This window comes from Siphateles boraxobius, unplaced genomic scaffold (genome assembly GCF_051911475.1).
Source record: "Siphateles boraxobius isolate OS27281-9 unplaced genomic scaffold, OSU_SipBor_1 8, whole genome shotgun sequence".
In the NCBI taxonomy this organism is placed as follows: Eukaryota; Metazoa; Chordata; class Actinopteri; order Cypriniformes; family Leuciscidae; genus Siphateles; species Siphateles boraxobius.
In genome coordinates, this window is record NW_027509208.1 from 31,043,824 (window position 1) to 31,308,629 (window position 264,806).

Below are 264,806 nucleotides of genomic sequence, written 5' to 3' on the forward strand. Positions count from 1 at the left end.
AAGCGCGGCCGACCAAGGCGGAAGTGGCTCTGCAGGCTTTAGACGGGAGGGCTGACCGTGACCGCCATCTCGCGGAGGGCGGGCAAAGGTGCGCTGCGACCGCCTCTTCCACAGGGGGAATCGCTGTGTACCCTTTCTCGGCGGCGCCGTCCACTCGGGAGAGCGACGCGGAGGCCTGTGACTGAAGTCTAGCAGAAAACGGTGAATTCCACGACTTCGTCAGCTCCGCATGAAGTTCCGGCAGGAATGGAGCGGGCCTGGTTTCTGAAACTGCGCGGCGGCGACTTTGAAGGAAGCAGCCGTCGAGCCTGTTCGGCGCGGGTTCCTTCGGCAGCGACCACTCGAGCCCAAGACGGTCAACCGCTTGCGTCAGCAGGCGCATAAGTTCTGCGTCAGCTCCAGCGCGGGTATGGGCGGATTCCTGGATTGACGAGGAGGCGGAGTGAAGCGACCATTCCTCGCTGTCTGATGCCAGGATAGAGCAGCAGTCTTTTGTGACATGTCCCACGGACTCATCCTCCGAAGTGACGGCAGTGAGGCTCGTAAGCGGCAGCTGCGTCGGTGAGGAGAGGTGGGGAAGGCGCTGTGGCCACAGGTTCCGGCTGTCTCAGGGAACGGCGCTTCTTTCTGCGCGGTCCCATGGGGGCGGAGTGACTGCTGTGGTGTTGAATGCTTCGAGTCGAGCCCGCAGGGGTCGACAGCGGAAGCTCCTCACAGAGCTCGCAGCCCCCGGACGCGAGGGCGAGCTCTGCGTGTTCCAGGCCCAGGCAGAGAGCGCAGATCAGGTGGCGGTCTCCGGCGCTGAGCGGGGCTTTACACGAGCCGCAGGAAGTGCGAGGCATCTTTAAAAAGACGCTCGCTGCTCTTTTAGAATAATAGCAAAAAAGGATACGTCGCCGGATAGCGTAGCTCGCACGGATGGCTGAAGGTGGCGAAGACGGCCGGCTTCCTCAGCGCTGTCCTAGGCTGGCTGTTCGCTGTTCGACGGCGGCGGTGGCTTCTCTCAAATCCAGCGATGCGAAGAGCTCGCTGAAGAGTCGAAAAATCAGAGAATTCAGCCTACAGCCCCTATTTTATATGCTAAGCCATCTGGCGGGCTGTGACGCTATAAAAGCGCGGGCGCCCCTCATTGGGCGTGACGTCACGCCGGGCGCACTGGTAGGCTGCAGCAGTTGCCCGCAGGGCAGCCAATGAGCACGCGAGATGGCCTGCTCTAGGTCTGCTAGCTGCTGCACTGCGTTGACAAGTTATACAAAATTAAGGATAATTTTTGGCTTCAGTATCTCGAGAAGATTCTTTCCCGTAGCGTAAGCTAAACTTACGCAATACGAGAGAACCTCTCGTAAGAGAACTGCAATCAGTATCCCATCTGCTTTGCCTAAATATAAAAATCATAGACAATGAATAATATAAAGTAGGCTACATAAAATATCCTGACCATTTATATCAGACAAATTGACATATCAAATGCAAAGCCGGCCTACATGTCTACTTTATGATACCCTTAATGTATGTAATGTAACCCTGACTTAATTTCAGGAGTAATAATAAGAATTGTAGCTATATAGTTAAAATCAATTATAACTTATGGTTATATGATTGTTAACTGAAATATAATAAATAACAATAAATAAATGTGGAAGAGGAATAATTCGAAAAAGATGTACAGTATAATAGAATTGACCAATGAGACTGAGAAATAGAAAAAACTGAGAAACTCCGCCCTGCTGAGTCTTTAGAAGCAGCGCGATCTGACCATATGCGATCTAAGAAGCAACCGAGAGAGAAATAAGCTAGAGCGAGTATTCTCTAAAAAAGAATAAATATAAGTGTAAACTGTTGACTGTTTTGTCTAAAAACGTTTTGGATTTCACGAAGAGACAGTTATGTTAAGAATCCAGTTAATTTTATGTTCATGTGCTGGTGTGGATATCAATCTTGAAGTATTACCTTGTGGAAACACTGGATGTGGTGATCGAGTTATTTCGTGCTGTTTATTTTGAAATAAGCACAAGACAATTGTGAATACAAATGTTTATTGAAACTGTAAGATATATGTGTTATTTGTTGGATTTGGATTTAAATGACAGATTGTTGCCAGAAACACTGAAGCAAAGAAAACTCACAACAAAGTTCTCAAAGGTGACATATTGAAATTGTAAATAATGTGAAGTAATCATTAACTATATGTAACATACAAAATGCCCCAAAGGTATATGAAAAAAAAAAGAGAAAGTGATTGAATGAATTAAGCAATGCCAAATGTCTTGGCACAAGCTATGGCTAATGCCATGTTTTCTGAAAAGTCATTAAATGTTGAGCACATTGGTAAATTGAGGCTCACTGTGCAGGTGTTGGCTGTTGGAAGGCTTCGGCCTAACCCTGGTTCCAGGAATGTGATTGTTGGTTTCTCCTGAAATCCTGCCAGTGGGACCTTAGATGCCCCACTGGCAAAGATTAAAATATCCTCCAGCTTCACGTTGTCAACGTTTCCTTCTAAAATTAAATAGAAAACAAAACAAAAATGTACATTATTAGAACAGCAAATAGCAAAACTTTTTTAATGTTTTTGTCTTCCTGTGGATTACTCTTGGACTGTTTATTCTCTTCGTGATTCTTTGCTGCCTGCCCTGGACTGTTTTCTATTGTGGACTGATTTAAGTAAGTTTGCTGCCTGCCCTGACCTTACGCCTGTTTATGGTTTACAAGTTGCTTTGTCTCTACTGTTGTGTTTGCGGGTGATTAACTCCGATTGTACAACCAATAATAAAGCTGCAAATGGATCCTCACTTTGCTGAAGCCCAGTACCATTTATGATATTTTAAACTTTAAGAGTTAGATTTATCTATTTCTTAGATTAATTTCATTGTCAGGAAATATCAGGCCGATTTATCATGTTAGTTATGGGAAAAAGTGCAAATAAAATGATTATTATGTCTATGTGCTCAGGGAATACCCATATTGCACTGTGAGAGTCGCGAGCCTAAGAAATTAATTCGTATTGACAGAAGATGGCGTCAGCAGCGACTTATCTATACAACCATTTTCCAAAGCTGGGTCCAATGTGGCTTCAGTAATATCATACAGGTATTAATTCCTTTTTAATTTATGATTAAATTGTCATGGAAACTAGCGTGTATAAACCTTACATAAACAGAATTCAAGATAAATCTTTTCATCTTACTACTGGAGCTGCCAGTTTCCTGAATTTCAAATGATTATTAAACAGCAGATACATCTGCTGTTATACAAAAGCAACTATACAACTATACAAAAGTGGCAGTCTTTCCAAACTATATTAGTGGAGTAATGTAGGGAATAATGAATAAGGCTATACGAGGCAATATTTTAAAAAATATATTATAATAACTGCATATTCTAGGGATATTTGCCCAAAAATCTAAATTCTGTTTATTTACATTTACAAACACTTATGTCGTTTCAAACCTGTATGAATTTCGTTTTTTCCTTGCTGAACAAATAATTTTTGAAGAATGTTGGAAAACAAATAGTTTTGGTCAGTTCTAAATCTAAATTCAGATGCAGCTACTGAGAAAAATAAATCATGGCCGTTGTAGCATAAAAGTTTATATGTAATACATTATATATTAATCAAATCAAATTTCTTTCTAACCCTTCTTTTGTAATATCTATTTGACGCTGTTCTTATTTAACACAATGACTTTAATCTTTTGGGTGTAATTTCTCAGACAAATTTGGTGTGGCATTATTACAGTAATTAATCAGCACATCATGTGATTAATTAAATTATTTATTTTAATTGCTTAACAGCCCTAGAAAATGTAATAAAAATATGATGTAAAGGAAATGAACATACAGCACAGATACATGTCTGCTCTTGAAGCCAGGCTAAATAAGTAAACACTCACTGACACGTGCCAGACACTCACTTCTCAGATGACATCAGTGTTTTCAAATCTTTTCCTGGAGGCAACAGTGCACATTTTCAGACTTTCTAATCAAACACATTCAACTCATCAGCTCATTAGTAGAGACTCCAAGGCTGCATTCATAATCCTGTACTTCTGTACTATGTAGTATGTGGCAAATATTATACTTATCAATTGAAGAGCGCATGGACTTTGCTGAGGAGCTCATAGTGCACACATTCATATATATAACCAGTGTTGGGTGTAACTAGTTACTAAGTAATTAGTTACTGTTATTTAATTACTTTTCCCTTGAAAAAGTAAAGTAAGGGATTACTCTTTTTTCTTCTATAATTTAATTACAGTTACTTCTGATCAAATTTTAGTTAATACAACACTGTAAAAACTAATTAGTTCAGTTTAATTAATTAAATTGTGCAAACTCGTTGCCTTAATTTAAGTAAGTAAGCATAACTTAATTACATCAAGTTCTTCTTACTTAATCTATTTAAGTTTTGTCAACTTAATTCTAACTGTGATCTGAGGAAGTGTACTCCCAGTGTGCATTGCGGCATGCATAAATTAATTGAAATTAATTGCTTTGTTCTACCATTTTTGGCTTTATTTTACCATTAAAATTGTATTTGCTATCGTTATTGGGGTTATACTGACAAGAGACAGCAAATACAATTTGCAATGGTCTAATTAATTTTAAAAAAACTTGTTACCATTGTTGTGGTTTGCATGCTGAATGTTGAAGTCTGTGTGTGACTCAAGCAAAATTGCAAGATATTGTAACAAATATAGAGGGGTTATAACAACCCAATTAAAAGTTTATGCCATAAGTGTTTGCAATTAAAATGTAAAAAGATCATTATTAAACATGATAGTTATGTTATACATCATAAATACATTAATTAAGAACATGAAAATAATTTAAATATAAATATACTGTATATAATATTTATTACTTCACTTCCTTTGAAATCAAATAACTGTGATTTCATGTTGCATCACTGCATCAATTGGAAGAGAATCAGAATAATATAAAAAAAGTTCCAAGTGCCCAACCAAACGGAACACTAATCACAATAATGGTGAGAAATTTTAGGTTGATTTTAGGAAATCAACATGAATTTATGAAGTCAACTTATGTGACGTTCTCCCAAAATGTTTAGTTGTATTGACAATAACATTCAAGATGACTGGAAAATGAGCGTATGCAACTAAGAAGAACGATGACTGCAGAAGTGGAAGAAATTAGTGAAAAGTCTATTAAGAATTGCCCCGCATCAAAAACCATTTGCCCCGCCGTTTTTTTTAATTTTTTAATATTTTTTTTTTGCTTTGGCAAAATGGTACTCAAACCAGTCAAGTAATGTTTAATAGGGTTTTCTGAGTAATGATGGCATAGCATGCAAACAGTACAGATTACTAATTTTTTTTAAGTAAGTTCAACACATTATCGGAGATTAAGTAAAGTTAACTAAACAATAGTTAGTAAGGACAATGTTAGATTTTACAGTGAATTATAATACATTAGTGGAATTAACATTAACATTTGAAGTTTAACTTTAAAATGTTTTTATGTATCCTCACATTTGTAATACTTTGGTCAGTTACGGTTAATAAGAATAATTTATGTAGTTTTATTTTATTTATTTGAATTTATTATGAGCAGTTTCATGTCCATCCTTGAATCACTTAAGTAGTCGAGGTTGATATAGGATTTAGAAAGTACTTAGTAATAAGTCATTTTGGAGAGAGTACTTTGTCACTTAATTACTTAGTAACTAGTAATTAATTACTTTTTTTGAGAAACTTACCCAAGACTGTATAACATTATTTTTTGAATGGCTGCAAAGTAAATACTAATTCAAAAGAGGAAGGCACTCAGAGTATGCAATTTCAGATGAAGCCCAATCCCTGAAATGGATAGATCATGTAAGGGAGACATCCAAAATGTGTGCTGTTGGTGTGCCTCCAGGAAGATGGTTGCGAAACACTGAAATACATTTGCTTTTAAAACACTCAGATACAGCAAATCTCAACATTTAACTTACCTTCCACCTCCAGTAGCCAATCTCTCCAGAAAGCAAGAGTTCTGTTCTCAGACCTCCTCCTGTTGCTTCCAACTGGAGAGAAAATTGGTGTAAAAAGATTGACCATGTCGGTTGAAGTTAAAGGCACAACAGATTCAGTGAACACTGTGTGGAATATTTCTGGGTGGGCCACAACCTCATCTAGGACCCCCAAAGTCATTAGACCTTCCTTTAGCCTAGGGCGCAAGACAGGACAGAAAATTACTGATTTAAAAAATATATATACCATAGTAAATGCTTCAGTTAGTGTTAATATATATATATTTTCTTTTATATATATATATTTTTTACTGGATTGCCAAAAGTAAAAATTTCGAAATAAGATAAATAAATAAAAACAAACGTACTGTGAAAGAGCCTGTGCAAGTCTGTCCTCAAGATAAAAGTTCAATGCAATCTGTGTTACCCTATCACGCTCTTCTAAATTTTTTATGTAAGTGAAGGCCCCCATAACCCTTAGGGTGTCAGCAAAGTCAGAAATCGCTGCCCTTGCTTCCTCCACAGATCCTGCTGTGTTGATCTGAAACACAAAAACATTGCAAGAGCTCAATATTAACATTTTTTATACTTAACATACCCTCTAGCCCACCAAACAGTGCGTTTTAAAGACCAAAAAACTAGTTTTAATGTTGTTTATATGTGTGTGTGTTAGTTTTAATATGCTTTAAGACAAACCATGTGCAAATTCATGTCAACAGCATTGCTGAGTATTTTCTCTTTAAAACTGCAGTGAATCAAAGACAGTCTCAAAAACACGGTTTGAAATCGCCAGTGTTTATTACGTCACAAACGACCTATAACTAATTAGATCAACGTGTGAGCGGGTTTTAGCATAGCCTATCATTAAATATGACCGCTCTGAAGCAGAGGAGAGATGCCAGCTCATTTGGCTTTCTTATCTTATCTTTTTTCTGTTGATATGAACAATCCGTAACATTTATCTATATTGTGGGTGAATTATGTATATGATGTATATTACGATGTTATGTTGAACTATATGCCTTTCTCCACTGACGTTCTGAGTTGTTGAATGTAAAGATGCTGATTTTTAGAAGGCAGCTCTTTGACTATGACATGGCGAAAAGGAACATGCAAAAGGGGTTTATGTAAGGGGTTTGTACATATTGTACAAGGTTTGTGTAACATTAGTAACACATTATTAGCTGTTTGATAACTTAGTCAAGCAAAAGGATAATCATTATTTGCCGCTATGTGTCCTACGTAGAGAGGAATACATAAAACGCATTACCATTTTGATACATCAACTTTGTATACGAGCCTGTATAATTCACTCTTCCTATTCTTCTTCTGAATCAGTTTCTGCTTCAAACATATATGACTGAATTAAACCAGTATTTCCACTTGCCATTGTGCGTTTACTTCAGAAAAGTTTGAGGATTTATATACTATAACCGCCACGGGCAGTGGTGTTCTGAAATGAGAAGGCAAAGTCCTCACAGTTTTATATATTTAATTATTTATTTGTAAATCATATGTAAACCATGTCCGTTACTCTTAACGGTCACATTTTCCTCCTCATTAAACATTACTTTACATTACATCAAAAATGAAACCAAATACTATTCTATTTTGTATTTTTATATTAACCATGTTATGAATATTCCATTCATTAAAACCCAAGTCAATCTCAACAAGTTAGTGTATTAACCCCTTCCACCCAAAAAAACAATCAAATTACTAAGCAACCACTGAATGATCTTGTGATCAAAATGGATAAACTGTAGATTATGTAGTCTCAAACATAAGTACTTACTTTCTCCAACTGATTCTGGATGTCACGGTCGGCAACTTCCTCCAAAGTAAACTTGGGTGGCAGCACAGCACTAATTTGGCTGAACAGCCTCTCTGAAAAAAAATGGATCGGCAACCCTCCCTGAACCACAGCCACCGAAATCATTTTACCAATGGTTCTATACAGCCCTTCTTGCACAGCTATAAAAGAAAATTTGTTATAATTAAGCCATACATTAGCAAAACAAATTCTTTCAAAATTCTGAAGTAATACATTACAGAGTGACTGTGAAACTAACTTACCATCACCAAGAAGGGCTAATGACCTTGATTCCTCTGGCCCTTCAAATATCTTGCAGTGTTGAACTTCCTGCATCAAAAGGCGCAGGAATTCACGTCTGGGCCCACCCTCATCAACTGATCCTTCCCCTCTGCCTTGGACATCAACAAATGCAACATCAATGCGGGCCTCTGCACTGAACCTCTGCCTCTGGAAGGCCCGTATGGCACAATCTAATACATCCTCCCTGTACACATTTATAATATTCGCTCTAGGTGGCTCTCTTTGTATTTTTTGCTGAAGTTTTTTTATTAATTCATTAATATCAGTTGCAGAGTTTGAAGCCGGAATTACATTTTCAGGACCTTCTTCATCCAATATGGACAGGACGGGGCTTCTCGCAGGCAGTGGTGAATGGACAGGTGGACCCTCTTCCTCTGATTCGGAGAGTACGGGGCTTCTCGCAGGCAGTGGTGAATGGACAGGTGGACCCTCTTCCTCTGATTCGGAGAGGACGGGGCTTCTCGCAGGCAGTGGTGAATGGACAGGTGGACCCTCTTCCTCTGATTCGGACAGGACGGGGCTTCTCGCAGGCAGTGGTGAATGGACAGGTGGACCCTCTTCCTCTGATTCGGACAGGACGGGGCTTCTCGCAGGCAGTGGTGAATGGACAGGTGGACCCTCTTCCTCTGATTCGGACAGGACGGGGCTTCTCGCAGGCAGTGGTGAATGGACAGGTGGACCCTCTTCCTCTGATTCGGACAGGACGGGGCTTCTCGCAGGCAGTGGTGAATGGACAGGTGGACCCTCTTCCTCTGATTCGGAGAGGACGGGGCTTCTCGCAGGCAGTGGTGAATGGACAGGTGGACCCTCTTCCTCTGATTCGGACAGGACGGGGCTTCTCGCAGGCAGTGGTGAATGGACAGGTGGACCCTCTTCCTCTGATTCGGACAGGACGGGGCTTCTCGCAGGCAGTGGTGAATGGACAGGTGGACCCTCTTCCTCTGATTCGGAGAGGACGGGGCTTCTCGCAGGCAGTGGTGAATGGACAGGTGGACCCTCTTCCTCTGATTCGGAGAGGACGGGGCTTCTCGCAGGCAGTGGTGAATGGGATGAATAGTTTGGGATTTCCATATTCTCTGACCCGTCAGATGATGTAGCCTCAGGGTCAAAATTAATGGATTAGAGATTAATTAACTGTGAGGTATTATATTAGGTATAATATATTCATATTTTCTGTAAATTTTTCACCTCTGAAAGTTCATCTGGGTCAGCGCCTGTCATCTCATTGTCCATCTACAACAAAGACAAAAATTCCAATCTTGTCTATTAATACATTATGTTATTTCTTGAGTATATCTCATTTTAAGTCAGGAATGTAAAGGCAAAAATATCAGGAATTTCAGGAACACAAGATAAAAGATATGCACTAGTTTACTTGCCATCTGAAGTTATCTGACAATTAGTTATCATTAGTAGTCATATTGGTAGAAAGTGATTGCATCACTTTTTGACAAGTAATTTTTAAAGTCCTACAATAATCTGCAATATCACTTATAGTTTGAACAATTGCATAGCTGTAGTTGTAATTATAGTTGTAATTATTTTCACACTGTTGAAGTAAGAAAAAGTGTGCTTTTCCCAAAAAATAGTTGAGGGAAAACATTGGCATGGTTCTAATTAATTAAAATCAGCCTAAAATTAATGTTTGTGTCCCCAATAAAAAGACATTTACCTGTGGCCTGATATACAGGCCAGATCGCCCAAGTTCACCAATAGCCCTGATTGCAGAAGGTGTCTTGATTGGGCAGGTCAAAACATGCAGCCTTCTGGTCTTGTCCATTCTGCAGAGTTCAAAACTGTTTTGACCAAGTAGTGGAAACTCTTTTCGAAGAAACTCTTCAAATTGCTGAGCATTTAGTGTCAGGGGAACTGTAATGCGTCGCATCTTATTTGCTAAGGGGGAAAATTCAAATCAGTAATGGCAAACTCTGATTTCAGCAATAAAAAAATAAATAAAATAAAAACTCATGTACAAATAAGTACTCAGTTCAGCATTTTTCTAAATATTTACCGTTTAAATCAATGACATCTTCAAACAGTAACTACCTTCCTAAAACTACAGTAAATAAAACCATAGGGTAAAGTTTAAGTTCTGTAAAAGAAATTACCATCTTTTGAATTATACACGTCCATGAATGGGTCATGCACCAGCACCACTCTTAAGGACCAAGATGGTTGCATTTGTAAAGGGTTTTCATGGTGAGGGGTGCTGTGGAATACAGGATTATAATTTTCATAAGTTTATAAAACCTGAAATATAATATTATAGCATTTTGATGCTGTAACGATCACCAGCTGGAGTGCCCTCCAGAGCCACCAGAGGGCGCTCCACAATAGACTATGATCACTTCCTCACAAACTACATTTCCCATACTCACTGCCTGGACTCATCATCACTGATCACATTCACCTGTACCTCTTTGTCACTGATTGTATTCACCTGTGTCTTGTCATCCTGCTAGTCTCAGTCTATTTATACCAGGTTCATTCATTCACTCACCGCGAAGTCTTGTTGTACTGTGTGTCTGCATTTCCGAGCGTTTTCCCGTGTTTGTTTTTCTGGTTTTGACTTTGGATTGCTCTTGGTCTCTGATTATTGCTGCCTGCCCTGACCCTGGACTGTTTCACTGGACTCTGATTCTCTCTGCCTGCCTCGACCCTTTGCTTGTATCTGGTTTGTCTCTGCCTTGTCTCCGTTGCCCTGTTTTGCTGTTGTTGATCCCTGCCTGTTTGACTATTCTATAATAAAGCTGCATTTGGATCTTCACCTCCAAGTCTCGGAGCAGTTCATAACAGAAGACTTCGCCACACCAAGATCCAGCAGCGATGCCAACCATGGATACAGGTATACAAATCATGCGTCTCCGTCAGGGGAATCGGCCGATTGAGAAGTATGTTGAGGAGTTTATTGAACTGGCACATCTCACCTCAATGGACACAGTATGTCTTATGATCTTTTTTCGGGGAGGACTATCTGAACCGCTCAGTTCATTCATGCCCTTGCATGATCCTCACTGGACTTTAGAGCACTATATTAACCTGGCCCTTTTGTTGAGCGACTCATCGTTTACTGTGGGCGTGGTAGAGAAAGAGCTCCGTGAACCCACAGTATCTCCTCCTGCCGAGACCGGGTTCCTTCACATCTTCTCTACTGAACCTGAGGATCCTCGCGACACGCCAGTCAGCGGGTCTGACACTGGATCGGTCTATGGGCGTTCAGGGCTGATGTCCAGCTTGGCAGATTCCCCGCTAAGGTCTGTACGGTCTGCAAGGATCACCGTCCTGCCTGAATCTCGTCCCGCCGAACCAGTCCCAGAGCCTGTCCAGCCAGAGCCTGTCCAGCCAGAGCCTGTCCAGCCTCGCCACGTCTGAGCAGAGCTTCCAGAGCCTCGCCACGTCTCAGCAGAGCTTCCAGAGCCCAGCCACGTCCAGCCAGAGCTTCACGTCAGCCACGTCCAGCCAGAGCTTCACGTCAGCCACGTCCAGCCAGAGACGCTTCACATCACTTCTACAGAGCCAGTGTCTACGGACCAGATGGCCGATCCAGAGTCGGTTCACGTCACTTCCTCCGAGCCAGTGTCTACGGACAAGATGGCCGAGCCAGAGACCGTTCACGTCACTTCCTCCGAGCCAGTGTCTACGGACAAGATGGCCGATTCAGAGACCGTTCACGTCACTTCCTCCGAGCCAGTGTCTACGGACAAGATGGCCACCTTCGAACCAGTGTCTACGGACAAGATGGCCGATCCAGAGTCTGTTCACGTCACTTCCTCCGAGCCAGTGTCTACGGACAAGATGGCCGAACCAGAGACTGTTCACGTCACTTCCTCAGAGCCAGTGTCTACGGACAAGATGGCCGCCTCCGAGCCAGTGTCTACGGACAAGATGGCCGATTCAGAGACTGTTCACGTTACTTCTGCCGAGCCGGAGTCTGTTCCTGTTCCTGAGCCAGAGCCAGAGTCTGTTCCTGTTCCTGAGCCAGAGCCAGAGTCTGTTCCTGTCCCAGTTCCTGAGCCGGTGCCTGTTCCTGCGCCGTGGCCGCCCGAAGGGTCTTCACCGCCGTGGCCGCCCGAGGGGTCTTCACCGCCGTGGCCGCCCGAAGGGTCTTCACCGCCATGGCCACCCGAAGGGTCTTCACCGCCATGGCCACCCGAAGGGTCTTCACCGCCCTGGCCGCCCGATGGACTGTCTCCTCCGCCCTGGCCGCCCGATGGACTGTCTGCTCCGCCCTGGCTGCCCGATGGACTGTCTGCTCCGCCCTGGCCGCCCGATGGACTGTCTGCTCCGCCCTGGCCTTCCGTCCTGTCGCAGTCTCCAGGTCCTCTTCTGCTCCACGAACCTGGCCCTCCATCCCGCCTCCGGATCCGCCTCCATGCCACCACCCACCTGGACAGTTTTGGAGCGTCTGGAAGCCGCTCATTGGGGGGGGGGGGCTATGTAAAGATCACCAGCTGGAGTGCCCTCCAGAGCCACCAGAGGGCGCTCCACAATAGACTATGATCACTTCCTCACAAACTACATTTCCCATACTCACTGCCTGGACTCATCATCACTGATCACATTCACCTGTACCTCTTTGTCACTGATTGTATTCACCTGTGTCTTGTCATCCTGCTAGTCTCAGTCTATTTATACCAGGTTCATTCATTCACTCACCGCGAAGTCTTGTTGTACTGTGTGTCTGCATTTCCGAGCGTTTTCCCGTGTTTGTTTTTCTGGTTTTGACTTTGGATTGCTCTTGGTCTCTGATTATTGCTGCCTGCCCTGACCCTGGACTGTTTCACTGGACTCTGATTCTCTCTGCCTGCCTCGACCCTTTGCTTGTATCTGGTTTGTCTCTGCCTTGTCTCCGTTGCCCTGTTTTGCTGTTGTTGATCCCTGCCTGTTTGACTATTCTATAATAAAGCTGCATTTGGATCTTCACCTCCAAGTCTCGGAGCAGTTCATAACAGATGCAATACAGATATTCTTTGTTTGCTTATCAGTTTGAGTGACAGACTAGATTATCCCACAACAGGGCAGCACACAATACATAACATTGAATTATAAACCCTTTTCACATTTCTCAGAAACGGAGGTCGTCATAGTTAGGTAAACTTCTAATAACGGAGAAGGAGAGACTACATTAAATATATATTTTTTTGTGTTCCCATTTGCTCAAAAGGCAAAAGAAAAACTCCCAGTATTAGAAACACCCTTGCAGCAGCTCAAGTTTTTTGTAAATTGATACAAAGGTAATATAATACAAAGTATAGTTTTATAGGTGAATCCACATAAACAAAAATACATTTAAATATAAAACAAACTTGATTTACAATGCTGATGACTGTTTAAACACGTCATCAGTCTGTGAAAAAGGTATATTGAAGCTGTAATATAACAAAGTATCCAGAAAGGTCTACTGTAGTGTGCACTGTATATTAACTTCATCTACATGTGTATTAATGGGCATTTATAACTGCCACCTCAGATATATTCTAATATATTTACATATACATGCATGCATACTTAATTACTAAATGCATTACAAAAATAGACGATTAAAGAATAAAGACTTACGAAGTACTCTGGTGCATTTCTGTTTGGTGATCTTGCCCTTTGGATCTGAAAAAATTAAAAAACATGGTTTTATGTGGAATTCTAAATCCAGTTATGTTTTGTTGCATCTAAACAAGTGTCTGGGTTAAAGAATAAGCATAAGTATATAACAAAGTTTTAAACAAAGTAATTAACTTCATTATTTTATCTGAATGAAAATCATAAGAGGTGATGAAAAAAGGGTTTGGTCTGCTAATGAAGAGAAAAATAACAAAATAACAAGGAAGTTTACCTTTTGCACTGTTTAATGTGTTTCTCCAGGTCAAAAAGAGGAGCAACTCCAGAGCACTCCTGGCAGACTTCCTTTACAACATCCTTTACAAAAAACAACACACAACAACAACACATTTTATACAAGAATAATTATGTTGAACATTTTTGACAGTATTCATTAACTAGTAATTATTTATATATAATTTATAATTATACTATTATTATTTCAGAATGTCTTCCTACTCAATATAGGTGTATTGAATTTTCACTTAAAACATTAATCTTACCATATCTTCTGTTGATGTTTCTGCCATTACAGATTGCAAAGGAAGGTTGTTTTGCAGTGGTGCAATGTAGGCTGTGGCTTTATTTAAGCCACGCTGACCCTTCAGATAAGGTATGGAATACCCAGAATTTGGAATCGGTATGCCAATTAAGTTTTGGCTTCGAGTGCATCTCAGTATTTTAAAGCCATGTGCACTTTTGAGAAGAGGGTAAGCACTGGTTAGATGGGTGTTTAATTCTTCAAATGTGCCTGTCGTGCACATCAGAACCACCCTTTTCAAGCCTAGGCCAGATAAAGCCAAAATTTGGCGTTCTTTTTGGGAAGGAGGCAGGTTACAGTTTATTTATTAATTATTTTATTAAACCTTTATTTAACCAGGAATAGTCCCATTGAGTTGCAGTAACTCTTCTCCCAGGGAGTCCTGGCCAAGATAGTCTGCCAAAAAGTTGCAAAGAAAAAACATAAAAAAAAGACAGGACAAAAAATTACATACTACACAACAAATCTCTATACATAGACTATTCATATACAAACAGGACATTTTGTTTAACTTAAGTAAATACAAACATATAATTTAAAGGGTACCTTGTTAAAAACAATTACACCGTTCAGTCAAAGTTGACTTTAATAGGTTTTTAAAAATATGAATAGATGGAAGTGATTCTAAATTTAAGGTGTTTTGGAGTTCATTCCAGACATTTGGTGCATATGATGAAAAAGCTTTTTTACCTAATTCTGTTTTTGTTGATGGAATAATTAATAATATTTTTTTTGACGACCTTGTTCTGTAAAGACTGTTTTGGTAAGTAAGTAAATTTGAAATGTAAATGGGTAATTTACCCATTAGTGCTTTGCCAATAAAAATCAATAGATGAAATTTTCTTCTGAGAGAGGGAGGGCCATTGTACAGTTTCATACAGAGTGCAATGGTGAGTCCTAGCTGTTGCATCTGTAATGAAACGTAAGGCAGAGTGATATAATACATCTAGTTTTTTTAATAAAAATGAGGTAGAGTGCATATAAATTAAATCACCATAATCCAAAACTGTTAAGAATGAACTCTGCACCAACCTTTTCCTTGCTGAATAAGGAAAACACCTCTTTAATCTAAAATAAAAACCTAACTTAGGTCTGAGTTTTTTTAAAAGGCTCTCAATATGGACCCCAAAAGACAATTTATCATCAATCCAGATACCTAGGTATTTGTAAGAAGTTACTCTCTCTATTGGAGTACCACTTTGTGTTAAAATAGTGAAATCCATAGGAGAATGTGAACGTGTAAAGACCATTAATTTAGTTTTTTTAGCATTTAATACCAACTTTAATCCTACCAAAGATCTTTGTACCTGACTAAAGGCAGACCAGTTCACTTCAGCCAGACAACAGAAGGTTTGTGTGTACTGAAAATAACTTTTAGTCTGTGCTTTTTTGTATGGGCTAAAAAGACCCCTTAACACAGTCTCTGTCTGTCTTCTCCTTCTGCTAAATGTGTGAGGTTGTGTAGGCATATATGTCACTGAAGACAGAGGTGTCAGAGTAGCTGGTGTTGCATTGTTTTGCAGGTTGTTTTGTGACATGAAGGGTGTATTTGTATGCAGTTCTGTTGGAATCGAGGTTGGTTGAAAACTTTGGATGATGGACTGTCTTGAGCTCTGCAGTGGCGTTGGAATGTGTGTTACAAAATTAGATTGTGAGGGTGTCAGAATGGCATTTGTTGGACCATTTTGCAACAGTGTATTTGTGTCCAACAGTCCAGAAATTGAAGATGATTGGATGATTGGATTGGAACGTTTGGGACAGGGAACGGGTGTGGATGTCTGTGTGAGAATGGCAGTTGATGGATGGTGTTGCTGGGGATTTAAGGTAAGGGAATTTGTGTGGGGATGAGACTGAGTCGGGATGAATGTGGATGACGATGTTATGTTTTGTTGTCCTCTGATCAAGTCTGATGCTCTAACAAGCATTTCAGAAGCTAGTTATCGCTCACGTTCTGCTCTGTAAGGAAATAAGAGTCAAGTTAGAAATAAATGATAATCTGACAAAACACATAACAACTTAATAATTTATTCAGCTTGAAAATATAACGCAATGCGAGGGAACAAATGCAAATAAATAAATAGGAGAAAAATATCGCGACAGAACGCTATTGAAACCTCAAATCAGTGTACTTAAAGTACCCCACCCCCTCTTTTGGACAGCTAGTGCGCCAGTATTGCGTTCTCTTTTGAATCTTATCGTCCTTCAACCGAAAAAAAAACACATACAATTATGTAAAAATTAAATTTTTCGGTGAATATCCTCAAAAGTAGGCTATTACATTCCTAACACGTTCTTTGATAATTACAGAAAATATAAGCTCGATTTAACAACATAATTAAGCACCTATTAAATATATTAGGCTAGTATTATGTATTATTGTAAAATAATAATAATATATTGTCCTCGAATGCATAGACATAATAAATGTATTATGTCTATGCTCGAATGTGTTCGAATATTTCACCAGTATCAGCACTGGGAATTCGGATTTCAGTGAATCATCGTTTGTATCTTATACGCTGTAACGCTAGTCTGTCTTTGCTCAACTTGAGAAATTGAACCAATATTTTGACTGATAAGTCCAAAAACATACAGGAAAGAAACAAGTTGCTGACACCGATCATCTGCTTGACAAATAATTTATTCCATACACTGACATGGATTTAAGGTATTATTATCCAATTTTTTTGCCTTCAAACACATTAAAATGCACGTGTAGCCTAAATTAGATAACGTTAAATCAAAATTGTCAACATCATGCCACCCACAAAAAACAGCCTATAGGCTATGGTGGGGACAACTCATAACATTTGGTTCCATTCGAGCACTGATAATTACTATAATTCATCAATATTAGATTATGCAATCACTGGCATAAGCGTAAGTTAAGCCTAATCATTGGTCGCAAAATGCACTGAAACCGGGAGATTAGTTTTTTTTCTCTTAACTTTGAAATTGTAGCGCTCACGTTTATGTCAGCCTCTTAAAGTTTAATAATCACAATAGGCTGTATCGTAACTGTTTATTTTGTCCACACTTTTAAGAATTGAAATGGTCATTTTTGTTACAGCCTACCTGTATTTAACCTTATCACCATTTGATAATGAACAAGACATTCAAGAAACCGTTATGTACAGGCAGAATTTACAGACAATAATAAAAAATAAAAAAAAAACATTACATAATTGTTTTCTTAAAAATTGGCACCTTAACAGGTTATACAAGACCACCTCGTTATTTCTGCTGCAGAAATTAGTTATGGTAACGAGAATGAGCTTGCCTTGTAGCCAAGACCCTGCAAACAATGATAAAGTCTGCTTTTATACATTAAAACGTCGTAAATACATGATCAACTTAATACATATTAAGATATAGGCTAAATAAATAAATAACTAACTGCAACTTACGGAAATCGACCGCTCTGCATTATACCGCTTAAATGAGGCGCGCAGCTCTGTTCAAATTTGGCGGGCTGCCCTGAGATATGCGTACAACCAGGGCCGGATTAACCATTAGGGCAACTTGGCACTTGCCCAGGGGCCCACGACAGCTAAGGGGGCCCTGGGCACCAGGGGCGGAGTGGCAACTGGCAATCGGGAGAGTCGGGAGTTTCCCTGGTGGGCCGGTAGTGTTTCGAGGCCGCGAGGGCCGGTCTGATAAAAAGTATTCATTGCAAGTTCGCCATGCGCACTTGTGGCCCAAGCGAGGGGAAGAAAACAAATATTTTAGATAACGGAGCGTATATTTGCACTGAGTGCTTGTCTTTTTAGCAAAAAGACGCCCATCACGGAATAGCTACAGTGGCGTGAAGTGCTAGAAAGCAGTTTTTGATGCGCTCGACCCGAGTTCGAATTTGCCTTTTGCCGAACTCCTCTTCTCCCTTTTCCCAACACATATGAGATGTAAAATGTATAACCTTACCTAACACAAAGGTCTCTAGCGTTATATTTTGCCAACGAACTAAAATTGAAACCATGATATGGCTTTGTACCTTTATAAAACAGCACAAGACTTTAAGAATAGGCATCCTGTTTGTGCTGCGTGATTTAAAGAAAAGTGCGCTCTTTGCTCACGCGATCAGCATGGTCATCTTTTGTTTTCTCCTAAATAAAAGCTCAATGGTTTATTTCTTGCAAGTGAAGAAATTAGGACAAAAGTATTTTAATTTTCCTGTATTATAGTTTAATGTAGACTAAAATATAGGCAACTTTTGAAATATTCATTTTCATTTATATACATTTATAGGCTATATGGATTTTACGTCATAGGAATAATTATATAAATCATTATTACATTATTATAATAATTGTTTGGCATCCTAAAACACTATTGATAATGTAATGTAGACAGTGACTCTCATAACTAAAAAGATGTTTGAGCCCTCTTTATTTTCCTGGTACAAATCAATGCTTTTTCTTTGTTCAACGAGCAGTTCATGGGTTGAAGCTCTTAATTTTGATCTCTCAAAGAGCACGAGATTGATGCATTTAACCTTAAAATGTACAACATTTTCTTGCGGGGGAGCATGCCCCCGAACCCCCCTAGAGGCACAGAGGTCCACCCAACATAGTTTTACAAATTCCTATGGGAAAGAACGACAATTTATGAACTTTACTCCAGCATAGTACAACAAGATTCCTTTTAAGTCAGTAAAACTGTAAATGCCATATTAAAATTTACTTGGACAAAATATACATTTGGCCTGCCTATAAGGGGGGGCCTACAAGACATTGTGCCCAGGGGCCTCTGAACTCTTAATCCGGCCCTGCGTACAACGCTTGCCTTCCCAAGGTTCCTGCAATTTTCAGTCTTCTAATTGGTCAATTACCCGCCCATGAACCCCCCCCCCCCCAAAGAAAAACCCCGCCCATTTTAATTAGTTATAGAAAACCTATTTTATAAATGATTCTGACACATTCACGATTATTTGATTTTATTTTATTGAAGATATAGCTACATATGTTTTAGTTGATGATACCAGACATTACAAACAGTGACAGGTATCGTTTTTTTGTTTTGTTTTGAGCAGTGGAAACAAAATTAACAATGTTATTCTCTGACTATCATCACCACTGAAAAGGGGTTGCTTCTGTATATGGCTCTTAAGCAGCATGGGAATAAAACAGTAATCATACATCTGTTTCTATATTATTTACACCACAAAGTAATTACAGTTAGGCCTACTTGCTGTTAATAATACATCAAGCAATTAAACAAAATCAATCCAATGTGCAAGCAGAGGCAACTCTCACAGCTTCCTTGTAAACCTCCATGCCAAATGTGTTACTATGCATGAAAGGGTCAATACTGTCCTGTAATTTGGCCACAACCACCTCCCTAAGTAAGGAAGGGGGTTCTGGAACAGAAACTGTTGATTCTTCATCAATCTCGGTGACGACCGGTCCATCCCAGTCAATGCTCAACTGATCAGATTCCAACTGAAATAACGGAGGGAAAAAAATTACAAGGATTTTATGAAAAAATATAAAATTATTTATTTATTTTTTAAATAAAGAAATACCCAGCTATCAAGGCTTACTCCACCTGATCACACAATGTTTCTGCACTTGAAATTTGTCCTGAAATCCAAAGTTGCTGAGTAGATTTGTTGCCTTGTGAAGAAAGAGGGTGTCGGTCCCATGTGCTTCCGAAAATATTAAGGTGTGCATTTATCCTAGGAATCATGACAAATTGTAGACATAAGATGTGCAGGTCATTGTTGGGATCTAGAAAGCCAGAGTCCTCAAGATGATGGAAGGCTGCATAATAGTTGCTGAGAACCGAGCACCACAAGTCACGCCATAATCGCTCAATTCGTTGATTGTGCACACTTCTGCCTGTGATCATGCTCCTTTTTTCTGCCAAGTAAAAAGGAAGAAATAAAGGTGCAATGTTGGTTGTGTTAGTAATGTAGAAAAAACAACAACATAATGAATATCCACATCATATAATATCCACAAAAGCGTCTGCTATATGATTATGTACATTACTAGACATAAAAGGCAATGTGAAAGCTTACTATCTGTGCACCCGTTTATTTTTTGTCCACCGCAGTAACGCGTGTTATTTGTGTGAATTAATCTAAATCATCTGATTAATTCATGAAATAAAAAATAATAAGACTAGGTTACCTCATCTGCCCTTTTTGTACGTAAATGTAAAAGCATAGGCTACTCCAACAGGCCAGTTGTAATATTTTTTTATATTGTAAATTAAAATGGAATAGTGACTGTAATATTGGATAGACTCAACCTTCATGTGATAGGCTATGCATTAAGCTATTTTAATGAAATGGAAACAAGCAGTCCAGTACTCTAAAACCAGCCATGTGACTTCCCACACTAGAGAAAAAACAAGATAACAAATGTGCTCTGAGATTAGTGAGGCATCCACTCCACATTTTAATGGTATAATAAGATAAAATAATAAATTTTATGAATATAAGATTGAAGTACACAATTCACATAACATTGTAATATTTTACAAAACTCAATCAATATTTATTAGTACTCCCACTGGTAGGCTAGATTCAAGTTCAAGTTGATGTTATTTATGCAGCACATTTTATAACAGCCACTGACTGACCTGTGCTTTACAGAACTATAAAATAAAAAAAATTAAAAGGGAATACAGTAATACCTGCATAACAGCACAGCACAGATAAGTGCAGCAAAGCTAAGAGCAGCCTTAAACAGGAGTAGCAAAAACATTATCGAACCTAAAATATAAAATAAGAAAACAGAAATCGCTTGATCTCACAAGATTCACAAGTGAGGGTTGTGTAAACAAGACACACAGATTTTTCTTCTGTCTCGTACTTCCAGCAAGAAAACTTCCATGTCCTCTACTCTTTGAAAAATGAATAGGAAGGGAGCCCAAATTTCTTCTTGTTAACTACGATAGCTCGGTCATACTTGAGGTTTCAGCCGTCATTTATATGTGGAAATAAATCTGATATGAATTGGGTGGGCATTTTGGACCTGCCGTGTAAGCAGACAGTCGTACGTACATTATTAAAATTGTGTCTTTTTATAACAGTTTGCGGTACAGATATATCTATAACAAATGAAACTCTTGTTGACTAACACAGTATTTATTTTGTTCATTTGTGTTAAATAAAAATCGAGCTGGCGCTGAAATATGTTGCTTTTGAAATCATGCTGAGTGCTCGTAGTCGATGCTGCTGCACGAAAGTTAACCTGCGCCTGCGCGGCCCCGCCCACTAAATCCAGTGAGGTGAAGCTGGAGCTCCAGCGAGGGGAAGAGCTAGAGCTCCAGCTCCTCCCATTTGGCTCTGCATCGAGTACCACTTGGTTTCCCCTGACTGTTCCGGGAAAAGATTCAAAGCTTCGAGAGTGTCGAGAACAGCACCAGCTAGTGCTTATTTAAAATAAAGCAGCCAGAAGCCTGTGTAAGAAGCTCTGTCATATGAAACAACCACAACACACTCCATAGTTTCAATGTTTGGCTATATGTACAAATAAAAGCCTTAAATGTTTGTGTTTGATTTGTCCATTAAATAAATTCCTTTACCCATTAAAGTGTGACAAAATATAAAATGAGCTTACATGATTCAATAAGACCTAATGTAGGCTTATCTCTCTTTACACACACACACACACACACACACACACACACACACACACACACACACACACACACACACACACACACACACACACACACACACACACACACACACACACACACACACACACACACACACACACACACACACACACACACACACACACACACACACACACACACACACACAGACACACACACACAGTGCATAGTGAATAAGGACATTGTGTGATAGGATCATCTGTTATTAAATGTGCTTATGACACTTGGCAGTGATAGTGCTTATGTTACTGTAGGAATGACAGAAAGATGATAAAGTTTTAAATGATTTTTATTAAGAAATAAAAGCTGGTTCACACTGTTGAGTCTATTTCTTCTCTTAGACAGTACTTCCCCAGCCTTAGAGAACACTCTTTCACATGGTACAGAGGAGGCCGGGGTACAAAGAAACTGTAATGCCAATGTATATAGATGGGGGTAGACATGTTTCTGCATTCTCCAGTATTCAGTGGATCTTCAGCTCTTTTTGTGCTGGTCTACAGCACTGTCCAACAGAAGACAAAGGTGTCCACCTTAGAAGTGTGATGAGAAAAAAAAATGATTAGGAGTGACTGTACATGTACATTGACTGAATATAAGACACATCAACGGTCAACAATTATAATGACAATAAAATAAGTACAATTTTAAATAATAAATAAATAATTATTTTTTCTTCTTCTTTTTTAGAAATGCATATATACTTTGGAACCTACAAGCTCAAAATATTCCCAGATAGGGGAAGTCTTCCTTTTTTGGCTGTTGCCATTGCTCTAAATACAAACCCTTCACCAAACAGTGAGAGTGAGGAGTTGTCGTCATTGTACAGAGCCCCTCCCCTCTCCGCTATGTTGGCAGGATTACCGTGGCAAAACAATGAAAACATGATTGTTTATGTGTGTTGTTAACTCGGTAGTAGAGGAGATTCTCGCAATTCCGCACTGTTTTACCATGCCTGGACGTCACTGCTGCGTTAAAAACTGCTCCAGTACCTCACACGATACATACGGAAAACATAGGAACAATGGAATACAGTTTTTTAGGTTACCGAAATGGACACAGCATCAGGGAAAGCAAGTCTCTGACCTGACGAGACGCTGGATTGCTTGGTTGGCTGATGCCTTTGATAAGATTGTCTGCTGTGCCTTAACAAACATGTGCAAAAGTGTTGTTTGAGTGCCTTGTTCATTACTTTTTTATTTCTTTGAAATAAATGCTTGAAACAACTTGATATGGCTGAACAATATTTATTGAGAACTGAATATATATTTTTTGGACAACATAAGTAATAATAATAATAGGCCTACTGTTATTAGTGAAAAAGAACAAATATCTTGATGCTACTTCTCCAAATACCGCTGTTTTGCGCTTGGTGTGAGCTTGTTCCTGTAAGGTCCCTTTTCTTTCGCCTTATCTTTTTGCATTGCTTTACTTTCTTCCTTTTTCCCCCTCATATTCGTAGATCCGTCTCTGTCCCGCCAAAATAATAAATGCACGAAAATTAAAGAGCTCTGGAATGTTTAGTAGCGCCTCTGTGAAGTTATGAAGGCGTTGCCCCTGGCAACCGATAGCATCTCCTACCATCATGGCCGACAGGCTCAGACCCCGCTCAAATCGGTACGTGACCCCTCTCCTCTAAGCCCACCCTAACCCCAAATAACAATAACAATACCTAAAAAACACCAAAAGATTTTACAAAAACATAAAGACACAACAACAACAAAAAAAGAATTCGTTTTGGTTATTTAAATGTAACTTTCAAAGTACAGCACTCACCTCACAAACCCATCAACCAGACTGAGCCAACAAGGACTCGTTAAGATAGATCTGTGGTTCGAGCCTTCTGACACCCAAAGCAAAACGCGCACGTGATTGGACAGAAAGTGAGGCTTCATTTGTCATCGATCACGTGACTCTGGGAAACCAATACACACCCCGATACGGGGCTTCAATAGAAATTGTGTCGCATGTGTGAAACGCACATCGAAGCTTCAGTGTCATACGTAACATCACTAAAACAGCCTGAATCAAGAAGAAAGCTGTGGATTTCTGCAATTAGGCGTCTAGAACCCAGCGGAAAACAATGGGAGCCAGCGGACCACCATCGTAATATTCGTAATTATGACTTACTTATAGGCATCTAAAGATTTGTATGCCTTCATCGACTCTCTGGTAAACATAGATGGCGTGTCAATGAGATACAGGTAGATGTCGCCGAATGTCAAATCTGGCCATGGGCTTTTGCTCCAATTCTCACTCAGGTGATATGGATCAGGCAGAGAACATGAACCCTGGTTATATAAAAGCTTAACCTTATATCTCCTTTTAGCTTCTTCGGACAAAGAATTAGCATATGCTGACAAAACACAGGTAGACTGCTGCGACATGTTTTGGTTCTTTCTGTCAACCAGTTCGCGCCCACGCCCATATCGTAACGTCACATTTGACACAGGCGAACATCGCTATATGTTTGAGCTGGAATCAGATGAGGAATCAGAAGAAAATTAACCATCACCACAACAGCTAAGAATGGATCAGCCCGTATCCACATGGAAAGTGTGAAACTATTTTGGATTAATATGTCATTTGTAACCCGAGACACTTGAAAACGGGTTATTGTTGCGTAATCATCCTATAATTTGCTAACAGTTGAACATTATTTGTCTGAGTGGGTCGGTCAGTTTGACATCCTACATCTTTTAATACGGGGCCTGAACATGACGGACTCTGAAAACAATATGCAAGTAAAACACTGTGATTATTCATAATGAATGAAACTGCAATTAACGTTTTAAAAAGTAGTTTTAAGATGAAATACATTACTTACATTGTGCGACATCATTGTTGGGCCTAGAATAGTCGGCACGGGCTGATCTTTGAGCAAAAGTTTTCTGGTAAAGCCAGCATCATACTGCTATTTGTTCTCAAAACAGTCATCCTTGAAATGTAGAGAAGACAGTTTAAATTAACACTGCCGTGACTGGGACGTCCGCAAAAAATAAACTGCAACCATTTTTCCCTGATGTCTGGATCTTTCGGCAGCATATTCAAACATGTGTTTGTCCACAGCCAGGAACAGCACATCTGAGTGGCGTCACAATCTTCTTGTAAACAGAGTAAAAGACCCACTCGCTGCACGTCGACTGGACACCTGTGGGCGCAACAACGATGCGATGATGCGAAATGATGCGTAGTTGTCTTGAGTTTGAGGCGGCCATATGCAAACGACTGGTACGTCACTTTGGACCGTGACGTCACTTCATACCATGGATTCACAACGAGCTGTATTTAGAGCTTGATTAAATAAATTGTTCGTTTATAATGGGGAGGACGTCTTAAGCTATGAAACTTGCAGGAAGTTTTAATGGTACAAAGATCTCTTATATACCAAAAGATCAAGGGAAATTTGATTTCTCACGTCATGACCCCTTTAAATGAACACTCATCTTCTGTAAAGAGTAACCGTAAAGAACACCTGAAACTGTATCATTTAAACCGAGATGTGGAATGTGGAAAAATTTTGAGCACCTTGAATGTGTGAGTGTATGTATGTTTGCAAGTGTGAGTGAGAGAGAAAGAGAGAGAGAGTGAGAGAAAGTGAGAGAGTGTGTGTGTGTGTGTGTGTGTGCGTGTGTGTGTGTGTGTGTGTGTGTGTGTGTGTGTGTGTGTGTGTGTGTGTGTGTGTGTGTGTGTGTGTGTGTGTGTGTGTGTGTGTGTGTGTGTGTGTGTGTGTGTGTGTGTGTGTGTGTGTGTGTGTGTGAGGGATAAGGCCTATAATATTCTTGGTTTGGTACCAGATTATGTCATCCCTTAGAGGCTAAAAAAATAAATAAACGATTGAGTCCAGCACGGCTCATGGTTTTAACCAGAGCGCCACTGTAGACATCAGTATCCTGTATGATGCCAGGATAAATATCTCCATCATACTTCACAGCACACCACTGACCAATGAGTCCCTCGTTCAAGTCCACAATGTGCCGCAGACCTATTTGAGGTGTGTCAAGAATGGATGTGATGTACTGGTTGAGGGGGGAGCTTCGTCCCAGTGCTGGAACATTACTGTTTCTGGATTGAAACATTTGCAGTCATGAGGTGCAGAGCAAAAGCAACTGAGGATTCTCCATGACATTTGGCTTGAGCTAGCAGAGATTATCTGAAAGGAGAAAAAAACTAGTAAGGTATGAACTTAGTAACTACAATTATTTGTTTGGAGACGACTGTCAACTATTACCCGATGAATCTTCATTGTGCCACGGATTGTTTGTAGCTGGGACGGCACATGAATGTCCATAGACTCAATGTCTTCTGGCTCAACATAGAAGAGCTCTGTGGCAGACTTTTACTGTTGAAGCTCCTCAAAGAGCACCCAAGCATTTGGTAGGTCCTCCCCTCTAGCTATGATGTCATCAGCTCTTCTTTTCACTGCTGCTCCTATCCCATCAGCAGGGCCTTTTCCGTGGGTAGCCTCCAGAAAGTTCCAAGTCAGTTTCTTCCAGCCCATCGGATATGGAATGTTGGTGAAGAAGTAAAAATTATTTTTTGAGTGGTATTGGGTGGTCGGCCCATCACTGACCACATGCAGCACTGAAGCAGTGGGGTATTGATCCTTCAGGAAAGTGAGGACTTTTGATGGATGTGCCCAAATAGCACAGGGGTCATGACGAAAAGAGAGGCTGATTGATCAGACAGAAATGACACTGTTTTTGGTGTAGGCCACACCCGTGTGTAGTGAGGCCTGTTTATGTGAATCTCCAAAATGTACTGCCTGGATTTCACTGCTGTACTTGCAGAGAAAAATTCTCTGCAAAGTCAATATGCAGGACAACCTCATCTTTGCTCAGATTTTCTTTCAAAGCACGAAGAGCAGCATACTGGTGTCTGATGTTGTAGACATGCTTCCCCAATTTTTCTTTTAGTCCCATGGAAAAGTCTTCAAGCAAAGTATGCATAGTACCCATAATCTTCTCTTTAACTGTCAAATGGACTGTGATTTTTTTCTTCACTACCATCTTTCTTTTTCTTCAGTCTCTCCTCAGCTTTTCCCTTCCATTCATACCAAAATGTTTGGGTCCCAGGATCAAAGGTTGAGATTTCCAATTTTTTAGTTTCACAATCGGCACATTCCCTGGTATATTTTGGCGAACAACACAGGGATACAATCAAATCTTCAATGTTGCTGATTTTAATGACTTTATGATAAAGCAGCTTGTTTGCCATACTCTGCAGGTTGTCATTGGTCTTGCAGAGGCATGTGTCTCTATCCTTAACTGTGGGCTTTCAATCCAAAATGGACGTCTCTTACAGAACTCACTGTTAGAAATCCTGATGTCAGGATACTCCTTCCTAAACTTCTTATGGAGGTTTTCCAGGGGCTCATTCAGGAATCGTTTTTTTGTCTTTTTCTTGGTCACAGTGTCCATTTTTCCAGTTGATGCTCTGCTATTCTCATCTCTTTCTAAGAACTGTTTGATTTTTTTCTTCTGTGGCTGGGCTAATGCTGTTCTTTTGTTTCTTCCGTGTATAAGTAAGAGCTGTTGTCCTTTTTTCATTACTTCTCATTCTTCTCTGTAAAAGCCAAATTCCCTTTCAGCTATTTTCAGTAGTTGATACTTCTTAAGGACTTTTCCTGACATTATTTTGGAAATTATGTTTTTGTCTCTGTCTGATTGAAGATTTTTATATCTGTCTCTCAGTTCAGCGATCACGCGTTGTGAAAAACTAAAGTTCTTCGTTGAGGGCTAGGTGCTATTACCATTTGCCGTTTGGATTTTTTATTTGGAGAGTCAGCCTGCCTCTTTTTTTCATCAGTCTATCATACCACTGGCAGTATTTCTGTGCCTTTCGCAAAGCTTTCTCAAGCTTGGCGTTACTCTCATAGAGTGCTTCATACACTTTTTGATGTTTTTTGCTACCCTTTTCCTTCCCCTCTGTTTTTGGGATTGAGATTGGGCAGAAGGTGGTGTTGGGGGCAGGTCAACATCCCATTCTGGCTGCAAGGTAACATCAGGAGAGTGTGGTGGTGTGGTGGTGGAAAGTTCTGAATCGTGAGGCTTTTTTAAATGTATTATTTATAAATTTCTTTCAAGAAAGTCTATTTCTTTGATTGATTCTCCATTGTCTCCATTGTTTGCGGTGCTCCCGCTTTGACAAATCTGCAATTGCTTATACTACTCCTTTTTCTCTTTTCCTCAGGTATCTCTCCCTGTCCCTTTTGAGTCTCTCTTCTTATTTTATAGGGTCAGCTTTTATTTTGTCCCTATAGGCCTGAGACCTTTCTTTTATTGTCTTAGATGGGATCTAAATGAAATCAATTAATATAAAAGTAGTTTAGAAATAAAAATAATAGCATAATATAAATATAAATATAAAAAAGTATTGTATATTATAATATAAAAAGTATTACACAAATCTACTCTTGCAATACATATCAATTGTACTTTGTAACCATAAAATATCATTTCCACCACATGCTGTCATTTTCACCACAGAGGGCAGTGTGGTGGAAATGACTGGTGGAAATGACATTTCTGTAGTTTTTTGTGAAAAAATGGAAGATAGCTTCACTGATTAGCTTTTAATTAATACTTAGCATTTCATGTCTGCAAAATACTCTTATTAAACGTACATTTTTAAACTTTTTATAAACACCCTTGAAGGTACAGCATGTTTGGAAATGACATAAATATATTAACTGATCAAGCAATATTTACCTTGATTTTTCTTCTTTTGTTCTTGATGAAAATTGAAATTGCCTCCATGTCCAACATGTGATCTGATGTCACTAAACATTTCCATAGAAACCACCTAAACAATCTTTCACACAAACCTTTTAAAGGGACATTACAGTGTTGTGGTGGAAATGACACGAATAATGTGCGACAGCTATATTTTGTATAAAAGTAATATTGATAGTGGTCTCACATTAAATACTTTAATGTATTTAAATTATTTTACTAGTGCTTAATTTAGGTATATTAATAGTTGCCAGATAAGTCACATTTTTAAACTGTATTTTCATTGTTGAAGTTAAAAAGTCTGGGTGTGCAACAAGGAGAAAACAGTGATTTTGACCCCTACAAGGAGGTTGAAAAGTATGAAAAAATCCTAATAGAAAGGTAGTAAAAAGTTTTTAAGGTGGTTTTATTGTTAGTTTGACAAAGAAAGAGGAATTTTTCCAAAATTATATGTATTTTTAAAATATGACCAAAGTACATAAAAGTGCCCATTGTCTAAGAATCACCAATATGTGATATTAACAATAGGCTATATTAACACAATATATTATTTTATATATTTTTCAGTATATTTACACTATTGTATTGGTCATAAATATATGGAAATGTATTTTCGTTCTGTAAGGGACATAAAAGGTTCTAGGTCTACATAAGTTGTTTCAATATCAACGGTGGTATATTATGATCATTTATTGATGTGTAAAGTGTATGCTACTGCAAAATTTCAATTCACCAAAAATTCTAGAAATTCTAAACAGAAATCACAATAGTCTAAAGTAGCCCTGTCCAAGCCAAATATCGCGTATTTGATCCCTGATAAACAAGTTACTCTATGGATAGAGTAGGCTATAGGCCTGCATGTAATTTTTCTCTGAAATGGAACAGCCTCGGTGCTGCTGACCAAAAAACCCCGCCTCCAGACTGAAGCCCTCTGAATGCCACTGATGAGACTTTCAGTACAGCGAACTGAGCGAAGGCAGAGAAGACGAGGATGATGCAGTGGCTCAATTCATTATTTTTCATTTGGATTCACTGTCAGATGTGCAGAACAGAGTTTGAGCTGACTTTACTCCACACTAATGATGTCCACGCACGAGTGGAGGAGACCAACAGAGACTCGGGCAAATGCAGTAAAGCGCCTTGTTTCGCTGGAGTTGCACGGAGATTTACGAAAATCAAAGAAGTTCGTACCAAGGAGAAAAATGTTCTGCTGCTGGACGCGGGGGATCAGTTTCAAGGGACCGTCTGGTTTAACTTTTACAAAGGCGCAGAAGCGGCGTATTTCATGAATAAACTCGGATACGATGCGATGGTAAGTATAATTATGCCCAAATTAATTATCGGGTTCACGAAAACGTAGGGTAATGGTAGGTTTGTAATTTAGGCTAATTAAAAACGCCTGGACGGAGCGTAAGACAACAACGCTTGATGCTTTTTGAAAGTTAAAATATTTTTACATTGTCCTGTGTGTGTCCTTGTGCATGGAGCAACAATTTAAAAAGTATGCAATTGAGGATGCCATAAAAAAATGCAAGGCTGCATACAGCTAATTAATCAAAAAATACAGTAAAAACTGAAATATTGTAAAATATTTTTTAAAATAATTGCTCTATTTTAATGCATATAAACATGTAATTCATTCTTGTGCTGACAAATCTGAATTTTCAGCATCATTAGTGGAGAGTGGGGATGGTTGCACTCCAATCAGGAATGAGCTAGAGAGAGATAATATTAATGTTACACATGCTCAGTTAACCCCTCTTCCTTCCTAGTAAAATGCATTCACTTGCATTCCTTCTGCAAAAAAACGATTTCAAGTTAAAAAAGTATTTTTTTTACATACTGTCTAAACGGTTTTCGTAAAGCATTGTGAAGTCACATAATTTGTGTTTTCAGTATGCCACAAGAAAAGAAATGCAGAATAGGGGTGTTCCTCAGTTCTATTGTTAAAAGCAAACATAGTGAAGCATAAAGGCTGGACACTGAGGTCTGAGACAAAATACTTTGCCATTTGCCATATAACCTTGCACAATATATAATAATATATTCCAACATGCACTTAATGGGTTAGTTCACCCAAAAATGAAATTTCTGTCATTAATTACTCAACCTGTTAATTAATTACGACTGTCACCTTTGCTTTTGGACTGAACTGACTGAACTGAGCTGGACGATGACATCAACTGTTTTATCCAGAGCATATATATATATATATATATATATATATATATATATATATATATATATATATATATATATATATATATATATAATCATGAAAAATACCTTAATTTGTGTTCCGAAGATGAACAAAGGTCTTACGGGTTTGGAACGACATGAGGGTGAGCAAGTAATGACAGAAAATTAGTTTATGGGTGAACTAACCCTTTAATCACACAGTTATGTAAGCTTTTACAGAAGTTCTTAGAAGAATTATTATATTTCAGTTTGTCAAGCTTCAGGTCCAATGAAGGTTAGATTTACAAAATAAATTTGATATTTAATAAACAGAAGTATAGCTTCCAAACTGTATGGGACAGAATGTATCAAACATAAAACAAACAATACTTGGACTGAAACAAATTTAGAGATTTAAATACAGAGATAATGAACTAAATGAAGACAGCTGTGCTCGTTGAATTAAACTCCATGACAACAGATAATGGCGGGAAACTAGATCAAAGGAAACAGATAACTGAGGAATACAAACTAAAAGTCCATGCAAATGAAACCAACGAATTGAATCTCATCGTCCAGCCCGCACAGGCAGTGCAGGGGCAGATGTTAATAAACTCCTCCACATATATTTCCAGACATTGGCAACCCTGGAAAATAATAATAATACTTTCTTCCTTCTGCCCTTTAAAGTTTATAGGTGGGACGTTAAAGGTGGGGTATGTGATTTGGAAAACGACGGCAGATTTTGAAAATACACAATTCAAATGGTCCTACCTTCTTTCCTCCAACGCTTGCTCTGACTCCACCCATTCAAAGAACATGGACGCGCAATCACGCACGAGCGAAAACTCAGATGCGAGATATTGTAATGACGATTTACTACTAATCATGGAACCGGCTTTACTGACGAGATGCGCATGCGTCACGAGCTTTGAGTATGCGCACGAAGGGGGTCATGCGCGCCGGGAGGAGGAGGGTCTGGGTGTGGTGCAACCGTTTGATTGACGAACTTACAGTCCAATGATTCTAGGTGGTCTTGGAAATGATTGGCTGGAGTTTTTCGAGTCCTGCCCGTTCCACAGATGATTAAATTGCTTAATTTTCATTTCAGTGCTTCTAACTCAGTGGCTGTAAGTGGGTTAGGAATAGGATTTCAAGTTATTTTGAAAAAATGGACAAAAAAGAGAATCACATACCCCACCTTTAATGGACAAAATATTTATCATCTTTTTTTTGGTCCAGCATTCTGTTACTGTTACACAGTGTTGATTTAGATTTTAAAAATGTGTAGATCCAATGTATTGTAATAATTTACCAAAACCTGGTTCTTATTTGTAGTTGTTTGTCCTTTTACTAGTCTTTGTCTTTATACAGCCAATTTAATTGTAATTTTAATGAATGTTGCAACTGCCCCCGTGGACTGGGGTCGGTTGCAACATTTTTCTATTCAAGTATAAATTGTACATATACAGGTCCTTCTGAAAAAAATGGGCATATTGTGATAAAGTTCATTATTTTCCATAATGTAATGATAAAAATTAAACTTTCATATATTTTAGATTCATTGCACACCAACTGAAATATTTCAGGTCTTTTATTGTTTTAATTCTGATGATTTTGGCATACAGCTCATGAAAACCCTAAATTCCTATCTCAAAAAATGAGCATATTTCATCCGACCAATAAAATAAGTGTTTTTAAAATAAAAAAGGTCAACCTTCAAATAATTATGTTCAGTTATGCACTCATTGCTTGGTCGGGAATCCTTTTGCAGAGATGACTGCTTCAATGCGGCGTGGCATGGAGGCAATCAGCCTGTGGCACTGCTGAGGTGTTATGGAGGCCCAGGATGCTTCGATAGTGGCCTTAAGCTCATCCAGAGTGTTGGGTCTTGCGTCTCTCAACTTTCTCTTCACAATATCCCACAGATTCTCTATGGGGTTCAGGTCAGGAGAGTTGGCTGTCCAATTGAGCACAGTAATACCATGGTCAGTAAACCATTTACCAGTGGTTTTGGCACTGTGAGCAGGTGCCAGATCGTGCTGAAAAATGAAATCTTCATCTCCATAAAGCTTTTCAGCAGATGGAAGCATGAAGTGCTCCAAAATCTCCTGATAGCTAGCTGCATTGACCCTGCCCTTGATAAAACACAGTGCACTAACACCAGCGGCTGACATGGCACCCCAGACCATCACTGACTGTGGGTACTTGACACTGGACTTCAGGCATTTTGGCATTTCCTTCTCCCCAGTCTTCCTCCAGACTCTGGAACCTTGATTTCCGGATGACATGCAACATTTGCTTTCATCCGAAAAAAGTACTTTGGACCACTGAGCAACAGTCCAGTGCTGCTTCTCTGTAGCCCAGGTCAGGCGCTTCTGCCGCTGTTTCTGGTTCAAAAGTGGCTTGACCTGGGAAATGCGGCACCTGTAGCCCATTTCCTGCACACGCCTGTGCACGGTGGCTCTGGATGTTTCTACTCCAGACTCAGTCCACTGCTTCCGCAGGTCCCCAAGGTCTGGAATCGGTCCTTCTCCACAATCTTCCTTAGGGTCCGGTCACCTCTTCCCGTTGGGCAGCGTTTTTTGCCACACTTTTTCCGTCCCACAGACTTCCCACTGAGGTGCCTTGATACAGCACTCTGGGAACAGCCTATTTGTTCAGAAATTTCTTTCTGTGTCTTACCCTCTTGCTTGAGGGTGTCAATGATGGCCTTCTGGACAGAAGTCAGGTCGGCAGTCTTACCCATGATTGCGGTTTTGAGTAATGAAACAGGCTGGGAGTTTTTAAAAGCCTCAGGAATCTTTTGCAGGTGTTTAGAGTTAATTAGTTGATTCAGATGATTAGGTTATTAGCTCGTTTAGAGACCCTTTTCATGATATGCTATTTTTTTGAGATTTTTTGTTTTTGTTAGCTGTATGCCAAAATCATCAGTATTAAAACAATAAAGGACCTGAAATATTTCAGTTGGTGTGCATTGAATCTAAAATATATCGAAGGTTTAATTTTTATCATTGCATTATGGAAAATAATGAACTTTATCACAATATGCTAATTTTTTGAGAAGGACCTGTATTATCATATGTACACATGTTACAGCATGTATTGTATTAAAATTTTGGATGTCCAGTGTCTGAGAAACTCAAGGAACAGCAAAAAGTGTTGCAACCGTCCCCACTCCCTACTTCAGTCTTTAGTGTCACATGATCATTCTAATATGCTGATTCATTATTATTTTTTATCAATGTTGAAAATAGTTTTTGCTGCTTAACGTTTTAATAGAAACAATGCCATTCAAACATTTGTGGTAAGATTTAAAGGTGACATATTACGCCCCTTTTCACAAGATGTAATATAAATCTATCATTTATTATAGATTGTCAAATTTGCCCCTTTTTGGGTGTGAGCAAAAACGTGCCGTTTATGTGCGTCACATACAAAATCTCATAAATAACCAGTAGTGGAGTGAAGCCTTATGGAGAGACTCAGGAAGAGGTTGCAATTTTTAGACGCACCTGGAAGTTTCTGAATGGTTAGTGGATACATTAATGTAGTTGTTGTGGAGTAACATTATGATTCATCTCATCAACTTGCATGTCATGCAAAACTTTAACACAAGTTGACACAGTTCCTGACCCTGAGGTCTTTATAAGACAGCTGTGGCATTTTTTGGTCAAATAGTGTTTAGTGCTCGTCTGTGCAGCCAACGACAGAACAGTTTGCATGATTTGCTCGAACTTTTGCCATTGCGTTTAGAACTGGTTACACTGTTGTTACTTGCGAAAACCAAATCGCAGTGCTGTGGGTGGAAATGTGCAGATTAAGGGGCGGTAATATTATAAATAATGTTTTATTAACAAAGTTCGGGAGGAGCACGTTCAAATAATTGATCCAATTATCACATCATTCCAACCAGCTGTCGAAAATCAGTAATCAACATGTCCATCCAATCAGCTTGAGTTGGAGACCTATATATATATATATATACTATATACAGGTCCTTCTCAAAAAATTAGCATATTGTGATAAAGTTCATTATTTTCCATAATGTAATGATACAAATTAAACTTTCATATATTTTAGATTCATTTCACACCAACTGAAATATTTCAGGTCTTTTATTGTTTTAATACCGATGATTTTGGCATACAGCTCATGAAAACCCAAAATTCCTATCTCAAAAAATTAGCATATTTCATCCGACCAATAAAAGAAGTGTTAATAATACAAAAAAAAGAGTCAACCTTCAAATAATTATGTTCAGTTATTCACTCAATACTTGGTCGGGAATCCTTTTGCAGAAATGACTGCTTCAATGTGGCGTGGCATGGAGGCAATCAGCCTGTGGCACTGCTGAGGTGTTATGGAGGCCCAGGATGCTTCGATAGCGGCCTTAAGCTCATCCAGAGTGTTGGGTCTTGCGTCTCTCAACTTCTCTTCACAATATGCCACAGATTCTCTATGGGGTTCAGGTCAGGAGAGTTGGCAGGCCAATTGAGCACAGTAATACCATGGTCAGTAAACCATTTACCAGTGGTTTTGGCACTGTGAGCAGGTGCCAGGTCGTGCTGAAAAATGAAATCTTCATCTCCATAAAGCTTTTCAGCAGATGGAAGCATTAAGTGCTCCAAAATCTCCTGATAGCTAGCTGCGTTGACCCTGCCCTTGATAAAACACAGTGGACCAACACCAGCAGCTGACATGGCACCCCAGACCATCACTGACTGTGGGTACTTGACACTGGACTTCAGGCATTTTGGCATTTCCTTCTCCCCAGTCTTCCTCCAGACTCTGGCACCTTGATTTCCGAATGACATGCAACATTTGCTTTCATCCGAAAAAAGTACTTTGGACCACTGAGCAACAGTCCAGTGCTGCTTCTCTGTAGCCCAGGTCAGGCGCTTCTGCCGCTGTTTCTGGTTCAAAAGTGGCTTGACCTGGGAAATGCGGCACCTGTAGCCCATTTCCTGCACACGCCTGTGCACGGTGGCTCTGGATGTTTCTACTCCAGACTCAGTCCACTGCTTCCGCAGGTCCCCCAAGGTCTGGAATCGGTCCTTCTCCACAAGAAGGACCGATTGTGCAGCGTTGTGCAGCGTTTTTTGCCACACTTTTTCCTTCCCACAGACTTCCCACTGAGGTGCCTTGATACAGCACTCTGAGAACAGCCTATTTGTTCAGAAATTTCTTTAGAGACCCTTTTCCTTCGTTTAGAGACCCTTTTCATGATATGCTAATTTTTGAGATAGGAATTTTGGGTTTTCATGAGCTGTATGCCAAAATCATCAGTATTAAAACAATAAAAGACCTGAAATATTTCAGTTGGTGTGCAATGAATCTAAAATATATGAAAGTTTAATTTGTATCATTACATTATGGAAAATAATGAACTTTATCACAATATGCTAATTTTTGGAGAAGGACCTGTATATATATATATATATATATATATATATATATATATATATATATATATATATATATATATATACTCATTTGACTCACCAATGTTCCTCGACAGTTTTTCAGCATCCCTCCACCACCCCGTCTCCTCACACTCACCTGGTTACTTCTTTACCAGCAATACGGGGGGAGTACTCTGGGTTCGGGCCAAATATCCAAGCTTGGAGCCCTCTCCCCGGACAGCACGCCAAATATGCATACCGTTTATTCTAACTTATTTGTAAGTGTGAACTAGTGAATAAGATTTTTGGGTTGGTAGATGCACCGGGGTCCCGATTATAGCACTTAAACATGGAAAAAGTCTGATTTTCATGATATGTCCCCTTAAAAAAAGAGAGAGGAATTAATACTTCAATTTATCAATTAAATTGATGGGTAATTTTCTTACAAATGACTGATAATCAACAGCAAAATTATGCTGACATCACATTAATTTACTGCTCTTGGTTTTACTGTAAAATCACATTATAAAGTTGTCTTTATGCCACTGTAAGAAATTATATTGTTTCCAAGAAATCTCCAAGAGTGCAGTTCGATACAAAGTCCTACTGTGGAATTAATGTGAAATACTGTATCATGCAATTATTAACCTGGAATATACTGGAATTTCACCCTAAAAATGTTCAAAAGTGTTCATCAAAGAATCCCGAAAAACTATCACCATTTTCACAAAAATGTTAAGCAGGACTTTTATCAACATTAATAGAAAATAATGAGAAAGGTTTCTTGAGCATCAGATCAGCATATTAGAATGATTTCTGAAGGATCATGTGACACTGGAGACTGGAGTAATAATGCTGAAAATTCAGCTTTAATTTGCAGTAATAAATGACATTTTAAAATACTGTATATTCAAATAGAAAAGAGGTTTTTTTTTATATGGCAATATAACTGTTTTACTGAATTTTTGATTAAATAGATTCAGCCTTGGCGAGCATTGAAAACAGTTTTAAAAATATTTTAAAAATGTAATGTTTCCAAAATTTTGACAGGTACTGTATTTCATATATTTAAACAAACTCACTATACAAGCTTGTACAGTTGCAATCAAAATTATATAGAAATGTAAGCTTTTCTAAAGTACAGAGTTATAAAAAAAATTGCCTCTATAATGGTTTAGTGGCAAATTAAAAGTGATAATGTCAATATATAAAGTAACGCTTTTGAGTTATTGTATTTTTTGTTGTTGTTGTTGTTGTTGTCATTATTATTCAACCCCTATTCAACTCTGCTGTTTTTAAGTCACATATTTGAATGATATGGTACAAAATTGTGCCAAAACACAATTAAGCCTTTGGAAACTCTATAACAAACCTGAATTAGCTTGTGCTTTTACACATACATAGATTTAACCCATGCATTTGCTAAAGTTGAGTTGCAAAAATGGCCAAGTCAGGAGAGCTCTCACAAAAGCTATATAAAACAAATTGTTTTTTTACATTAGAAAGTCTATGGCTACAAGATTTTCAAAATGCTGGCAGCCTTTTTCATAAGTTTAAAATTTGCTGTCGCAAGAAGTGGAAATCTTGACTGTATGAAGGATGTCATGAATTCTATGAAGTATCAAGCCATTTTGGCTTTACAAATAAAATATTTTGCACTAAATTAGATTTTTGGGGGTTGAATAATTTCTATATTAATGTTTAGAGCCAATTTAGATTTTTATCATTTTCATCAACTTTACATTCTTTGAATCCCTCAAATGTGTATTAATAAACTTTCTATAATAGTTTACTGATGCCTTTGTTGAATTGTTTCCATAAAACTTTGTTCTCGGCAGCTAAATGTCTTTCAGGTCAAGGGGGTTGAATATTTTTTTTTGATTGCAACTGTATACAGGTCACAGGGCCAAATGCAACATCTTGTAAACGTGTGTTCTATTTATGTTAAATTAGTTCCAGTTCAGGTTCAGGTTTTTTCACACAGTGGACAGATTACAGAAACCATTTAAGTATTCAGACATAAAATAAATCTTAAGTTAGTTGCTCATCACAGTGACTCATGATTCAGCCAGGTATCAAAAGTGTTGACAGTTTTTCCATCACCATAGGTGCCAAAGGGATATTTTTCTCATATTATTATTGACGTAATGTAGAGCAGAAGTGGACAGAACGTACTGGACAGGTGCTCATGAGCCACTGGAGTCTTCATTACAGTGGACAGAGCACCTTTTCAGGTGTAGTGGGATTCAAACTTGTGGAACATAAACAGAAAAGGTGTTTCCCAAATGTAGATTCCCGAATGGTACCACATCAACCACTGTCAAAGAAGGTTTAGATATGGTTGGGTGAATTCTTCTATTCTCATTCAGAGAGTGTTTGATGGCCAAAAAAAGAAGATTTTTTTTAATTGTATTTTTGATAGAATAGACTTATATTTTTTTACAGAACTTATACATATGGTCACATTTAAATGCAAACATTGGAAAGAATTTACATTTGAATTTTCTAAGTTTAAAAACAGTAGTACCAGGGAGGGATGCATGATTTTTACACATTTTGCAGGATTGAACTTTATCATGTTGAACTATGTCTACCGAGGTGGGTAATACATCATACAAATTGAGGGCAGCGTGTGTGTTTGTCGAATTGCCGTAAAGCAGTTTGTGTTTCTCGCTCATTCTCGCTTCTCACGAGACTTCCTACTTCCAACTTACCGGGACTTTAGTCCCCATGTTGCAAGGTTGGTTTTCCACTAGGAACGTTGGGGGGAGCGGGGAAAATCACCATTCTCACCAGAACAGGTTATTTAACCATCCAAATGATTTCTAAACGGTTTTATTAAGTTGAAATAGTTGCCGAATTCCCCTTTAATGGTAATGGTCCAAAAGTGACTGGGCAAATATATGAAATCTTACCATATGAAGACAAAACACCATCAGGATAACAAAAAAAAAACTGAAAATGACTTGCATAAGTGTCCAAGCATCCTTTTTTTTCTTCTTATGGTTAATGACATTATTTGATCCAGCACCTTACAGAAAACTATTTGATGTGCATAGAAAAGAACATGATCAACACTATTTTAACCTGTCATTACCAAACGTCTCGGTTACTTATGTAACCCTCGTTCCCTGAGTAGGGAACGGAGACGTTACGTCGGATGACGACGAATGGGGGTTTCGCCTAGAAAGCCAATCATCTTCGTGTATTATAAAACGAGCCAATGGCGATGAAATGCCATGGGTCTGCGGAATTTGCATAGCGTAACTCCGCCCCACCTCGTGGGTATAAAAGGAGGACGCTCGGCAACATGCAGATATGTCTTCGCTGAGGAGCCGAGACTGAACTCAGGCGTCTACCCAGCGGTACAGCGGAAGTGGCAGGGAGACGTAACGTCTCCGTTCCCTACTCAGGGAACGAGGGTTACATAAGTAACCGAGACGTTCCCTTTCGTAGTCACTCCGAGTTACGTCGGATGACGACGAATGGGGGTCCCCGTGAAATCACGCCACCTTCACAGCTGTCTTCCAGTGCCCTGCGAAAAGTCTGATCCCCCTGTCGTGATACTGGCACAGACGAAGGAGTCCTACTTAACACAGGAATACCAAGGTACACTGGGAAGCATATCTCAGAGGAGATATGCCGCAGCATGCCTACCCGTAGGGAGGACTTAAGATACACATATGGCCGGAAGGCTACATATGGAGGAACACTGGAGTGACCAGCCCGAGGGGTGGCAACTTTCAACTCCAGGAGGGCAAGATGGCTTGCCAAGGGAAAGACACATGCTCAAGGAGGCTTACAGTGGAAATACACATGTGGGGGTTACTCAGGGAGGAACCATGCACACGGAGGCACCTAGCCGACGCCCAGGCAATAGACACTGGCGCCAGCATCAACAGTGCTGGAGGAACTCAGGGCTTCAGAGAGGAAGGCTCACCTGAGGAATAATCGCACGTATCCAGTCCGTGGAGTGGAAAGGCGAGCAAGCGAAGACACCTGAGCGGGTCCAGTACTAGCTGACTGAAGCGAGTACACGAGAGGACACAGGCTCCACTCGGAGATTATAGAATCTGGCGAATGTGTTGGGTGTCGCCCAGCCTGCAGCTCTACAAATGTCTGCCAGCGAGGCGCCATGCGCTAGAGCCCAAGAGGAAGCCACACTCCGGGTGGAGTGGGCTGTCACACCAAGGGGGCACGGTCGGCCTTGCTGTTGGTAAGCCAAAGCAATGGCGTCCACTATCCAGTGAGACAACCTCTGCTTTGAGAGAGCCTTTCCCTTCAGTCTCCCACCATAACAGACAAAGAGCTGGTCTGAGGTCCTGAAACACTGCGTTCTGTCTACGTAAGCGCGGAGAGCGCGTACTGGACAGAGCAGTGCCAAGGCTGGGTCTGCCTCCTCCCGGGGCAGCGCTTGCAGGTTCACCACCTGGTCCCGGAAGGGAGTGGTGGGAACCTTGGGCACATATCCAGGCCGGGGTCTCAGGATCACGTGAGAGTGACCGGGCCCGAATTCCAGGCACGCTTCGTCAACGGAGAATGCGTGCAGGTCCCCTACCCTCTTGATGGAGGCCAATGCAACCAGGAGCGCTGTCTTCATAGACAGGAACTTAAGCTCCACTGATTGCAGAGGCTCAAAGGGAGCCCTCTGCAGGGCATTTAAGACCACTGAGAGGTCCCAAGAGGGAACGAGAGGAGGACGAGGAGGATTTAGTCTCCTCGCTCCTCTCAGGAACCTGACGATCAGGTCGTGCTTCCCCAGAGACTTACCTTGAACTGCTTCGTGATATGCGGCGATAGCGGCCACATACACCTTCAGGGTGGAGGGAGACAGCCTTCGCTCCAACCCCTCTTGCAGGAAGGAAAGCACGACAGAGATCGAGCACCTCCTGGGGTCTTCTCGACGAGAAGAGCACCAGTTGACGAAGAGGTTCCACTTCAACGCATAGACATGTCTCGTGGACGATGCTCTAGCGGAAGTGATGGTAGCCGCCACCGCTGGTGGCAGGGTACTCAAACCTGCCTCGTCCCGTCCAGGAGCCACACGTGGAGCCTCCAGAGATCGGGTCGAGGGTGCCAAAGGGTGCCCCGTCTCTGAGAAAGGAGATCCTTCCTCAGAGGAATTGGCCAAGGAGGTGCTGTCGCGAGGAGCACCAGTTCGGAGAACCAGGTCCGGGTGGGCCAATACGGCGCAACCAGAATGAGCTGCTCCTCGTCCTCCTTGATCTTGCACAAGGTCTGTGCGAGAAGGCTCACTGGGGGAAACGCATACTTGCGTAGGCCCCGCGGCCAGCTGTGCGCCAGTGCATCCGTGCCGAGAGAGCCCTCGGTCAGGGAATAGAACAGGGCGCAATGGGTCGAGTCGTGAGAGGCAAACAGATCTATCTGTGCGTCCCCGAACTGGTCCCAAATCAGCTGAACCGACTGGGGATGGAGTCTCCATTCGCCGGAGATGGGCCGAAACCGTGACAGCTCGTCGGCTGCAAAGTTCCGATCTCCCGGAATGTAGATAGCACGAAGGGACCTCAGGTGCTTCTGACTCCAGAAGAGGAGGTGGCGTGCGAGTTGCGACATACGGCGGGAGCGTAGACCACCCTGACGGTTGATGTACGCTACAGTCGCGGTATTGTCTGAACGGACTAGTACGTGTTGACCCCTGAGCAACGTGAGGAAACGGTGCAGGGCAAGGCGTACTGCCAGCAACTCGAGGCAATTGACGTGCAAAAGGCGCTGGGGTCCTGTCCAGGAGCCCGCGGCAGCATGTCCGTTGCACATGGCGCCCCAACCCGTGGAAGAGGCATCTGTGGAGACAACAACATGCCTGGAAACTCGTTCTAGGGGAACTCCGGCCCGTAGAAAGCTGAGGTTCCTCCACGGAGTGAAGGACTGACGGCAGGTCGGAGTCACTGGGACTCGGAACGTGCCGTGATGCCATGCCCACCTCGGGACTCGATCGCGAAGCCACAGCTGAAGCGGTCTCATATGAAGCAATCCGAGCGGCGTTGCTGCGGCTGCGGATGCCATATGCCCCAGGAGCCTCTGAAACAATTTCAGTGGGACCGCACTCTTGCCATCGAACTGTCGAAGGCAAGTCAGCAGCGAGTGTGCGCGCTCGCTCGTAAGCTGCGCGGACATGGCGACCGAGTCGATCTCCATACCGAGAAAAGAGATCCTCTGCACGGGGCAGAGTTTGCTCTTCTCCCAGTTGACCCGAAGGCCCAGACGGGCTAGGTGCCGAAGCACAAGATCCCTGTGTTCGCAAACCTGGTCTCGAGAGTGAGCTAGGATCAGCCAGTCGTCGAGATAGTTCAGGATGCGAACCCCGTGTTCCCGAAGGGGAACAAGGGCAGCCTCGACGATCTTCGTGAAGACGCGAGGAGACAGGGCTAGCCCGAAGGGGAGAACCGCGTACTGGTATGCCTGCCCCTCGAAAGCAAACCGTAGGAACGGTCTGTGTCGAGGTAAGATGGAGACATGAAAGTAGGCGTCCTTCAGGTCTATGGCTGCAAACCAATCCCGTGGCCGCACACATTCGAAAATGCGTTTGGCCGTGAGCATCTTGAACGGCAGCCTGTGAAGGGAGCGGTTCAAGACGCGCAGATCCAGGATCGGCCGTAACCCACCGGATTTCTTGGGGACAATGAAGTACGGGCTGTAAAACCCTGACCTCATCTCGGCTGGAGGGACAGTCTCGATTGCACCCTTCGCCAGCAGGGTAGCAACCTCCGCTCTCATGATAGGGGCATTGCCACCGACCATAGTGAAGCGAACTCCCCTGAAGCGGGGAGGAGACCGTGCGAACTGAATCGCATAGCCGAGCCTGATAGTTCTGGCGACCCAGCGAGAAAGGCTGGGAAGCTCCAACCAAGCTGTCAGATACTGAACCAGCGGGGTCATACGAACCACAGGCGTCCCCCCGGAGGGGCAGCGAAGCGGAGTGACCAGCCCAGGCGAGGGTGGCAAAGCGGCCCGGAGCGGGGGCGCGGTCATGCTCCGCGTCCTGACAGAGGAGACCAGGGAAGGACCAGCGTTCCACGGGGGTCTGCTCTGCCAGGGGTCTGGCGATAGAGGGGGACGAGAGTGGTGAGGTCCGGAGACGGCACACACTGTCGCCCGCACCCTCCGGGACAGAGGGGGACGGGAGTGGCGAGGCCCGGAGGCGGCACACACTGCGGTCCGAGAACTCTGTGACAGAGGGGGATGAGAGCGGCGAGGCCCGGGGGCGTCGCGCACTGTCAACCGGCTCTGTGTGCTCAGTGATGGGTGTATTGATTCTTTCTTTGACCATAATAGGGTACTGCCCACCCGTGGGTGGGCAGCGGGAGAACAAAAGATTCTCCCCCGGCCCTCCGCCGGGGGAAGGAGGGGGCCTGCAACCACCTCCTGGGAAAAAACCGACACCATCACTGAGCAGCCCGTCTCAGGAGCGCCGCTTAGCCTGGCGTTTAGCGGGGCGCGGGGCTGGAGAGGGCTGTGGCGCCTTCCTGCGGCCTCCTCCACGACGCGGCCCGGGTGAAGGCTGCTGCTGGGGCCGTGCGGGAGGGGAGGGAGCCACAGGAGGGCGCCCTCGGCGGCGAGCAGTCTGAGGTGTCTGTACCGACGGCTGGGTGGAGGCAGCAGCAGGCCGTCGGGGCAGAATATGTTTAATCGCCTCAGACTGCTTCTGTGCGGTTGAGAACTGCTGGGCAAAGTCCTCAACCGCTCCGCCGAAGAGGCCGGCCTGGGATATGGGGGCGTCGAGCAGACGGGTGCGCTCGGCGTCCCGCATATCAGCCAGGTTCAGCCATAGGTGACGCTCCTGGACCACAGAGGTGGCCATCACCTGACCCAGGGAGCGTGAGGCCACTTTCGTCGCTCGGAGAGCGAGGTCAGTGGCGGCACGCAGCTCATTGAAGAGCCCTGGGTCAGTCCCCGCCTCGTGCATATCTCTGAGCAGCTGGGCCTGGTAGACCTGCAAGGTGCTCATCGCATGCAGAGCGGCAGCCGCCTGTCCTGCAGCTCTGTGAGACCTCGCCACTAAGGTGGACGAGAATCTACAGGCCTTGGACGGGTGCTTAGGATTACCACGAGATGAAGCACTCTGAGGACATAGTTGCATGGCAACAGAGCGTTCAACCGGGGGAATCCCAGTGTACCCATGGGCGGCTGCCCCATCGAGGGGAGGAAAAGCGGAGAAAGCTGACGAACGTACACGGGAGGTCAAGGGAGCCTTCCATGATTTCGTCAACTCCTCATGCACCTCCGGGAAGAATGGCATTGGGGTTGGCTGTGGCCGTGAGGCGGCAGCCGCACCCAAAAACCAATCATCCAACCGCGAGCGCTCAGGGCAGGGCGGAGGGTTCCACTCAAGCCCGATGCTCGCGGCGGCCCGGGAGAGCATGGCCGTCATCTCGGGATCTGATACGGGCAACGCTGGAGCTCCAGAAGGAGGCAACGCAGCCGCATCGTCACTTCCCGATGACTCTTGCCCGCCTTGTGATGCCGCGATCGACATCGAGTCTTCCTCTGGAGCGCCGAATGAAACACGCGGGGCATCGAAGGATGAACCCGGTAGAATCACCGCGGCACTCGCGGGTTGCAACACTGTAGAGGGGGGCGTGGTCCGAGGACGCATCGTCGGATTGTCCCACACCGTAACCCTCAGATCACCCTGTCCACCAGCCGAAGTACAGCCTCTCGTGGAGGATGTAGATCGGGGTGTGGATGAGGGGACTCTCTCTCGAATGAGATCATTGAGTCTAGACCTCAGTGTTGCGATGGCCATGTTCCCACAGAAGGAACATGAGTCATCCACAAGCGCTGCTTTAGCGTGCTCTAAGCCCAAACACGCAAAGCAGCGATTGTGCCCATCAAAGGAAGACAGGAGACGACCGCACCCAGAAGAACACGGGCGAGACATCTTTAAAAAGACGTGCCACGTGCAGCTCTTTTAGAGAAAAAACTCAGCGATGCTGAGGCGACCAGGGAGAAACACACAGACTGGCAGATCACTGCTCAGATCGCAGGCAATGTGAACTCGCTGGGTACCGCCGTCACACCAACACCGGAGAGTTCGCTCGTCACAGAAGATGAAGTCAGGATTGGCTTGTGGAGTGAAGAGAAGCTCTTGGCTCCGAAGCGAAAACATATCTGCATGTTGCCGAGCGTCCTCCTTTTATACCCACGAGGTGGGGCGGAGTTACGCTATGCAAATTCCGCAGACCCATGGCATTTCATCGCCATTGGCTCGTTTTATAATACACGAAGATGATTGGCTTTCTAGGCGAAACCCCCATTCGTCGTCATCCGACGTAACTCGGAGTGACTACGAAAGGGAACTGCAGTTACGCTTCTGCCATAAAAAGGTCAAAAATAGTTTTAATTACTGGTGCATGCATACAAATTGTACAAAAATATAAATACTAACCTGTGCCTTAAGCTGATGTTATGTTCATGACAGTCAAACCAAAATGTTTTCGGACACCTTCAACATTTCTCACATTATCACAGTTTATTCGCTATAGTTTAGAAAATGGTAATAAAATATGACAAGAACTCAGAGTTATCAAATCAGTTGATATTTCACTGGTTTTGGCCATCCTTCTGTTAGACTGTTTCACAGATGAATTATGTTGAATATCTGTCAGCTGTTAAATTTAACTACACAATTAGATAATACCAATTTAGGTCAACCGATTACCAAGCAATGCCTAATTTTGTTCAGTATGTTGTGTAAAAGGTTGCATTAGCAATTAAAGAAAAAACACTTCAGCAAAACATGGTCTGGTCAAAGTGTCTGAATAATTTGTGGTCCCAATGTTTTATTTTATTTTATTGGTAGTCACTGTATGAAGAATTTCTGGGTATAATATGTCAGAGTTTACTTTATTTTGCTATCCTCACTTACATACAGTAAAGGGAACAGAGGTTACAGTCATAACCTAGACGTTCACTTTCGAAAGGGAACTCGCACTGTGTCGATGGTTCCATGGCAAACTTCAGAACTGGCAGTTTCAAACTGAAATGCCAAGAAAACACTCCCCCTTCGGGTCACATTCAGGCTGTCTGTGACATTATTCCCTATGGTCACTGCCTAAGCTATAAGCCTCAAAGAGGCCTCCAAACGAGGAAAAGCCTACTAAGGCCGCTCAAGGGCTTGAAACCAACAGCTTCGATGGAAGGGGTTCCTTTAAGGGAATATAGACCAGGGGGTCCGAATGGAGTCCCATCCAGTCACTTTCTGAGGGGGACATAAAGTCAACCGCACATGCCACTAGGGAGACTGACCTGATCAAATCTACTGACCTAGACTTGCCAACAACCTGTCTGTTTTCCTAAACAGAGTCTTTCATAAAAAACAATAGTGAAACCGGAACATAGAGACGGGCATCCTGGAGAGTAGAACCCAGCATAGCGCTTTATAACCCTTGCAAACGAGGGGAGTCACTCTACTCAATCCTGAATCTACACAGTGTTTTGAAACATTTTGGAGGCTGGGCACTCTAAAAAGGGATCTTAGATAAGGGGAGCGCTATCAAACCTTTAAACAAGGGGAGTGCAGTCTTGCGCTACTTAACTATCGAGGAGGCCTTTAGAAAGGCCTACAACTTCAATTATCAAAAGCGTCAGCCCATGGCATGCTTAGCCTCTAAGGGAGTGTTCTCAAACACGTCCCAAATGGGAGGGAGTACTAAGGTAAGCCCCAGTGGTGCAGGGCGAATAAATTAAAGCTGTGGGTAGCCAAAAAACCACTAAGCCCAATGGAAATGGAGGCCTCAGCTATGAGTCCAACAACATTTTCACCTTATGACTTGAAAATTAATTCAAGGGGCCTAGATAACAAACCTAAAGACTAGCTGGGGAATTCTAGCTACAATATACAGCTATGAAAGCGGAGACCTCAGCATTACTGCTTCGGACTCTCTTACCCAGAGAGAGACAGGTCTGACAACGCCCAGAATATACATACATGGGAATCTTAGGGATAGCCTGCTACCTATGCTGCTATTTATTCTACCCTTAACATCCACTAGCATTATCACCTAATGCAAAGGAGAGCCTTGGCTACACGACTCTTGTAGAAAGAGGAGGCCAGTACCAGGGAAGAAAACTAGAACTTATAGAGATAAGTGTAGATGAACTAAATCTAAAGAGCCTACGCTCAGATACTGAGGCACTCGGGATGAAAAAGCTTCCAGCAGATCGCCTAAGCCAAATATTAAGGCAGCCCTAGTGGGGATGGCACTTGAATATCCTATGACTGAAGTTCAAAGCTATAGTCTCATAACAACTCTCAGAAGTGAGAGGAGACCTGAAATACAAATACAAGGGGGCTATCCAGGTGGCCCGAAGAGGGCCAACGCTTGGTTGGTCTATCTGGAGCTTTATACAAAGCGGTGGCTACAAGAGAAAACCCCTAAATGGGAGGAAGCCATCTCATGCTGAACAAAACCTGTTTGAAGCTCTCGTGCACGGTGGCCTCACTAAACATTCTCTATGAGATTAAGCCAACCTGTAGATAACTGGGTGACCAAGTTTGGCACCACCTACTACATAAACCTAACGACTCTATCACAAGAGGAGGTCTATGATAAGGTATGCAAGCCTTTCTATAAAAAAGGAACTTCAGGGCCCTAATTTCCTAATTTTAATATCCTATCAAACATACCCCTTAATACTTTCTAAACAGGAAACCGAGGTCTAAACAACCTTATAATAAAGACCTACCAAGATCATCCTGCTGATCAGACCTTCCTTTAGTAACGCTAGAAGTGCCTGTGCTGGATCACCTCCCTCAGATCCCTCTTCTTCCTTGATTCGCGCTTCCTCTGCTTCCTCCCTGGAGCGTGAGAGGCGATGCTGAACCTCTGGCCCTGTCTCCGATCCTTGAACCGGAATGGGCCAGGCTGCCCTGGCTGTGTGGGCGTGGATTCGGACCGCAGTGGAACGCATGATTTAAATGCAGCCGAGCACACCTTCGCCAGTCTGTACTTTTCCACCACCGTCTTAACGGAGGCCCCAAAAATGTCAGATTGTGAAACTGGGGCATCGAGGAGAAAACCCTTTTCTTTCTCCCCGATGTCAGCCAGGTTCAGCCACAGATGTCTCTCTTACCCCTTTTCTAACAAGGCAGTGCTGGTGCTGGTTCAGAGCCAGAGCCTAGTTTCAAATCGGTTCTTTGCTTTTCCACACAAATAAACCTGGCTCTGGGCCAAGAAAACAGGTTCCAACTCAGCACGAAGTTTGCGCTGGTCTAGAGATAAGAACCGGTTACGTCAGGTGCTGGGGGCGGGATTATCGTAACATTCGAAAACAAAAACTTCGGGACGCCATTTTTAAAACACTGGTCAGCTGTTAACAAACCGGGACGTCTGGTCACCCTATTTTAAACACACAACTGTAACGAAGGTTCAGTGTAGGGATGAAAGAAGACAAGGGTCGGCGTAACGGGGACTCGTATACTTTATTAAAAATGAAAACAAATTAAAGAAAAGGTGCGCCACATGTGCCTTCACCGTAGAAATACTACAGCACAGTTCAAAGACACTCTTTCCTGCTGGTTCAGCTCTCAGTCCACTTTTATCAAACTTTTCCCGATGTGTAAACTTATTCCATTCATAAAACACTCTCCGTTGTACAAAACTCAGTCCATCTGTCAGCCAGCAGGTCGGGAGTGTTGTTACAAGTCCCCGGTCCTTCTCTCTCTCTCTCTCTCTCTCTCTCTCTCTCTCTCTCTCTCTCGCAGCAGCAAGCTTTTATGCGGTCTCCCCACGCCAATTACTGCAATCAGACAAAGGTGTTCGTTATTTTGCACTTGATCCACTTACTTACCGCTCGTCTCCTCCCTCAATCTCTCGCTGCAAACTCCGCAAAATCACACCCCCCTCTCTACAACAACATTCATTTCATAACTTATAATTCCCTTTATGAGTACTTGACAATACACTTGAACTTGAACTAAGAGCAGTAAGTTAACAGCTAGCTTGCCATTAGTGATATACTATAGATGTTGGCATCGCAAGCTAGCAAAAAATTATAATAATAACAGTCAAAACTGGCAAGATAATTACCTTTCTTTTTGAACGTATACTCTGTCCATAGTGGTCACAAAGAGCTGTCAATGCGCTTCTTTGAATTCCAGTGTTAATTTGTAAAGTCAGGAGTACTGATATGTAGTTCCCCATTGCTGTTATGGTTGTCATGACGTGTTGCTAGGACTGGCTGGCTCTACAGTCTGTGGAAAATCGAGCTGGTTCTTAGATAATTGGCAAATAGAACCAGCACCGAACTGGCATAAGCACCAGCCCAGAAGCAGCACCTGGTTATCATTGGTGGAAAAGAGATATCTGTGGCCATCGACCTTCCAATCGAGGCAGCGGTATGTCTGGTAGTCCGAAGAGCCAGATCTGTGGTGTGGCGCAGCTTGCCCACTGCGTCAGGGGAGCGAACCTGCCCCTGATCCAAATCCTTCAGCAGGTCGGCTTGGTATGCCTGTAACACAGACATCTTGAGTGGCTTGGAAGGCAGGGCCAGAGCTTTTAGTGCCGTTGCCTCTCCACCAGCGATATAGTTCGCGAACGTCTCGTCGATTGGGGGCATTGACACATACCCATGTTTACCCATAGTTTACTCGCTGCTGACGATGGATGCGTGCAGAATATGGGTTATTCCATGCCTTCTTGATCTCAATATGCAGATCAGGAAGGAATGGAAGGCTCACGGGAGCGAACAGCTCCTTCCTTCACGCGCTCCCACTTCAGCTGAAGCCTCGCTGAAGTGCGCTACATAACACCCAACAGCTCATCATACGCGGGGCAGGGAGGATGTGAGTGTTCAGGTTTTAAGTCCTCTTCACCCTCATCAGCCATCTCCTGCTTTCTTGGGTTGGTGCCAGCAGAGCACTTGCTGCTGGATCAGAAAATGTAAGAGATAACACATCCTCGTCCAGTATCTCACCCTTGCGAGCTTCTGATGAGTGTGAGAGAGAAACACCACTCTCAAACTCATCAGCGAGCTCCATCTAGGAACCCCATGATCCGAGTTTCCAAAGTGCCTCAGCACGAGCGGGACCCGAACCACTGGGCCCAGATGCCCAGAAGAGGTCCAGATGAGAGTGGAGTTTTCTTAGAGGAAAACTCTCACATTCTGCACAATCAGGTCTCTCAAGAGCTGATCGTGCATGCTCTTCGCCCAAACAGTAAACGCACAAGTTGTGTGTGTCATCTAGTGTCAGATATCTGGGACACGGATCCACACACTTCTTGAAATGCTTATCACTTGCCATAATTGTTCTTACCTCTTTCAGGTGATTGCAAATCAGACAAAACAGTCCCTGAAGACGAAAAGAGGATGACATATTCTCTAGGTGCCCCTTTTATGCTTGCGGGTCACACTAGTAGAGATGTCATAGGCTGTCGCCGGTCAAATTTGATTGCCATGATTGGATAGCTTTTCAGACACCGGTTCACGTGGAAGGCGTACCCCATAGCGTCATCGACGCAGTGTGACTTCCCTTTTGAAAGGGAACTATAGTGTCCTGTACCCACTATTAAAAAAAACATCAAATTATATCTGGTGTCTCAATAATTTTGGGTTTGACTGTATATGACATTTTACTACATAAAAAATTGTTTGTGTGTATGTTGCTTTAGGCCTTAGGAAATCATGAGTTTGACAATGGAGTGGATGGCCTCGTGAAACCTTTTCTTCAGAAAGTGAACTGCTCTGTTGTCAGCGCAAATATTAAAGCTGATCAGACAATTGCTTCTCAGATCAGCGGCTACTATCTCCCATATAAAATCTTCAATGTTACCTCGGAGAAAGTAGGTGTTGTTGGCTACACATCAGTGGAGACCCCTGCTTTGTCTCTACCAGGTAAGATACTTAATTACACTCAGTTATATCCAGCCCAGGTTTACACATACTGTTGCAAATCACACTCTTAAAAACATCTAAAATTACCCGTGCTTTAAAAAAACAGCATGTTGGCGGTTTGTTATTAAGTATAAAGGTGAAATGTGTAATTTTGATTGGCTTATAGTTGTCTCTTTGTGTTAAAGCAGGCTAGTAGTAAGAACAAAAAATCTGACATTTCAAGTGCATACCCTTATGCTAAGAAAATATATTTCCAGATTTTTATGATCAATATATTAAATTGTTTTATGAATTAAAAAATATACAGAACAGTATATTGCGTTTCAGTATTATATTACAGTATATTGAATAATTGATAAGGAATTGCCACTTTTCATTTATTTACAAATATGTGACAATTTAGTTGTAACGAGGTTTAGATGTTATGGGAACAAGGAGGCAGGAACCGGTGAACATTTAACATTTTTAATTATAAAATAAAACAAATACTAAAATAAAACAAATACAAAAACAAAAGGATCCGCCAGCAGCCCCTCACAGACGACTGCTGGCTACACAAAAAAGAAATAAAACAGAACATAAAATCAGGCCTGTTCCTCTCTCAATCTTCAGCGTCGTCGCTTCTCCTTTTATGCTTCCGCTCCTCCGTGAGAGATGCGAGACCGGTGCATCTCACAGGTGTCATTCATTAACACTCACGCCACCGGCCTCGCGCCGTTCTCTCACGTCCCTCGGCCTCGTCCTGCTCGCCACAATAGTATCTAATGTGTGTTCAAGTTTTGTGTATTCAATTTCACTCAACTGAGTTATGTTTCTGCTATTCAAGGTATCTGAGTTGCATTCACAAGGAAAGTTGTGTTGGTATTACTTAAGGGTGCATGTTGAAAACATGTAAAGTCTGATTGGTCAAACACAAATTAGTTGTTCAAAATACTCAAAATTCCTAGAGATCATTCCTAGACATTTCCTTGTCTTTCTTTGCCATAGCAAATGTTCCTTACACACAGTTACAGCAGCCAGAGGGTCAAAACTAAAACAAACACTAATCACAGTAATGGTCTATTATTGTCCTAACACTCTTTTCTGTGTCTTTGTATTAACAACTGACAACGTGGTGTAAAACATGCTTGAGATATTAAAGGCTATAAGTTTCGACACACTGAAAAAACTCAAATAATTTATGCAACTATTTGCATCAGAATTCTGAGTATTTTGAACTCAATTAATTTGTTTTTGACTAATTAGACTTTACATGTTTTCAACATGCACCCTTAAGTAATACGAGTAATACTTTTTGTAGCAGAAACCTAACTCAATTGCATGAAAGTAACTCACATGAATGCATATTACAATAACATAGTATACTTTATATCATCACATATTTTTTCAATATATGAAAATCTGCAATTCTTTATGTATTATTCAATATTGTAATACATTATTATTCTGTATATCTTTCATTGCATTAAACAATTGAAAATATTGATCATAAATATATGGAAATATATTTTCCTTATGTAATTTGGTTGCTACATGAACTGTCATGCCCAAAGGTGCTGAATTAAGAAGTAATTTAAGTCAGGTTTATTTGTATAGCGTGTTTTACAATACACAACATTCCAAGAGAGCTTTACAGATAAGAAAAAATTGGTTTTGTGGTCAAAGAGTACAAGTAAAAGTATTTTTTTATCAGGGAGCTGCTAGAATGTTATTCTTTAGTCCTTTAGTTTCCCAGTGAGCAAGCAAGATGATGGGCAGACCTGAGTAATGCAGTGTAACTACGAGTTGAGGAATGGAATATATTGGTTAAAAGGATGAGTCTGTAGTCTAGAGTTAAAGGGTTATGAAACCCCCCCATTTCAGAATGGTTTACACTACTGGTCAACATTTTTGAATAATAAAGATATTTTATGTTTCTCTTCAGTCGGTCAGTCGACGCCACGTCGAGACCGACAAATAGGAATCTCGCTAGAGAGGCCAATGTACTTCGAGTGAAACTTAACAAGCCAATGCACATTGTTGTGAAATCATTTGCATCAGCTGCTCAGAACTCGCACCGCGGGTATATAATGAGCATCAGGTGCGATTGCACTTCAGCTTTTTGCTTTGGAGCCAAGCACTTCAATGCTCTCTACAAACTCTCAGGAGATTGTGAAACCTTCAAGCAAGCCTTTTTCTCGGACCTCTCCACCCTGGTGCGGGCGTGACAGCACAGCAGCGCGAGCGGTCTTCTCTTCTCTCTCCCTTTTTTATTTTTTGAATACTGAGCAAAACAAAAAAGCTGTTGTCACAGCTGGTAAGGTGCGCAGTGAGAGCGCTCAACTGTGTGCCGCCCCGCCCCTCCAGGCCCCCACCAAGAAGGGCGGCAAAGCCATAGTTAAGCGGCCCCAGGATGGGCGATCCGGAGATGGATGGGACTGCTCTCCAGGAGACGGTGACCACACCGCTCCCTCCCCCGGAAGAGGGCCGGGTGAAGAAATCTTCTGTTTGTGTTCTGTAAAAGAGCAGTTCCCTTCATCTCTGGGTCCGAAGAGGGCCCGGAGAGCAGTAGGAGTAGAGAATCCTCACCACTCTCATTCGCCTCTTCTATCGTCAGCGGGCAGCAGTGTGCAGTTTGAGAACACAACCAAGCCACCTCCTGCAGCTCCTGCCCCGTGGAACCAGGTAAGTGTTGCACAGCACACTCAGAACCCGCTTCAGGCCGCCTGCCAGAGAGAGCCTCCCGAGCCGCATCCCTGTGTTCAACCTTGCTGCCCCACTCCGGGTACGCCTACAGTCCCTTTGATCCCGCTTGTATGGTCTCTGCGAGTCTGGTTAGTGTTCCCCAGTCCGTCTCACTTGCTCATTCGGACCATCAGGCTTGGCTATGCGATTCAGTTCGCATAGCATCACCCCAAGTTTCGGGCCATCCACTCCAATACAATGAGAGCAGCCGATGCCCATGTCTTGCGCGCAGAGATGGCAGTCCTACTTACGAAGGACGTGATAGAGCCAGTCCCTCCAGCTGATACGAGGTCAGGACACTACAGTCCCTACTTCATTGTACCCGAGAAAGGCCCACCCGGACTTGGTTCCCAAAACTCATGCTCCTCGTGACAGTCCCTCCCAGGCCCATTCCTCTGAGGAAGGACCTTCTGACTTGGAGACGGGGCAACCTATGGCACCCGCGTCCAGACCTCTGGAATCTCCATGTCTGATCCCTGGAAGGGACGCAAAGATTCTAGGTGACTTACCCCCTGAGGTACTTAACACCATCACCTCTGCATGGGCGCAGTCCACGAGACGTGGCCTGCCCGCTCAGGTTGCATGCTCACTCCATAAGTGGCATTGCATCCTCCTGGGCGCTGGCACGTGGCTCATAACAGATATCTGTAGAGCTTCGGGCTGGGCAACACCTAACATGTTCGCTAGATATTATAGCCTACGTGTAAAGCCGGTCTCCTCCCGTGTTCTCACCCTAAACGGGTAGAAGCACCAAGAGGTCCGGCTCTGTCGGCTTCCTGCGCCCTACTCTGCGCCCTTATTACTCCAGAGAGAAAAACCTGTCGAGTCCTCCAACACCCTCGGCCCGGACATGGCAAAGCGTCAGGTGCCAGGCGTTTATCCGCTGAATCCTTGAGAACCAGGTCTAGGCTGGGTCCCATATATGTGACCCTATGGGGATCCCATATGTGTATATTTCTCCACGGCTGCTCCTATCGGAAGCCCGTGTCTTTCCCTTGGGCTAAGTTACCCAGTATTCATATGTTGTACAACCTTAGGTCTCGACGTGGCGTCGACGGACCAACTGAAGAGGAACATCTCGGTTACATATGATAACCCTCGTTCCCTGAAGGAAGGAATGGAGATGCCACGTCCCGTTGCCAAATCTGCTGGCAGCCAGCTTATCAGGCTTGGCTCCTCAGCAAAAAACTGAAGTGCAATCGCACCTGCTGGTCATTATATAACCGCACTGCGAGGCACCTGATACAAAATGATTGCACGCCAATGTGCATTGGCTTGTTTAGTTTCACTCAAAGTAGATTGGGCTCTCTAGCGAGAGCTGTTTTCTATTTAATTCAATTTAATGCATCCTTGTAAAATAAATGTAATTTATTTTTCTTTATTTTTTTTCCTACCTAAACTTTTAAATGGCATTGTATCATGGTTTCCACAAAATATGAAGCTAATGAAACTGTTTTCAACATTGATGAAATGTTTTTTAAAAAAAGAAAAGAAATTAATCATTTTACTTAGCAAGGACACATTCAATTGAATTAAATTAGAAAGTGACATTTAAAAACATTTATAATGTTACAAAAAAGTTTCTGTTTTAAATAAATTATGTTCTTTTAAACTTTAATATTAATCAAAGAATCCTTGAAAAAAAATCTAGCAAAATACTAAGCAGCAAAAAATGGTTACATATCTGTTGCTCACTTCAACGTTGTGTCCAGTAAGAGTCATTATAGGGGTCCCTCTTGGGAGCACTAAACTCCTCTGATACTTCAGAAAAGGCCAATGAGAACTGGCGAATGGAATTTGCATGTCACTCCCACGTCATGGATATAAAGGAGTGGCGTGCATCCACTCATACAGATTTGTTCTTCTTCGTCTGTGTCATTCACCTCTGCCTAGAAGCTTTGTTGGATTCTTAAGACACATTTCAGCGTCTCGCTCTCTCCCATATGCACGGATGAGTGCGAGAGAGTTCCCATTGGGTGCATTAACGAGCAACTAGAAAGAGAATATTCTCTGTCAAGAGAGTTTCTCTATAAAAGAGTGAGTTTCTCTAAAAGAGCATGCACAGACGGAGAGCATCTTTTTAAAGATGGGTACGGTTGATATCTTTCGTCCTCGGATGGCCACAATCACTGTCTTACGTGCTTGAGGCACACACTCTGAGGCGGCATTTGTGGATGTTTTCTGTTTTCACTGCAAGAGCGTGACCATGCCAAAGTTTTCATCTCTTTTCTAATAAAATGAGTCACCTTAGCCGCTCCCCGTCCTGGTCCTTCCGGAATGCATGAGGCCACGACAGTGAGCATTCAGGGTAATTAGAGGGAAACAATTAGAGCTTTTCTGCTGGGAAAATCTCAGCTAACCTCAAATTCCATGTCTTCCACATTGCGTCTGATATAGTTCCCTTTTGATCTTGACGTTGCATCCTGGGGTTAAAGTGGGCCAGAACAGTCCGGAACTGTGTTCCGGCAACTCAGAAAAATAAATAAATAAATAGATGATATCAATAATAGTGCGATGGTAGGCTATTGTTTAAAAAAAATGTTGCATGCACGTCAAATTGCAGCCAGCCTAGAGCTTCTTCTGAAGTAGCCTAGTCCTTCCACGTCAAATCAAAATGTAATATCACCTGCCTTCACAAACACGCTTCCCGATGTTATGTTCTCAGGCACGGTTCTCCTGTCTGATTAGAGGACATCTACGCCGGTTCACACATGCAGACAAAGTCCTTCCTCTACTCCCCGCTGAACGCCAGTGATTACAAATGTGTGAAATGGACTCACGGTGGTTGAGTGCGGTAAAGTTAGTTATAGACAAAGATACAAAGATATTAATAGCAGGATTAGTTTTAACATTATTTAACCATTTTTATCGACTTGAAATATTAATTTAAAATCACCTACGTGCGTTAATGCTGCATATTTGTACCTGAGAATGCTTTGACGCGTTCCCAAAGGGCATGTTAGGGAACGCCTGCCAAACGTAGCCTATAGATTGTATTATTTAATATTAGCTACGTCTTCAAATTCCAAAGCTTGTAGAAGGTTCCTATTGGCAATACCGACTTAGGCTACAGCTTTCCTGAGTAAATTAAATTGTCTCCGAAAATGATTCATAAAACATATAAATATCAATTGAGCCTATGTTTACTTTCTTCACTGAAACAGACGAAGGCAAGGCAAGGCAAGGCAAGGCAAGTTTATTTATATAGCACATTTCATACACAATGGTAATTCAAAGTGCTTTACATAGAAGAAATTAAAATAATCAAAAGAAATCAGAATAATTAAAACAGTTTAGAATAAAAGATAAAATACAGAAATCAGAATAATTAAAATATAAAATAAAATACAGTGCAAACAGTCGGACGAACAGTGGCACAGTGCTCATTCAGTAAATGCACAGTTAAACAGATGTGTTTTGAGTCTGGATTTGAATGTGACTACTGTAGGAGCACATCTGATCTCTTCTGGAAGCTGGTTCCAGCTGCGGCTGGCATAGTAGCTAAAAGCAGACTCGCCATGCTTAGAATGAACCCTTGGTATTTCTAGCCGATGTGATCCTAATGATCTGAGTGATCTGTTGGGTTTATATTCACTGAGCATATCTGCAATGTATTGAGGTCCTAGGCCATTGAATGATTTATATACCAGTAATAATACTTTAAAATCAATCCTAAATGTAACTGGCAGCCAGTGTAAAGACCTGAGGACTGGTGTGATGTGTTCATATTTTCTGGTTCTGCTCAGAATCCTAGCAGCAGCGTTCTGTATGAGCTGCAACTGTCTTATGGTCTTTTTGGGAAGGCCAGTGAGAAGTCCATTACAATAATCCACCCTACTGGTGATGAAAGCATGCACAAGTTTTTCTAAGTCTTGACTGGAAACAAAGCATCTAATTCTTGCAATATTTTTCAGGTGATAATATGCTGATTTAGTTATTGCTTTGACATGACTACTGAAACTAAGGTCTGTCTCCAGACGAAAATAAAAAGACTATCAGTCAAAGTTCAGCTTTAGGATATGAAGAAAAAATAAATATGGAGATAAGGAGAGGGCAGGTATTGACAAATAATATATGCCCACTGTCATGGTTTTAAAACTACTTCTTATTCATTTGTTTGGCCTTCAAAAGTCTTAAATTGAAAAACATGCTTGTGTTACATATTGTGGTGTTCAGCAATTTTAACATAGTATCGTCATCATATCATTGTAGATGTAGAGTAGATGGACCAAAATAAAACCATTAAAATATCAAGTAAATAAGTATTGTGATACTTGGTGCAACAGTGACACTCTTGTCCCAAAAAGTATTGCTAAGCCACAATACTCTTGTATGTTGTCTTATGGTGAGTCATTTTTCCCTGTTGCACCTACACAAAGTTTAATTAAATTAAATTAAATTCAAATTTATTTGTATAGCGCTTTTCCCAATACATATTGTTTCAAAGCAGCTTTACAGAAAGTGCATTTCAGAAATGTATATAGAAAAAATACAGTTAGTTAATCATGTAGTAATTTAGGGCATAACATATCGCCGGCGTTGAGTCGTCTCTTCACAGGCATCGAGTCATCTCTTCACAGGCGTTTAGTCATCTCATCGCAGGTGTTTGGGCATCTGAAGTCTCCATTAGAGGCTGGATACAAACTGGAGCTGACGAACACTTGCGTCCCGAGATAACAGCAGAAAAGCAGATGGGAAATAATTAGCATAGCTGCTGTTCATAATTTTAATGCATTCGATCTGATTCAACGGTGGTATAAAAGGTAAGCATATGTGAATGCTTGGCTAAAGAAATGCGTCTTTAATCTAGTTTTAAAGTGGGACAGCGAGTCTGAGCCTCGAACAATATCAGGAAGGCTGTTCCAGAGTTTAGGAGCTAAATGCGAGAACACCCTCCCTCCTTTAGTGGACTTAGATATCCTAGGAATGACCAGAAGCCTAGAATTTTGTGATCTTAAAGAACGTGATGGATTGTAGGGCGAAAGAAGGTCCATTAAAGCTCCAGTAGGTAGCTTTTGTAAACAAATATTTGTTAAAACTGTCATTATGTCCTGAAAGTAGAATATGAGACAGATAATCTGTGAAAAAAACCAAGCTTCTCTGGCTCCTCCCAGTGGTCCTATTGCCATTTGCAGAAATACACCGCTCCCGGTCAGAAACAACCAATCAGAGCTAGGAGGAATGTCTTAGCAGTGTCAATCACGCTCGTGTACGCACTGATCACCCCTCTCTTGCACAGCGTACCGTCGTTTGTGACTCTCCTGTTCGAACTCGTTCATCCAAATGAACAAATCTTTTTTCGAGTCATTTCGTTCATTCAACGAACGAAATGACTCGAAAAAAAGATTCGTTCATTTGGATGAACGAGTTCGAACAGGATCACGAACGTGCATCACAGAACAGAGCAAGGCGAGCATTTGTGCTTATAAAACGTAAAGTTTTTTATTTATTTTTGAAATAACCGATCGTTTCGCTAGATAAGACCCTTATTCATCGTCTGGTATCGTTTAAAGCCCTTTGAAGCTGCGCTGAAACTGTCATTTGGTCCTTGAAACGTTTGTGTCCTATTGAAGTCCATTATATGGAGAAAAAGCCTGGAATGTTTTCATCAAAAACCTTAATTTCTTTTCGACTGAAGAAAGAAAGACATGGACATCTTGGATGACATGGGGGTGAGTAAATTATCAGCAAAAGTTTTTTTTTAAAGTGAACTAATCCTTTAACGTTATCTTAGTAGCTATTTATAACTTATAGAAAGAGTGCAACCTTATAAAGTTACATGTATTGCAAAATACATAATGATTTGAGGACCAAGTTTGTAGACAAAGTATGGGCAGGCCATAGTCAAAGTAAAGCATATTGTTGATGTTTCGTCCCTATTAGTGAATGTTCCATAACTGTTTATAATCCGCCGTTATCGGTGGTCCTGCTTACTAGCCTGCGCGTTCACGGCAGGTTCCGCTGTGGAGGGAGGAGCTGTGGAGGGAGGGCTGTAGTGCAGCAGAGAGCAAGGGGGTTGGACCTGTAAATTGTGCTTCTTCAAATTTTCTGGCTAAGTCAACATTTTCTCAAAACTCCCTACTGCAGCTTTAAATACACAGGAGCTAGACCATTTAGGGCTTTATAAGTCAGTAGTAATACTTTGTAATTGATACGGAACTTAATAGGTAACCAGTGTAGAGATGATAAAATTGGTGTTATATGATCATATTTTCTTGACCTAGTAAGAACTCTAGCAGCTGCATTTTGCACTAACTGTAGCTTGTTTGATGAGGATTTAGGACAGCCAGCTAATAAAGCATTACAGTAATCTAGTCTCGAGGTCATGAATGCATGAACTAACTTTTCTGCATCAGAAACAGATAGCATGTTACGTAGCTTAGAAATGTTTCTGAGGTGGAAAAAGGCTGTTCTTCTAACATATGAAATATGATTTTCGAAAGACAAGTTGCGGTCTAGTATAACACCCAGGTCTTTTACTGTAGTGGATAAAGTAACAGGACATCCTTCTAAATTAAAGTTGTATTGTACAAGGTTTTGTGGGTAGTTTTTTGGACCAATAAGTAATACCTCCGTTTTATCGGAATTTAATAGCAGGAAATTACACGTCATCCAGCATTTTATATCTTTGAGACACTCTGTCAATTTAGATGAGTTCGTGTTTTCATCTGGTCGTGATGAAATATATAATTGAGTGTCATCAGCATAACAGTGGAAATTAATTCCATGTTTTCTTATAATATTACCAAGTGGCAGCATATATATTGAGAATAGCACAGGGCCTAACACTGATCCTTGCGGCACTCCATAGTCTACTGACGTTATTTTCGATTTTTCCCCATTTAAACAGACAAAATGATAATGGTCTGATAAGTACAATCTAAACCAGCTTAATGCCTGTCCCTGAACACCAGTGTAGTTTTGTAGTCGATCCAAGAGTATTTTATGATCTATTTTATAGTGTCAAACGCAGCGCTAAGATCGAGTAGAACTAGTATTGAGATACAGCCTTGGTCAGAAGCTAAAAGTAAATCATTTGTAATTTTAACTAGCGTGTTCTGTGCTATGATGTGGTCTGAATCCTGACTGAAATTTTTCATAGATATCATTTTCTTGCAAGAAAGAGCACAATTGAGCGGACACAACTTTTTCTAGAATTTTAGACATAAATAGAAGATTTGAAATGGGTCTGTAATTTTCTAGGTTATTTGGATCTAATTGCGGTTTCTTAATGAGAGGTTTTATTACTGCCAGTTTGAATATTCTTGGAACATGACCTAAAGATAAAGATGAGTTAATAATATTGAGAAGAGGCTCTTCCACTACAGGTAACACTTCTTTCAGTAGTTTAGTGGGTATTGAATCTAATAAACATGTTGTTGGTTTAGATGCAATGATAAGTTTATTTAGCTCTTCCTGTCCTATAGTTGTAAAGCGGTGTAGTTGTTCTTGAGGGGCGATAATTGAGGCTGAATCATAAGACACCATAAAAGATTGTACATTTACAATTGTGTTTCTGATGCTTTCTATTTTCTCATTGAAGAAATTCACAAAATCATTACTACTATACTGTAACGGAATATTTTGCTCTGGTGATGTTTGTTTATTTGTTAGTCTAGCTACGGTGTTGAATAAAAACCTTGGATTATTTTGGTTATTTTCTATTAGTTTGCGGAGATGCTCAGCCCTTGCTGCTTTTAGAGCCTTTTTATAACGTGACATACGCGATTCTAAAGACCTCTAAATTAGTTTGTTTCCATTTACGCTCTAAGTTACGAGTTTCTCTCTTGATAACATGCGTAGCACTGTTGTACCATGGTGCTTTAGTTTTCTCTCTAACCTTTTTTAATCTAATTGGTGCAACAATTTCTAGTGTACTAGAGAAAATGGTGCTCAAACTGCTAGTCATTTCCTCTAGTTCATCTGTTTGTTTGGGTTCACTGAGCAGCTGAGATAGATCAGGTAAGCTATTTGAGAATCTATCTATAGTGGTTGGAAAGATTGTTCTGCCTGGTCGATAACGCGGCGCAACATGACAAATTTCAGCAGTACGTATTATGCAAGTTATCATGTAATGATCAGTGACATCATCACTTTGCGGTTCAATATCTATATCGGTTGGATTGGTTCCATATGATATAATTAAATCTAGTGTATGATTTAGACGATGAGTGGGACCACTGACGTTTTGCTTGACCCCAAAGGAGTTTTTTAAATCTGTAAATGCAGCCCCTAACGCATCATTTGTGTTATCTACGTCTATGTTAAAATCTCCAACAATTATTGCTTTATCGACATTGACCAATAGATCTGAGAGAAAGTCGGCAAACTCTTTTAGGAAATCAGCATAGGGCCCTGGAGGTCTATATACAATAGCCAAGGCTACTCAAACGAATTAAACCTGTGACTTGTTTTCTGAGTAACATTTAGAATATCTCAATAGATTGTTGCAACACCGCCGCCACGACCGATCAGACGGGGCTCATGCTTATGACAGTATCCTGGTTGAGTGGACTCATTTAGACCGAAATAATAATTTGGTTTAAGCCAGGTTTCAGTAAGGCAGAATACATCAAAACTATTATCTGTGACCATTTCATTTACAATAACCGCCTTAGGTGTGAGTGATCTAATGTTTAGAAGACCTAGCTTTAGAAATTGTTTTTGTTCACTGATATTGAGATTTTCTCGTTTAATTACAATACGATTTTTTCTAGATCCTACAGTAGATTTATTGTTTGGCCTCACTAAACGAGGAATAGACTCAGTTTATATATAATGTTCTACAATACTTATATCAATTAAGTTGGGACAGCAAAGATTGTGATTTGGACTTTGACTTACTAGTCATATAGTGTGTAACATCTTGGAGATGTTGTCCGACAGAACAGCCGCTCCGATTCTACTGGGGTGTAGTCCATCAGCACGGTAGAGCCTAGGTCGCTCCCAGAACAGAATCCAATTATTTACAAAGAGCAGTTTCTGTTCATTACACAATGACATTAACCATTCATTTAGTGCAAATAATCTACTGTACCTTTCCTGTCCTTGTCGGTACGTGGGAAGCGGTCCAGACACGATGATCGTTGCTTCAGGCGATGTGCTGCGTACCGTCTCGATCAGGCTCCTGTAGTCCTTCTGCAGAACCTCCGTCTGCCGCAGCCTGATGTCGTTCACTCCCGCGTGCAGCACAACAGCTCCGACGCGCTCGTCACCGTTCAGGATTTTGGGAACATGTGCAGCGACATCTAGAACCTGAGCACCAGGAAAGCAGTGAGTCCGCACCTTACCCTTACCTGAGGTAGTGCGGACATGACGGACGATGGAACTGCCGATGATCACAGCGTCGTCGCGTTCCGACTCGCGAATAGGAGAGAAGCGGTTCCGGCTGGAGATCTCGAAGACCGGGAGAGGCGGAGAGGTTCTTGGTCTGGTCCTGGCTCGTGTCTTCCGTCTGAGGAATCACCCAGGGCCCATGGTGTTGTGTCGGTGCCGGAGTGAATGAAGCCAGGGATGATCGCGTCCTGGGTGCTTGCGTCCTGTGCAGAGAAACACACGGAGTAGACGGAAGTCGGAGTCAAAAAGTTACTAACCACTGACTTGTGAGCATCGGCGCGTGATGTTTCAAGCACTGATCGCCGATCTCGCAGCTCGGCTTGCCTCTCAACCAGACCATGGATCTGCTTCTCCACGGACTCCAGCTCCTACAGCACCAAATGCAGCTTGAATGTGTCCTCACCTGCACTCAGAGGTAACGTTAGACACAGACACACATCTGATATATTCGCCATTATAACAGATGAACAGTAAATTAGTAGTGATACTCCCAATATCAATACTAATTTGACAGGACTGAAATCCTGGATATAACCCGTATCCTTTCAGTGAAACGGGTGTAAATGAGACGATCAATAGGCGAGAGGACACGCGTGCGATGCTAGCGGGCTAAAGGCTAGTAGCGGAGATTCGAAAAGTTGGATCTAAGTAGCGAAATCAAAGCAATCCGTTTGTTTTTTATAAGGAAAAGTATCGAAGATAAGTTCACATGCTATAAAATAGAAAGTGCTTGTTTATAAATGAGGAGTGTGATTGCGGTGCAGTTATGCCTGCAAAACGCCACTCCCTGGTGGAATTGCCCTGGATTTCCGTCCAGGGTCTGTAGCTTTACTTCCTCCCTAACGACGAAGGCTTGCATCTGGATAGGCTGCCCCCACCTTGCATGCCATGGCCATCCTGCAGTTCCAGGGTATTAAATGGTCTGCATAAGGGAAGTTCTGACCTAGGATTGATGCAAGAACTGTGTTTGGGGACTGACTTTGCTGTACGAACCACATAGGCCACGGCACGGGCTCTCGGCCAGGCGATATCCAGTATTGTAGTCCAGTACTGTTTATGCCTAGAAAGTATGCTTTCTCAACTCCTGGGGCATATGGCTTCCTCAGCCAACTCTGAACTGTCCAATGAAATGGCAGGGGCACTGTGTCTACAGGGAGCTTTCCTGTGGTTCAAACAGTAGAGCATTGGCGTTTGCAATGCCAAGGTCATGGGTTCGATTCCCAGGGAAAGCAAGAACTGATATGTACCTTGAAATGCAATGTAAGTCGCTTTGGATAAAAGCGTCTGCCAAAATGCATAACTGTTAAAAATAAATTAAAAATTTCTCTGCATAAATTTCTCTGCTCATCAGCACAAACCTGAATGAGTAGATGCACGTCACTCCTTTTTACCCGTATGATGGGGGAGTGGCATGCAAATTTTACTCGCCAATTCTAATTGGCCTTTTCTGAAGTATCAGATGGGTTTGGGTCTCCCAAGTGTGATCCCTAATGTCTTTCATTTGACACAATGTCTCTTTCCCTCCATCAGGGAACAAAGGTTACACTAGTAATAAAGACCATTTTTAATAACTGAGCACCAATAATAATTGATAATAAATTATCAGCAAATCAGCATATTAGAATGATTTCTGAAGGATCCCGTGGCACTGAAGACTGGAGTGATGATGTTGAAAATGTAGCTTTGCCATCACAAGAATAAATTACATTTTAAAACATTTAAACAGAAAAAATCAATTTTAAATGGATGCTAACATTGTTTTGTGCAACACAAACATCTCTGTTTACAAGTTTAGATTTACTTTAGTGTGTCATGACCCTTTAAACAGAGAGTGATAAAAGTTCTGTGAAGCTAGACCATTTAAGGCTTTAAAAGTAATTAGCAGAATCTTAAAATTGATAAGCAACCTGACAAGTAGCCAATGTACAGACAAAAAATGTGACTGATGTGATCATGTTTCTTGGATCTAGTAAGTACTCTTCTGCTGCATTTGGAACCAAATGGAGCTTAATTATAGAGCCTACAGGACATCCATCCAAGAAGGGAGGAATTTGTCTTCAGAAAATTAAAATAGTGTGAAAATATTGACAAACATGGAAAATGTGAATGTGGATCTGTATAAAAACTATTTATTTATTTATGAATATTTTGTTATAAAAACTCTTGCAGTGTCTCATTTTTTTTGGTGAAATACATTTTTGAAGTTATTATTAGTAGTAGTAGTAATATTAATAATATTATTTATATTATCAAGATGTATTTTTATATCATTTTTCTAGAGCAGTTTGTTAAAGCAGGCCTATATAAGTTATGACGGCCAGCTGTCACATTCAGGCCCATCACATCTAGACAGCGGAGTATAATTTCCAAAATCACTTTAAAACCAATCAACAGAACAGCCTGACTAGGCTGGAAGGCCAACACAGACCAGCTAAGATCAACTATGAGTGGTATGAAGTTCAATTTTATGTATTATTTGCACCCTAATTACCCAAATATTTTGGGAAAGATGCAGTAGAGTTTTATGGTACTACTTTACCATGTTTACGCAGCGAAGGAAGTGAAATCCACATTTAAATGCAGGAATAATTCACTTTAACTGAGATGACTGAACCTAATGATAATGCAACATGTTGACTTCCCACAACTGGAAACTTGAAATAAGGATGTCAACAACTTAACCTGTTTGGTGGAGCTGTTTTTGCCCAAAGTAATATAGTGATCCGAATTATCTTCCAGAAATTATTACTAGGTAGGGATGCAATGGTTCAGAACATTACCTAGGTTTTGGGGTCATGAATAATTCTGATTTTGGTACAGCTGGTAGAACATAGAATCTTTATTAAATTCTTGAAATTAATTTCTTTATAAACACAGTGGCTACAATTCCTATTATAAAGGTACTCATTTGCATAAGATTGCTAAAATTTGGTTCTATGGTTTTATGTATCAGGACAATGAAAAATCATCTGGATCATCTAGAAAATAAAACCTCAGATGGACAACAACACATGACATATTACACCATGTCATTTTTTTAATTTATTTTTTTAACAAAAACTAGGCCAAAATGTAAACGCCATGGGTGACAAATTAAGTACACACTTATGTAGCAGTCAGGTACTGTTAATCAATTGTGTTTGATAAATTAATCATCACCAAGTCTGATCACCTCCATAAAAGCAGAAGTTTTGGTAGTTTGCTGATCTGGGTGTTTTAACACAATGCCAAGGAGGAAAGAAATCAGCAATGATATTAGAGAAGCAGTTGTTGCTGTCATCAATCTGAGTAGGGGAATATCTTGAATAATACATAAGGAATTGTCACTTTTCGTATATTGAAAAATATATTTACAATATATGTACACTGTAAAATGTAATTAGATGAGTATACTTAGAAAACGTGGAAGCCTATTGCCTTAAATTTCTCAAGGATGTTTTACTCAAAGTTGTAAGTTGCTAATTCAAAGACTTAAGAGTGTTGGGACAATAATAGATGGTGCATTTATTTCTATTTAATAAACTGCAAATACATACATTTGGCTAATGCATATGGTTCAGTGCCACATGAGCTTCTTTGGGCATCATTTGATTTTTTCAGGGTACCGATGTCGATAACAAATTTAGTGAAAGCCTATTTTGGAGATTTGCAATTTAGTTTCTCAACTCCAGAATTCAGCACTACATGGCAATGCTTAGAGGTTGGAATAATGGCAGGATGCACCATTTCTCCACTGGCCTTTACCATGGCAATGGAAGTAATCATTAGGGCATCAAAATGGGTAGTAGGAGGAGAGCGCTTGGCTTCTGGGATGCGACTACCACCAATCAGAGCATACATGGATGACATGACAACCATGACTACAACGGTAGCCTGCACTAATCGGATATTGGGGAAGTTAACAGATAATATTGAATGGGCACGAATGCACTTTAAGCCCTCTAAATCAAGGAGCATCTCAATAATTAAAGGCAAGGTAGTAGATAAAACATTCTTCATCAATGGTGAGGCAATACCAACAGTTTCTCAGAAGCCAGTGAAGAGTCTAGGGAGATGGTACGATGGGGATCTAAAGGACACAGTTCAAGTGGGAGAAGTTAGACGACAAGCAGCGGTAGGGTTGAAGAGTATAAACAGCTGTGCTCTACCAGGCAAACTGAAACTCTGGTGCTTTCAGTTTGGCCTACTGCCAAGGTTGCTGTGGCAACTGACTGTGTACGAGGTTTCTTTGACAACAGTGGATAAGCTGGAAGCGTTAATAAGTTCATACATCAGGAAATGGTTGGGAGTTCCACGCTGCCTCAGCAGAGTGGGACTTTATATTAAAGGAGTATTGCAGCTGCCAGTCTCTGCTTTAACCGAGGAGTTTAAGTGTGCCAAGGTCAGACTGGAAATGACTTTAGCAGAGTCACGCGACAAATATGTAAGGGAGGCAGCCCCTGTGGTAAAAAATGGTAGAAAGTGGTCAGCAAAGAAATCTGTAGTAGAGGCAAAGGCTGACCTTCAAATTGGGGATATCGTGGGACAGGTACAGCATGGAAGAGGGGGTTTTGGGCTGAGTTTAGCTCCTCCTAAATGGCACAAGGCAGGCCCAGCTCAAAGGAGGAAGCTGGTAGTCAACGAGGTGCGAAAGCAGGAGGAGAGGATGAGATGTATAAAGGCCATTTCCCAGGCCAAGCAGGGAGAGTGGATGAGAGGGGAGAGTGTGGAACAACGCAAAATGGGCTGGCAAGACCTTTGGTCAATGGAAGAGAGTAGGATCAGTTTCCTTATTAGGTCAACATATGATGTTCTCCCATCACCGCAGAACCTAAACCTCTGGGTAGGAGAGGATCTCTCTTGTCCTTTGTGTTCATCACCTGCCACATTAAGGCACATTTTGACAGGATGTAAGGTGGCTCTTAGCCAGGGTCGGTTTACTTGGCGCCATGACCAAGTATTGCGATGTTTGGCTTTAGCATTAGAAGGCAAGTGTAGTATGACCAATAAGTTGCCGCCTGTTCTAGCAAAACATTACACGCAGAAATCAATATTCCTCCGCCCAGGCGAGCAACCACCAAGAAAAGGTGCTAACACCAATTCTCGCCCAGGACAACTGGAAGCTGCTATGGACTGGAAGATGCTGGCTGATCTTGATCAACGGCTTATTTTTCCACCTGACATTGCCACCACTAACCTACGACCAGATATTGTTTTGTGGTCTGGATCAGCACGCATTGTTCAACTGATAGAGTTAACAGTGCCATGGGAGGATGCGGTAGATGAGGCATATGAGAGGAAGAAACTGTGGTATGCTCATCTGGCCACTGAAGCAGAACAGCGAGGATGGAGAGCCCAGGTTTATCCAGTGGAGGTGGGTTGTCGAGGTTTTGTGGCACACTCTACAACCCGGTTCCTCAGAGACGTCGGATTCAGTTGCCAAGAGTTGCGTCGCACAGTAAAGAACTTATCTGAAGCAGCAGAAAGGAGCAAAAACAGGCTTTGGTTGAGACGGAAAGATTCTAGCTGGCTGTGTACAGGCCGCCATGCTACGGTTTCGTAGTTCCCTTTCGAGGGAACTCAACACTGCGTCGAGAATCGACACTTTGGGGACGCTCCCTTAGCTTGCGCCTCTGAAGTAAGAATGAAACTAATCCAATACTGATTGGTGTTGCGTCGTGATGTAACATGTGACGGCATAACCGGATGCATAAAAGTGACGCTGACACACACACACATCAGCTTTTAGCTCTTCAGCAAGCGCTCTCTGTGAAACTGTCTGTCTTATTTGGTGTTGTTTGTCTGTGCAAAGCTCTGTATTATGGCGAGTGAACAATACACTAAGTGTGTGCACCCCTGCCCAAGATAATATATATGCCACGGGTGGGGACACGCATCAGCTGTGTGTGTGTGTATTGTTTAGTCAGCTCTCGCTTCCTATTAGAGTGCTGCGCTCCCGCTTGGCTATATTATTTCCTGATGATGGCCAGGCTCACAATCCCCGCGGTTCGGGTCCCGCGTCCATTGAGGGGGCGCGACGGCTCATGGTGCGTTCACACCGGACGCGAATAGCGCGTCAGGCGCGAGTGATTTCAATGTTAAGTCAATGCAAAGACGCGTTACGCGCGTAAAAAATTCCTGCGGCGCGAATGAGGCGTAGAGCGCGGCGCGGTAGACGCGAATTCGCCTCATTCGCGCGTCAAGTTCGCGCGAATGGCGCGAATTAAGCGGCTGGCGCGTTAAGCGCGTTACGCGCGAATGATTTAGTTAGTGCTATTTGTGCATTCACGCGTTTGACGCAAATTCGCGTCTGCCGCCCGAGTTGAAAAATCTGAACTTCTGCGTCAATTCGCGCCGCGTTAACCAATCCGGAGCCTAGCTGCATGCTGCTGTCATGTGGTGAAGTATCTGGAGGCTTCAATAAATTATTTTGTAATATGACTGGTTCTAATGCACAACAAAGCAAATATTTTATCACATAAAACTTGATTTCAATATATGAGACATATTCATTTTGTATTGAATGCTATTTATTCCATATCTAGATATATGAAATATTATTAATGTAAAGACAACCAACATACTGCATAAGTTCGTGTCTGGACAGTGTTGTTCGAGAGAGAGAGAAAAATCACAGGACAGATTAATCACTTTTGGAGGCAGGCTCCATTTATCATCAAAACAAAAATAAATGACAGATTAGGTGGATGAGGGCGAGGGTGCTCCTCGCTCCGATGCGGGACAACAGGTCATCAAGCTGGGCGCGGGACAGGCGGAAGTACCGCTGAAAGCCGCCGTCATCCAGGCGCAGCTCCTGGAGCGAGCCAATGGTGAAACCCGCCACACTGGGTTCGCCTTCGAAGGGTCTGATGGACACAAATACGGTGACGATTACCCCTACGCCGCCGTTCTGCTCTCCAGAGCAAATACAGAGGGGTGACTCTCCGATGAATGCTCGATCAACATAAAAAAGATGGCCGCCAACGGGTTTCGATTCTGACGCGCGTGACGCGCGTAAATTTCGCTTCAAACTTTTGTTTTTACGCGCGTCAGTTTCTCTCTTGACACGCGAATTAACACAAAGTGGTCAAGCGTCAAACTAGACGCGGTAGACGCGAATTTGACGCGCTATTCGCGTCCGGTGTGAACGCACAGTCAGATCGTGGAGATCGCAGAAGGATCTCGCGGATGAGAACGAGAATGCTGAGGCACCTTTTCTCTCATCATCCGCAGATTCTATGACACTCGTTCACGACGCAGAAGCCCGCGATGCGGCTTCTTCTGCCCGTGACGAGTGCCCAGTGCTCGAGCTATCTGTTTATAAGGAAGTAGATGTGCTCAGCATCGGGAACGAGCAACATGAGTCACACTCGCCGGCTTATGTTTCTGCTTATGTAGAGCTCGTGGAGGTTGTGATGCGTGCGGTGGCCAGACTAAATAAATATATAAATAAATATATTTATATATATAAAATATATGAGCTGGCCACAAAATAAGCAGGATGATCCCCGTCAAAATGAACTAGACGAAAGATTCCTGCAGCACCATTCACAACCTCAGAGCCGGGGCTTACTGTTTTTCCCAGATCTTTATAAAAATATAAATATATATATATGTGTAGATCTTGGGAAAAAACCCATTCTTTAGGTATCTCACCACATTCATTATATGTTTATTCGAATGTGGTGGGTGCGAGAGAGTCGGGTTATGGCAAGTTGCCGCAGATGGAGGAAGCTTTAGCGTGCTATCTTTCTCCTGATCCGGCATCTTCACTTTAAGCCCCGGCGCTGCCCAACAAACCGTGCAGGGACACCTCTGCACTGGTTGGCTGGGCTTATATGGTGCAGGAAATTGATGTTGCTCTTCCGGTTGTAAAAACGTTTCGGGACACATCGGTTTCCAGCGAACGCAGGTTGCACTGTCCGCCCCACATTTTTGCGGCCAGGCAGCATTCGCGTTCGCCAATCGAGAATCTTTTTCGGTCCAGCCCTTCCGGAAACCCGCTTCAGGGGGTCGAGAATGAATCCCGATTAATACCCGAAGCCAGGCTCGAGAGCCTGGTTCCTTTGGTAAAATATTTAGAAAAGAAAAGGTCAGGCTGGTGCGTGCCTGCACTCCAGGACGATTTTGCAGGCGTACCAGGCCGATCTTCTTAAAGGCAAATATTTCCTGTTGGCCGCTCCGCTATCTCCTTCTGGCCTGTTTTCCAACGCTGTCACTACAGTCGTTGACAGGTTTCAGGAAGCAAAAAAAAAAAAAAAGAGAGCGTTGCCTCTAGAGGCCCTCCTGCGGGAGTTTGGCAAACAGAGGAAGCACTCTCAACCGAAGTCCTCCAGCCAGAAGGGTGACCTGAGGGCCGTCCTTCAGGCGAAGAGGTCCTAATTGTAGGACCTCTGAGGGCTGCCCCCCCCCCCCCCCCGCTGTGGAACAATCGAGGTTGTTCTAGCAGAAGGTGCCCTCAGGGTAGAAGATGTTGTCACGCCGTCTTTGACGCTTCGGGCCACATCGATTTCCAGCGAACGCACTCCGTGGCGTTCGCCCCAAAAGCTTGCAACAGGGCACCGACTATGGTCACAGAATCTGTATCGACTTTTATCCTGCCGGTCCTCCGCTTCAGGAAGTCGAGAATAGTGCTCGGAAAACGGAAAATAGTGCTTGGGGTGGTACCGACTGCAGTGATTCCAGAACAGGCTCGGGTTATGGAACAAGAGGTACAGACTCTACTGGAATTAAGGGGCCATAGAATGTGTTCCCCTACCAGACAGGGAGTCCGGGTTTTACAGCCGGTACTTTATAGTTCCAAAGAAGGATGGCGGACTGAGGCCAATTTTAGATCTAGGGCTTTTGAATCGTTCTTTGAGGAGATTCAGGTTCAAAATGCTTACTATTCCCATTATCGTGAGCCATATCAGATCCGAGGACTGGTTTGTCACGATGGATCTAAAAGACTCTTATTTCATGTCTCCATCCTTCCATGTCACAGGAGGTTCCTGAGGTTGCTTTCGGGGGCGAAGCATACCAATATCGGGTTCTTCCGTTCGGCCTAGCACTCTCTCCCCGCACGTTCACAAAGTGTATGGATGCGGCTCTGGCTCCACTGAGGCTTCAGGGCATCCGTATACTGAATTACATCGGCGACTGGCTCATATTGGCCCAGTCTCGAGAAATGGCAGTTCGGCATCGAGATGTTGTCCTTGGCCACATTCAGAACCGGGGGTTGAGGCTCAACACTAAGAAAAATGTGTTGGACCCAGCTCAGAAGACTACTCTTCTGGGCGTGGTATAGAATTCGGTTACGATGCGGGCACGTATGTCTCCCGCTCGTATCGAATCCATCCTGGCCATGGTGTCCGGGATAAAGCTAGGCCAGGCCATCACTGTAAAGCAATTTCAAAGACTGCTGGGCCTCATAACAGCGGCATCCAACATAATTCCTTTGGGCCTGTTTCACATGAGGCCCCTTCAGTGGTGGCTCAAAGCCAAGGGTTTTTTCCCCAAGGGGAATCCGTTCCATATAATAAAGGTTACGCGCAGATGCCTTCGTTCCCTATTAATATGGAAGAAACCTTGGTTCTTTTCCCAAGGGCTAGTGGTAGGGGCCTCATGTCGCCGGGAAACTGTTTCGACAGACGCTTCCCTCGCTGGCTGGGGCGCGGTCTCGGACGGCCGCTTTGCCAGGGGTCTGTGGCAGGACCATCATCATTCTTGGCATATAAATTGCCTAGAGATGTTGGCTGTGTTCAGGGCTCTGAGGAGCTTCCTCACAGACATCAAAGGTTACCACGTCTCAGTGGTAGCTTATCTAAACCGACAAAGGACACTCAGATCGCGCCCTCTATCCAGATTGGCGCATCAGATCATTTTATGGCCCCAAGGGAAAATATTATCTATAAGAGCAATATATGTCCCGGGGGAGCGGACATCCTGTCGAGACAGGGGCTGAGGCCCAGGGAATGGAGACTCCATCCAGAGGTGGTGGTGTTCATATGGCAGAGGTTTGGACCAGTGGAAGTGGATCTGTTTGTGTCTCGAGGGACGTCCATCCCACTTTCCACTTTGGTTCTCCCTCACTCATCCAGCCCCGCTGGGGTTGGATGCCATGGTACAGGCCTGGCCGAGGCTTCGCCTGTACGCTTTTCCTGGAGAGGGTCCGTCAGGAGGGCATCAGTCTTCTTCTGATAGCCCTGTTTTGGCCAGCCCGAGTATGGTTTTCAGACTTAATTTCACCCCTGATAGCTCCGCCATGGCAGATTCCTCTGAGGAGGGGTCTGTTGTCTCAGGCGGAGGGCACTATATTCCATCCTCATCCAGAGCTGTGGAAATTGTGGGTCTGGCCTCTGAGGGGGCTCAGTACCTAGATGCTGGTCTATCATCTGGGGTGGTCAAAACCATACTTATCTCTAGGGCTCCGTCTACTAGGAGATTATATGGCCTCAAGTGAAATATTTTTCTACTTGGTGTAGAGAACTTGAGTTAGACCCAGTTAACTGCCCAATGGCTTCAGTTCTGGAGTTTCTTCAAGATTGTTTCTCTGCGAATCTCTCCCCTTCCACACGTAGGGTGTACGTGGCTGCCATTGCGGCGTTCCATGCACCACTAAATGTTGGGCCTTTAGGGAGGCACCAACTGGTCATACTATTTCTCCATGGTATTGGAGGATGAGACAGACAGTCAGGTAACTAAATTGTATAGTATTTACAGTCATTATGTTCCTGTGTATATTGCGTGAATGACGGGTGGTTGGGCAGATATTGTGTTTTGCGGTAGTTCGTATGCCATACGGAACCGTTGCCACTGAAACTGCATATTAACGCATCAGTGGGGCTCGACAGCCTTAGTCAAACGGGTTGGCGCGTATGGTTGGGTTAAGGAGAGATTGTGAGATTGTGGTTAGGTCTCAGCAGCAACTGTTGGTTTATATGTATAAGTTGTATAGTATTTACAGTCATTACGTTCCTGTGTATATTGCGTGAATGACGGGTGGTTGGGCAGATATTGTGTTTTGTGGTACGTGGTATGCTATACGGAACCGTTGCCACTGAAACTGCATATTAACGCACCAGTGGGGCTCGACAGCCTTAGTCAAACGGGTTGGCGCGTATGGTTGGGTTGCGGAGAGATTGTGAGATTGTGGTTAGGTCTCAGCAGCAAGAGGGAAGTAGAGGTCAGTAAGCTGGGCTGAGTTGGGTGGGGGACGGAGGGGGGTGACTCTGGGACGCCAGAGTCACTGTCGAGCCCTCTTGTGGTGTCGTGGGCTAGTCGACGAAACACTGAGGAAGGAAGGTGCCCACTTGAAGACCCTAGAGATGTTCCCTACTCCGCTCAATCCAGAGGGTTGTTATGCACTGTGGTTGCAGCCGTTGTGTGTGCTGACGCGCAATACACTGCAGCTATTAACACCAGACAGAAGGAGATTCACGTCACCAGATGGAAAGAAGCGGAAATGGATGGAGAAGCATAGGTTACTTTAAAGCTACGTCTTAGTTGGTGATTATCTTGGCGAAAGCCGAGTACAAATCAGCATGAAGTTTTTTAACACCTACTCTCGTGCAATGGAAATCATGTCTGAAACTTAAATGAATGAATAATAAATGAATAAAAAATCACTTAAATACAGTTACATGCTTTTTAAATAAAGCAACATGCAGCATATCATTAGCTAATACAAAGACATAAGAGTGTTGGGACAATGATAGACTGTGCATTTATTTCTATTTATTAAACTGAAACTTAATGAAATAAATAAATTAAAAAACATCAACAAAGTATTTAATTGACATCACTGCAATAGATTTAATCCTTTTAGATAAACCAACATGCAGCATATCAATGTTTCTTGGTCTTCTGCTGGACTAAAGCACAGGCTCTGCTCTTCAGCACAATGTTAAACACAAAACTCAGACAACAGAAACCCAGTTGCAGTCCGTAACTTTTTTGGGTTAAAAATTAATCTTTGAACAAGTACATAACCAGCCAGTGTTTGAAACTATCTGTTTGCCTTAGCTCATGTTTGCCTTAGCTGGACCTAATGTTTTTAATTCCAGTGGTACTGGTGGATTTCCGTGGGAAATTCAAGCATGTCTTTGCGTCATTACGTCACATCTGTACACATAAAGGAGTAATCTCGGCCAGGAGGCTATGAGTGTGAGGATGTTGGAGGTGGAGATTTATAACCTTTTCTCACAGCACTTGATATAGGTAAACTTATCAATTTGATGGCGGATCCAGAAAGGTTCAAACAACAGATGATTTTTATGTTGTTCTGATATGTAAAACCATAAAATTATAAAAGGAGTTATTTTTCACATGACTGTACATATATATATATATATATATATATATATATATATATATATATATATAATGTGGATTTTATATTACCTGAATTTTCTGGGAGTTCATTTCAGTTGGAAAATTCTGGACTCTTTGTGTACGTAATATAATAGGCTCCTCCCCTATTTTCAAATCATACACGACCACATCGAATGGGCTACTCTAGGATACTATGTTTCCTTATATCATGCACATCAAGAAATGCACTGACACACACATACAAAATCTAGCTGTTTTTGGAGAATGGAATGGCTATAATGTTCTGTTGTTCAATCAAACTCTTGTCATTTATATCCTTTCTATCCAAAGCCATGGCACCAACAAATAAAGCTTTAATCTCTTCTTCTAACCCCATGTTTAGCGTTTTAGTGCTACTAACATTCTATCTCCGTTAATCCAGCCCATATCTGTTGATCATGTTCAATAGAGAGTGATTGACCAGCCTGGTGGCACATTTAAACAGATTAGGGTAATGATATTCAGGTTATGTTACACCCTGCAGTAATATAATGGTGTTTTTTTCCATATTTGTATGGTTTTACAGGCCCTCATCTCCAGTTTGAGGATGAGGTTACTGCTTTACAGCTTCAAGTGGACAAGCTCACTGCTTTGGGTGTTAATAAGATCATTGCCCTTGGACATTCTGGCTTCGCAGTGGACAAAAAGATTGCAAAGAAAGTTCGGGGAGTGGACGTTGTGATTGGAGGGCACACCAATACATTCTGGTTCACAGGTATGCATCATATAATTGCCGCAATGTGCGTGAATTATATGTATATTTATTACTCATACAAGAACGTCAGTTTACATTTGTAATTTTCTCATCATTTACTTGCGCTGAAGTTTTTCTTTTTTACCGCGGAGCACAATAGTAGGGTGCAACAGGGCTAAAGGCACACCTTAAGGTAAATGTGATTTTCACTAATCCCATAATGTACGATTGCAGAAAAACTATATTTTTTCCAAGACAATCACTTCAGTAAAAGTTTGTACTATTTTCTGTTTATTTTGAAAAATAAAAGAATGTGTTTTTGTTTTCGATATATATACTTTCAATTTTAATTCAAATTAATCAATCACATTTAATTTAAATTCACATTAGAATTTAAAATCACAACAAAAATCTGAATATTAAAAATATTCTAAAAGTTTTTTACACTTCTTCAAGGAGATCCCATAATATTTTAATATGGCTTCAACAATAACAAGGAATTAACAATACATATATTATTTTATTATATGATATGATTAATGTTATATTGTTAAATATGATGGTTTCATTATTAATATGGTGATCATCTCTAAGGTGTACAGCCAATGATATTAACAGACCTGCAAACTCACAAAAGGTGAAAAAAGTGAAAAAAGGTTCACAAATCCTTCCACGGCTTCTCCAGAAGAACAAGCCATCTCTGATCAAGTGTCAGCTACGAGACGAGTGACTCTCCGGTGTTGGTGTGACGGCGATCTCCAGCGAGTGCACACTGCCTGCTGATCTGTGCAGTGGTCTGGCAGTCAGTGTGTTTCTCCCTGGGCGCTTCAACATCCGCAGAGTTTTCCTCTCACAAAAGAGCTTTGCACGTCTTTTTAAGGCGAGACACTAAAGGAAAATAGGGTAATTTTTTTAACTAGCAGATATCACCATGAAACTTTGCCAGTTGATTACCTACATTAAGATGAGAAAAAAATTTATTACAAGTTTTCTGTAATTTAATGTTTAAATATGCAAATTAGACATTATCTAATTAAATGTGCACAAATTTGCATATATTAAAAAAAAAACGGAATCTGAGTATTGGATTAAGCCAGGTTCAAAATTATTTTTTCATTGTGTTCACATATTAGATGGGGAAAAAATTACAGAGGGATTTATAGATATATACTTTTGTTATCCTGTAAATCAGAATATACTGCCAATAGCCTTAAAAAAAGATTTTCGACATGTTTTTTGTAATAAAATGTCATATAAATCAGGCTAGGAATAATATATTTACAAATCCCTCTGTAAATGTCTTCATAATATAACTAGGTACAAGACTGGAAAGTTTGGTGTATATAGGTGCTACTGAAGTGGAGATTTCAGACTTGGAGTATGAGACAAGAGTCATTTTGAGAAAACGGGCTTTAAAGATTTAGCATCAGCCAATGAGATTGCGCATTTAGAGTAAAATCCCCCCTTTTACTTTCGCGATTGGTTGCTGATAAAAATGAAATGACCATATTTGGATCCAGCAGTATTGTACAGGAGAGAGCGAGCTTTCTAACGGTGTGTGTGATGATGGTGCAAATCGCGATCGCGGAGAAGAGGGATGATTTATAACGACAACTTTTGATGAATTTATGAGAAATGTACAGACGCAAACAGACAAAGTGTAGTAAAATAAAGACCTAAATGTGTATTTCGGACTTTTTTTCACCACAAGTCTGAAAGAAGACATGCTATTGAAGACAAATATCCCAAAATCTCAAAATTGACCAGTGAAAAAAAAACAATGTTTTTGCCTGCCGTGTCTTGCCTTAATGATGCCTTGCCCGTGCGAGTAGACTCATTTCTGAATCTGATGGGCACGATTTCTAGCCTGGCTCCGCCCTCCTACGCACTTCCGCTCAATTTCATTTTCCTTCAGTACTACGTCTGGGATTGCGCTGTAGACTTTGGTTTTCTCCGATCAATTTTTTACCGGGCCAATCAGCGAACAGAGGGAGTGGATGAGAACGATGACGTTGATGTCGACTCGTGCGTTATTTTGAGTTGTAGTTCAAAATAAGAAAGATGCGAGCGAAGCCATTCGGCCCGTTGTGGCAACGCTGCCGAATATCAAGAAGTTAAAGCCGGAGCAAGAACAATCTTTGCTTAGTTTTGTGTTTATGGCCATCCTCCCACGGGGTTCGGGAAAAGACATATGTCACGACCAAACGTCAGCGATTGGTTATGGCAGATAGAGTGACTCTGGGCAGATCCAATAGTTTTAGACTTCAATAGAATACCCGCCTACAAGGAAGTTAACGCTTGTCAATGGAGCGGTGCCAGACTCTCTGTACAAATGAAATGTACGAGAGTCTGGTCGAACCAGGCTACACGATTTCTGCGTGTTTGGGCATTGATCACGCTAGAGCAGCGCTCGTGGATGACTCGTGTTCAACTTCGTCATATGATGAAGTTGCACTGGCGGAAATCGCGAGGGGGTCGGTAAAAATATCATTAAAAGTAGGGCTGCACCATATTGGGAAAATATGCAATATGCGATATTGTTGTTGAGTATTGCGATAACGATATTTCTTGCGATATAACATTTCCTTTTTTACTTTAACATTTTACTTTTTTATCATTTATATGTAATGATCATACTAAATAAACGGGTAGGCTAATAGATATTCTTCTGATCTTCTGTTTTTTCAGAAGGAGTTACACTTGCAACACTTTGATTAATAGCTGTCTGTGAGACTCTGTTATTGTTATTTGGCATTTCGTTAGCAGTTTTGGTAGATTTGGGCTTACACTTTTTGAAGTCTTCATATAGCTCCCTGAGGTTGCGTTCTAGATGACTGTGGAGATTAGTTTCCCCTCTCCCCTGACAATTTTTCGGCACGGCTCAGTGACACAGTACCTGCATTTGTGACAGGTCTTCTCTATTGAAGCCAAAATATTGCCATATTTCAGACGCACAGGTCTTTTTATTAGGTCAACATATGATGTTCTCCCATCACCGCAGAACCTAAACCTCTGGGTAGGAGAGGATCCATCTTGTCCTTTGTGTTCATCACCTGCCACATTAAGGCACATTTTGACAGGATGTAAGGTGGCTCTTAGCCAGGGTCGATTTACTTGGCGCCATGACCAAGTATTGCGATGTTTGGCTTTAGCATTGGAAGGCAAGCGTAGTATGACCAATAAATTGCCGCCTGTTCTAGCAAAACATTACACGCAGAAGACAATATTCCTCCGCCCAGGCGAGCAACCACCAAGAAAAGGTGCTAACACCAATTCTCGCCCAGGACAACTGGAAGCTGCTAGGGACTGGAAGATGCTGGTTGATCTTGATCAACGGCTTATTTTTCCACCTGAGATTGCCACCACTAACCTACGACCAGATATTGTTTTGTGGTCTGGATCAGCACGCATTGTTCAACTGATAGAGTTAACAGTGCCATGGGAGGATGCGGTAGATGAGGCATATGAGAGGAAGAAACTGCGGTATGCTCATCTGGCCACTGAAGCAGAACAGCGAGGATGGAGAGTCCAGGTTTATCCAGTGGAAGTGGGTTGTCGTGGTTTTGTGGCACACTCTACAACCCGGTTCCTCAGAGACGTCGGATTCAGTGGCCAAGAGTTGCGTCGTACAGTAAAGAACTTATCTGAAGCAGCAGAAAGGAGCAGCAACTGGCTGTGGTTGAGACGGAAAGATTCTAGCTGGCTGTGTACAGGCCGCCATGCTACGGTTTCGTAGAATTCTTGAAAACTTGAAAGGTCTGTTGGTTTATTTGTATAGGTTGTATAGTATTTACAGTCATTACGTTCCTGTGTATATTGCGTGAATGACGGGTGGTTGGACAGATATTGTGTTTTGCGGTAGGTGGTATGCCATACGGAACCGTTGCCACTGAAACTGCATATTAACGCACCAGTGGGGCTCGACAGCCTTAGTCAAACGGGTTGGCGCGTATGGTTGGGTTGCGGAGAGATTGTAAGATTGTGGTTAGGTCTCAGCAGCAACTGTTGGTTTATTTGTATAGGTTGTATAGTATTTACAGTCATTACGTTCCTGTATATATTGCGTGAATGACGGGTGGTTGGGCAGATATTGTGTTTTGTGGTAGGTGGTATGCCATACGGAACCGTTGCCACTGAAACTGCATATTAACGCACCAGTGGAGCTCGACAGCCTTAGTCAAACGGGTTGGCGCGTATGGTTGGGTTGCGGTGAGATTGTGGTTAGGTCTCAGCAGCAACTGTTGGTTTATTTGTATAGGTTGTATAGTATTTACAGTCATTACGTTCCTGTGTATATTGCGTGAATGACGGGTGGTTGGGCAGATATTGTGTTTTGTGGTAGGTGGTATGCCATACGGAACCGTTGCCACTGAAACTGCATATTAACGCACCAGTGGGGCTCGACAGCCTTAGTCAAACGGGTTGGCGCGTATGGTTGGGTTGCGGAGAGATTGTGGTTAGGTCTCAGCAGCAAGAGGGAAGTAGAGGTCAGTAAGCTGGGCTGAGTTGAGTGGGGGACGGAGGGGGGTGACTCTGGGACGCCAGAGTCACTGTCGAGCCCTCTTGAGGTGTCGTGGGCTAGTCGACGAAACACTGAGGACGGAAGGTGCCCACTTGAAGACCCTAGAGATGTTCCCTACTCCGCTCAATCCAGAGGGTTGTTATGGGGGACCGCACTGTGGTTGCAGCCGTTGTGTGTGCTGACGCGCAATACACTGTATTAACACCAGACAGAAAATTCACGTCACCAGATGGAAAGAAGCGTAAATGGATGGAGAAGCATAGGTTACTGTAAAGCTACGTCTTAGTTGGTGATTATCTTGGCGAAAACCGAGTACAAATCAGCATGAAGTTTTAACATCTACTCTCGTGTAATGGAAATCATTTAGGCACAGGTTCTTCGCTGTTGTCATTTTCCTCTCTTGTCTCTACTCCCGCCATTAGTAATTTTCCACTCTCGTCTCAGGTTTCCCTTGGGTCCGATCTAGCCAATAGCATAATAGCACCTACTGGGGAGGCAGGTATAAAGATAGAAAGGCCCCATCTGATTGGTCAAATTTGGATAAACAATCTATGCATGCGTGCAACACACAAATGCTTGGCACATAGAATAAATGTAATTTATTGCACCTCTCTGCGATATGGATATCGCATATACTATTATCGCGATGACGATAAATTTTCGATATATTGTCAAGCCCTAATTAAAAGCATGTGTAAAATTAATTACATGATATATACTTTATATAAATGTTTGTGAAAGTACTAGTAAAACAATACAAATGCAAAATATGATTAGAAACATTTTGAGTCCTCCTCCGTCGCCGCCTCACAGTGGTTTGGTCCTGGCTCATGATTCGTAATTGAGCGACAGTGGAGCGTTTTCGGAGCGAGAGAAACTGGGGTTGGGTATCGGTTGGGTTTTATCCGATACCAGTACCTACTCTGTATTTTTAAACGGTTCCGGTGCTTAAACGGTTCTTGAAACGGTACTTAAGAAAACGAAACCGCACACAGTTTGTCAAAAATAATACCCTTTTATTTACAGGGCCAAACTGGACACAATATTAACTTAAATCTTTAAACAATATAAATACCGATACAAGTAACATATGGTAATAATAAATAAACCAATATAAAATAAAAATTCACATTTACATAATATCAAATAAAACAATATTGTATCAAACAATGTAATAATACTTGAGATTAATAGAGATTACTACCAGGGTAATCTAATCTCGACATGGCTACAGGTTCCCATGTTTTGTCAGCTTGAACCAGTCATGTAAGTTATCTGGTCTTTGTACTATTTACGGCAACGCTTAGTTTGGCGAGTTTGGTATTTCTTTCCCACTGCGTCTTAGCTACGCAGCATTGGGTGAACCTATGAAAGAGAACGTCTCTGGTTACTGGTGTAACCTATGTCCTCTAAATAGGGAACGAGGCGCTGCGTTCGCTGCCAAACTCCTCGCGCTGCCGACAAGCTTCCTTTTTCGGCAGAAAAATCTGAGGAGCAGAAGATGCGCGCGGTAATATAATATGACGACGTAAGAGCGTCGAGGATTGGCCAATGGATTGGCGTGATTCTATATGGGCTCCAGACAATCGGCACAGAGAGGGCGTTCTGACGCGTAATTTTATACGTGTAATGCAGCCAAACCTTGGAGCATTTTGTCTTCGTCAACTTCATTAATCCCCTCGCTATCAGCAGACGTTCCGGGAGTCTCCCGCATATTGATAATGGCTCCCTGATGCCCGCAAATTAGTTAAAATCTCCCGTAATCTAGAGCGAGCGAGCAAGAGCGCGCATGCGAGACAGAACAGACTAGGGCTGCTCGATTATGGAAAAAATCATAATCACGATTATTTTGGTCAGTATTGAAATCACGATTATTTCACACGATTATTTCACATGACTTTGGGAACATGTTGCATTTATTAAAAGACACCTTTCAACAACTCTTAAAAAAATCTAAATTTGCACATTTATTGTACTTTTTTAAATATTAAACAGACTTGCAAACTCACAAGTGGTGAAAAAGGTGACATGTTTACAAAGTAATTTCTTGTAGGGGGTCACCAGGGCGTTATTTGCCTTTATAAAGGACAATTTATTAAACCTTACTAAATATATGTTTTATGTCAAATTCTTACATTTGATCAAATTCAGTTTTAATAAAAAGGGCTGTTATCCATTCAATTAATTTACACTTATTATGAGTGTAAATATTATGAGATTAATGTTTAAACAAATAATAAAATAAAAAATAAAATCAATTATGCCTTTGCCTTTAAACAATAAATCAATAGGTGGCGACAAGTGACCGTCTTAATAAATGAATCATTGAGTCATTCATTAAAACGATTTGTTCAAAATAATGAATCCTACAGTAACAAAACACAGCGCTTAGTGATGCTTTTCTTTTGTAACTATTTTCGTCGGTGAAATGGAACAAAACCAGTCAATATTGTATCTAAAATGTAAGTTACCACATATAAACTAGGCTACTTGTTTATAAAACTATAAATTCAGTGTAACATTTGCAATCGTGATATTATAGAACAGCCCTTAATCGTGTTATGTTACTTAACTATATCATATAGCTTATTATAAATAAAAAGAACTCAACATTTCTACCTCAGTATGTTTTTTCTGTGAGTTTTTGTGTGAGCTGTTAGGCTCATTTGTTTTGATTTGTCCACTAATGTCTCTCTCACAAAGGCTAAAGCGCTGCTTCCAGAAACTATTACCGATCTCTGTTTACACTGACTGTATAAGATCAAAACCATCTCACGTTTCGATCGGTCGGGCAAGTTAAACTCTTTCACTTGAAACTTAAAAATCCCCTTTTCCCGGACAAACAGACACGTTTTAATGTCGCTCCCTGTGTTCATTCTCGATTTGTTTCGTTCTGTAAAGCGGAACAGATGATCAGGTCATGTGCGCTCGCTGCCTTTCGCTTTAACTGAGGCGCTACAGTGATCGAGCAGAAATGAATGAAATTTTAAATTTTAAAGAGATCGCTACAGCTCGAGAGACGTCTATGGTCTCACTCCAGTCTATATTAAATTAGCCAATTGTTATTGTGAAGTTTATTGTGCTTGCAGTTTATGCCTGTATAGGCTGAGAGAGTTTATGACTTCGGGAGGGACGGATGTGCGCGTGCGTGAGTCATTCAGAACACAAGACAAAATAACATGACAAAATAATCGTTTTTACTCGATTGTACTATTTTGGAGATCGTTGGGAGCTAAAATCGAAATTGAAATCAAAATTCGATTAATTGCACAGCCCTAGAACAGACTGTGCTCCAAACCGTGTAGCGTACGCACAGCGAAGAAGGAGAGGGAGAGAGTGAGAGACCTTGCATGTGTGCGGCCTCATGACACAGAGAGTCAGGCACCGACATTTTCGATCTTATTCGGTCTGGTTACTACCGTTTACGTCGGAACCGGTTCCCTATTGGCACCGCGTTTCGGTACCCAACCCTAACCGCCACAGTAGCGTACATCAACTGTCAAGGTGGTCTACACTCCCGCGTATGCCGGAAATTGCCTGCCACCTCCTCCTATGGAGTCAGAAGCATCTAAGGTCGCTTTGAGCCATTTATCCCCGGAGCCCTGAACTGTGCAGCCGACGAGCTCTCCCGGCTTCAGCCCCTCCCTGGAGAATGGCGGCCTACTCTCACGTGATCCTGAGACCCCGGATATGAGCTCAAGGTTCCCACCACTCCTTTTCGAGATCAGGTGGTGAACCTGCAAGCGCTGCCCCTGGAGGAGGCAGACCCAGCCTTGGCACTGCTCTGTCCACTACGCGCTCTCCGCGCCTATGTAGACCGAACGCAGTGTTTCAGGACCTCAGACCAGCTCTTTGTCTGTTATGGTGGGAAGCTGAAGCGAAAGGCTCTCTCCAAGCAAAGGTTGTCTCACTGGATAGTGGACGCCATTGCTTTGGCATACCAGCAGCAAGGTCGACCATGCCCCGTTGGTGTGACAGCCCACTCCACCTGGAGTGTGGCTTGCTCTAGGAACACCACAGTATTCTCCATATGCATCCCCCTCCGGGTCATATGTGTATTATGTAAGTCCCCCTCCCCCCCTTGGGTTGGCATTATTTGCATATTTCCTCTGAGATATGAGATATGCTTCCCAGTGTACCTTGGTATTCCTGTGTTAAGTAGAAGTCCTTCGTCCATACCAGTCTCACGACAGGGAGCTCAGACTTACGCAGGGCACTGGAAGACAGCTGTGAAGGTGGCGTGATTAGACTGGAAACCCATTCGTTGTCACGACGGAACTCATAGTGACAACGAAAGGGAACGTCTCGGTTACGTAACCGAGACGTTCACTATTACAAGCAAAAAAAAAAAGGAAAAGACCCCATTTGCTTCAAGTAAAAAAAACGCATTTATTGACATTAGGGCTGGGCATTGACACACATTTCATCGATTAATATCGATTAATTTGGGGCCGATTAGGTACAGAACATGTCAAATTTTCTTCAAAGAAAGCTCTCAAACTAATGCTGTAAACTATACATAGAACTCCGGTTGGTACATTCAGTAATTATAATATTAAAGGTTAAAATTTACTAATTTATAGGCTACTTACATTTAAATTACACATAACGTTATAATAATACTTTAATTACATAATTATGTTTCTACTCATTTAAAAAAATATATAAACATTTAAATGGCTGTCATAAAATTGATTTATTCAAGCATACATTACATATTGAAGAACAGGTTAGTAGAAGAAGTAAAAATACAATGGATATGCAATATAGTGCATATATTTATCAAAATTCTGTCTGAATTTTGACTGAGGAGTTTTTGGACATTGAATGGCTTTTCTGATGTAAATGTGATGTTATATCACATTGTTTACAAGCTTTTTTATTGACGTCTATCTGCGGTTGTCTATCTTCGGTAACTTGTAGTGTATCTTTCAACATACCTTCTGATGTTCATTCATGTTTATTTTGTACTGTAACTATTCGTAAAGCGGAAGAGATTATCGGTTCACGTACCACTTGAACGGCAGCATTACAGCAATCTGTCACACCACATTAAAGAGCTCAAAAAAAGATTGCAACAGCTTGATATTCTATATGAAATTAGCCACATTGCACATATACTAAATAAGTTATTATATTTCTTTAAATACGCTTTCTTTGATCTTTTGACATTGACAATGATTCAAATTACTGAAAAAGAGTTTGTTGAAATCATAGGTGAAGGGTGAACCAACTCCAGGGTAAGGCTAAGAATATGCACTTCCCCTTTAAAAACATATTTAAATAGATTTTAGATTAGTTTAAAGTTATGTTTTGCTGTAAAACCTACACATCCCAGTACAAATGCTTCTGATGAATTATTTGTTATTGAAGTGTCCACATTCACAAACCACTGTTAATTTGAACAGGCAAACTCTATGCAGGATTAGTCATGGCAGAAAGCGTTTAAAGATCGGTCCCTTTATAATCACTAAAAAGATGTCACTCATCTTAGTTCATCTCACAAAAGTTCTGTTATAATCATTGAAGCTGTCTACACTGCACAATGAGTGCAGAACTAACTAGGGATCCACCGATACCACTTTTTCCAGAAAGAGCCGATGGCGATATTTTCATTTTTGGTACTCGAGTATACCGAATACCAACTATACCGAGTACAAATGCCTGTATTTTCATTGCATTTGAATTTTTTAAATATCATTTAAAGACAAAATTTAAATATAATAATTTAAATAAAAATTAAATTATTAGTTTGCTTAATTCATTTACCAAATAGATGTTTCCTTCAGTTATTTTCATATATTTTTGTGCCTGTAAAAATGTATTGTACGAGATTCTGTTACCGTTCTGTTCACTGTTCATTCTATTGCACTATTGTATTTCATCTACAGCGCACATTTAGAGCGCTCAATCCACTTCGCAGTGAGTACAGGCTATAAAGTGTACAGGCCTAAATATTAAATGTATGCTTAATATTATATTAATTTGATACATTTATTACATAGACATATTTAATCTCTGATATCTAAATATCTCTGTTTGCCAGTGTTTATTTTTCTGGACACAAACACTGTACTGTACACATGCTGCGTGGTATCGGTTTTTGCTATCAGAGCATCTGAGTGAGTAGGAGCACGAGCACATACGGTATCAGTGCATCCCTAGTACTAACTTAAACTTCTCTGATTGGCCATTGAGTTCAAGAAATCAACAGATATTTTGTGATTGGCTATTGCTCAATGCTGCAAAAAACACATTGTAAATAGAAACCTTTGACGTCCTCTAGAGCGCAAACCCATACACACTGGATCGTTTGCCAAATCTGTTTCGCCAATATAATATTACGGATAAAACTGATCCTAGAACTATGAATGTATAGATGTATATACACAGATGATGGCTTGACCAAGGCATGGACTCTAAAAAACCCATGAAGGTGCCCTGTGGTATTTGGCACCAAGACCTTAGCAGCAGATCCTTCAAGTCCTGTAGGATGTGAAGTGGAGCCACTGTGGATCGAATGTGTTGGTCCAACACATCCCATAGATGCTGGATTGAGATCTGGCGAATTTCGAGGCCAGGGCAACACCTTCAACTCTTCATCATGTTCCTCACACTATCTCTGAACAATGTGAGCAGTGTGGCAGGTTGCATTATCCTGCTGAAAGAGGCCGCTTCCACCAGGGAACACCTTTGTCATGAAGGGTCCACATGAATGGCTGGACCCATGGTTTCCCAGCAGAGTTCCCTGTTGGTAAATTCTCACCACTGATGACCAGGAGGAACCCACAGGCCTTGTCATTTCAGAGATACTCTGATCCAGTCACCTTGCCATAACAGTTTGGTCCTTGTCAAAGTCGCTCATATCTTTATTTCTGCATCCAACACGCTGATTACGAGAACAGATTGTTTGCTGATGGTTTGTCTACACAAACCTTAATATGTGGCCTTGTTAGAAAAAGATCAATGATATTCGCTTCACTTGTGACTGACCATATACAGTATGTATATGCGTGTGTGTGTGTGTGTATATATATATATATATATATATATATACACACACACACACACCAGTGTAAATGGTGTGGACCGTAGCCTCCAGCACTGCACATATCATGATTTCCCACTGAGGAAAATTTTCAACTGAATAGTGCTGTGTTTGTTGTTGTTGTACAGTACAGTTAAATGTTCATATAGTCTAAAGAAAGAGGTCAACACACTTTCACCAGATCCACAAATTAAAAGATAATTTGTGTATAATTTTATTTGATGAAGGCGTGGGACTGTTTATTCCCACTCATGATTAGAAGAAGAACTCTATTTTCAGTCTCTTAAATGTGCTCTAAGTGAATAAACTCTGCATATTACAGTAGCCGGGATCAGGGCTGCAGTCTCTTGTATTTCTGCACATTTCCTCAACATTACAGTGGTTATGGTGTATGCACTGGTGAATTTGCTATGTTGATCTCACAACAAACAAAATTACGTCATTAAATTTGATTAACCTGTGTATTGATAAAAGACATGAGCTTTATGACCACAATAGGCACTGGATGGATCAAAGGTGAAAGTGCATTTTATGTTTTATTTTGACCCAAACAGCTAACCAGGACAATGCTGACATGAAAGTTTCCTTAACTCCAGAAACTGGTCAGGCAGCCAAGTAATGCTCATTAGCATTTTACTCAGCCCTTTGTGTTGTCTATGCAAGCATCACCATTACCACTGTTCATACTGAATAAACCACTAATACCACATGAGACCTAAGTGTTATACCTGGGTGTTCACGTTTGTCCTTTGGGAATGAATGATGCCACAAAGCGATGTGATTTGCTGAGAAGATAGTGCTATTGTTTTATTTTTTTAAGTGATCAGACTTACACCTGGTTGATAAGATTGGCCAAAATAAACAAATAAATTAAAAAAATCCCACAGACATATTTAAAGTTGAGACCCAAGCCATATCTACACAGCAAAATATTTTTGAGACTTGGAGGTGGAAACTTTTGTTGTTATTAGTGAGAATACAAATTTTTCATGTAGTTAACATGAAATTTAACAAACAATCTTCACATTTTAATCTATAAACCATATTGCTTGAAAGTGTGGGTGGACATAAATTATAACAACATTAGTTAGCATTTCTATTGATTGTTACCTACAACAACGAACATGCTGATTATTCTGTGTAGTCTCACTTCATTTTTTAGTCTTTGTTACACTTTGCATGTACTTTGTAATAACAGTAAATTATACACAATTATGCAACTAACCATAAATCAAACCATTAAAGTACATGATGTTAATTAATATTATTTAAATGTGTAATTTCATTGTAACAAGGACATCTTAAATAAGTGTAACTCAAACTGCGCATTAAACCAAAAGATACATAACCACCTTGAAACAAATGTTTCTGTGAACCATCTGACGTGCCTTAGACTTTTGCACAGTACCAGTACTGTATTTGATTTACATATTTACTCATCCATTTTGTATGCTCATCTCTGTAGGAGATCCACCATCCACAGAGGTTCCTGCAGGATCATACCCGTTCATGGTCGATTCTGAGGATGGGCGTAAGGTTCCTGTGGTCCAGGCCTATGCTTTTGGAAAATATCTGGGATTCCTAAAAGTGACTTTTGATTCAAATGGAAATGTGGTGAAATATTCAGGCAACCCAATTCTTCTGAATAGCTCAGTAACACCAGGTAAGGAAACTCTAAACATTGAAACAAGCTAGGGAATTTAAGGCACATGGTAAATCAATAGAGCATATAGGACACTAGGCTTCCAGAAGTAAAAATTCAACCATGGAGAATTTTTGTGCTCAATGGCTGAATTCTGAGAAAGAATTTGCTACTCGCCATGAAAATTAAATTTGTAACAAAGGAATTGAGCAGGAGCCTTCAAAGCCAGCAAAGCTTTGCCGATGATGTTATTGAGTCGGTCTTTACCAACAGATATATAATTTCATAATTAATGACTACAAGTCAGTGGTTTTATATTGTGTTATTTTATTTTTATTTACAGCGCTTCATTGGAAGAAAGCAATGTCTTGTTTTTCTGGATTTTTCCAGATTTGCTTCAAGTTTGTAATGTTTTGAATTAACTTGGAGCTGGTTGGTTTAGTTCAAGTCTTAGAACTCTTGATTGACGAATTTTTCTAAATCCTTTTGGAGAACATGAACCGGAAATATACTTCTGAGCCAGGACCACTGAAATTGTGGGCACTCACTGGAACTTCAACCTTAACTCTAGTCCTGGGTACCCACCGCTCTGCACATTTTGTATGTCTCCCTTATTAAACACACCTGATTCAGATCATCAGTTTGTTGAAGAGCTCCATGAATTGAACTGAGTGTCAGATAAGAGAGACATACAAAATGTGCAGAGCAGTGGGTCCCCAGGACTGAGTTGGGAACTGCTGTAGTAAACTGCTATAATAGGCATGTCCAATCCTGCTCCTGGATTAGCCCTAGACTACCCTAATTAAACACACCTGAACTGGATAATCAAGGTCTTCAGGATTACAAGTGCTGCGTCCCAATTCGTCTACTTATACTACGCCCTAAAAGTATGTACTCTTTTTGTGAAGAAAAAGTATATACTTTTGAGTGTGTAACAAAAGAGTAGGCAAGCTTTGGGACATACTATCACGTCATCTTTAACAGACGGAAATGTTGAGTGCATCCTGTCACCGTAAAGTGCCCTGTCAATCATCCTGTCACCGTAAAGTGCCCTGTCAATCATCCTGTCACCGTAAAGTGCCCTGTCAATCATCCTGTCACCGTAAAGTGCCCTGTTAATCATCCTGTCACCATAAACTCACCTGTCAATCATCCTGTCACCGTTAACTGCGCTGTCAATCATCTTGTCACAGTTAAAATCCTCCATTCAAACTAATTTGATTTCCTACCGTTTCAGAGAGCACGTTCATCTGCCAGTCGTGGGTCTTTCATGCGGAGACTCTCCTCGTGTGTTTGAAATTTGAATATAATGATGCATTTAAAAGGTAATGGCTAAACGTATCTTTACAAAAGTTTACAATGATGCTGCAGATGCAATACAATGTAGACAACGTTGAAGAAATACATTTTCGTCAGGTTAGATACTGATAATTAATCCCTCAAACCCCTTTATCTAAACCTCTCTACATAACCGGTGGACTCGCGGGTCCTCCATGTCTGTAGTTTTTTAACACTTTTCACTCGTGTTTGTAGTTCTAACCGAATTCTCGTCCAACGCGCGATGGGTTGTGGGCAATATTAGCCGTTAGAGTGTGCATCAATCTGCACTTCAGATTCTGACCGGAAATAGTAGACCATCCGGCTATCTTTGGAACACTCATTTCAACATACTACGATTTGGGACGTACTAATTCTATTTTCGAATACTATTTAGGACGGATAGTATACGAATTGTGACGCACCCAAGGGCTGGGTCCGAACATTAGGAAGCTGACTTGTTGCTTCGCTGCTCTATCAGGCATTGACTTTGCAGGAAGCGTTTGCGGAAGCACCTCACGAAAATGATTTCAGACAAGCTTCTGAGCCAGTGTAACGATTTAATGATCTTTTTGTTTCAAACGCAGTTATGAGTGTAAATACTTATTTGAAACAAAGAAAAGGTACCGTGAATTTTAAATAGTAGCTATACGAAGATTTATCATAAATGCCCGGGGTTTTTGTGATGTTATGCTGTCTTTTTCTGTTTTTTTGTTTGTTTCTTGTTTTATAAAATTTGTATGTTTGTGAGGTTGAAGCTACTTAAATTGCCCTGTAAAGGGACAAATAAAGATTTTACTACTACAGCAAAATAGAGAGAGATTTGGTGAAAACTAAGCAAATATTTAATTAGGTTACACTTTATTTCGATTAGTCACTTTAGACATTCTGCTAACTATAAGTAACTTTTCAACTAAATGTCAAACTAACTGTCATTAGAGTATTAGTAGGCTGTAGTAGACTGTCAGTTGACTGTTAGGTTATGGTTAGGTGTTAGGGTTCAGGTTAGGAGAATAAGTTGACATGTAGTTGCTAAGTTACTTATAATCAGTATAATATCTGTTTGGAGACCAACAAAATAAAGTGTTAGCAAATATTAAGAAGAAAGTCAACTAATACTCTAATGACAGTTAGTTGACATCTAGCTGCAAAGTTACTTATAGTTAGTAGAATGTCTAAAGTGGACTATCGAAATAAAGTGTTACCTTTAATTACTTAAATAGTCATTTCTCTCTAGTACATTTATTCATTTAGCAGATGGTTTATCTAAAGCGACTTACAAATGAGAACAATAGAAGCAGTTAAATTAACAATAGGACAACAATATGCAAGTGCTACAGGTATGACCCTCAAAATGACATCAAAAGTGGAAAACGATGGTCAAGAACTTACATTTACACAAACCGCAACTTTCAGACGGCATCTTTATTTGACAACTGTCACAGAATGGAAAGCACAGGATTGTGGGATATCAAAGGCAGTGAAGGCTACATCTATGCTGCTTTCAAAAATCGATTAGATGAAGGTCTCTCAGGGGACAGAAAGTGAAGCGAACTTTGCATTCAGATGTGCCTTGATGCCTTCCTACAGTGGAATGATACCTCTGAAAGCAGCATATTTTAGTTTTCGGATGCAGCCCAGAAACTTCCAAGGGGGTGTGTTGAAGCGGGTTGGACGTTGACCGACCAGGAGCAGGATTGGACACCCCTGTACTATAATGTACCTATCAGATGTGATGCATTACTGTTGTGGATTGCCCTTATGATATGTCAGTTTCAACCTGTCAACCTATGATCCGACTTTGTCTAGATCCAGACATTCAGGCTGAAGTGGACAATTGGAGGAAGAATCTGGCCAATTACTCTTCTCAGTATGTAGGACAGACTCTTGTCTATCTCAATGGAACTTTTGAGGAATGTCGATTTCGTGAATGTAATTTGGGAAATTTAATCTGTGATGCCATGGTGAGTGAATAGGTCTATGATTTTAAAGATAAATTTGCTGTTAAAGTTTGGAGGAATTTTTGCATGCATTCAGTGAAAGCCTCCTGGAACCAAGGAATAGACTTTTGTCTACTGTAGTGGACATTATATTTTAGTTTTTAGGTTTAGGTTTTAAGACTGGATGCCTGTAAAGAGCACATTCAGGGCTTTTCAGAGATATCAAATGTTTGGAAGGGTTTGCCATGACACTAACTTCTAGGTCTTCACAGAACAGGGCATTGATTTCATACATGTCTACTGTAGGACTTAAAGGAGTAGTTCACCTTAAAATGAAAAATCACCCCGTGATTTACTCACCCTCAAGCCATCCTAGGTGTATATGACTTTCTTCTTTCAAAACAATTGGAGATACATTAATAAACACCCTGACGCTTCCGATCTTCATAATGGCAGTGGATTGCAACCATTGCTACCATCAGTTTGAAGCTCAAAAAAGTGCATCCGCCCATCATAAAAAAAAACTCCACACTGCTCCGGGGGGTTAATGAAGGCCTTCTGAAGCAAAGTGATGAGTTTGTGTAAGAAAAATATTCATATTTAAAACCTGATAAAGTAAAATTCTAGCTTCCGGCCTAACGCAGTCTGCTTGCTCTTTTTATGCTCTAAACCAGTGTTTCCCAACCCTGTTCCTGGAGGCACAGCAACACTACACATCTTCCTAATCAATCATACCTAAATCATCTCATCAGCTCGTTAGTAGAGACTCCAAAACCAGAAATATATGGGTCAGATAAGGGAGATATCCAGAATGTGCACTATTGGTGTGCCTCCAGAAGCATGGTTGGGAAACACTGCGCTAAACAATGTAATGACATGAAAAAAATACTATATTCAAAAAAACATTTAAAAAAAATCTTAGGCCCCATTTACACCTGGTGTTAACATTCGTTTCAGGTGATTCAAGCTAAATCTAGGTGTAAACAGGGTCCAAAGTAGGGATGCGGTATCGGCTCCTATACTCCAATTCTTTGCCGGATCGGGTATCGGTTAGACGAGACCGATCCAAATCTGATATTGTGCTTATACTATTCTGTGTTATTGTTAAGCCCCACAAAAGGCACATAAACGTTATAAAGCACCATAAAGTTTTCATGCACTATATTATAGATGTTCTGAAGCCACTTTATAGTCTAATGTGAGGATATAAATGAATATTTAATTAATTAAATTCAAGTTCACGTAGCCTAAACTCTTCCCTCCGCTGCGGCTGTCAGTCATTCTCCATTCAGCATTCAAACAGCGTGTCGCGTTTTTTTACGACAGTCAACGCGATTGAAACTCTCTCCAAGATGATTCAATGTTACTATTATTATACTTGATCTGTAGATAAAGGTCTATGGTTTCGCATAAAACAACTTTATGTGCACTTCACGTGCAGTAACTGAAATTTAAAATGTTAAAGGTAAAGGCTCCATAAACTATTGCATAGATAGATACTATAGAGCGTTTTCACTACACGTCATCAATCCGGAAGTCGGCCATTTTGGAGGCACTGAATGTAAACAATGCCACTGAACTGAACGGACTTGCATATTTGGCTGATTATTACTGCTGAAAAATGGTCGTGTTTTGGTCTGTACTAATCGGTCGCACCGGGTAAAAACATTTCGAGTTCTATAGACTGACACGTTAAAGAGAAGAGTGCAAAAAACGGATGAAAGAAGGCGTTTGTGGTTGAGAGAGGCGCAGCATTAGCCACATGTGTAAATTAAGCGTTGACTAAGGCTAAAATGTTGACGTAAAGTAGTTAACTATGGCTACATTCACACTGTCAGTCCAAATCCGATTATCTTTGTATCCGATTGGAATCTGATCTAAAATGATGTCCACACTGTGTATCGCAACTGTTCAGATCCGAGTTGTGCGTTCATGCAGCTCATTGGCAATATGGCAATGACGTAGCGTTGATGGAGGGGTTTGCGTTTGCAATAGAGATGTTGTCTTATTTAAATTTAACAACATGGAAATGTGTAGCCGCCGCGCTGGACTCCTGCGGCTTCGAGCTGCAGAACTGTAGGAGGGTATGCACAGATTTTTTTCCACGCTCTTATCTGCGCCGGTTTCAAAAATAATTATTTTCTGCCTTTCCGAAATAGGATTTGAATAGAATTACAAACCACATATGAATGTGCTTTTCTTTGGCTGACAATCTGAACGTAGCCTATGTCGGGATAAGAAATAGAAGGAAGAATAGCGGTAAGGGCTAGAGAAGCTAACGTTAGCTCGTTCGGATCTTTACCACATATTAACTTTAGTTAGTCAAAATTCCGTGCTGTTTCCTGCTTACTAAGTCCTTATCTATATGATTTCGTTTTTTTCTCCGTAGTTTAGACATCATAAATTAGTGTAACAATGTGTTCAGTAGTACATAAACAGTGCAATCCATGCTATTGTTTACATCCGAGTATCTCCAATATAGCCGCGCATCCGGGTAACTGACCAAATCGTGACGTTGGTGCAAACCCTCTATATAATATACTACGTATCTGTATGTCTTTGTGCATTGAACTTTTCAATGCGGACTCGAAGAGCTGCGTGCTGTGTGCATTTTGCTTCAAAGAATCATTCTGCACTCGGGATGCGCATAATCGCTTTGTGTCGCACTGTATTGGAGTCTTTCATATCATAATAATTTTGTGCAATGAAATATTATTTATAGCCTTTCTTGTTCTGTCCTATCTATCATATGTTGCTGCCTCATTAAACAGCTGCGCTGAACATTCACAGTATACAATACAGTCTTAAATGTATAGTATATACTTGTTTTTCATGAATGCATTTTACAATACAAAAAACAATGTGTAACGTTTTACCAGATTTAGTGCTACACTTATTGTGTCTTATTTGTTCCCCACTAAATAATGTTTTTTTTCACTAAATGTTCAGATTTTATACAATTATTGTGCACTTGTGATTTTTCTAGAGTAAATTTTACTGCTGAATTATCCACTCATCTAGTTTATAATAGCATTTTTGTCATGGATTATGATCATATCTTTTATTGATTTGTTGTTCTTCTTTATTATGAAGTCTGTATTTAGTAGATTGTGTTTAACACACACAAGAGTGATTATCAGTTCAAAACACAGAGCTATAGAAATTCTATTTGATTTAAAAAAAAAACTGCGCTGGTATTTGATCGGTATCGGTCGATACTCAGAATTTTTGGTATCGGATCGGTTCAGAAGAAATGGTATCGGTGCATCCCTATTCTAAAGCTTTTTGTAATCACCCAAAACTATCTGGAGGCATGTACAAACACACTTGTAAGGACCGACTACTTACCTCATCAGCCTACCACTGAGCCAAGAACCCTGCCAGTAACATGCAGCTTCAAAATAAAATAACATAAACTGAAACGCCAGACATGCTAAAACTTCACACACATCCTTCAGTATGCAATGCAGTGACAAACCATGTGGTTTTTTGAATGCAAGTCTGTTTGCACCTGGTGTTAACATTTGTCTTGTCTGACCACCTGTGGTTAGATCACTGGACACAGTTGTTACTATCAGGTGCAAAAAGACACACATTGAAAAACAATCTTTGTACCTGAAACGATTAAATAAAAAATGTAAAGCTATTTAAACCAAAATGCGCCGCTCTAAAACCATAAATAGCGACCTCAAAGGTAAATATTGAAACTAAGAACCCATAGAGCAAAATCTGAACCAGTGGGAAAGTGAAAATAGAAATTCCAAGTAAATGGTAAGTTAAAGTGCTTTCAGCCTTAAACAGAACTGATATTTTATTGAAGGTAAAACTAAGTGATAGATTTGCTGTTAATCTTGACCTTAAAATCATGGGATTACACTCTTTGCTTGTATTTCAGGTCCATAATAATATTAAATATGCTGATGAAACCCAGTGGAACCATGTCAGCTCTTGTATTCTGAACAGTGGAGCCATTCGATCACCTATTGATGAGCGAAACAGAAATGGTATGGTTATCCAAAATCTCCAGTGCAAATAAGAAATAATATTGAAACAGTCCTAATGCATGTTTCGATTGAAGGTTCCATCACCATGGAGGACCTGATCGCTGTGTTGCCGTTTGGAGGCACATTTGACCTGGTCCAAATGAATGGATCTGCTCTGCGAGAGGTCTTTGAGCACTCAGTTCACAGATATGGAGAAAGCACTGGAGAATTCCTACAGGTGTCAGGTATGTTACCGTACATTGTGAACTTCTTGTAAACTTTAAAAATTTGAGCACTGTAATACCATTGTCAAGTGCTCAAAATGACATAAAACACCACAAATCTAGTCCATATGACTTGAGCGTTAAATCAGATGAAGCAATATAACTGTTCATAATTCCTATGCAGGTTTTCAGCTGGTGTATGATATATCAAAACTGCCTGGAAAGCGTGTTAAAAGTGTGAATGTGCTCTGCACTGAGTGTCGAGTGCCCCGTTATAAACCGCTCAACCCCAAGAAGGTGTATAAAGTGGTGCTGCCCTCTTACCTAGTAGACGGAGGAGATGGATACTCTATGATCAAACACCAGAAACTCAAACATGACAGTGGTAAGTCCTCATGTATGCTTATACCATGGTCTGTCTGAATACTCGATTCTGATTGGCTGAAAGGCATGCAATAAAACCGTCTAATGCACAGCTAGTTCAAGTCACCATTCTATAGTAATGCACTGTTTTCATTGAAGCACACACATACGTCACTCGCACACACACAAACATTCAGGAGCACAAAAACGTATCAAAGCTGTCCTGTGACTTTTAGTAATTAAATAGCTTTGCTACATGCTACATGTTGAATTGCTACATTATATTTCTCAGCAATGAGGGGGTTACATCGCTGGTTTTGAAGTAATTAAACTCACAGCTTCATTGCTAATAGAGTGAGATGCTAAACAGATACAGGTACGAATCTCTCTCTGTTGATAAGTTATTTAAATAAATGCTATAATTCATTCATTCATTCAAATAAATGTAATTTATTTGACCTGTAATGCTGCCTGAATCATAATCATACACTGTTGGTTCGTTGGCCAGAGGAGGACTGGCCCCTGACTGAGCCTGGATTCTCCCAAGGGTTTTTCTCCATTCTGTCACTGATGGAGTTTTGGTTCCGTGCCACTGTCGCCTTTTTCGCCTTAGTTGCCATTGGCTTTAGGCTTGCTTAGTCGGGGACATTAAATGTAACATTTATTTTAATATTCAACAATAATATTGATCTACCTGTATTGACACCATTATATGAGTAATGAACTGAGCTGGATGATGACATCACGGTGTACTCCAGAGTGGCTATATATAAATGAACTAAATTAATAACTTTTTTACAACAAAAATGAAACATCACTGAACTTACTTCAGCTGGACTGTGACGCTATTTTCTTCTGGAAACAAACTTTGTTGCATTATTTTCCTGTTATCTCTGTAAAGCTGCTTTGAAACAATCTGTATTGTAAAAAGCGTTATATAAATAAATATGACTTGACTTAATCTTACGCAATACACTATCTGTGTCTGATTCAAAGCGGACAGAATGCTAGATCTAACTAGCCGTAACTGACAAAACAAAACCTTTACTCTTACGGTCAAATATTGGGCTGCAAACATCAATAACAGCTTTAAGTTGTAAATGCTGTCAAAAGAATGTGGTATAAGTGGAATAATCTACAGCTAGCTGTGCATTAAGTAAGGGACAATGTACATCCAGCCGGTTGTTATCTCAGAATAAAACCAGACAGGGTGATCAGGACTTGATCAGGTCTTTCATCGGCCTGAAGGGGTTTATTCTGTGAGAACAACCGGCTGGATGTACATCATCCCGCTTATTACATGGCTACTTGCCACAAGTAAAAAATTAGACACGAAATATCGAACTAAGACTAAAAATTGTATTAGCTCTTTAAACGCAAAGCTTCCGCGAAGAGAGCAGTTGCTGCGCGGAAAGTTCAAACTAGATGGACATTTAAGAGATACGGTATACAGTAATAGCACTTATTACACAGTATTTCACCACATAAATAATTATGGAGATAAGAGATACTGATTTGAGATTAAACTGTTTTAAAATTGTACCTGTTTGTATCTTATAATCCAACAGTGTAAAAACCAAAATGGCAGCAACTTAGTTTGTATGAAATAAGAGAGAGCAAGTCTACGATACTGGATGACACAAATAACTGTACGCAAAATATTGAGTTTTAATATTTTATTAGCTAACCAAACGTAAAACTTCCAAGAATAATTTTTTTTCCTAGCAAGTGTATAGCGCTGCTGACTTAATTGACCCGGATGAGCCAGTGTTGTCTGTTTTTAGCGATTGTTATCTGGAAATAACATACCACTGGATGGCACGATTGACCAATCAGAATGAAGTATTCCACAGAGCCATGTAATAAACGATTTTAATCCACTTTGCCTCCAGGTCGTACATTAAAATCGTTTATTGCACAACTAGCCGTGGATTGTCCGTTACATATATTCAGATTTAACTGCATATTTTATCATATATTTAGTATTACAATATACTATGTACTGTATTCCACAGGCAACCTGGATATCGAAGTTGTTGCCAGCTACATCTCAGAGAGAAAGAGAGTTCATCCAGTTGTGGAAGGACGTATTCAGTTCTATTCAGTATCCAGCTCTTGCATTGGACATCGAGGATACATGCCCATCATTTTTCTAATGTGGGCTTTCTGGGTCATGATTGTTTAGCCAGTCAGATTACTTTCAATGTACTTGTGTAACAACATGTAGCATCAGAGGAAAACAGGAAACCTTTAACCCAAAGATTAGTTGCCTTCATAACAGTTCAGATTAACTGACAATTAACACTGTGAAAGAATGTCACTCGTCTTGTTTCACGAGTTGTTATTAAAGCAATAAAAAGATCTTCTATACAGGCATTTACTACGTTTCAGGCAATTTTATCGTTTTGTATTTCAGTAATCCATTTTACACAATTAATAGTTTTGTTTTTAACTCTTTCCCCGCCAACGTTTTTTAATAAAGGCGGTTTTTAATATTTTTTTTGTTGCATTTTCACAAAAGTTTTATAGCCTCCCCAAATAATTTTTTTGTACGAATATCTGAAAATGCAATATATCAAAAGAAAGAACAGAGCCTCTTCTTTAAAAAAAATATTCCAGCCTCATGCATTCTGAAGTGCATAAGCTATGGTTTTATCGCTTGTTTCTGCTTTTTTTTTGCCAATGTTTTGATCCAGAGTTTCGGTACTCTTTCAGAAGTTGCGTAATAGTACCGTATAATAGTGATGAGATTCTTCTCGCGTAGAGTTTTTTTTTAAATATATATATATGATCACAATTAATTAGCACAACTTAGAAGATTATAGATGGTGATATGTGATTTCTTGTTTGTCTGGCAAGAAATCACCACTCTCTTTTCTTAAATTTGCTATTCTTGTTCCTATAAAGCATTTATTTAAACTACAGTAGAACATATATATTTATCAAAATCCATATCAAATCCATTCATTCATTCTACTACATATGACCAGGGACAAAAAAGTTGGATATATTACATTTTTATTTACTGAGAGCAAAGCGAGAACATTTACAAAACCCTTTATCCCAGGACTTTTATTTCGAAGTAATCATGACATACAAGTCAAAAAATAATTTATTGTGATATACAATTGTTTTAGTAGTGCATCTAGTGGAGACGGTGAGACCTGCCTTCTGATTCTACAAAAGACAAAACAGCAGAAGCTCCTTTAATAAACATCATGAGCAGCTCTGTGTCAGAGCGTTCAGAAGAGCGTTACTTACTGAGCTCTGGGAATAACTCCTGGAGAGCGATGTCAAGCAGCAGATACGTCACCTGTTAGCAAACCAGAGGAAGTGATGATGAAAGATGAAACGGCAAAATTAGATGACAGTGGGAGCATTTGAGGAAATGACATCAGTACCTTAGATAAGCATCTGGCAGTTCATACCTGTTTGTTTAGCAGTGGCTGCTGAATGGCATTGAAAAGCATCTTGACACCCTCATACTTCGCTTCCTCACCGATACATTTCCCGACTAGATTTGAGAAAAAGCGCACATCAGTTAGGGATTATATGATCAAATTAATTAATATGCTAATTAAACTATATTGGTAGTTGTATTTTATTATTTGTATTTATCACTGGTACAAATAAACCTTCAAATGACAACACAACCATAAATCTGTTGCATATCGACATGCAGGTTTAGTTTTTTGTTGTTTTTGGGCTCTACTAGCATAGGTTTTCATGCTTGAATGCCCCAAAATACATTGTTTTTAATATATTTGACACTGTTGCAGCACCTTTCTTCCCAGTCTGTCAGAAACGTTTCCGAAAGCATCGTTAGTCAACTATGGAAACTATGTATGGTTTATGTCATTATCAACATAAACCGAGGTTCCAAGTTCCGTCATTATAAACATAAGCCGAGGTTCCACCGCAGGAACTTTCCCCAGGAACTAGGAACTTTGGGGTGAGCCTGGTGTGTTTCCACAGCAGGAACCAGGGTCTAAATGAAGTTCCGGGTAAAAAAATTCCCCCTCTGAAAGTCCCTGCTTGCGAGCTAGTACTTTTTTAAGTTCAGGAACTTTTGGGGGCGGGACTTGGGCACTGATTGGTTGAATTCATGCCGCATTTTGATTGGTTGACTCCACGCAGCATTTCATTTCAACTGGGAGGAGCAGTCGCACGCAGTCCTACGTCACCAGACTAATTTAATTTTAATTTGCCTAATCTTCTCGGTACTTTAGACCGCGGTGTAAACGCAGACAGCAACAGGTCTGGGGAAAATTGTTTTCGGGTAATTTCGGTGGAAACGTGGCTACAGTTGGAACGATTTGACATTTCCCAAACCATAGTTCCAACAAACATTCGCAAACAGCATCGCAAACTTACATGGTTGGAAGTACAACGCGAACTGTGCTTAGAAGCATAGTTTCTTGTTAAATGACATGTGGCCTTAAAGAGATCGTGCTCTTGGGCTCTTGAGATTAAAATGTGTATGTATATATATATATACATACACAGTTTAATCTAAAATTTTTTAAGAGTAAAATGTGCGTAAATTGTGCAAGGGAACTCCAGAATATGACGTGTGAGGGATCCCAGGATGAATCAAACATAAAATAAAGCAAAATGACAAGGAACAAAAACAGCGAAGTAATTATTAGGTGGCAAGTTCGTTACAGCAGCATTTTGGAGATCTCGAATATATTAAGCATAAGTTATTACTCCACCTGCATGTGATGTCATTAATGACAGTCCTATATTTTTAAACCAATGTGGTACAAACGACAGAGGTGCGACCATATAACTACAGTTTTAGGAAATAGTTGTGACTAGTTGGTTTCCAACGATGCATCATACTATGGTAGGTAATCAGTGAGTTACATCATCGTTGTACGGGAAACACAACCCTGTTTAGTTCCTGTCTCTTCGAAGCCCTCCCTTCTTAAAAGCACAATGTGCTCTGATTGGTCGGCTGGATCAGTGTGTTGTGATTGGTCAACTGGTTCTAGCGTGTTACGGAAATGTCACACCAGTTACAATAACCGCGAATTTTCAGCACACTACCAGGCTACGTTCACATTGTCAGTCCAAATCCGATTATTTATGTATCTGATTAGAATCTGATCTAAAATTATTGATGTCCAGACTGTGTATCTCAACTGTTCAGATCCAATTTGTGTGTCCCTTGCCACCCTTTGTTTTCTGGAATATCTGCATTGGATATCTGCAATGACGTTGTGATGGTAGGCATATGTGGAAATACAACAACTGCAACATGGAGGGATTTGCAATATAGATGTTGTCTTATTTACAGTATGATAATGTGTATCTGCCGCACTGGACTACTGCGTCTAATGAAGCAGCAGCAGAAACATAGAGGCTGGTACGAGCGGCTTCGTGCTGTCGTCTCCGCCGGTCACAAAACATGACTCTGTTACATATACAAAACATCGTCATTTTCTGCTCGTTCTGCACTTTGCAACAACACACCCTTTAGCGACGTTTCAGCATGTTTCCTATAACGTCTGACGTTTACGTTTTACCTGGCGTCAGAAAATCACATAAACCAGGCGAAAACCGATCAGAGCAGTCAGACTGAAATGGATTTTCAGAAATGCGATTTGAATAGGATATCAAACCACATATGACTGTAGCTTGAAGCGGATTTGTAAAAATATTTTCATGAAATGTTTTGCTGTTCACACTTGCTAAATCCGATCGAATTTCAATCGGATATGGACAAAAATCATATTTGGACTGACAGTCTGAACGCTGCCTAACTAACTCAGCCAGTCTTTCCCATTTCTTCTTTTTAAAATATGAACTTAAGACTACAAATGAGGCATTTCAGGAAATTTAAAAAGAGTGGTTAATGAAACAGTGCTTCAGAATAATGATTCAGAAATAGTGATTACTGATATATAAAATAACTCCCTTTTGAGTGACTTTGTGCTTTGAAACTACAGATCTTTTTCATGCTACAACAGCAACTTTACACAGTAAAGAAAGATTGATGACTAAAAATTACTGTTTAATGTTATTTTTCTTTATTAATTTCTTAACGCATTTTGTGAAATCAGAGTATGTTGTACATGTGTGCTAAAGATAGATATGGGATGAGCTATATTTTGCATAGAAGTATGAGTGCAATGTAACATGTTCCACTGATGATGATACATCAAATGTGTACAGTTGGCATATTCTTTACAAGGAAAGGAATGTTTCACTGATGCATATGTACCACAAATGTATACACCGAGAGATAGTTTCTTAATATGGAAAGTGGATTGTGCCATGTGTAAGCATGAGGTATACGTTTCATTTTAAACATAAGCAACATGTTTTTCTACCTTACAGGGAAGTTGTAAGTCCCTCAGTGGTGTATATAAGCTCAATCCTTATAGTGTAGCACCCAGAGAAACATATAGGCATGATGGGACGAGAGGAAGGAGAAACACAGAGAAACATTTACAGCTGGCATGAGGGGGGTGAGAGGAAATAGATGGAGAAAGGACAGAGAAATGGGGAACAGAGAAATCTGCAATGAAGACCACCTCTCATGTAACCTTCTTCTATTCCTGTTTCTCTCGTATGTCTGACACATGTGTAAAAATAATAAATAAGAGATCTTTAGGCAAAGTAACTAGTGTAGCTTCCGTGATTCAACCATAACGGGGAAAAGATTAATTTTCAAATATACAAAGATGAACATGTAAAAAAAAAAGAATCATAATAGGCTTTTTTTTTTTAAAACACGGCATGTCACAAACAAATGATAACTGTGAGGTACTATGAGTTTACCTGGTAGGTATTTCATCATCTCCTCAAAGGTCTTCTTGGCTCGTCTCTGTTTGTCCTCAGGAGAGCGTTCCTCTGTGCTCTCACAGAAAATAGCATCTGCAGTATTGATAATTTGATTAGCTGAAGTACACAACTCTACCCATGATCAACAGTACATCCATGAACATTCATGCAAAGTGCAAATATTTTTTGATGTAATTTGCCATGTCAGTATTTCACTTACCCTCTGAGGGAATTTACATAAATGCATTTGGCAGATGCTTTTATCCGATGAAACTGCATTGAAGGTGTAAATTTTGAAAATATGATGTAATGCTCTACCGTTTGAGCTTCAAGAAAACAGATAAACTGTTTTTAAAAAGTTTTAATATTTCTTTTTTTGTGATGTGCTTAATTATTAATTTTAAAGGTTTATTATTTTATCTTTTTTGTTGTTGTTTTTATTTGTCATAGTGTGATTTTTGGTGAATTACATTGAATCCAATTCATAATATTTTAAAAAAAAAAAGTCAAAACCTGAAACTTCCTTTGCCCACTTACAGTCGAACAAACTTCCAAACATGTTGATGGTAATTCCCCAAAGGGGAAGTGCAAAGTGAAGTCAGGAAGTGAATGTTTAAAGTTAAGTGGATGCTGTCCTGAAATGCATGGGTCAGATAAGGTACTGATGGTGTGCCTCCAGGAACTAACTAATGCTATTCTGTCTGTCTGTTTAGGTAGAAGTTCTGGTTTAATGTTGTTCATGACACGTTTAGGCAATGTTTGTTTGGTAGTTTTTAGATACAGGTATTACAGTATGCATTGAAAACTTGAAGAAATACGTTTATAAAGGTGGACTTAAGGATACAAACCTCGCAAAAGAGTGATGAGGGAGACGAGCCGATGCTCTTGCATGAGCTCGTCTAATTTGGACTGTAAATAGTCCTCTACGTATGCCTCTACAGTCCTCTTCAAAAGAATACGACCTGCACTTAGTAAGTGATGTATCCAATCAGAAATGCGAAACACCACACGACCTGTGGCAAAAAACAGCAGCATAAAATGATCCATTAACAACTGCGACATACTGGTCATTACCAAAAGAAAATAAATTTTGACTTGTCCCTACGTGCTTAAAGAATTAAAGTGGTGGCATGACATAGGTTTTTTTATTATTATTTTAATGTTTCTTGAGGTTCACTTATAATGTTAAAGCTTTTGCACAAAAAAAAATATTTTCAACCCTCTTTCTGAAATGATACGTTTTTAAGGGGGGCTCCTTTAAAGCTGAGATCCTTCTGAAGTCTGTACAGAGACAATCTGTTTATCAATCTCAAAGCGAAAGTTCTTTCACTCGTCTATTTGTCCTGTTGTCGACAGATTCAAGCATGTGGAGTATGTCAGAAACTGAATAATCATCTGTATACTGTATCCAGAGTAGACAGCATCAGTGATTATAATGGCTTCTATTTGCTTTTGACATGACACACATCTAGTGTAGGCAAATATCAGCACTGAAGCACCTGAACGACAGTAGGCGGGCCCTATAGTGTGAGGGTGTATCACTATTCGCCGATGTCTTGCTCTGGAGGCAGTCATATGCAAATGTATTTTTCCCATGTGACATCACAGATCCCGCAGTATTCAAACGAGCTGTTTTTGGAGCTTGAGCTTAAGGCAAATTTGATTTCTCATGTCATGACCCCTTTTAAAAAGTGTCACATCTCATTTGGTTTCAACATATGCGATTAACCAATGTCATCTTGAGTCTGTTATTCACACAAAGCTATCATGCGACTTCAGGTCACTATGAACTATTAATTTTTATGTTTTTTGTTTAAAAAAATAAAATAATAGTAACATCAAACAGGTGAATACATTTTAATTAGTTGTAGAAAAGGATGTGTATACCTTTTGTATTTGCTCTACAAATGTGTTACACAATATAAGAGTTTTTTAATCATTTGGATGAATAAACTCAAGTTTGTTGACACTCACCTATGAACATTATATAGTCATATGCACCATCAACCTCCATCACCTCCATGAAGTAGTTCTGGTTGTGTTTTCTCTCTACACCTTCAGGCAGATTGGCATTATTTCTGTACACCTCATTGAACAACTAAAATGACATGAGGAGAAATTGTGTTTATGATATTAAAGATACACAGACAGCCTCATTTTAAATTATTTGTGATCAGTAAATGGTTGTTTATTGAAGAATACAGTTTATATAGTGAATCTTTCAATGGAAGTGTAACAGTGACCTGTACAAAACAAGGTTTAGCCCAAATAATATTTCAACTTCACCTTCCGATATTTAAAAATTGTAAGATTTCACTTTTTTGTAATAATTAAAAAATGTAAAACGTGAAAACATTTTGTTTTTATCAGTTATAAGGCTAGTACAAATATTATCAATGCTTAGGAAATCTAAGAATAACCATTTCAAATTTCATGAAGAATTTTACTGCAGTAATGTAAAGATTTAATTGAGACTTAAATTTGCCTTTCCTTGCTGTAAAGAAGCCTTTTTTAAAACTTGGTACACAACTCCAGTGATCGTCTATTAAAAGGACAGACAATTATGAAAAACTGGGCTTTTAAGAAGCTGTTCAGAATTTTTGTAGCGTATATATGCGCTACAATGGTTTTAAATGTATTTTTTTATAGCGATAAAGCAGCCAGAAAAGAATTTTCGTTCATATCAAATTCTCAGTTGTAAAGGATTCTGATAAATTACATTATATAATATATTCTAATACATTACGGATATATTATATCTGAATTCTAAGAATGTAATTTTTCTGGAAGAAAGAAAACTAATGCATTTATTATATATATATATACATACACACACTGAAATAAAAATGTATATTTTAGTTTTATTATAGTTTATTATAGTTATGTGAATTCGTTTTTTCTATTTGTTTTTGCTTTTGTCATTTTATTAGTTTATTTTTTAAATTTGGCTATTTAGGTTTAATTTATTTTTGTTTTAGTTTTAGTTAGGTAGTTGTAGATTTATTTATTTGTAGTTAATACGTTTAGTATTTCAACAAACACTTATTTCAATGTATTGCCATGGAAACATTTCTAATTTTCATTTAGTTTAACTTTTTCAACTAATATTTATATTTTCTTTTATTTCAGCTTTATTTCAATGAACAGTTTTAAATCCAGATCATTTTAGTTTTAGTTAACAACAATAACCCTGCTTCATACAGTGTCTTTATCGACATTAAAAATAAAAATTTTCACAGAAACTTTTTGTTCACAAATAAAAAAAAAATCCAGAAAATGATCCACATATTCAATACTTAATAGTACTTAAGGGGTTATGGAAATATTTATTTATTTTTTGAGTAGAAAGCGTACCTTTTTATTATTTTCTGCAGTGGGGCTTAGGATGGTGAGCTCAGGCCTGCTGGGTTTGGGTTTAGGAGATTCACAGGAACTGAAGAAAGACTGGATAAATGGCTCCAGGTTTTGCCCTTTCTACAGAAATCAGAGAGAATATGAAGTCATATGAAAATCATTCTATGCTTGTCAAATTTTGTAAAAAAAAAAAGTTCTTCATTAAGAAGCTAGATGTGTGTGAAATTTTATTTACTTCATTGTTTCCTAGTAACATTTGTAACCAAACTAACACATTAAGACAAATACTAGTAGATCTGACATTTTAAATATAAAAATATAAAAACAAAGAGAAATTTATGTAAAGTGTATAATTTTTGCGTCACCAATCAGAATTAAAAAAATAATGACTGTTGTCAAACAGGTTACCGGTATGTCCCAAGGCTTTTATTAGGTCAAACAAGATAGTCCAGTTCTTATCGTACTTTGAGCTCTAGTCATTTGTAATAATTGCGGAGGTTGTCTGAGATCTTTATCCCGTGCGAATCGGCCATGTCTGTAATTTGTAAAGTAAAAATTCCCCCGCAAATAATATTATTTATTTGTGATTATATTAGTCCCGTGCGCATCGACATCTCTGTGATTTGGCCGGATCGTATATCATTTTTTTAAGGTTTTTGTTTCACGTGCGCCTTTTTATCCATCTTTCGCGAAGAATGGAGGCTGTGTTGGAGTGTTTTGATAGTATTTTGTGTGCGGGATCATATCGCTATACACACCTATATAATTTGCAGAAAGTGAAAGCTGAAAATCATCAGAAGAGCATAAAAAAAAATAATGATTAGATGGAGATGAATGACATGTATAGCAGCATGCGGTAAGGAACTTTATTCTGTTTATGTCATAATATATCATACAGCTAGACCTATAACGAAAAGACATTTCCAAGCAATAGCCTATTGACGTTATATACGGGGGATAAGTCGGTAAATTTGAGTAAAATCACAGGCTTCGGTTATCCCGTGCGAATGCGCCACATGGTCCCCAGATAGTACTAATCCCGTGCGCATAGGGCTTTTAGCTTTAAGCCCTATTCGCACGGGATAAGTATTACCTGGTGACCTCTAGTCATTTGTAATAATTGTGGAGGTTGTCTGTGATCTTAGCTCCGTGTGAATCGGCCATGTCTGTAATTTGTAAAGTAAAAATTCCACCGCAAATGACCTACCATATTTCACCGAACACCGAGGTCCTGTGATAATATTAGTCCCGTGTGAATCGGCATCTCTGTGATTTGGCGGGGTCGTATATCATTTTTTCAAGGTTTTTGTTTCCTGTGCGCTTTTTTTATCCAGCTTTCGCAAAGAATGGAGGCTGCGTTGGAGTGTTTTGATAGTATTTTGTTTAACGGGTTGGGGGGGTTAATTTCTAAATCACACGAGGTCCCCAGAAAATACTTATCCTGTGCGAATAGGGCTTTAATCAACTTTGAGAGACTCTCGCTACACTGCTCTCCAAAACCAAGAAATTATGGATTTGAACAACTGGTCTCTCAACGCAATTGACACCATCTTCTCGACGAGAAGTTTGGGTTCGGGGGAACCTGACTGCCCTGCCGGAACGTTCACAGCTGGCTACACGATGGACGCGTGGGAGAGGTGGAGGGTCGTGTGCCTGGCGGCTCTTTCCGTGGAGGACGTTGAAGATATCTACCTATTCGGCACCATGATAACAGGTCTTCTGCTGATTGGATTAGGCATTGCCCTGGTTTATCGAGGAACTAAGCAGACGGTGACAGCTGTCAAAAGCCCTGCAAGGCTGCCCGTGATGATTGAAGCGGTGGGCAGAGCTGTCAGCGCTCAGACTGGGTCTATGAACCACAATATGGATAACATCATGGAGAAGCTCACAGCTTTGCAAAGGCAAATGGATCATTTCAGAGACCAAAACGGACCAGGAGAATAGCCTGAATAAATTGAATGCGGCGACTCGCCCCAAGACAAAACAATCCAAATCTTATCTGTTTCGGCACCCCGTAACCAGCACTGGCCTTGGCCAAGGCCGCTGTTGGAACAACAACACTCCTGGAAGAGCAATGCAGTGAGCCGCTCTTGCATGGTTGTCTCCATGGCAACTTGCTGTGTATCGCTATGACAATCCTGCTGACTGAGGCTCCTAGATTATGGTGCTGGCTTAGCGACTCTCTCCAGGCCTACACACACATGAACTTACACATAAACAGATATGCACCTGCCCCACACCCCATCCCACGTGACCAGCGCCATAATGGCTGCAGGACCGGATGCTGCTTGCCTGGGCTGGACTACCTCCATCACCCACTCCCAACCATGTTGCAATGTCTTGTTTGTAGAGTGTACTATTTATGTGCTAATGTTGCTGAGGTGTTTTTTCCTGTTCCCAGACTGTTCTCCTTACAGGAGCATAGTCTGGGGGTTGCCTTTTTTTCTCCTCAGCTCTCCTCATGTCATGCTGTATTTTTCTCAAGTTGGCGCTGATTATAGCAGCCTCGGTAACACCTTATTACCAAAGCAAATTCCTTGTATGTGCACAACACTACTTGGCAATAAAATTGATTCTGATTCTGATTTTGAAAGTGTCCCAATGTTGGTGCATTTCTGATGGTAAGTGGAAGCACATTCTATAGCTTGGGGGCTTTGAATGAAAAGGCTGTTTCCCCCATCGTCTTGAGCTTACATTAAGGCTGATGTAGTAAAAGAGAGTTAGCAGAACGAAACTGTGAAAGCACCGGTGTAATGTTTTCACGAGGAGAAGAACGAGTGAGCACACGGGCGGCAGAATTTTGAATGTACTGTAGCCTGCTCAGAGATTTAGCTGGAAGGCCAGAGAACAAGACATTACAATAATCTAACCTAGTTGTAATGAAGGCATGTATAAGCCTTACTGTGTCTGCAAAAGTCGAGTCGAAAAACGTTTCTCAGATGGAAAAAGTTGTAAAAAGTAAAAAAAATGTTTTATATGTGCTTCCAATGTTAACTGTGGATCAAAAATTACACAGAGATTCCGCACCTGTGAAGTGGGAATTACCATGCTAGAGTCAAAAATCAAACTAATCTGCTCGGCCTTACGAGTAGGCCTGCATGATTCTGGGAAAAATATGAATCACAATTTTTTAGCTTAGAATTGATATCACGATTTTTTCAAGATTTTTTTCCTCATGAAGTGTAATTAGGGTTTCGTACAGATTCTGTAAAATAAAATTCCAGGACTTTCAAGGACTTTTCAGGCACTACTTTTTTGGATTTCAAGGACTTCAATAACCGATCCCTGAATTTTCACTGCATTTGTAATTTTTAAATGTATTAGTAGATAAACCAAAAGAATATAAATCATATTAGATGGCTTAATTTGTTCATCAAATATATATTTTAGGGCTGTGAAAAGATTAATCATGATTAATCGCATCCAAAATATAAGTTTGTGTTTACATATTATGTGTGTGCACTGTGTATAATTATTTTGTACATATAAATACACATACATGCATGTATATATTTAAGAAATATTTGCATGTATATACTGTATATATTTATATATAATTTATATTATATATAAATATAAATATTTTATATAGAAATAACACATTTTTCTTAAATGTATAGATGCACGTGTGTGTATTTATATATATACAAAATAATTATACACAGTGTACACACATATATTATGTAAACACAAACTTTTATTTTGGATGCGATTAATCACGATTAATCTTTTCACAGCCCTAATATATTTCCTTCAGATATTTTCATGCTTAATTGATCCTGCTAAAAAGCATGCTATGGTTTCTGTTACTGTCACTGTTCATTCTATTATCATATTTTATCTTTCATTTAATGTCATGACATATTTAGTGCAGCTCCAGCAGGGCTCAGTGCTGAGGATTGGTCAGTGGTACAAATGTTTAGACACCAGTGAAATACCAGTTATTTAATCAAATTTTGATACTACAACAAAAACTACCAGCCCAATTTATGTGAATTTAAAACATTATTAAAGAAAAGGAAGCAGTCCGTAACAAAATAAGAACAAATAATCGAATTACAAATAGGACAAATAAATACACAAATAGAACAAAGAAAAGCTATGAAATAAACAGTGTTTTTAGAGTAGATCGGTATACATTTGAATAAAGTAATCAAATGTGAAAAAATTGCAAATTCATTACTGTATAAATTAAATATAGATGGATATTTTTGTAAAGTTGAAAAGGGTAGACTATTTAGTCTAGAGCAGTGAGTAATTTCTTTGTCCTTTGTTTGATTAAAATGAAAACAGCAGCAGGTTTATTAAACTCCTGCCCCTTTAAGACCGAACGCACAGACCCCATTTGAACATGGCTAACTTACGTTCACTTGAGATATAACCGACTTTGTTTACTAGGATACTCACCAAGACGCGCATTTTTACATAATTTGTGTAAATCCGTCCTTACAAGCGCAAGACATGAAAGACAATTTAATTCAGTATTCGCGCGCTGAGACACTGCTTTGCGAGGCGCGTGCTGATGTTTGCGTTCATAGAACTTCTTGACCTGCAAACGTCCAGTAATAATGTAGAGAACCACTCGTTATACATAAATCAGGTAACAGGTCATGTTTTACTTTACTTACATATACGATTTAGTTTTCATCCAAATAACACGTGAACGATCAGGAGCATTCAACAGAAGTCCGCTCTCTCTCTCGTCAGTTAACGCTATTAATAAGCTAGATTACTCGTTTTAATTTACTTTGCCATTGACATCCGACTGAACTACAAACTTTACACTGATGTCTGTTTAAAGGGATGTGCTCGACCAGCTCGCGCATCTGTGCTTAGTTTCTAGTGCTCACGCACCACCGTGTTACAATATAGCGTTTAATATTCCACTAATAAGACACATTTACTTCATAGACAGCCTTCTTTTTTTTATCCCCATTATACTTTCTGTTATGAGTGTTTGTTTGTCTGGACACACACACCGTGTAGGCTATACACGCTTCAAAATAAAGGCCGATTTTTTTCTTTTCTTTTTAAATCGAAGTCATTTAAAAATTTAATCGTGAACAGGGTGAATCGAGATCGCGATTTTATAACAATTTATCGTGCAGGCCTACTTACAAGTAGCAGCCACAGTACCAACCTGCATTAATTCCGTTTTGGTGCCGTTCAGCTTCAGGAAGTTATTCTGCATCCATTTACTGATCTCTGCTGGACAACTACGCAAAGATATTAATGAGCAATGGACATCAGGACTACGGGTGATGTAAATCTGTGTATCATCCGCGTAGCAGTGATATCCAAGACCATATTTCCTGATGATCTGCCCAAGTGGAAGCCTGTAAATGTTAAATAAAATTGGACCCAACACTGAACCCTGAGGAACTCCCTCGAACAGGAGATTTGTAATTACCCCAGATTACAAACTGGGCACGATTCGTTAATTAAGACCGAAACCAACTGAATACTATTAAAAGAGGAGTCTCAGAGGAGTATATGACATAAGACTTCACCACAATGGATCCAGCAGTTCAGATCATCCGCCTACATCAAGGTAATCAACCCCTTGAGAACCATATCCAGGATTTCTTGAACATTGCTAATTTCTCTAACCTCCCAGACTATGCTCTGGTTGATGAGGGCTCTTCCTCTAAACTTTCTTTTGGGGTGGGAATCATGCAGCAAGCTCCGATGGCCACTGAGCTTGGCCCATCAGTCACCTGCATGCCCAGGTCTGATGATTGCTAGTCCTGTGTTTTATGTACCTCCCTGTCTTTTGGTTCCCACACCAGAGCCTGAGCTTCTTCACGTCATGCCTGCTGAGCCTGAGCTTCTTCACGTCATGCCCGCCGAGCCTGAGCATCTTCACGTCATGCCCGCCTGTGTCAGCTACGGAAGACACAGCACTCATCATAGTCGCCACAGCTATTTTGAGTGTGTGGGCTGCATACACGTCGGCTCCAGCCCGTGAGACCTCGGGGAAAATAGCCGCCCTTCCAGAGTCTCATCCTGTCATAGCCGCCCTTCCAGAGTCTCGTCTCGTCATGGCTGCCACGCCTGTGTCTTTCGGACAAGATGGCTGCCGCCAAGACAGTGTCTTCAGACAAGATGACTACCACCACGTCTGTATCTTCAGTCAAGATGGCCGCTTCTACACTTGTGTCTACACTGGTGTCTTGAGACAAGATGGCCGCCTCTGCCCCTGAAGCGTCGGCTCCCCCCTGGATGCCTGCACAGCCTGCTCCGTCCTGGACGCCTGCTCAGCCTGCTTCACCCTGGACACCTGCTCAGCCTGCTCCGCTCTGGACTCATGCTCCGCCCTGGACACCTGCCCGGCCTGCTCCGCCCTTGACGCCTGCTCCACCCTAACCGCCTGCTCAGCCTCAGTCCCTCCATCCCGCCCCCAGGTCTGCCTCCCTCCTGGACAATTCTGAGCGTCTGGAAGCCGCTCCTTTGAGGGTTGATTACCTTGATCCATTATCACATTCACCTGTGTCTCATTATCTTGTTTAGCTCACCCCATATAAGCCTGGTTTTCAGTATCTGCAAAGTCTTGTTTAGTGTTTGTACTACAATTCTGAGCGTGTTTCTGTGTGTCCTGGTTACCCTGATTCTGTGTCTGTTCCCCCTGGGATTTCTCTCCATGCCTCAGCCCTTTTCTGTTATTGTTTGGATTGCTTGTTTGTGTTTGACCCTCTCCTGGATTTGTCTTTATATTACCCTGTTCAATAAAACTGCATCTGGATCCTCCACCTTCGTGTCTCAGCAGTACGTGACACAAATGAAATACAGTGCTTTAATTTCAGGAAGGTCTTCTAACATTACTGTTTAGGTAAGAATATGGCCTACAAAATAAATCTAATAATAAAAATAACATTTCATAGTTTTCACTGTATAAATTGATATATTTTTGCTTATTAAAGTTATGCATTCAAGAGCTGTGAGTAATTTACTCTTTGCCTTTTGTTGTTTGATTCACATTAATGGTGCAATCGTCAGCAGGTTTATTAGGCTGCTGCTACGTTAAAACTGAATGCAGATGATACACATCATATTTTCTCCCAACTATTTACACCCATTTAAGACATAAACTGTATTTGAGTAAATACTCTCCAAGCCAGTCATTTTGAAATATTTTAGTGTTTATTTGGTTGTTTAGACGTGCACACAAAGCTACTGATAAGTATAATTTGCTTGTAGTTGCTGTCACTTTCGGACTGCACACACATAAACCACCTTGAAGTTGGAAACAGAGTTTCTTGCGCAGATTCTTGTGCTTTTAATAGCTCTTTTTATAATCAAACATGTCCCGCCATTTAGCAGCAGTTTCGGTCCCCATCCCTACTTGTTCCCCATGTACATACTATACAATAACTGGGTAATAACTAGGTACTAACCTTGAATCTACCTCTAAACCTCACCTTAAGCCTTACCTTATATTTCTCAGTTCTTTCTTAGGTAAGAACAGGTAAGTGTACATACTGTAAAATAAAATGCAACCCATCACCGTTTATGTGACAATGGTAACATAAAAGACAAGTTGGACAGCTTTCCTGAACAGGCAGGGATATGTGTCATTTAATGTCAGTTTAAGACTGATTCACCACCCATATTCAGAATTTCAGGAAGGCAACACCCGTAAAACTAACTTGTGTCAAACGTTATTATCATTTAAAAATACATATTCCAAGCTTTGTAAAGACATACATTTCAAGTCTGTCTGACAAACAGTCGCTGAGTTACAGATCCTTTTCTGTCACGTTTCAGAATGAACTTCACATTGAGAGAGACGGCAGAACGCGCATCATGTTTATTTTCTTTATTTTACGAAAAACACGTATTTTGTTTTTTATCATGAGTGTACACAAATAAAAGAAGACATTTAACAGTTTTTAATTATGTATAACAATTATAAGTAAGATCAAAATCAACAGAGTATTTTGAGTCTCTTTTGCACTGATAAGAAAAAAAGTGATACCTGCGATACCGTCGACCCCAGAGGGTTAAACCAGGTACTGGTAGCTTTGGCACTGTGTGCAGGTGCCAAGTCCTGTTGGAAAATGAAATCTGCATCTCCATAAAGTTGGTCAGCAGCAGGAAGCATGAAGTGCTCTAAAACTTCCTGGTAGATGGCTGCGTTGACCTTAGACCTCAGAAAACACAGTGGACCAACACCAGCAGATGACATGGCACCCCAAACCATCACTGACTGTGGAAACTTTACACTGGACTTCAAGCAACGTGGATTCTGTGCCTCTCCTCTCTTCCTCCAGACTGGAAGCAAGGTCTGCGACCTTGATTTCCAAAGGAAATGCAAAATGTACTTTCATCAGAGAACATAACTTTGGACCACTCAGCAGCAGTCCAGTCCTTTTTGTCTTTAGCCCAGGCGAGACGCTTCTGACGCTGTGTCTAGTTCAAGAGTGGCTTGACACAAGGAATGCGATAGCTGAAACCCATGTCTTACATACGTCTGTGCGTGGTGGTTCTTGAAGCACTGACTCCAGCTGCAGTCCACTCTTTGTGAATCTCCCCCACATTTTTGAATGGGTTTTGTTTCACAATCCTATCCAGGGTGCGGTTATCCCTATTGCTTGTACACTTTTTTCTACCACATCTTTTCCTTCCCTTCGCCTCTCTATTTATGTGCTTGGACACAGAGCTCTGTGAACAGCCAGCCTCTTAAGCAATGACATTTTGTGTCTTGTGCAAGATGTCAATGGTCGTCTTTTGGACAGCTGTCAAGTCAGCAGTCTTCCCAATGATTATGTAGCCTACAGAACTAGACTGAGAGACCATTTAAAGGCCTTTGCAGGTGTTTTGAGTTAATTAGCTGATTAGAGTGTGGCACCAGGTGTCTTCAATATTGAACCTTTTCACAATATTCTAATTTTCTGACATACTGATTTTGGGGTTTTCCTTAGTTGTCAGTTATAATCATAAAAATTAAAAGGAATGAACACTTGAAATATATCAGTCTGTGTAATGAATGAATATAATATCCAAATTTCAATTTTTGAATGGAATTAGTGAAATAAATAAACTTTTTGATGATATTCTAATTATATGACCAGCACCTGTAGTGTTAAAATGACTGTTGTGTCAATCTAAAATCCTTCCACTAATGGTCTGTGAAGTGGTGAAGAACAACGGTGTCCCACAGGTTCTTGCACTCTCATCCACAGACGCCTTGTTTTTCCCACGGTAAGATCCATTTTACTGCTTAATAAATATATGCAGCACAGCAAAAAGCAGCAAATAGAAAAGTAGCAATTGTAGGAGGATAGTTTGCATGTGCCAACAGCAGGAAACTCTGCACATTCGTGCAATGAGCATGTCAAAAGATAAAAACCCGATGTGAAGCTTGTGATATAAAATGGGGAAGCAAACACATGTATGGTCAAAAAAGAGAGTAATCGAAAGCCCTCAGTCCGCAGCAAATATCTAGATACTTACATTGCCACCAACCCCTGCCATCCCCGACCCACCCCTATAGGCACATGGAGTAAAATGAAATTAATAAGGAATGTTGAAAAGAATGATACTTTGAAACTAAACCGCCAGTAGGTGGCGTCAGGCGACTGTCTTAGTGAGCGAGTCATTGAGTCATTCATTCAAACGATTCGTTTAAACGGCTAATTTATTCAGAATAAGGCAGTTTATGAATGGGTAATTAAATCTTTGACTCAAACGATTCGTTCAAAACGCTGAATTATTCAGTAATGACACATGGCTGAGTGTTCCTGTGAGATGCGTTATGGTTCTGTGGTGATCTTCGTTTGGAACTATTTTCCCTGAACCTCCAGAACCAAAACGGTCATTGCGTCTAAAATGTAAGTGACTCAATTTTAACTATTTGTTTATTGGACTGTTATGAAATGGGGTGGGGGGGGGGTGGTCAAAAACATGCTCAAAAACATAAATAAAAAAAAAAGGCTTTTATTTGAGAGATGCTGTCTTTGCATTTGAACATTGCACATTTTAAACATGACACGCATTAGCTGAATAAACGTTAGCCAATACAAAATAGTTGACAATGAATAGACAGGAGTCCAATAATAGCAAAACGAATCACTTATTCTAAAAATAATATCAAGTATAAGTTAGATGAATCCGACATATAATGAGTGCCGTGTTACCAGTAAAACGTTCGTCATTTAACGAATTTTAAAAACACGGATGGATAATACAAAATACTTTCTGAAATTTTGACCGAAAAAAACACAACCAAGAACAAAATTTAAACTTAGCCCGTCAATTTTCATTTTACAATTATCTTCTCTCTGTGTGCGCGGGTGAAAGTGTTTGTGAGAGAGAGCTCGCGCAACACTGATACAACGGTACTTTTTAATCCATAACTAACTATTGCGCTAGTTTTCATACAAAATAAATATGTAACATAATTAGGTACTTTAGAAATTATTAACATAATAATGTAACACATGCAGGCTACGTTTCTCAACACTGAGAATGAATAAATAAATGCATGTTTCTCCAGACTCGCGCTTATCAGTAATCCACAAATCAGAGAACTTTCATAATCACTAAGCCACAGCGATTTTAATTTTATTTAGATTTATTGTTCAGCATTACTTAAAGCTGCAGTCCGTAACTTTTATGGGTTAAAAATTATCCAAAATAATAATAATAATAAAAAAATAAAAAAAGTGAGTACTGGAGATTCACCAGTTGTAAAACTAGTGGTGGGCTGTTATCGGCGTTAACGTACTGCGTTAACGTGAGACTCTTATCGGGCGATAAAAAAAATATTGCCGTTAATCCATTCTCAAAGTTGGGTTGGGAGCTGAGTCTATACTACGCAAGCTATGATGACTTTCACCTTGATATTTTAGCGCGGATGTATACCTAGCCGAATTGCACTGTAGGGGGTAGGGATGGGAATTGAAAACCGGTTCCACTCGAGAACCGGTTCTAAGTTTTATTAACCATCGATATTGTATGCCCTCGACGTTAAAGATTCCTCTTATCGATGCTCCTGCTCCGAGTCCCAGCCATAATATACACTACAGACCGCAAACTCAACTTTCCCTTTTGTCCTTTATCGGGCACCATAGCGCAACGTCCTATACGCATCTGTGCATCATTCATGATGTCAAAGCGATTTGAGCAGAGGAGGTAAACATGGAGGGGTGGAAAAGACGATCTAAAGCTTGGCTTTATTTTACTAAACGAGACAAATTATGCTGTTCCCTGTTTGCAATAACAGGGTTTTTCCTGCATTGAATTTTTTTTAGTGCCCGCCAAAGCGAATTTCTGTCCCACCAAAGTCTTATTTGATCGTTTAGTAATGTAGATGAACTGCTGCACTTGTGACAGGGCACATGTTTAACTGAAAGCACGAGCAGAGAGAGAGAGAGAGAGACCCGGTCGTGAGCTCGCGCACTCTCTCACTTCGATGCCAGGCGACTTCACCGTCTCCAAACTAAGCGCTGTCTTGCTCTCTCTCCCTCACACATATTAACCAAAATAAATTGACACGATGTTAAAAGGTCGGAAGACCAAAGTTTCATGTGGAGCATTCGGAGATTTTGTTTTCCTGAATTACCGCTGGGTGTGAATTGTGCTAAAATAAGTTACCTTATCTTCTCTGAAAAGCGTTCCACACATTCAGCTGACAGTCTCAAGTACAAACCTAATCGCAAAGCATCCCTTAGCTAATGCTGTAGATGCCGGGCCAAGCACTGATGTAGCGCAGGGGAAGAGTCGTCGTCAAACTACTATGTTTGAGTGCAACCGAGGCAAGCCCGTCAGCACAGCTCTATCAGTTAGTAAACCCAAGTACATCTGATTGAATGTATTTTTATTTTTATTTAAATTTTTTATTTTCATCACCAATTATCATAGTAGAACAGCTTTCTCAAGCAGTTTGTGATGCATTTTGGAAACAGGAGATGAGCCCCTGGTCTAAAGTAAGTCTTTGAGAACGGGTTTTTCAAGCTAGGTGGGCTTGAGAAACACGTTCTCAAAGACTTACTTTTAGTCATTATTTGGGTAGTGCACATATTCTGAATGCCTTCGGCAGAGTTCAAATGAGCCATTTTTATCTAGATTAATCTAGATTAATTTCAAGATTCCAGTGAGATTAATCTAGATTAAAAAAATTAATCTATGCCCACTATGTAAAACCCAAAAGAATTCGGACTTCGGAGTGGAAGATTGCAACCGGGCCAACGTGAAAACAGAATAAACATCGGCAGGGCTTTTGAAAGGTGGCGTGAAATCCGTGATTTGAAGGGGTTCAAAACGGACGCAGAGGCGGCTTTTTTTCTGCTGGACAGGTAAGTATTTTCAATAGTTCAATCGTGTAACAGTAGCACACTTGTTCACTTAATTCACACAGTTACAGAGTTTCCTTTGTTGTGCCTTTTTTAGTTTTGCTATTATGGTAAATATGAATTATTTTGTGCTAGCTAGGAGAGGGAGCAATTCACCTCTACTCCAATACTCCAAGAAAACCAAACCCGTCTTCTCCGTTGTCAAACATTAGAGCTGAATCAGATCGGTAAAGTGAAAATGTTCCTGTAGTAAGAAGTTATGCTTTTTTCCCCCTTAGTTGATCAGAACAAAAGTGGATGTTACTTACTTGTTCAGATGACATTTTCCAGTGAAAATTATTATGTTGGTCATACTTAACTTCCAAAAAGTAGAATGTGTGATTCTGAATGCCAGTATCCACACCTGTGCGGCGACTGACAGACGCGCAGTCTCCTCAAAACATTGTGTTCATCCACGCTGTTTCATGCCGATGTACAACTCATGTAAAGTTTATAATTCCGCAAAAAACTGCAATTACAGATTTCGAACAGAGATGGCGACAAAGAGGAAAAGCTACGGACTGCAGCTTTAAGCATTTTATAATTTTCATGGTTGAATGATGTTTTCCTTTTATCTGAGTGACCATGAATGACGGAGTATTTTAAGATAATCTGTGCGATTTGCGATCACTCCCGTGTGATCATCGACTCCAGAGGATTAAGTTAACTCAATACAATATTTCAACTTTCCACATCAGCCCATTTACCTTCAGGAGTCAGAAGTACTGTGACCACTGTACTGTCCTCGCCTATGAAATCAGTCAGACGGCGGGCTGCGGGAGTGTAAGAGGATCGAGCGGGATTCTTTATTGCTGCCGATTTTAAGTCTCCTTTTAATGATAGGTTTTACACATCTGTCAATCATCCTCGCTTGCTATTTAGGGAAGGAAACCAGCGCTATGATTGGTCGAACTCTTCTCTTTTTGCTGTTGCTTGATTTGAGGACTGCCAGGTTTTTGCGTAGTTTAGAGTGACAAATCGTACTAGCGTACTTTGAGGTCAAAATGCGTATACTCTACACAAAATGCATACAGGTTGGCAGGTCTGCATTTGGATTATTGGACAATGTCAAAATATAGTGACTCTGCAGAGTTTTGTATTCAAAGGCATATAAAGGGAACCATTGACACAGAGAAGAAACTCTTCACATGTGCTCGCGCTCTTGTCCGCTACTGAACATCAGAACACAAACAATGATCAAATGCACATCGACGGATCTTTTTTGTCTGATATCCAAATTGTAATCAAATGTATATTTCTACAAGCATGTTTAAACTGGTTAACTGTGTCTACGGCAGGCAAAGGCATTTTTCAAACGAGTTTGCACGCCACTGCGCAATACACACACATTACCGCGGGATGGTGGCTGTTCATTTCATTTGTGGACAAGCTTATTTAATGTAAACCTATAAATTAATGTATATGTCGAAAAAACAGACAATGTCATACTTTGTAGTGGTGCTATCGTGGTGTAATAATCAGTTTGGTTGTAAAATGTATTACCTGAATGAAATGAAATCGAATGTATCGTCATGTGGAATCATTAATGCACAGACAGTATACAAAGATGTTCAACTAATAAAGGTCTTCATCGCTGGCAAATGATATGATAGATTTGCAGATTTGCTTTCACTAGACTGTAAGTCCACGGCCACTTCATCCAATGCTCTTGATGTTCTTAAATCTTCCTGTTACGACTCCGAGTCGAGTGTAAATTGAAAGCGTTTCAGACGATTCAGTACGTGCATGAAACTGAACAGATCATTCAAACTGATTTGCGAACCGATTTAGACAGATCAGCCAACTTGCTTGATGAAGTCTTTGAACAGAATCAACTCAAAAGAGTGATTCATTTGTAAATTGAGCAACGCTCATGCCCATAAAAAAGATACAGCGCGCTTGGAATAAACTACGCATTTAACAACATGTATTGCATTTAAATAAATTAACGAGATGAATGTCGCCCAACGTTACGAAGTAAAAGTACAGTTTTTTCATAAGAAATGTACTTGAGTTAAAGTTAAAGTACCCACATTTAAATCTATTCTTAAAAGTACAAATATTACTTTAAGTAAATGTACTTCGTTACTACAAACCTCTTACTGTACGTTCACACCGCCGCTGACTTGAGCTTCCAAAGCTACCGGAAGTCATTCATTTTCAATAGAAGCTGCCTTCTCTCAGCTGCAAGGAGTGTCAAATCCATCGGCGTCGCATTTTGGGCGTTTTGAGCGTCAATCAGAAAGTTGAAAGTAGCTCAACTTTATGGCAATGAGCTATGACGTGGTTCAGCGACAAGCAGCGGCAAAACGCCAGCAACCAATCGGAATATAGACCTCCTCCGCGCTGGCTGATTCCGGAAAAACATACAAAGTAAACTTTCGTTCCTACCAAAACATTAGTTCAGAGAAAATGGAGGAGAAGCTAATAATCCCATTGCTGAGTTTACTATTATTTATGATATGACGTTGTTTGCTTATAGGGACTAGTTAGAAAAGAACGAGGCATGGGATAAAATAGATGGGTTGGTTTACATTTTTGTTCTTAAAGTTTAACTTATTTTAACTTGAATGACGTGTTTTTTAAAACGCTGTGACATGTGCGAGACGCAGCAAAAGACACGAAGCTCGAGCACAAAGTCGACCGCATGTTTACATTGTTAAATAGAAAAGCAGTGAAGTGGAATGCAAAAACACCAATCTCATGTGACATTTCATGTTGTGACACTTCTCTTCTCCCTGCTACTTCAGAGCGACCAAAGCGCCAACAAGCTTCCCCGTACTTTTTGACAAGTGTCCTTGACAGGGCGGCCAGAGCTTCTTTTCCGCTCAAGTCGTCGGCGGTATGAACGTACAGATACAATCAGACCCCGCCACCCCTCCCTTAAAAAAAACTCTTCAGATCGGCACTATTCACACAAGTCACCCAAACTGACCTGAAAAAACGAGAGGCGCCATAAAGCATCTCTGATAAAAGCACACACATCACCCGATCACTTTATTTAGTGTTCATGTAAACACTTGGCAATAACATGACCCAAGTACGAAGTGAAGTCAGATGGGTTTTTTTCTTTGTGGACCAGGGGCCGGTTGCACCAGCTGTGCGGAAGTTACAACTTAGCCTAGTTTTGACGTAAATGGGAACTAAGCTACAACTTACGAACTACTAAATATTTTTACGTTGCACCATTAAACTTAGTTTAAACGTAACTCTACGTTACAACTAAATATTTACGGCAGCGTCCGATCAGGAGTAACGGTTGGAATAAAATATCAGACAGACTAAACAGGATCAATAAGCTCTTCTTTTACCTGACAGACTTTAATTCTTTAAACATATACTGTATGATAATGCTGACATTTACTGTACACTCGCTTACATTTTAAGAGAGAGAACATTATGTGTAAAGATAACTTTGTTAGCGGCTCTTTAAAGGAATAGTTCACCCAAAAATGAAAATTCTGTCAGTGTTTACTCATCCTCATGTTGTTCCAACCCCGTAAGACCTTCGTTCATCTTCGGAACACGAATTAAGATATTTTTGATGAAATCTGAGAGCTGGATCACTCCTCCATACTAGTATATCTTAATTCGTGTTCCGAAGATGAACGAAGGTCTTACAGGGTTGGAACAACATGAGGGTGAGTAAATACTGACAGAATTTTCATTTTTGGGTGAACTATCCCTTTAGCACCAACCCGTCCTAAACAGCACCACTGTGTGCATCGGTCCATGTTGTGCATGTCAAATATCAGTCATAATCCATAAACGTACTGATATCTTATGTTTTTTATATCAATATTTATTTATTGATCCTTATTTCATTTCAAATATAGTTTCTGAATGTTATTTACTTATAAAAACACTTATGTTATTCATGACCAAGTATCGTATTTAATGGAAACTTATTTTTACCGTTAGTAACGTGAGGCAAAAGTTGTTAGAATGAAGGATAAACTGAAATTCACGGCAATTCAACACAACTTCTGCTCATGTATTTGAAGGCTGCTACTGGTTCATCGAGGCTAAACGTCATATTATGCAACTATGCATTACTTTACGGAGAGCTTACGACCTACTAGCTACGTTCTGCCTTACGAACAAAAGGTGCAACGGAATATAGTACAGAGTTAGTTACAAACTAGCTAGTAGTTACTAAGCCTCTAGTGTGGACTTTACGTTCCAATTTAAGAAAAAACTTACGAACGGCTGGTGCAACCCTAGCCAGTTCTGCTCCGCCCGCCCTGTGGAGGGCTCAAACCAGCTATAGTAGGCATGGCAGATGTCCAAGCAAACAAAGGCTGCTAAATACTAGGTGGACACCATACATTTGGAGTAATGTCAAATTATGAACTGTTCATAAGACTAGGAATTTTTTTTGATTTTGATTTCATTGTGCTTTACAGTGGAAATTCCTACAGAATATAAAATCCAAATTCTTACCTCTTTCATTAGTTTTCCCGGCACAGACTTAAATATCTTCCCTGCAGAGAAAAGCAAAAAATTCAAAAACAAAATTAATTCATTCAAGTGAATTAATTAGTCCACAGTAATTTATTTCACAGTGTCCTTGTTACATGTACTTAGATAACATTAAATGATGCATAATTACATGCAATTAACCCTCAACCAAAACCTAACCCTATAGTAAGTACATAGAGTTCCCACACCTTGGTTAACTTCAAATGCAAGGACATTTCAGGGACTTTCTAGGTCAAATACCCTCAAATTCAAGGACTTAATGTAGGAACACATTTCAAGTGAAAGCAAGGTTACATCGTATTACCCTGTAAGATACATTGTTACAGTTACAGTTAGTTGTGTCAGTTATAGTTAGTTGTGTCAAACTACTATGCAAAAAAGCATTTTTTGGCCATATGACAGAGATCTGATATTCTATTTGTTGTATTTCTGTTTTGCATAAAACAGAAGAATATTCGGTATATTAACTTTTGCATCGACTTTATTGAAAAGAGCTTAGACTCATGTAACCAGAAGTTTTAAAGGTGCACTGTGTAATTTTTAGCGGTATCTAGTGGTGAGGTTGCGAATTGCAACCAACAGACGTTATGGTAGTCTGAGACAAAGATAAATGAAGATTGTTTACTTAATTATTCAGTAAAATGATATGTTATTGCGTATATTATTGTTACTTGTTCATCATTGTGTCAGTGTTTTATTAGCTGACTTTTGCTAGCTTCTTTGCACAAAGAACAACATAGTGACAAAACGCGTTTGTCTGTTTAGGGCTCCTGAAGAAACATGGTGGCGCAAAATTGGTATTTCAATGTAAGGGGACCCGCGATGAATGTAGATAGAAACGGCTCAGTCTATAGTAATAAAAACATAATTTCATTATGTAAGGTCTTTATACACCTCTGAAAATATAGTTATATATATGATATATATATGATGAATATATGATATTGCATTTCTGTCAACAGACCCTCCTAAATATTACAAAATGCACCTTTAAGATATATGAATAGCTTTTAAGTTTTTCTTGCCTCATGGATTTACATTATCTTAACAAGCAAAGCAATTCAACATTACATAAAATATTTGGACAACAGATTATCACAAATGTTATATGTTTATTGAAAACAATGTACAAGCCCTATTCGGACGTTAATTGTTTCTCATGTGTTGTGGACGTCTGTAAAAATAAATTTGCATCATGCATGGCACCTCAGTGATAAAACTCACGCATTCGGATGGCGATCTATAGACGGTGGAAGAGCGAGTTTTGTAAGTCCACTAACACACGAACGCGCTGTTCACGTGGTCAGTCGTACAACTGTCTGTTGTAAATGAAATGTCATATGCTTGGAAAAATACGAATAAATTTGTATTTTATTTCATAAAATAATGTATCATATAATTATTTAATTCTCATTTATAAAAATTGGAATTGGAGTGTATGCCATATTTGAAATGTTTTTTATATTCTTGCATTTTCTCAAAAGGATGTAATTAAAAAAAGTTAATGCAGCCTCCTGAGGTTAAAATAAAGATGCATGGTTTGTATTTTTTATGATGTGCATAATAGCCTACATATTTTAAAATTGGAACTTATATTGCTGTCACAATAACGGCCCATTTCAAATGTTTACATGCTTTTTTCTTTTTCTCCTTTTTGTTCACTAAGGTAGAGCGGGTAATTAAATCTATTTCTTGTAAATACTTTCCAGCATTTCAGTAATAAAGTACATCTTTAAAAATTACAGTTTAGCTCAACAGTTATCGTACTTATGGTGATCGGCAGGGATCAAAAAGGATTTAAATGGTGATTTTTTTAACTTATCTCTTCTTGTAAACTCGAGATTTGGATTCGGATGGCAATTAAACCACCACACGACCTTGGTGTTTATCAAAAACATATCACAACATAATGCAGATCATTATAAAACATCAAATATCTTGAAACTTGCATTTTCCAGGCATCACGTTTCAGCGGTTTCAGCCTATTTTTGCAATGTTTCAAGGTGTGTCTGTGAAACGTTGAGGTACCATCGTAGAAGTTTTGTGCGCGCGTGAAGTCATGGCAACGTACAACACAAAGCACCTCATGCAGGAAACACTTAAGGTAATGCATAAATACATGTAACTAAGGTAAATCAAGCAAGCTATTATGCACAAGCCAAGAAGTGTTGGCAAAATAACACAAGAGCGGGCCGGAGGGAATAAGATGGCATTTTTCCCAGAAAACTTATTGCACAATTATTGCACAAAAATTCAAGCACTTTCAAGGACCTGTATCTGTGAATGTTTATTTTCAAAAACTTTTCAGGCCCTTGAAAAAAAATATTTCACATTCACAAACTTTCAAGGATTTCAAGCACTCGAGGGAACCCTGAGTACATGTTGTTAATCATAATTACTTATTAATTAAATAGATAAATACACAATGACACATTAAAATAAAGTGTAAGCGAGTCTACTTTCACCATGTTTTATAGACTTTTTTGCGTTTACAGTTTTTTGGCCTCTGTTTGTTTAACATCCCCCTGATTCTAAGTATTAAACTTTGGGACTCCCTCCGTAATCCCTAACAGATGCTGTCAAGTTGTGTCAGACTGGATAAGAAAAGCATGTGGGATTGAAGTTAAAGTGATTGAGCAGAGTTTCTCACGGACAGGAATGAAAGAACCAATAATCACTCTAGCCATCTGTGTGTTATATCACTCTCAAGCACTGCCAAAAAACTTTGGCTAGCCCTCAATGGCCCACAGCTGCTGAAAGCACAAGGGGTTTCAAGTTCTTAAATATTAATTACATATTAGGGGTGCAACAGTTTGGTCTGTACCGTAGTTTTGGGGCCACGATCCGGAATGATTTTGGTATCATTCTAAATTACTTAAAGCAAAGCTCAATGAAAAAGGAATAACAGGGCTGCTCTGAGATAAGCATACATGCTTCAGTCTTCAAAAAGACTATCCACTGGAAAGCTAAACAAAGTAAGGTCAAGCTAATGCTGTAATTACAGTAACCAAGGATGATGAATCTGTAGATTGTGTCAGACTGCAGCTCTGACGGGGACACAAGCTTATTTCAGGCTCCTCAAGAAAGTCAGATTTGTTATAACTTTTAGTACACTGATAACCCTTTGTTGCATCATTTTCGCAATATTTACCCAATAGGGATGCATCTGGCCGAAGCCAAAAACCTTTTTTGGAAAGGCTCGGATTATGGCTTTGAAACGATTAACGAATAATTCTGCTGAAGAATAGAATAAAATCTTCGGCAGACACAGTCACTCCTCGTGTTTGTTTGACAGATGAGCCAGGGGAAAACATGATAAACCTCTAAAATCACTACGCAATAATGAATGCGTGAAGTCAGTAAGTGTAAACTCTAATGAATTGAGCAAAAATCAAATAGCTGTGTTGCTGTCTCCATGTGTCTCAGAGAAATCAGAATGTGGCAAGAGTAATATTAACTAAAATGCCACATAATACACATGGGGCCAGATTTACAGTACTAACAGCTTGCACCAGCGCAAACCCTCTTTTACCATTAAAAAAACTACGCTCAGGATTTACTAAAGACACGCAGTGAAAACTGAGCTCTGAAAAGGAGTGGACACAGTTATTTTTTGGGCTGACCTTATTGCACATTAATTTGTAGAAGTTTACCTTTCAGACGGATAAAAAAATAAAAAAATATATATCAACCCTTGGGCTTAAAATAAAACAAGTGCAAAGTGCCAGGTGCCAGATCATTTGTTTGAGGACAAAACAAAGCTACAAATTAACAGATTTTGTTTACCATAATCTGGTAGTTTATGCACAACTTTCTATCTTTCCGCTGAAAAAAAGGCACACAGTCGTTGTCCCAAAACATTGTTTAACTCATGTTGTCTAAATGATTCATGGGCTTCCTGAAAATTCTCCGAACACATTCTTTTCCCCCACGGCTGACTGTTATCTAGCAAATCTACGACCCAACTTAAAAAGCCTGGACAACTTTCAATGCAAAGCCATTTTTGTTCATGATTGTTGATGCCATATTCCCGGAGCACCAGAGGATGATTAGGACCCAAAGGACCCCCATCACTGGCATAAAGTCTAGGGTTCTGACACCGCCTGCAAATAACCAGTTGGCCAATTAAATTTACCCTGAAATAATGCACAATTTTGGGTAAGCTGATCTAGTTGGCTCTGTTGCTGCTTTAATATCTCCTTTAACTCAACCAATTCTAGAGGCATAACACTAGGAATGGCAATGCAGAACCACTGCAGTCTACTTACCGATATTGCTTCAAATTCCCGATAGTAACATTTAACAGGTTGCATGCAGATTTATTACATACAAATCGCTTAAGCTTCCTACGAAGAGCACAATTACAAACAATCTCAATAAACTGATCACACAAAAGTGTGTCTGAATTGTGTAATTAGGGGCATTTTTTAAACTTTCCCCATTAAACCAAGTAATGCATGCAAGAACTCCTGCACTGTCAGAAAAAAAAGTGCACAAATTGTACGTTTAGGGGAACAACAGAACCCTTAAAGGAACAACTTTATACCTTATCTGCTGAGGGTTGCCAACTCTCACGCATCTGGCGTGACACTCACGCATTCAGCCTCAATCTCACGGTCTCACACTCAACAAAGAAATCTCACGCTAAATTAGACATTCTTCTGTGCTGTATTTTTTTTCACTCATGTGCACTAATTTCTGAATTACTATAAGCAAGTTCAGGCTCTTAACTACTGATTGAACCACTACATTTTCTCACGCAGAGAAAAATCGCGGACAAAGAGGACACTGACACCGACAGGGGTCTCCAACACGTCGCTCGCGAGCTTCCAGTAGCTCGTGGCCTGATTGGAGGTAGCTTGCCAAGGGGACGTTCACATATCGCGTCTTTTGCGGGCTCAAGTTCGTTATTTCAAATGTAGGAAGCTCATAATTGAAGCGACGCGCTCATTTTTTCCAGGCGCAGTGAGATGAAAAAATGCATTAGCTACTAAAACTTCTTTGTCCTTGTGGAGAGCGCAGTGCATGGTTGCATAGCAACGACAGACGCCACGGAAAAATCGTACAGAATTTTACTATTAATAATAAAAGATAAACTAATGTGCTTTGTAAACCTCAGTAATTTATCTTTTTTGACTCATTCTTTCTATAAAAATGATTAAAAGGCTGAAATATGCAAGGTTTCTTTTTATAAATCTTTTTTGTCAAAACTTTATTTGAACTTGTAGGCTACATACTAGTAGATAACATGTCCAGTACTCCTTTAAAATCTGGCCATCATTTTTAATGTTGTTATTTTAATGTTTATGTAAACAAAAAGTGCATATTAATGCAAATTATATTTGTTATTTGCTGGTTTTCGACATAAAACTTGGTGAATTGATTTTATTGTGTAGTATTAGTACTTTTTGAACAGGATTCTGTGATAACCGTGATCATTTTAGTCACTATAATCATGAAATGAAATTTCCATGCCATTTCTTCTCTAGTTAAGATGCACAATAAAATCAACTATAATTATGTTTTACAGTATAATATGCAAAGTACAATTTTCTTTAAAAAAATGTATCTCTGATTCTGTTCTTTTCTCTGACATTTAAGGGTGACATATGTGGGCCTACAAAAACTCTTTTAGGTCTAAAACAGTTTAGATAGTTGTTAATATGAGAGTTATGAGATATTATTTCAGAGATTAAAGTATTGTATTACATGAGTAGCTCTCGCCCACTATCTTTTTTAAAAAGTAGCTCTCAAATGAAAAAAGGTTGGAGACCCCTGGACTATACAGAGAAGGTTACTTTTGATATGGAACAAATTCTCAGCTGTCAGATGTGCGGTTTGTCGCTTTTAAATGTGACAGATCGCTGTAGCGCGTCAGTTCAAGCCACCCCCCCCCCAACCCCAACCCCAACCCCAACCCCAACAAATCTCACTCCAAGCAAAACTCAAAAGTTGGCAACTCTGTCGGAGTTGAGCTTCAACAAGTTCAGACATTTCCCAAAAGCAGCAATGACTTTATGAATTTCTTTACAAGACTGATACTATTTTTTATAACAATGCAACCGACAGCTAGTATTGCATCAGATAGTGCAGTGTAAATCCTCTGAGGAACAATTTTTTTTCGTTTGAATTAAGATTATTTTTCTTACTCCATTGGCAGATGATTTTTCTTGTTTTGTTTAGGTTGTCAGAAAACTTTTTTTTTTTTTTTTGCCATTTTACATATTTATGTAAATGCATCTTGATTTAAGGATTTTTAGATATTTGGACTGGAAACAAGACAAAAATACTATGTAAGAAAAGCATTTTTGCAGTGTATAATTTTGCAATGACAAAATATGCAATGACCTTCCTGTTGTTTTCTAAAGAAGAAAGCTTCCAATAATGGTATGCATGACTGAAAACAATGTTCTTGCAAGATAGTAATTTTACTAAATTTACTAATAAAAGTACAAAAGTACATTTATCCAGAGAACCACATGTAAATCTCCCGCTTAGTTTCCTCCCCTAAATGGTAAAAGTGCTGGGGCCTCATTAATCAACAGTGCATACACACAGATGTGTGTGTAATGAGTGCTTAAGAACAGTTTCACACAAAGTGTAGATCTACCAACTTACGCGTACGCGTAACTTAATCTTTGCTGGAAGATTTGACAAACCACGCGCTGCACAGAGAGTTTTGTCCTACTTCAGTAGCATATATTTCCCATTTGTATGTTATGACCTTTTTTTTGGGAGCGGTTTTAATGTCAAACTCTTTCTTTTTTATTTCTAGTGGTGTTTTTTCCTCTGACCCAACAGAATTAACAGCAGCCGTTATTTTCTCCCATGTACAATTTTTTCCTTTGTTTATGCCTGAAGTGACTGGCCCAAATAACACTGTGGTTTTCTTCCACTTGGCTCACCAGCACTTCAATTTCAGTTTCTCCAGCACTTCAATTTCTGTGTCTGAGAAGTTTCTCTTATCCGCCCTATTTGTCATGATTTTGGTGAATATATTCTCGTGATTTATAAAGGGAGGTGTTGTGACCGTATATGGCTCTTTGGAGGCGTTTCTGAATGCAAATGACCATAAACGTGAACAAGCATGGTGCTTAAGAAAATGTGGGATTTAAAACTTGTTGGCCAATTTTCAGAGACCTAAAGGGTCACCCCTAACATGGAGCAGGAAAACACACGAGTTTAAGATCTTTATTCTGGTCTGCTCTACTGCTGTGGTATTATCTGTTCAATCGCACCAGACTTTTGTGGAATGCCAATCTATAAGAAATGTAGTGTTTAAGAGTTTCAGGTGAACTTTTGGTACTTTGAGCAAACAGGACGGTTTAATGTGTGGGTAGAGAAGATTGGGCAAATGGTTTTCTGTGTCCATGCTTTTTGATTTCTTCTTCAGGAATGTAGATTTATTGTGAATAGGCTAACACACACACACAAACACACACACCCGCATGCGCACCCACACACACACACACACACAAACACAAACACACACAAAAACACACAATCTCCTGGGACTTTCACACATGACAGTTTAAAGAGTTTACTCAGAATGTTGCAAAAAAAAAAAAAACCAAAAAACAACAACAGCAACAAGCAGTGAGCAGCAGTTCTGCAGTTGGAAATTCCTCTTAGATTAGAGAGGCCTTTGGAGATTGGCCACACTGGCATGAGTAGACCACAAGGCTTAACTCAGATAAACACTCTGTGTAATTGTGGTGTCCAGAGTAAGCATTTGTTACATCCTAGGATTTGTATATAAGTGGGAGTGTTTTTTTCTCTGTTTTCTTTGGGTGCATTTACACTACAATGATACGCTTAAAATTGAGAAGTGTTTCCTTTGAGTTTTCCATGCACAGACGAAACCATCATCAAAACGATGCCAATTCACACGGATCCGAATGCCGATGCCAATTCCCCCCGTAATTATTTCCATTACACGAGTGTAGATGTTAAAACTTCATGCCAATTTGTACTCGGCTTTCGCCAAGATAAGCACCAACTAAGACATACATTTACAGTAACCTATGCTTCTCCATCCATTTACGCTTCTTTCCATATGGTGATGTAAATCTCCTTCTGTCTAGTGTTAACACGCGTCAGCACACACAACGGCTGCAACCACAGTGCGGTCCCCCCATGACAACCGTCTGGATTGAGCTGAGTAAGGGACATCTCTAGGGTCTTCAAGTGGGCACCTTCCGTCCTCAGTGTTTCATCGACTAGCCCACGACACCTCAAGAGGGCTCGACAGTGACTCTGGCGTCCCAGAGTCACCCCCCTCCGTCCCCCACTCAACTCAGCCCAGCTTACTGACCTCTACATCCCTCCTGCTGCTGAGAACCAACCACAATCTCACAATCTCTCCGCAACCCAACCATACTCGCCAACCCGTTTGACTAAGGCTGTCGAGCCCCAGTGGTGCGTTAATATGCAGTTTCAGTGGCAACGGTTCCGTATGGCATACCACCTACCGCAAAACACAATATCTGCCCGACCACCCGTCATTCACGCAATATACACAGGAACATAATGACTGTAAATACTATACAACCTATACAAATAAACCAACAGACTCTTCAAGTTTTCAAGAATTCTACGAAACCGTAGCATGGCGGCCTGTACACAGCCAGCTAGAATCTTTCCGTCTTAACCACAGCCAGTTGCTGCTCCTTTCTGCTGCTTCAGATAAGTTCTTTACTGTGCGACGCAACTCTTGGCCACTGAATCCGACGTCTCTGAGGAACCGGGTTGTAGAGTGTGCCACAAAACCTCGACAACCCACTTCCACTGGATAAACCTGGACTCTCCATCCTCGCTGTTCTGCTTCAGTGGCCAGATGAGCATACCGCAGTTTCTTCCTCTCATATGCCTCATCTACCGCATCCTCCCACGGCACTGTTAACTCTATCAGTTGAACAATGCGTGCTGATCCAGACCACAAAACAATATCTGGTCGTAGGTTAGTGGTGACAATCTCAGGTGGAAAAATAAGCCGTTGATCAAGATCAGCCGGCATCTTCCAGTCCCTAGCAGCTTCCAGTTGTCCTGGGTGAGAATTGGTGTTAGCACCTTTTCTTGGTGGTTGCTCGCCTGGGCGGAGGAATATTGTCTTCTGCGTGTAATGTCTTGCTAGAACAGGCGGCAACTTATTGGTCATACTACGCTTGCCTTCCAATGCTAAAGCCAAACATCGCAATACTTGGTCATGGCCCCAAGTAAACCGACCTTGGCTAAAAGCCACTTTACATCCTTTCAAAATGTGCCTTAATGTGGCAGGTGATGAACACAAAGGACAAGAGGGATCCTCTCCTTCCCAGAGGTTTAGGTTCTGCGGTGATGGGAGAACATCATATGTTGACCTAATAAGGAAACTGATCCTACTCTCTTCCATTGACCAAAGGTCTTGCCAGCCCGTTTTGCATTGTTCCACACTCTCCCATCTCATCCACACTCCCTGCTTGGCCTGGGAAATGCCCTTTATACATCTCATCCTCTCCTACTGCTTTCGCACCTCGTTGACTACCAGCTTCCTCCTTTGAGCTGGGCCTGCCTTGTGCCATTTAGGAGGAGCTAAACTGAGCCCAAAACCCCCTCTTCCATGCTGTACCTGTCCCACTATATCCCCAATTTGAAGGTCAGCCTTTTGCCTCTACTACAGATTTCTTTGCCGACCACTTTCTACCAGTTTTTACCACAGGGCCTGCCTCCCTTAGACATTTGTAGCGTGACTCTGCTAAAGTCATTTCCAGTCTGACCTTGGCACACTTAAACTCCTCGGTTAAATCAGAGACTGGCAGCTGCAATACTCCTTTACTATAAAGTCCCACTCTGCTGAGGCAGCGTGGAACTCCCAACCATTTTCTGATGTATGAACTTATTAACGCTTCCAGCTTATCCACTGTTGTCAAAGAAACCTCGTACACTGTCAGTGGCCACAGCAACCTTGGCAGTAGACCAAACTGAAAGCACCAGAGTTTTAGTTTGCCTGGTAGAGCACAGCTGTTTATGCTGTTCAACCCTAATGCTCATTATGGTTAATTTTCCTGACCGACAACTCATTAATATTCGTTATCCGAGTATTAAAGTGGCACTATGCAGGATTTCCGTTTTTGTCAAACAGCGACCCCTAGAGTCGCTGTAGAGTACTTGTATTTAACGTTACTGTCGTAAATACAACTCACGCAGAGCGTGACAGTCTATGATCTGCACTCACGGCCCCTGCACTTTATAATAATAAAGTAGCCTACCGCGTTAGGCTTACCTTAGCCTAAATGCCAGATGACATCAATAAAGTTACATCATGTACGTCGCATTATTTCGTAACAATGTCCGTTATGATGTTGTTAGACATGATTATTGCAATTTATCATAATAGTTTGCCAATTGCGCTCATTTACACTATTTACAACGTGTAGACTTATTTATGTCCTGATAATTATGTGAGATATTGACAACTGTTCTCATGATAATCGCAGGAATCAACTTTAACAGTGAAAGCCTGAGCGAGTGGGACTCTTGTCCGGTTCCTCGCGCTGTCAGATTCTCGTTACCCTTTTCTAGACTCTTCCGACCGCGCTTTCATAATTTTTTTTGCCATTCTGAAAACGCAGGTCCGATGTTTACTCGTGTCTGACTCGCTCTCGCTCGCTCGCCAAAATCACCTGGATTCACATCACATTTTCACTCACCTGCAGCATTTCTGACAGTGACAACAGAGAAAAACATAAAATATGCCTACACTAAATATATATTTTTTAACTTAAATAATTCACAAATTAAGATGACTAAAAAAAAACACTGAATCCGTTTGAAGCTTTGAAAAACCGGCAATTTGTTAAACCGGCAGTTTGTTTTCAGTCAGACTAAGTTTTTTCGTCAAATAAAAATAGCAGGCCTACCTCAATCCACGCCTTGTCTAATTTTTATTTTTAAAAAAGTAACATGTTTACATGATGTGGGGTTAGTCTGGAGTGCAGTTAGACCCGCGGCAGAAAAAACCCTCTCCGATGGCACAGATATCCCTGGAATACAGAGATAACGTCTCGCTAGAGTGGCCAACTTTGGGAAGCTTCTTTCATTTGCTTGTGGATGTTTGCTTCGCCAGTGATATTGCATTGTACTTGTACTACTGCTGTATTTTAATACCACGCAGCATATTTTGCAAGTAACTTCATCACCCTTTCTGTCGAAATAGTCCCAAACAGTACTTATTTTCGCTCGCTTCATTTTGCTTGCTCAGCGAAATATTTCTGTAGGCACGTGTGGTTGCACGTGTCGACGCGCCTCGTGAGTTAACAAATATAGGCTAAAGCCTATAGTATTTTTTTTATAGTATTTATTTAACCATGCAGCAAACTAAAAATAAAAAACCCTTAAAAATAAAAAAAACCTTTTAACTTTTAAACCGTTTAACTGGTAGTATTAATCGGTTAAAATTGTTTACTTTCGGATAACGGTTAAACAGTCAATATGAGCATCCCTAGACAAAACGCATAAAAAGTTTTACGTTTTTAGTTGAAAACGGTATCGTGTAGACAGTGCCTTTGTTCTGTTTGTTTTCTTTCTCTAAAACAAAGACTATCAGGTCGAGTTCAATCATTTGGTGATCTCGCTGATTACTGCTATCCTGATTGGTCCACTGCAGGAATTGTCTGGAGTTACAAGGCAGAGCTGAGATTCTTTGAAGTGTGGAGAACTGGAGCAACAGTCCCTTCTGTTGACTTCATTTTGGTGTTTGTGTTAACTTCTTGTAATATTCCAAAGAAATTATCTTTAATCCTCTTGTAAGAGAATCTCTTTAACCCAAACATGTGAGTAATTTTGTGTTAGTTAATCTTTAATATATTTATTTCCTTTCGAAGCTGTAGGGAGCTGGTCCTGTTTTTGGTCAGACAAAGAGATGGTGTATTGTTCTGTAATTGTTTTTACTTTCTTTTGTTAGTTTATGTAGATTGTTTTCGGTAGTTAGTAAATGTTTTGTTTATTATGTTGGCTTGACCCCCACATGAAGTTCTGTTTGCTTAAGTTATACTAAAACAGCAGTAGACCGTGTCAGGTTCACTTCTGTCAGCCAAGAACAGAAAGCTGAGGCAGCAGTGTGCACAGGTTTGCCAAAAATGGAAACACTGGCGTCACCAGTTCGCTTTTTTCCTTATCAGTGCAAAAGATACTCAAAATACTGTTGATTTTGATCTTACATATAAGTGTTATACATCATTCGATCCTGTTAAGTGTCTATTTTTTTGTGTATACTCACAATAAAAACAAAGTGTTGTGCTTTTTGTCAAATATAGAAAAATAAACATGATGCAAGTTTTGTCTTCTCTCTGTCAGTGAAGTCCATTCTGAAACGGGTCCGAAAATGAACTGTAACTCAGCGAATACTTGTCACACAGACGCGGGAGATTTTTCTTTATGAAGCTTGAATTCTCTTCTCTTAAATGAAGTAATTTATATAAAAAACAAATATTCTCAGTTTATGTAATCTGTATGAAAAGAGAGAGATGTCAGTCTTTTTCTTTTTAGCTCATTAAAGCTTATTAAGTATTAATGTGAACACACCCACGGAGAGCACGCACTATTCAAACGCAAATGATCTGAGCCAAGCCATGCAAACATGCCAATGCCCACATCAGCTGGATAAAATACATCAAGTTTAATAAGAATCATGTACTTTACCTCGTCTTGCTACGCTGTGAGGAATAATACTATCGTAATAATCCTGGAAAATGTACCTCAGAAGTTCTGGTAGTTTAATTTCGAGGAGCAACAGATCCAGCTGATGTAGTAAGTTATTTATTCTTAAGTGCTTTGTTCTAATCGCAATATTGAATAATGTCTGTAAACCACAAAAAAGACTGTTTAAATATGAATTGCCTGTCTGTGTGTGAATGAATGAATGAACGAACGGCACAGACGCACACACGCTGTTGTTTACTACAGCTGTACAGAGCGCATCTCACACTCGCACCTACATTTTTATTTTTACATGAACACATCCAAACTATATTGCTATAGCCTACTGAGATGAGTAAAAATAGACTGAAATATGTTGAAATAAAATGTCTTTGTATAAGCAACAAACTGCAAATTAACATTTATATGCTAATTTATCATAAACACGATATGTTACAGACTAAATATGAATGTTTAGACAAGATTTCGTTGATTAGTTTTGGATAGATTATAAAGTTTTTACCATAAAAAAAAATAATACTGCCACATCAAATAAGCTTTTGTTCGCCAATTTCTGCTCATTTGTTAAATATAGCCTATAGTATGGGATGTGTTGTCAAATATAAAGTAGGTATATTGAATTATCAACTAAGATTTTATTATAGTGTTTGTTCCAATATTCAAACTAATGAATCCTTACCTTTGAAATACATATGATAACATTTTTACAAAGAAAGATTACACTTGAAAAATTGTTAAAATTGTAATTGTTGTTGTAATTGTAACCTATTTGTAATTGGTTACAATTTCTTATTGTAAAATGTATATATAGTTTATTTTGTCCTCGCATTCTTTGTACCCAGTGACACACTTGTGTGAAAGGCTCATTATGTAGCTCATTATGCAGGTCATTGTCTTCTCAGGTATGAATCACGCCCCCACGCATTTTGCCTTTCCAAACAAAAAGTGTCTCACAAAATTTAAATCAATGTACTGTTTTATGTGAATGATTAGGCAGGATGATTTTCAGATCATTTTGGAGCAAAAACTCTAGGCGAAAACATCCATTAGCCAAAAGTCTTGTGGACACATATTTAGTTTGTTTTTTGTGGCCTTATTTCAGAAACTTTAAGTTTAATTTTTTTCAATAACCGTGCATAAACAATATTCTCTCAAAAATACAAACTGGTACATACATGTTGCTCACATATTATGGTAGCCCCGTTTGTGCTAAATACAGTGCAATTACAACTTTGCCATTAATATGTTTATAAGCAACTGAAAAAAGCACAAATGTCAGGGCATGTCAAAACATCTCAAGGACCCCAAAAACCCCTTAGACCACAGAGGGTTAAACACACTTTTGAAAAAAGATGTGGAAAGTGTGTCAAGGGCGCAGGTTGACGTTTTAAAGTGCTGTACTGTTTCTTCCAAAATGTTGCCATCAATTTCTTTGAAATCAGACATAGTAACTACTTTCTCAGGTTGTGGTCTGATCTGTCTGACCCCAGCGCAACTCAAGGATATGATGATCATCTTTCTGATATTATAGATTTTCTCAGAGAAGAAGGAAGCAAACTCACTGCACTTGCTGTCTGAGAGCAATTCTCAGGGAATGTGTCTTGGGAGGTTTGTCAGTCTCTCTACAGTAGCAAAAAGAGTGTGTGTGTTGTTTAAGTTACTGTTTATAATATTCGAGAAGGAAGTCTGTCTAGCTTTGCCTAGTTCTATATTGAAAGCATGAATGCTGTCTTTGTAGATGCTATAATGGACTACATGTTTTGTCTTCTGCCACATGCGCTCAGCTTTTCTGCATTGTCATTTCAATTTTTGCACTGCTGTTGAGTTTCTCCAATGTGCTTTTTTTCTGCCACTCTTCTTCCTGACTTTCACAGGAGCAATATCAAAAATTACAATTTAAATTTTGAGTTAAAAAAAATCAAGGAGAAAATCAACAGAGTCAGCAGATATGCTTGGTGTTAGTGATATAGCCTTCATAAATAGTAAACTAGTGTTCTCATTTAAGCATCTCTTCTGGACAGACACAGATCCAGCTTCAATGGCAGGAGAGATTCATATATCAAAGAAAATACAGAAATGATCAGACAGTGCTACATCCTTAATAACAATAAATGAAATGTTTAGACCATTACTGATAAGTAAATCAAGAGTGTGTCCACGACTGTGTACGGGACCATGTACATGCTGAGTCAGTTCAAAAGTTTTTAAAACAGTTTTGATTTCTTTTGCCATATTGGTTTCTGCATTATCTATGTGAATGTTAAAGTCTCCAGCAATGATAAAACAGTCAAACTCTGAGGAAATTGTTGATAACAGTTCTGTAAAGTCCTCAGTAAAGGCTGGAGAGTATTTTGAAGACCTGTAAACAATAATAAGTAAAATGCATGGAGTACCTTTTAACACAATACCCAGATATTTGAAAGATGGGTAATTCCAAATGATATTTGCTTACATTGATAGACATCTTTAAAAAGAGCAGCACCTCTCCTAACAGCTCTGCAGACACTCAAAAAAGTAAAGTTAGGAGGGGATGTTTCATTGATGACTTTTGCACTTCAGCTGTCTTCTAGCCAAGTTTAATTTAGAAACATAAAATCCAGGTTGTTTGTGGTTATTAAGTAGTTGACTAGAAGTGATTTATTTTTAAGTGAGCGGATGTTTAAAAGTGCTAACTTTATAGTCTTACTTTTTCAGAACCTGCCAGAATGGGCGTGGCTTATGCCTATATAAGAAGACCATTTTGCCATAGAATCAGATTTACAGTAATCTCCTTCAGCGTACGCCTTCTAAACTGATCTCCGAGCCTTCGCCGTAGACGAGCCCCTGCAGCGGAACAAGCAAACCGAATCAGCGAACGCGACACCTTTAACTCGGCACAGCCTTTCCCTGAATCGCCGTTAACCTGCCTTATAGCCTTTTTGCTACTTTTGTGTGTTCGCCATCGCGACACTCTAGAAGATGAAAGAAAAGAGCAAATTTCTACGGCGTTGTTGCAAATGCCGCGTTCCGAATGTATTTCATGCAGAAAGGCTCTGCATGAAGTACATCCAGACTGATGGACACAGTGCGAGTACACCCCATGCCTGGGACTCCTCCACGCAGACACTGCACTCAACAATGGTGGCTGCCCGCACTGCGAGAGGCTGCCCATCTCCATCCGGCGCTCGCGGCTAGCTTTCCTTTTGGAAGGCGACCCCACCCCTTGCACTCCCGTGCTTCCTTCCATCCTTGAGCCACGACGGAAGAAGAGACGGGGTGAAAGGATGCCTGAACCGAGCGAGGCCACGTTGGGCCAGTCCCCGCGTTCCTCCCTCTCTGCTTGCGATAACCCTCACCGGTGCTTTTCTCACAAATGGATCTATGCCCCTCCTCTCAAGCGCCAGGACACATTTCGTTTGGTGCCTCTGAGGAAGATGGTGATGACAGCCTGTCTCTAGCTGCATCGGAGGGAGAAGACTGGCCGGCAGGGCTTGAAATTAACGTTTTTACTTGGTAGCACTTCAAAAAGTTAGGTGCACCAGCAAAAATTTAGGAGCACCCACCAAATTTGACGATTAGTTCTGCCAGTAGAGTGGAACGACCGGCAGCATTCTGGTGAATAAAAGCTTTAATAATCGATCCTGATTCGTTTTCCACACACTTGTCCCTGCATTTTTTTGTGCTTGTCACTCTCTCCTTGTTTAACCAAGCTCTCGCGCTTAAAATGTATTGGTTTTCGGTGGTGGCCGATGCACTGTCATCCTTTCTTGCCCTCGCTTTTTTTTTTGGTTTAAGCTGTGATTTTACCACTGTATTTCATAGCTTTGTAAGATAAAATCCTTCTTTGCTAAACCTAATAATTATTTTGGTATATCATCATATCAATGTCAAAAACTATAATAAAAAAGTAGCATTAAAAAGTTTATTTTAACTAATTTTCTACCATGTACAATCAAATACATTTAGCAGCTAGCAGCTAGCTAACAACAACTTGATTTGCACTTTTTTTTTCTGGTTTCACCTCACTCCAGTCTAAACTAAAAGTTTAGTTTTTTTGGTGAGTTTTCTTCACATTGTCATATAAATAACCTGAAAATACTATAGTTTATTAAGGTTAAATCTTCCTAACCACTCTTACTAAAAATAAATGGGGTATGCTCACTTACATTCTCATTTTAAGAGGTATTCTGAGTAAATGTGGTTTGATTTGTTAACATTAGTTAATGCATTAGGCTAACTAACATGAACCATGAACAATACATTTGTTACTGTATTAATTAATCTTTGTTAATCTTAGTTAATAAAAAATACAGCTGTTGATTGTTTGTTCATGTTACTTCACAGTGCATTGGGCTAACTAATGTTAACAAATACATCTTTTGATTTCAATAAGGCTACTATTAATGATGAAATTATGAAATGAAAAACTTTTTTTTTCTTTGGAGAATTCACACCCTGCGGTAATTCAGGAGGAAAATCTCTGAATGCTCCACGTGAAACTTCGGTCTTCTTACCTTTTACCATCGTGTCTGTTGTCAATTGATTTCGATTAATATGCGCGAGGAAGGGAGAGCAAGACAGTTTGAAGACGGTGAGAGTGCGCGCGCGTAACCTGCTCTCTCTCTCTCTCTATGCTTCTTCTTTAACATGAGCCCTGTCTCAAGCGCAGCAGTCAGTCATCTATCACTCACCGATCAAATAAGGCTTTGGCGGTTGCCAAAAAAATGCAATTTGCGAACATTTTGTAGAGAAATAAAAACAGGTCGCACCACAACCATTATTTTCACTCGCACAAATGCTCCCAAATATATTTTAACGTTGCACAGATTAAATTTCAGGAGCATATGTGACCAAAACGGTCGCAATTTCGAGCCCTGCTGGCCGGGCTCGACAGTTGACCCCGCCCCTCAATCCCAAGCCAGCGGAGACGGCGTTAGAGCTAGCGGAGATGCTAAACTTATTCGCATCCTCACTAAAGCCGTCAAAGGCCTCGACATCGAGTGGTCCTAAATCATGGCTCGCCCCTTACTTGGCTCACTTAAAGACATCAACTTCCATAACGCTCTCCACAATTGACGGCGCTGAGGAGAAGGGCTTCAACAGAGGAAGGAGGAAGAGGAAGCTGCGGCAGCGCATCTCTGCCCGCCCACCTCTAGCGGATGGAGAACTAAGGCGGTCCACCCATTCAAGCCCTGCAGAATGACATCACCCCTTGCCGGTCGTGCTAAGAGTCCAAAATACCATGATTGAAGCTAGAGCACCGTCTACCAGAGGCCTCTATGCCCTCAAGTGGTCAGCGTTCGCAAGCTGGTGTGCAGCACAAAACGTAGACCCACACATATGTGAAGTACCTCTAGTACGTTCTTTTCTTCAGGAGCTGCTACAGGGGCAAGGGCAGGACCCCCTCCACGCTCGAAGTATTTTTCACGCCCCTGTGGTTGGCCATTCCATGGGGAAAAGCGACCTGGTCATTTGTTTCCTCAAGGGGGCCAGGAGACTCAACCCGCCTCGACCCCTCCTGGGACCTATCTATGGTCCTCAGGGACATTAGAGGACACCTGTTTGAGCCGCTCCAGACGGCTGACCTTAAACCGCTTTCACTCAAAATCACACTTCTGCTAGCGCTGGTGTCGGTCAAAAGAATAAGCAAACTGCAAGCGCTTTCCATAAGTGCCGCATGCCTTGAGTCTGGGCCTGGCGACTCAAGAGGCATGCTCAGACCTAGGCCAGGCTATGTTCCTAAGGTGCTCTCAACACCGTTCAGAGCCCAGATGATATTGCTATCAGCTCTTCCCCCGTCGGAAGATGATAATAATTTGAATCTGGTCTGCCCTGTCAGGGCTCTCAGAATCTATCTAGAGCACTCCGCCACATTCAGAAAGTCAGAAAGTCTTTGTGTGTTTTGGTGGTCTGCCAGTCACAAAACAGAGACTTTCTAGATGGATTGTAGACGCTGTCTCTCTAGCCTACACCTCCATGGGCCTTCAATGCCCCATAGGTGTTATAGCTCATTCCACTAGAGGCACGGCCTCCTCATGGGCTTGGTCCAGTGGTGTACCAATCGAAGACATCTGTGTCCTCAACAGGCTGGTCCTCACCGTCCACATTTGTGAGATTCTATAACCAAAAGTCCCTGCTCTGCAGGCACGGGTACTTTCTATCAAAGGCTTCGGCCCAAAGGGCCCTGAGCCTCTGAAACATTATACCTTAAAGGGCACCTATTATGCCCCTTTTTACAAGATGTAATATTAGCCTCGGGTGTCCCCAGAATGTATTTGTGAAGTTTCAGCACAAAATACCCCACAATTAATTTATTATAACCATTTGAAAATGTCATTTTTGTGGCCTGTTTTAAAAAGAGCTGTTTTGGTGTGTACCAACTTAAATGTAAATGAGCTGCATATCCCCGCCAAACCTTTGGATGAGGGCGTAACTTGCAAACAACAGTCGGTAGAAGCAGAATGGCTGAGAGTGTGAGACCCGCTGTTTTGTATGGCATTCAGCCATACATGTTTGAACGGAATCAGACCCAGATTATGAAGAGACTCCGGCAGAAGAAACACAAATGAGAATGGACAAGGACGACTCGGAATAGTTATTTGATGCATGAATGTACTTATAGAGTTATAATCGCGTCCCCTTTGCAATTATGGATGTGCAACACACACACAGACACACACAAACTGTGATAACGTTGGCGCAATTTTTTGAAACTACAAACACAAATACTGTGATAACGTTTGCTACGTATAAACGAAATTACATTTATGCGAGGGACCTGTTGCGTCATGTTTACATTACTTGTCGTACAGGTGCTTATGTGGCAAATGTGAGAAGATGGCTACAGAACAAGAAAATATATGCTGCAGGGAGATAGAACAGGTATTAATTTATTTACATTTGTAATTGTTGCAAAAAATAATACGTGACATAAAACTGTCTGACGCTATTTGTTGTATGGAAGGTTACAAGACGGATGAAACAGAAATTTTGATGTCTTGTCTTTACAGAAAACATGCACAGTTTTTAATACAATATCTTTAAAAAATATATTTATAAACGTGTGGTCACACACTATACAAACAAGGTTTAAATTAATACACAGACATCCTACGACGACGACAACAACTTTAGACGCATTTGTTGTTGAATTGGCTGACATCGACTGAAATGACTATTTGCTCAAAAATCATAAAATACACTTACTTCTACTGGAGGTGACGTTGGATCGATCCACACTTGAGGATTAATTTTGAAAAAACTGAGTGATACCAACTACACAGTTTTAACTCCTGATCGACGTCGTAAAAGCAGAGTCTGCCATGTGAATATGCTGAAAGCGTATGTTTCCAGAGATGTGCCTGAAGTTAACCCTGTAGTTGAAACCCTGTCTGTTAATACTATTGATGTGCCTTCCATTTATGTGGTCGAGACAGATGGTTTAATTGGAAAGGATGCCCAAGCCTCTTGTGGAAAACTTTCAAACTCTGGTATTCTGGCCAACTTGCCGTCTCATCTCTCTTATTTGTCTGAGAATCAGCGTAGTGATATTGTTGAATTGATTTACATCTATCCTAGGTTATTTAATGATGTTCCTTCACAGACAAATGTATTGAAGCATGATATTGAGGTGGGTCAAAGCATACCAATTAAACAACATCCATATCGTGTTAACCCGCACAAACGTCAAGCCATGAAAGACGAAGTTAAGTATCTGGTGCATAATGGCTTTGCTGTGGCCAGCCAGAGTCCATGGAGCTCGCCTTGTATACTTTTGCCCAAGTCTGACCGCTCTTTCCGATTCTGTACTGATTTCCGCAGAGTTAATAATGTCACCAAAGCTGACTCCTTTCCTCTTCCCAGAATGGAGGACTGTGTTGATAGTGTAGGTTCTTCACGTTATGTAACTAAACTCGATCTTTTAAAGGGATACAGGCAGGTGCCATTGACATCGCGCGCCTCTGAAATTTCCGCCTTTGTCACGCCTGATGCATTCATGCAATATACGGTAATGGCTTTCGGGATGCGTTACGCACCTGCCACATTCCAACGTTTAATGCAGATTGTGTTATCAGAGGTACAAAATTGTGAAGTGTATCTAGATGATGTAGTGATCTATTCCATGAGATGGAAAGATCACTTATGTAACCTGAGTTCAGTCATGGAACGCTTGGCTGAAGCATCCTTAACAACCTCAGCAAGTGTGAGTTTGCCAGAGCAGTAGTGACTTGTCTTGGTAAACTAGTCGGGCAAGGCCATGTTAAGCCTGTTCAGGCTAAAGTTGAAGCTGTTGTTACATTTCCTTCACCCACTAATAAACGCGAGTTGAGGCGTTTCTTAGGAATGGCTGGGTACTACAGGGGATTCTGCAGGAATTTTGCCACAGTGGTTGCACCCCTCACTGACCTTTTAAGTACTGAGCGAACATTTGTGTGGAACGAAGTATGTGAATCCGCTTTTTCTTCTGCTAAAGATTTACTATGTAATGCTCCTGTGCTTTCTGCCCCGAATTTCACTCAATCTTTCAGCCTGCAGGTGGACGCGAGTGCTCATGGCGCCGGTGCTGTGCTGATGCAAAACAGATAACGCTGGTATCGAACATCCAGTGAGCTATTTCTCAAAGAAATGTACCCGGTGTCAGAAAAACTATAGCACCATAGAGAAAGAGGCACTGGCGTTACTGCTGGCCGTCCAACACTTTGAGGTGTATTTGAGTTCTGGTGATCGCATTGTGGCATACACAGATCACAACCCTCTAATATTTCTGGCGCGTATGGCTAATTCTAACCAGCGTTTGATGAGATGGGCACTCATCTTACAAGAGTATAACTTGGATATACGCTACAAAAAAGGTGCAGATAATGTCGTGGCTGATGTATTGTCGACGGCGTATTCTAGTGATGCTTAATTGACCGTTAAAAACGCCGTGAATTGTTGATGTACCTAATTCATTTACAAATCAGGTTTTGTAACTAAGGGTGGGGGTGTTACGTCCCAGGACGTACTGTTATTTTTATGTTATTGATTTATTGATGTTGTGCATTTATATGCTGTGCAGTTCGTTGTCCGTTTTTGTCTTTCTCTCTCTCTCTCTCTCTCCCTCTCTCTCTCTCCCTCTGTGCAGAGCTTGATTGGGTTCAGCTGCGGCAGATTACGATGAGGAGCGGGGGCGTTTAAATGCTGAGAAAGACTGCAGTGAGAGAGAGCTCCTTTTGCACGCGCGTCGTAGAGCTCCGTTGTCCTTTGTCTCCTGCCCCAGACATTTTGCCTAGATCAGTAGCGTTGGTGTGCTGATCTTTTAGTGGGTTCTCCCTGTGTGGGATTCTCACGGTGTAACTATGAGGACATTTACTTATTTATTTATCTGAATGTCGTAAGTTTCTTTCTTTTCTTGTTCATTGATTTAAATATATTTTTTTCTCTGTTTATTTTGTCGCTGACTTATGTCATCAGACTAATGTTTAAATTGTTACTTTGAAAGCCGTAGGGAGGAGGTTGCCATTCTTTTCTTTATTCATTGTTTTCTCTTGTTTATTTGTTAGTTAGGGAGTAAGCGAAGGTTGTTGTATTTTCTTTGGGGATATTTTTCATTTGTTAGGTAAGCTGCATTTAATTCCTTTTTAGGTAGAATCCCCTTTTGGTTTGTTATTTTGGCTTGAACCCCTCCTGAAGATTCACGCTTTCTGCTTTTCTATTTCTGAGTAAATAAAAAAAGCTTAATCTTGACACTATTTTCTTTTGTGGTACTTTTTTTGTGATCTGGGACAGGAGAAGGGATATTTCAATTCAATTTTTTTTTTTGTCATCGGCATTCCTAACCCTAGACGGCGAGGTCGTGACATGAGATTGTAAAAAAAACACTGGGTGGATTTTTATCATTCTAGGGTGGTTTTGCTCACATACTGCCAACACACATTTATGTTCAAACACCATGTAAAAGTGAATTTTGCATAATAGGTGCCCTTTAATAAAGGGCCCAACCTTTGTCAGGTCCTGGGGGGAATTGTGACTTTCAAACTTTACTGTTGACCTCGGGCCACTTAGCCCCAGGTATTGGTTCAGGGCAAAGTCGCTAGCTAATAGCATGGCTTCGGCCCAAAGGGCCCGAGCCTCTGAAACATTATAACTTAATAAAGGGCCCAACCTTTGTCAGGTCCTGGAGGGAATTGTGACTTTCAAACTTTACTGTTGACCTTGGACCACTTAGCCCCAGGTAATGGTTCAGGGCGAAGTCGCTAGCTAATAGCACATCGTTTTGAAATGGGTTCCCACTGCGTATAGCCAAAGAGTATAGAAGAACAAGAGGCAAAACTCAATAGAACGTTCCATTGCAACACCAGTGCCCAGCAGCGGCGCTACCCTTCCGCCATTTTGGGGTGAAAGCGCCTCGGCAGTCCACTAGTGTTGATGTGTCGTTCGCGAACGAGCCGCTCTAAAAGCCGATTCTTTGAAAAGAGCCGGACTTCCCATCACTATCCACTTTTTAAAGTAGCCTACATTAAAGATCAAATCCAAACTGAATGATGACAACATAGAATAACATACAATCACTAGACTAGTGATCATCAAATCCCTTTTAAAAGTTTATTTCACAGACTTAGACAAGTTTTCTACTTTTTTCTCACAAAACCTTTAGTATTAGCATTACAAACACTGAATTAATACCAACATATAACAGTAAGTAAAGGACATGCTATATCAGATAATTGGGAATGTTGGACAATATTTATATATAACAGCAATAGAATAGCTTTACAGCCAACTGTTTTTTGGGGGGGGTTTTTTGCAGTAGCTACTATCTTATATTAATGACCGTTAAAGCAAGACTATGTAAACAAAAAAACACAGCCATTGTCCATCGTGTTCTATAAGATCATTGTTTGTAGCATGATCCAGGGGATTACCCATACAGAAATGTAATATGTCTATATAAGTAAATTACGTATATAGCCTAATGTCAGTGCCCATGTATGTCTGCTGCCTATATGAGAATATATGCAAAATGCATATAAAACACATAGACATATATGAAACAATACAGCAAAAATGGCCGTTTTCATGTAAGTGCCACATATTTTCCTGTATATGCACATAAATGTTAATTATATGTTGCCTAAATCCTAAGACGCATATATGTATGAATATATGTACTTATTTCAATGCATCTGTATCACATGCATGTATGTTTACATACATTTATTAAATATGTGGGAAACAAATATGTATGTCACATATTTGTACTTAATGTTGTCCATATATGCGAGAAATACTATACTCTGTAATATATGCAGATATATGGTATCATATATACAGTAAATTAACTCAAATATTTTCTTCACATGTTTGGACACATAAATATTCATATATGTTGCAGGCATAGGCTATATTGTGTTCTCAGATAAGTCAAATGTATGTACAGATATATATCATGCTATTTAAAATATAACATATATGGCCATACATTACATTTTTGTATGGGTAAAAAGTACAAAATATATTTCAGGCCTAGTGGAGTTGGTAACTAATAATAGTAATAAATGTGTAAAGTTGCATAAAATGGAAATACTCAATAAAGCAAGAAAAAACTACCTCAAATGTGTATTTAATGATTGGATTAACTGTTATCTGTGCCGTTGTCCAGTAACTCCAGTTGGAATTTTCACCCCAAAATGGCGGCCGCGCTACTGAAGCACCACCTAGTGGCTGTTTCCAAAAAAGCATCAGAATTTCGCCTCTTGTTCTTCTATACTCTTTGGTATAGCTACGCAATATGAAATGAACGTTCTCGAGAGGGAACATAATCGGTTACTAACGTAACCTCGGTTCCCTGAGAGTAGGGAGGGAACAAGTATTGCTTAGCCTGCCGTGCTATTACGCTTGGCTCAGGTGTTGTCGCTTTAGTCGATTTAACCTTATTCTAAGGCGAAATGGTCTGCTTACATAGGCATATGCCGCGCCCATTCTGGCGCAAAGCGACCCGATTGGTTTGCGCGTCTCAGCCGCCTCGCCATAGGTTTGTGCAGTTTCTGCAGGACACAGCCAATAAGGGAGCTAGATGCTCTGCTCTGTGCTCCCTGTGCGGCTGCAATGTGTTTTGAAATAATGGCTTCAATATTCTCGAGAAAAGGAGTTTTCCCACTGCGTATAACTACGCAATACTCGTTCCCTACTCTCAGGGAATCGAGGTTATGTAAGTAACACATTAAGCCTTTTCTCAAAGTATCAGAAGTGTTTGGGGCTCTTAACCCTCTGGGGACCAAAAACGCGCCCCCGCGTTTTGCTCGGTTTTTTTTTAGCAATGCAAAATAAACTCAAAATGCTCTGTTAATTTTGACCTTTCATTTTCGTGTTATACATCAATCGATCCTTTTCAGTTTCTATTTTTTTTCTGTATACTCACAATAAAAATAAAGTGTTTTGCTTCTTGCCAAATAAAGAAAAATTAACATGATGCGAGTTCTGCACTCTCTCTGTCGGCGTTCTCCAATTTGAAATGCATATCGGAAATTATCTGTAACTCCATGAAAATTCAGTCAAACAGGCAAACATACCCACGGGCATAAAGCTTGAGATCATATCTTTTAAATGAAGTAATTTATATTAAAAACAAATATTCTCAGCTTCTGTAATCTGTATGAAAATAGAGTGATTCCAGTCGAGCTGATTACGAGCTCATTTACTTTAATTCATGCACGCCTACTCACGGAGCGCGCTATTCACAAGATAATGTGTTAAGCCATCTATGCAAAACAGGTAAACGCCCCCAAGCAAATGCATTAAAGGCTTCAAGTTTCATCACTCAGTCACCTGCCCGTTGGGAAGATGGCACGTGTGGAAGCTCTTCAGCTCGTCCTGGATACTAGCGACGAAGAATCCACATTTTCATCAGAAGAACGTGACTACTCTGATGACGACCATTTGTATTTTGAAGAGCAACTTGATCCAGCCGTGGATAGAATTATTACGTGGTAAGTATTTAGTCTTACTTCCATTAGTTGACAAGCTATTCAATATAAACGTGTAGCTTACATATTATACTGGGTGGACTATTTTCCACTTGCCAGTATAGACATTTGATATTTTCAACACAATCTAATGAAAGTGCATATCTATACCATGAATTTAATATCTCGTACCTTTTCAACGTCAAAAATGTTTTTTGTTTTTAGTGCATATGCTACGCACTGTAAACCCCTTGTTTAGGAGAAATGTATGTGTAAATTATATGTTTAGATCATTATGTATGAAAGCTAGAATATAGAAGTTATTTTAGAAAATAGGCCTAGTAGGTGTTTAGATTATATTTTGACTAGTTTAAATGCTGCCTCATTATCATTAACGATGCATGCTATCAAATATCAGTTGTAAATGTGTGTAAATGTGCTGAAATGTGTAAATATACCCAGTTAATGAATTGCGCAAATGTGTTTTGTTTGCGGTGTGCCTCTCCGGTAATGGCCCATTGACACGCATATAGGCTTATTGCACGCGTCTAAAATTATTTACAACAGTTATTCATTATAGACTAATGCTACTATGGTTATATTTATGTAATAATATTCTTCAACTTTTTTAGAAGGAATGTAGCTTCATCACTACCTCCGCCTGCAACTCGGAGTGCACTTAGCAACACAGTCAGAAATCAGAAAGAGTAAGTACATATTTACCTACAATTTTACAGATGTTAGTTCAATTTTGTTTATACATATTGTCAATACAATATGAGCCTGTATGACTTTATTATTTATTTTTGGAGATTGGTTGATGATGTTACATATGTTTTGTGTTATCAGCATTGCTCAATGTCCATCAGTTATGCATGTGCCGGAATAGTACTATGTAAAATATATGATAATAATAGTTTTTAACTTTTTTTAAAAGGAATGTAGCTTGTTCACTCTCGCCTTCCACTGCAACGAGGACACACAGCAACAAAAATCAAAAAAGTAAGTACATATTTACCAACTATTTTACAGATGTTAGTTACATTTTGTTTATATACTTAGTGATGATACAAATGTATATGTGCCTGTGTGGCTTTGCAAAAAATGTGTTGTTATGCATGCACAATATAACATTTATTGATTGGTAATGTTAATATAAAACAGCTTATATTGTGTTGCTTTATCAGCATTGCTCAATGTCCATCAGTTATGCATGTGCTGGAATAGTACTCTGTAAAATATATGATAATAATAGTTTTAAACTTTTTTTTAAAGGAATGTAGCTTGTTCACTCTCGCCTTACACTGCAACTCGCAGGACACACAGCAACGGAAATCAAAAAGAGTAAGTACATATTTCTCTACTATTTTTTACCTACTACTGTGGCTTTGCAAAAAATGTGTTATGCATGCACAATATTACAATTATTGTCTGGTAATGTTAATATAAAAGAGCTTATATATATATATATATATATATATATATATATATATTTTTTTTTTTTTTTTTATCAACATGCTGATTGCCCTGACATGCTGATAGTACTTTGATCAACCTTTATTAATATTATTATTTTATAGGAATGTGGCAAAGAGGGCCAAGACAAACATTCAGACGATCAACAAGGAGTCCACTCTGTCAAGGAAAACAGAAACTGACATTGATATGGTTCCACAGACTCTGAGATTCCTGCCTGCCCGGGAACTTGGACCACAAGTATTTATTTTACTCACATTTGATTTGCTTAGAGCAAATTTAGAACATTTAGTTTCTCCACATAGAGGAATTACAATAAAACAGATTGAAAAACAAAACCTTTGTATCTCCACTCATTCTTCGTTCAGACTGCCTCACTTGATGGGCCATTAGCCATTGGGAGAATGTCTGTCACACCCCTGGTGTGAATTTCATTAATATTGATAGGCCATTACCACTCCCACACATAAACCTCTTCTGACAAAAAAACTGTCATACAAAGTATAAATGAATGTTTTGTTTTATGTGAACAATTAGGCAGGATGATTTTCACATCATTTTGAAGCCAGAACTCGAAGCGACAACATCTATTAGTCAAAAGTCTTGTGGACACATATTTAGTATGTGTTTTGTGGTCTTATTTCAGCAACTTTCATTTAAATTTTTTTCAATAACCACGCATAAACATTATTCTCTTAAAAATACAAACATGTACATACATGTTGCTCACATATTATGGTAGCACCGTTTGTGCTATATAGTGAATTTACACCTTTGCCATTAACATGTTTATAAATAACTGAAAAAAGCACAAATGTCAGTGCATGTCAAAACATCCCAAGGGCCCCAAAAACACCTTGGTCCCCAGAGGGTTAATTTTACATCCGTACATCGACAAAACGTCTCGTTCCCTCCACCAGGGAACGGGGGTTATAACAGTAACCAAGATGTTCTGAGAGCAAAGCAAGGACTGTTTTCCTAATAAGTGCTCAGTCAGTGTATCGGTTCAAATTACTCACAGTTCAGTTTGTATCATGGTACTCATGATAAGAATTAGACTTCCCACAATAATAACGATAAAGCCTAGTTGATGACGTACTTCTGTTTTTGACCCATTCGCAGCTCACGTGCAGAGCGAAAACAACTATGGCAGAAGGTGGACGTGAAGCAGAGGAGGAGTTTATCGCTAAACAAGGAACTCCCTCTACAATCTGGAACTGGTAAAGCGCACTATTTCAGTTCATCCTAATGAATGCACAGTGTATTTGACACACAGTAAAAACTAGAGTGAGGCGCATGACTCGCTGTCGGTTTACTAAGAGCGCTTAGTGTTTCTCACATACTCAAAGATAGAGCGAGAGAGTCTTACATACGACACATAATTGACGTGCTACATGTAAACGATATTATTTGTTGTATTTTCCTGTAAAAAATAATGGAGTTCATTTGGAATTATTCAGCCTTTATGAGCAAGCAGAAACTAAAGCGCAAACGCAGAAGTGATTAATATTCATAAACCCAGTTCATCAATCAATCAATCCTTAGTGTAGTTTATATTGTTATTAGTAATAGAATTTGTAGTAGGTATTTTTATCTTATCAGTATTATTGTTAGTTTTTTACATTTCAAACTTGTAATTGATTTTAATTATTATTGTCTGATGTTTTTCAGTACAGTTGCACTATTTAAACATTATCTGCACTTTTACAGAAGAAATGTATATCTGAAACTTTTCCATTTCTGCAAGGACTGGTGTTTGGATTTTTACTGTTTTTTACTTGTTCTTTTTTGTAATTGGTATATTATAGGAGCCTATTTGATGATGGCCAGGTCTATGTTTTACTTTAGATAAGTGTTTGTGTTGCTGAGGCTCTCAAGACTACATGCAGCTATCACTTGTAGCCAAAAAAGGTAATGGTACTATATTTATATCGTCGTTGATATCGTTATCGATGATACTAGAAAATATCATGATATAGTTTATAGCATGATATAAGTCCATATAGCCCACCCCTAGTGAGAATTTTTCCAATTTTTTATATTAGTAAAAATATATAAATATAAATATACAAGGGTGCAGATGTACTTCAAAGCTCGAAAAAGCGAACATTTTGGTCGCTTTGATTGCAAATTGAATCTGTGCAATCTCAGAATATATTTGGTAGTATCTGTGCGAGTGCTAATAATAATTGAGGTGCGTCCTGTTTTAATTTCTCTACAAAACGTTTGCTAATTACTGCACAGTATTTGCCTGCTGTGAGCTAATACAGTGCTAGTCCACCATTTTATCACATAACCAATTAAACTTCATCTTTACGTTCTTAAAGCAGATTTTAGATTGGTTAATATTAGCCGTCAGTCACTCCCTTGTCACGTGACAGGGTTGAAGAGTTGAGAGAAGATGAAAAGAACACAGATTTCTTTTGTAAGCCGTACATCCACCATCCATCCAATGCACTGCGTTCACTGTAAAGCCTTTGGGACTGAGGTTGCAGGTAACACTGCAGTCGCCACTGAATCCACACTAGAGATGCTCAGATTAGCTCTAACGTCACCACCAAAACATCCATCCACCCACCGCCACCACCCACCTGAAGATTTAGATATCCGCACCCAACTGCCGCATTACAATTATTCTAATTTTCAGTTACTCGTGATGATATGGTATGATATGGTGATGATATTTTACACTGAAGAAGGCTTCTTTTAAATCAACACAAGTTCTTGTTTGGCAAAATTACTTTTTCTTAACAGCCTAATCACTGGTTTCACCCCCTTCCAACTTAAATTGTCACTGTTTCCCTCACTGCAACCTCCTGAACACACATATTAGATGCGTTCAGCCCAAGTAAAGGCAGGATATGGGCTTTATTTGTTTGTCATATAGACCTATACAGCGCTTAACAACCGTTACATATCACATACCCAGCACTTGATTCATACTGGTTAATTACTTCACTAAAACCCTCCCACACGGTAATTTTCTTTCCTTCCTTTTATTTTTTTTTAATACTTTTTTTTATTATTATTCTCTTGGATCTGCTTTGCCTCCATTGCGGAGCCCGCAACTGCGTAGCTTAATGAGAGTGCAAATTAGTGCCTGACATAAAAAACATTAATATTTCCAACATAATGTTGGAAAACACTTATCAGAATATTTTCTGTTAAAGGAATATTCACTCAAAAATTTAAATGATGTCATTATTTACTGACCCGTTGTTTCAAACCTGTATGATTTTCTTTCTTCTGCTGAACACAAAGGAAGATATTTTGAAGAATGTCGGTAACCAAACAGTTGATGAACCCCACTGACTTCCATAGTAGGAAAAAAAATTACTATGGAAGTCAATTGGGGCCCATTAACTGTTTGGTTAACAACTTGAGGGTCAGTAAATGATGACCGAATTTTCATTTTTAAGTGAACTATTACTTTAAGCTTGTGTATATTTTTAGTTAAGGATGTTAAGTTATTAAGCAATTTCTCATGTATAGGTTGTTTTCTTTGCGTTTTATTCAATGACCACCATGACCACTAGAGGTGTAGTGTAGTTAAGCAGATTATGTGCATATGGTTAAGGGAGGTTCAGCATACCTAGGTTGACATCTAGTGCTTTATCATTGAACTGCGTCTCAATGCTGTGGGGAGAAAGGAAATCTGCCAACAGCTGGCTGTTACTCAGTTCAGGGTGATGCAGCAGTTTCTTGAGAAAACACAGAAACATTTTTTTTTATTAAATTACATTACATCAAATTAACACACATTTGAGGACTTTTCACACTTGGAATAGTTAAGTTATTAAATGGAATCCTGGGTTATCTTGATTCACGTTTTACATTGCTGTTAATTTACCAGGGTTAACGATTAATCCTGTGTATTCATACATTTAACACTGTACATTCCTAAAACCTAGGTTAACATTCTTATTTGCATATTCAAGGTGTCAGTGTCATTGATTGGACAATCTGTTTACATAAAGGCCCTAGCATTGTGCATCCTCATATTACACTACTGAATATACTATCAAGGTTTTTGTCTGAATGCATCTTTCGGATTGTAAACATAAGAACAAAACTCTCTTCTTCATTCCAACTGACGTTTTTTCTGCTGCCATTTGACATTTTTCAATCAAATGCTGTAACGACTCTTTATACAACATGCAGTGTTTCTGTGACTGTACAAAGCCCATGAATATGAGGCACACGATTGGTTGTCTTTTGCTAGCATCTAGCCTTAACATTCTAACACCACATAGATTCACACTTCACACGTTTGGCATCGCAATGCAGGGTTAACACTGTAAAAGTTATATTCCTGCCTATCTCTGTGTAAATATTGTAGATCACCTTTTCTTTTCACATATTCTCCAAGTTTCACAGACAAAGCTTAAGCTTAGTCCCAAACTAAAATGCATGTTTGAGCTGTTTTGACTGGAAGCAGCTTGCACTGACATATCTTAAAATAATATGTCACTGCCATTGTTTTGTTTTAAGATGCACATCAGTAATGTTTTTTTCTAAGGCACATTTATTAAAGATGCTTAAATGTCCTAATTGAACTAAGGCCTAAACCTGGCTTAATTTAAGCCCTGTTTGTGAAACCAGGCCATTAAGTAAATGATGCTTTCAGCAAATCATTGTTAATTTTATGATATTTTTCTACCTTGTTTAATATCCATTTAGCATTAAACTGGTTGTAATGTTATAACTCACACTGCTAGAGACTTTGAGCTTGTAATTTACTTTCATAAATTTATATGTACTGATTTTACTGATGTAACCTTAAGGCAGACGGATGATGTTTATACTTTGTTAATAAGATGAATCAAGTGTACAAGGTAGAGTAAATTACCTTTAAATATTCCTCAAATTCACCTCGTTTGGAGGACAAGAATTCATAATTCTTTGGTCCAATGATTCTTTTGGAAGGAAGTTGAGCATCCTGGAATGGGCCTGTAATACAAAATCAAACTACAGAGATAAATAAACCACAAACATGTAGGCTCAGTCATGAAGAGAGAGACAATAATTAACTTTACCATGAAACTCTGTGAGTTTAGATTCGAGCACATAAAACTCCACGTATCTTCTGTGCACAGACCAGCTCTCTGTCTCATGCCCCACTACAAAGCAAACAAGAACTTTCACAAAGTGGCTCTGTTCTCACAGGATATTGACGTAATAAAAAATGTTTATTTATTTAGTCTAAATGTAGTTTTAAAACTCACCATTCTTCCTGTCGTGGCGTTCCACGTCGATGCAGAAGACTGGGTTGCGCTCTTTTTTAACCTCGTCCTCAGAAAAATCTACATAAGGGATTGAGATGGTCCAAGCGGAGAGGTTGCGGGATGATCCTGGAGTTCCAACCCCCTCCACAGGCACTGGAGAGTCGTCCTCAAACACCATCACTGCCTCCTCCACCTGACCGCACAGAACAGCAAATGTTCAGCCAGCCATTTCAAAAAATTTTAGCACCAAAATGGATTCCAGTGCAAATTAAAATGCATGCGTGTTTGTGTGCAAGCTCAGTAAAAGTTTATTTTTACAATATGTTTTAAAAGCGTTGAGCGTTGAATAAACAAATGCTGAGTTTGAGAAATTAATGGCAAATCTGAATGGTTAAAGGTTGTCAAAATCCACTTAATTCCATTCAAAACTGTATAAAGTAGACAAACATGCTACATGTAAATGCTTTAATATATTATTTACTTATAATTAGCATTAATAATGAACTTATTTTAAAAGGGCCATGATTTTTTAAATATTTATCCAAAGATAGACCTATATATATACACTGAATTAATAATAAATTGTAAATGTGTTTGTGTTTGTGTTCAGCATTTTGTAGACTATTTTAAGTCGTAAAGTGAGCAGGATATATAAAAATGTCATCCCTCCCCAGCTCTACAGCGCCCCACAGGTTTCCAATGTAAATCTGTGGTGAAAAATGAAAGACGATATCAGTCCACTTCAGTTATGTGTCTGCAATAGGTAATGGCATGGGCATGTCTGTTCTTCCTATGTGGAGTAACGTATCAAAATGTAAATATAAATTCTTTCGCTTAAACGTGGTCATATGAATAGCCTTTATATACAGTAGTTCTGTTGTGTTTGTTTTATGTTTGTCCTGAGAATAGACATGACTTTTGTTTTCCTCTCTGGAAATCCTACACAACTTGTAATATTCTAAAACAACATTCAGAACCAATAAATACTACATTAAGGCAATTCTATGATGGCATTCTATGCGTTGCGTGTAATAAAGTATGTCAATCATCATTAGAGTGCCACCCTCAGGCTGAATAACACAAGGACATTAGAATTCTGCCAAATGTGTGTCTGATGTGTTCAGTAATTAGAATATAAAACGTACAAAATATTTATCATAAACTAGCGCTAAGGCCCAGAATCTGCCCTACCTAAATTTACGGCCAGGAGCACATATATATATTTTTTTTTTCTTCTTTTCTTTTTTCCTGAGAACTATTATTTTTAACCTTCATTTTAACCTTCACTCTCTGTATGAAACTCAGTCAGTAAATGGCCACTCTTATGATCGGATAACGTCACTGCATAGGAAACAGTATCAATGGCCACAGCATTATGAAATCATTAATTTACGGTTTGTAATGTAGCTGCTGTCAGATTCAACACAGTTGCCTGCTTTATCTTTCAACAAAGTTTTCTTTGTGAACTCCATTACACTGTGCATCGTTTACAAAACAGAATGCTCTGAACAAATATATAATCAATAAGTGATATAGACAGTGTCAGTGATTATAATCTGAACACACATCTGTATACTGTATCAGTGTCAGTCATTATAATCTGAACACGCATCTGTGTACTGTATCAGTGTCAGTCATTATAATCTGAACACGCATCTGTATACTGTATCAGTGTATCAGTGTCAGTCATTATAATCTGAACACGCATTTGTGTACTGTATCAGTGTCAGTCATTATAATCTGAACACGCATCTGTATACTGTATCAGTGTATCAGTGTCAGTCATTATAATCTGAACACGCATCTGTGTACTGTATCAGTGTCAGTCATTATAATCTGAACACACATCTGTATAATGTATCAGTGTATCAGTGTCAGTCATTGTAATCTTAACACGCATCTGTGTACTGTATCAGTGTCAGTCATTATAATCTGAACACGCATCTGTATAATGTATCAGTGTATCAGTGTCAGTCATTGTAATCTTAACACGCATCTGTGTACTGTATCAGTGTCAGTCATTATAATCTGAACACGCATCAGTATACTGTATCAGTGTATCAGTGTCAGTCATTGTAATCTTAACACGCATCTGTGTACTGTATCAGTGTAGACAGCATCAGTCATTATAATCTGAACACGCATCTGTATACTGTATCAGTGTCAGTCATTATAATCTGAACACGCATCTGTATACTGTATCAGTGTATCAGTGTCAGTCATTATAATCTGAACACGCATCTGTGTACTGTATCAGTGTCAGTCATTATAATCTGAACACGCATCTGTATACTGTATCACTGTCAGTCATTATAATCTGAACATGCATCTGTATACTGTATCAGTGTATCAGTGTCAGTCATTATAATCTGAACACGCATCTGTGTACTGTATCAGTGTCAGTCATTATAATCTGTACATGCATCTGTATACTGTATAAGTGTATCAGTGTCAGTCATTATAATCTGAACACGCATCTGTGTACTGTATCAGTGTATCAGTGTCAGTCATTATAATCTGAACACACATCTGTATACTGTATCAGTGTAGACAGCATCAGCCATTATAATCTGAACACGCATCTGTATACTGTATCAGTGTCAGTCATTATAATCTGAACACGCATCTGTATACTGTATCAGTGTATCAGTGTCAGTCATTATAATCTGAACACGCATCTGTGTACTGTATCAGTGTCACTCATTATAATCTGAACACGCATCTGTATACTGTATCACTGTCAGTCATTATAATCTGAACACACATCTGTGTACTGTATCAGTGTATCAGCGTCAGTCATTATAATCTGAACACGCATCTGTATACTGTGTCAGTGTAGACAGCATCAGTCATTATAATCTGAACACACATCTGTATACTGTATCAGTGTATCAGTGTCAGTCATTATAATCTGAACACACATCTGTATACTGTATCAGTGTAGACAGCATCAGTCATTATAATCTGAACACACATCTGTGTACTGTATCAGTGTATCAGCGTCAGTCATTATAATCTGAACACGCATCTGTATACTGTGTCAGTGTAGACAGCATCAGTCATTATAATCTGAACACACATCTGTATACTGTATCAGTGTATCAGTGTCAGTCATTATAATCTGAACACACATCTGTATACTGTGTCAGTGTAGACAGCATCAGTCATTATAATCTGAACACGCATCTGTATACTGTATCAGCGTCAGTCATTATAATCTGAACAGACATCTGTATACTGTATCAGCGTCAGTCATTATAATCTGAACACGCATCTGTGTACTGTATCAGTGTATCAGTGTCAGTCATTATAATCTGAACACGCATCTGTATACTGTATCAGTGTATCAGCATCAGTCATTATAATCTGAACACGCATCTGTATACTGTATCACTGTCAGTCATTATAATCTGAACATGCATCTGTATACTGTATCAGTGAATCAGTGTCAGTCATTATAATCTGAACACGCATTTGTGTACTGTATCAGTGTCAGTCATTATAATCTGAACATGCATCTGTATACTGTATCAGTGTATCAGTGTCAGTCATTATAATCTGAACACGCATCTGTGTACTGTATCAGTGTCAGTCATTATAATCTGAACACGCATCTGTATACTGTATCAGTGTCAGTCATTATAATCTGAACATGCATCTGTATACTGTATCAGTGTATCAGTGTCAGTCATTATAATCTGACCACGCATCTGTATACTGTATCAGTGTCAGTCATTATAATCTGAACACGCATTGTGTACTGTATCAGTGTCAGTTATTATAATCTGACCACACATCTGTATACTGTATCAGTGTCAGTCATTATAATCTGAACACACATCTGTATACTGTATCAGTGTATCAGCGTCAGTCATTATAATCTGAACACGCATCTGTATACTGTATCAGTGTAGACAGCATCAGTCATTATAATCTGAACACACATCTGTATACTGTATCAGTGTCAGTCATTATAATCTGAACACACATCTGTATACTGTATCAGTGTAGACAGCATCAGTCATTATAATCTGAACACGCATCTGTGTACTGTATCAGCGTCAGTCATTATAATCTGAACAGACATCTGTATACTGTATCAGCGTCAGTCATTATAATCTGAACACACATCCGTATACAGTATCAGTGTATCAGTGTCAGTCATTATAATCTGAACATGCATCTGTATACTGTATCAGTGTATCAGCATCAGTCATTATAATCTGAACACGCATCTGTATACTGTATCACTGTCAGTCATTATAATCTGAACATGCATCTGTATACTGTATCAGTGAATCACTGTCAGTCATTATAATCTGAACACGCATCTGTATACTGTATCACTGTCAGTCATTATAATCTGAACACGCATCTGTATACTGTATCACTGTCAGTCATTATAATCTGAACATGCATCTGTATACTGTATCAGTGTATCAGCATCAGTCATTATAATCTGAACACGCATCTGTGTACTGTATCAGTGTCAGTCATTATAATCTGAACATGCATCTGTATACTGTATCAGTGTATCACTGTCAGTCATTATAATCTGAACACGCATCTGTGTACTGTATCAGTGTCAGTCATTATAATCTGAACACGCATCTGTATACTGTATCAGTGTAGACAGCATCAGTCATTATAATCTGAACACGCATCTGTATACTGTATCAGTGTCAGTCATTATAATCTGAACACGCATCTGTATTCTGTATCAGTGTATCAGTGTCAGTCATTATAATCTGAACACACATCTGTATACTGTATCAGTGTCAGTCATTATAATCTGAACATGCATCTGTATACTGTATCAGTGTCAGTCATTATAATCTGAAATGCATCTGTATACTGTATCAGTGTATCAGTGTCAGTCATTATAATCTGAACACGCATCTGTATACTGTATCAGTGTAGACAGCATCAGTCATTATAATCTGAACACGCATCTGTGTACTGTATCAGTGTCAGTCATTATAATCTGAACACGCATCTGTGTACTGTATCAGTGTATCAGTGTCAGTTATTATAATCTGAACACACATCTGTATTCTGTATCAGTGTATCAGTGTCAGTCATTATAATCTGAACACGCATCTGTATACTGTATCAGTGTAGACAGCATCAGTCATTATAATCTGACCACGCATCTGTATACTGTATCAGTGTATCAGTGTCAGTCATTATAATCTGAACACGCATCTGTATACTGTATCAGTGTAGACAGCATCAGTCATTATAATATGAAAACGCATCTGTATACTGTATCAGTGTCAGTCATTATAATCTGAACACGCATCTGTGTACTGTATCAGTGTCAGTTATTATAATCTGACCACACATCTGTATACTGTATCAGTGTCAGTCATTATAATCTGAACACACATCTGTATACTGTATCAGTGTATCAGCGTCAGTCATTATAATCTGAACACGCATCTGTATACTGTATCAGTGTAGACAGCATCAGTCATTATAATCTGAACACACATCTGTATACTGTATCAGTGTATCAGTGTCAGTCATTATAATCTGAACACACATCTGTATACTGTATCAGTGTAGACAGCATCAGTCATTATAATCTGAACACGCATCTGTATACTGTATCAGCGTCAGTCATTATAATCTGAACACACATCTGTATACTGTATCAGCGTCAGTCATTATAATCTGAAAACGCATCTGTGTACTGTATCAGTGTATCAGTGTCAGTCATTATAATCTGAACACGCATCTGTATACTGTATCAGTGTATCAGCATCAGTCATTATAATCTGAACACCCATCTGTATACTGTATCAGTGTCAGTCATTATAATCTGAACACACATCTGTATACTGTATCAGCGTCAGTCATTATAATCTGAAAACGCATCTGTGTACTGTATCAGTGTCAGTCATTATAATCTGAACACGCATCTGTATACTGTATCAGTGTATCAGCGTCAGTCATTATAATCTGAACACACATCTGTGTACTGTATCAGTGTATCAGCATCAGTCATTATAATCTGAACACGCATCTGTGTACTGTATCAGTGTATCAGCATCAGTCATTATAATCTGAACACACATCTGTGTACTGTATCAGTGTATCAGCATCAGTCATTATAATCTGAAAACGCATCTGTGTACTGTATCAGTGTATCAGTGTCAGTCATTATAATCTGAACACGCATCTGTATACTGTATCAGTGTATCAGCATCAGTCATTATAATCTGAACACCCATCTGTATACTGTATCAGTGTCAGTCATTATAATCTGAACACACATCTGTATACTGTATCAGCGTCAGTCATTATAATCTGAAAACGCATCTGTGTACTGTATCAGTGTCAGTCATTATAATCTGAACACGCATCTGTATACTGTATCAGTGTATCAGCGTCAGTCATTATAATCTGAACACGCATCTGTATACTGTATCAGTGTATCAGCATCAGTCATTATAATCTGAACACGCATCTGTGTACTGTATCAGTGTCAGTCATTATAATCTGAACACACATCTGTGTACTGTATCAGTGTCAGTCATTATAATCTGAACACGCATCTGTGTACTGTATCAGTGTCAGTCATTAAAATCTGAACACACATCTGTATACTGTATCAGTGTATCATTGTCAGTCATTATAATCTGATCACGCATCTGTATACTGTATCAGGGTAGACAGCAACGTCATTACTGTGTCAGTATCAGTGTCACTGTCTCCAAAGGTGTTTCAGAGAATTTGGCAGTACATCCAACCGGCCTCACAATCGCAGACCACATGTAACCACACCAGCCCAGGACCTCCACATCCAGCATCTTCACCTTCAAGATCGTCTGAGACCACAGGGTATCTGCACATTTTTTAAAGTCAAATTCAAGGCTTTTTAAGACCTTTTTGAGACCCGAAGAAATCAAAATTAATACCTTGCATTAGGAGTGCGCAATATTGACAAAAATATGTCTCGATATTTTCAAAGTTTTGTTGATAATAATTAGATGATATTTTACTGATTGTGTTTTGTGTACTGGTACCATGGCTGGTTTAGGCCTGTTGTTGACAGCTGACTCACGAAGATAGTCATATGTTTCATATTCTATGCAGTGGTCAGTTCACAGCAGTGACAGAAATAAAAATATAAAAAAATAAAATAAAAAAATTTAACTTAGTATGTATCACCTTTTATGTCAAATGCTAACATTAAAATTAAATTATATTACAATAATAACACAATACCACTGTTACCAGTTAAATTAAATCATTAAATCAAAATCCATCTTTGCAGTGCAGAGGTGACAAAGAAGCAGCATCAGAACTGGCATTAATATATTTTACACTCCATTTACAATTGCATAAATAAAGCTATGGGATAGTTTTTTTTTTATTCAATGTTTAAATATGAACTGATTTTTATTGTAACATTTTAATTAAAGGGTACTTTAAATGTGAAATTAAAACCGACAGTAGGCGGCGGCAAGTCGCCTATTTGTTCAAACGGCTGATTCATTCAGGAAAAATTGTTCATTGAATCGTTAAAATGATTCGTTCAAAATGCAGATTTAAGTCAAAAAAAATCATCGCCGTCTGTTGCATTAAGACTCTGCTACGGTTTCATTTTGAAATTCGGCGAAATACAGGAAAAACAAATGATATTCACAATTATTTTTTTATATATAATTTTTTCAATATTGTTTTATGTAACTCACAATGTTCATTTATTGTTCATTTAAAGGAGCTGTATGTAAGAAATTTATTTCAATTAATCATAAAATGGCCCTGAAATGTCACTAGACATTAAGAAATCATGTTCATTTCAAATACTTATATCACTGAAAAACAGTAGTCCGGCCAGGATATTGTCATTTAAAAAGTGAAGTTGCAGCCCTTAACTGATGTTGATGTTGTCATGTTGTGTTTTGGTCTGATGCGTCACCCTCCACCTATCTACCAATTACAAAGACAGTAGTGTTGCGGCATCCGGGTTGCCAGCTCTGCTCTAGTTACCACAGCTGCAGCTACAAACGTTTCAGAATCAGATCAAAAAAATGTCTAACGTTGCGAAACCAAAAAAAAAATCTTGTTATGAATACCGAAATACTTTGTGACAAAGTCCGAAATAAAACAAGATTCTGTATAGGATATGTCTTTGAAAGATGGAGACGGCTGAAAACGGAGAAAAATTTGAAGACAGACGCCAACGTTGCTAATTTTCTCCTGGACAGGGAAGATTCATCTATGTTTGGCTAACTTGTACTTGATGTAAATGGACATTTCAAATATTCATGACAGTCGAACAAAGTTATGCATGTTCGTGCAAAGTAACGTTACGTTAGCTCATATGGAGGAGGTGGGTCATCGAATTGAAAAGGTAAGGAATTGTTTGGGTAATAAAAACGGCGAGTCGTCATTGCTAACATTAGCAATGCATTATGAGAGCCCGTTTCTCTGTCATTATGCTGAGACGCTGAGGAAAACAACATTAGCACGTCCATTATTGTTTATCATGCAAGTTCTACAGCCAAAAATAATAGAATGACATGTAATCTTTCACATCACATATTTTAGCGTTATGGACGTGTACTGCAGGGTAAGTTAAAAAATACAGCTGGTCGCGTTCACTTATAGCGTCAGCTAAATGAATAGCTGTATCTTTGATATCGGTTATAAACAGTGACGGAGACTTGTGCTTGTACTTACGTACATTACAGATACCTACCGTTACAAGACTAACAGCTACTGTTCTAACAATCTACTGTCACATACGAGTAAATTAGTAAATTTTTGCGATATATATAAGTACTTTGCAAAACATCTCTCATTTGAAGCATAAACATAATTAACAGAAAAAGCTTCTTGTAGCAGCCTACGTTCCTGCTGTATCCTGCAGCCTATCTGGCAACCTCGAGTCAAGGAGGAGGGGGAGGGGATACACCGCTCTACAGTAATTTGAAAGTGATTTCAGTACCAGTTTTGGCCACATTCTTACATACGGCTCCTTTAACTGTTTAACTGTAAAATAAATATCACATTTGCTATTGTGCATGGGAAAATGTCCCTCTTCCTGATGTGATATTATATGATAACAACATTATATGATATAAATATAAGACAAAAACTCATTTAGGGACATACCTATAACTGCACTGACACATTACGCAGTGAAAGCAAGCATGAGAGACAAATGCAATGTCAGCTCGCAGTGCCAATGATTACAATATCATAATAGACTACACATTGCACACCACTACGCACATAAAGAATGAATTTAAAATTGAAAAAAAATTAACCAACATTCTTCTCCTTCTCTCCTGCTGTTTCACATGCATGAGACAGACGTAATGCTGGCGCGAATGTGACGCGAAATGTCACGTGAACAAGCAAATTCACAAAGAACGAATAATAAATAAAAAACTACGCTAATTAGATAGATTAAATTTGGAAAACATTTAGATATGCCATCGAAAATGTAAACCTTTCATTAGTAAAAATAAGACTTTTAAGACTTTTTATGGCCTTAAATTTAAAAACTCTAATTTAAGACTTTAAGGATCCGCGGGAACCTTGGACCAGCCACCCGGACAGCTGCTGCAACAATCAGTTTGCATAATCAAAGAATTTCAGCACAAACTCTCAGAAACCGTCTCAGGGAAGCTCATCTGCATGCTAGTCGTCCTCATCGAGGTCTCCACCTGACCGCAGTTCGTTGTTGTAAACGACTTGAGTGGGCAAGTGCTCACATTCAATGGCGTCTGGCACTTTGGAGAGGTGTTCTCTTCACGGATGAATCCGGTTTTCACTGTACAGGGCAGATGGCAGACGGCGTGTATGGCGTCGCGTGGGTGAGCGATTTGCTGATGTCAACGTTGTGGATCGAGTGGCCCATGGGGACGGTGTGGTTATGGTATGGGCAGGCGTATATTATGGACAACGAACACAGGTGCATTTTATTGATGGCATTTTGAATGCACAGAGATACTGTGACGAGATCCTGAGGTCCATTGTTGTCCCATTCATCCACGACCATCATCTCATGTTGCAGCATGATAATGCATGGCCCCATGTTGCAAGGATCTGTACACAATTCCCGGAAGCTGAAAACATCCAAGTTCTTGCATGGCCAGCACACTCACCGGACATGTCACACATTGAGCATGTTTGGGATGCTCTGGATCGGCGTATATGACAGCGTGTTCCAGGTCCTGCCAATATCCAGCAACTACGCACAGCCATTGAAGAGGAGTGGACCAACATTCCACAGGCCACAATTAACAACCTGATCAACTCTATGCGAAGGAGATGTGTTGCACCGCATGAGCCAAATGGTGGTTACACCAGATACTGACTGACTGGTTTTCGGAATAGGCCTTTTGTGTACATAGAAAAAGTCTTAGATCTTTGAGTTCAGCTCATGAAGAATGGGGGCAAAAACAAAAGTGTAACGTTTATAATTTTGTTCAGTGTATTTGTATCCAACCTAGTATGCTGGTATTGCCTTATGCATTTCTGTTGTAGTACAATGTTGCCTTTAGGCAACACACAGTTTTTTGTTATGTGCTCTTAAACATTTGATGATATATGATGTAAAGTATTTGAAAATACTTCTTTACTTACCAGTGAAGGTGACTCATATTTTCTATAGGTGATTAACTGGATGCAAATAAGTGAAAAATGCACTTTTCATTAGGGAAAATATGGAGCCATGTGACCTGTGCACATGTGCTGAAACAAGACACAAAATGGATACCTGTGGGTCATGTGACCACTTTTTTGCACTTTCATTGATAAGTATTTGAGTTCTTCTCCCCTGCGATAGGTTTGACCAAATAAATGGGCGTCTCATTTTATTAAAAATAAATTCAAACAGACTTTGTTGCCTGGAGGCAACACCATACCATTGAAGGTTAAATAGTTCCAACAGTTGTTGCTATGGTACCGAAATTGGTATCGAGCACTGTGAAATTTTACTGCTACTGGTATTGACTACTGAAATGTTGGTATTGTTGTAGAAATTTTAATATTCATTGATCCCAAACAGGTATCATAAGAGAAAGAACCTATTCAATGTATAAAAGTATATGTGTGTACGTGCTTGTGCGTGACTTTTCAGGAACATATGGGACAGGACCTCTGACCTTAGGGACGGTCAGTTTTGGCCAGTTTATTTCAGTACCAGTTTGTGTCTTTAAGTAGAAACTGAACAGCAGTAAGGACCTTATCTGGGTGGGTGAAAGGTACAGCGGGTGAGGAGGAACCTTGAAAACAGTATAAAGGCTGTCTCATATCTTCCTGTTGGGTGTCACTCTCTTGCACAGCGTAACTTCTGTGTACTAGACTGAACCTATTCTTGCAAGAATAAATACTTTGCTTTTTATTAATTTGACTCTGAGTGTCTCTTACGCAGTGATGTTTAACAGAATTTTTGCCACAACAGTATTTTGACAACACTAGTTCTGAAACTGTTCAGTGTCAGCATGTTTCGAAATGTTTTGTCTCACCGTGTCGTCTTCTCCTTCAATCATGGCATACTGTGGTAACATTGCGCCCTCCATCGTGCTGCTCTTAAACACACCCTTTATCTTGCTGCCAATTCGGCTGATCCCAAACGACTCGCCACGCTTCGAAGTGTTCCTGTGCGCAAAAACACACAGCGGTCACAAATTCTGAATGGTTGCTAAAAAAAAAAAGACATACAGCACACAACACTGCACCAAAGTCACATGACCAACGACAGGGTATATAACTCAACAAATCATAATCACAGGAAATTATGGGTTTACCTAAAAACATGAGCATTACAGATACAGGCTCAAACAATGCAAGGCAATGCAGACAGTCCAGTAAACCCATGCAGCAATCCTGTTGCCTGTGCAGAACTCGGACCAATTTTACCTCAAGAAAACCCTTTCTGACGGGCAAACTGGTCTAAGCTGAGCATGGGAACATCTTCCACCCCAGACTTACTTCCTGGGGAAGGCTGGTGATACTGTAGGGCGACGTGTTATGACAGATGCGGGTGAGGCTCTGGAATTGAACACTGGAGACCTGTGACCAGTGACATAATTCCTGGCCAAAGGGATGCTGTCAAGTCTAAATGAAGCAAATAAGCATGCCAGCACAAGTAATGAGGGGGGGGGGGAAGAAGAAGAAAAAAAATCATACACAACAGCACTAAAAGGACAGCTGGAGATGGGAGAATACAGATTCAAATGCACATCAAATTATCATTCATAGTTCATTTACATGAACATTTTAAAAAACAAAGGATTTAGTGCGTTAGCCATTTAAGTCAGCAGTTAGTTTCAGCTTCAGGTGACATTCGCCACTCACTGACCGCCTAAATCCTTTTGCACACAAAACTGATCCAATCAGATTGCCCGACTACAATGTAATATCCATGAGTCCGAACAAAACTGTGTTGTTGATATAAGAGCTTGTGAGAAAGTAGGTGCTGGATATGCCAAAGTTTGAGAGGTCAGAATCAAATGTTTTCCACAGATTTCCAGTTTTAATTGAGGTTCATAGAAGCATGCAAACTACTGTAGATATATTCAAGGACTTTGTTACTTTTGTTTTCCCTCTGAGAATTTTTTTTAATCTTTTGGACGGACAGTAATTTTTCTCACAGTAAGTCTACATGCATTTCTGCTAGTGTTTTCTGAACTGTTCTCAGCCAGAATGAGCTGGTACTGTCAGGGTTCTCATCAGCGGTTCTGTCGTCTTGTTTTTGTTCAATGTTTCTTTGTTTGTCTTCTGCTTGAACACATGGCTCTATCTTTGTTTAAGTTGGCCATGTGCTCCTCATTGTTCATCATTCCCTGTCTACTGTTCTTGGACTGTGACCACCTCTTCTGCCATCTCTTGTTTTGTCAGCTGCCTGGTCAATAAACGTGTAAACTCAGACAACAGGCAACACACTTAATGACTGCATTCAAGTTTTCTCTTTGATTTCTGTTTACGTGAAGCTCAGTGAAATAAAAACAGGACAACATAGCCACCATAGTGACCGCACAAACAGCAAACTGTTGTAATGGACTGGTTACAGTTGAATGATGGATTATCTCAAAAGAAGAAATGATCTGGAGAATATTTCCATGTCAAAGAAGGTGGAGCCTCAGATTCACAATTACCTATTACAGACCAATGGTAATTCAAAGGGGTTTACCAGTCAGAGCGAACTATTCTGGAAAGCTATTTCGAACTGTAGAAACCATCTCCAAATGACTTCAAAATTACATTTTGTTCTTCATTTTAGTTTTAAGTATAACGCCTGTATTGTTGAATTGACTTGAGCTGGATTATGACACTATTGTCTTCTGTACAGAGTGTAAGACTGGAAAAATTGGAAGAACTGTAAGAGAGTGCTATTTTCTAAAATAACAAAGAAATTACCATTTGAACTCGCTCGTCCACCATTCGAGAAGCAAGTCTCACCCCAGAATCATTCTAATCTACATCTTTTACCTTGACCCCCCATTCTCCCCCCACTTCTTTTCCCTCATGCTGATATCATCTGAAATTCACCCAAAATATATAGGGTTTTAATGGGAACAATTATCATACAGTTTTATACATGTTTGTTATCATTTGAAATGTCTCAGTGCGACTGGTACAATTTTCTTATTCCCAAAGAAGTTAACCAAAAGGTAATAAAGTTCTTAAGAGTTTAGAAATATCTCGTACACAGAAGGGTGTGACTTTCAGGCAAATGGTCGTCTACTCACAAAAGTTGTGACCTCCGAATGCAAATTACCATTGTCAGCGCATGTTTACATTTGAAATGAGTTCTGGCTATATAATGGAATGCAGCAAAAGAATCAGGGCTTTTTTCTGTATCTCAGATCAGCCTGTGAGGCTGAGAGTTGCCAAACTTTCAGCTTCATGTATTTCTTAAATGTCAGGTTACCATTTCTCTTCTTTATTCAAGAGCATATGAAGTTTTGTATTGATTATCTTTGAAGTGATTATGAAATTGTTATGATACAGTTACCTGACATAATAAATTGTTACATTTGATTATTCTAACTGACATTATTTACATTAGAGTTAAAATGAATAGTCAAACATTCGCTCACATTTTAAGGATGCACGGATATCATTAAAACCTTTTTCATTTATGGAGTTAGATGAAATAACGAGAAAATATATTTGAGAAAATGTATTGAATTTAATCAAAAATAATTTGCCGCGAGAAAAGAGAGTAACACATAGAGACCTTCCGTGCTGGTCGAATGCCGGATCTTGGGCCGATCGAGCGCGAGTTTACAAGAGGATTTATAGTTGAACTGAGTTTGTTTTGAATTGACGAACATTGCAACATTGACACTGCTATTGAACTGAATGGAATCCACACTGAACTAAACTGAGCTGAATCATTACACTACTGTCTTCTGTAGAGCCGTTTGCAGCTGAAATAGAAGTCTTTTCATAAATAATTAATTTTTATTTTATGGTTTAGAACTGTGAAGTTGCTTTGAAACTATTTGTATTGTATGATGTGCTATAAAGCTACAGCAAGATGGAGATTGTCTTAACGGTGAGCTCCTGTTCCACATTCATTCCATGCCAAAACAGGGCATTTAAAAACGTGATGGGATCAGTGGGAAAATTCAGAGGCAGTAGTCGCTTAGTTGATCAACCATCTTCCATATTAAGTGTTCAGTGTGAGAGATCCTCAATTACAGTGTCAAGATTACAGCAAAGTCAGATGATTGTTGTGATATTCCAACCCATTTTTGGGGTGTTTTGATTTCAGAAATGGGCAACTGATTTAACAGCAAGCTTCTCACACTGTGTGCAGTCTGATATTCAGCTGGAAAAATTGGCAGAAGAAAAACGTAAAAACCATCTCCTAGAATCCTTCTGATGTGACAACAAAAGAAACAAATGAAAAAAAGTGTTCAACTTTCTTCAAATATAGAATAGGGCTGGGCAATATAACTGAGAAGAAAAAAAAGTAATCTGATAATATTTCATATAGTGGGGAACAAAATTCTGAGATCACATGGGAAGTCTGGTATTTTATTCATGTAAACACTGAAATTATTAGAAAGTTTTAGGATTTGGACATTGTTTCCACTGAATCACACCAGACATTCTCAGATCATAACGGAGCTTCAGTTCATATCAGCTTAATTTTATGCTTCTAGTAAAACAAGAAGAGATTTCATGTCTACATCATTTTTTTAATTCAACTTAAAACTAATTATTTTTCAGTAGTGGTCTAAAACTCTGAACCCACTGTACATATATTTTGACAATACTTTGTTATGAAAAACATTTGTTCTGAAAAGGTTTAATATTTTCAATTAATGTAACATTCCATAACATTCAGACCCAGTAAAAATTAAGTAAAACATTTGTTAACATCATGACATCATGATATTTACCATATTCATATTGCCACAAAAGCAGTATTGAATATATTGTAAATATTTGATATATTGCCCCTCCTATCAAATGGTCTAAATGTTCTTCATGACACTGTGATGCGTTTTATGGCTTTCAGGCAGCTTTATAAGGCATGCAGTGAGAGCAATGGACAACAGCCACTTGAACCTCCATAAATACACTTACCTTAGATCATCCAAACTCAAATTCCTGGAATAACAGGCAAAAGGGGTTACCATCTACCCCAAATATGTCTCTTACTGCTACACATGTACACATATATATGAAGTGTATAATACTCACTCCTTCATAATGAAGCACATTCATGTTATATGAGATTTCTCTCTTATACAGAATATACAGCAAAGAAAGGTGCCATTTAACCGGGTGTAAATAGTAATGAAAATGCCTGTTTTTTTGTTTTGTTTTATGGAACCCATTCAATATGACAATACAATATTTGAAATACTATTTGTTTTGTTACAACAAAAACTTAAGAAAAAATATATTACTAGTAATCATGCTATTGAACTGTAAAATAAAAAAAATATTTAATAATAATCATTTTATTTAGTGCAGCAAAATTACAATTGAAATGGCTGTCTTAGCTGCTGTGCTTTTAAATCAGTTGCCAATAGGGGTGTAACAATTGTGTCTCAATATATCGCAATACAAAAATGCAACAACATGTATCGTGGATAGTGATCTGTATTGTGTATAGTTAGTTAATAGTTATGCAATGGAGGAATATTTGTGGGTCCTGATAATGCCAAATGTCTATTGTTACCATTAAAAAGTGGCCTACATTATTTTAAATATATGTAGTCAGTGATGGAGTGCAAGCATATTTGTCTAAAATAAGTCTGTATTTTAATTTTTTCCATTGTCCTCCTATTCATTTACTGAATGTAATACTAAATTTCGCATTTTAATCAACAGTTTTAATAAAAAAAAATGTTAACCTTTTTGCCATATGTCTGGAAGTATCACGATAATATCGTATTGTGAGTTCAGTATCGTGATATGTATCGAATCGTGACATGAGGGTATCATTACACCCCTAGTTGTCAGCCATTTCATAATCAAACTATGTATGAACAGAACTATTTTTAGCAATCCCAACTGTATTCTGCTTCTGTGTGAGCATAGCAACACAAGCACACAAATGCAAGAAAACTCACCTGTTTAGCTTTGAATTTCGAGCAGGAGACTCAGCACCCCAGAGCAGATGTCGAAAATACTGAGGATGAACAGAGACAGGTGCATGATGGAGAGTTTAAACACAACATCTTCAGCAGCTCTGAGAAAGCAATCCCTGGAGGTTACCTCATCACTGTGGCAGAACATGGGGGCGAAGACCTTCTCCAGCAGAGACAGCACATGCTCATAGGCCTCGAACAGACACCGCATCGTCTGGAGCTTCACCACGCCGGTGTACGGCCCCTGAGCGACTGAGGGAGTGACAGAAAGATGGAGAGAACAATGAGAGACAGTGGCACACAACACAGGTGCTGCACAGAAAGCTGTGATGACACTGACTGTTGTGGATCTCATCTATGATGAAGGGGTCAAAGCTAATCTTGTCGATGCTCTCCTCCAGACAGTATGTCTCATAGATCTTCTGCACCTCCTCATGCAAACGCTGCATCTCTGTGTCACTCAGGTCAGGACACAGGATCCGGTCATTAAACTCCTCTACACACACAAACACACACATTTACATTAATTAACATTTTTAACATCGATTAAACACTGTGCACGTTAACATTATGCATTATGAACTTTTCAACAACTGCTGTTCATCGTTCACAATACGTGTGAACAATTTTGTCAATCAAGTTATCTAGTTAAAGGAATAGTTCACTTTAAAATGAAAATTCTGTCATAATTTCCTCACCCTCAAGTTGTTGCAAACATGTATGAGTTTCTTTCTTCTGCTGAACACAAAAGAAGATATTTTGATCAGTTACCAGACAGGGACCCAATTGACTTCCATAGTAGGAAAAAAAAATACTATGGAAGTCAATGGGGAATGTGGCAGAGTGGAAAACGTACTCGGTTACCTAATGTAACCTCGGTTCTCTCTAGAAGAGGGAACAAGTATTGCGTAAGTTTAGCTTACGCTACGGGAAAGATTCATCTTTTCAAAATATTGAAGCCAAAAAATTATCCTTAATTTTTGTATCCATTGTCAACGCAGTGCAGCAGCTAGCAGACCTAGAGCAGGCTGTCTAGCGTGCTCATTGGCTGCCCTGCGGGAACTGCAGCAGCCTATCACTGAACCCGACGTGACCTCACGTCCAATGAAGGCACTTTGCGCCTTCACAGCGTCAAAGCCCGCCAATATGGGCGTGGCTTAGCGTATATAAGAAGGGTTCGTAGGCTGATTCTCTGGTTTTCATCAACTGAAGTGAAAAACGCTTGTGGCGCAAGCACGGCAGGTTACGCAATACTCGTTCCCTCTTCTAGAGAGAACCGAGGTTACGTTAGGTAACCGAGTACGTTCTCTTACGAGAGGTTCTCTCGTATTGCGTAAGTATAGCTTATGCTACGGGAACCCCTTGTCAACGCCGTGCGCGCCAGCATCCACTTATGAGTCCCAGAATTTCGGGGAACCCAGATCAGCGGGAATAAGCACATGTATATATAAGCGCATGTATATAAGCACTCACAGGGAATACAGAGCGGCGACACCGGTCAATGTATAAGCATATAGCACATAACCTGATACAGTGCAGCTAAACCAGAAGAGCTAGTCATATGAGAGTAGTTTGCGCATGATAGTATCTGGGCAGAACTGACCTCTCACTAAACTGACAGTAGTTTCGCCTGTAGGGTGGGAACTTCCAGATTATAGAATCTGACAAAGGTGGAAGGGGAAGCCCAGCCCGCCGCCACACATATGTCAGGAATGGAAATTCCACTGGACAATGCCCACGAAGAGGCCACGCCTCTGGTGGAATGAGCCATGACGCCCAGGGGGCATTGCAGACCTTTTGTTGTATAGGCAGCTGCAATCGCGTCTATTATTCATCTGGATAGACTCTGTTTCGAGGCGGCGAGACCCTTGGTGCGCCCACCAAACGAAACAAAAAGCTGCTCAGAACGCCTGAAAGGGGCGGAGTGCGTAATGTAAGCTCTCAGCGCCCTGACCGGGCAGAGGAGATTAACATCACTCTCACTATCGGATGCTGGCAGAGCCGATAGCGAAATGACCTGTGCTCTGAACGGAGTGCCAATCACTTTAGGAACATAGCCATGTCTAGGTTTGAGGAAGACGTTTGAGTCATTCGGGCCAAACTCAAGACACGCGGCGCTAACAGAAAGCGCGTGTAAGTCCCCCACACGTTTGACTGACGACAGAGCGATCAATAAAACTGTTTAAGTGATAAGTACTTTAGATCCGCAGAGTCTAAAGGTTCAAAGGGGTATTCCTTCAGGGCCTCGAGGACCAAAGAAAGATCCCACATGGGAACTGAAGGGGGGGCGCGGAGGATTCATCCTTCTGGCTCCTCTGAGGAAGCGGATGATGAGCTCGTTCCTGCCTATTGACTGGCCATGCGTCGATTCTGAGAATGCTGCGACGGCTGCCACATAGACTTTGAGCGTGGAAGGAGACCTTCCCTTTTCCAACAGCTCTTGAAGGAAACTGAGCAACCGCGAAACCCCACACTCCCGTGGGTCCAGATTTTTAGAGCACCATTTAGAGAACACAGACCATTTGGACGCGTAGAGCATTCTGGTAGAAGGAGCTCTAGACTGCGTGATTGTGTTCTTTACTGCGTCTGGCAGGGCAACGGGTAACCGCTGGTCAACCATACGTGCAGAGACCAGCGCTCTGGATGGGGATGCCAGATCGAGCCGCGAGCTTGCGAGAGGAGATATGCTCTCACCAGAATAGGCCACGGGGCTGTCTGTGACAGCCGCGTCAGCTCCGGGAACCAAGTCTGGTTCTCCCAACGCGGGGCTATGAGGAGCACTGATTGGCGCGTTTCCCTGATTCTCTTGATTACCTGTGGTAACAGAGAGACTGGAGGGTATGCATATAGTGGGCGGCTGGGCCAGGTTTGGGCCAGCGTGTCCTGGTTCTTTGAAAAGAACTTTGGGCAGTGAGCATTGTCTTGTGACGCAAATAGGTTGACTTCCGATTTGCCAAAAAGGCGCCATAGCAACTGGACTGTTTGGGGGTACAGGGACCATTCCCCAGGGGGAACATTGTCCCTGGACAGTCTGTCTGGGCCTTCGTTCAGGTGGCCTGCCACGTGCGCAGCTCTCAGCGAGCGCAGATGGTGCTGAGACCAAACGAGGAGGCGTTCTGCCAGATTGCAGAGGTTTCTGGATCTGACACCGCCCTGACGGTTCACATAGGACACTATAGACATGTTGTCCGAGCGGACTAGAACATTGTGGTCGCGTATAAACGGGAGGAAATGCTTCAGCGCATTCTCGACCGCTATCATTTCCAGACAGTTTATATGGAATTTTCCCCAGTCTGACCATAGGCCAGAGACTGGTCTGCCTTCGAAGAGCGGGCCCCAACATCGAGTTGGACGGGTTGAGCTTTGTTCAAATGTCTCAGATCTAGTATGGCTCTGAGACCCCCGTCCTTCTTGGGCACGAGAAAATAACGGCTGTAAAAGCCCGACTCGCTCAGAGAAGACGGTACCGGTTCTATGGCCCTTTTGCACAGCAGCTTTGCTATTTCTGAGCAAAGTAGATGTGCTACTTCTGCATTCACTGTCGTCGCGGTCCGTGCTCGAAAGCGAGGGGGACGGCGAGCGAACTGTAATGCATAGCCCTGCTTTATTGTGCTTAGCACCCATTCTGATACCCCTGGAATCGCTTCCCATGCTTTTATATGTGCAGCTAGGGACAGAATGGCCTCCAGGTTCTGATCGCCGCGCTGTGCGGGCTCGAGAAACTGGACCGGAGGAATGAGCGCGGTGCACACGCTGTTTGTGCTTGAATGGGGCGGCTCGCTTACAGCGATAGCAGGCTGTTTCATATATAGCATCCCGATCGCTGTGAATGGGGAGCGCTTTATAATTACTTTGTGATGCGCGAGCGGCGCCATGGGCGGCGTGTATGTTAGTAAGCGTGGGCGCTCGTGAGCGGGCACGGGACTTACATTCATAACTTGACCGATATGAGGCTGCACTTTGTGACGCGCGTTTAACGCCGTGGGCGAAGTGCATGTAGTAAGCCTGAGTGCTTGCAAGCGGGCACTAGACTTACGTTCATATTCTGACTCATATAAGGCTGCACTTCGTGGTGCGCGCGCGCTGTGTGTAAAGTGCTTGTTAGTAAGCGTGAGCGCTTGCGAGCGGGCACGAGACTTACATCCACAACTTGATTGATACGAGTCTGCACTTTGTGATGCGCGTGACTCGGCCGTGTAATAGAGCGGGCAGATAGTAGATGTGGGGACGGACACGTGGGCACATCTCCTGCAGTTAACACTCGAGCGGCATTTGCCAGCTTTATGAGAGTGGGCTCTCTGGGTGACACGGGAAGTGCTGTGTTTGTGTGTAGGGGTGAGCACTGTGACGTGGGCACTTTTTCTACACTTAAAACACCACTGGCGTGAGCCGGATAACCAGACATTATGCTCTTTCTGAGATTTCTCTGGTTCGCCGTAAAAACGGCAGGCGAGCGGTTTGTGTTACCGACTCGTTGGCTGCTAAATGACTCACTGCAGTAGCATGAGTTTTAATGACCGTGTGATAGAGCGCCGGAAATATGGCAGCTCGCTGAGGAGAGCCGCAGCTGCGAGAGCCGGGATCGAACACGGGTCTCTGGCGCGAAGCTGTGGGTTTCGCCACTGAGCCACAGGGGGAAATGACATCAGCTTCAGTTAGCGCGAGCAGATAAAGAGAGTGTCATCACAGTTTCTGTGTGTCGGCGTTTGTTTGCAGGCGTGTGTGTTATATAACAGACTCTTGCTGCAATATTGACATTACCAGCCGCTCGAATTAAGTGGAGCTGAGAAATGTTTGAGAAATGGGGGATAGTCCGGCCTCGGCGGGACTAAAACACACTCTTTCCTCATTTCGCCGGTGACGCATGTGCATGGGGCGCGCGGGAGGGAGTGTTCGCTTTCTGTACGTAAAAAAGCTGACCGCGATCTCAGAGAAGAGAGCTGCATAAAATTTTAATCTGCTGCGAGAGCCGGGATCGAACACGGGTCTCTGGTGCGAAAGCTGAGGGTTCCGCCACTGAGCCACAGGCGGGAAATGACATCACCTTCAGTTTGCGCGAGAAGATAAAGAGAGCGTCATCACAGTTTCTGTGCATCGGCGTCTGTTTGCAGGCGTGCGTGTTATACAACAGGCTCATGCCGCAATATTGACATTACCAGTCGCTCGAATTAAGAGGAGCTGAGAAATGTTTGAGAAATGGGGGATAGTCCGGCCTCGGCGGGACTAACAAACTCTTTCCTCATTTCGCCAGGATAGGGTAGCTTTCTTGTAACGTAAAGAAAGCTAGCCACGGTTAGAACAGCTGTCAGTGGCGCGTCCTCATCCATATCAAGCGCCTTGTCCCCTGAGGCGGCGGCAGCGCGGGCGGGAGCCGGCGGCTGCGCGTCCGGGAGGGGGGTGGATGAAGGTGGCGAAGACGGCCGGCTTCTTCAGGCGCTGTCCTAAGCTGGCTTGTCGCTTTCTCGACGGCGGCGGCTTCTCTCTAGATCCAGCGATGCAAGAGCTTCGCTGAAGAGATGAAAATCAGAGAATCAGCCTACGAACCCTGCTTATATACACTAAGCCACGGCCATATCGGCGGGCTTTGACGCTGTGAAGGCGCGAAGCGCCTTCATTGGACGTGACGTCGCGTCGGGTTCAGTGATAGGCTGCTGCAGTTCCCGCAGGGCAGCCTATGAGCACGCTAGACAGCCTGCTCTAGGTCTGCTAGCTGCTGCACTGCGTTGACAATGGATACAAAAATTAAGGATAATTTTTTGGCTTCAATATCTCGAGAAGAATCTTTCCCGTAGCGTAAGCTATACTTACGCAATACAAGAGAACCTCTCGCAAGAAAACTACATATGCCGCATTAAAACATTACTTTCACTTACACATTGTCAACTCCATGACATGAAGGGAGGCGTGCATCAATTAATGAGAGAAGCGAATATAAGGGCGAGGCTCACGCTCCTGGGCAGAGACGTCACAAGTGTATACAGTTCTCGTGAGAGGGTTTTCAGAGAGGAGTAAAAAAGTCTGAGTTGCCGTGTGGAGCGGGGCTTGTGTTCCTGTCGCTTGAGGCTTCCAGACATACTATCTTCATTGAGTCCGTGAATTGGCGCAAGGCACTTTCACGTACCGTCTTCATTCAGCCGTCCGAATAGGAAAGCACTGTCGGATAAAGGATCATCTCAGAGTCCACGGCGGTCCCCAGACACTCTTCAGAGACCTTGCGATCTACTACATTTGAGTCAGTGCCGCAAAGTCATTCTCCCACACAAACATTTCAACACACGCTCTCTCAGAGACGCATGTCGTACGCAATTACACACGCACTGACTATTCAAACACGCACTTCCGATGTGACTATTTGACTGATATTTTGGTTGTTTAATTACTTTGTCCCCTTTCTACTTCTAACAGTTGATTTATTGTGTTTTTTGTGCATGGACAAATTTGGAATTAATATGGACCTGTGAATCTACTGGGTAGGGTTGCACCAGCCGTTCGTAAGTTCTTTCTTAAATTGAAACGTAAAGTCCACACTAGAGGCTTAGTAACTACTAGCTAGTTTGTAACTAACTCTGTACTATATTCCGTTGCACCATTTGTTCGTAAGCTCTCCGTAAAGTAATGCGTAGTCGCATATTATGACGTTTAGCCTCGATGAACCAGTAGCAACCTTCAAATGCGTGAGCAGAAGTTGTGTTGAATTGCCGTGAATTTCAGTTTATCCTTCATTCTAACAACTTTTACCTCACGTTACTAACGGTAAAAATAAGTTTCCATTAAATAAGATACTTGATCATAACTTAAGTGTTTTTATATGTAAATAACATTCGGAAACTGTATTTGAAATGAAATAAGCATAAATAAATAAACATTGATACAAAAAACATAAGATATTAGTACATTTATGGATTATGACTGATATTTGACATGCACAACATGGACCGATGCACACAGCGGTGCTGTTTAGGACGGGTTGGTGTTAAAGAGCCGCAAAGTTGTCTTTTCACACAATGTTCTCTCTCTTAAAATGTAAGCGAGTGTAAATGTCAGCATTATCATATATGTCTAAAGAATTGAAGTGGCCCACCACCATTACAAGTACATCAACTGTCTGGTTACCCACATTCTACAAAATATTTTCTTTTGTGTTCAGCATAAGAAATAAATTAATACAGGTTTGAAACAACTTGAGGGTGAGGACATGAAAGAATTTTCATTTTGAAGTGAACTAATCCTTAAAAAGTTATACATTTTCTGATGCAATAAATAAAATCCTGCCAAACCGCATTAAACTGCATTAATTTTGTCATAATTATGACAGTCAAAGAATAAATCACTTTTGTGGTCAAACTAAGGTTTACAACTTTTTCAATGGATCTTGGTGGACTAGCATTAAGAAATGTCCAGCAGATAACGCTACTAGGAAACTGCCAGACACCTCTAGAGGGCAAGAAGATGCATAATACCAAACTAGACATCGAAAACCGGCTGCAGTGTCGCCTCAAATTACTTTTGGCTGGGACTAAAACCTGACCTGAGACAGACCCAATAAAACTAGACCTGATTCTGACCAAAACAGACCTAAATATAAAAGGCAGCGACATCTACGCAACCCTGCACGCCACTGATGAGTGGTGACTTTTTCTTTACCAAAAAACAAGAGACAACAAATAAGAAATAGGTGTATGCCCAGAAATGTATTCTCCGATCTTTCTTTGTATTTTTCATGTTAGCAGATATTGTAATTTTGCCATCTACATGTATGATTACTGAAAAACATGTGTGCTGAAGTCGATTAATCTATAATCAATTTAGTTAAATTAACACCATCTAAAGGGTTAATCATTTTTGTTATCTTAATGAATAATGTACTGGCACATATTTTGGAAACATACACCTCCCCTTTTAGTAAATAATGGCACAGTCATGAGATGTGTTGATGTTGGCAGTGAAATACATGTCCTCACCCACAGTCAGACAGAACTGCAGGACATGTACCGCTCCTTCCTCCTTCAGGAAACTCATGAAGCGGAACAACAAATCCTGTTGCTCTCTAATCTCCTTCAAATCCAACTTCAACACCTGGCAGAATAACAAACAAAAGAAGTAACCTGTAAGGTTAATAAAATTACTAAACTCAAGGACTCAAAAACACTGGAAAAAACATATTGGAAGTACAGTGTGGAATTCATCAACCTTATCACTAACATCCCTTTTCTTTAGATGTCTTGATAAACCTGAAAGTGCCATGTTAAGGTTACATAAGTTGTACATACCGAGGACTTCTTGTTGCGTGGATCTGCAAACTTCTCCAGGAAGGGCACCAGAGCAGATGGATGATCGTAGATTGGCTCAGGCTAGCAGAAAAATAACATACAAATATGAAATAAAAAAAAACATTATTAAAACACACTTGGCAGGAAAGGCTGACTGAAACGTCTGTTATTGATTTGTTTGAATCACTCACTGGACTATCATCAATGAAGATGAGCACCATGTGATTTACTGTGTCCTGCGGAAAAATATGTGATTTATATATTGGATAAACAACTACAAGATTCACACACAGAAAAACAACTTTTATTTGCATGTATGTTTATATGTATAACAAATGCAGCTATTGCATAAAATATACAAGCACAATTTGGACAGTTGTAGCCAGAAACTATTTATGGTGTATTGTCCTTATTTAAGGTAATTTGTTACACTCACAGGGTCAGCCACAAAGTCCATTATTGGCAGAAACACAGAACCTGTCATGACCTCTCGAATCAGCAGGGCCAAAGATCTGAGAGTGAATCACAGAGCTTAAATGAGTTTAGCAGAGGAACCTCAACTGATCCTTATCACACTTTTCACACAGTAATTCACGCCTAGAAATGTTCAGACATTAGTGGTAAAATCATTAAGATGGTTCTCAAATCACTATAAATGGCCTTGTCTTTGTTATACATATATCGATATCTTAAAGAAATTAAATATTTTATTGAACAAGGATGCATTAAATTAATCAAAAGTGAAAGTAACTTTTACATGGTTACAAAAAAACTCTTTCCAATAAATGCTGTCGTTTTAAATAACTTCTATTTATCAAAGAATCCTGGAAAAACATTCATCACAGTTTCCAAAAAAATATGAAGCAGCACAACTGTTTTCAACATTGATGATAATAAGAAATGTTTCTTGAGCAGCAAATCAGAACATTAGAAGACTGGAGTAATGATACCGAAAATTCAGCTTTGTTGTGTAATTGTTCTAGTGCGACTTCACACGATCAACAAGGTGCATGGAAAGAAGAAACTAAGTTATTTTTGGAGAATACCAGCAACAGTTGCAACATCAGGTGGTCAGAACAAACAAAAGATGGAGCTGAAAAAGTAGTGCTGTTTTTGTTTTTTTGCCAGCGCGTTTCGGCACACAGGCCTTCGTCAGGGCTAAAAGGTTACAGGTGTACATAGGTTACGATAAATAATGGATTATTTTCCTCCAGTTGATACACTTCAGATGAGCACTGTTCACCATGATGGTTTTGAATTGCTTGAAATATGATTGGAATCACTTCCAAAAAGGAAAATACCGTAAAGTACCACATTTAGGCTACATAACATTATAATGAGATATAATATATATTTGTGTGCTTGGGACATGGCTTTTAATGGTGAGACTTTTGTTTTTGTAAACAGGCTCTCAAAAAATATATACAAATTTGGATTTAGATTTATCGGCCAATATATCGGTTATCAGCTTTAAAATATCAAGACTTATCGGTTATCAGCTAAAATTTAAGTGCATCCCTTATATTTTCATTGTGGTTGTTTGCAAGTTTTAATTTTGTCCTTGTTTGTATTTAAAGGAACCAATGTTCAGATGTAACCTTTTAACCCTGATGAAGGCTTGTACGCTGAAACGCGTTGGCAAAATAAAATAGCATTACTTTTTTTTGAAAAATTTGCTTTGCCATCATTGAAATATGTGGAATTTTAAAATATATTTGAACAGAAAAACAGTTATTTAAAATTGTAGTAATATTTTTACAGAATTTCTGATTAAATGCAGCCTTGATAGGCATAAGAGAAAAACTTAAATGGTAAAATGGTAAATGGACTGCATTTATATAGCGCTTTCACAGACCGAATGGCCACCAAAGCGCTTTACATAGTTGCCTCACATTCACCCATTCATACACACATTCATACACCGACGGCGGTGTCAGCCATGCAAGGCGCCACCCAGCTCGTCGGGAGCAGTTGGGGTTAGGTGTCTTGCTCATGGACACCTCGACACTTGGTCAGGTGGAACCGGGGATTGAACCACCAACCTTTCGGTTTGTAGATAACCTACATGAACCACTGAGCCACTGCCGCCCCAAACTTATTTTAAAAACATTTTTAAAAATCTCACAGATATTGTATTTGGTGTGAGGTGTACCTGCAGTCTGTGGCTCTCGGCGGCATGACGTAAGGAAACAGCAGTTCTGTGAGTTTCCTCAAGTACAGCAGCTCATCTTTGCGGCTCCGCAGGGCCACATGCAGATCGGCACCGTACTCAGCTAGTGCTGCTTGCTGGAGGCTCTCGGTATTCTTCACTGATCACACACAATTTAAACAAAATAACATATTATAATAAAAAATAACTAATTGAAATGATTGAAGTTTATACCATGAGTTACAACAGAGATGCTCCATAGGCGACTATAGTTTAACTATAAGTTTACAGAACCATCTTTTTGGTAGTTTTTTTCCTTTTCATTTAGTTGTTCAGTTTTAATTCTAGACCTAATTATATTTTATGATTTCATCACAGGAAGCACCTTTCTGCTGTGCTTTTGCCATGATCTCAATGTGCTTCATAGCCGCTTTCATCATTTTGTCCATCACAAGTAACGGCACATCCACCTGCAAGACAATTTTAGTCAGTGTGCCACTTTACAGATGCATGTTAATTGTGATGTCAGTGTCAATAGATTGTGTAAAGGTGTATGTACTCTTTGTGCTCGGTGAGCCAGAACTGCAGCTAAGAAACGGATTGTTTGTCTCAGCTCATCCACACACGCTTCGTCATCTGTAATATCTCTGATTGCAGATCATCAAAAAAGAGAAAAAAAAGGTGAGTTGAATAATTCTTTAATTTCCCCAGCTAAAACGTTGTGCATTAAAAGCAGCCATACCTGTACCATGGGTAAACAAAGTTCTCGAGAACTAACTCCAAAACCTGAAGATCAGTCAAGCAAAGTATTTATTAGTTAGATTTATGAATTTGCTTATAAAATGTATCATTTTACTTATGACTGGAGTTATGGCTCTACCTCTGAAATGCTGGCATCCACTTTGGACGGCACTTTTAAGTCCAGCCATGGCTGATAGTTCTCCAGCAGAAGGGTTGGTCTTTGGAAGTAAAACACAAATCCTTTATATAGTTACATTTACATCTTCATTATTCAATCAAAGAAGTTTCACAAGCAAAATTGATGTCTGTGGCGAGCAGGGCGGGGCTGAGAGCCGTGGGACAGAGCGAGGCTGGACTGGAGGCATGAACACCGGCAGAACCAATTTTTCATGCGACCTAAAACCCGTTTCGAACTAAACTGCCAGTGTGAAAACCCCCTTAATTAACTACACAAGAATACAACAAGCTTTTTTTAAACTCTACTTTAAGAAAATGAAGAACAAATAGTGTGCATCAGGTGTGTGTTTGCTTTATTATGTTTTAAATTAAAGAAGACACTTTTAACTTTATCGTATTGTTATATTACAATGCTATCGTATTTTGTGCAGCAAATCTTTTTTTTTTATTATAAATAAAAAAGCCTGACAATGTCACTGCTAGATAACTGTAAGTATTGTGGTATTCCAGCATGTTTCTCACTGTGACGCCATTAACTCTTGCAGATCAGAGCTTAAAGAAAATCCCAAGCTTCGCACTGGTATTTACGGCTTTGTGGTGGAGTTCATGTGTATTCAACTCGTAAATACGATCTTTCCAACATGACTTGCCTTTATGCTGCCTTCACGTACTATTACAATTATCGTATATGTGAGTTTTCTAGTTAAAAATTGGACATGAATCCCCTCTGAAGTCATATTTACCACTGGGGAGCTCGGTGATAATATCACTTTTTTGTGCGATCGGAGATTTCCTACTTTACACTTCTGTTATTAAGTTGTTATTCAGAGATAGTCGCATTCAAGTGCTTTTGTTGTCGGAAATAACGGGAATCATGGAGGACACCAGGTTAATTATTGCCAATTTATTGGGAAAATCTTTTTAAAGCCACAAAAATGATATTTAGCATCCCATTAATTGACAACCAAAAAAATTCACCGCATGCTATAGTCACTATTCTATACAATTCTGGAATTTGGATCAAATATAGGCTATTTTTGCAGTGTGTAAAACATACAATACGCTTCAAATGTATATTTATATATGTAAATATGCACTACTTTAACGACAAGACCAGGCGATGTAGCGGTTATGGGAAAACCTAATAAAGAATAACATGTAGTCACAGCAGAAATCATTCTCTTCTTCACAATGTTTAAAGTTTAAGGCACGCCCAACTCGGGAACTTGGGTATGAAAATTATCCCCGAGCTTCGCAGTGGTAAATACGACTTGAGAAGGCATTCCAGTTTCTCCATGTCCAATTTTTAACTAGGAATTTCGTATTTATGATCATTCCGACAGCACATAAAGGCAGAATAATTTTGCTACCCAAGTTCCCGCGATTATTTATGTTAAGGTTCAGCCAGTTCTCACCTCCGTCTTCCCCACACTACGAACAGTGTTATAGTGTCACACATTTTTGCTGTAGAATTTTACTGTTGAATTGGTTTTTGGTTTTGTTTGTCTTTCCCAAACCAGAATATTTTTTCTTGCCTTTTAAGCTGAATTTTTATAGACTGTGAAGACGTGTTTCTAAATGTTTTCATTTTTTCATAAAAAAAACAACATTATATAATGCTACACTTTGTTTTCTTTTACCTTGGCAGTAAGTCACAAAAATGAATTAACACTGTTGTGAGGGTGTTTCTAATACAACGGAGGGAGTGAAGGCAAGTTTGAAATTTTTCTCTATTCTCTATATGTTTTTTTTGGTTTTTTTTTGGAAAGTCATGGAAAAGCTATCTTTTGTTATTGGAGCAAAAGGGAATAAAAAAAGTTATATTTGCTGTCGTCTCATTCACCTCTATAAAAGTTTAACAAACTATGACGACTTCCACTTCTGAGAAACCCAGAAATGTGAAAAGGGTCCATAGTGTAAAACGCAAAACTTGAAAGAAAGTTTTTAAATTTCAATATAATTTTCTCAATCCTTGCTTTTAGAAGAAACAACTCACAATGCTTGCTTGAACAGAAAGAAAACATCAGCCACATTCAAAAGAAAAAAACGGGTGGTGGAGGTGTAGCCCGGCTAAAGTTCAACATACAGCCACTTTTCAGTCGGGTGCATCATACAAACAGACAACAGATGTCCAGGGGCCGGTTTCACAAAGATAGACTTTGATTATGGCTTAGATATATAGTAGATAGTCAGACTTCAGATAGACATCTAATTCAGACGGTTGCACAAAGCACTTAAGACTCTGACTATCTTAAGTAGGACTACACTGCAATGCATTCTGGGTAAAATAAGACACTTTGTAAAAAAAAAAAACATGGCAGATCAAGTAAGTGCATTCAACCGCTCAGTGCAGTTTACCCCAGTGGAAAATATGTGTTTGTCGGAGGAGTATAACAGTTACAAGGACATTTTACTTGGAAAATTTAGCGGAGAACGTAGTAACAAGAAGAAATTTTTAATTTGGAAAAAGATTGCTACGACAGTTAACAGCGTTAATCCGACCATTGATTGGAGCGTTAAAGACGTACAGAAAAGAAAAGTCCTTATTATTATATATTTCCAGTACGTTACTGCGGTCCCTAAAAACCCTTTCCCTTCTCATAGCTCTCTCCATAACATCGTCAGCAGACCACAAATTAGGACCCATTTTCCCTTTTCTTTTGGCTGTTTGTAATGTAACTGATTGTTACTGCTGGTTGCCAAGGTAACAGAGTCTTAGACCTAAGTTAGCCTGGGGGTAAGGTGTCTAATTTTTTTGGTCTACATTAAGTCAGTCTTTATTTTTGTGAAACAGTCTAAATTGCATTAGACTACTCTATAGGCAAACACTATAGACTGGTCTAAAATAGCTTTGTGAAACCGGCCCCTCTCTCGTCCCTCCTCCTTGAGCCCTAGCGGGGCTCCTCCGTGGGTCTTGAGACCAGTGGGCTACACAGCTGTTAATTGTTCCCACTCATTCCCAACCTCGCCCTGCTTGCCACAGATAGTAATGTAGTTACATTAGGAGCAGAATTTCAATCACAAAGAAATAATCAATGAAACTGAAATATGGGGAAAAAGTTTAAATATTTTCAGGAGGGAAATAATGTAACTATGTAAACCAAAACCATATTAATGGTCCAAAAATCAAACTTTCATTTTTTTTTTTTTTTTAAACATAATTTCTTATTTCGTTATTTTGAGATCATACCTGTGGCGTTTGCACTGGTTTTTCCCACATACTGCACAGCTGTGACCCAGGGGGAATAATTCCTGCTGTTCCTGTGGCTAAAGATATACAGATATACAGTATATTATTCATAAATACAGTACAGACATTAAAAGAGTCTCCAGTGACATCTGAGATAGTACAATATTATCCAAGTGCTTACATTACTTTTAATTAGTGGTCAAAAGAGCTTTTTGGCTGATCTAGAGCGACCTATTCGATTTAATGCAGACCAGCATTGTACACAATATTGATGAAATGAAAAATAAACACTTATTTTAGACAATATATGCTCCAAATACACAAAAAAAGGAAGATTTTGAAAATGACTAGACAGAAATAACACTTATCCAATTGGTCAAGTATTGCCCAGGCCAATATATCGGTCCACAATATATCCAATATATAGTTCAGGTCCTCGAATCTGATTAGCTTAGAGGCCTCACAAATGTGCTGATATTCTACCAGTATCATATTGCCCATTTATCTCTATTTATTATATCGGGATCTGTTGGTGGAGCCCAGCTAAGACTTCCAAGCCTGCTCAAAGTCCTGTCATGCCACAGAGTATCACTAATAGAGTTTTACATTACATTATATTTGTCCCATTTGTCCCACATTATATTCATTGTTTTGTTCTGTCACCTTGAACTTGATCATGCAAGTACAGAATGAGAATGAAATCTCTGAAGAGTTCTAATGACGAGCCAGCTAGAAGAAACTATGAATTCAATCTAGCTACAAAAACGTGAGTTGTGTCACATCAAAATAAGTGTGCAGTGATTTATGTTACATCTTAATAAGGAGAAAAAGTGGCTGAAGGTCATCTTGAGTCTGAGCTTTCTGTAGAAGAGATTTAAAAAAAATTATAGATATTACGGTTATTGATAAGACCATGCAAGCTGAGATCATGCCAATGTGGGTTCAAGTGACCTGGGGGATCAAGGGGTCAACAGAGATGTTTGAAAATATGGTTGGTTGAATGAGTGCAAAAAAACATAGGTAGGCTTTTATATTTTGGTGGAAGTGTCGTAGACACACAGACAAAGAAAAGAAAGACCAGGATATGCCTGAAAATCCCAATATAAGCGGCGTATTAAGAGGCTTAGTGATCAACTGAAAGAGCTGCCAGCAGAAAAAAAAGGAGTTAGCAATTGTTAAGTCCAAGGACGTATATTTATGTAGTTTTATTTATTTATTTGTTGTGTTTGTGTCTAGAAGTTGTGTTTTAGGATTTCTGCTGCCATTGAGTGTACTTCCCCGCCTCTATCGTCCTTTCAATTGCCTCACCGCTCAGATAAAATAAGTAATTACTGTTCTTGCTACAAGGGATTTACGAGGACACATGGTGCACATAAAGACAGTGGAGACTGCATACAAACAAATTCCTTTCTCCTGCCATAAGATGTTGCATTTTCCACATTGTTTGCTTCTGGTTTTGTTGAAGTTGTTGCTCAAACGTTGTTCAGTTTTTCCCCAGTGTTTTGATTAGAATGGGAGTTAGGGAAGGGAGGGGATTTAACTTTTTTAAATGTACTCTCAGTTGTTTTTGTGAAGAGCTGGATGCGGGTGACTAGTCTCTCTGCTTTATTGTTGCAAGCACAAATCTTACACTTGTGCCGTAAAAAGATGCAGACTCTCAAAGGACAACATTTGTGAGTGAGCTAAGCTAGCTCAGTAACTGTGTAAAATGCTCCCCCAGTTTCCTCTCAGTATCCAGCTGCCGGTTGCATAAACATAGCCAATATGTGTCTGTGTCTTAAAGGGTTAGTTCACCCAAAAATGAAAATTCTGTCAGTATTTACTCACCCTCATGTTGTTACAACCCCGTAAGACCTTCGTTCATCTTCGGAACACGAATTAAGATGTTTTTGATGAAATCTGAGAGCTGGATCACTCCTCCATACTAGTCCATAAGCTTCTTCAGGGATTGAAACTTGCCAGCCCCGAAAAGTCATTAAAGACATCGTTAAAATAGTCCAAGTGACTACAGTGGCTCAATCTTATGTTTATCAAACGACGAGAATACTTTTTGTGCGCAAAAATAACGACTTTATTTCAACTATACATTTCCTTCTCTCTGGGCCTCGAGTCAGTTCACTAGTGTAATGGCGTAAGCTTCTGTTGTTGTACGTCACACGCATCACCCACATGACCAGCATCGGCCAATAGTGAGCCTACGTGTGACATATCTCTACGCAATCATACTAAGTTAACTGACTAGAGGCCAACAGAGAAGGAAATGAATAGTTGAAATAAAGTTGTTATTTTTGTTTGTTTTTGCGCACAAAAAGTATTCTCGTCGCTTGATAAAGATTGAGCAGGTAGTCACTTGGACTATTTTAACGATGTCTTTAATGACTTTTCGGGGCTGGCAAGTTTCAATCCCTGAAGAAGCCTATGGAGGAGTATGGAGGAGTGATCCAGCTCTCAGATTTCATCAAAAATATCTTAATTCGTGTTCCGAAGATGAACGAAGGTTTTACGGGGTTGGAACAACATGAGGGTGAGTAAATACTGACAGAATTTTAATTTTTGGGTGAACTATCCCTTTAAGCAGTATGACCAAGTAATGATTAGTCAAGGTGAAATCAGTGTTACTTCTTGGTTTCAAATTAAACCAATCTACATTTTTACGTACTTGACTTAAAACAATTATGAACAAATGTGATGACTAACTTGTATGACTAGTCTTAGCAGTTTATGCAACCAGCCCCTCAGAATGGTGCATGTGCAGTCTAAGCCAAACTCAGATACAGACTCTGACTCTGATCAGAAAGAGGACAAGGATGCCTCTGCATTCCTGCCTGAGATCATCTGGGGGCCTGATGGCCCAGGAGTGAGTGGAGGAACTCGACTGCGCCCACTCATGGTTAATAGCAGTACTAAAAAGTGTGAGGATCGAGAGGAAGCTAAGATCTATTACAACTAATTACTAGACCTAAACTCACGTAATATATGAAGAGTTCAGAAGCAAAAACCTCTAAGACCGTCTGACGTTTTCTTTTATATTAGCTTTTTTTTTTTATCAGGCTCCTATGTTTAGGTTCAGTTATTCCACTTTAATGACAATGAAAAGGTTATTTGTCATTTTTTTTTAAATGTAACTTTAGTCAATTCATTGGCATTTAACTTATAAAGTCTTAAACTTAAAAAGTTCATGTTTAATTTTTATTTTTTTTAACTCCAAGTCGACCTCTGTGGACAACAAGACATATTAAAAAGTTGCAAAATCACTAAAGATGCAACTGGAAACATTGCAAATGATTGCAAATGAAAATCCAGAATTCAAAAAGTAATCATGAAGAAACTGATCGACACAGCTATGATGCATGTGACTCCATTTCTGTCAGAGTTTTACAGCAGCACAAGGAACACTATTGCGTTTATTTGCTACTCGTAAAATCAAGCTCAGCAATTGAAAGCCTTCTCATTCATCTTGAAATCATTTGATTTGATTCGCGTCTTCTGGTTCGTTTCTGTGGACTTAAGAGGATTTTGCTGGCAAAGGGAAGTGCCGTTTAGTGGTTTCTGATAAGGAGCCGGTATTTCTGAATGGGCTGACGCTGGAATTTAGCAGATTTGAAGCGAAAGCATTTGATTAACATATACTTTGTGCGGACAGCATTCGCTCGATACAATGATCTCATTTTTGATAGAGGAGTTCAGCAGCTTTTGCATGTGAACTCATCATTTGAGTTAAGAATGGAGGTGATCCTAATTTTTTTTTTAAAAAGCAGAAGAGCATCCATCCATCCATCCTCTGAACCGATTGTGCTATGTAGGGTCACTGCGAAGCAGGAAATGTCTCGGCTTGAAGGAAGGGAAATAGCCTGGACAGATGGCCAGTCCATTAGAGTGTTAACACTCACTGCTGAACATCTTTGGATTGTGGGAGAACCTAAAGCACTTGGAGGAAACCCATGCCAACACAGGATAACACGTAAACTCCACACAGTAAGGCCTCCTGACTCAGCCAGGACTCAAACCAGGGACCTTATTGCTGTGAGGTGGCAGTGCTACTCACTGAGCCACAGTGACACCAGGCAAAAGAGAAGTTACATAAGAGTGTATGGGTTGTCTTCGAGACATGATAGATCCATTCGCTCATTGACCACGGCGCATTAAAGGGTTAGTTCGCCCATTTAAGACATGAAGTTGTATGCAATCCTTACCAGCACTATAGTGTATACACACTGACCCACTCTGTTGTCACCCCCCTGGTCCGAGTTCTGACCGCTGGAAGTTTCTGAATGAAGTAATCCCGGCTACTTTCCGGGGCCACAAAACTGTGCGTTTTTACGTGAAAAAAAGATTTGCGTTTCAAAGCTTGATTAATTTAACACAAAAAAAACACGCCGGGCAAAATTCATACCTCAGTTTTAATGCGGCACTATTTTCCTTCCGTTTCTATCAATCCGCGCTGCTGTCAATGTCAACAGTGCGCACGTGACGATCAGCTCTTCCATAGTGTTTACACAATCGATCGACAACAAGGTAAAAAATATTAAATTAACAATGGTGCGAACTTGTAAATTCCCAGGCTGTGACAACAAGGATGTGCCGGGATCAAAGTTCAAATTTCATCGTTTTCCTGTATCAAATATGAATATGAGACAGCTTTGGCTGGTTGCCATCGGCTACTCAGCGGGAGCTAAATTATCTCGAATAAAGGATTTTCGTGGTGTCAACTCCATATAATTATTAATTTATTAATGATTGTATTATTGTCCACTCAGTATAATAATAATGCAGTCAGATAGACTATTATATAGCCAACACTAGTCAAGACAACGTTAAATTAATAAATAAAAAACTACAAAGCAAGATGAGCGATCACACTTACTCTGCCGACATCTGACCGTCAAGTCCAGCTGGTTTGGGTCGCTTTTTCCAATTTATTTTAGGGATGTAGAAGAACGTCTCCAGGACACCTGCATTTAGCATCGCAGGGAACACGTCATTGGATGTAATGCAGACAGACGGTGCGTTGGCGTCCTCGTCAATTGAAAGGTTTTGCATCTGTGGCATGATGAGTTCCCATTCGTGGCAGCAATAGCTTTCATCCTCTGTTGGCATAACTTCACAATTGGAACAAGTGCACCACCATTTGTCATTCATCCTGCCTCTTGCTACAGCTGTGGTGGGCCCAGCATCAGATTGGACAACTTCTCTGTCCTCTCGCTCTCTCTCTTCCCGTTCTTTGTCCATCTGCTCAAGTTCGGCATCGGTATACTCCGGTTCATAAAGATACCCCTTTGTCGTTGAGTTAAAATTACTGTCTTCATCTGATCCGTCTGACACTGTGCTAAAATTAGTTTCATCATCTGAAGTTTCGTAGTCGGACATGTTGTCGGCGAGTCGCGCTATCAACAGCTAATCGTCACGTGCGCACTGTTGACATTGACAGCAGCGCGGATTGATAGAAACGGAAGGAAGATAGTGCCGCATTAAAACTGAGGTATGAATTTTGCCCGGCGTGTTTTTTTTGTGTTAAATTAATCAAGCTTTGAAACGCAAATCTTTTTTTCACGTAAAAACGCACAGTTTTGTGGCCCCGGAAAGTAGCCGGGATTACTTCATTCAAAAACTTCCAGCGGTCAGAACTCGGACCAGGGGGGTGACAACAGAGTGGGTCAGTGTGTATACACTATAGTGCTGGTAAGGATTGCATACAACTTCATGTCTTAAATGGGCGAACTAACCCTTTAAGATATCTGAGAGTTGGAGATGTATAGTAAGTGATATCAAAGTCGCAAAAAGACCGTAACAAAAGTAAAACTGATAAGTCCTGGAGAAGGCTGGAGAAGATTTGGCGGACTGAACAGAGAGGCTGATGTCAGCATACATTAGGCACTCTGGGATGGAAATGACACTGACCTCGATGAGCAGGGTAACAAGGGACCACTTGTTGGGATATGGCTAGAAGGCCTAAGCCATGATCTGAAAAAAGCACTAGTGTTAGTGGTGACTTGAACCCTATGTGAAAGACAAGCAGGTCAGTTTACCCAGCTGCATAGCCTTACAGCACTCAGGGGGACCCCTGCTTGTCAAAGGCCCCTGTGAGAGTCTGTATTGTGAGAAAAAGGAGAAGGACTGTAGGGAGAAAAAGCAAGGTCAAAAATCTGTGAAAAAAAACTCCATTTGGGAGTTTCTCAGAACAGAGATATTGCATCTGTAATTTACAGGCACTTCCCTGTTGTGCAATCGAAAATACCCACCAATTACGGAGGCGGAGAAAGGAACTGTAGCAGCCATCCTGTGGACAATGAGAAACTCTCATGGTACCTGGTGGCTCTCTGTAGATTACTGGGTTGTTAGTGTATTGGCAAATTGATTCCTGTTGTTGCAGACCCATGTGCAATATTCTCTGTTGTTCTACTAGAAGCAGAGTTTTTTAGTCTGTGGATTGTAATAAAGCTGCAGAATATGGCGAAGTGAAAGAAAGACTCATGCATTTGTTCCAGGACAGCGAGTCTACATTAAAGTGCTAGGAAAAAAAGGACAAATGCGTTTTTTTCCCCCCAGGGCACCACGTCTACATTAAAGTGCTAAGAAAAAAGGACAAATGTGTTTTTTTTCTAGGGCACCACATCTTTATTAAAGTGCTAGGGAGAAAAAGGACGGATGGGAAGGCCCGTATAATGTCCTCCTAGGTTCAAGAAAGGAAAAGATGAGTGCATCCCATGCACTCCATGTCTGAGGTGCAGTAGGAACTTAGGGGTGAGCAGAGCCTGGGGAAGAACTCACCCTTATAGGGGGTGAGGGGTTCCCCGAATAGTGAAGACTGGATCCATCCATCACTAATTAGCTTTCCCTACCAAACTGGGGCTATGAGGGGGAAGGGAAAGTAGGGTGTGGGAAACAGATGAATTGGGTAAAGTGGTTGGTCATACATGCTGATCATTCACTAGACGAGAAGAGACTGAGACCACCCCTATGAAACATTATCGCATTCACCTGCACTGGAGGGGTATCAGGAAAAAACAGCAAGCAAAGTGGGCTGAGCTGAAGAAGGCTCAAGATGATCCCACTATTGTAGGACTAACCAATACTTCCACTATACTCCCAGGTGCCAGCTGGATTTGGTAGTATAGCTTACAGTAAGACTGGTCACTTGAAAACACCTCACCATACTGTATGCAGGGCTGGGAAAAAGGGGGAACAACCGGACATTATATGCCAGGCCTGGGGTGATCACAAATTTAACCAAGGGGGGCCTCATCTCTCTGGAAAGCAATCACGAATTTAACCTGGAGGCACGTGATAAAGGTTTTAGACTGTGTGTCCACACACAAAGTGTTTTTAGCTCCACTGTGATTGGATGACTAGGTAAAAAGAGACAGTGATGAAACTGTGTTTTAAACATTTTCCAACTCTTGCCGTCCAGAAACCAGCAAAAGCCAAGCGTTCAGTGGGAAATAGACTCTCAGCGTCTCATCATGCTGCTGCTGTCTTTAAATATGTGGCGCTCCCATTTACAACCAGTGAAAAAATACGCTGTCCTTAAGGGAAAAAAAGGGCCTATGCTGGCCTTAGGTGGACACACAGCCTAAGTCCTGCCCCAAGAATTGCTTACTGTGGCCCTGAGTCTATGGACTGGACTCAAATTTTTGTGTTTTTTTTTAATTTAAATGTTTTTCCAACATAATTTGCTGTATTACAACCCCAAATCCAGAAAAATTGGGACATTTTGTAGAATGCAATAAAATCAAGAATCTGTGATTTGTTAATTCTCTTTAACTTTTATTTAACTGACAAAGGTACAAAGAAAAGATTATCAACATTTTCACTTTCTAAATGTTTGGGAATTGCATTTTGCAATTGCAATGTATTTTTTGCTCAATCTCACCAGATATAAGACTAAAAGGGGTCATATAATGGTACATGCACTTTTTCAAGTTGATTGTACTGAAATGTGTGTTGGCAGTGCCTGTACACAACCATCATATAATGATAAAAATCTATCCAGTGTTTTTGTTTTAATCTCCTTATATGTTTTCCCCTGCCTCAAATTGAGCCGTTCGATTTTGTGACGTCACTATAGGGGTGTGCCATATCATACCGTCTACGATATTACCGGTATACATTTTTACATGATAAAAAAGTGTCATATCGCGATATCAATGATATAGCGACGCAATGACGTATGGCGCATTTTGTTCCCTAGCACGCACAACAACAACACCTGTCTGAGCGCGAGAGCAGCCTGTCAGCCTCCGATGACTATTTAGCAATTTCACAAACAGCTTGAGTGTTCAGCGGGGCTGCCGACGCCCGTCTTCTCTCGCGCGTGTTTAGGAGTCGGGACATGACTGAATGGTCTCTTGCACAATCGGGCCATCAGTGCATCGTAACTAAAGTTTATAATTTTCAAGTCTTCTTAATTCTTATCGGTTTAAACATTCAAGTGGTTTTAAACTATCCAGTAAGCTAGGTTACTCGCGCACTCTCTGAGAGAGTTGCACTGCGTGCATATATAGAGTACAGCTCGCGAGAAACTAAAGTTATTTTTCGCGGATTATATCGCTTTAATGGGGGGAAAAACGCAAAATTGTGTAAAACTTCCGGTCTTGGTAAGTATACTCATAAACACAGTCGGTTATGTATAAAACGCATGTGACAGTGTGACAGACAGTATAATGAAAACAGCAATGGATCCGTGCACTAGCTGTAAAAGTGACAGCAGCCATAGGCTATGCGTCTCATTAATGTTGTCGTCAAAACAACAAAAGATAACTTTAATTGTAATGAATGAGAATTATTAGACTATGTATTTAATTTAATCAGGAAACAGAACTAAAAGACTATGTGTTATTTTACATTTGATTACTTTATTATGTTTCTGTAGTATTTCTGAATACTGGTGTTAGACCTACACACATTTAACATTTAATTCAAAGATTGAAATCAAGCTTCCTTGTGTTGTGTAAACTCTTAACAACAAAATTACCACATTGTAAAAACGCAATGAGTGAGCAAACGTTTAGGCGAGATAAACATAATAAGAAAATGTTCAACAACAACAACAAAAAATGTCTATATCGTCATAAATATCATTATCGCAAATATTCTTGAAATATCGTGATAGAATTTTGAGGCTATATCGCCCACCCCTACGTCACTAAATCGGACGCCCCTCCCACGATTGTTATTGACAGCAGCGTTTCAACAGATCCCTGCCCTGAGCGAGCTGTCAGTCATTATAGTCCGTCATTGTTGATACGCTGGAGCAGAATGGCGTTTAGCGATTGTGTTCTGTTCTTGGGTGTAATAACGAACACAGCAGTAATTTTGATGTTCCTAAATCCGAACCGCTGAAGACACAGTGGCTGAGTTTTGTTTTCGAAGGGAATATCCCCCATATATTAACGAAGGAAGTAACTTATAAAGCTGATTTTGATAAGAAGCTGCTCCTGAAAAAAGAATCGTTACCAACTATTCATGTCTCCCTGCTGAACCTCCAGAAAAAGTAAGTGTAAAATTTTATTAACCTTTATATTAATCTTTGCAAATCGCTTCACGATGAATGCGGCTAAGGTTTACACTCAGGGTACACACGGCATGTTTTCTATGTACGACGTTCTCAATATAATTCATAATCCCACGTTTATAATGAACAACGCGTTATGGTTATTGTGTTATTACAAACTGAGTATGTATAACTTACATCAGTTAACACATAGCGTTCGTACATCTCACTAAGTTACTCTACCCTGCCAGTACACAAAGATAGATCAAACACAGTTGCACAGATGTGTCCTCCTCAGAGACTCCCGCTGCCACATATTTTTCCTAAAATTTTTTTAATTAAAGTATATTACAAACTTTTCATTTAGACCCTAAAGAATCAAATTAACTTTTATGAAAATGGCATTATATGACCCCTTCAAACAGTCTGTGGTCACCGCTGTCTGATTCTTCTTTTCATGATGGCCCATACATTTTCAATAAGAGACAGATCTGGACTGCAGGCAGACACTCAGGCACATCCCTTCTATGGTGTAGTGCATCTAGAAAACCCTTAGTTTTAGCACGTGCAGAATGAGGCCTGGCATTGTCTTGCTTCCTAGAAAAGATGTCATCTTGATTCTATTAAATTAGGGGTGCACGATATTTAAAAAAATCTGATGTGCCGATATCAATAATGAATATTGCGATATCGATATCAATTTCAATATTTTTAAACATATGTACAATTACAAAAGTTATGGGAAAACGCATCAAACTAGATTAGTAACAAATTAAACAAGTTTTCTTACAACACAAAGTTTATTTCAACTGACAGTCATATTGGACTGGTACAACATGAATAAATAAATAATAATCATGACTACAGAACAGGACATGTTGTTATGATGATAGCAAATGAACCCAAGCCCAGACGGTAGAGAATTACACAACGTTTATTATAACAGAAAACAGGGGAAAACAAAACCCACGAGGAGGCAAAACAGAGGCAATACGAACGAGGGATTACTAAACTAGATAACACTTGACAAAAACTAGACTATTTACAGACAGCAAATACAAGAACTATACAAGACTTTCTACTAAGACAAGGTACTCACGGGTAGAATCTCACAATGTACGACAATGAACCGGCACAGGACAGCAAACACAAGGGGATTACATAGGGAGAAACTAACAATGACAACAGGTGATACTGATTAAGGTGCAAAGGACAAAACGAGGATATAAAAGGGGGCGGGGCAAGGGAACGAGACAACACCGGCACATGGCCCGAACACAAAGCCATGTGCTTGCACACAAAACATGAGTCCGTCGAGACTTCCGGTGGTAATTCGAAGCGTATGGCCGCATAATCCCGCACTCCCGTTCGGTCGGAGTTTATTCCCCAATTTGAAAATATTAAGATTTGATCTTTGTATAATTAATGATGGAAGGGGAAAAATACAGGAAAGGCAAGGGAAAACAGACTGGGAAAGCGGAGAAGAGTGAGAAAATAACGACTGAGGGCGTCATGGACGAGGAACAAGGAGAGAGTAATGGCGCGCATGGACAAAATGCTAAACTAACAGATGAGGATATGAAAGTTAACATCGCCGCCATCCGCGCAGACATAAAAATGATGTCAACGGAGTTGAAGACTGAGCTGAGTAATTTTCGAGACAAAATCAGAGATGACTTGAAGGAGCTAAAGGAATTTCGAGAGGAAATTCACCAGAAGCTTAACGAGGTCGCAACCGATCTAAAAACGACTACGGACAGAGTGAGTGAGGCCGAGGCTCGGATAGCCGAAGCTGAAGAGTGGTCCGTTGACTTTAGAGAGGCACTGAGCCAGTCACTACAAGCTCAGGAAAGTTTGCAGTTAAAGCTAACAGACTTGGAAGCACGCTCAAGGCGTAACAATGTTCGCATTTATGGGATCCCGGAGGGAACTGAGGGAAACAATATCTTCCAATTCATAGAAAACTTTCTTAGAAAAGAGCTGGAACCCCTTGCTGATGTTGACCTTGGAATACAACGATGCCACAGAGCGCTCGGCCCCAAACCGCCTAGAGAAGCGCAAGCCAGATCGGTGATCGTCTACTTCCAGCAATTTAAAATTAAAGAGATGGTTCTGCATTCTGCGTGGAAGAAAAAGGAGATTTACCACAGCGACAGGAGGATCTACTTCGATCATGACTATCCTGCAGAAACGCTAGCAAAAAGGAAGGCGTATACGCAGATCAGGAGGGTTCTCAGAGAAAAGGGAATACGGTTTCAAACACCGCCACCAGCGAAACTGCGAGTCTTTTTTGAAACTGGGCCGATTACTTATGGAAACGCAGTGGAAGCAGCAGAGGATCTGAAGAAGAGGGGGTTCCCGATTGAGTGGGAGAAAACTGCTGAGGAGTCTGCGGAAAAAGCACGGAAGGCCGGCTGGCAGCGATCAACGAGCACGAACACGGCAAATCGGCCGAGCCGCCAGGAATGGATCAAGGAGAAGCTACGGAGTTTTCAACGGCCAAGATAGATCTAACGTTAGAGCCATTAAGGTAATGGAATCGGAAGACAACAGGCCGTTAAGTGACTACATTATAAGAGTGAAAAATATCGAGCAAACGAGGCAGTTGTCTGTCTAGGGACATTAATGCTTTAATGACATTTGCACCTAGATTTAATGTCCTCAATGTGTGGGAGTAAAGACGAAGTTAAATTACCTTATAGTCTTTTAAGTTGATGGGAACATCCCCACAAGTCTGTTATTCTTTATTCATTATATTTTCCCTATTTAAAATAGCCGATATATTGCAGAGTCTTCAGTTCTGTTAGAGTTTAAATATCCAGTTTAACTGATTAAAATCACCCTTAGCCTTTAATGAGAATATAGTTGACCGACAAGTACGGGTACTACATTTGTTTTTGACTTTTCTAAGTGCATACAGTACATTCTTGAGTGTAATATAGGTTGCACTGTAGGGGGGCTCTGGTGGTTAGCTGCTGGACTATTCCGCCACATCACGAAGTGGTTATTACTTCATAATGGAGGTCTACCTGTGTTTTTTGATTTGTTGGTTTATTTTTTGTTGTTGTGATGTTCTGATTTTGTTATATAGTTCGAATATAGTTCAGGTTTGGTCACCAATAATGTGGTTTACAAACAATGTCTTGCTGTGGTTTAAATGCAATGTCAGGAATATAGGGTGATTACCCTTAACGTAAATGTTCCTGTATTAAAGAACTTTTTTAGTTAATTGCTTCTGAATCCTCTGGGGTCTTAATATGTGGAGGAGACTGGAACACCCAAATACAGCCTAAACCCGATTCTTCTAATACACTAAAGAGGTTAACTTCCAGAGCTAGCATAACGAAAAAACTTTTGATGGAGTTGGGACTGATTGATGCCTGGAGGGATCTCCACCCAACAGACAAACAATTCACATTCTACTCTGCAAGTCAAGATGTTTACTCAAAGAATTGATTATTTTTTTATTTGTAAATCAGACAGGCACAGAATTATAGATTGCAAGATAGGAGTCAGAGATATCTCGGATCACTCAGCTGTCTACTTGACCCTGCATTTAGATAATAAAAAGAAGGATATGTTATGGCGACTTAATACAAACATTTTAAATGATAGTACATGAAAGGAATATGTCCAAAAAGAACTGGGAGATTATATGGATAACAACGATAACGGGGAAGTATCACCAAGTGTCCTGTGGGATGCCTTAAAATTAGTGACCAGGGGAAAACTCATAGCTCTCACATCGTATAGAAAAAAGGAAAGAAGTAAAAGGCTGCTTGAACTACAAAAAAATCTGAACCTCTTAGAGATAGAACATGTTGAGAAGAAGAAACCATATATATTAAATCAAATAAACAATGTTAAAAAGGAAATAAATAAATTATATGAGGAAGAATTAGAGAAAAAAGCTAAATTCATTAGACAGAGATATTATGAAAATGGACCTAAGGCTTAGAAGCTGTTGGCATGGAGGCTAAGGAAGAAACAGGCTGAGAATACAATATATGAAATTAGGGATCCCAAAACTGAAAAAATCTGTCATAAGCAAGAAGATATTCACAATATTTTTGAAAATTACTATAAAAATCTATACAAGGAACCAAATACAACCAGCTCACAGGAAATACATTTATTTTTAGAATCACTTGACTTACCTTCCATAGGTGAAGTACAAAATAAAGCCCTAATGGCAGAGATTACAAAGGAAGAAATAAACAATCTCTAGATTAAAAGTTAATAAAGCGCCGGGAACAGACGGCTTTCCAACCGAGTGGTATAAGGCTTTTAAAGATCAATTAGTCCCTATACTTTTTGATTGCTTTAACTATACACTTAAAGGAGGTGAGCCACCAAGAACATGGAGTGAGGCAATAATTTCAGTTATTCCTAAAGAGGATAAAGACAAAAAGCAGTGTAGTGCATTTAGGCCAATTTCGGTTTTAAACATGGATTATAAATTATATGCATCGATATTAGCTAAAAGACTGGAAGATATAATACCAGAATTAGTGGATTCAGACCAGACAGGATTTGTACGTGACAGACAGACACAACACAATATTAGGCGGGTGCTGCATATAATTGATCATGTCACTAAAGAAAATATCAGAGCAGTAGTAATTAGTTTAGACGCCGAGAAGGCATTTGACTCGGTTCGCTGGGAGTACCTGTACCAGGTATTGAGAAGATTTGGTTTTAAAGATGATTTTATTAGATGCATTAAAATGTTGTATTCGTCACCAAAGGCTAGAATAAGGGTCAACGGGCATCTCACTCAGAGTATTAACCTGGAAAGAGGCTGCCGCCAGGGATGTCCTCTCAGCCCCGCACTTTTCGCTTTATTTATTGAGCCCATAGCACAGGCAGTTAGAGACGAACAGGAGATAAAGGGGATTACGGTTCAAGGTTTCGAACAAAAGATTTGTCTGTACGCAGACGATGTTTTGTTGTTTGTTACTACACCAGAGGTTAGTATCCCCAGATTGATGTCCATCTTAAAGCAATTCGGCATTTACTCGGGATATAAATTAAATGTTCAAAAAACACAAATCTTAAATTATAACTATACCCCTCAGAATGACATGTTGAGTCGATTAAAATTTAATTGGAATTCATCAAGTATTAAGTACCTGGGGATTATAATAACAAAGAATATTTCTAAATTGTTTGATAGCAATTATGGTCCTATAAGTAAGAACATTAAATCTGATATAGATAGGTGGTCCCAACTGCCCTTAGAGATGCATAACAGGATAGATACGGTGAAAATGAAAATGCTCCCCCGACTTTTATACCTCTTCCAATCCTTACCAGTCGAAGTCCCTTTAAAACAATTTAATGAATGGGATAAGTGGATTTCAAGATTCATATGGGGGGGTAGGAGGCCAAGAACTAAATTTAAAACACTGCAGCTACCGAAAGAGAAAGGGGGAAGATCACTGCCATGTTTATCAGATTATTTCAAAGCAGCCCAGCTAAAACCTTTAGCATGCTGCTGTAATCCAGAGTATACAGCAAAGTGGAAGGATTTGGAGATCTCGCAGCTGACTGTACCATTGCAATCAGTGCTGGGTAGCAAACCATTATATGAACAGTATTCTAAAAGTTTAAATCAATGGACTAAGGTTCCTCTTAGAATCTGGTTTAAAGAATGCAAATCTCCGTTACTTGAAAGAAAATCTAGTCTATTAAAATGGGTTGCTTTTGACCCCGACTTTAAACCAGCAAGGGCTGATGGGAGGTTTCAGCTCTGGTATAGGCTTGGCATCACCTCTTTTAGTTCAATTTCAAATTCAAAGGGAGAATTATATAGCTTTCAGGAGATCTCTAATAAATATGGGTTGGGAAAACTAGATTTTTTTAGATACTTACAAACAAGGACTTATTTTAATAAAGAGATACGATACATGGAGAAGCATGACACCTTTTTTTAAAGGAAAAGGGAGGGGAGTGGAGGAACATGAGACATGGGGGATTGTCCAGGGTGAATAGGTGGACAGGGGGTCCTGGGTCTTCGGGACGAGGGCTGAGGATGAGGAATCCGGGCAGACTTGAATGGGGAAACACGAGGAAAAGTCTTGGGGGGAACAGTCCGGGACTGAAAAGTGGCGGGAGTGACAGGGGGAAAAGCAGGTAACGGAGCAGGACACACGACAGGTGGTGTAGTTGGCGACCTTGGAGAGGAGAGAAGTAGGCTGCGGTGCTGGAACGGGATCACAGAACTCCGCAGTAGAACCAGAACCAGAGCTCCTCACATCAGACTCGGAAGTAGCGCTTCTCATATCAGATTCGGAAATAGCGCTTCTCATATCTGAATCGGGAATCGCGTCTTCTGCAATCGACTCAGGTACAGCAAATCATGCAGCTGACTCAGGAAGCATACTCTTTACAGCTGACTCGGGGACAATTCTCTCAGCAGGTGCCTTGGGAACAGCGCCCTTGGAATAGCATTCTCTTCTACTGTAGGCACAGGACTTGTGGACACCACAGGTTTGAAACGGACCTCTAGGATCTGGACTAGACTTTGGAGGTAATCGGACACAGTCTTGGCAGCAACGACAACAGGCATCCCTTGATGAGCTGAAACGGACTGCAGGACTGCATCTGCAGCTTGATCGAACACAGCTCTCGCAGCAGGTTACACTGTAACAGGTTCAGGATCAGCCCTCTCAGCCGCAGACTCGGGAATAGCGCTTTCAGCAGTAGGTTCAGGAACAGCGCTCACAGTTGCAGCGGCGGGTTGAGAGACCATCGCGGACTCAGGAGAAGACAGCGATGGGGGACAGGAAACTCCCTTCTTCCTCCTCTTTCTCTTTGGCCGCGGGGCAGAGGCCACAGTCGGACTTTTGATCGGTTGGGGAAGTTCAGCGGGAAGCGTAACAGGAGCTGGGAAGACAATATCCAGTAGGGTAGACTCAGTTGAAGAGGGCTCTGAAGCCAACTCCCACGATAAACGTTTACCCCGTTTACAACGGAGACTGATAGGAACGGTAGGCGCCTCGGGAGATGTGGTGGAACGAGCCTGGCCCTCAAGCGTTGCGACGGCAAGAACGCGACCCTCCGGGATTGCGGGCAGCATGCCAAGTGGTGAAGGCATGGAGGAACCCTGCGACCCCTTCCAAGACAAACAGTCCACCATCTCACGGAACGGGTGGCGGACCAGTCTTTCTCGTTCAGCCAGAGGAGGGGGAGCATTGAGACCCACGATGAGGTAGCGATGGAGGAGGATATCTGGTAGGAAAAACCTCCTCTTATTCGCGACCTGACCGTACTCACTCAAGGACCTCTCTCCCTGAGGAGGGAAAGGAAGCTTGCCCTTCTTCATATCGGACAAAGTCTTCTGCCACCAATGTTTCAGATCCTCCGATTGGTGATCGACAGAAGAAAGCAGACTGTCTGCTGGGTTCTTTGTTGGCCGGTTCATTCTGTTATGATGATAGCAAATGAACCCAAGCCCAGACGGTAGAGAATTACACAACGTTTATTATAACAGAAAACAGGGGAAAACAAAACCCACGAGGAGGCAAAACAGAGGCAATACGAACGAGGGATTACTAAACTAGATAACACTTGACAAAAACTAGACTATTTACAGACAGCAAATACAAGAACTATACAAGACTTTCTACTAAGACAAGGTACTCACGGGTAGAATCTCACAATGTACGACAATGAACCGGCACAGGACAGCAAACACAAGGGGATTACATAGGGAGAAACTAACAATGACAACAGGTGATACTGATTAAGGTGCAAAGGACAAAACGAGGATAACAAGGGGGCGCAGCAAGGGAACGAGACAACACAAGCACATGGCCCGAACACAAAGCCATTTTCTTGCACACAAGACATGAGTCCATCATGATCCTGCCCCAAGACTAAAGAAAGACAAGGACTAGATGGCAGAATCATGACACATGTGTTACTGGTTGTACAGTATAAAATAAATAAAGAGCATGTCTATAAAACAGGACATGTTGTACTGGTTGTATGTACGTACATTACAGTATAAAAAACAATAAATAAAGAGCAAGTCTAAAGAACAGGACATGTTAGAAACAATAAAAATAAATCTAAAAAAACAAGTAAAAAGAAAATGTCATTAGAATCAGGGCCCATCAACAACCGTGTAACCTTTAGAAGGCAATTTGCACTTTCTCCGGCAACTCACAGGTAGAGGTTTCACCTATGGGCTGTTTACACCTGGCAACTTCATGAGTTTTCTCAGATCGGATAGCTATCTGATCGTGAAACGACCAGGTGTAAATGCCCTCCGAAACGCATTCGAGACAGGTTAGAATTCGATTGCTCAAACCACTTCAGGAGGAGGTCTGGGCCACATTCCAGACGAAACTGCATAAGTGTAAATGCATCTGGTTGTTGAAAACACATATGTAGATTTTACTCCTCCCAAAACGCTAAAAAATAAACGTGTGACAGCGTGTTATAGGCTATATGTCATGTTATAGTAAGATATGACGGCGCTACTGCAGCATCACCGCAGATGAGCAGCTAAGCATCTATTCATCAATCTAACGATCAAACTATCGCAAATCAAAGTGAAAGTAGTCACAGATGCTAAACACACAATTATGTTCATTAAAAGTAAAGAAACAAAATGATCTTACCAGTGCTGTTGCCGCTCTATCTTATTGCGGTCTTTGATTTTGAAATTTTAGCTGATGATCAATAAATGCAGCTCATAACTGTTGCTTTCGGTGACGTGAACTCCATTAAATCGGCATATAGACCCCTTTTCAGTTGGTAAACATGGATGTGGGCGGAGCTTAGGTGGAGGCAGAACGGTCCCTCTGGCCGCTTCACTAACGCTAGTTTGCAAGTTTTGTTAGTTTGTTTTTTAACAATGATGGGAGAAAATCAGATTTTATCTTAATGTGCAAGGTCACTCACTGTGCAGGACCGCGATTGTTATTTGCACAAGTTCATTTTAACGGAAGGAACGAGATTTGCCGACCCATACACGCTCAGTCAGATGGACGATATGACAGGATTAACGTCACCTTGGTTGATTGGCCTGCCTTCTACACCTACCTGATAGAGAAACCGAGCGTAAAGACAAACTGAGGGCATATAAATCTTTAGATGCCTATAACTATGTGATGAATAATGGTCGACTTGTGGCAACGTTACATTGCGCGGTCCAGCCCAGCGCTAAGGCCAGAAGATGACAATGTAAAGAGTGACATTACAGTACAATTTTAGTGATATGAATATTTTCTAGAAATAAAAATATTTTTTATGTATTAAAATTATATTAATCAACTATGTATTTGATTATTCTTTCTTACCAGGTTCTTCAAAAAGTCTATCACAATCAATCACAACAATGTATACAATCATAGATGATTCACAAATAATCACAATAATTTAGAAAACATTATGCGATAAAATTTCAAATTGGATCCTGTAGGTGATTCTTGCACCCAGAAACACAACAAGATGACATTTAATAAAAATAATAATAATTTAAGATCCCTATGTAGCCGAATCTGTGCTGGTTTGTATTGGCTGCCTCCAGTTTTCAATTTTCAGTTTTCAATGACGTTGGCGCATAAGGGGTCTATAGCGCGGGAATTGAATATCAGATTTATACCCATTTTGCAAAAACACATTTATGTGACCAGGTGTTTATTGAATCGTTTTGATAAATCAGATAGCTATCCGGTTGGCCTGATGTTTATACTTATGCGCGGGTGTGTGCGTCGAGCCGGCAAGTGTGTGTATGTGGGGACTGTATGGTAGAGCGAGGGAGAAGTGAGAGAGTGACGGCAATTAGCTTTGGAGCGAGTAGCGACTCTAGAGTCATATTGAGTCTCTAGCATGAAAAGTTAACCCTCTCCTTGATTTCATGTTGATTATGGAGAAGGAGAACCAGGAAATGAGTCATGGGGAAATGCTACGCTACCAAGCGATGCGTATTTTCCAAGAGGTGCATGTTGGACGGGACGCATCATAAACAAAATATTGAATAACTATCGCGAGACTTTCGATATAATATCAGGCAACGTGATATCGCGATAACGATATTGAGTTGATATATCGTGCACCCCTATATTAAATGTCTCTGTACAATCCCAATATACGCCTCCACATCAGTGGTACCTTCATACACATGCAAATCACCCATGCCGTTTGCACTGATGCACCCCCATATCATGACAGATGTTTGCTTTTGCACCTGTCACTGATGAAAGTCTGGAAGGTCCCTTTCGTTTCTGGGACTGAGAACTCAATGTTTTCCCAAAAAAACAAGCTGAAACGTGGACTCATCTGACCACATCACACAGTGTTTTGGAACATCTGAGATGAGTTCGGGCCCAGAGAACTCAGCAGCATCTCTGCATTGAACAGATGTATAGCTTTCTCGTATGTATAGGGATTCAAGTGGCATTTCTTGATGCAGCGTCAGACTGTTAAGTAACAACAGTTTTCCAAAATAACCCAGAGCACACACTATATTTAACAGAGTAGCATTATGGTTTCTCATGCAATGCCGTCTGAGGGCTCAAAGGTCATGCACATTCAACAGTGGTCTCCTGCCTTGCCCTGAGATTTCTCTGGATTCCCTGAATCTTTTCACAATATTATGTATGGTAGATGGTGAAAGACCTAAATTCTTTGCAAACTCACATTTAGAAATGTGATTTTTGAATTGATTTGACAAATCTCTCATGATATTTGGCACAAAGTGATGAGTCGACTCATAACCAGTGATCTATATAGAGAACTGGATTGCTCATGAGGTCATAAAAAGTGAAGCCAACGCGCCATCATATTGGTATATCCTAGTAAGCTCACACATTCTATTGAATTAATAGGAAACTATATGATTTGATTGAGAAAACATAAACTCTCTCAGCTTATACAGTCATAAATTGCAAGCACAATAAACTTCACAATAACATTGACTGGAGTGAGACCATAGACGTCTCACTGTAGCGCCTCTGTTCAAGCGAACGGCAGCGTGAGCGCACATGACCTGATCATCCGTTCCGCTTTACAGCATGAAAAATGAAAAAAATCGAGAATGAACTCAGGGCTCTACATTAGCTCTTGTCTGCTTGTCGGGGAAAAGTGGATTTTTTTTTAAAGTTTCAAGTGAAAGCCCAAAGTTTCAATACTGCTCAAAACCATTTTTTATTCATGATTAATATTGCATTGCATATAACATTTGCTGGTCAATAGTCTAAAATCGTCAATCGGGTGAAAGAGACAAATTTAGCCGTCTAGCTCCATAAACTCCCATTCTTTTGCACTCATGGGCGATCACCCCCAGTGGAACTCTGGTGGAACTACAACCAAAATGCTGTACAATAGGACTTAATAAGGGCGGGGGCAGGCTCTCCGTAGACGGGCTCTGGTTCAGCATTACTGAAGCATTTTATAATTTGCATGGTTGAATGATGTTTTCCTCTTATCTGAGTGACCATGAATGACGGAGTATTTTAAGATAATCCATGCGATTGCGATCCCTCCCGTGTGATAATCGAATCCAGATTAAGTTAACTCAATACAATATTTCAACTTTCCACATCAGCCCGTTTACCTTCAGGAGTCAGAAGTGCCGAGACTACTGTACTGTCCTCGCCTATGAAATCAGTCAGACAGCGGAAGGGGGAATGGGGATCGAGCGGGATTCTTTATTGCTGCCGATTTTCAGTCTCTTTTTAATGATAGGTCTTACGCATCTGTCAATCATCCTCGCATGCTATTTGGGGAATCAACCCAGCGCTATGATTGGTCAAACTCTTCTTCTTTTGCTGTTGCTTGATTTGAAGACTGCGCGTGAACAGAGAGGCGTGTCACCAAGGTTTTTGCGTAGTTTAGTGTGACAAATCGATTAGTGGAGAAATCAAAACAAATGAGCGTAACAACACCCACAAAAAACTCACAGAAGAAACATACTGAGGTAAAAATGTTGAGTTTTTTATTTATAATATATGATATAGTTTAGTAACATAACACGACTAAGGGCTGTTCTATAATATCACGATTGCAAATGTTACATTGAATTTATAGTTTAATAAACAAGTAGCCTAGTTAATATAGTCAATTACAATTTAGACGCAATATTGACTGGTTTTGTTCTATTTCACAGACGAAAATAGTTACAAAAGAAAAGCAACACTAAGCGCTGTGTTTTGTTATTGAATGATTCAGCATTTTGAACGAATCGTTTTAATGAATGACTCAATTCATTTATTAAGAAGGTCACTTGCCGCCACCTATTGATCTATTATTTAAAGGCATCATTGATTTTTTTTTTTTTTATATATTTTTATTTAAACATCAATCTCATAAAATCATTTATTGCAGTTGTAATTTGCAGTCCAAATTAATTAATTGATGGATAATAATCATTAGGGCATCAAAATGGGTAATAGGAGGAGAACGCTTGGCTCCTGGGATGAGACTACCACCAATCAGAGCATACATGGATGACATGACAACCATGACTACAACAGTAGCCTGCACTAGTCGGTTATTGGGTAAGTTAACCGATAACATTGAATGGGCACGAATGCAACTTAAGCCCTCTAAATCAAGGAGCATCTCGATAAGTTAAGGCAAGGTAGTAGATAAAACATTCTTCATTAATTGTGAGGCAATACCAACAGTTTCTGAGAAGCCAGTGAAGAGTCTTGGGAAATGGTACGATGGGGATCTAAAGGACACAGTTCGAGTGGGTGAAGTTAGACGACAAGCAGTGGAAGGGTTGAAGAGCATAAACAGCTCTACCAGGCAAACTAAAACTCTGGTGTTTTCAGTTTGGCCTACTGCCGAGGTTGCTGTGGCCACTGACGGTGTACAAGGTTTCTTTGACAACAATGGATAAGCTGGAAGCGCTAATAAGTTCATATATCAGGAAATGGTTGGGAGTTCCACGCTGCCTCAGCAGAGTGGGACTTTATAGTAAAGGAATATTGCAGCTGCCAGTCTCTGCTTTAACCGAGGAGTTTAAGTGCGCCAAGGTCAGACTGGAAATGACCTCAGTAGAGTCACGCGACAAATGTATAAGGGAGGCAGCACCTGTGTTAAAAACTGGTAGATAGTGGTCAGCAAAGAAATCTGTGCAAGAGGCAAAGGCTGCCCTTCCACAGATTTGGTGATATCGTGGGACAGGTACAGCATGGAAGAGGGGGTTTTGGGCTCAGTTTAGTTCACTAAATGGCACAAGGCAGCCCCAGCTCAAAGGAGGAAGCTGGTAGTCAACGAAGTGCGAAAGCAGGAGGAGAGGATGAGATGTATAAAGGCCATTTCCCAGGCCAAGCAGGGAGAGTGGATGAGATGGGAGAGTGTGGAACAACGCAAGATGGGCTGGCAAGACCTTTGGTCAATGGAAGAGAGTAGGATCAGTTTCCTTATCAGGTCAACATGTGATGTTCTCCCATCACCACAGAACCTAAACCTCTGGATAGGAGAGGATCCCTCTTGTCCTTTGTGTTCATCACCTGCCACATTAAGGCACATTTTGATAGGATGTAAGGTGGCTCTTAGCCAAGGTTGGTTTACTTGGCGCCATGACCAAGTACTCCGATTTTTGGCTGTAGCATTGGAAGACAAGCGTAACATGACCAATAAGTTGCCACCTGTTCTAGCAAAACATTACACACAGAAGACAATATTCCTCATCCCAGGCGAGCAACCATCAAGAAAAGGTGTTAAAACCAATTCTCGCCCAGGACAACTGGAAGCTGCTAGGGACTGGAAAATGCTGGCTGATCTTGATCAACGGCTTATTTGTCCACCTGATATTGCCACCACTAACCTACGACCAGATATTGTTTTGTGGTCTGGATCAGCACGCATTGTTCAACTGATAGAGTTAACAGTGCCATGGGAGGATGCTGTAGATGAGGCAAATGAGAGGAAAAAACTGTGTTATGCTCAGCTGGCCACTGAAGCAGAACAGCGAAGATGGAGAGTCCGGGTTTATCCAGTGGAAGTGGGTTGTCGAGGACTCCACAACCCGGTTCCTCTGAGACGTCGGATTCAGTGGCCAAGAGTTGCGTCGCACAGTAAACCACTTATCTGAAGCAGCAGAGAGAAGCAGCAACTGGCTGTGGTTAAGACGGAAAGATTCTGGCTGGCTGTGTACAGGCCGCCACGCTACGGTTTCGAAGAATTCTTGAAAAACTTGAAGAGTCTGTTGGTTTATTTGTATAGTTTGCATAGTAATTACTGAGGATTGGTGTTAGGACAGATATTGTGTTTTGCGGTAATATGCCATACGGAACCGTTGCCACTGAACCTGCTTTAACGTCGGAAGTGGGGCACGACAGCCTTAGTCAAACGGGTTGGCGCGTATGGTCGGGTTGCGGAGAGATTGTGGTTAGGTCACATGTGAACTACGAGAAAGGAGTAACCTCACCAGCAGGAAGGATGTAAAGGTCAGTAAGCTGGGCTGAGTTGAGTGGGGGACGGAGGGGGGTGACTCTGGGATGCCAGAGTCACTGTCGAGCCCTCTTGAGGTGTCGTGGGCTAGTCGACGAAACACTGAGGACGGAAAGGTGCCCACTTGAAGACCCTAGAGATGTCCCCTACTCGGCTCAATCCAGACGTTGTCATGGGGAGACCGCATTGTGGTTGCAGCCGCGCAAAATACACTGCAGCTATTAACACCAGACAGACGGAGATTCACATCACCATATGGAAAGGAGCGTAAATGGATGGAGAAGCATAGATTACTGTAAAGCTACGTCTTAGTTGGTGCTTATCTTGGCGAAAGCTGAGTACAAATCAGCATGAAGTTTTAACATCTACTCTCGTGTAATGGAAATCATAACAGCCCTTTTTATTAAAAGTGAATTTGATCAAATGTCAGAATTTGACATGAAAGATAAAGCATATATTTAGTAAGGTTTAAAAAATTGTCCTTTATAAAGGTAAATAACGCCCTGGTGTAAAAATCACGTAGTATGTAAAAGCTGATGAGAATATTGCTTCAAAATAAATTATATGTACTTATGACAGACACCATTTAAAAAGTAGAAACATAATTATTCATTAAAAATGTATTAGAACATTATAATAAAAACTTCCTTATGTGTGATTTAAATGTAAGTAGTTTACAAAAAAATCATTTTTAACCTTTAATATTAGAATGATGCACCAAATGGGGTTCCTTATGGTTTACTTTACAGCATTAGTTGAGATTTTTTTTTCTTGTTATGTACTGTACCTGATAGGCCCAACTTAATCAATATGGAATCAAATTGTGTCAATATTTTTTTTTTACTTGAAGCAAATGTCTTGAAGCAAAATGTTTTCTTGTCAGAATGCACCAAAATGCTTCATTTACATGTTAAAATCATAAAAATTGTCTCTAGGGGGATGATGCCCCAGACCCCCCTACAACAAATTACTTCGTAAACATGTCACCTTTTTCACCACTTGTGAGTTTGCAGGTCTGTTTAATAGTTCAAATAGTACAATAAATGTTCAAATTTCAATTTTTTTAAGAATTGTTGAAAGGTGTCTTTTTAATAAATGCAACACGTTCCCAAAGTCATGTGAAATAATTGTGTTACATAATCGTGATTTCAATACTGGCCAAAAAAATCGTGATTATGATTTTTTCCATAATCGAGCAGCCCTAGCTCGGCGGGCGGACGAGACACTTCAGCATATGTATTATAAATGTCAAAGTGTGCATTCTGAATAAATATAAACATAGCCAATACGTGTCTGTGACTTAAGTACTAGTATGACCAATTAATGATTAGTCAAGGGGAAATCAGTGTTACTTCTTGGTTTCAAATTAAACCAATCTACGTTTTTACGTACTTGACTTAAAACAGTTATGAACAAATGTGATGACTAACTTGTATGACTAGTCTTACCAGTTTATGCAACCAGCCCCTCAGAATGGTGCATGTGCAGTCTAAGCCAAACTCAGATACAGACTCTGACTCTGATCAGAAAGAGGACAAGGATGCCTCTGCATTCCTGCCTGAATGGGGGCCTGATGGCCCAGGAGTGAGTGGAGGAACTCGACTGCGCCCACTCATGGTTAATAGCAGAACTAAAAAGTGTGAAGATGGAGAGGAAGCTAAGATCTATTACAACTAGTTACCAGACCTAAACTCATAATATCCATAAATATTTTAAATGATGGTTACATTAATAATTAATTCAACAATGTATAGCCTACATAACACTTTACTTGTATGAAAACTGTAATTCTAGTAAAACGCCATAGAATTTGCGAAGAGTCTGAAATATAGATGTTGCTCAATCAGTAAATAAAATCACGCAGCATAACTTATTCAGACAAATAACGCTGACTGCTTTATTTCCATAATGATGCATGGTAAACTTTGAATTTTAATACAATATAGTGCAATATAGTAACATTGGCTTGTTTTAATATTTACTGTTTAGGCTATTCTAAATCAATTTCTGCAAGTAAACAGATATACATGTTCATGTTTAAAATTTCCTCCATAATGACATACATACAGAAATATTTTTGGGTGTTAAATCAGTTTCCTGTGTCGGAAGTGTGCAGTAGTGTGCATTAACGATTTCAATTTTTACCTTGGAAATTTCTAAGCTTTTCACTTTTTTTGTCTCTGTCCCAACTTTTTAGTAGTGTGTTGCAGCCATCAAAATTAAAATTTGTTTTTTATTTGTTTTTTATATGTACAAAATATACATAAGTTGGTCAGAGAAAACTTTGAAAATCTTTTCTTTGTACTTTTGGTTAAGAAGAATGAATAAATGACAGAAGACCACTACTTCTGTGATAATAAAGCATTATCAAGAGCAGGAAGATGTGGTGTGTACATGCATTTTCTGTAGCATATTTTGGTTGATTGGGCTGCATATTGTTCACATAATGCTTGAAACATAGAACACCGGAATAAGGCTACCACTCTGCAAATGTTATCTCACTCAGGTTTATCACTTTTGTTACATTCCACACATGTTTTGTGTTTGTTTTCATTATTCTGTGCACGTTAGTGTACTTGTCACGTGTTGGTTGTTGTATTTATGATCTTCTCTATGTCGCTAGCTCACTCTCTCGTACTTTCGGTACTAGACAAGTTCTAAGTATGTTTGAGGTTAGTTTTGATGTGTTGCCTACCTTTTCATTTGCTCGGAGATGTCGGTTAAGAAACGCAGGTTAGTATATCGTGATGTACACTGCACCCGTAGCAGATGATTGTCTAGACACACTAGGTAGGAGGTGAGCGTCATTCCTTGTATTTATGTTTTGTTAGGTAGTTTAGTTAAGGTGCCGGATGCACTGAAGCTTTCGGTTTATTTTCTACATTTTTCTTTGGTTAGATTAGGTTTAGATTAAGGATTGTTTTGTTATATTTTGTTCTTTCTTTTGGCGCCGCTATCTTTCTTTTCCTGTTTATTGTTTGTTTGTTTACCCAATTACTTTGTACATAGTGCACCTTATTATTGTTGTTTTGACTGGATTTAGTGGCTTCGGCTTGTTGTAAATAAAGTCCAGTTTATTTTCCCTTCGAGAAGAGTCTGTCATGTGTTCTTCCACCATATCCTACCTTCAGCAGTACATTAATAAATAAATTAGGGCCCGACCGATATGGATTTTTGGGGGCCGATGCCGATACCGATAAAAAACCCAGATACCGATATATCGGCCGATATTATTTATGTGTATATTATAATACAGTAGCAATATTATGTATTATAGTACAGTACCAGTCAAAAGTTTGGACACACTTTCCTATTGGTGTGTACAAACTTTTGATGGGTACTATATATAGAATACACAGTATAAACAGAATAAATATATAAACATTTTGCAATGATCACTCAAATATGGTGATCAAACACTTGTGTGACAGATATTTAATGGAGGCAGGGGGAATGATAGAATGAGAATGATACATTTGAGCTGTAACCAAACTAGTTTGCATTGCATGTTATATTATATTATATTCTGAATACTGTTGCATAATCTTCACTAACGACTTTGTCTTTTAATTTAGTCACGTTATATAAAACATAACTTTTATCAATAAATATATCAAAAGAGTGTCACTGACAACCTTATTATCTTCTATTTTTAGTCTTAATTCCTCTAATCTCTAACAGTGGAGGAAGAACTCAGATCTTTTTACTAAAGTAAAATTAATAATATCATAATGAAAAAGTTTTTAATTATATATGTACAGTACTTTTATACTATTTTAAATTAGTAAGCAAAATGTAGGCCTACTAAACGTGAAACAAAGTGTTATAATTATATAAATTATTGGAATATTGCTTGATGTTGTAACGTTATAGGCAGAATGAGCTTTAACACTGTGTATAAACCATACACGGCCGTTATTGTTCTCGTCAAAACAGCTGTTTACCCTCAAACAGAAAGCACAAAGCCTTTCATTAAAGTGAATTTCGTTTTGTATTAATTGTATCTTAATTTTAATCAATGCTTCATCAACCAATTGCCTGGATTTATTAAATAAGAAGTAAATATAGCAGACAATAGATAATCTCGACACGGAGGCGCCGGCGCATGAACTGCAACTCGTCTCTTAAATGAACCGAAACCCAGCGTATAGACATGAGAAATATATCTATATTGAAATGTGCATTTCTCTATGGCGTGTTCACTGAAGATCGCGAGTCAGCATCATCAACTTTCCAGCGACACTGACTGAAAACACTTGTTTATTAATAAACAATTAAAATGTCTCTTTGCTATATTTGATGTATTCACAACCATTACTTTTGCCAGTTCTTTGTGACAGCTTTTAGGTGCTTTATTGGCAGCGCCACATGAATCACCACACCCGCATTTTTTTTAAATATTCATTTATCGGCCATTATAAATGCTGATACCGATAGTTAGGAAAATGCCTAATATCGGCCTCTAATGCCTAATATCGCGATATATCGGTCGGGCTCTAAAATAAATGTTGCGGTATCTGCCCTAGACCTTTAAAGGTTCGTAACACTTTGTATAAGTGAGCAATCTCTTATTAAAGACTCTCATTAGACACTTCTCAAATCCTAATGGACACACTTACTTTCCTCTTGCACCTTACAGAGATGAGGATATTCGGCAGCAGGTATTCTGGGCTGAGGACGCAGTAGGATGTGATAATTCCAGCCAAAAACGACCAGAAACCCATGAGAATATGCATATACCTGGAAAAAGTGGCAGGATGCATTACTGTAAGCATGTGGGTACATTTGTTAATCACCAATCTTAAAGGATCAATTGCATGTAGAGCTCCTGGAAAATTGTTATGAAAAGCTAAACTGGTACAAAATAAAAAATTGGAGCAAAAACCTTGATTGACATTATAAGTGGAATTGAGGGGGGAAATAACATGCTCCAGAAAGATACTCACTGGTTGAGGATGATGGTGAAGGCGATCATAAAGGTGAAGATACAGAAGATGGCAGGATATTGACGAACAACATCCTTAAACATATTTAAGCGCAGACCTCTTCTCACACACCCCAGAAATGAGAGAGGGTCCGACATTATATCTAAACAAGAAAATACATCTATACTGAATGATTTCCATATTCATGAATTTACATTGTATAATTCCAAAAATATTATGGTATTTACCATAGTTCCATTTCCAAAACATGGCAATACCACACTATACACCTATCATGTACTAAAACGAATAGTTTTATTTAAAATGTAATATGGTATTCACACATACAGTACCATGGTATTAACAACATTATCCTCCAAGGTACCTCAAACAAACAATGCCATGGTATTTTTACTTATGTTACTGTCAAATGTAACGTTAGACAATAATATCAGATGTTAAACAACAGTGGATGATGATGATAGTCTGGTAATCTCAGCTAACCTGCAAATGTGTAAACAGGGTAAATAACACGAAAACACTTGCTCTTAAATGTCAGTTTAAGTGTGATGTTGTAGTTCTCTCACCTCACAGATGATGCGCAGGTCTGATATAAACTCTAAAAACATGTCAACACATCCTGACACTAATGTTTTGATCATCCAACTGATCGTTTCACATGATCCGATTATTGAGCTGCACTACCGGGTTTAACATGAAGGCGTCATCCCGAAATACCGTTTCAAAATAAAAGTCCTGTTGAACCTTTACAAAATTCACTACGAATTCTGAGTGAACGACATCATTCCCTACATTCATTCACTACTTTTACCCACAATACTCTCTAAATTATTTCCCACAATCCAATGCTTAGAGAACTGAACGCCTACACTGGCGCGCATGAAAGAAGTGCGGAGCGAGCAAATTGAAACCAGAGACAGCCAGAGATTACTTTACAGCTTTCTTATCCCTGCTTTAAAATTTATTTCATGCTATTTTTTTATTTTATTTTTTATTAATCATTAGGGTTAGGGTTTTGTTGTTAACTTGTCAAACTGTAAAGGGAGAGATGATAATTTGGTGGATGATTTGAAAAATATCCGTTAATCTCTGATTGCATGTAAGTTCCGCATACAAACATCAGAAGTCATGTTTATTCATGAAGGATGTCGTAATGGTACACAAACATCAGACTAGCTGGGCGATATATCGTTTAGACGATACTATCCAAATTGTTGTCTGGACGATATGCAAAATTGGGACATCGAATATTTCATAATTTGTACAATCAGACCCCCCAAACATGAAAAGAGCTGAAGTTAAAGAGAAAACAAAAAACGCAAACTATAACCTAAACAATTATATGTATCGATTTTAATACTGTAGGGGTTTGTTTTACTGCATTTTATTTTATTTTTTGTACAAAATCATGATCATTCCTCAATTGCACGAGAGTAAGCTTAGCTGCTACTAATTTGCAATATACAACAACGAAGTTCTTACCTCACCTGTGTGTTATGACGTTTCTTAGGTTGAGGCAACCATCCAAAATCGTAAAGAGTAAAGCCGATGTACGATTAATAAAATAGCTGCTAGAAAATGCAAAATATGCGTTGTTTGTGGAAAAATGAAGTCTGAAGTTAAAAAGTTTTTCTTAAAGGTCTGTGGCGTCCTCAAGTGGCGAGCTTCGCGATTGCATCATTAGAAAATTGCGTTGTATAATGAGTCCAAAAGGTGGAATACATTTTCCCAAGAGATCGGTTCGGTAGCATTACAAACCGAACCATTCCGGTGGTTGGATCATTTTTCCTGCCGACCAAAATCCACGCTGGAGCGAACAGCACAACGTTGCGCAACATCAAATGGCAAATGTAATGAAAGTGGAACTAAACTCATTGTTTTGTGCTTCACGGACCGTTTATCAGTTCGAACAAATGTCAGTGCAGCTCGAGCCGATCTTCATTCCACCGGTGGAGACATGAATATGTATTGAAAGTGGGTCATTTGTAGTAGAATAGTATCATAAATTTCTAATTTAGGACCTTCTTGGCCGATAAAAGGCAGAAAATGACTTTTTAGTGCTTGTGGATTGTAGACAACAATCCCCATAGTGCATTGCAATGCTTAGCTCCGCAGACCACTCCCACTACAGTAGCTAGCATAACAGCAAGATATTTGTGCAATGAACCTGCCACGTTAGCGTGTTAACAAAATGAAAATAAACTTACTTTACAGAAAGACGACCATTTGACCCTGTAGGCTTTGGCTGACGTTGCCAGTTGACCTTAGGTATTCTAAAGTAGGTCTCCAGGACGCCGCTATCCATATGGGGTGCGAAACGCGGGTGAGCAACAACACACACGTCCGTGTCATCCTCCGATTCTGTAGCACCGCTGGAATTCTCTTCAGCAGACAGACTCTTGTTCTGTGTCCATTGGCGCACAGTGAGAGCACAGGCACCACGAATCTGCCCCAGCTCGAGCTATTGCGGGCTCCTCGTCCGCGGCAGGCAGATCGTCTGCATCGGCTGTGGTGGCAGCAGCTTCAGCCGCCTCCTGTTCCTCCATAGCCCTCAGCTGCTCGTCGCTATACTGTGGCTCATAAAGGTAGCCACGAACATCCGTACCATAACTTCGTCAAAATCCAGATCCTCCATAATGCATCCGCCTGTGTATTCAGTACCTTCGTCCATATTTTCAAAAAGTTTCTCCCGGTGAAATCAAACGCACTGGCACTGATCTGATAGGTCTGTTAGCGTATTAGGTCCAACCCCCTATGGGCCGGTTTGAAAGGGCGGGAACTAGTGCTTGTAGTCTTCACAGAAATCCCCCCCTTTTACACTTCCTCCTACAATGACGTAAAATGACGATTTTTGTGTCATTGTAGGAGGAAGTGAAAAAGGTAAATAGAGGATTTCTCTCGTCTCAGGGGAAAATGAAAGAGTGTTGCACGACCATTCAATAGTATGACTGGATTTCTAACAATGGAAATCTTAATGCAAATGGCTGGAGTGACCCTTTAATTAAGCGACACCGTTACTACATAAGAAATCCAGTAAACAAAGCATTTGAATTCGCCACTTAACATGTGTTTTGATATTCATTATAATTTTATTATTAATATGTTATTTACCCATAAACTTGTCTTTAGGAATCCATAAGTTATAGTGGCAAGAATAACTTTGTTAAACCTTTAGGGGCGGTTTCCCAGACAGGGTTTATATTAAGACAGGAGTAGGCCTTAATCTACTTAATCATGTTTTAAAAACACAGATTAAGTACAGATTACTAACAAACAGACTTCCAGATTTCTTTTCTTTTTATTCCAAAGCTGATGTGTGCAATTTTTTTTTTGCTTGCATTAAAATAATTGTCTCTTGTTTTTGTTTTTTTATTGGAGTCTTTTTTGTTGCTTCCATTCATGCTTCTTCTCAGTTCCATGCAACTTTAAGATTTTCTTGTTCATTCCATATGCGACCTCTGTCAGTTTGTTTTACAGTTATTTTCAAATTGCTAAGACACTAAAAGTGGAATTTGAGGCTCACTCGGTGAAACCATTCACTCATGTACCCAATATTTGGACCAATTCTGCAAAAATACAAGGACATTATATGCTTTGGACTCAGTTTACATTTGAAAAACAAACTTTTTGCAAAACTCTAAACACATTTCACACATTACACACATCATTCAAAACTAACAGCTCTTGTGTTTCATTTGGGAAACACTGCCATTTAAATGCCACATTAATTTACTGATGACCTACAGCCAATAGTCATGTGGGAAAACACTTGTACATAAATTGATCACTTAGAAATCAAAACTTTTGAGAAAGAAAGAAATTATTTTTACTATTATTATTTATTATTAAATTATTTTTTATTATTTTCAAGACATTTTGGACAATTTCATGCTTCCAACCTTTGGGGACAGTTTGTAGATAGCCGTTTCTGTTCTAACATGACTGCGCACCTGTCCTTACCTCATCTTCTGAACACAGTTTAAGATATTTTAGATTTAGTCCGAGAGTTTTCTGTCCCTCCATTGAAAATCTATGTACGGTATACTGTCCTTATCCAGAAAGGCAATAAAGACATCATCAAAGTAGTCCACGTGACCTCAGTGGGTTAGCCCTTAATCGGTGTTTGGGGTACCAGGGGACCCCACTGGACTTTTCCTTCATTTTTTAAAAGTGTTACCTTCATCTCAGGGGCATGAAACTCAGCGACTTTAACTAAATAATCTATCTAAACATGCACAAAAAAACTGGGCTTGATTTGGTTGTTCTAAAGGTATGTACAAATTTTCAAAATGACCCCACATTGAAAATGAATGGGAAAATGAAAAAAATGACTTTTTTTCATTTTGTTTGTCAAAAAAATTAAAAGTAAATCCATTATAAATCTGAAAATTTCTACATATAAACCAAGGACTGGTCCTAGAGCATAAATAAAAAGTGGAACGAATTTTCCATCTCATATACACACACACACACACACACACACACACACACACACACACACAAAAATACAAATGTATGTGACTGCAACAAGGGCGTAGATTTGGTTTGAACATTGGGGGGGTTGAAGTTTGGGTATGCCTCCTGATATTGTGATCATGGTATAAATAATGGGGGGGGGGGGGGGGTTGTAATGCATAGATTTAAATATTGGGGGGGTTATATCCCCCCCATCCCCCCCACAAATTACGCCCCTGGACTGCAACAGAGAGCATGTTTACAGAAATTGGCAAATAAAATAAAATAAACAAAACTGGCATAAATCTAAAAAAAAAAAAAAAACATTTAAATCAAGGTCTGGTCCTAGAGCATAAAGACAAAGTGGAACGAACTTTCTATCTCATACACACAAAAACACACATGTATGTAACTGCAACAGAGAGCATTATATAGAAATTGAAAAAAATCAACTAAACTGGCATAAATCTGAAAAAAATTCAAAAATGCAACATGGAACAAGCATGTTCACTCATTCACACACACACACACACACACACACACACACACACACACACACACACACACACACACACACAGAGAGAGAGAGAGAGAGAGAGAGAGAGAGAGAGAGAGAGAGAGAGAGAGAGAGAGAGAGAGAGAGAGGGAAAATGTGACTTGTAATGTTTCTGCAAATGTATGTATAATAATTTGCAAAAGCAGATCATTCAAAATATATCAGACGACAACAAATTCTAACTTTGACAAAAATTAATTTTTTTATGTATTTCAGAATTTTTAAATATATATTCACAACATATATATCATAAAGTTGTGAGAAGTTGAAGCATCAAGAAAAATGAAGTGAAAAAGTCCTATATGGTCCTATATGGACCTCTATTGGAAATATGTGGTCATTGCACTTTCTCACATTAATTATAATTTCTAAAGTTTTTCCACAAACCAGCAGATGTCAGTATTCTATCCCTAACACATAGAGCAATGTCCAAAAACAATTTAGATTTAAGATCGTCATTTAAGTGATTTTTTCTTTAAAAAATAAATTTTCATGAGCCAATTTATTGCCTAGTTAAGTAATTGTGCAGTAAATAGGTAAACAACTTCCAAATTTCCAAAAAAAACACAGCATAAATGTATAGTTAAGAAGTAAATTAAAAAAATGACATATAGTTTTCCATATAAAAAAACTATATTTCCTTATGCAATCGCTCTTTAAAAGATTGGGGTCTATTAGACTCCAAACAACCTAAACGTTATCCTTTTTGAACACTGATTAAGTTAAATATAATGTAGAATTTTATTATAGCACTCATCATCCTGCAGCAGCCAAGATGATGTTCCTGGAAACAATACAGACAGAACAGCAGAAACAAATTATACAACCAACTAAACACCAAATTACAAAACATTATTAGGCTATGTGAAAGTGAATAAATTTGTGTTTGTGTGTGTGTGTGTGTGTGTGTGTGTGTGTGTGTGTGTGTGTGTGTGTGTGTGTGTGTGTGTGTGTGTGTGTGTGTGTGTGTGTGTGTGTGTGTGTGTGTGTGTGCGTGCGTGCGTGCGTGCGTGCGTGCGTGCGTGTGTGTGTGTTTAGTTATAAATATGTGCTGTGTAAGTTAGCCTATAATGCATTTGGAAATTATAACTTAAAACAAAAACAAATAATATATACATTATAATAATTGAATAATATGGATAATTAGCACTTGACTTATCTATACATTGTAACATTACTTTAGTCTAGCACAGTAGTCAGTAAAGCAATGCCACAATAAACTAAAGGATTTATTTAGGTACATATAAAGCTAAGTCTGCTTTTTTAAAATATTACACTTCAATACGTACAGAATGTGCGCGTTAAGAAACACGTTCAAATTGGACGTCTTAACATGGTAAAACTGTGCGTCTTTACACGCACTAAAGTAACGCGACGACAACTGACGCCTTAACACGACCAGAATGAGTGTGTCTACGCGTTCAAAAGAAACACGTAAAAAATTGCCGCGTTAACACGGACAAACAGTGCGTGGTGACGCGGTCAAATTTCACGCGTTTCGTTTAAAGACTATTGGCCCCGATCGCGTTCCATAGATTCCTCCGTCCTCGTTTTCTTTCCTTGCGTCATTCCCTCACAACCTACGGGGGGGGGGCTGTATGGGGTTAGAATTCGGTCACAATTCTGAGCGCGCAAGATCACATTTTGAGCGTGACCTGAGTTTTGAGGAGAAATGTTCGTCTCGCAGATAAGAAAATATTTTAAGCCAACGAAAATTAATTTTGCATTTAAAATAAGTATTTGGATGTGCGCAGACATTCTCTTTTGCATGTGCAAAGTTTCACTTTCTTGTTCCTTTCATACCAGCCGTACGCGCTCTCTAAGCGCAGACAGCTCGCTTGCTCAACACAATCCAGCATTACAATATGCCATAATTCCAGCCAATTAGAGATGAGGCTGCTAAATTCTGATTGGCTGGCTTGAAAACCAATCACAAGACTCCCTGCATCACCGACTGTGGAAGAGGAAAATACATGGTGGAAGATGTTTATGTTTAATTTGTTTAATGGATTGAAAACTGCAGTTTAAGTTCAAGTAAACAAAAACACTCACACCAGAGAAGTTCTGTAAAAACAACTATCATACTAAAAAAAAAAGACTGTATTTTCTTATATACTATTTAAAGATGGATAGTGTTTACATTGGGATGCAGGCTTGTTCCTCTCACTGCAAAAAAAAAAAGAAAGAGATGTGGGTAACAATGCAAACATATGCAAATATAACTGTAAGTGAAAATCTTGGGTGTGTGACTCACAAGACTTCTATATAATTACTCTCATAATTAGATTTTTATTTTTTTGCAGAGAGGGGAACAAGCCTGCATCCCAATGTGCACACTATCTATCCTAAAATAGTATATAAGAAAATAAAGTATTTTTTTTTTTAGTATGATAGTTGTTTTACAGAACATCCCTGCTGTGAATGTTTTTGTTTAAATAATTCCAAGGATATCAAGTAGATTGATTATTATTTTAACATTATTACATTGCATTTCTATGTTTATTTGATGGCTTTTTATTCTAATGTGAGTGATGTACCGTTTTTATACACTTATTTCATTAAAAGGGGAAAAGTCTGTCCATCTTCATTTCTGAAAATGTGTAAAATTTGAGACCCCAGCTCGGTCACATTCATATTTCACTAATGTTAATTACATAACTTGCAGTTCAGAAGAAATTAGAACTACCACTTGAGGGGTAGCAAACACTGGGATATGCCATTATGTACAGTAATAGTACGATTTGATTTTGATTAAAAATAAGCTAAAAAAAACTTAAAAATAAGCTAAAAAATAAACTGTGGTCGTGGTGAGACATTTGAACTTAAATCAAGCCATTAAACAAATTAAACATAAATATCTTCCACCATGTATTTTTCCTCTTCCACAGTCGGTGATGCAGGGAGTCTTGTGATTGGTTGACAAGCTAGCCAATCAGAATTTAGCAGCTGGGTTGTGTTGAGCAAGCGAGTAGTGATGGGCGATACTGCAAATTTCTGTATCGATCCGATACCAAGTAAATACAGGGCCAGTATCACCGATATTAATACCGATACCGATACTTTTTCATTTTAAAAGCATGCATTTGAACTTGTATGCACTTACAGCAGTGTGTCATGATTTATGAGGTGAATGCATCATTAATATGCTAAATCTGAACACGTTTTCATGACTACTAGGCCTAAATATTTTGTGATCTGTGCTCTCAACTCCCCTTTAATTAGTCAGTGACTTTTACAAAACTACCCAAATTATAGTGCTAGCCTACTGTTCAAAAGTTTGGGGTCTGTAAGATTTTTATTTCTCTTAGTAAAAACTGTAATATTACAATTTAACAATTTAACATAGGCTATCTGTTTTCTATGCCATAGTAAAATGTAATTTATTCATGTGATCAAAGCAAAATTTTCGGCATCATTACTCCAGTCATGATGATAATTCATTTTAATATGCTGATTTGCTGCTCAGGAAACATTTCTTATTATTATCAATGTTGAAAACAGTTTCATATTTTGTTGGAAACCATGATACATTTTATGCAGAATTATTTGATGAACAAAGTTGAAAGAACAGCATTTATATGAAGTAGATTTTTTTTTACAGTGTAAAACCCTTGACTGTCACTTTTGATCAATTTAATGTATCGATCCTTGTTGAATAAAAATATTAATTTCATTAAAAAGATCTTACTGACGTCAACATTTTAAACCATTATGTACAGTTTTGGTTTGTTTATTGCGAAATAACTCCCAATTGTTTCTCTGTCATCTAAGCAAGGCTTCGTTTCCCAAACGCACTGGGCCTGTGAGCTCAGCGAAGCACCAGCATCGAACGCTCTCTGTGATTGATTGGTTTCGTCTTGTATACAGATGACTAGGAGAAAAGGTTCTATCCTACACAATTACCCGCTAACATTCGCTTATTTTTCCACTTAGAAGCTTATTTTACGCACTGAATTGCATGCTAAATTAATAAAAAATTACTGGTCAAAAAACACACATTCGGATCGATATTTTTGTGTGAGGATCGATCCTTTTCGATACCACGTCAGTATCGAAGTATCGATACTTCAGGATCGATCCGCCCATCACTACAAGCGAGCTGTCTGCTCTTAGAGAGCGCCTACGGCTGGCATCAAAGGAACAAGAAAGTGAAACTTTGCACATGCGAAAGAGAACGTCTGCGCACATCCAAATACTTATTTTAAATGCAAAATTGATTTTCGTTCGCTCGAAATATTTTCTTATCTGCGAGATGCACATTTCTCCGCAAAACTCAGTTTACGCGCGTGCGAAATGTCCCTTTGCGCGCTCAAAATGTGATCTTGCGCGCTCAGAATTGTGACCGAAATCTAATCCCATAGAGCTGAGGCGCTAGGGAAGGAAACGAGGATGCACAAATAAGAAATGAGAAGCACCCATTATTTTTTCGAATGGTGGTCCACCGGAAGGGGAGGGACCCCTTTTGCGCCGACGTCACAGTTACGTCATGGCGCTAGCTGGAGGCAAAACAAAGGGGAAACTGGAGGCGGCAAATACAAACCAGCACAGATTCGGCTGCATAATAAGGAGCTTAAATTATTATTATTATTATTATTATTATTATTATTATTATTATTATTATTATTATTAAATGTCATCTTGTTGGGTGCTAGAATCAATGAAAAATGAATATGCTGTATCTGGAATTTTTTTTTCTAGAAAATATTCACATCATTAAAATTGCACCGTAATGTCAATCTTTACATTGTCGTCTTCTTGGCGCTGGCTAGGCAGAACTGTGGATCGTACCACACAAGTCTTGTACATGACCATTCAGCACATAGTTATAGGCATCTAAAGATTTAACTTGTATGCCCTCAGTTTCTCTTTACGCTCTGTTTCTCTATCGGATAGGTGTAGAAGTCAGGCCACTCAACCGGAGGTAAGCCTAGCGTTTACTTAATCCTGTCAGATCGTCCAATCCATTGAGTGTGAGTGTATGGGTGAGCCAATCTGGTTCCCTCTATTAACTTTTGCAAATAACAATCGCGACCATGGACAGTGAGTGACCTTGCACATTAAGATAAAATCGGATATTCTCCAGTCATTGTTAAAAAAGCAAGCTAACAAAACTTGCAAACTAACGTTAGTGAAGCGGCCAGAGGGATCATTCTGCCTCCACCTAAGCTCCGCCCACAAAAACGTCACCATGTTTACTAACTGAAAAGGGGTCGAGGATTCTTACAAACCCTATCACGGAAATTGTGTGAATTAATTGTAAAAACTCAATCTGTGTCATTTGGATATTTTGTAGCACACTATGAAATAAATTTAATGAAGTACTTAAAAATAGAAATACAACAGAATAGGTAACTAACAGGGTTGCAGATTTAGCCTGAATTAACCTATCAAGGTAGGCCTACGTTAATTTTATATTAAATAATAGTCTTACATATCTATTGTTGTTTTTCCTTTTTTGTTTCTTCAGCAAAGAGGTATTTCTGTCTAATGCTTTAGTTTAAAGGGTGCTTTAGGCTAGAGATTCTCAATAACCCCACAAGAGGGCGTCAGCAAACCAAGGAGGCCGCGAGATGAGTTCAAATCATTTCAATTCAGTTATATTGAAATCTAATAGAATATGCTAAGATGCACAGTGCATCTTAATGATAATAATATGCCACTTACCATATATTTGGAAAGTGCTATTGACCATCCTCTTGATGATCATTGACAGCCCATAACTTGCATAGAAATACGGCATGTCTTGCCAGATGTCTGTCTAAATTCTGCAGAGGTATTAGATATTTTAGATACATCATTATTAGATAAAAGTTTAAACTGACATCCAAGGTGATGGAGTATGAACTTACATCACTTAATATAGTAAGTAAACAACCTTGGACAACCAACTTTATGTTTCTGTCAAAGCAAAAACATCATAATCCAATGAGAAAGTTTACCTTGAGGCATTTCTCAATGGTAAAAAGATATGCTCTAACTTTTGGCTTCAAATATTGTATTTTGTAGATAGTGTTTATGACCACTAAGGTCCGACAGAAATGTTGTGTTCCAATGCTGTTACTCAGAACATTAAGCCAGGTTACATTAAGCCGAGAGAGAGAGAGAGAGAGAGAGAGAGAAGAGAGAGAGAGAGAGAGAGAGAGAGAGAGAGAGAGAGAGAGAGAGAGAGAGAGAGAGAGAGAGAGAGAGAGAGAGAGAGAGAGACTTAATGTAAAGATATTGTCTTTCACCTTGGGATATGTCATCCCTTCACAGTCAGTGGCAGTGGATGTGTTTATGACAACTGAGACAACCCTGTGGTTGTTCTGGTACATTAAACATGACGTGTTTTTCAACCGAGGTGTTTAGTGTGTCCTCCATCACTGGCCATGGAGCCAACAACACCCTGCTGTTACATGGACTGAAGCTTCATGAGATGAATATGACATGGTTTTACTTGCTATATCATAAGACTACACATCTCTCAGATTCCAGTGAAGAAAAAGTACATTGAAATGATGATGTAAGTTTAAAATGTTCATCTTAAAATGTGTTTATTGTGTTATATTGCTGTCTTAATGCTGTTACAGTGGGATAATGTGCCAGATCAAGTCATCATACATTATCCCTTACATATAGAAAGGGATAAAAAAAAAGAATTCTTAAAATTATTCATAAAAATGTGTTTTTATTTTAGAATGTGTACCCATTTTAGTAAATGACTCTGGTAGCTATGAAACGGTAACTATCCTCAAGAGGGAAACAGAGACATTACTAACATGTGCAATATGGCCAGACTTTCACTCTGTGATTTTGCCAAGTAAGATGTGTCCCTGGGTCAACATAATTCACTGATCCTGGAACAACATTCCTGCCTGAAAATTTAATCCTAACCATAACTCTAACCCTAAACCTAATCCTACCCTTAAGTTATCCTTAAAATCAGAGAGAAATGATAGGTGAATAACACTGAAGTAGAAACACATAACCCTGGTTGTAAGACTAAACTTGACATAAACTGTAAACTTGTCCCTCAAATCTGATTGGTTGATTGAAAACAAAGATGTTGATACAACATGTTGCACTTGGTGAAATCATCTTCACCCTTTGATTCCATAATGATGTGACATGTAGTTTTAAATACAAGTATCCCGGCATACACAGTTTAGGTCAGAACTGACTTTATTTAAAAAAAAAAAAAAAATTTGAAAGAAAAAACCTTGCAATGGAAATTGAGATACATAGGTGTGCACGCAGCTTCACTTCGAGACAGACTTTTAGAAACTACTTTGGGACAAAGCCACTGAGACGTTTTATGATTTTTAAGCTTGAATACTTCAAGTAGTTTAATTTAAGGTAAAATACCTGAAGTAGGCTACCTATACTTTTGAAAAGTGCAAACAAAAAGCACCACCACACCATATCACGGTTTAAGGAATATCACTGAACAGTTATGATATTTACATTTCAACGGCTTGTTAATTAACTACAAGATTAAATACTAATGTTTATGAACACACTGCGGGACGTTTTTTTTCTCTTGGCTCTGTGCATGTTGTAAAAATCTTTTTCAATTCACATCTCAGAGAAATACATAAGCAGAATGACTAAATAAAAGGCTTAAATCCAACACGGTTATTTCTGTCACTGTATTTTCTGTGACTATTACAGGCCATCTTCTAAAAAAAAAATTTGAAAATAGTATTTTTTTTCTGATCCTCACGACATTAACAGAGAAGTATCATGTGGACCAGATACAGTATATCTAAAAACAAGATTCAATGCATTCGTTAACACTTTTCTTGCTTTCATATTTATGTCCTTGAGGAGCAACAAAATCTCCTCTCTTATAATACTATCATTTCCATTTATTTCATTGGATAAACAAATAAAATCTCAAAAACGGAGTGACTTTTATCGCTCACCACAAGGATGTTGGATACACTAAATCACCACAGAGCTTTACAACATATTTACATAGATAACAATGTGTACACACGCACACACACACACACACACACACACACACACACACACACACACACACACACACACACACACACACACACACACACACACACACACACACACACACACACACACACACACTTGAATTCATTCTTACACAGTTTTCACATTAAAAAGATCATTAGCCCCTTATTCCCATGTGAGAAGATATCATAGTTCAAAAACCAAAAATTCAAAGTATAAAAATATAGTCAACTTTCATAAACAACACACACAATATCCACACATATTACACTTAACTATAAGGGAGAACAACAACAAAAAAGCCCCAACAGAATTACTCAGTGAGAACCTCTAATTTTTGAAGGGGGGGCGGGGGGGATTGGCACTTAAGCAATGAAACGTCATAGTCAACACTTCGTCAAACCAGTGGTAACTTAAGCAGCTTTGTGTTTTGAACTTTGTGCATGTAACTTTCTAAGAACACAAACATTCTTTAGTTGAGCCGTACAATCAAACGGCTTCCGCCGAGGTCTCCGCCGAGACGGACATGGTCAGTTTGGCTATTTTCACAGTGGTCTTGACGCAGCTCTCGGCGGCGCGGTGCGTGTTCCTCTGGCAGTCGGACTCCAGGCTGTTGTCCAGCGTCAGGGTCGAGCTGGAGGAGCTCCTGCAGGCCTTGCAGGTGGTGAGGAACGCTCTCCGCAGGTCTTTACTCCTCAGGGCGTAGATGATCGGGTTCACCGTGGAGTTGAGCAGGCACAACATACTGCAGAACGCAAACACTGTCTTAATGTTGTCATCCATCCGCCAGAAAAGATCGTACACCATGATGGCCAGAAGAGGCCCCCAACAGATCACCAGCACCACCAGGATGAGAACCAGGGTTTTGGCTAGGCGGATGTCCATGCGGACCTGATCGGGCCTGGTGGTCTGGACCTTGGTGCCGTCGGAGGAGTGTACGACCAGGCTCTTCTGCGACGTGCGCCTCAGCATCCTCACCGCGTGGTGGTGGGCCTTCCAGAGGATGTACATGTAAGCGTAGATGATGAACAAGACCAGAACGCTGGTCACGCCGATCCAGAACATCAGGTAGTTCTCATCGATCAGCGGGAAGATGTCGGAGCAAACGGAGTTGAGGCGTTTGCAGTTCCAGCCCAGCAGCGGCAGCACAGCGATGATAACCGAGATTGCCCACATCACGCAGAAAGCGATCACGGCTTTGGTGCGCGTCACGATACGCCTGTACGCCAGCGGGCGGTGGATGGAAATGTATCGGTCGATGGCGGTGAGGAACAGGCTTCCCACCGACGCGGTGAACGAGGCTGTCACGCCGCCCAGCTTGAACAGAAAAATGTTCGGACTGTCTTTGCGGTGAAAGACGTGAAAGTCCAAGAAGCTGTAGACAAAGATCACGCTGCCAAGCAGGTCTGCGATGGCCAGGCTCCCGATGAAATGGTACGAGGGCCTGCAGCGCAGCGTACGGGACTGCAGTATCACACACAAGACCACAAGGTTCTCCAACACCGTAAACGTCCCCAGCGTGAGAGACAGCACTGCTATGGCCAGCTGTTGGCTAGGAGTCAGTATCATGAAACACTCCATGTCCATAAAGTTCTCCCCGCACTGAAGGCTACTCCCATCTTCTCCCAGGCTCCAGTTCCCGAACACATCAGAGCTGTTAGTGGGGTAAAAGGGGAGACCTTTCACGATGAGCTCCTCATCCGGTCCGACTTTGTCTGCGAAAGGGCTTCTTCGGTAGGCGGCAAACGGCTTCGGCAGTGGGTATCCGTTTTTGGCGAAATCGCCGTCAATGACGTGGTCATCTAGGCTGATGTCGTTCGACCCGATGTACTGAAGTCCAGAAGTGATGGTTCTGAACGTGGTTTCTGCCACTCCATCCAGAACGGCTTTAACATCGGACTTTGAGGCAGGGAACAGCATGGTCAAAGATGCTCTAAAGGAAACCTATTGGATTAAATTGAGAGAATGTTTTGTTCAAACGAGACTGACTGAGGCATATGGATCCTCATTATTTCAAGATAACAGAATATTGAGCTCTCGAAAGCTCGATCGATACTTCACTGAGTACAGAAATAAATGCCCTCTCAGACGAGCCATCATAAGGCTCTTGTATTTATGCGCTTGTTGTTTTCCTTGCATGGATGGGCACCTAGGGATTACAGAGACGGGCTTTGAATAATTGATGCCTACAGCTGACAGACTCAACCTAAACACCATAGTCAAAATAAAGCAGATAACAACTTAGGACGCAACTTTATATTGGGGAGAAAAAAAGTTTTTTAAAAAACTCATAATTTAATATGCAATTAAAAATGAAATAAACGTATTAAAAATATAGTTAGAATTTCGAATAGCCTACATTATAAACTCAAACATATGCTGTATAGACTGCAAAATGTAATTGTAGTAACTCTATCACCCGTTTGCTCATTGCACTGTGTTTTGAATCATTCCGCTGCTGCATCAGATCATAAAAGAAATTTAAATTCCGTATCTGGATTCACTGTATCGCAGCACGTGAATCGTGATTCATTTATTGTAAAATTAGTGTAGGCTATTTAACAGCCTATTTAATAAGTTATCGCACATAGTCATTGTGAGCGGCATTTGTTTAAAAACAGCTAACTTTTTCTGTTTGTGCTGAAAAAAGCGATGTCTTAGAGGTCTTATTACCCAGCGTTATAATACCGCATAATAAAATATCAAATTCATGAAGTTAATAGAGTTGAGAAATGCCGTTTTACCTTCACATAGTTCGCGCAGACTGTGTTCCTCGCTGTATGAAGAGATGAGATGATCTCGCAGTGATCCAGTGAGTGAGTGAGAGTTCAGATGCTCTGGGTTTGTAGAAATGAGATGCTCTTCTCCTCAGTGCGCATCAGAGCCTATATGACGCATCCCGAGTCACATGACCACCCACATACACAAGCATCTTTAATGTCAAAAATGAAAATAACTCAAAAGTGTAATGTATGTGTGCTGAGAGGTGGTTAGGTTTTTTCGGCATAGCCTACCTCCCGTTTGACTAGTCTTTAATGGTTCATCCACAGAAGAATCTCAAAGAATATTGACTGCGTGAATGCTTTTTAATCATTTGGTCTCCTGTGCAGAACTCTTTATTATTGTAAATTAACCCATGCAAAATTATGACTTAACGTTTATTTTCCATTGAATGAATGAATGTCATTTTTTATGAATGAATGTCTTAATGAATAAATGGTTTCATTTATTTATTAAATCATACATGAACATGTGAATTCTTTGACTGCCCTCAAGAATTAAATTACAGTCTATTCAAAAGATAGGCTATAACCCATAATTTGACTCCACCCCACCCAAAAGCTTCAGGTTTCTTTTTCAAACCTTCTAATTGTTTATATGCAGTCAAATCGATTAATCAAGATTAATTGCATCTAACATATAAGATTTTCTTTACGTAGGCTAATATACAGTAGTCAACATTTGAAGTGGATCAAAACCTTTCATCAAAGTTATAGCCTATACATGAACTTTAAACAATACCCGTTCTTGTCTTAGGACAATTTTGATGAACTTTTTTGAATCCACTTCTAAAGTTGACCAGGCTACTTTATGTGTACATTATTATATTAATACTGTGTGTGTGTGTGTGTGTGTGTGTGTGTGTGTGTGTGTGTGTGTGTGTGTGTGTGTGTGTGTGTGTGTGTGTGTGTGTGTGTGAAGAGGGAGGAGCGTTTCAGACAGCGCTCAAACACAACATTGATTCCTCCTCTGACGCGTTTACTTGCACTTGAATGGACACATACACACAAAATTATGTCGAAATAATACCTGTCCCAGCAAGTATTTTCTCGGTTAAGTCATAAGCATAAGTGAACAGTTAAGAAAGAAGCCGGATGTGTGTCAGTAGCCTATATATTCGGTCCGTACATTCGGTCTTAAAGTGACAGCGGCCTAATATTCCTACTGTTGTCTGTGTAATTAATGTTAATAAAATTTAAAAAATACAGTTTTAACAAAGATGAACCTATATTTACTACCTTACAAACCTATATTATGCGAGAGGGGAATTTCATGTCTCAATAAAATCGAAAGCAAGTACAGATCCTGCCTGTCAGACTCTCGCCTCTCACCTCTGATGTACATTCACTTGCCTAAGATGACAACAGAGACTTTTGACTCAAAGCTAACTGTTGACTTGTGGATGCAAACAGCGAATTGCAGGCTTTACCAGGGAGAAAGAAGAAGGGCTACATCATCATCTACAGTACCATGTTTGAGATAAAAAGAAGATAGTGAGGAGGAAAGTGATGTGGACAGCTTGTATAAGTGTGACCTTTATTTATATAGTGCTTTATACAATACAGCTTTATACAATAGCAGCTTTAGAGTGAAAACAGGAAAATAATGCATTTCGGCTGTTGTTCAGCTGAAGTCAGTTCAGTGTTGATTCAGTTCCATCGTAAAGATCATCAATTTATAATTTAGTGCATTTAATCTATTGTTACGTTTGTGACGTAATGCAGCTACGTTGTTTCTGTTGTTGTTTCTGCTGTCTCCTCCTCCTTTTGGATTGGTCCTGAACTTAACTCGAAGCTCTTGGTGGTTGGACCAGAGAAGAGGCCTGGACTATAAATTCCCCGGAATTCCTCTGGAGGGAGCTCTTTGCCTCTTTGACTGCACTTGTTGTTGTACTGCGTGTTAGCTGGTGAAAATGTAGCACAATAGATTGTGATTTCTGTGCTCTTGGTTGTGTTAACCGAGTGTTGTTAGCCACTTCTGATACAGTGTGATCTGTTTCTAAAAACATTAGTGCCCTAATGATTGCATCTGTTAGCGTGCCATTATTTGAGAAGCCATAGGGGGTGAGTGCCTTGTTTTCTTTGTAGGCCAAAAGGCTGTTACTTTCCTCCTGTTTATTGAGTTAGATAAGGAGATAGGGTATGTTATTGCATGTTTTGTTTCTTTCATTTATTGATTCGTAGGGAAGTTCGTTTTTGTGGGAAAGTTAGTTTCAGTTTGTTTATTGTTTTGGCATTAGCTCACTCCTGAAGATTTTGCTTCTAACCTCTTCTTTGTTTGTTTGATTCTTTCTTTTCAAGAGATTGTTTTGTAAATGTTAAAGTATACCGCTATGAAAATCAACAAGCTAACTAAGAAGTATTGTTTGTTGTTTACGTTACACTTCTGCAGAAAAAACAGTGATGTCATCGTCCAGCTCAGTTCAGTTCTAATACAACAGAGTCAATACAGTCAGATCAATAATATTGTTGAATTTTTTTACAGAGAACAGAGAAACACGGTGTGATTATGATTCCAGCTGCATCACAAGTCAGAAATCAGATTGTGGATTAGTAGCATTCAAATATTCATCCAGTTTCTTTTGCTTGAAGATGGGATTCATTACGCCGATATGGAGACGAAGCTGGTCATAGGTCTGTGTGGAGGACTGTGTACCTATAATGACTTTAATGAGGGAAAGAAATACAATCCCATTAAGCAATGTGAATTATATTATTAAAATTAAAATGATGGGGTAATATAAACCTACTGATTTAAAGTTGTTAATATACATAGAAATAGAAACGTCTTCGTTACGTATGTAACCCTCGTTCCCTGAGTGGTTCGCGCGACCCAGCGGAATAGATAGGGAAGCTCTAGGCAGGCTCCCAACTGTGCCAGCGGCGTCAAGAACCACAGACGTCCCCCCGGTGGTGCAGCGAAGCGGAATGACCGGCCCAGACGTGGACGGCATAGCGGCCCGGTGTGGGGGCAAGGTCAAAACCGCACCCTGACAGAGGAGGCCAGGGAAGGACCAGCGTTCCATGGGGGCCTGCTCTGTCAGGGGTCTGGCGACAGAGGGGGACAGGGGCGAAGCGGTCCGTGGACGGCACACCGTGTCAACCGCCTCTGGGACAGAGGGGGACGAGGAGAGCACGGCTTGTGGGCGGCACTCTGTGTCGTCCGAGAACTCTGTATGCTCAGAGACGAGAGAGTCAGCTCTTTCTGAATAAGGATTCTTCCCCAGCCCTCCACCGGGGAAAGGAGTGGCCCTGCTACCAACTCCTGGAAAGAACTGAGTCTCATCTCTGAGCAGCCCATCTCAAAAGTGCCGCTTAACCCGGCATTTAGCGGGGGGCGGGGCTGGAGAGGGCTGTGGCAGCCCCCCTACGGTCTTCCGGAGCCAGGCCCGGGTGAACGGGCGGGGTTGGAACCGTGGGAGGGTGACTTCGGCGGTGGGCAGACTGAGGGATCTGAGCGGACGGCGGGGCCGTCGGGCAGAATAACCTCAATCTGCTCACGGGCGGTTGAGAACTGTTGGGCAGAAGCACTCAACCGCACCACCGAAGACGCCGACCTGGGAGATGGGGGTGCCGAGCAGACGGGTCCGCCTGACATCGTGCACATCAGCCGGTCAGCCCCAGAATGGTGAACATCACCTGACTCCGAGAGCGTACGGCCACTTTCGTCGCTCGGAGAGCAAGGTCAGTGGCGGCGCGTAGCTCACTGAAGAGCCTCGTGTCAGTCCCGCCCTCCTGCAAGTCCATGAGCATCTGGATCAGGTAGACCAGCAGAACGGTCATGGGATGCAGTGAGGCGGCTGCCTGTCCTGTGGCACTATAGGATTTCGTCACAGATTAGTGTAGACGAAAAGAACTACAGGCTTTGGACGGGTGCTAAGGATTGCGCCGGAAAGCACTCTGAGGACACAGTAGCATGGCAACAGAGCGTTCAACCGGGGGGACCCCAGTGTACCCATGGGCAGCGGCCCCTGAGGGGAGGAAAGGCGGATGAGACCAACGAGCGGACCCGTGATCTCATCATGCACGTCTGGGAGGAAAGATATTGGGGTTTGCCGTGGACGCGGGTCGGCGGCCTCACCCAAAAACCAATCGTCCCGGGAAAGCATGGCCGTCATCTCCGGATAAGACTCAGGCAAAGCCGTATGCACACCAGAGGGTGGCAGCTGTGACGAGTCGTCATTTCCAGAAGAATCAAGCCCACCTAGTGATGCTGCTACAGACACAGCATCATCCTCTGTAGCTTCAAATGAAAACACACAGGCCACCCGAGGGTAGACTCGTGGAATCATCAGTTCGCTAGCGGGCACCGTCATTAAAGAGGGGGGCTGGGGTCGCGGACACAGAGTCGGCGCCTTGTTCCAGACCAACACCCTCAGGTCACCCTGGCCACCAGCCGAAGATCGGGGGGTGGATGAGGGGACTCTCACTCTTGCGAGTTCACCGAGTCTCGACCTATATATGACGCGATGATCACGTTCCCAGCGAGAACATGAGTCACCCACGAGCGCTGTTCAAGCATGATCAAAGCCCAAACACACTAGACAGTGCTCGTGCCCATCAGAGTCCGATACCAGTCTGCTGCAACCAGAAATGCACGGGCGAGCCGTCTTGAAAAAGAAGTGCCGCGTGCGAGCTCTTTTATGAGAGGAGAAAAAAACTCCGCGATGTTGAAGCGCACAGAGAGACACACACACACTGGCAGATCACTGCACAGATAGGCAGGCACTGTGAGCTCGCTGCAGATCGCCGTCACACCAACACTGGAGAGAGAAGCTCGTCTCGTAGAGCGAAGTCAGAGATGACTGTGGAGTGAAGAAATACTCTTGGCTCCGAAGCAAAAACATATCTGCATGTTGCCGGCTTCCTCCTTTTATACCCACGAGGTGGGGCGGAGTTACGCTATGCAAATTCCGCAGACCCATGGCATTTCTTTGCCATTGGCTCGTTTTGTAATACTCAAAGTCGATAGGTGTTCTAAGCGAAACCCCATTCGTCGTCATCCGACGTAACTTGAAGTGACAACGAAAGGGAACCATATATTCCGCATTTATTATAACATATTACACTTTATGCATACAAATATTTAAGTAGTTTGAGAGTGTAGGAAAACTAAAGAGTTGGTGTGATTTACTTGTCGCAATTCTCTGACTGTGGATATTTCTCTGCAGAATGTAGTTTTTCACCAGGAAGTTTGCGGTTGAACACTGTTATTTAAAAAAAAAAACTTAAAACAATGCGGGCTGATGGCTTTAAAAAAGCGAATACTATCGATTAACAACCTAATAGCTCACAGTAGGTATATGTTTAAATGTTTATAAGTTATCATTCCAAATAAATTCCTCATTTGGAGAATATGAATGGGATTTTTACTGTTCTACTCTATATCCTATAGTTCTATATGTTCATCCAATAGTGATATTTTGATAAGCATGTCACCCAACACCCACCTTATCCATCCATCCATTCTCCAAACCACTTATCCTCTGTAGGGTCACGTTAAGCAGATGTTTGAAAAGACAACAGAGCTAACAAGCTAACATTAGCTACTGTAGATTAAAGAAACCTCAACCCACCAGAGGAAACCCTTTTCCCACACTCTAGTGTTCTCAGAAACGATCTGTTGAAAATATTTCTAACCTCAATGTATTTTCTGAATTGTTTCAGCAGACCATTGGATGAAGATGTTTTGCTTGTGAATAGAAGGAAGTTCTAGAAAATGGTTTGACAGCCTGCCTTTTTGGACGTGGAACTGTTAGAGATGTTATACAAAAAAAGTATGGTCCAACTTGCAGATGCAATATGGTGCAATGATGGTGTTTATTTACAGTGAAATAGCATGAAACAACCACAATGTGCGAAGTATTTACAAGTGCTGAAGGGGAAAAATAATAAAGTAACAAAAAATACAACCAACACAAAAGAAAACAAACTCCAGAAATATATACACGTATCCACAATATACTGTTCAGGTGTTGATTCGCTTGTGGCATTACTGTACCTCACTCACTCATCCGGCCTATCGAGAGACTAATTCTTAGCATCCTCCCCTATAGGAGCCTACCAATAACAGGTGAGTATGGTAAATCTATTCACATATAAATTCACATATAAATTATATTATATTATTATAGTCACAAATGAATAGAGGTATACTGTAAGTATACATATACCATGTGTCAGCCTCATGTTCCTTCGACTTTTGACCAGAGATGTTGCAGTAGCACAGCAGTCCGAGGCAAGTAGAGCTAGATCTCTTCAGTTAGGAACCCGTGCTTGTGTGCGATAACTGAGGCTGAGCTCTGTGTAGAGTTTATCAGGACAGCGATTGGGGTCCGTCCCCGCCCCACTGTAGGCTGTACGGTGGTTGTCATCAGGAAGCCATAAAAACTATGTAAATTACTGTCACAATGCTACAGAAGTAGCAACAAGTCCTGCATGGCACCAGAGAGAAGTTTTTATTTTCACTCAATCCAGTTAGAAAATTTTGATTAAACATTACAGGGTCAAAAACATATGCATGTGTGAATTGTTCACAATCGATTCATAACAGGCCTTTAGAACGTAGATAGGGTGGAATTTCTTTTTGTGCAGACTTTAAGTTAACTTTTACCAAAGATGTTAAAGTCCAATCCCTGAAGCGTTTATTAAATTGTCTTGAGTAAAATTAAAACAAAATGCACCTATCGCATATAACCTGCACATCGCAGGTTTTTACTTTAATATACTCTAATGCTTTAATAGCAGTGAACTAAACTTAATTTAGTGTGTAAACTAAACTTAATTTATCTATCTACCTATCTTGCTGTCTGGTAGACTGCATGGTCTTAAAACCTTGAATATGACCATGAATAAACACTGCAGACACTAGACAATTTCTTTTTTAGTGTAATTTAAATAATCTGTGCTCATAATTGTAAATAACAGTAATGTTGTAATGACGGGGCTGAGGCAGTCGGATCCATCTGCAGTACTTTATTGAAGCAGGTAATGAAACAAGGAATCACTGACATGAAACACCAAAGAAACACGTAGCAACATGCAGTGTGGCAAAACAAGACTTCACAAAGGAACAAAGAACTAAGCAGTCCAGATAAAGGGTAGGTAATGATTAACAGGTGGAGGTGATGATACTGAATAGAGAAACCAGGCGGGGATGGATCCTAATAATAGCAGAGGGGAGTGATGGGAATTGCAGTTCTAGAACTCAGGTGACAAGGAGCGAGTGAGACCAGAGAGAGGTGAAGGCTCGCGCACCGTGACAAATGTCTTTAATGTACACACTAAAATAAAATAAAACTGTTGTTGATTTATACATATACCACAGTAGTGATAACTACATGACAACCATCGACGTTGGCTTGAGAAAACCTGAGCAGATAGTTTGAAATAGATTTAAATCTTTTGTAGTATGAAGATTTATGTTTGAAGCAGTTTTAAAAGCTTGAAGTTTGGGTTTTAGGTTTTTCAGCGTTTTAATTACTGTATGCTAAACCTTATTTAATCACCATATTCAGTAGGCCAGTCCTGTAGGTGCGAAACTTCCATGGATGAGACGCCTTCAATAATCAAACTTGGTGAGGTCATTCAGAAAAGGAATCATCATCATTGTTTTATACCGTAGATTGTAAGGGTCACTGATAGAAAGATGTCTTCATTCTTTGTTTTGCAGCATTTTAAAAATACTACCTGTATTACAAGATAAAATATTTCAGAGATCCTTGTGCCGCATTCTATAGCCAAATAGCACCCCAAAATTCATGGGACCATTGTCTTATTTGAACAAAGAGAAGCCGAGAACGCCTAGAGTTCACTAAAATTACAGCAGATTCTAGGAATCAGTTGTTTTTCAAAGTTGTTCTACAAAGTGTAAGGAAAACACACACACACACACACACACACACACACACACACACACACACACACACACACACACACACACACACACACACACACACACACACACACACACACACACACACATGTAGAAGGACTGACATTTCTCAAAATGCTGCATTTGTTCATGTTTTCATTATTCCTATGAACATGTTTGACTCAGAGAGTAGTCTTTACAAACTGTACAAAAAACAAAGAAACTTAATGTAAAGTGTGTCATCGATTAGTGGGAAAATATCCCTTTACATACTGTATCGACATAAACTTTCACAATAGACCAGGAGAGAGGATTTAAGTATTCTTTATGGCTAATTAAAAATCAATTAGCCTCAGAAATATCAATTTAGTCAAACACTCTCAAGCAGAAAGACTATCACTTAAATTCTTAATTTGCATTTATTCCTATAAACACTGAATGTTGACAGTTCTCCAACAAACAAAATAGTGCTATCTGAATAAGACGAATAACACTAGTGGGGTGATAAAAACATCACTTAACAAACAAAATGTACAAACTTTCACAATTGCTCACGAATGGATTTTGTGTATTTATTATAAATGTTACTTTTCAATGTATGCTGTGCCCTCTGTTCTTACTGATTTGATATTTTGAATTTTACAGATGTTTTGGACACACATACATTAACTCCTGTATAAAGATAATGTTTAAAGTTATTCAAGAATGTGAAACTTTGCATCACTGCGGTGTGAAATACCCCTGACAAAATATGTTGGCATGTAAAAATATGCACAAAGAGTTTAGCACAACTATTTACACACACACACACACACACACACACACACACACACACACACACACACACACACACACACACACACACACACACACACACACACATTCACACACACACACACACACACACACACACACACACACACACACACACACACACACACACACACACACACACACAAACAACTAACTACATATTGTGTCGCTTTGATAGAACCTTGATATTACCCGTTTCTGGAGGATGTGTAATAGTCGAAACATCTTACGCTCATCTCTTTAATTTTGTGCTGGATCTTGAAGTGCTAGTGACTTCCATGATATTTTCTAGCATAAAGCTTTGTCTGGATCACTCAACACAAAGTTTTGTGTTCTGACCTCACAAAGATTACACTAAGATTAGATTTCATGAGTATTGCTCTTTTGCACTGTACCCGAAACTTAGTAATCAACATGTATCCCTTGTGGTTGTTACACACCTCAGGTATGTAGGCCTGAACAGATTTAATTGTCAGAAGATGATTAGGGGTGAGTGGTTCAAGGCTATGAGGGTTGCTGAGGTTGTCAACAGTCAGAGGACGACTGTTGACTATAGCCATGGCTTCATAGAAAAAGGCCCGTAGCGAAGCATCATTCAGTCTACCAGAGGATAGGGCAAGAGTGGACCTTAGAACGCTTCTCACTGTCCTTATCTGTCTTTCCCACACACCTCCTGCATGACTGGAATGGGGTGCGTTCATGCTGAAATCGCATTGCTTCTCTGCAAGAAATACAGCCAGACGGTCTGCATCGACTTCCTTTAAAGCTTCTCTGAGCTCATTTTTGGCACCGACGAAGTTGCTTCCTTGATCAGACTTGATCTGACGAACAGCACCACGTATGGCGATGAAACATCGGAGACCATTTATGAAGGCATCTGTCGATATGTCTTCAAGAATCTCAATATGAACAGCACGGGAGCTAAGGCAAGTGAAAAGAAGGCCGTACCTTTTGTTCTCCTTTCTTCCTTGTTTTGTAAGGAATGGCCGAAGCAGTCCATGCCACAGAAGGTGAAGGGGGGTGATGGTTCCAACCGTTCAGGGGGTAGATCGGCCATCTTTGGCTCTTCCACAGGTTTGCGTTGCCGTCTACAGGTGACACATTGACGAATGTAGGAAGCGATTGCCCGGTTGATTCCTTTAATCCAGTAGCCACTTCGCCTTATTTCATTAATGGTAAGACCTTTACCTTGATGTTTCATCCTTTCGTGGTGATAGGCAATAATCATCCTTGTGATATGATGATCTTTGGGAATGATTGCAGGATGCTTGATGAAGTAGGAAAGAGAGGAGTTGCACAGTCTCCCTCCCACCCTGAGAACACCGTCATCTTGGAGGTTCTCATCTCAGCAGATTCAACTCTTCTTGATACACATTTTTCTGCAGATCTTTGATTATGCAATGTTCTGCCTCTGCTCGTTCTGTTTCAGTGGTGAGACCATTTGATCTGTTCTTGCTTATGCGCCTGAGGATGCATGCAACTGCTCGCGTAGCTAGCGACCAAGATGAGAACTTGGACAAGCGATCAACGAGGCTCACGTGTTCAGTGGTTTTTGTACGGAGCGCTAGAGCACTCCTGACTTCTGTATCTCCGACTGTTAACTCTGGTACCTCATCTGTAGCCAGCTTTATTTCCTTGTTCCATAAGAACTTGGGCCCAGTGAGCCAGGTAGATGACAAAAGCTCACTGGCAGTTAAGCCCCGAGAAGCATGGTCAGTAGGATTCACATTTGTTGGGACATATCGCCACTTTTGTGGGGCTGTGCTAAGCTGAATCTTCTGAACGCGGTTAGCCACAAGTGTGTGGAATCGACGTGCTTCGTTTATTATATAGCCTAAGACCACTTTAGAGTCGGTCCAGAAGAACTTCTCCGCGTTAATACGTCCCAATTCCTCCTTGAGCATGTTGCTTATTTTCATGGAAACGACTGCTGCCGTCAATTCTTATCTTGGGATGGTTGTGACCTTGGTTGGAGAGACACGTGATTTTCCTACAACTAAGGCACAATGAATATCTCCCTCTTCGTTTTGGAGTCGCAGGTATGAACACTAACCGTAACCCTTCATACTGGCATCAGAGAAGTGATGCAGCTCTGTCTTTGAGATCCTTCCAAATCCAGCAGGTGAGTAGGTATGGGATATCGTCAAATTATCTAAGTGGGCCAGATCACTTCTCCATTTTTCCCATTTTGGGCGAAGCTCGTCAGTGAGAGGATCATCCCAGCCAGTGCCCCGTCTGCACATCTCCTGAAGAATGATCTTCACTTTGAGGACGACTGGCGCCACAAACCCAAGAGGATCGTAGAGAGAAGCCACTGTAGATAAAATGCCGCATCGTGTTGCAGGCTGCTCCTTGAGGCTGACGTTAAGCCTGAAGCGGTCAGAATCCACATCCCATTGAATCCTGAGAGCTCTCTCAAGTGGCAAATCATCAAACGCGAGGTCCATATCCTTCACGTTGATTGCTCGTTCGGAGGGTGGTATACTCTCTAGTACCTCTCTGTCGTTAAACACAAACTTATGTAGTCGGAGACCACCCATGGCGCAGAGTTCACGAGCTTCCCTGGTAGGCTGAATAGCATCTTCAGTGTTTTCAACACTTACACATCGTTTACATGAAAGTCCCTCATAACAAATCTCGAGCCTTGAGTGTAGATGTAGCGATTCTCCTAAGCTAGATTTTTCATCCCATAGTTTGCACATCCCGGGGAGGAAGCTGCACCAAACAGATGCACTTTCATGCGAAACTCGCTGGGCGGCGAGTTCAAGTCTCCTTGCTTCCACCAAAGAAAGCATAGGAAGTTGCGATCAGCTTCGTCCACATGAAACTGATGGAACATCTTCTGAATGTCGCAAATCAATGCAACAGGGTGCTGTCGGAAACGGATGAGAACTCCACTTAAGTTGTTCAACATGTCAGGCCCAGAGAGGAGGTGATCATTCAAGCTTGTTCCTTTGTACCTGGCCTAGCAATCGAACACCACACGAGGTTTATCCGGCTTCTTTGCATGGTGCACACCATGATGGGGAATGTACCATCTCTCACCTTCACTCCCACCTTCCTTGACCTGCTCAGCATCTCCCTTTCCGATGACATCCTCCATGAACTCAACATAATGCTCCTTATACCTTTCATCACGTTGCAATTTCCTTTTAAGGTGAAGGAGACGTGTCATAGCTGAGCCTTTGTTGTCAGGCAAGCTGGGTGTGGTTTTAAAGGGCAGAGGCATTTCAAAATGGCCATGTATATTTTTCCTTATTCCCTTATCCAGTATGTTGAGGAATGTGATGTTGTCTTGTGACACAATTTTGCTGTCGTCACTGCCATCTTTGAAGTCAGACTCTAAAATGCGGATGACATCGATAGGAGTTACAAGAGGTAGCTACTTAACTGTAATTCTGTGACACAGATGACGTGTGCTCAACGCATCGTGGGGTTGTAATGAGTGCCCTACAATACTCCATCCTAAATCCGTCCTTACAGCGTAGGGTTCCTCATCTACTCCTAAAAGGACTTGCATTGGTGCTAGGGGTGTGCAAAGCAGCCGGTATTTGTATCTGTATTTGTATTTGTTGAGGGGGGAAAAGTATTTGTATTTGTATTTGTATTCGAGTAAAATCCAAAATAGGCGTAAAAATCTAGTTTTTTTGCGTTACACTTCTAATTTACGTTATAGTGTAAGTATTCTTTAATTATATAAATCCAGCAATGAACATGTACCAAGGAACGTCATTGAAAAGAAAATAACATAACAGCCATTACCTCATCCATGGTTAAACCAACAACTAATAAAATACCATTGTGAACATTATGAATCCCACTACCCCCCGTCCTTGTTGGAGGACGCTGAACAGACAGAATAAGTAAGGGATAATGTATAGCGAGGCGGTTGATTATGAGCCTGACGCTAAGCGGAGGGGTCTTGAATCAGCCTGAAGGGTTTGTATTCGCTATAACAACCACTTCGCTATACATTATCCCGCTTACTACATGGCTACCTACCAAATAAATCAATAATTTGACTCAAAATATTGATTTAAAAAGGAGTTTATTGATTTAAAAACGATTGTATTGCTTCCGCTAAAAAAAATAGTCCGTTCCGTCTCTACGTTTAGAATCCATGGCAACGCTCTGTTTTTCGTGGCAACGGTGTGTTATTAGCAGTGGTCTGTTATTAAGAAATAACCATGGAAATAACAGACCGCATTCTACATTAGAATTCAACCAAGCCATGTAATAAAAACAAATAATTACGGAGCTAACAGAGCTACGTAAACAGAGCGAACATGAGAGCACCCGGCTGCAGACGTCAAAAATGCAGCGTAATGAAATAATCTCCCGATCAAACTCCACTTCCCGAAAGTTATAAACTGCCTCCGGAACCCAGTTAAGGTACAAAAATCTATTCAACAAAAATAGTAATGCAGTTAAGTGTTTTTTCGCTCAGCCGAGCCCTCTCTGTTGCTGTGTGGAGCAGCCTGTGTCAGTCACCTCTTCCTGAACGTCACTCACTCACTCGCGCACTGCGGTCTCGTGAGGAAACGCAGCTTTTTGATATAAAGTTTTTCTTGTTCCCGAATACAAATATTTTCTAAAGTATTTGTTCGAAATAAGTATTCGTAAAAAACACGTTATTTGTGCCTTTCCGAATACCGTATTCGGGTTCGGCTCCACCCCTAATTGGTGCCATAGCTCTTGAAAAGTTGTAGCCGATCAAAAGGCCTACTACACAGTCCTTCAGTGGTTGGATTTCATCCACTATTTCTGCAAGATGACTACATTGTTTAGCCATCTCACAAGTGGGAATGTGAGAGCGGTTAACGGGTATGCAGTCCTTTGTATAGGCAACCGGAAGATCGACTTGAATAGCAGAACTATATCCTCTAACACGAAGGCCAGAAACACTTTCGCTTGTGAGAACTGTATCCTTACCACTCATAGTCGTCAACTTCAGTTTCACTGGATACTTGTCAGCATTAAGACCATCACTCACTTCTTGATCAATAAACGAAGTGTCGCTTTGAGTGTCGAGTAGCGCATAGACAAGTTTCTCAGTAGTTGGATCATTTTTAGAGGAAACCCAGACTGGTATCACCATGGATGTGTTGGATGAGCCTTCACCTGCTACACTGAGTGACGTTGCAGCAGCACCTCGATTTCTCTCTGGTTCTGATGTAGACCTTTCCCTTTTATAGTTGTCATCATGCAGGGCTGTAAGATGCTTTCCCTTGCAGTGGTCACAGAAATGACGATGACGGCAGTCCCTCACGCTGTGGCCGGGTTTCAGGCATCCATGACAGAGTTTCTTCTCTTTTATGTAGTTGCGTCGCTCAACCAACACCATCTCAGTGAACTTGGAGTATTCATGAAGCTGGTGTCTATTATCTTGACAAAGAATACATGAAGTCTTAACCTTCCTCTGTTCTGACTTGTGGTTTTCATTGTCAGTGACGGTTTGAGTGGTAAGAACACTGGCCTTGTTTTTCTTCACGTCTCTGAGATTTCTCTTCTCAGTGCTAGAATCTGATGAACGAAGATCATGAAAGGACGTAATGGGATTGCAAGCAATCTCAGCTTCAGTTGACGGGAATCTAGCAAGCTACTTGAAACTTGGGAATTCTTGATTTTCATTTAGGCTTTGCGTGACTTGTCGGTTCCAGCGTAAAGCTGCCCAGTCTGGTAGTTTGTGAACGTGCTTCTGATTTTCTTCACAGTCATTTATATGTCAAGACCCTTGACATGAGGCATGGCATCTTGACAGGCAATCAGAAAATCTGAGAAGTGTCTCAGTCCTTCAGCATCCTTAGATGGAATTCTCGGCCAGTTGGTGAGCTTCTCTCTGAATGCTCTCTGAATGCTCTCTGAATGGCGAATGGCTGGCCAAAGCATCGGTTTAGTTTGTCCCAGGCGTCTCGGTAGGCTTCATTGTCATTTCGGTAGAAGTTGCCATCTAAAACCTGGAGTGCTGGGCCACCAACATATTTTTTCAGGTAGTATAGTTTTTCAGCTGGAGTGACTGCCCTTTGGTCAATGAGTGAGGCGAATGCTGCCTTCCATTCAATGAATTGTATGGGATCACCATTGAAGACAAATGGCTCAGGAACAGAAAGCCTATTTAAGGCTATGTTGTCTTGAAGAATCTGAGCGAGAGAGGGAATGTCTGTATAACGGGGCGATGCGACTTTAGGGAGCGGCACTGTAGTTACAGGCACATTCTTTGCTTCCATGTTCCTTTCCTTTTTAACATAGTTTGCCTCCTTATGTTCTGTCTCCTTATCGTAGATCTTCAACTTGGCTTGAGCTGCCCTTATCTCTTTCTCTGCCTGCAATCGCTCCAACTCACGCCTTTGTGCCTCTAGAGCTTTGCGTTGTTGTTCCTCTAACTCTCTTATGGATTCCTTTTGCCTTTCTTCCTCTAGCAGCATCTGATAATTTGCTTATTTTACTGCTAGTTCAGCTGCTGCATCTGCACGTTTTGCTGTCATGGATGTAGTTATGGAGCAGTGGCTGTCGGACTGGCTGTGACTTATCAAAGAAGTTGCGGATCCATAGACAGACTCTGCATAGTCATGGCGGAGCAGTTTATGAAGGCGGTTTTTCTCTGTGGGATGGCGTGTGCGTTCAGAGCGCCTAGGACCTTCAAGAGCATTATCATCCTGTGATGTAACTCAGGGTTCGTGTGTGGGTGATGGAAGGAGACTCGGGGTCGGCAAGTAGTGGAGCTCGTGCACTTTATTAAAGGTCCTCTTTGCACAGCGCTTTCTTGCGCTCTCAAAATTAACTCAAAACAAAAACAGTCAATTTGCACATGTAAGGCAATACTCTTCCCGCTGTTCACAGCTTCATAAACATCCAACGAGGCAGCACTCTTTCCACTGTTAACAGCTTAATAGACGTTTCGTCCCGGCCGTCAGCGTGCACGAGCTTCCAGTCTCTCCCTCTCCTCCGTTATCAGCACAGCCCGCTTATATGCGGTCTCCTCACGCCAATTACTGAAATCACAAACAGGTGTTCGTCATTTGAACTTGACCCACTTACTCACCGCTCGGCTCCGCCCTCGCTCTCCTGCTACAGAGTCCGCTGAACCACGCCCCCCTCGCCACATACCCCCACCGCCCGTCTCAGGCCGGGGAGCCGTCCGGCCTGCAGCCTCCCCCCCCCCCCTGCGGGAGAGGAAGTCGGCCACAGCCATCTGTGCACCCGGCCTGTGGATCACCTTGAATTTAAAAGGCTGTAAAGCTAGATACCAACGGGTGATCCGCGCGTTGGTATCTTTCATGCGGTGGAGCCACTGCAGAGGAGCGTGGTCCGAACAGAGGGTGAACTCTCGCCCCAGGAGATAATAGCGGAGAGTGAGGACGGCCCATTTGATGGCCAGGGCTTCTTTCTCAATGGTGCTGTACATAGTCTCTCTCTTTGAGAGCTTACGACTGATGTACAGCACCGGCCGTTCCTCACCCTCCATCTCCTGGGATAGGACGGCGCCCAGCCCCCTGTCCGACGCGTCAGTCTGCAGGGAAAAAGGGAGAGAAAAGTTAGGAGCCTGTAATAGCGGCCCGCCACACAGGGCAGCCTTTATCTGGGTGAAAGCCTGCTGACACTGCTCCGTCCACTGGACGGTATCTGGTGCCTCCTTTTTAGTTAGATCAGTCAGCGGGCTAGCAAGGTCCGAATAATTAGGTACAAACCTTCTGTAATATCCTGCTAGCCCCAGGAACTGTCTAACCTCCTTTTTGGTCTTAGGTCTTGGACAGGTCGCAACTGCTGCCGTCTTATCAATTTGGGGACGCACCTGCCCATGACCCAAGTGAAAGCCCAGATACCTGACTTCCACGCGCCCAATCGCACACTTCTTTGGGTTGGCCGTGAGCCCCGCCCCTCGCAGCGTCCTGAGGATAGCTCGCAAGTGCTGCATATGCCGCTGCCAGTCATTACTATAGATGATAATATCATCCAAGTATGCCGCGGCATATGCAGCATGCGGCCGGAGGATTCTATCCATCAGGCGCTGAAAGGTGGCAGGTGCCCCGAACAAGCCGAAAGGAAGGGTAACAAATTGGTGTAATCCAAACGGCGTCGTGAAAGCGGTTTTTTCTTTAGTCATTGGAGACAAGGGGATCTGCCAATAACCCTTTGTCAAATCCAGTGTCGAGTAAAATCGAGCCGTGCCGAGCCGATCAAGCAATTCGTCCACCCGTGGCATTGGATATGCATCGAACTTCGATACAGCATTCACCTTACGATAATCCACACAGAACCGCACTGAGCCGTCAGTTTTAGGCACTAAAACTATCGGGCTCGCCCAGTCACTGTTGGATTCTTCTATTACTCCCATATCCAGCATAGCCTCTAATTCAGCCTGAACTACTTTCTTTTTATGCTCAGGCAATCTATATGGCCGGCTGCGTACCACCACACCCGGTTCGGTCTCAACATGGTGCTGTATGAGGTTTGTTCGACCAGGGAGGGGCGAGAACACATCAGCAAACTCTGTTTGTAAGTTTCGAATGTCAGCGATCTGGGACGGTGAGAGGTGATCTCCGCAAATGGCCAGAGCGGAGGATTGAGACTTTAAATTCGCCTCTGGCCCGAGATCCTCCTCCCCACTCACTACCGTCGCCAGCAACGCTGACTCCGCCTCATTCCACTTTTTTAACAGGTTGAGGTGGTAAATCTGATGTGCTCCGTCCCTATCTGATCGAAGGACCTCATAGTTGAGATCCCCGACTCGCCGTGTGACCACAAACGGTCCTTGCCACTTAGCGAGTAATTTAGAGCTGGAAGTGGGAAGCAATACAAGCACTTTATCTCCCGGTGCAAATTTACGTAGTTTAGCCCCCCTGTTGTACAGCCGACTTTGTTTGTCCTGGGCCTGTAACAAATTCTCCATAGAGAGCCGCCCCAACGTGTGGAGTTTTGTTCTCAGGTCCAGGACGTATTGAATTTCGTTTTTGCTATCCGAAGGTCCGTCCTCCCAAGCTTCCCTAAGTACATCCAGCACCCCGCGGGGCTGGCGACCAAAGAGCAGCTCGAAAGGGGAAAACCCCGTGGAGGCTTGGGGGACCTCGCGTACAGCGAACAAGAGGGGTTCTAACCACTTATCCCAATTTTTGGCGTCTTCCTGTACGAACTTACGAATCATGGACTTCAACGTGCGATTAAATCGTTCTACCAAGCCGTCCGTTTGTGGGTGATAGACGCTGGTACGAATCGATTTAATACCCAATAATTCGTACAGTTCGCGAATTGTGCGTGACATAAACGCCGTGCCCTGATCGGTGAGAATCTCTTTCGGGATTCCCACCCGGGAGATTAACTGAAACAGTGCACTCGCAACACTTTTAGCAGAAATGTTGCGCAGCGGCACTGCTTCGGGGTATCGCGTTGCATAATCCACCAGAACCAATGCAAAGCGATGCCCCCGTGCGGATCGTTCTAACGGCCCGATGAGGTCCATGGCAATTCTCTCAAAGGGGACCTCTATTAATGGAAGGGGGCACAAAGGTGCTTTTCGGTTGGCCGGTGGATTCACCAACTGACATTCACGACAAGACACGCACCACCTGCGCACATTCTCGTGAATGCCTGGCCAGAAAAATCGGGTCATTAGACGATTCAGTGTAGCTGCTTGCCCTAAATGCCCAGCCATCGGATTACAGTGAGCCGCCTGAAAAAGCATTTCCCGGCGGCTCTTTGGAACTAACAACTGAGTTGTATCTTGTTTTGTCTGGGTATCCTGGGTCACCCGATACAACTTATCTTTTATCACGGCAAAATAAGGATACGAGAGCGGTTGGTCTGGGTGGACAGGTTGTCCGTCGATCACGCGGACCTGATCAAACGCATTTTTGAGCGTATCATCTCGGGACTGTTCCAGAGGAAAATCATCGCGTTCAAAAAGGATTTCCCTTTCTGAAGCGCTCCGTTCCTCTGAGACAGACCCCGAGGGTCCCGGCACAGCCTCTCCAACCTGAACCACCGCTCTCTTCTCCTGCCTTCTTTTACTCCCAGAAGCACCCGTACATAAATAAGCCAATAGTGTTTTAAACCCCGGCCAATTGGTTCCCAAAATCAACGGGTGCTGGAGGTGCTGGTTAACTGCCACCTCTACACTATGCTTTTTCCCCCGAAATTGGATAGTGACTGGCACTAAGGGGTAACCCACCACCTCACCGTGCACACACCGCACCTTAACCACGCGGCTCCTATCCAATGCCACTGGATGAATCAAACTTTGATGGATGGAGGTCTGGTTACAACCTGAATCCACCAAAGCTTGATAGGTACCCCCCTTTACACTTACTGGTATCTGGTACAACCCAGCTTGATCGGGGGCAACCTGTGGCGCGTCGGGGACCCTGACCAGCGTTCCGACCTCCATCACCGGGCACCTATCCACGAAGTGCCCAGGGTCCCCGCAACGCCAGCAGGCCGGCCCAGGCCTCCCCGCCATCCCAGTGGCGGGAAGTGGGTCAGGTGATTGACGTGAGGAGACTGCAGGGGCCGGGGTTGGCGGACCGCCAACCATCGATGGGGTTCCCCGGGGCGGCGCACGTGATGCAGGGGCCGGATCAGCTGCAGGGCTGGTCCTCCAGCGGGGCGCCGGGCGTGGTGGAAAGCCACCTCGGGACCTGGGAGCAGGGACAGGGCGAGAGAGAGAGAGAGAGGGAGAAGGGAGAGAGAGAGAGAGAGATGTCGGTAGGGGTTCGCCGACCCCTGGGCACGCCACCAGCTGGTCCTCTGCCAATTGGATGGCCTGGTCCAGCGACGTCGGGCGGTGGCACTGGACCCACTGTGCGGTCTTCTTTGGCAGACGGGCGATGAACTGTTCCAGTACCACCACCTCGATGACTCCATCGACGTCGCGGGCCTCGGCCATCAGCCATCTGCGGCACGCGTCCCGGAGCTGTTGCGCAAAGATAAAGGGCCGGCCGGATTCCCCGAACTCCATGGAGCGGAACTGCTGACGACTCTGCTCCGGGGACCGGCCGACCCGCTGAAGAATGGCGCGTTTCAGGTCTTCATAGACCAGGAGGTTGCGGACTGGCAGCTGCTGGGCGGCGATCTGCGCCTCGCCCGAGAGCAGCGGGATCAGACGCATGGGCCAGTCCGCGGGCGGCCAGCGCCCGGCCTCGGCCGACTTCTCAAAGAGGTCCAGGAACGCCTCCGGGTCGTCCTGTGGACCCATCTTGTGGAGGGGAAGGGCCGTGGCCGGGGCCGACAAAGGAGACGCCCGAGCCTCCTGGTCTAGCCAGCTCCGGAACTGCTCGCGGTCCTCATGCTGGGTCTGGAGGAGTGCCTCGAAACGGCGCTGTTGCTGATCCTCCATCTTCAGCAGAGCCTCCTGGTGTTGTTGGTGGAGTCCCGCGAGCGCGTTGATGATGTCCGCAAATGGCGTTGACAGAGTGGTTCTGGCGGCGGCCTCTCCTTCCATCCCGGGTTTCGGCACCAGTGTGATGTAACTCAGGGTTCGTGTGTGGGTGATGGAAGGAGACTCGGGGTCGGCAAGTAGTGGAGCTCGTGCACTTTATTAAAGGTCCTCTTTGCACAGCGCTTTCTTGCGCTCTCAAAATTAACTCAAAACAAAAACAGTCAATTTGCACATGTAAGGCAATACTCTTCCCGCTGTTCACAGCTTCATAAACATCCAACGAGGCAGCACTCTTTCCACTGTTAACAGCTTAATAGACGTTTCGTCCCGGCCGTCAGCGTGCACGAGCTTCCAGTCTCTCCCTCTCCTCCGTTATCAGCACAGCCCGCTTATATGCGGTCTCCTCACGCCAATTACTGAAATCACAAACAGGTGTTCGTCATTTGAACTTGACCCACTTACTCACCGCTCGGCTCCGCCCTCGCTCTCCTGCTACAGAGTCCGCTGAACCACGCCCCCCTCGCCACACATCCTTATTAAGCTTGCCTTGGAGGTCAGTTAGACTTTGTTGTTTAGCTTCATTTGTTTCCTTCAAACACGGTCTCTCTGATGAGTCTACCTTTATGTGGGCTTCACTTTGAAAATCTTCATGCTGATAACCAGCCATCTGCTCCTCCACCTCCTTCTCATTACCTGACTCTGACATCATCATCTATTTTTTTAAACTCTAATGGCAGAAGACCCCTTTCGAAGATATATTTAAGGCCTTGTTATGAACAGCATAAACATAAAAAACATCAGAACATCAGATTAAATAGCTAGAAAATACCCATTTACACATAGACACTCAAATAACTGTAAATGTCAATGTAAATACCACAATAAACAAAAAGTTATCAAAGTTCTTAAATCCAAAGTGTGAGAAATGTAAATGTAACGGCTTCAATAACCACAGTTGACAAATAAGACAGATGCAAAGTCCAAAAAATGTATATGTGTCCTTAATTAGAAATAGTTCATGTGGATGTATGCAGGAATGAGTGTAAAATGCAACCAGTTTATTGTGTTGCTCTCCTTGCTGAGTCGGTGAGTATTAAATCTTCAGTTCAAGAAGCCATTCATCCGTTGCTCGCCTTATTGCTGTACGATGGACTGTATAATAAAGGGTTAATATTCACAATCCTGCCTCAATGTCCATGAGTGTGGCTGTACTTGACCATTGCACCGAATTCGTGAGACCGCTGTCCAAAGTAGGTCAGGCAAGAGGTGTGAGGATGCAGCTCGATGAGTCCACGCTGACACATCGTGGCGATGTCGCGGAGGCTGTAGCCGGCGCCGAGAAGACCTTCCGTGGTCCGTCGTAGACATCGAGTCGTCGTCGGTATCGATGCGGGTCCAGCTCTTACTGTAGCAAACCCCCAGCCAGACAATGGTGAAGCGTACTGATGTTTCCAGAAGCCTTTATTTATGTTCAGCCGTCAGCCTTGGTTAAACACAAATCTACTTTCCTTTCATTACAACTTTTCTTCTTGAAACAACAAAACAGCTACTGGACAGATAAATAACATAAAATTAGCTCTTACAAACATAAACATTACCCGAAGGCCGAAATTACGTACAAACAGTCATTTATAAAGATTAGTGACGTTACCCATGTAGTATTAACAATGCTAAAAAACTTACGTTTGCTTGACTTCACATGACACGAGAGCTAAAAATACAGTCTAACATTTCTTCATAGTTGAATGGATTAACCTACCTATTACTGCACATAAAAATTAAACAAGTTAAACACACAATACCTTGTTCCCGTTCCAGCTAGGTGCTTAAATGATCCTTTAAGAGCTTTATACAATTTCAGAACGAAATGTGATTTTTCCTCCTTACTTCCGTGGGTGCGTCTCACTAACTAGTCTCACCTTTTTAGATGCGAAATTAACGTTCCACTAGGATGCGCCAAAATAAAAGACTCATAATATTAACAGAGAAAATTAATAAAAGAAAGCTCTGAAATGATTATCTTATTTACACTTTCCTTAGAGTTAGTTACACAACACAGCTTGTGGATTTTGCCTTCGTGGCAAGTGTTGGACTTTTCTGGATATATAAATGCAATACTGCAGGGGTGGAATCTTGTCATGAAATCTGCCATGCATGACTCGCCCATTATCTCCCTAAACAAGTGGACAGCCGTCCATTCCAGGTAACCTTTGCAGCAGAGCTGTCCTTCTGGTATTGACAGATTAGCCAATATAATGACGTCTTCAGAGACAAACCCCATTGGGCCACCATTATAGAACACAAAATCCTCACCCCCCAAGGTATCATTTGATATTGACCCTACGGCAACCAGAGGCTTAAGAATGTTACAGATAAAGCACTGAAATCTCCTAGTTTAATGGCTACACCTTGCCCCTGAACTCATGAATTTACTTCTTTTGTCTTCTTAACTAAAGGTTTAAAGTACTGGGGTAACAGTACCAGATCCTGCCATTTACAAAGCATATCGGTAACCTTTTAATGGGTGTGATTGTAAGACCCCATCAGCAGGTACCCATTGGCTACACCGTCATTCACCCTGAAAGCTGGGGCACCAACCGCATTTAGCGTGACTAGAAGGTGCTTGATTAACTCTGAAGGGTTAGACTGCCTGCCAAACATAACAAATGCCACCATTTGGATGGCTAAATTCCCCATCTTCCAGGCCTGTGCCGTGACAATTGCCTAGAAATCAAGCTTCCATCAACTATTATACTGTATACACAAACAGCATTTATAGGTTCTACTTTATTTACTATAAATAACTTTGCAACTACGTGTCAATTAACTCTCATTAGAGTATTAGTAGACTGTCAGTAGACTGTTAGGTTATGGTTAGGTGTTAGGGATCGGGTTAAGATAATAAGTTGACTTTTAGTTTCCAAGTTACTTTTAGTCAGTAGAATATCTGTTGGGGGACCATCAAAATAAAGTGTTGGCAGATGTTAAGCAAACGGTCAACTAATCCTCTAATGACAGTTATGCCTAGTTCACACTACACAACTTTAAACATCGGTAGATCACTGTACTGTTTAGACTGCATGACGTCCTTGGAGTCTTGAAGACGTTGTGGTATTCACAATTCGTGACACTACGTAAATGATCTGCAACAGGGGGTTACACACTACCCGAGCTGACAACAACTCTGTCACCCAACGACTCTATCCGGTCCCCAAACCACGCTTTGTCATGAAAACACATGCGAAAAGTGGAATGAGAAATGACGCGAAATTGGACTTGTCTATTTGAAAATGGACGCCGGAACAAAATTGGCGGTGCAAAAAAATGATGATGCACAATGATCTGTTTATAACCCCGAAAAAAAAAAAAAAGAATATGGGTGAAAGGATGGATAAGCACACGCGGGCAGCAGGGATTGAGAGAGTTGGAGGTGAGTAAAAAATGTTTATAGTGAAAAAGCAGCTGCCTGCTCGTGTTGTGGTTTTGCAACGATCAAATACAAATGGCTTGTGTAATGTGATAACAAGCTGATCATTGGCTGTTGCTCATCGTGACACGGGACACCAAAGGCTATCGAGTCGGCCGACAGCTCCAGATATTTACTGTAGCATACTAGATATTTGTCTGCCGTCGGTGAGGTGTCAGTGAGCGTTTTTGATGCGTCGTTTAGTATTTCACACATAAAGATTGGCGAGAGCGGATCACCCACAGATTTGCACGCGATTACAGCCCGACCTGTCGGCGAGCTCGTTAACTTGCAAATCGTGCTTAAAATCCTGTTGTGTGAACTCGGCATTAGTTGACATGTAGTTGCAAAGTTACTTATAGTTAGTAGAATGTCTAAAGTGGACTATCGAAATAAAGTGTTACCCATTCATTTAAAATATATATTTAATTACTGACTATATAGTGCATAATAAAGCAAAATTTATTTTACTTCATAAACTGTTAATAATAACTAAAATAAACATTAATGGTCATTGTAACTTAGTTCATGATATGACATACTGTATATCATGATCAGTGATTTTGTAAGGGCTGTAATTAGACACTAAAGAGATTACATTGCGATTTTTTTGAGCCAATAGGTTATGCTTGGGATCCTAATCTGGTGGGAGGACCCGATTTCTCACAACACTGATTTGGAGTGCTAGATGTTGGAGAACGCAGCACAACACCATGATCTGGCATGCTTTCCTGCTACTGTGGAGCATCACTGCAATACTCTGATCCAGACGCCTCAATATGCAATTTAAAAGGCTATAAGTGCACTTGACTTCATTGCACGTCTGGATAAATATATTTTTATAGTACTCCTTTTCATCATTTGATCATCAGGTTATGCCTGGTTAAAATTGATTACAGGCGGTTAGTTAGTAAGAAGCAGGATTTTGAACTGAAATACCTCACATTTGAAAGTGGCATGATTTATTGAATGCCACCTAGGACTCTTCAAAGTTTGCTTGTGTTGTTGTGACCATAAGAAAGAGGCATAATAGAACCACAGGTATATAAAATTAGAAGCTCTCAGGAAAGTTCTCCAACACTAAACAAAAAAATCCCGCCCCCTCACAAACCCGACAAGCACAGCCAGAGACGTCTCATTCTGCTGCTACAACAGTGCAGTTATATGAGTGGGTAACAGCTTCACCAATCTAATGGTGACTCACAGATCCCTGCTGTTCGGGCCTCTCTGGACGCACATCCTGTTTTATGGAGGATCCTACTCACAGTCCCTTCGTTCATTTGTTCTTGTGATCACAGAGCTACAGAACTGAAAGTTAAAATCTTTGTGAGAGTGCAAAGGGATTACTTGTTATGAGTTATGGCTCACCGTCGCTCTTCAAAAAACCGTCTGATCATATATTTTTCTATGCGAGCGGGTAAAAGGGCATTCTGATCCTGAATTCCACCATATATGGAAGCTTGTTTCTGCCACAGAATAAAATGGTATGTGCGACTTTTTACCTCACGATTCTGATTTTTTTCCCTCGCAGTTGTCAATTTGTATCTCAAGTTATGGTCTCGAAATGTGAAATATAAAATTGCAGTTGCAAGAAAAATAGCATGCGAGGGTTTATATCTTACATATATCTTGCCGTTATTTCTTACAATTCTGAGGTCATAACTCACAAATCTGAATTGTGAGATATAGGGCCCTGTTTTAACGATCAAAGTGTGTGGTCTAAAGCACACGGTGCAAGTGCACTTAGGGTGTGTCCGAATCCACTTTTGCTAGTTTAACAATGAGAAAAAGCGCACCCGGCACAAACTAGCAAAAAACACTTGCGTCACTGGCTCCACACTGCGCCGGGTTTACGATAGGGCCCATAAATTCTCAATTGTCAGTTATAAAGTCTGCCACGTGAGATAAAAAGTCAAAGTTACCTTTTTTTAGGGAGGAAACCAGCTTCCATTGTAATAGGTGTCGCAGCAGACGACCATGATCTGGCATGCTTTACTGGAACTGTGCTGCATTGCTCCATCACTGCAGTGCAGACTCATGAATCGATCGGCTGTTTAAAATGCTGAAAGTGCATTTGACTAGATGGCACATCTTATTATGTGTCTGGTTATAACACACCTTATTATTTGATTATTATATTGTAGCTGGCTGGATTGGATTGTGAGTGGCTAGTCATTAAGGCACAAGTTTTTGTGCTGAAATATCGCACTAGAGGTCTGCACTCCTTTGGGACAACCATGGATCCATAGGACCCGACGCAACAAAGTGGTCTCACTGGCACACGTAAATATGAGCACATTACCCCTGTCTTGCTCTCTCTGCATTGGTTGCCGGTTTTAAATGGGATGGCACCTTCTTATTAATCTGAACTTGTGACTGTTAACATCTGCTAGTTGTTTCAAAGTCATCAAATCAAAAATGCATGACAAGTTTAGAACTGATGAGTGCTGATAGGAGGGAAGGTAGTCCTGGTATAGGACTCTCACAAAATATAAATATTTACTCAAATGTAAAAAATTTGTAGGTATTGTTTACAGGCACAGGGTTGAATATTCCCAATGTTTTTCAATTGTCATTGGCAGCGAGGGAAAACGTCTTCCTTTTGCCTACTGAAGCAAATGCAACAAGTTGTCAGGTCTGAAATAATGTGTGTGTGTGTGGGCAAAATGGCACCGGACCAAGACAGAATCTTACGGGAAAGGTATGAAAATCCATGTACATGTAGACCTCTACCTGCGGGATTCTGTGAGTGGGACCAGGACAATATATGATATATAAACATTCCATTCTGCAATCCAATCCAGTTCAATTCCAATCTATGTCGCACACAAAGTGGTCCAAATGTTAAGTGTATTGGCTCCATAGTTTTGGTGGTGCATCTGTAAAGTGGGATTGTTTTTGTTCTGAAAGGCCTCGTCCCTGTAGTCCTAAATTCAAAACAGCATTGATATTTTGAGAGTTGAGCTGGAGTGCATGATCAATAAGTGAAGACTATGAAGTCTTGAGATGCTTTTATATGTCCCATCTCTTCCGGCATTAAAAAAGACTGAGTGCTCAAAGGGAATGTGCCAACGCCCTAAATTGCAGTGGTGCCAATGAGCAAAATGTTCTTTCACATAAGAACATTCTTATGTGAATATGTTTACCTCACAGCAAGGTTATATTCCTCGCATTCAATCAGACAAATGCATTGTCTCTTTTGTTCATCGTTGCCTTGAATTTTGTCAATGATCTTCTTTTGTCAGCGCCTGGCTTGTGAGCGTTTCCTCGCCCAACAAAGAAAACCTGCAGCAGGAATCGTCTAAACTGCCGATGATTACCAGAGCAGATACAATATGTGCTCAGACGAGGAGCGTGATTAGTTGTGTATGGAGAAAAAGTCCTGTCTCAGCCCATCTGCCTCCCAGAAGACAACGTTCTCACCTACTGCGCTGCAATTCTGTCCAACTCTGTGCATATGACTTCAAAACCCATTTCTCTCGCTCTCTTAATCGAAAATACATAAACGCCATGACAATAATCATCCCATACCTGCTGTCATGGCAGCCAGGCTGTTATTAATGAGATGATGTTCCTTCATCTTCGTACCAAATGTCTGGGAATGAGATGGGAGCTGTGTTCGTTGATGACGTCTCAATCTCATAATGATGTGAAGATGCTTTACAAATCCATTAATCACACACACGCAGACATTACTGACAAATAATAACACACCTGTTGGCATATTCACTCTCTTCCTCTCTCAACCATGACGAATGATTGAAGGTTTGTTGAGGATTGCAGTTGTGCCTTAGAGCAGGGTTTGTCCTGTCCTCTCGACCAGCTCCTAATATTAAAACGCAGCTCTGAATAAAAGCGGTCATTAGTAACTTAAAAACTACAGTATGTACCATATTAAAATACACCTACGCAAGATATTTTATATGTCAGAATTCAGAGTGCAGAATGCAAATCTGCGCTCCCTAGTTTAAGCCCTGGCTTTACTCTGTTGTAAATAAAACAAAGATTATTGAATATGTTTTTTCATGTTATATTCAATGTGTTACAGGCTGTTTCTTTGTAATTTGTGTGAGTGCAAATTGATTCAAAGCCGTTTTCTTTCAGTGAAGGAGTTCTGCTAAGACATCCAGACAAAATGTCTATTATCTTCCTTCGTGGAATAAAGTGAATGTAGAAAAGACAAGTGAGAACTTGAGATTAGCACTTTCACAGCCACAGGAATGCGTTCAGTGGACCCATCCATCACATACTAACTCCAGATCTCAGCTGCGTCTCTGGTGAGACGGGCCATAAACACCTGCTCTGGACGCTCCTCCAGTGAATGATAGGAAACCATAAAAGCTATTTGAGGGCAATATTATGTGTTTTGCAGTCTCGTAGATGATAGTCACATCAAATGCTAAATCATTTTTATTATTATTTGCAGATTTCGTTTTTTAACGAAATAAAAGTAAACGTTGTTCTTGTTTTTAATGTTACACACAAAATGTCCCTAAACCCTGATTGATATCTCTGATCAGTGATCGCACATCGAACATGTCAAACTAGTGATCAAAGACTACAGATTTTGGCCTGGATCAGAGGAATCTTTTAGGATTCACGAAATCGAGGCTAAAATCACGCGGTGTGAACCCGACTTTAAGCATTTACTGGTGACATTTGAAACGTAACGCTCAACAGTCTCATATTATGCCTGGTGTATGTACAGTAAAAAAGATTTTTGAGTGAATTAAATGCTAAAAAAGCATTTTAGATGCCATAATTTTTAGCTTATATATACTGTATATATGACATTATTGCATATGTTGTACAAATAAATGACTTGAATTGAATTACACACATATGAATTTATGTTGTACTTTAGGCAAATTATAACACGAATGAATATCGACCATACATGAATATTTCAAGGTGCACAGCTTCACAGCTCCACTCATTTCTCCAAGTGGACTTTTTTTCTCACCTCTCACAGTAGCCAGAACGTGTTTGTCCTTGAGTACAGTTTTGAAAGCACAGTTTATTAAAGTTCACAGTGACCGCAGAGCATCTGTTTCTCGACTCGCTGCACTTGTTTTTCTTGATGAAGAATACCCTCTCCATGTAGCCTGGGGTCGTGCTGAATGCGGAGAAGAAGAAGTATGCTGTTCTTTCCTGTTCCTCGATCCATCACACGCCGTCACCAGTATCCGTGTAACATACCAGTCAGTGTTAGAGCTCACACACAACTCATAAAGGTGTCTCACTGTCAGTCTGTTAGCAAAATATCACTCTGCCCGGCCAAAAAAAAGTCACTGTTTGAATTTAAATGGGCAAATGCTTAAGAGTGTATGACTGGATCATTATTGCTGTGATTATGATGTTTCTATCATGTTTGACATCAGTTCTTCTAACACTAATTGATGGAGTGTGTAGCTTTTCATTTCTTAAACAACCACGTATGAAACACATCATGATAATATTCCAGGATGACAATGTCTAGATTCATCCGGCTCAGATTGTGAAAGAATGGTTGTGAAGAATCATTTCCACACATGAATTGATGCTCCTCTGAGTCCAGATCTTAAACTCAGTGCTGGAGGAGACTTTACAGAGTGAATAAATGTTGTGATGTCATTTCCATCAAGAGGTGCATACTTTCAGGGATGTGCCACTTCTGTCTAGTTTATCTCTTGGTTTGGTGACACAGTTCTGACATTCCCGGTTTGTCGTGTTTGTGTTTAGTCTAGTCTGTTGTGAGCACATGGCTTGTCATGTATTTCCTTGTGCCATGTGCCCTCCTGTCAATTGTCTAGCCCTGCCTATCTTGTTATCTGATTATTGATTCATTTGCCCCACCTGCCCTCCTCATTACCCTCTTTTGTTTGCCTCCCTATTTAGTTTCCCTGTGTTTGCAGTCCTGTGCTGGTTAGTTGTCCATGTTCCTCGTGTTTCCTGATCCTGCCTGATTTCTGTCTGGTTTTCCCCCACAAGGGAGTTTTGTTTTGTGTTGTTTACTTAATAAATATACCCATTTGTTTTGAACTTGAGTCCTCGCACCTTTTCATCTACCCATTCCGTGACATACATTTTTGCTCAAGATCTTGTATTGTCAATGCAAGAGTCCATCACTATGTAAAGTCTCCTCCAGCACACTCCTTGTTGCTGAATAAAGCATTACTTTGTTTTTAAAAATCGTTTAGTAAGAAACGCTAACATATTTTTAAATGTCAAAGGAGAAAGATGTGTTTGCAGCCAGATGGTGTAATTCTGACATCTACCAGCAGGTTCTAATTGGGCCGTGCTGAATATTCAAACACCTCGACGTTTACAACCTTACAGTGAAGTAGTAGCTAACGTGTTTGGAGGTCAGCGAAATGGCTGATTTTGCTTTAAGGCACTTTAAGGAGGGCAAGATTTACTAAACAGAGCAAATTAGCCTAAGAGCGCGATTCCATAAAAGCGCAGATGTGAGTGGAAAGGTCAGCAAGTAAATCTATTGACAACACGCAAATTAAAGAAACAATAATAATAATCAAAACACAATATATCAAGAGCAGCGCAAGTTAGCCTCTGGTTTAAGACATGCTTTTTTGGCCATTAAATAATGGCGCAAATACCAGTAAATTGATGAGCGCAAACCTTACTAAATCACCTTGCATGATTCATTTAAATACTCTTCTCCCATAAATTTTGCGTCTGAAAGGAAAATTCCTACAAATGCATATAAAGAATTAGATCAGCCGCAAAAATAAAACTGTTCAGGCCTTTTCAGAGCAAATTTATCACTGCGTGTCTACAGTAAATCCTGACAATAGTTTTTTAACACCAGAAGAGGGTTTGCGCTGGTATAAGCTGTTAGTAAATCTGGCCCTTAGTATCCTTAAATACAAACACAGCAAAAAAATAAATAAAAATTATACAGTACTTGACAATAATAACAATAGCAAAACAAAAGATAATTTAGTGATATTTCAATATCCAGAGTGTGATCCTTCAGTCAGTGTATACACACATATGCACACAATCCACAAGCACAGAGAACATGTGAGTCACAAATGTGTCCACAAGGATGTCAGATATGACTTGACACTGAGCGCAGGAAACAATGACATCAGTGTTAAAGTGTCTGAATCTGTGGAGATGTGAGGACAGAAACGTCTGTGACCTTGAGCTGCTCAGGCGTTCTCATCCACTGTAACACACCCGGAGACTCGGTGAGCTGTGAATGACACAGGCATTGTTTTAGAAACATGCATAATGTGCTTAATATGCAGATTATCGGTACACTCGGAAGAAAAGCGTCTATATAGAATCTTTAGGGGTTTCCATCATGGGATCATTTTATGGATTTAGTTTTAGTTCATTTTTAATTGTATTTTATGAATTAAGCTTAATTCATCACTATTTATCACTAGACAAAAATTGAAATGAGACATGAGAGTATTATGCAGTCATTTTAGACATTTCTCCTTACATAGAACCTTTTTGGCATAAAGGTTTCTTTAAAATTGAGTCAAGAACCCATAGGGTTTTATATAGAACCACATTTAACCTTTATTTTCTAAGAGTGCATGTACAATAATGTCTGGGTATCCCACAATGCAATGGGCTCAACTCAACCTTTCATTTTCAGCATTACAAATGAAAGCAAAATTAGATGCAATTTGAACATCTCTGACTAATTTTGTCTTTTTTTAAAATTGTAATAATGAAAAATATTTTTTATTTCAGATTATATAAAAGATAATTTCAGATGACATAAAAACATCTGGCTTCTCGTTTGATGGCAGTGATGGTGACCTACTCCTAAAGGCAAGACATTTTTAAGAATTTCTCCTGTGTTCAGTTGGTAACACTTTATATTACAGTGTCCTTGTTGACCCCATAGTAAGTACATGTTGGTGATTAGTATGACTCTTGAATGTAACAAGAACACCTGAAAGTGTAACCGAAGCTTCTTGTTTGGCAGAGGACTTCTTTTCTACATGAACATCTTATCCGAGTCATCCATGACAATCACTGTCACACAACATTTCACAAACATCTCATGCCGTTTCAACAGCAAACGACACTATCTCAACTATCTTTAAATATCTCATTTGCAGTTAGCCAGTATTGTGTTCAACATTTTTCAACGCTTGATTTAAATTGAAATTGTTCCCACTCACACTTTTGAGAAAGTAAACTAAACGTCACTCTGCAAACTCCTCTTTGAGAAACATGCCCGCGAGCGCAGGTTTCAGCTTCCTCCTGTTCTTTTGATACCATACGAAGTCACTGACTGCATTTATTCCTTCATTTTCAGTTGTTGTTGTGGTGTGGGAGTTTGCTGTAAGCCTTTGAAAGTTGCGACCTCAGGCTACTGAACATGTATTTGCACTTGAATGAAAGAAGCACACATGGACATTGGTCAGAACTACATGAAAACTTACTGATTTTGGATTTTTTTGGCTTAACAAAAACATGTCTTTGGATCCATATTTGTCACACATGAATCCCTTTATTTGTTAGTTTTTTTTGCAATCCCTAATTATTTAGTGAAACCAATTTAAATGGAATATGATCACTTCTGAAAGACAGATTGTTTTATATGTTTTAATCATACGATTTAATGAGGAAAAACTTAATGCTTTAAAAAAAAAAGTATTTTTACCTGCCATTACTGCAATAATTATTGTCAAAATTTTAGATTTCTCAACAGCAGCCTAAATTAATGGCCAAATATATATTTGCCTACTGGATCATAATAATGTCCTTATTACGTGTTACATGTACTTACTATAGTAATAAAAGTAAATAATGCAAAATTACAAGCAACTAACCTTAAACCAAAGCCAGTAAGTGCAGTTGTTGAACATTACTCAGTACTTAGTGTAATCACACTGTAACAAGGACATAAGAAAGTTATTACATTACAAAGTCTACAAAGATTTTTGCCCTTTGATTAAAATGACCAGAGACATTTATTAATAGGGTGGGTTTTGATCTCATGAACGACTACGCTCTGCATTCCTCTATATCATCCAGATGCTGCTCGATGCTCGCCTTCATTCTCATCATGAGCTTTTTGAGGCATCAGAAAATCCATCAGAAGTGCAATATGTGCTGCAATCACGGTCTAATCACTTCAGCATGCAGATGAGCTCAACACAGCCT

The 264,806-nt window shown here is 40.5% G+C and overlaps 4 protein-coding genes across 8 annotated transcripts; 1 reads left to right on the forward strand and 3 right to left on the reverse strand.

The window, feature by feature from the left end:
- Positions 1 to 2,019: 2,019 nt before the first annotated feature.
- On the reverse strand, positions 2,020 to 8,256 carry LOC143728824 (G2/M phase-specific E3 ubiquitin-protein ligase). Its single transcript, XM_077219685.1, has 5 exons — positions 8,048 to 8,256; positions 7,767 to 7,945; positions 6,340 to 6,512; positions 5,954 to 6,168; positions 2,020 to 2,496 (listed from the first exon to the last, which is right to left on the reverse strand). Exons 1-5 carry the CDS (start codon positions 8,118 to 8,120, stop codon positions 2,249 to 2,251), a joined length of 888 nt encoding a protein of 295 aa, XP_077075800.1. The 5' UTR covers positions 8,121 to 8,256; the 3' UTR covers positions 2,020 to 2,248.
- Positions 8,257 to 29,492: 21,236 nt separating this feature from the next.
- Positions 29,493 to 99,518, forward strand: nt5e (5'-nucleotidase, ecto (CD73)). Its single transcript, XM_077219656.1, has 9 exons — positions 29,493 to 29,895; positions 50,797 to 51,019; positions 75,936 to 76,124; positions 89,139 to 89,336; positions 92,442 to 92,596; positions 96,468 to 96,576; positions 96,651 to 96,800; positions 96,964 to 97,164; positions 99,158 to 99,518. The coding sequence occupies exons 1-9, from the start codon at positions 29,575 to 29,577 to the stop codon at positions 99,325 to 99,327; spliced, it is 1,716 nt and encodes a 571-aa protein (XP_077075771.1). The 5' UTR covers positions 29,493 to 29,574; the 3' UTR covers positions 99,328 to 99,518.
- Positions 99,519 to 100,143: 625 nt separating this feature from the next.
- snx14 (sorting nexin 14) lies at positions 100,144 to 217,109 on the reverse strand. 4 transcript variants are annotated; one of them, XM_077219643.1, is made up of 31 exons: positions 216,953 to 217,107; positions 216,387 to 216,528; positions 216,060 to 216,180; positions 187,533 to 187,609; positions 184,305 to 184,383; positions 184,167 to 184,210; positions 183,984 to 184,071; positions 183,810 to 183,894; positions 183,428 to 183,584; positions 181,712 to 181,787; positions 181,467 to 181,511; positions 181,276 to 181,356; positions 180,967 to 181,081; positions 173,346 to 173,501; positions 173,133 to 173,257; positions 172,988 to 173,046; positions 171,993 to 172,016; positions 168,381 to 168,506; positions 167,915 to 168,047; positions 156,423 to 156,615; positions 156,234 to 156,317; positions 156,047 to 156,147; positions 154,790 to 154,898; positions 124,064 to 124,104; positions 107,289 to 107,408; positions 105,909 to 106,032; positions 104,783 to 104,947; positions 103,932 to 104,027; positions 100,571 to 100,656; positions 100,404 to 100,455; positions 100,144 to 100,319 (listed from the first exon to the last, which is right to left on the reverse strand). In XM_077219643.1, exons 2-31 carry the CDS (start codon positions 216,521 to 216,523, stop codon positions 100,288 to 100,290), a joined length of 2,931 nt encoding a protein of 976 aa, XP_077075758.1. In that variant the 5' UTR covers positions 216,524 to 216,528; positions 216,953 to 217,107; the 3' UTR covers positions 100,144 to 100,287. The 4 variants fall into 4 exon arrangements, with proteins under 4 accessions (XP_077075758.1, XP_077075759.1, XP_077075760.1 ...); XM_077219644.1 differs by lacking the exon at positions 168,381 to 168,506; XM_077219645.1 differs by lacking the exons at positions 168,381 to 168,506; positions 171,993 to 172,016 and having other exon boundaries at positions 216,953 to 217,109.
- Positions 217,110 to 228,540: 11,431 nt separating this feature from the next.
- Positions 228,541 to 232,231, reverse strand: cnr1 (cannabinoid receptor 1). Of its 2 annotated transcripts, XM_077220870.1 has the most exons (3): positions 232,113 to 232,190; positions 231,430 to 231,517; positions 228,541 to 231,312 (listed from the first exon to the last, which is right to left on the reverse strand). In XM_077220870.1, the coding sequence occupies exons 2-3, from the start codon at positions 231,505 to 231,507 to the stop codon at positions 229,858 to 229,860; spliced, it is 1,533 nt and encodes a 510-aa protein (XP_077076985.1). In that variant the 5' UTR covers positions 231,508 to 231,517; positions 232,113 to 232,190; the 3' UTR covers positions 228,541 to 229,857. The 2 variants fall into 2 exon arrangements, with proteins under 2 accessions (XP_077076985.1, XP_077076986.1); XM_077220871.1 differs by lacking the exon at positions 231,430 to 231,517 and having other exon boundaries at positions 232,113 to 232,231.
- Positions 232,232 to 264,806: the final 32,575 nt, after the last annotated feature.

What these genes read in the sequence shown, in the direction of transcription:
- LOC143728824 (XM_077219685.1), bottom strand. Translation starts at nt 8,120, where the DNA reads ATGCAGGAAGTTCAACACTGCAAGATATTTGAAGGGCCAGAGGAATCA. An exon ending in CTTGCACAGGCTCTTTCACA is followed by an intron (nt 6,169 to 6,339) that starts GTACGTTTGTTT and finishes CTTGCGCCCTAG; the next exon opens with GCTAAAGGAAGGTCTAATGA. An exon ending in TTGGCTACTGGAGGTGGAAG is followed by an intron (nt 2,497 to 5,953) that starts GTAAGTTAAATG and finishes ATTTAATTTTAG; the next exon opens with AAGGAAACGTTGACAACGTG.
- nt5e (XM_077219656.1), top strand. Translation starts at nt 29,575, where the DNA reads ATGATGCAGTGGCTCAATTCATTATTTTTCATTTGGATTCACTGTCAG. An exon ending in CCCTGCTTTGTCTCTACCAG is followed by an intron (nt 51,020 to 75,935) that starts GTAAGATACTTA and finishes ATGGTTTTACAG; the next exon opens with GCCCTCATCTCCAGTTTGAG. An exon ending in ATTTAATCTGTGATGCCATG is followed by an intron (nt 92,597 to 96,467) that starts GTGAGTGAATAG and finishes CTTGTATTTCAG; the next exon opens with GTCCATAATAATATTAAATA.
- snx14 (XM_077219643.1), bottom strand. Translation starts at nt 216,523, where the DNA reads ATGTCGGACCCTCTCTCATTTCTGGGGTGTGTGAGAAGAGGTCTGCGC. An exon ending in TTTGTTTACCCATGGTACAG is followed by an intron (nt 184,072 to 184,166) that starts GTATGGCTGCTT and finishes ATCTGCAATCAG; the next exon opens with AGATATTACAGATGACGAAG. An exon ending in TCTTCATTGATGATAGTCCA is followed by an intron (nt 181,357 to 181,466) that starts GTGAGTGATTCA and finishes TTTTTCTGCTAG; the next exon opens with CCTGAGCCAATCTACGATCA.
- cnr1 (XM_077220870.1), bottom strand. Translation starts at nt 231,507, where the DNA reads ATGCAAGGAAAACAACAAGCGCATAAATACAAGAGCCTTATGATGGCT. An exon ending in GGCATTTATTTCTGTACTCA is followed by an intron (nt 231,313 to 231,429) that starts GTGAAGTATCGA and finishes TTAATCCAATAG; the next exon opens with GTTTCCTTTAGAGCATCTTT.